The following is a 241,399-nucleotide window of genomic DNA, read 5'->3' as shown; positions in this document are numbered from 1 at the left end:
ATCCAGTACATCTCTTTCCTTTTGAGTGTTTGGAATCGCTGTTTCGCATCTACCGGGACATGATCAATAGGACAGATCAGAAAATCTTCGAAGAAACATCCATGTGAGGTGAGTGCATGTTTAGATACACTGTGATTTTCAAAGCCATTTGTTACATTCCAACGGTGTTTATTTATTCTCATCCGTAGTGGCATGGTGGTCCTGCCAACATATTGGAGGCCACAAGGACAAGTCAGAAGATAGATTACATAGCTTGAAGCACAGGTAAGTGGATAATTAATCTTGTAGATATCATTTGTAGTTCGACTCCTGAAGGTGTTAGTGGGATTTATATTTTGGCAGCATTTGCATCTTGAAACGTTGCATTTTTTGCTACCGGAAGGTTCACTTCTGGATTTTTCAGCTTTATTAGTATCGCGTAGCTTGCTTGGAGCAATAATGCTTTTCAGGGTCCTTGCACGGCGGAAAAGTAGTTTGGGTCTTTGTGGGATGTATTGTTGAATATAAGGATCATTTAGCAGGATGTTCCAGTGTTTCCATAGAATATTTTCCAATTTCTTACGGTTGTTGTTATATGTTGTGAGGAAGCAGATGCTGAATTTATCATTAAAGGAGGAATTTGTTTGCCGTTCTTTGGGATTTAGGCACTCAACTTGGGTGAGTGTGCTGGCTTTTTTTAATGCTGTTTTGACCACACGTTTCGGATAGCCTTTTGCCAGAAATCTCGAGCTTATGGTCTTGCTTTGTGTTTGGTAGTCAGCATCATTAGTACAGTTTCTTCTTATTCTTTTGAACTGACTAAAAGGAATATTATTCTTCCAGGTTCTGGCATGTGCGCTTTGATAGTTCAAATAGCTGTTGCTATCGACCTTTTTGAAGAATGTTTTAGTAATGATCCTGTTTTCTTCACTGCTGATGTTCAGGTCAAGGTATTCAATGTGAGAATGGGAGCAAGTAGCTGTAAATGATAAGCCCCATTGATTCTCATTCAAGCCTGATATGAAGCAATGGGCTTCAGTTTCGGTGCCGTCCGATATAATGATCAAGTCATCTATGTATCTTTTGAAGAACACAATTTGTGACTTCCAAGAGGTGTTCTGATAGATGAAGGTTTCTTCGAACTTTCCCATATAGAGATTGGCATAGCTCGGGGCAAAACGTGTCCCCATAGCTTTCCCTCTCGTTTGCCGATACAAACGTTTTTCGAAAGAAAAAATATTATGTGTTAATATGAATTTTATTCCATCTACAACAAATTGTTTTTGAAGGGGGTGTAAATGGGTATCTTTCGTTAGGATCTCTGAGATGCATTGGATTCCCTTGTCATGCGGTATGTTGGAATACAGGGCTGAGAAGTCAAGGGTAATCGAGAGATAATTCGGCTTCCAGTCTCTTGTGTTTAGTTTTCTGATGAGTGTGGTTGAATCTTTAAGATAAGATGGTAGTATAAGAACATATTTCTGAAGGAGGAGATCTATATAGTGTGACAGATTGCTTGTGAGTGATGCGATGACAGCAATGATGGGATGTCCGGGGGGTTGGTTGAGTTTTTGTGTACTTTGGGGAGATGGTAGAATGTCGCTAAACATGGTTCTGGTATAAGTATATAGTTTTTTTCTTTGATGTTTAGAATCCCTGCGTTGAATGCTCCCTCGATCAGTTCCTTCAGATCGCTGGTATATTGAGGTGTGGGATCGGTGGTCAGGATCTCATAGTAATTTTCATCTGATAGGATGTTGAGTGCTTCTTTGATGTAATCCGATCTGTTCTGTATTACGATTCCACCGCCTTTGTCGGCACTCCGTATAACTATGTCCGTATTTGAAGACAGGTTTTTTTTATAGCCGATTTTTCTAATCTATTCAGATTAGAGGGAAAACGGAGATTTGTATTAATCTTCCTAAAATCGGCTGCCACAAGGGACGAAAAGGTTTCCAAATGTTGTCCCTTGTGATGTATAGGATAGAAAGAAGAGGGATTTTTCAGATGAGTGTTGATCGGAGGGGGGTCAAGAGAGGTGGAAGGTACATCTGTATGATGAACGGTGGAAGGTGTATCTGTATGTTGAGAGGGGGGGGATTCCTTAATAAGAAAATGGCGTTTGATGGTAAGTTTCCTTACAAATTGGTTCAGATCTAGGAAGAGGTCAAGCTCGTTGAATTTGTTAGTCGGGCAGAAGGATAAACTTTATTCAGCAGAGATAGCTCTTCTTCTGCCAGCCGGTAGTGTGAAAGATTGAAGATTTTTATTGTTTCGTTTTGTTCCTTTTTGGTGTCGGTATTTGTTCTGGATTGTCTCTTAGATCTTCCACTTCTACATCCTGTCTTCTTCCTCTTTTTTGAGAAAGGGGCAGGGGTCGGAAGAATTGGGTGATCTTCGTCATTTTTGGTGGTGGTGTAGCTTGGTGCCTCCCGATCCGATCGAGGGAGGAGGGGAGCGGTAAAAAAGACTCTGAATGGTTCAAAATGGTATGTGGAAATGCTGTGGTATCGGGATCCCTAACGCGCTGGGTTAGTGGAGGGGATCCATTTATGGAAAACAGGGAATCTTCGAGAGTGGGAGATAGGCCATGGATATAGGAAGTAGGAATGGGTTCTGGAGTATGTATGATTTGATGTACAGTGGATCTATGTACACTGGAAAACATGGTGGGTGGTAAATTCAAAGGGACAAGGAGGTTCGGATCCAAATCGGGGAATCTGGCTATTATAGTGCTGGCATCCGTGGGGACAATATGACAGGGGAATGGAGTAGCTAAATCAACAGGATCTTGGTGCTGGGGTGGATCACCGGGGATAGATGAACTGTTGTTCTCATAAATGGTAGCAGGTATGTCTGAAAGATGGACATCGACTGGAGCTGATGACAAAGCTGAAGTGGTGGGGGTTATGGAGATCGGGGAGTTCGTGAGTATTGGGGAATGGAGAGACTTTTCCACCTGGATGGTGGATGTAGGTGGGGTGGAGACAGATGGATCGGCTGTGTGATTGGGCCGTAGTTTGGGGATATGAGGTTTGCGGTGATGATGATGTTGGTGAGGTGCAGAGGCACGTTGGTGCTTCCGCGATACATATGTATAGTTATTCCTAAAAGGCTTCCGGGTGGCATGAGCATGATGTGATCCTGTGGATTCTTGGGGCGGTCAGGACCATTCCGGATGGTCAGAGGGTCCGGAGTCAGTATCTCGAATCGAGGTGGGTGTATTGAGCCAATACTTGATATTGTTGGAACTGAAATCTAGGCGGTCTCTAGCTAGTTTTTTAGTTTTCTTTTCCAGCACATCTTTTTCGAAAGCTAGGACTCGTGTAGTTATCAGGTGGTCGAATTTAGTAAAATTGGCATGATCGCGATATGTGGAGAGGGTGTTGTAACATGATGATATTTTAGGTGTTAGCATAGTATATAATCCCTCTCTCTTGGTTTTTAATTTAAGCAATAAACCTTTAGCACATGACATAAGAAAATCGTCCCATTCATCACAAAATGCACCATCATTTTTAAAAACACATTCCTTTCTAATTCTTAAACCACGTGGTATGATGTTCTCTTTGAGATAGAGGTCTAAAAAGACCGCATCGAGATGATGTTGGATTTCATCCTTCATTAGGTTCTCAAGTTCATGAAACATATCCAATAAAAGTTTTGGGTCAATGTTACCTGAGTTTGTTGTCGGTAGAATGCGGAATCAGCCGACCCATAGAATGGTGTCTATGGAGCCGGCGGAAAGGCGCGTCCGTGAGGGCGTACAGCTGGCGGAATTCCGCTGAGTTTATCCGTGAGAATTCCTCAATGTGAACCCACCCTTACACGGGGCGACTGGAAAAGCAAATGAGCGCTGTCAGCGCTCATTTGCTGTTCGTTCCACCGCTCGCTGCCACCGCTATTACAAGAGGCGGCAGCGAGTGGGTAGGGGAGCTCCGGGGGGCTGCCCGGGTGAGCGCTAGATCGTCCGGTCAGCCCATAGAGGATAGCAGCGGTCTGCTGCCACTGTTCCTATTTCACGGGGCGACGGCAGCAGATAGCTGCTACCACAGTCGTTTGTCTTTCAACATGTTAAAAGACAGCAACGATCAGCCAACATCGTTCATGTCGGCTGATCGTTGCCTTCTATTACACGGGACAATTATTGGACGATAATCGTTCCGTGTAATAAGGCCTTAAAGGTTGGAGAGGAGAGTGAGAGGTTTTGATAATGGAAGTTGTTAGTCTAAGTACAGTGGCAGAGAAAGAGGTTGGTAGACAATAATAAAGAAGGAGATGTGGAGGAGATGTATTCTAAGGGTCCCCATACACCTTTAGTCAGCCATACCCATTGCTCACATCAAGCAGAGGTGTATGGGGCTCTCTTGACCAACCACCTAAAGATGATGCCAGTGATAATAGGGGTCAGGGGTTATAGAAAAATCACTGCCTACCCCTTTCTTTTGAAGTCCTAGGTGCATTGCCCCCTGGGAAACATGAATATACAAAAGAAGACCCCTTGGAGTCTCATTGAAAAGTCTCAAAACACAGGACTAGCCAGATATCCCTCCGGGAAGGACCCAGCCAGGGGGCTGCTCCTGTTAGGAAACCATCAAAACCACCATATTAAGTGGCCCTATAAGTCAATGTAATGACAAGGGATAAAACCAAGGCTAGGTATCCATCTACATACAGCTGTTTCGGGGTGTTGCCCCTCATCAGTGTGGAGCAGGATTCTGGCTAGGTGGGAGCAATTCCTAGTAGAGCCAAAAGAGAAACAGATTTCTGATCTCAGGGAGATCAGCCTAACGACAACACTGCCGGTTGCTAGTGAAAGCGCTCAATCCAGTGAAGTCCTAGGTGCATTGCCCACTGGGAAATATGAATATGCAAAAGAAAAGCCCGTGGAGCCTCATTGAAGAGTCTCAAAACACAGGACTAGCCAGATATCTCTCCGGGAAGGACCCAGCCAAGGGGCAGCTCCTGTTAGGAAACCACCATATTAAGTGGCCCCATAGGTCAATGTAATGACAAGGGATAAACCAAGGCTAGGTATCCATCCACATACAGCTGTTTCAGGATGTTGCCCTTCATCAGTGTGGAGCAGGATTCTGGCTAGGTGGGAGCAATGCCTAGTAGAGCCATAAGAGAAACATTTTGCTGATCTCAGGGAGCCCATCCAAATGAGCTGCTAGTAAAAGCGCTCAATGCAGTGAAGTCCTAGGTGCATTGCCCCTGGGAAACATGAATATGCAAAAGAAGAGCCCGTGGAGCCTCACTGAAGAGTCTCAAAACACAGGACTAGCCAGATATCTCCCCGGGAAGGACCCAGCCAAGGGGCAGCTCTTGCTAGGAAACCACCAAAACCACATTAAGTGGCCCTATAAGTCAATGTAATGACCAGGGATAAACCAAAGCTAGGTATCCATCCACATACAGCTGGATGTTGCCCCTCATCAGTATGGAGCAGGATTCTGGCTAGGTGGGAGCAATGCCTAGTAGAGCCAAAAGAGAAACAGATTGCTGAACTCAGGGAGACCAGCCAAATGACAACACTGCCAGCTGCTAGTGAAAGGGCCACTTAATATGGTGACTTTGGTGGTTTCCTAACAGCAGCTGCCCCTTGGCTGGGTCCTTTCTAGATGGATATCTGGCTAGTCCTGTGTTTTGAGACTCTTCAATGATGCTCCACAGGCTCTTCTTTTGCATATTTTGGGAGAGATAAGCTTACCCCATCCCAAGAAGAATACAGGAGCCCTCAGCCATATTTGTCGGGACAGGATGGGTCCAGCGCTGTTTTTCAGCAATGAGAATATGGCAGCATATTTGAAGGGGTAGAAAAGATACCAGAAGAAAGAGATAAATAATGAAAATATTTTAGTGACTGGTGACAGCTGGAAAGAGAGACTGGACAAGGTGTGAGGAAATAGGGTCAGTTTGTCAAAAGCTGAGAGTGATGAAGAGGAAATGTAGAAGGGAATAGGATAAGTACTTCCTGGGGATGGTAAGATAATTTCAAGATGGATATTGTCAATTTCAGCTTTGAAGTAGATAGCCAGGTCATCAGCACAGCGGTCAGTAATAGCATAAGTACTTCAGGGCTAAGGAGAGAGTTGAAAGTGTCAAAGAGTTGTTTTGGGTTGTTAGATAGAAATGAGATGGGAGGTAACATAGTTTTATTTGGTAAGGGGAAGGGCAGAAAATGGAGAAAAACTGCTGATGTGATTTTCTTCAGAGACATTCAGCACACCTAGTGCACAGCTGAAGAAAACAAGGTCTGGGCATTGCTGGTGTAGGGGGTGCTGCTTTGTCCACAGTGGTTTTAGGATAGCCATAGTATTATTTGGCAGCCAGTTTAGGTTAGGAGAGGAAAGAGATTGGGGACAATGAGGACCGCAAAGTCTTTATAAGTTGCTGCATATTTATAGCGTGTAGATTTTTGTAAGTGTATGAGACAGGAGTGTTCAGAAGAAGATGATAATATGTAATGAAGAAAGAAAGAAAATAGGATGTGGTCAGAGAGATGGGAAGGAATAACCTGGATAGTGCACTGCAGAGGAAAAAGTGCATAAATTCCTCCATCATGCCAGTTGTCAGGTCTGGGAGTATAGGAAAAGGGTAAACTACCTGAAAGGGGTTATCCAGCATTACAAAAACATGGTCACTTCCTTCCAGAGACAGCCCCGCTCTTGTCTCCAGTTTGGGTGGGGTTTCATAACTTAGTTCCATTGAAGTGAATGCTGGACCAGAAAATGGCTTAATCCAAACTGTTTTTAACAAAGTCAATTCAAAGTATGATTGTCCAAAGTTGATTGTCCAAAATGATTGTCCAAAATGTCTTGGTATGCTGAAGCATTAAGATTTATCTCCACAGGAACCTAGGGTGTGTTAACCACCTCTTTTTTTTTTTTTTTTTTTTAAATATGGAACGCTTCATGAATTTGCATGTCATCCTTGCGCAGGGGCCATGCTAATCTTCTCTGTATCATTCCAATTTTAGTATATGTGCTGCCGAAGCTAACACGCCACTTTCTTCAATCGGCCATCCGGATGATCTAAAGATTGCCTGGGCAGCCCCCCCCCCAGCTTCCTGCTAGGTGTCTGTGCATATAATAGCGCAAACAGCGAGCAGGGAGCAAAGAGGATTAATCTGATGATGTGACAGGTCGGCAATCACTTCCTCCTCTTAATCATGTCGTGTAATACGCCTCTAAAAATGGAATGTTTGTAAGGGAATTTAGTGGGTGTTACAAAGGCCACATGTAACTGAATGTTTTTGCACATGATTACAGAAACGCTCATCCTGCCCTCAAGACAGCTGGGTGGTGACATCTCATGTATCCTGGTAACGACTTCCAGTGTCTTCAAGCCAGAAGATCACTTATGGGGCCCTCTCCAGTTCTCCCAATTTATTCAGCATATGTTGAATTGTCTCTGCTTTCTCCTACTCTTGTATATCTCCCTGCTGTACCATGATAACTATGTGTAATGACTGGAGTCATGGATCCAAAAAACTGCCTCCAGCAATGATGAAAGCTGCACCAGGGAGCACTGTCTAAGGGGCCGCTGGTCTTCACCAGAGCCTGGGTTGGATTTGGCTTGCTAGCAGAGGCAGGCAAGGTGCAGCTGGAGACACATAGGCAGGAAGGCACGAATACAGGAGGACTCACGGCCGGAACCACAGGCAGCAGCCACAGGAAGGAATCACAGGCAGACAACCTGCATGTGGGCTCTGGCAACCGCCGGGAACGGAGAGAGGTTGGAGTGGGTGCAGTGGCAGCCCGGAGCACAGGTCGACGCCGCAGCAGTTTCACTATGCACTAGAGATTTTCATGACAGAGGAAGAAATGTTCAATTAGATGCATGTGTGGTGTCCCACCACGTGTTGCTTATGGTTACACCCTTCACAAAAGTCTGTACTCTACGTAAACTGCGGTGATGAAGCAGTACCTAAGTTTTGTCACAAGATGTCACTATTGTATGTAACGGTACTTATGTTTTGCACAGCTGCAGGTAACCGAAGGGTTATTGTTTATTGTGATCTGTACACCAATGAAGACCTTTTCTTTCTCTCTATCTATCTCTGAGCTCTTTTCTTCTATGCTTTTCTTCCCCACCACTCGCAGGGGTTATTACATCACCTGTAGGAAGTCATCACATGGGGAGAGAAAGCATACACCCACACCGAGTCAGGCTTAGCTATGTTTCTGAACAGAGAGAAAGCAAGACAAGTTTGTCACTATCGTGGTCCATCTGGGCCCTGGCTTTGCCAGGTCCCCACTCCAGAGCTACACTCGGCAGACTTAGTCCAGGTATTGAACAGAGCAGACATATATGGGAGACTTAGACACCCTTTTTTTGAAAGCTGCACTTTCACACACTATGCAGTGTGAAGCTACTCAAAGGAGAGGACAAGTTGGAGAAAACCCCAACCCATGCCGGAAACCAGTCTAAGAGTGTAGGACAGTATCCTGATAACAATAGGACCTGATCCGGATAGAGAAAAGTTGCAAGAAGCCTACGTACTCTATCTCACAGCGTGGGTGTAACCAGGAGACCTTGGCCACTCTGCTCAACCCAGGTAACAAGGTCTAGGGCTTGTGTCACCCTCTAGGACGGGTCGCCCGACACTGGTGGGCAAAAGGTGGTTTAAAGACAAGAAGTCAAAACACAGGCACAAGTAAACGTCTATACTCAAGTCTACAGTATTCTACTTCTTTTTAACGTTCCGGCAGAGCACACTTCTACCCTGGGTTGGGACTCTTACGGCATCCTCCTCTCTACTACTCTGAACCTGCAGTAGAAACCTACCTCCGCTGTTCTAAAATTTCTGCACAAACTCCTCTCAACTACTCACCGCTCTCCTACACAAAGGTTTCTAAGTGCAGTTCCCGTCTTGTCAGGTTTACAGTCTACTATGAATTATTGTACATATAGTAAAGAAGATCTATTTATGCTTATAGGACTCAGTGGTTATTACTCCAGCACCTACACAGTCTACATGACTACATCCTTGGGTCATCCCCCCTTTCTGTGGGTGGCGGTACCACTAGTCCGGGTGGGTCAGAACTCCACTCCAGACCACCGTGATAAGTACCCAAGGGACCCCCTCACAGCCCGGCAGGTCACAGACCACAGGGGAAAGGGTATAGCCAGCCATCCTAAACTAAAAGCAGGTGTGCCACCATACCTGTGTGCCCAACCGGCACTGGCATCGCAACAGTATACCATCTGGCTAAGCTATATTCTGACCAACCACCACAGAAGTGGCGTCACACGTTACCATCTGGCAAGTGACCGGTCAAGCACACACCACACAAGATCTGCAATACATTTAGTAATAGTTTTTGCACTTCATTGTAAAAACTCTTTCTAATACCATGTCCTGAATTCCAGTCTTGGCAGTAGATCAGTGTATGATCAGGACAATAGCTACCAAGAATATAAGGATCAATCAGTTGAAATTGTAATTCTTTTCTTAAAAAAAAAAAATCATCTGTCAGGGAGTCTGTGGGCCCCAAACACATTAGACAGGGGACAGGAAGGAATATTTAACTATATGTTCACAACGGTCTGAAAGAGCCATTGATCTGATGATTCTCCACAGACATGCAGTCCCCAGTAATACACAATGAATGCTTATGTATGGTATAAATCCTTTCAGCATAAGAAAATCAATGGGAATAAGCTACATATCATTACAAGTCATCGTGCGGGTAATGCCCTCTGTGACTTAAACGAGACTCAGGTCTTGGAAAGGTCACTTAGTGAGTGTCTCGGTCTCCTGGACTATCAATGGAACTGAGTGAAGGAACTGGACTGCAAAATGGTGGAGCTACAGCATGCAGTCTAAATTAAGCTACAAAGACAATTGAGCTCAAGGTCAGGTGGTTTATGCATTTCATGCCATTTCCCATTTTTATAAACCACCAACTGGAACAGAAAACCCCATGAGTAAGGTATATTGTTCAATAGGGGATGCAAGACGCTATGCTGAGCCAGAATGGAGCAACATAAGTCCTGCAGGAATGTTAGAAGGGACAAATGATAGTCAATAAAGCCCATGGGGGGGATTTATGAAGTCCGGTGTTTTTTAGCCGGGCTTACAAATCTCCGGAGCTCAGGGGATTTTTTTAGAGGCCCATTACTCAGAGCTGGCGTAGGTTTCAGGGTCATTTTTCCTACAGAAAAATGATAAATGCGGCGCATGCAGATTCCACGCCCCCTCTGCGTGCTGCCGCACCCCCCTCTCCACCCCACTGGCAAAGGTGGAGCAGATGTGAATAAAATATTTGCAAAAAATACCCTTTGCGAATATTTTTACGACAAATGTGCCCCATCTGCGACAAAAAAAGGCATTTTTGCCGTTTGATACATGTCCCCCCATTTTTCTAGCTTTTATCATAATCTCCTATTCCAACGCATAGTAATGCAGGTGACATTATGTCAATTTCAAAATCCTTTGCTAGGTAGAGGTATACAGATTTAGAAGTCTCATGAAGGCATTTTATTCTAATATTACTCCTATTCTAAGTATCATGGAGACAGTATACTTGTTCAATGTGTTGTTCACTGGATATCCCTTTTAAGTAAAAAAAAACCTTCCCCTTGGAGGATAAGAAGTCCTGATCTGATGTCATGTCATTCAGTTTACTATCTTATGTTTGCACATCAGATCTCAAGGAAGTTTATTCCTGCTTTTCCAGTCTTTCTACAAATTTATCTATCTCATGTTGAATAGACAGGAGTTTCATGTATTCTCTTCAGTCCCACTCGAGCTTTCTGGTTGAAGAAGAGGTCAGGGGTTCCACACTAATCTGTTTATATGGTGCTTGACTGACAGGACTCAATTTGAACGGGGATGGAGGTGGGCAAGATGCAGCTCCTGGTGCAAGGGTCTAGGTCAGGGATGTCAAACTCAAATACACAGTGGGCCAAAATTAAAAAATTTGACAAGGTTGCAGGCCAACCGTGATAATTATTGAAGCGCGAATGCTGCGGTGCTGGCACTGTCAAAGCAGCGTGCAGTGTTCCTGTCACTGTCAGTGGTGTGCATCTCCCAGCCCCATGCACTATGATAAATGACATGACATGATAAATTGCTGTGACATGATTAAACCCCAACCCATATACTAGCCAATCCCTCCAAAATTGCCCCACATATTAGCCAGCCCTTCCAATAATGCCCAAATAGTAGCCAGCCCTCCCCAATAGTCTTTTTTATTGTAAGCCAGCCCTCCCCAATAGTCTCATATAGTAGCCAGCCCTCCCCAATAGTCTCTTTTATGGTAGCCAGTCCTCCCCCATAGTCCCTTATATAGTAGCCAGCCCTCCCCTGTAGTCTCATATAGTAGCCAACCCTCCCCATAGTCTCTTATATAGTAGCAAGCCCTCTCCCATAGTCTCTTATATAGTAGCCACCCCTTCCCAGTAGTCTCATATAGTAGCCAGCCCTCCCCATAGTCTCTTATATAGTAACCATGGCGGGCCACATGTAATTAAAACTCTGAATTGCCTGACGGGCCAAAAATAATGGCACCACGGGCCAGATTTGGCCCGCAGGCCAGAGTTTGACATGACTGGTCTAAAAAGCTCAGTTGCCTAGGCATGTTGTCCTCACTTCTTCAGCAAATCAGGAAAAGGGGAGACTTAAGAGTATTTTAGAGCCTACCATCCCCTGTTTAAAGGGGTTATCCATCGCTGCAAAAACATGGCCACTTTCTTCCACAGACAGCCCCACTCTTGTCTCTAGCTTGGGCGGGGTTTTGCTGCTCAGTTCTATTGAAGTCAATGGAGCTTAATTGCAAACCACACCTGAACTGGAGACAAGAGTCCTGTTGTCTCTGAAAGAAAGTGGCCATGTTTTTGTAGCACTGGATAACTCCTTCAAGTCCTAAACTATGACTACCACTTGCTCTGATGGAGGATTAAAACGGGCAGCATCTGTTTCTAAGCTAGCGAATCCTCTCCAAGCACACAGTAGCTGGTTTATGCTGAAAAAACTGGGTGAAGGATTGACCAGGATTAGAAAAACACTGCCACACCAATCCACAAATTGTATGAGTTGTTGTAATTTAACTGCATTCACTTCAATGGATCCAAAGTACTATGAACAGCAACCCATCGACTTGTATGGCCCTGTTTATGGAAGGCACTCGTCATGTTTTCTTCTGACACAAGTTGTATGGGTACTACAGATGAGTAAACGTACAGTAAGGGTTTGTGCAAACCCAGAACGCTCTGCATTTGACTCCTGGTGGCTGGAGAAGATGGATGCAGTCCTTCTCCAACCATCAAGCCTCAAACGCCAAGCATTTTGGTTCATGTGAACCTGAATTTACTGTAAGTTTGCTCATCTCTAATGGGTACTAATAGGGAAGCCATTACACACCCCATATGCCTGGTCACTTCTAAATTCCAGGAAATAAAACTTAATTCCCTTTCAGGAATCTGGAAAAGATGTGTTGGCTTACTGATTGTCATGCTGACTAAGAAATTGTTGAAAAGGATTGTAGAGAATTACAGCATAATCTCTCAATAATCTTGATAATCTTCGAGAAAGCTCCTGAAAATCTCATTATTGTGAAAAATAAAAGAAAAAAATTAGCAGAATTATCAGCTTAATATTAGCTGGAACTTCATGAGATGCAGACACAATAATAATAGTAGGAAACAATTTAAGGTGATAATCCCCATACTAAACAATAGACTTTGTGGAGTTCAATTTGACTTCCTTATACCTTATACTTCATGATTGCCATTGTCGCTTTCTGTTTTAGTCTTGACGGTCACATCAGAAATCATGTGATCACTGGTCGCCCAGTATTGTAGACACTAGAGGTCCAACATGGTCAGGACTGGCATGGTCTGTTGTTGCTTCTTTTTTCCAATGCTGTTTGTGAAGGCCAGATTCATCACACTGTCTGGACAGTGTGTGATGCTATATAGGCGGATATGTTGATTTCACTGAATTGCCCAGTCCTGCATCAACTACCAGAACACAATAAGAGCCTTGTAGGCTGCAGCCAAGGTGCCTATGCGATGAACAACAAGGCAGGATGCCAATAGCTACCTTACATTCACTAAGGGAATTAAGAGTAGGATTCCCTGAGCAACAAATTCTTTATATCATCTCACTTTCAACTCAATAAAGTTAATATGCTGAAAGTAATCAATACATCAGTAAGGGTGGAGACACTTCTAGCTCCACCTCACAATAAAATAGGGCAGATAAATTGTTTCGTCTGACAAAACCAGTGGCATCAGAAAAAAAAATCATTGTATGGTCGTCTGTTGAAGGAAGTAACTAAAGCCCCTATTACATGGGGCGACGAGAGGGAAAAAGCGAGCGCCGACCAGTCAGATCAGCGCTTGCTTGCTCCTCGTTCCCTGCTCGCTGCCGACGCTAGATGTTGGCTGATCATTGTCTTCTATTACACAAGATGATTATTGGCCGTAACGGCCAATATCGTCTGAATACGGACAATAATCACTTTGTGTAATAGGGCCTTATAGCACATTACAATTATAATAACCTGCACGATTCTTGACCTCATAGGCTTCTTTCGTTAAAGCAGAGAAGAATTACCTATTGCATGATTTTATCGTCAGATAGCTGGAACCTTTCAGCAGTTGCCACATGCTTTTAGTTTTGAGCAGTCTTCCAATTAAAGCCAGTCTATATGTAGATACCATTAGTGCTGATGACAGATAAGAATACCTGAATTCCCAAGCACTTGTTGAGACCTGCGAGATCTTTCTGGCTTCTTGCTGTAATTGACCATGTAATAGGCAGTGTGAGGCTGGGAAATCTCACAGAAAGAAGAAGAACAAAAATGAATAAGAAAACTAAAATGGGTTTTACTTAAGTAATAATGTACACAAGCCTTATCGGTGGATCGCAATGTGTACAGAACATTTATAAAGAATCCTATTATTTCAACCTTTACATGCTGCATAGTATAGTTATTATCAAACATGTCTATTCCAGCAGATCTACAGCCACACAACTGCATTTTACATTGAATTACTGTAGCTGTTTTTTCACATTGCCCTGAATAAATGGCCCACGGCAAATGTAACTCAGCAAAACATTCAACAAGGGAACAATGTAAAATTTAATGGAAGAGCAGGGCACTCTTCACAAGGAAAAGTTTTACCCATTCAGTTCCCCCGACAGAAGCCTCTCTGCTAGCCAGCACCTTTCTCTCAATTTTCAGGGGCAAGAACTAGAAAAAAAAAAAATAAAGTTTCTGTGATTCTGGCTTGGCTAATTAACCCAGTCATGTTTTAAAGCATCCTATTAGGGCTCGTTCCCACTGAGGAAAGGTAGCGGAATTCCGCGACGGAATTGTCCGCCGCGGAATGCCGTTAGCCTCCCGCTCATAATGGGAGTCTATGGGAGGCGCGCGCTCCTGCCCTGTCCGCGCTGAAGAATGAACATGTTCATTCTTCAGCGCGGACAGGGCAGGAGCGCGCGCCTCCCATAGACTCCCATTATGAGCGGGAGGCTAACGGCATTCCGCGGCGGACAATTCCGTCGCGGAATTCCGCTACCTTTCCTCAGTGGGAACGAGCCCTTAGAGTAAGTGATTTTTAACAATTAAATATAAAACAATCACAAAAGAGATTGTTTATTGTTAACCTGAAAGCGGTCACCATATTACACAGAACAATAGTCATTAATTACGCCCACGCAAATAACGTCCATTGTTTAACCCCTTAAGGACCGGACCAATTAACATTTTTGCGCTTTTGTTTTTTCCTCCTTGTGCTTAAAAGACATAAAGTACGCTGCAAAACCAGAAAAAAATTTAATGTGTGGTCAAATTGGTACGTACAACTGTCCCCAGACGACCCTGGGCGTACCGGTACGCTTCACCTTCAGGAGGTGGGGGCTGGCTGCAGTTAGCCATTAGCCCTCACCGTTAATGACAGGCTGCAGCGATCGTGCTGCAGCGTGTCATTAACCCATTAAATGGCGCAATTGAGGCGTTTAAATGTAAGTGACAGGGGCAGTCCCCTGTCACTTACAGATCTGGACCCCTGCAGTGTGACTGCGGGAGTCCTGATCGCTGTGTTGGACCGCCGGAGGTCTCTTACCTTCCTCCGTGCGGTCCGATTGGCCTATAACACTCATCAATGTTATGCCTATGACATAGCATTGTACAGTGTATGCAATCTGATGATTACATGTAAAAGTCCCCCAGGGGGACTTTAAATATGTAAAAAAAAGAAAAGTAAAAATGTTTTTATAAATAACCCAAAGCCCCTCCCCCAATAAAAGCTAAAATCACCCCCCTTTCCCATTAAATAAATAAAACATATAAAAATAAATAAATATATTATATGCCGTAGCATGCATAATTGTCTGATCTATTAAAATATAACAATCGTCATCGTGAACAGCGTAAACGAAAAGAGGGAAAAAAGCGCCAGGATTACCGATTTTTTGTTACATTATATATATATATATATATATATATATATATATGTATATATAATATATAAAAAATAATAAAAAAATGATCAAAACGTCTGATCTACACAAATATGCTATTAATAAGAACTAGAGACCATGGCGCAGGTGAAAAACTAAAACCGTTATGAGGATCACAATAGGCCCATTTTATTAATAATTAATTGCAAAAAAAAAAAAAAGGATTTCATAAAAAATAAAAAAAATAACATTAGAGAATCTAATGAGAATGCCCGCTAATAGTCACGGCCACGGGCTGCAAATAGCACCCGGGATCGTGGTGGTTCAGAGCGGGGTCGCCGCGCGGCCCCCCTCTGAACTCCCTTAATGACTTCAGGGCGTACATTTACGCCCCTGGTCGTTAAGGGGTTAATACACTGTGGGCATTGGGAGGCCGTCATTCTATTGACTTCAGTGTATTACATTGAAGTCAATTAAAATGCGGTAGTAACAGACCGTTTTTTTAAATAAAGAGGGCACCTTTTCCTTTTTTTTTTTTTTTTTCTTTTTTTTTACTTAGTATGAACATAGCCTATAGATGGACCAAGTCATGGGGTAAATGGGGCCGCAACTCCATTCACATCACATTAATCACCAGTTTGTCAAAAAGGAAATCCAATGTATAGGCTGCTACAAAAAGGAGAAATACAAAATTAATAAGCCTGTAACTCACCCTGTTCTGTATGTAGATGTGGTTCACATGATGGTCTTAGGATGATGCTTGGAAAGTTTTTAGCAATGTATGGAAAGGAATGAATTAGTAAGTATAGATTTACACTGGGAAATTTCTTCTTCTCCGGTGTCTCATTGACATCACTAACACACAATCCATTGTTAGCTATATAAATGTTGAATGGTTGTAGAGTAGTCTACAGCGAGTACTTTGTTTTCTTCATTAACTATATATGTATCAGTCTTCTTACCACTGTAATTCAAGATATGGTATACACTCTCAAATCTCTCTTTGCCCCTGGCTTGCTTTCATCAGACCTCCCTATGGCCTATGGGTGGATGACCCTAGCCTTCTGCTTTCCCTTACTTTATTGGTCACTCTAGATATTTTAGGTCAAACAACTGTACTAAGGCCACAGTGTCCCCTTGTATGCCTTCAATGGTGCCATCTGCAGTAAAGAATCAAGATCCACAAATACAGGCATTAACTCCAGGGATATGACTCTGTTATTAGGAATAGTTTTATATTCCCAAATGCCAAACCTTATAAAACAGTGATCCAAAAAGGGAAAAATTCTGTCAGACCCAACAGAGACAACAATGTTATTTTTGCAAAGAGGAGATTGTTGTCTCTGTTGGGTCTGTCAGAGTTTTTCCCTTTTTTGGTTCACCGTGTACCCGCAACGTCCAGTTGTTGAGGCTCCTCTGATGTGCTGCGGTGAATTCATGCCATTACCAGAGTTGTGCCTACCCGCACAACCTAAGAAGGTGAGTACCTGTGGACACCAAGCTGGTGATTGCACTATATATCCACCGATACCTGATGTTATTGCACCAAGAAGCACCCTTCTGTTTTTTTCTTCTTTTTTTTTCTTTTGTAAATCTTATTAAATGTGTTACAGATTTTTTTAAAAACCTTTTCCTTGCTTCTTGCCTCCTCCCACTACATACACAATACGGATGTGGTGTAAATAGGCATAATGGACCATCACAATACTTTTTTTTGCTCCTTATAAACAAACAAACGATTCATATCACAGGCAGAATTCCACTTTTGTATATAGTGTTCTTTAGGTGTAGTGTACCTTCACTTATGTAGTGTAGTCATGAAGCAGCTGATGCCTAGTAAACACGAACTACCTGTCTAATGCTATGTTTACACGGAGCGATAATTCATCCAATCAATCGTTTAACGATTTTGAAGCAACAATTTGGTTTTTATGAAGATCAGCGTTTAGACGAACTAAAGAATTGTTTAAAAAAATGTTATTGTGATCATTTAAGATCGCTTAAGCCTATCTCACACATAGGATGAATCTGTGAAAGACTGACTACATGAAGCGATCTGTGAACTTTTAGCGAACGACCAGCGACGATTTGGAAACATGTTTAAAGATCACAATAAACGATTTCTCGCTCATCACTTGATCGTTCCCTGTATTTACACGAGCCGATAATCGCTAAAATGTGATTGTTATTGGAATGATAATTGTTCCGTGTAAACGCACCATAAGTTGTCTAAGGACTGTTACGATCATTCCTTTGTTATAGCAGACTTACAGACTTGATGAAGTTCTGTTCCCATCATGTGTTTGGCTACATTAGGGTACTATTACATGAAGTGATTATCGGCCGTACTTGGCCGATAACCGGCCGTTCCAGCTGATAAGTGTTTCATATAATGCATGATGTTGGCTGATCATTGATTTAAAGCATGACCTATAATACTGTTAACAATAGCGATGGTCCGCTCAGTGTAATAGGAGCGGCAGCAGCAGACTGCCGCTCTCTCCTATGGGCCACCCAGACGATCTAAAGATTGCAGCCCCTTCAGCAGCTCCCCGCTTACTGTCTGTGCATGTATTAGCCCAAAGAGCTAGCAGAGAACAAGGAGCAAGTGAACGTCTAATACGGCCCTTAGCTAAATACTGTCATAAACTCATAGACTTCCATTGTCCTGAGGCATAACAAACGTGTGTGTTTTTGCCTACTTAGACAGAAGTCACACATGATGGAAATGCTGTGGATTTTACTTGGAAAATTACTGTAACGGGCAAGTTCACAAAGTTCATCCACATATTGCAGACTTTTTTCTGCACAGAAAAATGAGCATGTAGCAGATATGCTGTGGATATTCCCCATATATTTCACCACAAGCAGTGTAGCAGGAGTGACATCTACAGTGGATGAACAGCAAAATCTGCATGTAATTCATGGGGCTTATACTGCAAATTAACCACAGATTTGCAGCGAGATCCACAGGGGAAAACTTTCACCCCATGTGGCCTAAGGCTGTGTTCACACTACGTAAGTTACGTTATAATCACGGTCGTTGTTGCTAATTTGCAGCAGCGGCTGTGATTACTACGAAACTTACGTAGTACTGCCTTCTATGTAATGCCGGCCGGAGTGTATACACATAATATATACTGCTGCCGGGATCCCTAGCGGCACCAAAAACTACCGACAGAAAACCGCAGAAAACCTGTCAATGCACAAAATGGTTCCGGCGGCACGCTCCATTGTGTGCAGCGGGGAACTCGGATGCTGCCGCACACTGATGTGCCCGCGTCCGAATTCAGCAGCAGTGAAGATCATTCGGCTGGTACTGCAGTACCGTCCGGGATGATCTTCTCTGACACTGGCTGTTCACAGAACGCCAGATACCTCCCCATTTTCCCACACACACATGAAATTTTGCCTCAGTCAAAAATTTATGGGGCAGATACAATTTTTTTTTTTAAGTAGAATTTTGGTTAATACTGTGTTTCTCCATATGCCTTATAAAATTGTGCTATTTTAATAAACGCATTTGCTCTACTTTTGTGAAGTTCGCACCGGCTGCATCTTTTATATTTTTTTGCGCTCCTTATAATTTTGTCAGCCGTTCTCATCGCCCTCGGCAGGTTCAGCTGTAGATATAAGGTGTATGGGGCTCTCCTGAACGACCACTAACAAATGATGTCGGTGGTGATAGGGATCGGACAAGATGGAAAATCACTGCTTAACCTCTTTGTTCTAGGAAAGATAAGTTACAACCAGAGCTCTCTAACTGCAGCTTAACCTTCCCATAAAGAACACAGGATGGTGTGGCCGTTCCAAACTTTCCTGGGTATGGAGGGACGGAATCCGCATGGGAGAGATAACTGTCAGGTGAACGATTATTCGTCAATCAGTTATTGAAGGTGTATGGCCACCTTTAGAACACAGTTACCTCAGTAGTACTTATATGCAGGTTGTTCCTGCTGCTTAGACAATTCACTATCTGCAACAGTACCTGCACACAATGGACAATGCTTTGCGCTTCACTGTTAATTTTAATGTTGTAATAGGTTGAATTCAGGGGCTCCAAAATACAGACTTATGTAATGTTTACACTATGCAAAAACAACTTCGTTATTCATAACAACGGTCGTTAGTGTGAACCTGGTCTTAAAGCGATGATTCCTCTGGTTTCTGATATATTTGCTGTTTTATAAATATGTAAATTAGGTCGCCCAGTGCACCGATTTATAAAATGGTATCAGGAACCAAGCGGCCTATTGAAAAAAAGACCACACCAGAGGAATCATCGCAGAGGCGCCATTAAGGTCGTATGAAAAGCATAATATGTTAATTGAGCTTGTACATTCACTTAAAACAAGGGACTAGATTGCTCATCCGAATTCAGCCATGAGGTGTTCACATTAGAAAAGACAGTCAAAATTGTGTAAAGAAACAGAAGTGGGCACTCACCATGTGTGGCTTGAAAGGATTCAGGAAGATGTATGATAGCAGGTGCATACCTGGGGTGCTTCTTCCGGACAGGAACATATACTTTTAGCATGAGGCACCGGTATTACCATATTCTCACTAGTGAGGCCTTAGTAGTGAAGCCCTGCATTGTTTTTAGAATGGAAGTAAATGGTATACCATTTTTTGCTGTATAATGTTTTCTTTAGTAACAGCACATACCTCTGACATAGGGAACAAAAGGGATATTAACAGAGCCTCATGCAGTACATGTTTTTCTTGGTCCACACAGTTTTTTTTCTAACATGATGGAAACTATTACAAAGAAATCCCACCTGAATGGCTGAGGACTGATGTACTTCATCTGAATAGGATCTGTAGACGGATTGGTCATTTAATTTTTTAATCTCGGCTAACGTCAGGTGTCTGTGACCAAGCACCTCTCTTGGCGCCCTCCACTGTGCCTGTGCTAGTCTCCACTTAAAGCAACTCTGTACCCACAATCTCACCCCCCCAAACCACTTTTACCGTCAGATAGCTGCTTTTAATCCAAGATCTGTCCTGCGGTCCGTTCGGCAGGTGATGCTGATGTCATAAAAAATTACTTTTAAAATTGCAGCCCCGTGCCCTACAGGTGTATTTGTGCCCTAACTTTGCACCACCCCTCCGTCCCTCCTCCCTACCCTCTTCATCATTAGGAATGCCCCTGGAACATTTACTTCTGTTTGAACACTGCACAGGTGTCTTAATGATCCAGCCCATGTTCTGTGGTAACACAGGTGGGGAATAGGAAGCAATCTGCCTGGAGCATTCCTAATGATGAGGAGGGCGGGGAGGAGGGACGGAGAGGTGGTGCAAAGTTAGTGTACAGATACGCCCGTAGGACAGGGAGCTGCAATTTTAAAAGTAATGTTTTATGACAATAACTGCATCACCTGCCAAATGGACGCCAGGACAGATCTTGGATTAAAAGCAGCTATCCAAAGGTACAAGCAGTTTGGGGGGGGGGGGGGTAGATTGTGGGTACAGATTCGCTTTAACAGTGCATCAAATGGAGAACACTGAGCGAGCTGCATGATCACATGCTCCTCCATGCTTGGCCACCTTTGGGATTGGATCGCCGTCTGAATTGCTCCGAAGAAAGGGTGAGCAAGTGGGCAGGACCTCATGATAACAACAAAGGGGCATAGCAGGACTGCAATTTATATAAGTAAATTACATAACTACAGCATAACACTACATTTTTTATATTTGATAAGAAAGTACCAACCCCATTAACAGACCAATGGATCAGAAATCATTGTGCCTCACAAATAACATAACACATAAGGGCTCCATCTACTGTGTACTCAGCCGATATGCACTGGGCTCATTGTAGAGTGGAATGTCCTCTGTAAGCAGTGAAATCTTGTGTGAATTCTTAGGCAGGGCTTCAGCTGTAATTAATGCACTCGTCCTACCTCTTATTAATTTGAATGACTTGCAAACTAGTAACTGCAGTGATACCTTACCTACAATAGAGAAATGGAGTCCTCTTCCTGTGTAAATTAAAGGGGTTGTCCAGAAAAAATCTTTTTCTTTCGAATCAACTGGTGTCAGAAAGTTTTATAGATTTGTAATTTACTTCTATTAAAAAATCTTAAGTTTTCCCATACTTATCAGCTGCTGTATGAACTGCAGGAAATTTCCTGCAGGTTTTATTTTCAGTCTGACACAGTGCTCTCTGCTGACATCTCTGGCCGAGACAGGAACTCTCCAGAGTAGGAGAGGTTTTCTATGGCAATCCCCATATAAAACCTCTCCTGCTCTGGATAGTTCCTGTCTCGGCCAGAGATGTCAGCAGAGAGTACTGTGTCAGACTGTAGTTCATACAGCAGCTGATAAGTTTGGGAAGACTTGAGATTTTTTAATAGAAGTAAATTACAAATCTATAAAACTTTCTGACACCAGTTGATTTGAAAGAAAAAGATTTTTTCTGGACAACCGCTTTAATTTACACAGGAAAAAACAAAAAAAACAAAAAAAAAGATTTTCGCTGGCCAACCTCTTTAATTTGGTGAGGGTTTGGGTGATCTTACTGATATTATGCTGGTCTCATTTAAGCCAACAACACAGCTCTTGCCCATTGAATCCTTGTCTATGTCCTCTGAAGGTTTCCTATAATATCTGCCACCAAGAGACTAACAGCCAATCCTGTAATGGGTTATTTCTCTTTCTCAATTAGGGCTCCCCAGCCCCCTCCAGGCTGCTGGGGGACCAGGATGCCAAAAAGAGCCAAGCCCACTGATTTATGCCATTACACAACCTGCATCAGACAGCCATCTTGGCCATCTATTCTGCTTCCCAACCGCCTTCTGCAAGGGCCCTCTGGAGGGACCTGGGAGCCCAAGTTGCGATATAGGAACACCCATATATGTTATGTAGGTTGCAAGGTGGAGTTTCTAGAGATTCCTGCTCTTTAGGCCCGATATGGGTCTGTGCAAGGACCGGATGAACGCAGATCAACAAGATTGGGGCTTGTTTGCAGTGCATTTAGAAGGCAAAAGTAATCGCACAGCTGCACTGTATCGTTCAAATACTCTTTACTGCCACCCCTGTCCATGACAGGAACTGTTTAGAGCAGTAGAGGTTTTCTATAGGGATTTGCTACTGCTCTGGACAATTCCTGTAATGGACAGAGGTGGCAGCAGAGAGCACTGTGTCCACTTCCTGCAGGACATACAGCAGCTCATAAGTATGGCCTGGATGGCCTGTTTTTAATAGAAATAAATATAATAATTTTATCTTTCCTTTGGGAGAGATAGTTTGGCTTGGCATAAAATCTCCAGTCAATGTTCTAAGGCTCCTTGACTGAGTGAGACTTGACTTGAAGGGATATCTTTTTGCTTTTCTCTTTATCCCTTTAAATGGATAAATTGCGTGATCCAAAATGAATAAATAACTAAATAATATATATATATATATATATATATATATATATATTCATACACACCAGATTGTTATACTAGAAACTACTCGGCTCCAGATGCTTGTTTGCCTTGAGGTCTTGTATACAAAGTTCGTATACAAAGATATATTTCTGAGATGTAACATATATATAGCTAGGAGCCATGAGAGGTACCTTCTGTTCCCTCAATTTTTCTTCTCTTTCCCACTATATAAAACAATCATCATGAAAAGGTGAGAGAACTTTGGGAGCCGCTGTTGATATAGTTGTGACCTTGTGTGAAAGGTATCTTTTGTTTGGTAAATTACAAGAATAATTTAAGTAAACATGCACCGAATGTGACCTTGTCACTAAAAATCTGTTTAGACCTCTTTATTATCGTGTCCTTGTTATTTTCTCAAATTGTTTCTCAAAGATTGAGGAAATAGATAATTCACTGTAATTGCTGATAAGTAATATGCTGGTTTACTTCTTACTATTTCCTTTAGAACAAAATTGTATATACTTTATACGAGCAGAGGAGCCAGGAAATCGGTGGCCTGTGACCATAAAATCATACAGCTCCTGTACTCTCATAATTGACAGGAAATCAGATTTAAAGTACATTCACCTGTACAGAGAGAAATGCCATAACAATGAGACCTAAACGGGTTGACAGTTTATGTTTTTTTCATTGTTGTATGAACTATTAAACTGAATAGTAAATTCCAGTTTTAATTTACTATACATAAAATTCTAGTCACATGGCCCCTGTCTATAAAGAAAAATGGTATGGCCCACATATTAGTCCATGGTAATGGATTTCAAGAGCTAACTGGATAGAGTAAATATGGGATCGGACATTCAGTTATCACTGTCCAAGTATCTAACAGTTGGATAGAAGCTCCCCTTGTTTTTTCTGAAAATAAGACAGGGTCATAGTTTTTTTCTTTGAAAAAAAGGGCCAGGGCTTATTTTTGGGATAGGTCTAAATTTTTCTATGAACAGTAATAACACATTATGCTCGATTCCTTTCGTGTACATCACGGAGTAGCTTTTTCTTTTTAAGCTCACGTTGTCTAGGGGTAAAAATGTACGGTTACCTATACAGTATACCAGTTATAGAAGAGGGAGTCTTTTTGTAGATTCAGCCCATATCTGCTGACGGGTGGCAGGACTCTGGAGTAGGACTCAAAAGCGGGTGAGGGGAGTTTGCCCTTCCATGGCTGAGGGTAGCATTTGTCCAGGATGGTTGGGAGCTACGCTATGCCTACTGTAGGTGCTGGCTGTGACTAGGGCTTATTTTTAGAGTAGGACTTATATTTCAGGCACAGTAAATGAAGAGTGCTGTCTCGGCACGATCCCTAGTTAGGCATTACAGCTGAGAATGTCCTCAACTGATCACTTACGGAGCCCAGCGTTAGTACTGCATCCTTACAACACAGCTTGGTGGTGCTCTACAAGTCCAAAAGTTAATCCAAATCACTAAATTCAAGAAAGAAATTGTGGCACTCACCATGAGCTTAAAAGTCTTTCAGTATAAAGGTCATGAAGTGGAGGAATGGAGGCTACGTCTGTTTCACGCGTGAAGCGGCTGGAGCCTGCATTCCTCCATCTCACGACCTTTATAATGGAATAGAGATGAAAGACTTTTAAGCTCATGGTGAGTGCCACGATTTCTTTCTTGAATTTTGTGATTTGGATTAACTTTTGGACTTGTAGAGCACCATCATTTGTCATTTGAGTCAAAGAAAAAAAAATCCTTGGCACACTAGTTGATGCACAACTGATTTTCAACATCTGAGGCAAAACACTACAAACATATGTTGTTTTAAATGGTCACTGTTGTTTCAGACAACTCCCCTCTATTTGTTAGCTTATGGGATTTCTAACATTTTTGTAAATAACTTCATTTACTGATAATGATATCTTGCCCCAGTAAAATAACTCTAAAGTATTGGCCACTAGGTGACAACCTTCCCCGCAATCTGAAGTCCATTACCTATTGTTAGGGGAAATTTATCTCTAGGAACCAAGACAGAAGACAGGATGGGACGGTGGGGCATATCATTTACCCTGGCAAGGAGAAGGGGTGCTATGTACCTATGAGGGAGAAAGCTTGGGATATGTACCTGCAAGCTGTAAGACTCCATAGCATCTACACTGTCAGTGGCATAGCTACCATGAAGGCAGACCACGCAACTGCTACAGGTTGAGTGGGCCTGGGGAGCAGAGCAGGAGCCCAGGGGGCAACACTGAGGGATGATGTGGCCAAATGGCAGCTGCTTCCCCCTTACTGTGAAAATGGAGAAAAATATTTGAATTTGTGTTTCACTTGGGAAGCTACAGTTTTTTTTGCTTTGGGACCCCATGAATCCAAGGTAAAGGACTCCTTCTGATCTAAGCAGCAGGGCTTATTTGCTTGCTTTGCTGCTTCTGTTTATTTCATTTCTGCTCACACAGCACTAACCAAAGCCAGTGCATCAGTAATACTGTCTCCCCCCCCCCCCCCACATGCTATCTATAGTTGTATATTGTATAAATCACAGTATCAGCACAGTGCAAACTTATTCAGTGCACTTTCACCAGCACTTTGTCATGACACAGCAGGAAGGAGTATGTGATGTGATGTGTTGTGCTGCGCTGTTTTTAGCTAGAGACATAAGTAAAGAAGTCCTGTGTACATTACTGCAAACAGACCAACATTGTTCCTGCCCCTAGAACTGGAGTGAATAAGAAATAGCTGTGCACCATAGAGGGGACTCACTCAGGAGCTCAATAACAGGAGCAAGAGCATTAAAACCCCCTTGCCATAACTCTTAATGGTTAAGATTTGTAATTGAGTTTTATTCAAAACATCTACATGACATATTGGGACAATACAGGGACTATACAGCAATGACCAGGGTTTTTAATCTAAAAACAGAAATGAAGGACTATGACGCCTGTAACAGAACGAGACAAAGGAAAAACAAGCCATAACAAAGCCTGCAGGCGCAATCTCAATAAGCAAGGTTATAAAAGTGATACATTAAATGACATCTTCAGAAAAGTGGCGAGATTGGGTCCATTGGTGTCATTGGGTTTATAAAGTAGACGATAAATCATCAACTCATTTGAACTTTTCTATGAATAGTGCCACATCTTGAAACAGCCCAGGCCTTTAAGGTCTTACATGTTTACATGTAAACTAAGGTGCAGTAATATGGGTGCACAGGGGAATTTAACCTGGCCAGGAACTTGGTTGTTTTCATGAAAAAAAAAATCTATTCACTGTAAAATAATAGTACATTTTCATAAGCAATAAACTTTCTTACTTTTAGGTTACAAACCCACTTGGCGGGTCTGCAGCGAGTCTCCATGCTGCGTTTTTGCAGCGAGACTCGCTGCAGATCCCGGCCCTATGCTTTTAATGGCAGACAAACACGCAGCAGGGATGTACATCCCTGCTGCGAGTTTGTCTGCAGCCCACCCCATTAACCCCCCGGCCGCCGGAGCTGATACTTCACCTGATCCCGGCTCCGGCGGTTCCCGATGTCTTCAGCAAGCCGGAGCGGGGACCAGGTGAAGTATATGCTTCAGCCAGCCGCCGCAGCCCCGGCCGCCCGATCGCCCCCCCGCAGCCCCGGCCGCCCCATCGTCCCCCCGCAGCCCCGGCCGCCCCATCGCCCCCCCCCCCCCCCCGCAGCACCGATCGCACGCCCCCCCCGCAGCCCCGGCCGTCCGATCGCCCCCCCCGCAGCCCCGGCCGCCCGATCGCCCACCTGCAGCCCCGGCCGCCCGATCGCCCCCCCCCCCCCCGCAGCACCGATCGCATGCCCCCCCGCAGCACCGATCGCACGCCCACCCGATCGAGCGGCCGGGGCTGCAGGGGGGCGTGTAAGCGATCGGTGCTGCGGGGGGGCGTGCGATCGGTACTGCGGGGGGGCGATCGGGCGGCCGGGGCTGCGGGGGTGTGTGCGATCGGTGCTGCGGGGGGGGGGGGGCGATCGGGCGGCCAGGGCTGCGGGGGGGCGATCGGGCGGCCGGGGCTGCGGGGGGGGGGGGCGATCGGGCGGCCGGGGCTGCGGGCGGCTGATCGGGCGGCCGGGGCTGCGGGCGGCTGGCTGGAGCATATACCTCACCTGGTCCCCGCTCCGGCTTGCTGAAGACATCGGGAACCGCGGGAGCCGGGATCAGGTGAAGTATCAGCTCCGGCGGCCGGGGGGTTAATGGGGCGGGCTGCAGACAAACTCGCAGCAGGGATGTACATCCCTGCTGCGTGTTTGTCTGCCATTAAAAGTATAGGGCCGGGATCTGCAGCGAGTCTCGCTGCAAAAACGCAGCATGGAGACTCGCTGCAGACCCGCCAAGTGGGTTTGTAACCTTAGAGTGTAGAGTTTAGTGTTCCATTAGAGTTGATGTGGTATTATTTATTTATCTTAGACAATATATGGATAAATCTATGTATGCATATTAACCCTTTAAGGACAGAGCCCAAAATGGCCTTAAAGGGGAACTCCAAGTAGAGGTTAAAAAATGAAACTGCAGAAGCATAACGCATTACTTACCTGTCTATCCCAGTTTTGAAAAATCCATTTGTTTGGGGGGGGGGGGGGGGTTTGCTCTGTTTTCTGTTTCTGTTCTTCTGGGTTTGCCATTTCCCAGAATGCAATGCTTTCCCTCATGTGATCATCACAGCCCCCACCCATTACAATCAGTAAAATCAGTGCAGCAGCTGCTTCTGGCCGGTCAGAGATGGTGAATCACTCAGGGGATTGGGTTATCCAGCCTCCTGTGACATCACGCCTTGCCCCCTGTCTGCATCATCAGCAACACACACAATGTGAGACAGAGGCATGGGAAATTTGTCTCCTAGGGGGGGATAGCAGCAGGAGCAGGAGACAGTGTGAATTGGCACAGAGGACATTTTTTTTTCCCCACTTCCTGGATTTCTATCAGCTACCAGTGTGGCAGAACCGCACAGATACAGTAATACATTATATAGACACATCTATATAACTTTTAATGTACTTTTAATAGAAAACAAGTTTTTCTTATCCAGAGTTCTCTTTAAGGATCGGGCAAATTTTCAGTTTTGCGTTTTCATTTTTTCCTCCTCGTCTTCTATGAGCCATAACTCTTATTTTTTCATCTACAGGGCCATATGAGGGCTTGTTTTTTTCAGGAACAGGTGTACTTTGTAATGGCGCCTTTTCAATCTACCATAAAATGAATGATGAAACCCCCAAAATATCATTTATGGGGAGAAATTGGGAAAAAAAATACAATTCTGCAAATTGTGGCGAGGGGGGGTTCCATGTTTATGTAATGCACTTTATGGTAAAATTGACATAATATCTTTATTCTATAGATCAGTCTGAATACAGCGATATGGAGTTTGTATAGCCTTTCTAATGTTTTACTGTTTTTTTCAGAGTAAAAGTTTTTTTTAACAATTTTATTTTTTTCACCTACAGGGCATCACCTTTTGCACCATGATCTCTAGTTTTTTGTATAATCCTGGCAGGTTTTTTTTTACTGCTTTTTGTTTCCGCCGTTCACTACGTGGGAACAATATTGTTTATTTTTAATAGATCAGACAATTCCACGGTTTATTTATTTTTATATCTTTTGTTTATAAAATGGGAAAGTTGGGTAATTTTAAATTTTTATTGGGGTAAGACTTTTTTAAAAATTTTATTTTACACTTTTAGGTCCCCTTAGGGGACTTTTAAATTTTTAGGCTATGTTCACACTACGTATATGTCCGGCCGTAGTTCGTACGCGGCCGGACATGTGCGGCTGAAACTACGGCCATGGGAAAAATAGACATGCGGCCGGATTGTGAACATGCGGGTGAACCGCGAACATACGCCCGTAGTACAGTTATGCTTCCCTAGCTTGTTTCGAAGCGATCTGAGGAAGGTCATTTACTTGGAAATCTTCGCCCAGCCCAGTAAACCACACAGAACCTTTTTAATATAACAATCAAGTTCGCTTTGGCTGAAAAAAGTATTCCGTACGGGGCTGCATTAGAATCCACGGCCGTGAGTTGGAACAGTTCTGGCTGCAAACAATGGTCTTGTTCATTTTTCACGGCGCAGTATACGATCCGGCCGTAGGCTCATACGTAGTGTGCATTGTTCGGTCGGATATCGTATACTTTCAAGCGTATGCATCAACCTCAAAACTACGGGCGTATATTCACGGTTCGCACTACGGCCGAAAATATACGTATTGTGAACATAGCCTTAGGCTATGTTCACACTTCGTTAAACAACAAAACAACGGCCGGACTTTTGCGACCGAAACTATGGCCGTGGAATTACGAGCGTATGGGCTAGTCGTGAAACTACGGCCGTTGTTTAATTTTGCTTCCTAGCATGTTTTTAAGCGGGCTGAAACTGGTCATTTACTTTAAATACTGCGCCCAGCCGGAGAAACCACTCAGAAAACTTTTTACATCAAAATCAAGTTTAATTCGGCAGATATAAGTTTTACGTTCGCGGCCACATTGAAATCCACGTCCGTTGTTGCAGTATTACCGGCCAAAAATAATTGACATGTTCATTTTTCACGGGGACGTATAAACAACGACCAGTATCTGATACGAAGTGTACATTCAACGGCCATAGTTACATTGCATGGCAGTCATAATATGGAACCTCAAAACAACGGCCGTAGTTTTCCGGCGAGGACTACGGCCGTTGTTTTATGTAGTGTGAACATAACCTTACAGTAGATCTGTAACATTGATCATTGCAATGCCATAGCATAGCATTAATCAGTGTAATCTGCGATCATTGCATAGAGCCTGCCTGTGGCAGACTCAATGCAGGGATCGCAGATCTGACTGCTGGGGAAGAGGTAATAGACCTTCGGTAGTCAGTTACAACGATCAGGACCCCCGCATCACACTACGGAGGTCCCGATCGGACAGTGACAGGAGCTGCAGTGAGGATCTGGCTGCATATTGCAGCTGGTCCCCACTTGCTATGAAGTGAGCTAAGCTCCAGAGTCCTTAAGTGACAGGATTCCATGACGTACTGGTGTTTTTCATGATAACAATAATGAATATAAATAGCAAACTTGCTTTAAATCACATCTACTGTTGATTTTGATTTTGAAAGTTATGACGACAGGGACACTTTAAGGTACTTACAAGGTTCAGCACTGGTTTATGTACTTATTATCACGTGTAGCATAGCTAATAAAACAGATCTGATGATCCTCCTGTGAGTCATCTCACCAAACCTAAATATACTATAATTTATCATGACATTAAGTGGTGCTGTGCTACTAATATTTCTTGATGATTACAGTTTCTACACTATAAGGCTGGGTTCACACACAGTATATTTCAGGCAGTATTTGGTCCTCATGTCAGGTCCTCATGGCAACCAAAACCAGGAGTGGATTGAAAACACAGAAAGGCTCTGTCCACATAATGTTGTAATTAAGTGGATGGCTGTCATTTAATGGCAAATATTTGCTGTTATTTTAAAACAACGGCCGTTGTATTGAAATAATGGCTGTTATTTGGCGGCCATCCACTCAATTTCAACATTGTGTGAACAGAGCCTTTCTATGTGTTTAATCCACTCCTGGTTTTGGTTGCTATGAGGACCTGACATGAGAACCAAATACTGCCTGAAATATACTGTGTGTGAACCTAGTAAATATGTACGTTTGTAAGGTTGGGTTTACACATTACAATTTTTCATACAACGTGATTTTTTTTTTTTTTTGCATAGTTTATGCATATAACTTTTATACTTATATAATGACTATAACAGCTCCAAATATAGGAGAAATAAGTTTACACAAAGAAAGTCTTTAGAAGATCTTTTCTGATCCTTTTCAGAGATTTTTGAAAAAAAACAAACAAACAAAAAAACCAAATAGATAAACCCCTGCCAATCATACAGAAGTCCCCGTCCTTAACACTAAGTAGGGCATGCCATACATCAAAATAACAGAATACCAATGGGGGGGGGGGGAATACAGTTTTCATCTTTCATTGTTTATGGCTATGTTCCCACTAGGTAAAAATGACGGGCGTTTTTATTGGATGGACGTTATTTTACGGCCAATATAGGCCGTTATTATATGAATAATGGATGTTATTTGCCGTTGAATGACAGCAGTCCAATAAAAATGGCTTTCATTTTGACAGGTGGGAACATAGCCAAAACATATAAAAAAAAAATGGTATTGTTACATTATTTATATATTGAGGTTATGTTCTCATATAGTGAAAAGATACCGAAATACGGCCATTATTTTGAGTGAATATAAAACAATGTCTGAAAAAACAAGTGAAAAAATGGCATTTTTTTGCAAAAACAGGTTGTAAATAATGAGCATGTTCAATAACGCCCATGCTCAATTACAGACGTCTTTTTCTACTGTGTGTGCACTGATGGTCAATTTCCCATTGACTTCAAAAGAGCATATTATTACATTAAAAATAGCTTTTTTTTTACTATGTATGAACATAGCCTAAATGCCAGTATTGCTTAAAATACTTAAAAAGGTGGATTGAACTATTTGTCTAAAAAAATGCAAGAAAATTGCTTCAAAAGTAAAAAAAAAAATAATAATTTTGAATTGAAAATTGAAATGGTCATTTATACATGATAAATGATTTAATGAAGAGAGACGAGGCAAAGTGACAGCCCATTCAGCCAATCACTGACTGACTGAGACAGGACAGCGCCGCTGGCTGTCACTCTAGTCTTGGGGCGGGGTGGTACTGTTTGTGTATATGCTCTCAGACTGAAGCTATAGTGTGCTACTACCACCACCAGATGTCACTGTGACTTGCACCTTGTATGGCACAGCTGAAAAAGAAACTGTGAAAAGGGTTAGCTGTTTGCTTTATTGATTATATGTATTGTATGCGACTGTCTGATGATTTATGCCTCACCAATCCCTGGGCTAGCTACCTCAGAGAGGTCACAGAGGGCTATCTTAGTTCCCTTGACCAATTAGATCCCCCCTGAAGCGCCACATATATAGTGGGGTTAGGACAAAGCACATTCTAGTCACAGTGTTGCAGAGAGAGAGTGTCTACCAGTGAGCCTGCTGAGGAGATTCTTCCAGGGCCTGGCTTAAGGCCAGGACTCATTTGCAAGACTGCTCTATTAAGAGAGTCCCACCATGTCCAGCTAGAGCACCCGTGGTGAGGCTGTAGTTAAAAGGCAGGACAATCCCTGTTGACACTGGGCGACCATCTTGAAAGTCCCTGATCATCACACCAGGACTCAAGTCAGTAGTTAGGTAAGAGCTATTAGGCAAGAACTCTTACTGAAAATGCTAGGTTTCCGAAGGGGCAACCCTGACGGCTAGCTTCCCCACTAGGTGGGCCTACTTTCCTGATTCTTTGTCACTCTGTGCCCACAAGATAGCTTAGGCAGATGTTCTTTCCTGTGGACATATGACTCTTCTTCTCGAACCCCCCAGCTGAGTACCCTAGCATCTGAATAGGAACCCTAAGCTGTAACTGGCAGTCTATTGTCACCACCACTGAAGTACAAAATGTTATTTTAAGTCACTATCACTAAAGCCAAGTATTTAAGTATAAACTAAATTCAGACACTGTCTCAAGTGTTTATCTACATTTCTCCTGGCCTCAAGACTGTGCTTGCTTAAAAGTATATTTCCTTGTCTGTCAGGTGCAAATAGGAATGTGAAACTACAAGCATTTATTGTTCTACCAAGGATATTATAATTGAGAACAGACCACTTACTGTATTCCAAAATACTGTACACCATGTATTGCACTACAAAGATTTTCAGTAAAGACTTTACCTTGTTTCAAGTTATCTGGACTCAGTATTCCCTATTGCACAACACTTTGCAATACACTTGCACTATCTATACCTGTTCTATTATAAAAGCCATGTGTCAATGTATCTAGGGGTGGGAGCATAACACTCCTGGCCACCGTGACAAGTACCTCAGTAGCACATATTACCTTGCCCAGCCCTATGATATCTGGTCCCCGTGGGTTGCTGCACTATTATCAAGTCATTTCAATGTCCAAGGAATGTCATATATGTTTGTAACCTGTGTTACATAGGTGAATACCATGCAACACCATCTAAACGCATACTGAATGTGGAATAAAGCCAGTGTTTTGTAAGCAAAATTCTAAGTCCGGTTCTGTATGGTTCATTCTTGGATGGAAATCACTGCTGGAAGACTAATAGAACCAAGAGCCAAACAGAAAAACCACAGATGGTGCAGTGGACCACACTAAATTTTTCATTATGCTGCTTAATATTTATACATATTTTGCTGTGGTTTTCCATGCTGCTTTTGTTGTAGCTCTGTTTGGTAGAACTATCATATATTGTGAGTTTTACATGTCTTTCTCTGACAGTTTAGTTGTCTCAATACCTGATAATCTTATATTATTGTGGTAATAGCAGTACATGTTAATATATTTTCTATTTCTTCATTACTTTGACTACACAATTATTTACCACCCAAATAAGAAAAAAAAAGATTTGTGACTTTAGCTATAAAACGGTCACAATCGCAAAAAAAGCAGATACGTGACACACATGACATTTGTGCTGCATGTGGAACAGCTATTACTATTAATATTTAGATGGCTGTTGTGCTTTTGTCTGATAGCCTTTAAAAGGAGAAATTGTCGGCATATTGGGATTGTATGATTCAGACCTCCATTTATAAGAAGTACAGTGCAGTGTGTGGTAAGTATTGTTTAGTAGATCTCTTTAAATAGGTCAGAGAGGGAACAATAAGCTTACTTGCGTCATATGTTCGTGGTCAGAATGGCAAATAGCCAAAAATAAGATAAAATTTATTCATGTCGTTGGTTCTTTGGTATGTACAGCGTATGGACAACAGTGGGGCACATTAAGAGCTGCTTTATGATCCTGTGTGGCATACAGTTTACTGTTTTCATATCACATAAGGCATTCACACTGCATTTGTAGAACATGTTCAATTTTACGCACCAGGGAAGCTGATGCACGTGTCAAACATATGCTTTAGTGCCAGCGTACGGTCAGGTTGGGAAAATCCAACATGCGCAACTCTTTTCTCTACTGACATTATCTCCCATCATACATTTTAGACAGTCAACAAAACCCAGTGGAGCTAGTGGGTCTGGTCAACTTTAGTTAAAAATGTATGGGTACCTTAGTACCATCATATTCAAGGCAAGTATCATCAGTGGTGTAAGACATGCCACCACTGGAAACTGGAGCAGGAGAATTATGTTCTTGGTAAAAATCTAATAGACAAATCTGGGTTTAGTGGGTGTGTGGAGAACCTACAAAATGCAAAGTGTCTACCATAAAATTTAGTTGAGGGGGGCTAATGATGTTCAGCCATTTTCAGGGTTTCCAGTGAAGTATAATGTTACAGAATGCAGAGACATTTTAGACACATGTAGACTGCCAACTATGCAACGACAGTTTAAGGGAGGACTCTTCCTGTTTGAACATAACTGCAACTCTATGCCCAAAGCAAGGTCCATAAAGACTTGGTTTAATGGGTTTGGATTTAAAGGGGTTATCCGGTGCATGCATAAAACCACACCCACACTCAACTTCCAATAGCAGCCCAATGTCACAGTGACATCGATAATATTTTTGCAACTATTGTTCAGCTCTCACAACCTGCTCCTGCCTTCCTTTTTTATCATCCAAGATGGCCAGATAGAGGAAGTGCAGTGCTGGAGAGCAGAACAGGTAGGACCTTTTCTACTCTCTGAATAACCCTGTTAAGGAACTTGTACACAACCTTAACGTCAGCCCAATTGATTACTTTTAATAAAAGTAGTAATCATAATTGGGAGCTATGCATTCTTGGTCAACATTAGTGCCTGGCCTCACCAATAGTTGAATAGCTGAATGGACACAAATAATTTCCCAAAAATATATTCCACAATACTGTGGAAATCCTACTCAAGTTTTGTGAAAGTTACTGTTATATATTTTAAAATCTAAATCAACAGTATATTTGCATATTTGTCATTTACATTCATTATTTTTTTTCGTTATCATGGAAAAGACGGTAGTTCCTGTGTTCTAAATCTTTTTTTTTCCAAAGAGTCTAAACACAGGAAGTCCTGTATATCCCAGGTCATCTGCGCTCACAGAGACAAGGCAGTCATGTGATTGATGGGCGCATAGAGCCGTGACACTCTGTACTGGCCGGAATTCCTGTGTTTAGTCTTTTTTTTCAACCAGCACAAGACTAAATATCGGCATTCAGGAGACTGAACCTGGATTTATGGTAAGTTCAGCTTTGTTTTACAGCTTGATAACTGGAAAAATAATGAATGTAAATTGCAAATTGCTTTATTTCACATCTACTGTAGATTTAGAAACTTATAACAACAGGTACACTTCAAATCCATATAAATGTATCTACTATTTTTAGTAGCCAAAATTACAATTGCTGCTGTGTATGAAAAAATTGTGCTGTTTGACGGTGTTTTGACGTTGGTCCCGCCAAGCACCGTGGGCACGAGGAGAGGGGAATTCATATTCCTGATCAAATTCCCCCTGCCGGCTCCAGGAGATCAAAATGGCTGGACTTCTCCTTTAATGCTGGTTGTAATAAGAGAGCCTGCCCCTGTTTTATCTGCATGTTGTTTAGGTAGCATGAAACTGATGAAATGCTCCTTTTGTATGCAAATAATGGCACCACTGTACAAGAAGTGTATGTGCCACAGCACTTGTTAAATGCACTAAACAGTAAAAGGTACCTGTCACTATATGCCCCTGCAAAGTGCTGACACCAGAACCATCCCGGTGGGCAAGTTCTGTGCATGAGCCCAATTCATTAGAATTACAGCTATATGTCTAATGTTTGAAGGAAACTATTCAGTCAATGTTAGCATAGGTCAGATAGTTGTGTGTTTTGGACATAAATATAAAAAACTTGCAAGGTCATTTTTGTTAATCTGTTAAGTGGACGTGCATTTCGTTGTTCTAGTATTCCAAGAATAACCTTAGTCACCTTAGGACACTTGTCACATGGGAAGACATTGTGCAATGCTTAAACTGCAAAAAACAGGTGTAGGTTTATGTATAGATTACCCGTGACTAATGTGTTATGTATAAAAACTGGCTCAGAGGGAAAGCTGCAGTGTTGCCCAAACCGGACAATGAACAATTCCATTTACAGAATGACAACTAGACTGGTTCCCATGAACAAAACTACCGTAGTTATTTGCCCCTGGGCTTCAACACACAAAGCAGATGCTACCACCTATATTGTACCAGCATGAGGTTAGTAGATAGGTTCATGTACTAACTATCATTTACCCCCAAATCCAAAACATATAGGCCGTGAGACATATATCAGTCATAAAATATTAATCTTTATTTATACCCAGATATACAATAAAATCACAAAAAAAAAAATCGCTGAATATATGAATGGATTAATAAATATACACCTGGAGGCAGAACAAACAAGCAGCAGGGAAGAGTCACGGATGGCATAGAATAAATATCATAAAAAATGTTTATCATATATATATATTGCACACAGACCCGCTGTAAACAAGGTTAAAGTGCTAAGTGCCAAATCCTTGGTCACGCACATGCTTAGAGCGCTAAACTTCTCGTTCCTCTCCTCCATCCATGACAAATCATCCTTCTCTGTCCATGACAAATCAATAGTAAGACAAGTTGAACCATATCTGTAGATTAGAGGAACTGATGAGCAGGGCCGAATGTAGACATGAGGTGTTCCTTAAGGTCTGGTTGTCCTATAGAGATCTCCCAGTATCTTCCTCTCCATCCAACCCTATACCATCTAACCCTCAGATTCCCAATGCGACTTATACATAAATGGGCATAGGCCCTTCACCAGCTTTTATGCAAATGCTTGGTCTGCGTATATGTATACTATTGGTCTGCTTTTCCAGTCAAGAAACTGGTTTGACTGCAAACCCATGATCACAACTCCAGACGCCAATTGTGAACTTTGCCGATAGCTTATTACATGGCCCTGTGGCCGATTGAAGACACCTGCACACTTGCTATGATGGAACCACAGATAATGCACTCCCACCCCCTTCTTTTTTTTTTGTTTATTCCACCCTAATCCCACAATCCCCTTCTCCTTCTTAATGCTATGGTTGTATCTACCACTGTATCTTGCCTCTTATTATCTTTTTTTGCCAATAAATCAAATTTGACAAAAAAAGTGCTATGTTTCCCAGGAGGGATCCAGCTTCTCCCAGCACCCGGGGAGGAGTGGCACGGAGCGGCAGTCAGTCAAAACGCAGCAGGCTGATAAGCAGATTGCAGAGATAATGAAGCTCTTTGTTATTACTGTAAATTTGCGCATCTCTAGTGCTAAGTGCTAAAACCGTACAAGCAGGTCAAAGGCAGTATATACATATAATAGAAAAAAACACTCAAAATAGTGTATTCATCAAACCAAGGTATTGCAAGTGCAAAATCCTACAGGTGCAAGGGTTGTATGGATTTTGCACTTTGACACTGCGCCACTGGCAGCCAGCCTCCCTTAGTGTACTGTATATTCTTATGCATAAGAATAAACAGTGCATGGGGGAGACTCTGTATGAGAAGCGCAGTGTTACAGAGCAGTGCTTGATCAGAGCGGTAAGCAGGCTTGGACAACCCTGCAGTTTCTGACACAAACATGTCACCCCATGTCACCTCTTACTGCTGCCACTCGACTTATAATAGTATATAAATAAAAAATGATACATTTATTTTAATAAAGTTACATTACAAATTTATATAACTTTATTAAAGCAATGTATAAAATGTTTTGTTTTTTTTTACTCTGATGTAATATACTGTATATAACATCAGTGGCTGTTTACCAGTATATTGCACCTGTTCTCTTGACCAGTATCTTTTTTTTTAATTTAATTTAATTTTTGTATTTTATTGTGCATTCTTTTCTTTATAGTATACATATGTATGTATATATATATATATATATATATATATATATATATATATATATATATATATAGGGATGAACACAAACAATTCTCTCCAGCTCACTAAAACTCAATTCTTTATTTTGCAATTAAGAAGCCGTCGTGTTTCAGGCTTACTCGCCCTTAATCATGGCTCTGTTCTGCTGGGTCATATGAGACTCCACAGATGAGAGGCCGTCACCAATTTTAGGGTGGAAAACAATCACTTGCCATTGCTTAATTCTAAACATAATGGCAGCGTGTGCAGGGTCCAGGGATAACTCTCACGTGCTCCTAAAGTGGCATACAGCCAGTGTCGTCGCCATGATGAGGCGACCTGAGTCGTCTGCCTCAGGCGGTGCCACCAGCTCTCATCATGGGGGCTGCATTCAGTGGCAGATTATAATATGGGCGGTTCGGGCGGCCGCCCACATTATAATCCGCCACTGATTGTACCATGTACCGGAGACCCCCGTGCCCGGACAGCATCTGTAATTAGATGCTGGGAGCAGGGGAGACTGTATGAATACAGTCTCCCCCGCTCCCAGCATCTAATTACAGATGCTGTCCGGGCGCGGGGGTCTCCGCTATCGGCATTCCACGTCCGTGATCCGTCAGGATCACGGAACGTGGGAATGCAGCCTTAGTCCCCCGGGTGATGCGCGCGCTGCCGGAGGTGTCCCATCCTGTCCCCGGCAGCGCGCGCATCAGAAAGCTCCCTGTGCGCCGGAAGTCACAGCCACAGGCGCACGGGGAGCTCTCTAATGCGCGCGCTGCCGGGGACAGGACGGGACACCTCCGGCAGCGCGCGCATCAGACGGGACCAGACCAGAGAGGCTCGACGGGGGAACGGATGGCAGGTGAGTTATGTGCTGTTTTTTGTTTTATCTGCTGTGCAGGGGGGGGACCATATATAAGGGAGAGGGGAGAGGGGGACCATCTATAAGGGAGAGGGGAGAGAGGGATCATCTATAAGGGGGGGGGGAAAGAGGGGGACCATCTATAAGGGGGGGGAAGAGGGGGACCATCTATAAGGGGGGGGGAAAGAGGGGGACCATCTATAAGGGGGGGGGGGAAAGAGGGGGACCATCTATAAGGGGGGGGGAAAGAGGGGGACCATCTATAAGGGGGGAAAGAGGGGGACCATCTATAAGGGAGGAGGGAGAGGGGGACCATCTATAAAGGAGGGGGGAGAGGGGGACCATCTATAAGGGAGGGGGGAGAGGGGGACCATCTATAAGGGAGAGGGGGACCATCTATAAGGGGGGGGGGAGATGGGGACCATCTATAAGGGAGGGGGGAGAGGGGGACCATCTATAAGGGAGGGGGGAGAGGGGGACCATCTATAAGGGGGGGGGAGGGGGACCATCTATAAGGGGGGGAGAGGGGACCATCTATAAGGGAGAGGGGACCATCTATAAGGGGGGGAAGAGGGGGGCCATCTATAAGGGGGGAGAGGGAAGAGGGGGACCATCTATAAGGGGGGGAAGAGGGGGACCATCTAAAAGAGGGGGGGGGACCATCTATAAGGGAGGGGGGAAAGAGGGGGACCATCTATAAGGGGGGAAGAGGGGGGCCATCTATAAGGGGGGAAGAGGGAAGAGGGGGACCGTCTATAGGGGGGGGAAAGAGGGGGACCATCTAAAGGGGGGGAGGGGGACCATCTATAAGGGAGAGGGGACCACCTATAAGGGGGGGAAGAGGGGGACCATCTATAAGGGGGAAGAGGGAAGAGGGGGACCATCTATAGGGGGGGAAAGAGGGGGACCATCTAAAAGGGGGGGGAGGGGGACCATCTATAAGGAAGGGGGGAAGAGGGGGGCCATCTATAAGGGGGGAAGAGGGGGACCATCTATAAGGGAGGGGGAGAGGGGGACCATCTATAAGGGAGGGGGAGAGGGGGACCATCTATAAGGGGGGGAGAGGGGGGCCATCTATAAGGGAGAGGGGACCATCTATAAGGGGGGGAAGAAGGGGACCATCTATAAGGGGGGAAGAGGGGGACCATCTCCTAAAAGATCAGCACCCTCCTCTCCTGACATCCTCTGTGCTGCTGGGATTTCTCCTATAGGATTAGCACCCTCCTCTCCCGACATCCTCTGTGCTGCTGGGACCTCTCCTATAGGATTAGCACCCTCCTCTCCTGACATCCTCTGTGCTGCTGTGACCTCCCCTATAAGATCAGCACCCTCCTCTCCTGACATCCTCTGTGCTGATGTGACCTCTCCTATAAGATTAGCACCCTCCTCTCCTGACATCCTCTGTGCTGATGTGACCTCCCCTATAAGATCAGCAACCTCCTCTCCTGCCATCCTCTGTGCTGCTGGGACCTCTTCTATAGGATTAGCACCCTCCTCTCCTGACCTCTTCCGTGCTGCTGTGACCTCCCCTATAAGATCAGCCCCCTCCTCTCCTGACATCCTCTGTGCAGCAAGGGACCAAACATTATGTTTATTGGGGACAGCAGTGGGGGGGGGGGGGGCAGTAGTGGATTATAATGTGGGCGGATTGACGGGGGGGGGGGGGGGGGCTCATCCTATAGTTCGCCTCAGGCAGCAGAGAGGCTAGAATCACCCCTGCATACAGCCAGAAAAAACACACTACTATTTACACCTAAGGGATCGAATCCGAGTGCTGACCACCTACTGCCTCTTGGTTATATGTGTATATATATGTTTTATATTTTATTTACGTTATCAAATATAAAGACAACAAAGGAAGAAGCCCACAGACATATAAAACCATGCATTCTGAACCGCCATTTTAGTGCCAAACTTGGTAATGAACAAAGTTAGCCGCGATGACTGTCTTCATTACTTCCATGCATCTAGTAATCTTGTCTCTAAAAGGGAAGTACTGAGAGTGAATGCATTGACGTCACTTGAGTTCATAAATAAGAACCGTTTCCTGTCAGTTGAACCACAGAGCTTTCTAAACTGTCAAATACTGTTAAAAAAAATCTAATTATACTATGAAACAAACCATAAGGGAGTGTAATGTTATTAGGATATCTAGCTGTACGCAAGGTTTCTCAACCACAGAAGTCATCTTCTTCTTTATTTTCTTTAGCCTTATCAGTGAAGACAGCGGTTAAATGTCTCACAGACATTAGGTTATATTCAGAGTCAGCACTTTTTAACGCCACTCGATATGTTTGAACACATCTGTTAAAGTATGCAAGGGTAAGCTGATAAAGAGGCACTATTAAGGTCTAGTGTCATTTAAATCATGAATATTTAATTTTTAATAGTCACATTCTGAATAAGTGGCTAATTAAAGGGCCGTCTGCTTTGTACAATCCTTTTTTGTTTGAAGCCCCATCCACATAATAAGTTGCTTGTCCTGCTGCTGGAAGCCATGAGATGCAATTGATTCCCTTATCACCAAAGGGGGACACTCCATCACACTATTATAACCTCCCCCTCATTTATCTTGGAATTACCTAAAAGGTTATTTGGGTGTTCTAAACTGGACATCCCCTTTAAAACTAAAGGCCCTATTCCACAAAACGATTATCGTCCGTATTTGGCGTTATGGCAGATAATCGTCCCATGGAATAGAAGGCAGCGATCAGCCGACATCGTCCATGTTGGCTGATCGTTGCGTCGTTTGTCTTTCAAACATGTTGAAAAATGTAATAGGAGCAGCGGCAGCAGGCCGCCCTTATCCTCTATGGGCTGCCCGGATCATCTCGCAATCACCTGGGCAGCCCTCGCAGCTCCCAGCGGCCCCTCTCGCACCAACCTGCTCACTGCCGCCACACGGGGTGGCGGCGGCAGCGATCGGGGAACGAGGAGCAAACGAGCGCTGATAGCGCTCGATGGCTCCTCACTGTCGGCCCATGGAATAGGACCTTAAGGGACTGAACTGTCCTACTACTCAATTTAACATTGTTATCTTGAATTTTAAGGCTATGTTCACACAACGTAAAACTACGGCTGTAGTTCTCGCCGCAGAACTACGGCCGTAGTTTTGCGTTGTGGAACAATGCCTAATTTGCAATGGGATCCCGGCCGGAGCGTACACACATCGTATACGCACCGTCCGGGATCCCATACGGCGCCGGAAAAAACTGACAGGTTAGTTTTCTGCGGCTGAAATTCAGTGAATTCCGGCTGCAGAAAGCCCTGTCAGTGCACACTTCACTGTGGGCTATGGGAAGCTCGGCGGCCGGACGGACCATCCGGACGGTACTTAAGTGCCGGCTGCGATGATCCAGGCACAGACCAGCCATTCCGTGACCCGGCCGGGATCACGGAACGGCTGGTCTGTTCCGTAGTGGGAACATAGCCTAAAGCTGTTTTGAGATTCCTGTTTTACACAAACTCCAACGAGAAAATTCTGACTTCCAAAGAGCATGAAATGACTGAATTGTTTATTATAATTTTTGAACTGTTAGAAAACCCCACTAACCTTCTTATGGCATGGATCATCTTTTTAACTTTTAAACAATTTCTGCTTTACCCCTTAAAGACTGGACCAATTTCCATTTTTGTGTTTTCGCTTTTTCCTCTTTGTGCTTAAAAGGCCATAGCAGTTGCATTTTTTCACCTAGAAACCCACATGAGCCCTTATTTTTTGCGCCACTAATTGTAAATGACTGGCTGAATTTTTGCATAAAGTACACTGCAAAACCAGAAAAAAATTAAATGTGTGGGGAAATTCATTTTCATATGGGGCTGTGTGGGATGTCATTTTTTGCACCATGATCTGTCCTTTTTATGGATACCTTGATTGCGCATATGCGACTTTTTAATCGCTTTTTATTACAATTTTTCTGGATTTGATGCGAGCAAAATGCGCAACTTTGCACTTTGGAATTTTTTTGCACTTACGTCGTTTCCCGTGCGGGATCAGGAATGTGATAAATTAATAGTTTGGGCAATTACTGGCACAGTGATAAAAAACATGTTTATTTATTTATTTTTATTTATACGGCGCAGACCCCGGCCGGCTTCACATGCGGGGATTGCTCCACTGGACACCAGGGAATGGGAAAAGCTGCTTTTAAAAATCCGCTGTCAACTTTGATAGCTGAATTTAAAAAGCTAATTAGCGGGCACAGTCCAATCGATAATAGCCGTGGCCTCGGGCTGCATAAAGCACCCGGGATCGCAGCGGTTCAGAGTGGGGTCGCCACGTGCCCCCCCTCGGAACTCCCTTAATGACCTCAGGGTGTAAATATACGCCAGTGGTTGTAAAGGGGTTAAGCTGCTCAATGCTCATGGTCCACAGTAAGGCCCAGTTCACAGTGAGCAAAAATGGCAGAATTCTGCCTTGAACAGCTCCGCTGCGGAATCCCACCGTGCTTAGTGTCCTGCAGTGAGTGAAAGAGAGGGCGTGCGCGTCCGCTCCCACCGCTCTCTGCTCAAAGAAGTTACATGTCACTTCTTTGAGCAGAGTGGGGAGGAAGCAGGCGCGCGCGCCCTCTTATTCACACGCTCTCCGCCACGGAATTGTGCTGTTAAAGGGTTTTTAGAGACTTAGTAATTGATGAACTATCTTCAATATCTCATTGATGGGGTTCTGCTAACTCCCTACCAAGCAGCTGTTCAGCAAAATAACAATTCTGCAGTTCAGTTCCTATTAAAATGAATGGAAGCTGAGAGGCACTAACCCAGCATTGCCACTTTTCCAGCTCTTTTCATCCCCTTCAAGAAAGAGTGTACATATATATATATATATATATATATATATATATATATATATATATATATGTGTGTGTATTATATACAGTATGTATATTTAAATACATAATATAAGATATACACTATATATACACAATATCTCAATACATTATATATATATATATATATATATATATATATATATATATATACAGTGGTACCTTGGTTTAAGAGCTCACAGTTTTTCAAAATTGTGTCTTGGTTTAAGAGCATTGCTTTGGTATAAGAGCTCCCTGTACTGGGTGAAAGTGCGAATGGGGCAGGGGCATGGCCTGAACAGGGTGGTCTATAGCCCTGTACTCTGACCCAGGAAGTCTCCGTCACCTTCCAAATCATAGCAGATCCACTTCAGGCTGGGGCTTGCATCAATAGATAGGACTGTGGAGGTAATCTCTTCATAGCTGTAACCCCTCTCTCCCTGGATAGAGAGTGCTGTATGTATGTGCCCACATCTGTCCTGCTCATTCTTCCATGCTCCCTGCAGTCTCTATCTGCCCTTGTGTTTCCCATCCTCTCCATTACTGTACAATAACTTATAATATCACATATTCTGCTGTTTCTGAATGTTTGTTTCATTTGTTTTACATGTTATTCAGAATAATAAATCATTATTTTTGGGGTGTGGAACTAATTGTCTGCATTTCTATGATTTCTTATAGGAAAATTTGCTTTGGTTTAAGAACAGATTTGGATTACAAGCACGGTCCTAGAACGAATTATGCTGTATATATATATATATATATATATATATATATATATATATACTGTCTTTATGTCTGACCACTGCTTTTAGAGCAGAGCGGTGGTCGGTTGCCTAGACAATGAGCTGTCAACAATCAGAGCAGCATTTAACCGTTAGGGGAGTTCAGAGAAGGGTGACACTGTGACCCTACTCTGAACTGCGCCACTCCGGGATGCTACTAGCAACCAGAGACCACGGCTATTCACCTGCACGGGCCGATCACCGCACTCTGCTGGTACAAGTTTTTAATAAGAGTTATTGGGTTTGCAGGTTCCTATGATACACAGCTTGTTTCTTCTATTGTTTGCTGAAAAGATGCAGTACCACAGCAGTACTACATTTAAGCCGCAATGTATGAACACAGCCTTCTACAACAATCCTGAATATCTGTAACTACAACTTGCTGTTTAGTAAATGATTGCTAAACTATACAAAGTAGTACTTAATAGTGCTGAGAATGAACACAAGGACAATGGACAAAGACATCAGCATCATTTTATTTTGAAATATTTGAAAATGTGAACTAATAACCAAATAACATAAAAAGATAAAAAAGTAGTAAAGAGGGAACAATCACAAAGCAAAACTAATTGTCTGAGCAGCAAATCTAAGGTTAAGAATCCGGGCAAGAGAATAGAGAAGACATGCCTTCATGAATCAGAACAAAGGCTCCATTCTTATTATGTGTACAACTGCCTCGAGAACTTTGATGTACTCATTAGTTTAATCTCTTTCCAACTCACTGTTATTTACTAGATACAATTAAGAATTTGGGTTTTTGTTTGACCAAAAACAATTGAAGTATCTGGCCACAGGGTCTCACTTTTAGTACTAACATAATTAATTCATGTTCACATAGACAAAACTACTTTTTTTATTATTATCTATTAATTGTTCCATATTTAGGGTCGGTATCCAGGTATTTTGGAGTAACAGGAGGACAGCACAGCATCACTCGAGAACTCAAGAATACAGGGAAAAACAAAGAAGCAGCAGCTCAGGATCAGGATAGCTGTGATGGGTCCCTTGGGCTCTTGTTAGTTCTGAGTGGCAAATGACCCACCCGGACTATTGGTACCGCCACACACAAAAAGGGGAAGAATGACCCAAGGTGTGTAGCGGATGTGTTTAGGTGCTGGTGCAGAGGAAGGAATGACGGAGTCCCAGTGAAATAAATAGAACAGCTTTAGTGTGCAGTCTCTTGAGAATACAGAACACTTTGGCAGTAGATAAATAATCTTGGCACAGACTTAAGTGCTTAACTTGGAAGTTTTGAATACAATAAAGGTAGTTATAGCGATGCTTGGAGAGTTTAGAGTAGAGTGGAGCAGCGTAGAGGAGAGGAGTTTGTCAAGAAGTCCCAACCCAATGTAGTACTGTGTTCTGCCGGAATTTGAGAAGAATACTTGAGACTTGAGAGTAAGAAGTTAACTTGTACCTGTGTTTAGACTTGTGTCTGACCATTTTCTGCCCTAGAATGCTGAGTTTCCCATCCTAATAGGGTGATACAAGCCCCAGCCATGGTTACCTGGGTACAGCTAAGTGTTCGAGGTTCCCCGGTGTCACCTGCACTACAAGATAGCTAATGTAGACCTGTGACAGCTTTGTCTTATCCAGCCTAGTTCCTCTGTGTTTCAGGATACTGCCCTGCACTTTGTAGAGTGGTTCTTGGCGTGGGCTGAGATGATCCCTGACTTTCCTCCCTCTTGTAGTGTCTAGCACTGCATAGTAGCTTGAGTAGATAGACTGAAGAAATTGAGTGTCTCCCGCTGGTACATATTTGTGTGTCTCAGACTCACTATAACAACTGAACTGTCCAGGACAGGGGTCCTAGCAGAACCAGGCCCTGGCTTGGCTACAACAGGGACATCTACTCTGTGTCCTCCTCCCACAAGAATCTGACTAAGACTGATGCTACACATCCTCCCACCAAGTGACTACTTCCCACAGGGATGTGTAAAAGACCCTGTGAGTGGTGGAAAAGGATGTGTGCAAAGAAGGAAAAAGGAAAGAAGGAAAAGGATAGGTCAGAAAAGAAGAGCATCTCCATTGGTCAATAAAAGAACATATTACAATGAGGAGCAGTAACCCTTATTCTTCAGTTGGTGTTAGAGTTCTGCCTTTTGGTAGCACAATCTAACAAGATTAAGATCCTTTTAGACCTAAAGATTTGTCAGCCGTGGGGGGTGCAAATAAGAGTTGGTCAGTGAGATCTGTGCTTATTATCAGTGCCTTTACATGGCATAACAAATCGAGTGGCCAAGCTGCACGAATGATCCTTGCATCATGTGTGCAGCCCTGGAAACTAACAGCACTGATATGTATATATGTGTGCTGTGTTTCCACGTAGAGTGAACCCAGCCTTAGGGTGGTATTACATGGAACGATTATCGTTTGAAAAATCGTTAAATCGTTCGGATTTGAACGATAATCATTTTGTGTAATAGCAGGCAACGATTAAACGACCAACGAGAAATCGTTGATCGTTTAATAGGATGCGGACCTATTTTTATCGTTTGATCGTTCGCTCATCGTTCCCACATCGTTCGCATATCGTTCAGTGGAATAAGAATTCACAGCTGAAACGTACGCAATAGCGGCGACTAAACCACCGCAAGAACGATCATAAATAACGATCATCGTTTCGTGTACTTGGGCGAACGATTTCGGGTCGTTTGCCTTAGCAGTCGTTTAAGATCGTTTATCGTTAATCGTTAGTCGTCGGAAAATTGCTTGGTGTAATAGTACCCTTAGGGTCCCATTAGATGGGCCTATTGCACGGCTCTATTATCGTTTAGCAAGGGCTGCACAGACATCGTTAGCAACCGGGAGCATAGAAAGGTTATGTATAACATTTTATTCAATCCTTAGCCACCGGCCACGCATACTGTAGCCATTACACGCAGTCGGTGGCCGATGATTTTAGGTCCGGACCTAAAGACACAATCGGCTGATCATTGTCTCTATAATGTAATGGTGCGTTTACACTGAGAGATTTATCTGACAGATTTTGGAAGCCAAAGCCAGGAATGGATCTGAAAAGAGAAGAAATCTCAGTATTTCCTTTATGACCCGTTCCCTGCCTATAGTCTGTTCCTGGTTTTAAAAAAATCTGTCAGATAAATCTCTCCGTGTAAAAGCACCCTTACACAAAGCGATAATTTGCTGAATCGTCCTGTTTTGCCCGATTATCGCTAGCTGTTTGTATAGAGCCCATAGATTATACTCACTATCACGTAACTAAACTTGTCTAAATAAAATTACATTTTTATATTCAAAAGTAAGAAAACATATATTTTTTTCATTCTTATCCTCATACCTGGAACCACATGATAAGGTTAAATAAAGGCCTTTTTTTTCTAATTAAACTCTGTTGACTTATTCTTTGAAGTTTTTCAAGCAAGAAATGGTACAGGGTACAGCAAAGGACTCAGGCCAACAGGATTGCGTCACAGGGCTCTTGAAAGTGAGCCAGTTGTAGAAAAAGCATTGTGAACAGCTTGTTCATCTCATCCCACATATGCTCTGTTTGATTGAGATCTGGCTCTTTTTAAGATCTGACGATTTATACGCTTGCTTTACTGACACAGCTCCAAGTCTCTTGCAGTCCCAGATTTGTGAAAAGGTTATTATTGTGAAATATTATTGCTGAAAAAGTGGAGTAGATGCTGTGTCCAAAGACTTAAACTGTTGTAGAGTTCCTAGAATCATCCTGAATGATGATGCTGGGGGTTCTGAAGTCCGTTCTGCAGCATATGCAGTAACGCCAAATGCAATTGTGGTGTTGCCCTATGGTTAACCGGTCACTTGGCAGATGGTGCTGTGTGATGACGCCACTACTGTGGTGATTGGTCAGAGTATAGCTCAGCCAGATGGTAGGTTTTCATGACGCCAGTGCCAGTTGGGCACACGGGTATGAGTCACACCTGCTTTTATTTTAGGATGGCTGGCTATACCCTTTCCCCTTGGGTTGGTGACCTTCCGGGTCACTGTTACCAGCAGCAATAGTCCTGTTATCATAAATAAAATCTTCTTTACTGAAGGAACACTTAATACACCACCTGACAATAGACTGCTGACTTGACTTGACAGAAACTGTGCTGAGTGCTTCCGAAGTAGAATAGTAGAGTTGACCTTGTTGCGTTCTGAGAAGTAGAGTTAGTTCAGAATAGCGGAGTAGAGTAGGTTGTGAGAGTTTAGAGTAGTGAAGAGGAGTTTATCTCAAGAGTCCCAAACCAGTTTAGCACTGTGCTCTGCCGGAACTTTAGAAGAAGTACAATACTTGAGAGTAGAAGAATATCTGTGCCCGTGTTTCGAACTCTGTCATGATACCACCTATTGCCCTGCAGTGTCAGGTGACCCGTCATGACAAGGTGACACAAGCCCCAGTCCTTGTTACCTGAGTTGACCAAGGTGGCCAAAATTACCTGGTTACACCTGTGCTGCGAGATAGAGTATGTAGGCTTCTAGCGACTTTGCTCTATCCGGATCAGTTTCTCTTGTTTTAGGATACTGTCCTGCACCTTTAGAGGCGTTCGCGGCGTGAGTTGGGATGATGCCTGACTTGTCTTCTCTTGAGTGATTTAGCACTGCAAAGTTAAAAGAAGTGTTGCTTTCAAGAAAAGAGTCACTGCGTCTCCCATGTGTGTCCGTCTACTACCACACTTCACACTAGACTACACTGGACTGACTAAGTGTGGGTGTGTACTTCCTCTCCCCATGTGACAACTTCCTACAGGGTGTGCAATAACTGCCGTGAGTGGTTGAGAAGAAAGTGCAGAGAAAATAAAGGAGGATAGAGACAGGTGAAGAAGAGGTCTCACTGGTGCAGAGATCACAAATAAACAATAAACCCTTGCTTACTGCAGCTGTGCAATATATAAATACATAGATAAACAGTAGCGACATCTAGTGGAAAAACTTAGGCATAACTTCATTACCACTTGTACTTGGAGTACAGGCTTTTGTGAGAGGTGTACAAACTAGCAACACCCGTGGTGGGACACTACACAGTGTGAATGCATATTTTAATTGGAGTAATTGATCATTTCATTGCCATACAGCCGTTCTACATTGCATTACCGCAATTAAACTTCAGCGTGTGTGAACATACCCATAAGGCCCCTTTACACAGACAGTGTTTATAACAGGATCTGCGTGTTTTGACACCAACCAATTATGAGAATAATTTTTAGTCTCAGACAAATAGCAATGAGTCACAGACCATTTTGAGAAATGGAAGCTGAGCTGTAATTGGTTGCTATATTAGACAAGAATGTGTCAGGTCAAACCAAGTCAAGTCAATGGGCTGCCCTGGTCTCATAAACACAAAGCAAGAAGAGGAGTCTCTTACTGCTAGTTCTCTTTATCAGAGTCTAAATACCCCCACCGATCCTGAGAACAAGAAGTAAATAGTCCCTGGAAAAAACAGTGTGTACTCCTTATTTCAAGGACAATTGTGTCAGTATTCTTAGAATTAGAGGGGACTCCAGTGGTCAGACTGCAGTGTCCCAGAACGGGGTCCACTGTTCCTACTAAGAAGTAGAGGTCAGTACTATGTGTATGTGTAAGCTCTGAGACTGAAGTCAGTAGTGAGGGACTACCGCCACCAGATGTCACTTTTCTTTGCATGGCTGATGGTCCAAAAGTAAATAGGGGTTAACTGATGTCTCTTATTGATTATGTATATTCATGCTACTGTCTGATAATCTTTTCCAATCCCTGAGCTAGCTACTTCAGGAGCTCCTATCCTACCAGAGGGTTATTTTGTCTTCTGGCCAATCAGATCCCCTTCCTGTTAGCCAAGGTTATAAAGTGGGGTGGGGGCTGGTTGTGAGGTTGTTGTCAGTCAGTTATTAGTTGTAGTGTGTACGGTAGACAACACTATGGAGAGCCTACTAATAGACTTCCCATTTGCGGGACTAGACTCTTTTCCTTCCTTTCTCCTGATTACCTAGCCATGTTCGGCTAGGAAGGACCACGGTGAATGAAGGGACTAAACCTATTCATGCTGGGAATCTGTTCTCCTCTTTTCCTACCTCTAAAGGGTATACAAGTGTACTGAAGTATCATACAAGTGCAGCGAAGCAGTCAGGGTACCATTGGCCAGGGTAGCTTAGGTAGTATTGAGGCTGCTAGGTGGGTGTGGGTCACTTGTGCACTTGTCACGGTAGCCTGGAGTGGTGTTGGTACCCACCCCGGTCAGATAGGCACTGTTTCCGCAGGTTTGGATAACCCAAGTGTAACCTGTAAGTGCAAAATAATAGATAGAGTCCAGTAGCTTAACCCAGGTCGCTGTGCTGGGTGAAGCAGGCTTCCTGAAACTTTTCAGAATAGCCCTGTGTTACAGCAGGATACGAAGGCAAGTATGAGCTTTGGCCTGCTGGAGTCAGTACCATATTTAGGTATACAGCCCTGTATCTTTTTGAGAGTATCCCTGGTGAGGACAAGGTGACCCTCAGAGGACGTCCTTTCCTCCTGAGGGGTCTAGCACTGCATGCTAGCGGTGACGACTTGCATAAGAAAAAAGTAAGTTTAAGTCTCTCGGTCCCTGACAAGGGTCCTGGCCTAAGCCAGGCCCTGGCTCTACTGCAGCAGGAACTGTCTCTGTGTTGCTCTCTCTCTCTACCAACTATAGACAAAAGACCCTCCCATCAGGAACTAACCTCCTTTTGTAGGGACAACTAAACCTCCTGGTGATTGGTGGGGCTGTGTGGTGCAAACAGAGAAGGAAAGGGACAGAAAAAGGATGTAAACAGGCCTGCACCTGTGATAGGAAAAACACATAAATAATTAACCCAATACCTCTTTCAGCTGTGTGGGATACAAAGCACACAAAAATACAGTAGTGACCCCTAGTGGGGAAAACACAGAATACACCAGACCATATCCCAACTGTGGGAGCCTGGAACAAGTTACTCTGCCCAGGTGCAATACAGACTTAGTGGCACACCTGTGCTGGGACACTAAACAAGCCAACAGTCTATGCAAAGAAAAACAGGGGTCCATGGAGCCTCAGTTGCGAGTCTCAAAACATGGGAATAGACAGATATCCCTCCAGTGAGAGAAAACCTGTTGCCAAGGGGTGGCTCCCAGTGGGGAGATCACCAAAATACCCTGATACATAGCCCCTTAAGTCCCACCGATTTGCAAGTATTGGGACACAAATAGGAAAATACCAGGATTGCCTCTTTTACATCGGCCAGACATCCATCCACAGACAGCTGTTTCGGGTTATTTGACCCTCGTCAATTTAGGCTAACGGGGGTCTAGCTAAGTGGCCATGCAGAGTTTCTACTGCAAATCATTAGCGTGTCCCTAGAGGGTCTTCTGGACAACTAGCTCTACTCACTAGGTGGGCCTGCAATCCCTGATTATGTGTCACACAGATGTCTTTTTCCTTGGATCCAGGAACTTTCTCTCGCAGCCCCAGCTGAACAGTAGTGTCTGAATAGACCCCAGTCTGTAGCCCACAGGACCCCAAAGCACCCTTGCCTTAACCAGAGTCTACTCAAGTTCTTTCCAGAATATCTTAAGCAACTATTGTATCCTGAGTGTGTGAAATGTTTATCTTATCTGCCATCCTACCTGCTGTGCTGTCTTTAACCCTTAGACGACCCTGGACGTAGGGTTACGTCATGGAAGTCTGTCCCCAGACGACCCATGACGTAACCTTACGTCCTGGGTGTTTCTCCCGCTATGAAGCGTGCTCCGGAGCGGAGCGCGCTTCATAGCAGGTGGGGGCCGGCTGCAAACAGCAGCCGGGACCTCACCGGCAATGACACGCTGCAGCGATCGCACTGCCGCGTGTCATTAACCCCTTAAACGCCGCGATCGCGGCGCGACCGCGGCGTTTAAGTGTAAGTGACAGGGGGAGTCCCCTGTCACTTACCGATCGGGACCCCCGCAGTGTGACTGCGGGGGTCCCGATCGTTGAAACGGACTGCCGGAGGTCTCTCACCTGCCTCCGTGCGGTCCGATCGGCGATCTGCTACACTAAGCCTGCACAGGCAGGCTCAATGAGCAGATCGCCGATAACACTGATCAATGGTATGCCTATGGCATAGCAATGATCAGTGTAAAATTCAAAGTAGTGAATGTAGAAGTCCCCCAAAGGGACTTCAAAAGTGTAAAAGAAAAAAGTTCAAATCACTATTACACTACCCCAAAGCCCCTCCCCCAATAAAAGTCTAAATCACCCCCCTTTCCCATTATATAAATAAAACATATAAAAATAAATAAATAGATAAACATATAATATACCGTAGCGTGCGTAATTGTCCGATCTATTAAAATATAACAAGCGTCATTGTGATCGGTTAGCGGCGTACACGAAAAGAGGGGAAAAAGTACCGATTTTATGTTACATTATATATTAAAAAAATCAATAAAAAGTGATCAAAACGTCCGATCTTCACAAATATGGTATTAATAAAAACTAGAGATCATGGCGGAAAAAATGACGCCCCATACAGCCCCGTAGGTGAAAAAATAAAACCGTTATAAGCGTCACAATAGGCCCATTTTATTAATATTTAATTGCCAAAAAAAAGGATTTCATTAAAAAATACATATATAACATTAGAGAATCTGTGTAACCTGCATATGGTTGTGTTCGGGCTGACCTATAGAATAATAGTGTCATGTCGCTGTTACCATATAGTGCATTACGTAGACACAGGAACCCCCCAAACGTTACCATATTGCATTCTTATTTACGATTTCACCTATTTATATCTTCATAAATAATATATTTGGAATTCCATCATACATGTTATGGTAAAATGAATGACGCCATTACACAGTACAACTATTCCTGTAAAAAACAAGCACTTACATGGCTTGTAGATAGAAAACTGACAGTGCTAGAGCTCTTAGAAGGGGAGGAGGGGAAAACGAAAACACTAAGATCAAAATTTGCGCGGTCCACTGGGTCATTTTGGGCCTGGTCCTCAAAGGGTTAAGGAATATATATATATATATATATATATATATATATATTCCAAGAATTCCGCAGCACAACCAAATGTAGTGAAAAAAATCTAAAGGTGTTTATTCCATATTCAGTAAAAATTCACATGCAACGTTTCAATCTCATCGCGAGATCTTTCTCAAGCATGAAGGACCACGGTGAATGAAGGGACTAAACCTATTCATGCTGGGAATCTGTTCTCCTCTTTTCCTACCTCTGAAGGGTATACAAGTGTACTGAGGTATCGTACAAGTGCAGCGAAGCAGTTCCCATGCTTGAGAAAGATCTCGCGATGAGATTGATATGTTGCATGTGAATTTTTACTGAATATGGAATAAACACCTTTGGATTTTTTTCCCTACATTTGGTTGTGCTGCGGAATTCTTGGACTATCTAAAGGGGAGACGTGGATTCGGTCTCCAGCTGCCGGCACCCTTTGCACTATTGAAGCAGAGTGCTCTCCATTGTGGAAGTTTTATATATATATATATATATATATATATATATATATATATATACATATATATATATATATATATATATATATATATATGTGTGTGTGTGTGTGTGTGTGAGGATCCACAAGTGTTTGCCTCCTACTGAAGTTATTACAACTGTGAACGGACTGCCTATTGTCTTCAGAGACTCTGATATTTTGTACTGTCCTTCAGCTGATTCAGTAAACTATTCTGTGGTTAAGTCTTATCAGTGACTCTGTCATCCCTCCCGCAGGAAACCTGCACAGCATAAAACACTCACTCCTCTACCTAACTGCAACCACTACAACTCCTAAGTGGCAGTGCCAAGCCAGTGTATCCAGGGGTGGTCACAGCTGGTTTCACTGCTGGTCACCGTGACAAGTGTCCAAGTGGTGCTCCCAACCTTAGCTCCCCTGGGTTGCTGAGCCTGTGCGGGCGTCACAAGACCCCCAATGATTAGCTTGTTATCTCCTGACCTATGGAGAGGGGATGAGAAAATGAGAGGGGAGTACCCTTTAAAGGCAAAACGAGTCTCAAAATTTCAGACATTGTTTTTAACATTCAGAACATTTTTGTAATGTTTCTTCAGATGTTTTTCCTCTCTTTGTTGGCTGCAGCAAATGCTATTATGCAATCCACAAACCAGCTATTTTCTGGAATGTAAACATCCCAAAAAAGTATGGAAAAAATGTTCCAAAACACTGACATTTTTTATTATGTTAACAGAGTAAAAGAGGTCTCTGGCCTTTAAAGGGGTACTCTGGAGAAAAAAAAATGTTTTTAATAGATTGCTTTAATTAGGTTATATTACTAGGTAGGTATAGTTTTTTATTTTTATATGTACTTCCAAAGCCTTGCAGCAGAAAGGGGCCACACGGGACTTAGAGCCCTGCAGTTCCTGATCTCCTGCTTTGTTCTAGCACTGCTGCACAGCGCTACATAGAGCAGGTTCCTGTTCCCCCTGTGTACTATATATTCTTATATAAAGTACACAGTGGGAAGAGGCTGCCCGACGCGATCGCAGTGTCCGGCAGCCTCTGCACAGTAAGTGGTGATTGCTATCAATGCTCACTGTGCTAGAAGTCCTCTGCAGACACTGTCGGACACTGTAGTCATCTCCGCCAGCCTCTCTGGCATCCTGCTCTGCATAGTGCTGACGGTGGTGGCAGCAGAGGGGCTGTGTCAACCCTTACTGCTGTCAGTCACTAGGACATGGGTGTCAAACTCAGGCCCCCCAGCTATTACAAAACGACATATCCCATCATGCCTGCACAGCTAAAGCTGAAGCTTTGGCTGTCCAGGCATGATGAGAATTGTAGTTTTGTAACAGCTAGAGGGCCTGAGTTTGACACCTATGCACTAGAAATACATATAGAAATAAAGAACTATACATTTTTTTAAAATAAACTTATATTGCAAAGCAATGTAACTTTATTAAAGCAATGTATTGGCAATTATTTTTTTTTTTTAAATGAAACAGTATCCAGATTACTCCTTGATTTTGAACTGACAAAAGTTTTTCAATTGAATTTAAACCAATGTTTAGGAGATGTGAAATTGACCTTGAAATTTGGCCTTCATACATCTCAAAAAAGTGCCAAATTATTGTGTGTTCACATAACCTAAACCTCTTCCATGCATTCCTCAGTACAGGGCAGTCTATGGCATGGAGACAGTCTGCTCATGGTGGAGTTCTCCCGTCCGCTCTCACTTAGCTTTTTCTATATTTACCATGCACTTTAGCAGAGCACAGGGATCCTCGTTCTGGGGACTGACCCCTATCACTTACACACTTATATGACATTTTTATTGTTAATTAATTATATTAAAAATACCAATTAAAATGATCAGTTTTATGGCTAATAGCAAATGAAAACAGTATGCAAAATGAAAGACACATGCATTTAGTGTTTTGTTTTTAAGCTAGTTGACTATAGTTTCAGTGCTTTTATGTTCGGCAGATATAGTAGTGCCCTCTTGTGGTAACATATGAAAATATAAGCTTCTTGCTAAATTAAATTCCTGTTGCAGCGTGCCATAGTCTATAAAGTCAGATAATCTGACACTTGTTTCTGGAACACAACTGCATATGAATCAGAAGAAAAAGACTGATCAAACTCATCTGATTAAAGAGCAAAGTGATAATTTAGTATAGTATATTTTGTTGGCACCCCAGGCAAACAACTGATTTTATATGGCCAGCCAACAATGTAGTGTTACATGGCAGCATTCAGATGCAGGCTGCCCATGTAATAAAAGAATAGAAGTCAATCTCATAAAGTAGCTGTCTATTCTGGCTCATATAAGCCATACTGCTTATAACATTGCATGGGATGGATGAGTGACAGAGCTACTCACCCATCCAAGCTGTCAGTGACAGGGCCAACGTCAGCACCTGGCTGACAAGTGCCTGGGCCACTTGCTCCTGAGGACTCACTGCCAGGCAGGGATGTATTTACTACTAGACACCCGTGGTCCGGTACCTAGGGCAGCACCTTATAGGGGAGCAGCACCAGGGAGCAGGGGGGAGGAAACAACTTTTTTTTTTTTAAAAAAGTCTCTGACTTCCCGTTTAGACTTGCCAGTAAATCTGGTGTATTTTCAAGAGAGTGGGGGGGAGGTATGGTGGTACTGGTCTGGTCTGGTGTGGCGGTGTTATCCAGTCACAGAATAGCGGTATTGGTCAGGTCTGGTGTGGTGGGGCGGTGTTATCCAGTCACAGTATGGTGGTATTGGTCAGGTCTGGTGTGGCAGTGTTATCCAGCACAGTATGGTGGTATTGGTCAGGTCTGGTGTGGCAGTGTTATCCAGCACAGTATGGTGGTATTGGTCAGGTCTGGTATAGCGGTGTTATCCAGTCACAGTATGGTGGTATTGTTCAGGTCTGGTATGGCGGTGTTATCTAGTCACAGTATGGTGTTATTGGTCAGGTCTGGTATAGCGGTGTTCTGGTATGGCGGTGTTATCTAGTCACAGTATGGTGGTATTGCTCAGGTCTGGTGTGGCGGTGTTATCCAGTCACAGTATGGTGGTACTGGTCAGCTCTGGTGTGGCAGTTTTATCCAGTCACAGTATGGTGGTATTGGTCAGGTCTGGCGTGGCGGTGTTATCTAGTCACAGTATGGTGGTGTTGTTCAGGTCTGGTATGGCGGTGTTATCTAGTCACAGTATGGTGGTATTGGTCAGGTCTGGTGTGTCGGTGTTATCCATTCATAGTATGGTGGTATTGGTCAGGTCTGATGTGGCGGTTTTATCCAGTCACAGTATGGTGGTATTGGTCAGGTCTGGTGTGGCGGTGTTATTTAGTCACAGTATGGTGGTATTGGTAAGGTCTGTTGTGGCCTGGAGCTATTACCTACCAATCTACCAATCCTATAGTGAGAATTCCTTCAGACAATATGCAGACGGCTCTCATCATTGATTTAATGTGGAAATTTGTTTATGGTTTAAGCAGTTAAAAACCATGAAAAACACGATTCAGACAAATGTTTCTCCATGTAGAGAAATGCATTTGGCTGAAACCCTGCTCCAATTTCTTCCCCTGTAGTCATGTGCTGTCACCGAATTATTGGCCATACGCCTATTGGTTACTGCATGAGGGTCTGATTTTGGCTGCAAGTGGTAACAAACAGTAAATGTGAGAACGCGGCCTAAGGCCATGTTCCCACTGAGTAGGTTTCGTAATAACCACGTAGTGTTGTAACAATGTCCGTGATTACTACGGAACTTACGTAGTGGTACCTTCTAAGGAATTCCAGCCTAGAGGCGCCGTAAGAATCTGACATGTCAGTTTTCTGTGGCTGGTATTCAATGAATAGCGGCCACAGAAAACCCTGTCAGTTCACACAATGGAGCGTCCGGCCGCACGCTCAATTGTGTGCATTGGGAAATGCAGGTGCGGGCGCGCACGGATGCGCTCTCATCCGAATTCAGACGCAGTAAAAATCATTCTGCAGATGTGGTGGCAGAGATTTAAATAATGCTCAACTTTACTGTAACTTATCTTAAGTGCAATACAAAGGTAACAGTGTAACAGGAGATAGGGGCCGTATAGGAGGGCCCTTGCCTAATTAGGAAGTACTCTGCCGAGATGTGTGTGTGTAGCTGACCGCCCTGATAGGTAGTATGACTACCAGATCTCTGTCATACTCTCTAACTTTAGGAAGTGTGTTGTGTGTGAGAGCAGAGCTGGCTAAACCTTCCTACACAACTGCAGCTGTGCACAAGGGGGAGTGAGACACCAAGTGGTTGGAGTACGACACAGCAGCTAACTGTATTAACTGTCACACCTGACAGAAACACTTTCACCTGGTTGTGTAAATAACAAAGAAACACGTAGAGAGACACTACACTACAAACAGCCAAAACCCAAAGTGCAAGTTGATCTGCACTGCAGGTTATACCAGCTATTGCTGCAGGTTTAACCCTTTGAGGACCCGGCCAATTTAAATTTTTGTGTTTTCGTTTTTTCCTCCTTAAAAGATAGAACTTAAAATTTTTCACCTAGAAACCAAATGAGCCCTTATTTTTTGCACCACTAATTGTACTTTGCAATGACAGGCTGTATTTTTTCATAAAGTACACTGCGAAACCAGAAAAAAATTCAATGTGTGGTGAAATTGTAAAAAAAAAAAACACATTTCTTTTATTTGGAGGGTGTTTTTTTTTATGCCATTTGCCCTGGGGTAAAACTGATTTATTAGGCATGTTCCTCAACTTGTTACGATTACAACAATATGTAACATGTATAACTTTTATATTATCTGAAGGTTTGTAAAAAATTCAAACCACTGATAACAAATACTGTATATGTTCCTTAAAATCGCTCTATTCCCAGGCTTATAGCGCTTTTATCCTTTGGTCTATGGGGCTGTGTGAGGTGTCATTTTTTGCGCCATGATGTGTTCTTTCTATTGGTACCTTGATTGCAATCTTGCACTTTTTTTGCGCTTGCGCCGTTTACCGTGCGAAATCAAGAATGTGATTAATTAATAATTTGGACGATTACGCACGCGGCAATACCAAACATGTTTGTTTGTTTATTTATTTTTATTCATAACATGGGAAAAGGGGGGTGATTAACACTTTTATTAGGGGCGATTTTTTTTTATTTTTATTAATAATTACCCTTTTTTTTTAACTTTTACACATATACTAGAAGCCCCCCTGGAGCACTCTGATCTCTCATTGATATTTATGCTGTGTAGATATACAACATAGATCGATGAGATAGGCACATTGATTGCTTCCGGCTGCTGCAGCCAGAAGCAACCGAGTGCCAAGCCGGGATCAGCGCCATTACCGCGCAGACCCCGGCCCGAGCCGGACGTGTGGATCGTTGCTCTGGGACAACGCGGATCAACCCCACTAGACACCAGGGAACGGCTGCATCAGGTAATCGGATGCAGCTGTCATCTTTGACATCGGACGTGCCCTCTAATAGCCGCGGTCCCGGGCTACATGCGGCACCTGGGACCGCGGCGGTTCAGAGCACGGCCACCATGCGGCCCCGCTCTGAATACCCGTAGGCAGCCCTGGATGTTCAGTTATGTCCAGGGTCGCCTATGGTTAAACCACTGTTTGAATCTTTGAAATGCAAAAGTTAAAAGTAAGTCTGAGTTCACACTACGTTTTTGCAATCCGTTTTTTTGCAAAAAACGGATGGAAGAAACAGATGCAACTGTGTGCATCCGTTTTTCCATTGACTTGCATTATAAAAAAAACGGATCAAAACGTTTTTGTGTCCGTCAAAAACGGATCAAAAAAATTTTGTGTCCGTCAAAAACGGATCAAAACATTTTTTGTCCGTCAAAAAAAATAGTTTTTTTTTTTAAATATGGGAGTCAGTGGAAAAACGGATGCACACAGTTGCATCCGTTTTTTCATCCGTTTTTTGTAAAAACGCATTGCAAAAACGTAGTGGGAACCCAACCTAACAGAAGACCTAATTCAAGGACAGCAGGTACCCAGCAATTACATTACATGTCTGCAAATTCTTCTGTTTTACAGCATCTATCTATCTATCTATCTATCTATCTATCTATCTATCTATCTATCTATCTATCTATCTCGTATCTAATATATCCATCTTGTATCTAATCTATCTATCTATCTATCTATCTATCTATCTATCTATCATCTATGTATCCACCATGCTTCCGCCATCTCATGTAAGGGCATCTCTAACAGCACAAGGTCCTGCACAGTAGCCATGTTTAGTTGTGGCAGCATCACCATGACAACCACTGACGCTGTTTGTAGTGCAGTCACTGACAGTTACAGAGATGTTGTAGAACGTGTGCAGGTTGTGTTAGTGTAGTGACAATATGTGTCCCTCTTTGGATGTACGAATAGTTGGGTGCTATGTGCTGGTTACAGGACCGGTCCCTGGTATATTTAATCTACAGTTACCTGTGTAATCTCTAAGCATTTTATTTAATGTTCTCGTTACCAGAACCATAAGCCTCTTGCGTGGTCACAAGTGTTTAATTACCTTTGCAGTAATGCGCGTCACCAGGCATTAAAGGGTTAATACATCAGCTCACCTGTAGTCACCATGGCAACTGAAATCTGTGAGAACAAATGCTTATAAAGAAGGTTCATAAAGAAGGTTCTATAAAAGAAAGGCCATCTTGGATGTGCCAGAGGAACTTAAGCTTGACTACTTTACTCTCCCTCCTACCCTTGATGTCATTTGGAGGTTCTAGCAGGGGAACATGGGGTTTTCTGCTTCAGACTTCCGCTTTAACCAAGTCTCCACCTTCTTGAGAGGTGGATCTGGATCTGTAAGGGAGAAAAGGTAGTTCCACCTAGCCAATAATAGGGTGACTGTTATGGCAGCCAGATCTCTCTCACATCCAGTGTAGTATATTTATAGACTATTTATGTTATTGTCTGTTAGCTAGATTAAATGTACAAATTCTTAAACTATGCTATATTGGTATTACCCTTTAAGCCCAGGGAAGGGGCAGCTCTCCAGCCATGGCTCCCTCGAGGTTTCCTCCACAGGGGTTTTTTCCTTGCCTGAGTGTGGGAGGGTGACTCTTTGTGAGTTGGGGGTCTATGGTTTTCAATGTAGTGTGATTTTAAATAAAATTGTGACCATGTCACACTTCATTACAATGTGTTGTGCCTTTTTTTGCATTCTTTGGTTTCATTCTTGTTTTCCCAGGTGCCTGAATGTCATTAATGCCTATTTGGACAGTAGGGAGCTTTTCACTTACAGTCCAAGCAAATGGGACATATACAGTATAATGGATTTCAAGTCTTGTGGAGTTGAGTTTCTATATAGAAAGTGTTAGGCTGGGTTTTTCTGTTTACGGGTAGCTTTACATATAACGGATTTGCAGTGGATTTAAAGTTACGGAATCTGCTGCGAATCCTGCTACTTTTTTTTTCTATGAGGTTACATACCCGCAGTGGAATGAAAATGTAGACACCAGCCCCTGTAACCCCCCTCTGTCCGCAGCATACATTATCTGCTCGGTGCTGCGGCCGCATCTGAGGCTCCCGGCTCCCGCCGGTCCCGCTCAGCCAATCAGTGACTGCAGTGGGGCCCTGCACTGATTGGCTGAGCGGTACGGACAGAAGCCGGGAGCCTCAGATGCAGCCGCGGCGCCGAGCAGGTAATGTATGCTGCGGGTTGGGAGGCGGCTTAAAGGGCCCGGAGTCTACATACACGCAGCAGAATGAAAATTCCGCTGCAAGTATGTAAGCCCATTGAAAATCACAGTAACGCGATTTTTAGCGGATTTCTCTGCAAACTCACAGCGTGAAATGAGCTGTGAATCCGTAACGTGTGAAGCCGCCCTATCAAATATAGTAAAGAGAAAACAGTGCAACGTACCAAAAAATCTGGTTGACCACTTTTTTTTTTTTTACGTATGTTAAACATACTGTACAGAAACAATGAAACATACAGAAGCAATGAAAAATGCAGTGTGAAACCAGCCTTAGCTGATAGTATAGTGCTAGTATCAGTTTTAGTATAACATGGTAGATTTGTCAATTAGAGCTTCCCAGGCATTTTTATCCAGCTTTTCCTGGCAATTGGATGACAAATCCAAAACAAAGTTATTCTATAATATGAAAATTCGGGACCTAGACAGATATGATGGGCTGTGAAAGCCAGATAATGACCTCTGCAGAGCTGTGATAAAGGATAAAGTGATCATTAGGTTTCCCAGCAGCCTGAATGGAAAGCCTGTCATGCTGCATATGGGGAGAGTCATCTTTATATCTAGGCAAACTTGGAATTCAGCAGTCTTGGAAAGCTTGGGGATTTTGCATAAGACATCATGAAAACCCTAAGGCCGCCCTGATTGTACAATTCCCTGTGATCTAGATCATAACAACTTTAAGGGGCAAAGTTCACACTACAGGTTTGTTCCACCGTCATTGCCGACAGCTAACAGAAGGACATCCGATATTTGCTAAAGACAACCGTCTATAATAATCATGATCATTATAGATGGCCGTCATTAGCAAATATTGACCTTCTGTTTGTCCGCCGTTGGCGATGATGACCAAAAAGTCCCATAGTGTGAACTTAGCCATACAGTCCCCAAAAGACAAGAAGCCCTTTTGACAGTGGAGTACACATGCAACCATGAATATATAATGATGCCTTTATCTAAATGAAGATTACTGTTTAGGATGGTCTGTATTCTGCCTACTGTGCAGTTGTGTTGCACTACTACAGGCTTGTTCACACTTGTGAGGGATACATTATGACAATATTTATATCTTATGGAGTTACTAAATATGCAATTTCCCTTAGATAAATTTAAGTTATTTTTTTCTATGCAGTTCTAACAGATGGTTCAGATTTTTTTGTCTTTATCTTTTTATTTCTTCTACTGTTATTTTTCGAGTCTTCATATTGGTATTCTTTTATCTAATGTCAGCTTACATCATCAAGTCCTTTTATGCTTGAGTTTTTTATTGATGTTGCCAATATTTTTTGCTCTCTCTTCAATAACTTGCAAAGGGCAGAGACACTACATGAGACACAGATCAAACCTAGGGCATAGAAGCTTTTACATTAGATTGTATGTTGCATTGCATGTGCATTGGATATTGCACTTTATGGCCCTGTTTGTCATATAAGGTAGAATAAAGTAGAAAATAATAAAAATGACAGTTCTAGGTGTATAAAATGCAATGTTATGGCAGAATTTTCCAATTGGTTCAAAGCGCACAGGACAGAGATAGACACTAACTTGAAGAGACGCCTCTTCGCCTAAGTGGAGTAAGAGCTATATTTTTCAATTTTTTTCATAAGAAGTAATGTAAAAGTGTTTAATTGATTCCAGCAACAATCAATAGCTAACTGTATCTGTATGTTTTATTAAAAAATCTAAAGTTTAATCAAGAGATTAATATACTAGAGTGTTATAAATTAAAAGGGAAACCTAGATACCTCTAACTTCCTGTTTCCTTTTAAATGTATAGCACTCTATTGTAGGTTTAAACTGTAGATGTTTCAATGAAACATGTCTCTGTAGTGCACAAGTTTTTTTTACCTTCATCCTCAGCGCAGTTTCCGTTATATTAGCAGTTTATCTCCTATGCTAATGAGGATTGTTAGTGCATTTGGGGTGGAGCTACTGCCCCCAGCTACTGCCCACTGATCCAGCATGGTCGGAGGTAGATCGGTGTACTGGGGATGGCAGGGCACCAAAACAACTTATTAGCACAGGGAATAAATTCCTAATATCATGAAAACTTACCTTCATCCTCAGCACCCCATGCGCTATAGGGACATATCAGCAGATACTTCTAACCTTCTCATAGTTTCTTTTTAAAACCAAAGGGACCCTCACACCCCACCCCAACAACACAGAGCAGTGCAACCACACTGTGATGCAGACCGCACCTGTCATGTCACTGTGTGCTATATGTGGTATATTGCAGCATGATTTTACCCAAGACAGCAAGAGCAGGTGCCAAATAGAAGGCTCAGAACTGAGCAAGTGGTTGAGTTCTAAAGGAAATTCTTCTCAAAAATGATTTATTGAGAACCCAATAGTTTGAATTTGGAACAGTTTGCGACCTGGGACCTGGGAACATAATAAACAAAGTATATTTACCCATATTTGTGCCCTAGCAGCTGCTTACCGGTTTCTGACAGCGCCAGCCTCCAGCAGCTACTGCAACGTCTCGTATCCCACTGATCAATTGGCAGCTCAGCCAATCAAATCCAGGGGCAGGGACACCGATGCAGTCACTGAATGGCTGAATGGCAATCCATCAGCAGGGCCGGGGCTTTTTAGCAGCAAGAGCCAGGTACATGACATACTCGGATGCCTGCCAAAAACAACATTGGACGGCTGTCGGAGAGACCAGAAAGCAGCACAACAGGGGCATGGGAACAGGTACTGATATGTTCCTTATTATGTTCCCACACCTCCATGCCTACCTGTGACTTTAAAATTTCATTTGACTTCCTCTTTAAGTTAGCTGTGAGGGAAATATGCCAAGTGGCATTTCTAGAAGTGTCAACATTATGTTATCTTTTTGGAAACATACAGGTTTAATGTCATTGCTACTGGTGATTATGACATGTTTTACAGATTTTTTTTTAGATTTATGGTTGAAAAGTAATTGGGTCCAATGTACCTACTCATTCAACCCCTGTGACTATGTACTTTTCATGAAGCCAGACTAGCAATGAACATGTAAGTACCTTTCCCACATCCCAGTTTATCCTGGACAGGTTCTATAGCCAATATTTTTGCATATATTTTTCATGGGGAAATCTTTTTTCGCTACTTTTTCTATTATTTGATATCATTGAACAGTACATATTGAATTGTACACATGTAGGGTATTGTTATCCTTTTGAACTGGGAACTGTTCTTGGGTGTTCTTATTACGTGATTCTATGAACTGAATGTGGTGGCCATATGATATTTGGGATATTGTCTTTAGCTTTAAAGTTTTCTTGTATCCTAAAAACATAAAAGTATATTTTAACAATAATGGGGAAAAAAAAGTAATGGTAAATGCTAATTTTCAATTAATTTGTGTGGTATGACTACCCTACAAGCAAAATTATTTGCAAACTTTTCCAAATGTGGGTGTTTTTCACCATAAAACAATCAGAATGTATAGCTCAGATTTGCCACTTACATAAAGTGCGATATGGGGGGAGTTTATTAAACTTGCGCCTGATGCAATTTTGGAAAAAGGTGCTGATCTTTGTGCAAGCTGTATGCCCTGTTCACTTTATGGGCAGGCAGGGCGTGGGGCAAGGTGGGATGGGCCGTGGCCTTCTCCCGCCCCAGGTAAATTATGGCAGAAATCTTCACTAGCTTTGGGTGTAGATTTCTGTGCCTGCTGTGTAGCATCTTCAGATCTGCCGAATTTACTGAGAGGCATGCTTTAGTAAATCCAGAGTTGGGCATGGGTGCGGGTAAGATCATTATACTTGTATGTCAGTCTTCATAAAGTCCCCCCTCCATTAGGAAAAAAGAATTTCATACTAACTTAGACAAGTTACTTTCACATGTAAAATTGGAAAATTGGGATTGTGTCTACAAGGCCATAAGTAGCTGTGTCCTTACAGGATTTATGTTTTGGCTCATCTCAATCTGTACTCATGGTTTAAAGATGTCACTCATCTACAATATACAGAATATAATCAATTACTGGTTCCTGGTGCATCTCCAAATATATTAAAAAATAATCTAGGTGTATTCTTGCCAAGCCGTTTTGGCAGACAGATCATTATTCTAGTATCGGCTAGGAAATTTCATGCCTCTTCGAATTTAACTTTGTGTTCCAACTGTGTGTAATTAGGCTGGAATATGCTTAGATTAGGTCTTATTGATTATAAGATAAAGGTGGTCGGGAAAGTTTAGGATGGCAGGTTTTAAAGGGGTATTCCACTCAAACATAACTTTTCATATGTTGCTGCCCACGGTGACACTACCAATGCCTTCCATAATTATCTATTCGGCTTTCTGCTGAAGACACAAAATAATGTGCGTGAGATTTTCTCTCCCCCCCCCCCCCCCTTCTGACATGGCCAATGTAAACAATTCCCTATCCACAACTTTGTAGCAACTTTGTAATACCGGAAGGGATAATCACAGTGAGTTTATTAGTAACTTAACCTCAGATTAACCCTCCCAGCAAAGAAGCTACAAAATTGCAGATAATGGCTATGTTCACACAACATAACGATTATTCTATTTAAAATAACGTCCGATTTAACTGACTGCAATGCAAGGCATTGAAGTCAATGGAAAGACGGACATCCAATGCCCACAATGCATTGAATAACGGAATTTTTTTGCCGCGGACGTCAAAATAATGATCATTATTTTCGGACGTCTTTTGCAAACAGCGGACGTTTTTGATTAGTTGTTCACACACAATTTTTCTTTTGTCACCGTTTTGTCTCCGTTTTGACTATTAAAGGACAACTCCCACGAAAAAATTTTTTGGCTTATTTAAAACACATTACAATGTTACATAACTTTGTAATGTGGTTAAATGCCCGGTCTGGCACCCTTCCCCCACTTTCTGACCCCCGACCCCCCCCCTGAAAGTTAAAGAATATATACATTACCTATTACGATCGTCATGGTCCTCTTCTCCCGGGCGGCATCTGGTTACGACGACGTCAGAGCCGGGGGGCGGTCCGGGTCTTCTTCCTCCTCGACATCTTCATTGAAAGTGAATGGGAGAGAAAAGGCTGCTGGTGCACATGCGCACCAGCAGCCTTTTCATTGGCTGGAGCGCATCACATGGCTTCCAGCTTGCTCAGCCCTGATTGGCTGAGCTTGCTGGAAGCCATGTGATGCGCTCCAGCAAATGAAAAGGCTGCCTGTGCGCAAGCGCACAGGCAGCCTTTTCTCTCCCATGGACCCGGAAGCAAGAGACATCGCTGGACGGCGGACGCAGGTGACGGTGAGGCGGACGGCGGGCGAATGGAGTGGCGATCGTCACCGGAGGGATGGTGAGTATGGTGTCTGTGTGTGTCTGTGTTTTGTTTTTTTTTTGGGGGGGGGGGGTTCCCACCGGAGTTGTCCTTTAAATTCAATGGACTTTTTCAATTAAGACACACCCAAATGCCAATTAGTAAACCCAAACTAGAATAATGTACCATGATGGATGTCATTTTAAACGGAGCTCAAAAAACGTTGTGTGAACATAGCCAAAGCCTGCCGGGGACTTGTTTACATCTGCCGTCTCGGAAGATAGGGGTGAGGAGGGGGAGAGGGAGAGAAAAGCTCACACATTTTTTTTTATGTCTTTAGCAGAAAACAGCAGCTGAGAACTGGGGAAAGGAGACTGTATAGATAATAACAAGTATGGAATGAATTGTTAGTCTCACCATTGGCAGCAACATCTGAAAAGTTATGGTAACTGTTAGCCATGATATTCATGACTGAGAGAAAGCTTCCACACAGCACTGCACGTGAGCAAGGTTTTTTACAGTGCATGGCTACAGGAGCTGCAGAGGGTGCAGTTGCAAATGGGTGTATAAGCAAGGTGTTTCACAGGACTCCCTCCCCTCATTAGATTAAAGGGGTATTCCTATCTCAAATAACATAGTTATACTTGTAGGGCTCCTCAAGTTAAATATTTTTTCAAATACATTAATTTAGCCAAATTGCCTCTTCTCTTGATATACCTGCCGTTTCCCTCCCATTGTTGACAGGTTAGTGTCTAGGTTACTGACCACCACTCTGCTTTAAAAGCGATGGTTCGTGAGAGCAGGGATAGGTAAGTACTTTAGTTTGGGAAACACTAACAAAGCACCATTACTGAGAATTGGGACAGTAATTAATACTGATTCAGGGTATAAAAGAAGCAATACCGAGACAGAAATACTGATTTGGGCACTATGGGCCGCAATACTTTTTGATAGGTTTTATTACTTAGTAGTGGCTCTAAGAAGGCAATGCTACATAGTGGGGGCATTAAAGTGGCCCACTGGCTGTGTGGAGGGCACTAGATTGGCGGTGGAGGAACCATTACTATTTTAAAAGCCTCCAGGAGACACTATTACAATGGTGGTGGTGGGGGGCACTACTACTCTAGAAGACACTAAGGATTCACTATTTTTACTGAAGTGGAACACTATTATACTGTGAAGCACTAAGGGGGGCACAATTATTGTGTGGTGCACTAAGGGTGACAGACAAATTGTGGTAGAAGCTGTCATGGTGGTATGCACAGGATAGAGGGGGAAAAAGGGAAGAGACAAGTTATAGTTTGTACTTGATGGACTCGTCTTGTCTTTTTTCAACTTTACTAAAAATGTAACCACTTACATGGAGTGCTAGTATATGATCACTATATTTGCACCGTATGGTGGTTTTGTTAGCAATATTGTCCTAGTGACAATCAGAGGACTGTAATAGTACAAAGTATGTCCTCTGAGAGTTCCTACGTGCTCCCTACTACTATGCCACAGGTTGTCAAGGGTTTACCACAATTAAACTTGCTAGCAAAGAAACGTGTTGTTAACTATGGACACGCCACAACTAAGGGGCCACCATTTATTAAAGGAACATCCACTGTTGATTGCAAAGGGATGAGAAAAGTCAGGATATTGCTGTGCACCCCTAGGTTTTTTACGTTTCTGTTGGTATTCCGGGCCATTTTGAGGGGGCTTTTAGTTTTGGATGTTTGCTAACAATCTCTGTACACTGTTTCCTTGTAATGTTCGGAAATAAACTTTGGTGAAAATTAACATTCTAGACATTGTGGTGTCTAAAACTTGATGCTGGTTTATAAAAGTAGATGATTTCTTCAATGGTCTTTTTCTCTTGAGGGCGCTTCCAGTTGAAATCATTTTATCATGATAATACCATGAAATAATTTCTGCATAAATTAGAGATGCTCATAGGACTTAATCATCTCATATAAGTCTAATAGTATGCATTTATTAATCTATTTAAATTAAAACCAGATTTTGCATTTAGAACAGGTATGATGTCAAAAGACCAAATACCTAGAGCATAAGAGTCAGGGATTGATCCGTGTCCAGAGGAGGAAGAAAATGAGACCTCCTGGTGACCCAGAATATTGATATAAATGTACGCATTAACTGCTATTATGAATGGTGGAACACTAGGATTGCTTTAGGGTATAAACCCACACACCGTATATGCAGCGTATTTACTGCTGCGATACGCAGCAAATACGCAGCAAACACACAGCAAATACGCAGCAGATTAGATCTAAATAACTGAACACAGCATCAAATCTGCACCATCAAATTTGCTGCGTATTTGCTGCGAATCTGCTGCGTATACGGTGTGTGGGTTTGTACCCGGGTTAAAGTGTAATATTCAACTAGTTAGAGTTAAAATATAGAAATACTCAATTCACAGTAATTCACAATTCTGAGCATTCACTGTGTTCTCGACATCTGAACAGAGAACGGTTTCAATACACCTAATGGACTTCATGCAGAAGGGGTTGTGAAACGCAGTGTGAACTCAGCCTTACAAGGACACAAATATATGTTAACAATTAGGCATTTTAATTATGAATGCTTTTTTACCGAAGCCGAATATACAAAGCAAAAACTTCCTATTCTTTTCTATTAAATAAGAATTATTTTAAAATTGAAAAGGCTTTAACAATTTTTTTTCTTTCTTCTATAATTCATCAATTAGGTATGTCATTAAATTATTATATGTGGGGATGTGGGTTATCCTATCTATGTGACCTCCACCATTACCTAGAACTAGCCCACAGTTACTGTTCTCACTTGGAGAGTTGGTCTGTAGTCCTCCTTATAGGGGTATTCCAGGAAAAATAAACTGTTCCCCTATCCTGAGGACCATATGGGGCCTCGGCTTCTGTATTATGACTAGAGGCGTGGGTACGGCACGAGACCCGCGGTTCTATTCATTCTTACGGAGCAACGGAAAGAGCCAAGTATGCCATAAGGCTTTTTCCGTTGGCTCCATAGGAATGAATATGGTATTCATTTTCTATTTTCATTCATTTGTATCCTCTATTCATAATACAGAATATGGGGCCCGATGCGGAGAGCGGCGGGGTGTACAGAGGTCGGACCCCCTGCAATCCTTTACTTTTCCCCTATCCTGTTTATTTTTCCTAAAATACCCCTTTAATAATATCACTTGATTTGATTACAGTGACCAACTGCTGCCATAGGAGATATCAGTATGGATCTTTTGCAAGGGGCTAAATTTTAGCGGGTGAAATAAAAAAAAAAAGATATCAAAACATATCCCAGTAAAATATATTTGCCACTTTAAATGTATGATGTCTTTATAAGCAACAAGTCATTCCTTTAAAAAAAAAAAATTTTTTAATGTAGGGGAGATTTTGTTTTTTATATTCAATCCTTTCCAATAAGACTTTATGTAAGAAACTTCCGGCATTTATTTTGGAATGACTTCTACTGTTTGCCACTAGGGGGGGCTATGAGCATGTAATATATGATGAGCAGCGTTCCATAAATAAATGCTGAAACCTGCTAAGCTTTATAATGACCATTGAGCTTTCTTTTCGGTATATGCCACAATACAATATAAACCTTTTTCTATTTTATTTTTTCATTTATGTATTTTAGATACAATCTGTTCTATTTAGTATGTTTACAGATCTCAAATCATGAAACCAACTTCATTTTGGGAAAATTCTCATATTGTATAGCTATAATGATCTTTCATTACGTAGCTCTTATGTAATCTCAATTTGCTGCTGGCAGAGCAGCCTGATAAAATAAAGTTACATTTTTTAATACATGACTACATTAAAGAACAGTCTATCTAATATATGTACATATGCATGTGTGCACTGATGTTGGTGGAATTCTGGGTCTACGTAATTTACTAATTTACAAGTAATTTATGCTACCTTTTGCTTTAAAACTGCACCAAAAGGAAGTCACAAAATGGAAAAATATGTTGCCGTCACGTGTCAGGAAAAACTGAAAGGGAATTGGTGGTAGAGTCTAAGAAAAAAGATGGGCATTTTAAGGCTTGAATGTTAAAAATAACTAGTGTACAAAGGCGAATTTTCATAAATTGCAACTTTTTGCCTTTTTATGCTGCATTCACAACTTTAAAAACAAGTGGGCAGGGCTTAGTTGGAGGGGCCCAGGCCTCCTGTGATTTGGCAGATATGCTATAATTCACACCAGGAATTGGCATGTATTATGCCATAAGTCTACACCAGTTTATAGCTGACGTCCAATGGTGCAGACATCAAAAGATGCTCTGAATAAGAAAGACACCTATGCAACTTACACCTCTATACACCTCTAGGGGCTTGTCCTCTATCCACAGGATAGGGGACAAGTGTGAGATAATGGAGGTTCGACCTCTGGGCCCCCCAGGGATCTCTATAATGGGGTCCCGACTCCTTTGTTTTGAATGGAGCCGTGGTTCCACTCTCTGGCGGCTCAATAGAGAATGAATAGAGCGGTGTGTCAAGAGGTCGGATCCCCTGCAAGCCTAAAGGGGACAAGTAAAAGTAAGTCACCTTGTCATTTTTGAAAATTGAAGGGTAGACCAGAAAAGTAAAAATAATAATGATGATAATATTAATAATAATTTGATAAAATAAATAAAATAATCCCTCAGAAAAGGTCACACTGACCAATAATTGCGGTAATGCTAGCTATGTTAGGCTACAAAATCCATTTAAGACTACACTCACTAGTCTTGGACAATATATATACCAATATTTGCAACTGAATTCTAGGATTACGTCCTGAATAAAGAAAAATTATAATGGAATGATTTGTACCTCTTCTGTGTTTAAGATTTAGTTTGGGATTGGAGATTCTGATGCAAAATATGCTGTGTGAATGTGGCTTATATGATTACAAAAAAAACCCCAACCGTTCTTCTCCTTTCTAAATTCTTTTATTTATTAGTAATTGTAAATGTGACCTGTTAATATACTCAGCAATGAGCAATTTCTCTAAGGGCCCTATTACACAGGATGATTAGCGTGCAAAAAATGGTTATATCGTTCAAATTTTAACTATAATCGTTTTGTGTAAATGCAGGCAACGATCAAATGACCAACGAGAAATCGTTCATGTGTCAATGATTGTTGATTTTATGCCAATTGGTAGCTAACGGCTATCGTTCTGTCTAATATGGTGAAGGAGTTTGCGAACGTTAATTGTTAAAAATCGTTTCGTCAAATAGAACCCTAAGCTTTGTTCCAGATCAGATGCAGGGAACTGGATTTGCTTCGGACCTAGATCACTATTCAGATTCAGAAGTGCGCCTCTGCCCACAAGATGTGTGTACAGGAGCAGGGTTTTCTGTCAAGGAGTTGCCAATCCTGTCTAGTAGATTTTTATGTGAAATTTAGAGTGAATCCTACATGTGCCAGATTGCTCTGCTCTGTCTTGCAAGAGTATTCTTGATATAATCCATACTACTACTGAATGGTCAAACCTGTGCAAACACCAGCTTATATCTGGCATCACAACAGCTACCTGAGTTCATTAATATTGTAATACTTCTTAGGTTTTCAGGAGAGCTTGTGGATAAAATGTCAAAGTGACAATGAGTAATATGACCCAATCGCTCCACCAAGCCCCATCCTCTTACCTGGAGAGGAATAAAAGCAGGAGCATAGCAGCAGGTAAGAAAGTCCTGAATTTCTTTTTTATTTCTTTTTTTTATTTACTGGTTTGTTTGTTTGTTTGTTTTTTTCAATAAAACTCTATGACTATGTGAGTGATGTCACTGTAGGATCCACTCCATGCCTTGCCCTGGCATTGTGGTGTATTTATATTTCATATAACAGCACAGAAGTAACACGTTGGGTTTTTAGAGTGACATAAGGGCTGTGAAGTTTTACTTCCATTCATTTTATTGTCATATAAGGGCTGGACAACTATTCTATCATTTCTGATTTACACGTCATTTACTGTCACCTCCACTCCAAATTGAGGTAATATTACAGCTCAGATAGATGTCACTGTCTTGCATACAGTCTATCTTGTTTATTGGCTTTAGAGATGTGGAGAAGACAAGCATAATGCTCTATGCAGAAAGGGTTCTTGAGATATTCCTATGCATTCTACCCCATTTTCAATATATATGTAATACGGTATCCTGTAGGAAAATCAACTGTATGTATTATACATGTATCTGTTCTATAGTCAGTAGCACAGAATGCATTGTCCTTACTTTACAGCTATTTTCATAGTTGTTTGGACGTGGGTTGTAATCCCAATGCACCACTGCAAGGCTCCCTACTGTTATAATAATTTCCACATTCCATTCATACCATTAAAAACCACCACATACTGTATCTTGTTAGATCCCGGTTGGTGGAGGATCTTGTCATTTAGTCCGACTAACAGTGTCATATAGTACATAGACATGTTATGCTGATCATGCACACTAGGGCTGGGTTCACACTACGTATATTTCAGTCAGTATTGTGGTCCTCATATTGCAACCAAAACCAGGAGTGGATTAAAAACACAGAAAGGATCTGTTGACACAATATTGAAATTGAGTGTATGGCCGCCATATAACAGTAAATAACGGCCATTATTTCAATATAACAGCTGTTGTTTTAAAATAACAGCAAATATTTGCCATTAAATGGCAGCCATCCACTCAATTTCAACATTGTGTGAACAGATCTTTTCTGTGTTTTTAACCCACTCCTGGTTTTGGTTGCAATATGAGGACCACAATACTGACTGAAATATATGTAGTGTGAACCCAGCCTAAAGGGGTTGTCCAGTGAAAATCTGATTCTTTTAAATCAACTGGTGTCAGAAAGTTATATAGATTTGTAATTTACTTTTATTAAAAAATCTCCAGTCTTCCCATACTTATTAGCTACTATATGTCCTGCAGGAAATGTTTTATTTTCAGTCTGACACAGTGCTCTCTGCTGACACCTCTGGCTGAGACAGGAACTGTCCAAAGCAGGAGAGGTTTTTTATGAGGATTCCCATAGATAGCTTCTCCTAGTCTTGCAAATTACTGTCTTAGCCAGAAATGTCAGCAGAGAGCACTGTGTCAGACTGAAAATAAAACATTTCCCGCAGGACATACAGCAGCTAAAAAGTATGGAAAGAAATCTATATAGCAATCTATATAACTTTCTGACACCGGTTGATTTGAAAGAAAAAGATTTTTGCTGGACAACCCCCTATAACAGATCTAGCTAATGTCAACAAGACCTACAACATGCCTATCTTTCAGGACAAGGTGCACATGTGCACTATTTCTGACCATTTTGTCAGTTGTTTTTGGCATTTCTCAACAGATTTATGCTCTGTAGGCTTCACAACTTATTATCATTTCATATTATAGGTAATTCGTACTAGGGGCGTTTACCATGCTGGTGCAAAGCAAGGGGGGGGGGGGGGGAGGCGGGAGAGTTGTTAAGGAACCACCTTTCATTTTTAAAAGTGCTTCTGAAAATGGAGATCTGGAATCTGATTGGTTATTTTGTCCAATTACTTATTAAAAGTAAGAATTTTAGGGGAGGTTTATCATTAGTTTATGTCAGGTTTCTGCAAAATTTCGAGCAACACTCAAGGTCTGGCATAGATTTTCAGATTAAGGGATGTGGGCTTCTTAATAAATCTAGACAATATTACCCTTTTTTCCTTAGGGTTAGTGTCTAAAATGCAGGTATTAGTAAATTTCCCCAGTAGTATTTTGGTCAGTGTCTATAGCCAAGACCAGGAGTGGGTGCTAAGTCTCATATGGGCAATTCAGGACAAGACCCATTGCCCCCAATAGGACCCATTTGTGTCTAACTTGCCCATATTCTGGTGTTGCCTGTTTACCCTGAATCGAGAGACAAGCATTGCTTTCCGGTGGCAGGGCAGAGAGTCAATGCCTCCCCTCTGTGTCACTAGCAATTGTATCCTCAGTCTAGGCCTAAAGCCTACAAAGGATTAGTTGCAGACAATAATCAAGCTGTCTTCACTGGGGGTCTCCAGCAGAAAGAAGAGCCACAGCACAGTGGTTGGAGGGGAGAGCAGAGGGTGGTCACTGTGGGGACACTATTTGAGGACTTCCTACTGTGAGAGGTATACTATTGAATGATCTTACTACTGCTATGGGGGCTAACTACTATGCAGGGACGCTATTGGGGGTAAATACTGTGTGGGAACACTATTAGGGGGTAATTACTGTGTAGGGCACAAAGGGGAGCATTATCACCCTTTGAAACACTATTAATAGAAAGTTTGTATAAAAATGGAGGAGGTGCGGCAAAAGTGGGGAGCCTTAAGTAAGGCATGGCTTAAAGAAGTCACCATGATGGCCTGGTGACTCTTATCTGAGAAGACTTCACCATGAGTCAATGATGTAGCTGGACTGAAATCACTATATGGCCACTGTATTGGGTTATAGCTGTTTCTGTATGGTGTTTCGAATACAGTAACAATATGGGGGCATTAATCAGACACTATGTGATGGTAATATATGTCAAGGTGTAGCTGTAGTACTCAGTATAGGTATAATTTGGTAATATTTGCTTTATTAATAATACTGGATTTTATTGAGTATCACTATATGGTAGCATTAATTAGTAACTTTGTGATGTTATATATGGTCATATTGTGGTAGTACTATGTGTCCCTTGTATAGTGTATTTTTTGTAATGTTGGTATACTGGGATATGTTCAATAACATTAAGGCTGGGTTCGCACTACGTATATTTCAGTCAGTATTGTGGTCCTCATATTGCAACCAAAACCAGGAGTGGATTAAAAACACAGAAAGGATCTGTCCACACAATGTTGAAATTGAGTGGATGGCCGCCATATAACAGTAAATAACGGCCATTATTTCAATATAACAGCCGTTGTTTTAAAATAACAGCAAATATTTGCCTTTAAATGGCGGCCATCCACTCAATTTCAACATTGTGTGAACAGAGCCTTTCTGTGTTTTCAATCCACTCCTGGTTTTGGTTGCAATATGAGGACCACAATACTGACTGAAATATACGTAGTGTGAACCCAGCCTAAGATTGTAATATAACAGAACTGTCATGGGTATTATGCTGCCACACACAGTTTTCTTAATAAACTGAGGATGTAACCTGACAGGTGATTCAAAGAGTTAAAATCACCCAGAAGATCTGTGGACAGTGGTGGACACTGTATACTGACACAGAAAGTGACTGCAGCAATTTCCCAGCTACACAGATTCCACTGATACTTTCCTCACAGTTTCCTCTATCTCTCCATTAAACCAAATAAACCTTCTATAACCTTGTCACCCCCACTCTCTCTTTTTCTCCCTGCCTCTCCCTTTTTTCCTTGAGTCTCCCTTTTCTCCTCTTTCTGTCTCTGTCTCTCTCTGAATACTGTATGTGTGTGTGTTTTGCTCATTGTACACAAGCTGAATGGCAGCCTGACAGCACTCTACTGTATATATATATGGAGGGAGAAAGTGTCACTGCTGATTGGCTGGCTGCAAAGGATTATGGTTAATCCCTGTTCTGCAACATGTTCTGCAACACTGTTCTGCAACATGTGCGAGCGCCATCTTTACAAACTCCTTACGAACTTTTAAAAAATTTGCTTTGATCGCAAACCGTACTTTTTGCAACGTTTGTAACAAAACTCAGTACAGGAAGTTTGGTTGGCTCATCTCTAGTCTTAACACTTAGGTGGACATTTATGAAGACTTGCGTACTAGTATGAGCAGGTGTAGATTTGGCATAAATCATGGTAAATCTTACACGGGAGGAGGTCATGCCTCCTCCCCACCTTGTTGCCCCCTTCTGCCTGCCCATTAGGCAAGCAGGGGGTTCCACTGGTTTATGCCAGGGAGAAGGGGTGAATCTGTTCCTTCTCCCTGGCGTACGCGAGAGGCGCAACCATAATAAATTTCCACCTCAGACCCTGACTGATAAAAACTTCTGACATTTCTCTCTGAAGAGTTTATGTTTGTGACACTTTAAAGAAATGTACTGTAGATTATTAGTGACTGTGACTGTAAACAGTCAGCTTTGTCCACAGCAGCCACTGCGTTTGCTTGTTTATTGGCCAATAACTGTCCATATAACACAGGGTAATATCGGCCTATTTGGTCAGTCCTGTGTAATAGGGTCCTCGGATTTTAGTAATTGATTTTATTTACTGTACAGATATATTTGCACCATCTCAAGGCAAGCTCGCAGTTTATGTTGTGCCATCAATACAATAAGCCTCTATGATATACTTACAGCTATTATGGAAATAAAACACCACATGATACAAATATTTTACTGTCAGGAAATTGATTATTACCTGCCTTGTTGAATTATATATGAGCAGTGGATTTAGTTTCTTGCAACTCTAAGCTTAAGCTGGCCGGCTCCAGAACGGAACGCCAATTTACTAGAAATGACAAAGTAATAGACTGCAACCTATTATTTCATTTTGTTACTTAATATTTCAATATGTCGCTTAACACCGAGTTGTATAAACCTCTCTCTCTGTCCAAGAGCAAAAAAAAAAAAAACTCCATAGAACACCAGGAAAACTTTAAAAAAAAGTATTTATTGGCCTCCATAAAGAGAAAAAGGAAAAAATAAGAATAAATTGAATAGATGCTAAATCGTTTAAGCTGTAAGCCAGTCAATAAAACATGAAACAGAGAGGAAATGAATAATGAACTTTATCACCTATAATTGCTATTAGATTTCCCTAGGCCGTATAAGGTTTGGCTGGAGGAGTTAGTTTACAGAGCAGCAACATAATTCCTTAAGGTATCGTACAACACAAAACTGAAACCGCTGCGTTCACAAGTGCAAATCAAAGTCTATATCCTTGTGTTATTTTAATACAGGCTGCAGATTACAATATGTTTTACTACTTCAGATGCTTCACTCTCTTTAAGGTATACGGTTACATATAAACATTGGCTGTAATTCAGACATTTAGGGGGACATGTACAGTATCAACGGGCGTACATTTTTTTTTGGCGGAAAGTGCCGATTTGCGCATTATTTTATTTGCAAATGGACGATTTGCACTTTCCGCCGGCTACACCGGTGGGCGGGCAAGGGGTGTGAAGGGGGCGGACTCAGAGTCCGCGCGATTCACCATTTGGTCCACCAAAAGATACGCCAAAAACCTACTCCAGTGCTCAGCTGACGTAGGTTTTCCGCCTCTACATAAATCCCCGTAGCGCCGGAGATGCGGCGACATTTTTTTAAGTCCGGCATAAAAAACGTCGGACTTAATAAATGTCCCCCTCAATCTTTACTCTTAGAGTTAAAGAGGTTATACAGAATAACATAAAAAAACATAGCACCCCTGTTGCTCATAGGCTGTATGTGGTACTGCATTCAGCTACTTGAGGGTGAAGCATGAGACATGGATTCTTTTGTGGTCTTTGTGTGGTGCACCAGCTCCAGAGGCCTTGAAATAAGTATGAGGCCTCATTCACACATGTGAATGTACATCAGTGCTTTATGAAGCACTACATGTAGATAGTGATAGTGGACATGTGAACAGGGCCATTGAAATCTATTAGCTCTAACCACAGACATGTGAATAGGGACGTATTTGATGTCTGCAATCATCCACAATTTCATCCACAATCTGCAAAAAAAAAAAAATCATCTGTAATGTATGCGTTTTGCATTCGTAATCTGTATTTTTGCGGATCAGCAAAAAAGGGGAAGGTAACAGCTAAAGTGATACTGTCACCCTCCTTACCATGTGTGGTTCTCCACACCATCCACAAGCTTAGACTCTGCGCATTTCATATATACCTGTATAAAACTTGTCTATGTCTAACTTTCTGTTCTAAAATCGCTTGATTTCATTGGTGGACAATGTCACCTATGTGGGGTTTCACAGCAGTTGGGCCCCCTCTCCTATATGGACAATGTCACCTCGGTGAGGCTTCAGGGCAGTTGGGCCCTACAACCAGCTGCAAGATGAAGCCCAACAGCCAGGAAGCCCTGCCAAGGTAACACTGTCCCTATAGGAGAGGTAGGAGAGGGAGCCCAACAGCCAGGAAGCCCTGCCAAGGTAACACTGTCCCTATAGGAGAGGTAGGAGAGGGGGCCCAACTGCCAAGAAGCCCCACCTAGGTGACACTGTCCCTATAGGAGAGGGGGCCCAACTGCCATGCAGCCCCACCTAGGTGACACTGTCCATATAGGACAGGGGGCCCAACTGCCGTGAAGCCCCACCTAGGTGACACTTTCCACAGGTGAAAAGAAGCCATTTTAGAGCAGAAGAAGACACAGGCAAGTGTTATACATGTATATATCAAAAGCTTGTGGATGGTGCTGGGAACCGCGCATAGATAAAGGGGGGGGGGGGGTTGTTGACAGTTTCGCTTTAAATAAGTGGGAATGGTTAAAAATTATTACTGATCTAGATTTTTTTATGGATTTGTGGACATTATGGATGTTTCATCCGTACAAATTAGCTGCAGTTACAGGTAGACACAGTTACACAGTGAGGCCATGTTCACACAACGTATATTTTCGTAAAAGTACGGCCTTTGTTCTCGATTGCAAACATGGCTGTGATTAATATGAAAATATACTTTACCTGGCCTCTTTTGAATACCCATAGTATACGCTCCGGCCGGGATCTCTCATGGCACAGTAGAAAACTGACATGTCAGTTTTCTGCTGCCGCTATTTAGTAAATACCGGCCGCAGAAAACCCTGTCAGTGCACACTATTGAGCGAGCGGCTCCGGCCGCCCGCTCCATAGTGTGCAGTGGGGAGTTCTGATGCGGGCGTGCACGGATGCGCCCGCATCAGAACTCTGCGGCACTAAAGATCATCCGGCCGCTACTGCAGTACTGGCCAGGATGATCTTTTCTGACACCGACTGTTCCACGACCTGGCCGGGTCACGGAACAGACGGTCTCTTACATTGAATAAACATAGCCTGAATAGAGACAAACTTTGTTGACCGTGTGGTGCAGGCGATGAACAGCTGATCGGCCTGGGTGTCAGGTGGCGGCACTTTACCTATCAGTGACTCATGAGATATCTTGTAAGGAACTCCTCTGTCCATTTTGCCCCGGAAAACACCCTTTAGTAGTACTGCATGCAATAAGTTTAATAATTAGTTTTGATTGTCAAATTATACTATTGTGTATATATTCATTGTCAAATTATACTATTGTGTATATTGTATTTTTACTTTGTCAAAACATTAATGAATGCACAAAAGTAATGCAGATTTAACCTGAATCATTCCAGGTCAAAATGTCAGAACAAAGACAGCGTTCATTGTCCACATCTGGAGAGGCCTTATATCAGATTCTTGGCTTGGAGAAAGGAGCAACTCATGATGAAATCAAGAAATCCTATAGGTAATTTTTACTAACATTTATTTTAAGGCTAGGGTCACACATAGTAAAACAAAAGCAAAATAGGTCCATAAAATAAGGGAAAAAAAGGTGTACGTGTTACAACTCAGGTCACAGAAGGATGCAGGAGAGACACAGTGAACCCTAAGCTCAGCCCCACCCACTGTCCCTGCCTACTTGACACAATCTGCTCTAGGTGACAGCAAGCAACTGGGCGGCAACCCCTGTGCTGACTAGGCGGAACACAAAAAAAGACAAGACAAACAAACACAATAAGAATAGTCAGCAATGCAGGTCACAACGGTTGGGCAGCAAAAGTACAAAATCAGGATCCAATAGGCATAGTCAAAAAACAGGCAATACGGTCAGGGGCAGGCAGCAAGCAGGTATGGTCAGAAACACAAAGCAGAATAAACACAGAATAGCAGAGTCGGAAGTAGGCCCAGACAAGCTCAATAACCAGCAAGGATTATACAGACAGGGAGTGTCAGGGGTCTGGTCCAGAACACAATTGGACCATCCCCCTGATCTCCAACCACAGGCACCTGACAACAAAACACATCCACTGGCAGGATGACTGTCAGTCACAGAAAGAACCAAAACACAGATTAACCACGAAGTGGCCAGACAGAAATCAGCAGGTGAAGTCTGGTGTGTCCATGAAACCAAATGAGCAGACAAAATAAACCAGTGTTCAGACTAATGCAAAAAACAAAAAAAAAACAGAACAAATACAAGAAAATCAGCTCCAAGGGGCGCATCAAGCTCCACAAAGATACAGTCCTGACAGTACTTTTTTTTATCTATTAATAACAATAATACCTGAATTGTGTGCACAGACATATATTTTTCTATAGACGCAGCACACTATTGGATTAGAAAAACAGACTTTTTTTCTATTATATGTCCATATTTTATGTTTATTTTACTGTGTGTGAACCTAGCCTGAACATAAAGAGGACTTATTGCTCAGGAAAGTTACTGTCAATGCTTCCCAACCTTTTCCACCTCAGGGTACCCCTTAGAAATTTTTTTTAGCTCAGGGCACCCCATAATGTTGTACAAAATATAAAAAACGTCATTTAGTAACTCACAGGTGACGTCTTCTTTGATCCAAGACGTTACTTTCCCTTTTCCTCTCCATCTGGTCCAGACCACCATGATGATTTTTTCCAGCTATGTTTCATCTCTTCAGAACCTGCCAGACAGACATCTTAGGCTCTGCACATTTCTAGTAACTTGCTTCCCTTTCCCCCTCCTATAGCCTCCCAAAATACTGTGTACCCCCACACAATAATAATGCCCCCTGATGTGCCCCTTATACTAATAATGCCCCATGCTGTGCCCCCACATAGTGCTAGTAATGTCCCCCCATACATAGTAATGTCCCCAATGCTGTGCCGCCACATACATAGTAATGTCCCCCATGCTGTGCCCCCACATACATGGTAATGTCCCCCATGCTGTGCCCCCACATAGTCCTAGTAATGTCCCCCCCAAACATAGTAATGTCCCCCATGCTGTGCCCCCACATAGTGCTAGTAATCTCCCTCCCATACATAGTAATGACCTTCATGCTGTGCCCCAATAAAAAAAAAAAACATCCCACTCACCTAGTCCGGGCTGTGTGGCTGCAGGGAGCAGCTCTTCTCTTTCTTCGGGCTCCATCTTGCGAGCCGCAGGGATGGGACCTCCGGCAGGCGTGATGACGTCACATCATCACGCCTGTCGTAGAGGTCACTTGCCGGAGTCCCATAGGCTGCTGGCGGTGGCCTATGAGATTGAATGTGTGAGCGGGCGGAACAACAATCTGATCGGTATGTCCCTAGAAGCTGCACGGCTGCAGCTTCTAGGGATATTAAAATGACAGTGTCACTATTTCCACCAGGATCCCGCGGCACCCCTGGCGGGTTCTCCCGGCACCCTGGTTGGGAAACGCTGGATAAGTTATTGGAGCTGTATTCCATGATGAGCGCCAAACTCCACGTAACTGTTATAGTTGAAGAAAAGTAAAGAGAGATAAATGTTATGATCACAGAGCATTCTGGGCTGTTTAAGCTGCGGTTCATGGCTCAAAAATATAAATTTTTTAAAAATATTGAATTCCTTTAAGCTCAATAGCTATACCTGTAACAATGAAGCTGTCTACAGAGCGTGGAATAGCTCTCTAATAATACTGTTGCTTTAGGGAAAAATAATGAACTGTGACTCATTCTAGTACAATGCATGAAATACATATATTTATTGAAGCTCAATGCAGTGGGAATTAGAAGAAGAGGTTTCCATTTCTGAAGGTTAAAAGGTCATTCCCATTAGACATTAAAGGGAATCTAGCAGCGGGTCCAAACCTGCCTATAGATTTTAAGGCTGCACTCACCTTTATGTGGCGTTATTGAGTAACTCTTAATATGTAAATGATATAACCAGGTGCTAGATTACCTCAAATCAAGGGCATCTATAATATTTCTGTAATCGGTTAATTTAGTTGATACAAGAGTTTCTGCTATACAGCTCCAAGGCACTAGGTTTTGATGTACTTCATCTGAAAAGAACATTTTGGTGGACTACTCTGAGCTGTTACCTGCCAAACAACTTTCTTGAAGTGCTGTCAGCAAACCTGATTGGCTAAGATCAGACAGACGAGGGTCTCCTTCTCCGAATGCCATTTTCATTGATATTCTTTCTACAGGTCCTTCTGGTTCGACCTCTTAGCCTCCCAAAGTTGAAAATTCACTCTAAAAAGGCTATGATTACACTCATAATACTATAATGATACCCATTATTTGTGTCATTATAAAATAACTGCCTTTATTTGGCCTCAAAGACATCCTAAATTTATCCTAAAAGACAGCCAACAAAAAAAGACGGTGTGTGAACAAAGCCTATGGGCCCTATTACACGAATCAGGCGAATCGGCAGGTCATTGCTCTGTATAATAAAGACAATGATGAGCTGATGACAATGATCATCAGCTGATCAAGTGTTTAGGTCCTGACCTAAAATCACTGCATTGTTACATGTAATAACAATGCACGGCCGACGGCTGATAAATCTGTAAAGAATAAATAATAAAGTATATACATACATGTCCATGCTCCCTCGTGCTTCTGCCAGCTCCCCGGTGTCTTCCTAGCTTCTCCTGCTCTTGAAGTGACAGGCTACTCAGTAATTGGCTGAGCGGCCTATCACTTTAGACACCAGCTCTGTAGTTCTCACAATGGCTGCAGAGAGCAGGAGAAGCCAGGTAGACATCGGGAAGTCAGCAGAAGCATGAGGGAGTGCGGATAGGTATATATATACTGTATACTTATTATTTTACACCAAAGGCAAGGGCTGCACAGACATCACTAATGATATATATACAGCCCTTGCTGCATGATAACCGAGCCATGGAATAGGTTCAGTAAACATGCGCCAATCTAGCAGATCTGCGCTTGTTTACTTGATCGGGACATGTACAGTAAAACAACCCTTGCGATAGATCAGCCAGCTAAGAAATTAGGTTACAGCTTCTTGTAACAGTCTATGGAGACGGTGAAGGAGTTATGGTTGCAGAATGAGTTATACACAGAAAGACACATAGAGAGGTCCTGTACTGCTCTATAATGTCCTCCGATCTGCTGCTGGCTCTGAGGGTGTTCTATAGAGACATAGAGGAGCAGGATCCCTTCTTCTCTGTGTGTGCAGTGTACGGGACCCATTATAGCAGCTAGTCTCCAGCCATTTACAAAGGAGAAAAAAAGGAGCATGCAGAGAAAAAACAGTGAAAATGCCATATTGGATTTCTATATTGAATAATAATAAAGTTTGGTCTCATTGTAATCTAATTCACAACTATAGCCCTCCTTAGGCCATATCACCGCATCTCAATAGGGTTAAGGTCAGGACTCTGACTTTTAAAACCACAAATCTTCTTTTCACCCATTGTTTAGCTGATTTACTTGTATGCTTTAGGTCATTGTCTGGTTACAGTACCCAGCATCTCTTTAGCTTGGTGTTGTTGTTGTTGTTCAGTGTACTTTGCCATGTAATAGGCTTAGTCAATAAGTGTTGATCTATGAGATCTGTGACCATTTACTGAGGGCCTAGGCTCACACTGTGTTTTTGCTGTCAATGTAACATATATGGGGGAGATTTATCAAACATGATGTAAAGTGAAAGTGGCTCAGTTGCCCCTAGGAACCAATCAGATTCCACCTTTCATTCCTCACAGACTCTTTGGAAAATGAAGGGTGGAATCTGACTGGTTGCTAGGGGCAACAGAGCCAGTTTCACTTTACACCAGTTTGATAAATCTCCCCCCATACTGTACATTTAGGCTAGGTTCACATACCGTATCCACAGCGGATTTCACGCTGCGAGTTTGCAGCAAATTCTGCTGCGGATACCTTCCTAGTCACTTCAATTGTCATCCCGCTGCGAGTATGGAAAAGCCCTCTTAAACCCCCCTGCCCGTCCCAAGTACATACATTACCGGGTCCCCGCTCCAGCTTGCCTCTGGGGCTTCAGGCGTCTCCTGGCGCTCAGCCAATCAGAACACCCGAAACAATCCTGCTGCGAGTATGGATTGTCATTGAAGTGACTGGGAAACTATCCGCAAACTTGCAGCGTGAAATCTGCTGCGGATATGGTATGTGTGAACCCACCCTCAAAGGAGAAAAACAAATGGGTAAAATGGATGCTATTGTATGCCATTCTACAGAATCTGTTTTCCCTTGACTTACATTTTAAGGCCGGGTTCACACGCTTTATGACACTGGCCATTCTGTGACCCGGCTGGGTCACAGAACAGCCGGTGTCAGTAAAGATCACCCCTGCCAGTACTGCCCTTCCTTTATATTGAATTCTGATGCAGGCGCATCTGTGTGCCCCCACATCCCAATTTACCATAACACACAATGGAAAGTGCAACCAATCAAATTCCATCTTTCATTTTCCATAGAATATGTGAGGAATGAAAAGTGGAATCTGATTGGTTGCTAGGGGCAACTGAGCCAGTTTCACTTTACACCATGTTTGATAAATCTCCCCCTTAGTGCACATATTTCTACAATAAATAAAAAGCTTTGGCTAATACATGGTAATTTAAAGGAAGATGAAATAATGAATGTATGTATGCATGTTTTTTTTACAGTAGTATTTTCCACAATTGCATGTAAAATATTGACAAACCCCTCATGTTCATTAATACGATTAGCAGTATATAAATATACACTTATTATCACTACTGATTAGGGTCTGCATATGCTACCGCAGGTCTTCACATAAGTCTAATTGACAAATTCATATTCTTTAGCTGTTTGAACCACTAAGATTTATTCCGAAACCCAATGAGAATAGGAATGACACAGGCAGACAGACCCTGTTCAGATTAAATATTGCTGGATAACAAATCCTCCGAGCATATAAACCACTCTTCTATAATTTGCTTTATTTTCCTTCCGTTATTTTACTGAGAAAATAATTTGTTTAACCAATATTGGTCTTATTCTTACACAGACATTTAAAATGATTCCACCAGTCAGCATTTAATGCAGGATTTAAACAGATGGTCCAGAACTAAACATCTTGAGTGGATTTTTTACTGTCACGTAAGGGTCGTAATAATAGTACAGTATTCAATCTGTGTTTATTAGCACTAATTCAGCATTTTATGATCAAATAACCAAAAACAAAGACATGACGGAGCTACAAGAATGTAAAAAAAAATAAAAAAAATAATTGGTTCTAAAATATTATCCTCAGAGAGCTCAGAAATGTAAAAAAATGTTACATTGATGAGAGTTTGAGAGATGGGAATTCAAGGGATATCCTAAAAGAGTTGGTCCTGGAGGTTGAGAAAAGGAAGCACATATAACATCACTGCTCCATGGAGTTTAGTACAAGTTAGTAAGTACTTCAACACTCACTCATCAAAACCATATTATAGCGTATGGTATTAAAAAGACCAGAGGTCCATCTATTCTTGTCTTCATTTTTCTAAAATGTTTGTTTCTCACCCTTACATTCATTGTGTGAGTGAGGCTATGTTCACACTACATAATTTTTCAGTAAAGATAGCAATGGAATCAGCGTCAGTTCTTTACTGCAGGGGCGGCATTGCATTGAAGTCAATGCAATGCCGCCCGCTGTGTTCACACAGCGTTATGTTAACACCCATTCTTTAGAGTGGCCGTTAGAATAATGTACCTGCCTATTATTTCCAGATGCTGTTCCCCCTGATGCTGTCTGGAAATTATAGCTGCTCACACAGTGTAATGTCCGGCGGCAGCACATTACATTGAAGTTGATGGCTAATTGATTTGCAGGTACACCCAACGGTGCCTGCAAGTTAATGTAAAAAAAAGAATGTTCCTGCAGCCGATACCTGCAGAGGTATTGGCTGCAGGAATGTCCTGAATGCAACCCGGCTGCCGTCAGTTTAACAGCGTCTGTTACTATGCAACAGTTGCTGTTAAACGTAGTGTGAACATAGCCTTATGTCTGTATCTGTTTTATCATTGACATAACACTTGATCTTTTTGAGTATTGGTGCAGAGACCCATACTGTCTGTAAGAATAAAGTAGCAGAATAGCTCAACATATTTAAAAAAAAAAAAAAGGATAGCTAAACCCAACTGATCTGCATTTCATCTGACAAGAGAAAAGGAACAGCCTATGACTTGTACACCACAGTATACCCCTATATATACCTATAAGTCAGAGGTACAGTGCTCAATTGAACATTAGTACCCCTTTCTTCCAGTGATCCATGGGAATCCCAGCCCTTGGATCTCTGTGTCAGGAAGGGGAGGTAGGGATAAGACGAGACAGTGGGCCCTGAGCCTGAACCCACCCACTGTCCCTACCTACTCGCCTCAATCGGCCCTAGTCAGCCGTGTACAACCACAAGACGTTCCCTATACTGAATAAGTGTTACACAGAACAAGACAGAGAGAAAAACACAATAAAGGGAAGTCAACAAGCCAAGTCAGAACCAAACGGGCAATGCAGTACAAAATCGGAGATCAAACGGATAGTCAAAGGTCAGACAGAAGGTCAGGTAACAAGTCGAGCAAGCAGAGGAATTAGGAACAGGGATAGCAGGAGTAGACAGGGGGAGCTGGGTTCAGGGTATGAACCTTAATAGCCAGCAATGAGAGACTGGCTCTGCTTTCTTTTATGAAGATCAAGAGCCCGGTCCAGATCCCCATTGGACCGGCGCTCTGATCCTCAAGGTTCTGGACAGGCAAAGGAATATGTCAACCAAAAGACACTGCTCAGCTGCAGCGATCAAGACTAGCAGTGAGCATTGTAACTCCTGCATTGCCAGGAGGCTGTGAAGCAAGCGGGCGTGTCACACAAAAAGTAAAAACAGGTTACTGCACATTCCTGACACTCTGTAATGCCAGCAGCATACCCATATATCAGCACACCCCTTCAGATTTCCTTCTCTGCACATCATTCTCTCTGTGATTTCTCTGCTGTCATTCTAGGCTCTAGCTGTTGGGTGCACACATGCTCCCTCCCAGTCCTTATAAAGGGCCATTCACACTTTGGGGGTAATTTATCAAGACCTGTGTTTCATATGAAATACCCCCCCCCCCTGGATTTATTAAGAGACGCATGTGAGGAATTTGTATAAAAATGTGTGACATTTCAGCAGTCTTGTTAGCCCATGCCGATTTTGGCTGGTTGTTTGTATTTTCCGATTGCCTTCCCTTAGTCCCTCTTGATTTCTTTATTCTTGTCTTGCCTATCCTGTGTTTGATTGTTTTGTGTGTGTGTGGGGGGATCTATTTTCAATTAGGCCTTTCGAATACAAAAAAAAATAAAACCATAAAGAAGAAAACTAAAAATAAGGTGGTTTGGGGCAGGTTCTTATAACAGACTAAGGGGTAAAAAATTACCATAACATCTATTCCCCCTGACAAATTTTATAGCATATGTAAGAAATGAAATGAACTCCCATAATTGGCTTCAGAAAGATTGCTTACTTCATGTTCTTGCTCTGGTCCCTCAGGTGCGAGGGTTGGTAATGTATAAGTATCCTGACTCTATTACATTTCTGTCCGTGTAGAGCGATGTGTTCAATCACAGAGATGGTAATTGTTTAATGGTATATTGGGCTTGTAAGAAGTGGTAAGGAAGATGAAGCATTAAGTGATTACAACGAATGGTAGATTTCTGCTTGGAAATGCAGTCACGTACAACTATGTGTTGGGTTCTTTTACCAGTATGTACTGTAGGGACACTTAGATTTGCAAGTGCAATGTTTTTTTGGGGCAATAAAGCTCCTGTGTATGGATCTGCAGCATGGCAGCCAAGAGTGAACACAGATGGTGCATTAGAGATGAGGCCGGGGGGATGGCTGAGCATTCTTGTCCTCATCTTTTTCATATTGGTGGCTTACTGGTCACTATGGCTCCACAGGGAGAATTCCTCACACTCCTTAAAGGGGTTATCCAGGTAACAAAAACAGTATTCTAAACAAGCATACTTGAAAAAGACAGAGTAAGGCCCCTGAAACGTCGTGTCATTCCTTTTGTTCGCTGTGCTGTACCGATTATGAATTTCGTTATACTTTGAATGGAATAAAAGAAAGTAATGCTCCCGGCTCCTATTGGTCCCCATCAGCCAATCAGTGCTGCCGTGCACTGATTGGCTCATGGGCAGTGAGGGGAGCCGGGGGCTTCACACACAGCCGCGGCGCCGACCAGATAATGTATGCTCCGGGCCGGGGGCTGTGGGCGGCGGGATGCGGGGTCTTAAAGAGGCCGGGGGGATGGCTGAGCATTCTTGTCCTCATCTTTTTCATATTGGTGACTTACTGGTCACTATGGCTCCACAGGGGGAATTCCTCACACTCCTTAAAGGGGTTATCCAGGTAACAAAAACAGTATTCTAAACGAGCATACTTGAAAAAGACAGAGTGAGGCCCTTGAAACGTCGTGTCATTCCTTTTGTTCGCTGTGCTGCACCGATTATGAATTCCGTTATACTTTGAATGGAAAAAAAGAAAGTAAGGCTCCCGGCTCCTATTGGTCCCATCAGCCAATCAGTGCGGCCGTGCACTGATTGGCTCATGGGGAGTGAGGGGAGCCGGGGGCCTCACACACAGCCGTGGCGCCGACCAGATAATGTATGCTCTGGGCCGGGGGCTGTGGGCGGCGGGATGCGGGGTCTTAAAGGGGCCAGGGTCACATACTGGCAGCGAAAAAGGAAATTCTTCTGCGGGTATGTGACCCATTCACTTCACACTACCAGGATCTGCAGCGGATTTTGCTGCAAACTTGCAGCGTGAAATCCACTGCGCATCCATTACATGTAAATCTACCCTCAAAGGAGAAAAACAAATGGGAAAAATGGATGCTGTTGTATGCCATACTACAGAATCTGTTTTCCATTGACTTACATTAACTAAGCAAGGGTCTGACTGAAGTACTGCTGCGCAATTCTTTACTTAAAATAGAAAATCACACAAGATTAATCTGGCTAAAAATGTAGCTAACTTAAACCATGTCCCTACCACTTCCCCTCCGAACAAAAAAGTAAAAAAAAACAGCATAAATTGCCCCCAAATAGCAAAAAGAATGATTAATATGCCTCTTCGTCTTGGCATACTTTAGTACATTGCAGTTTATGTGGCACGCTCTGCTACTGTATAGTAACAGGTGTGGCCCCAATATATTACGTATATAAGTAAATATTCCTCTGCTGTGTACTGCTGCACCTATGGTAGCTGTGGTAGAAAACACGTCAAAGCTGAAAGGAACAGACGCACAGACTTGTGATTGAAAATCAAATTGAATCCCCCTTAGAAGGGATTTCTTATATAAATGCAAATTTCAATTACTATTAAGGAATAATAAGTGGAAACTATTATAACCGAGCAGTACGAAACAGAAAGTCAAAGCTTATTCATGTATAGTAAATAATCGGGCTAAATTAGGAAGCCTTATTACCACTCAGCAGATATTTGCAGAAGGCGACTTTCTTCCGACTCTATCCATTTGGTGCATTCAAATATTTGAGCAAGTGGATAAACTCCTTACTGTGATATATATAACATTCCTATGAAATATATTACTTTTTTTTTATCAGAGCCTGAGCAAACAACTAGTGAGCAATGTGCCCATCTAGGGCATAAACTGGCATGGCAAGGGGCAAGTCTAGTAACATACATTATAAAAGGGGTTTAACGTGTGATAATAATCACATAAAAAAAAGTTTGCCAACCTAAAATTTAGCCCGAACTTTCACATTGACCAGAATCCCATTGAAGTCAATGGGGACCCGAACTTTGGGCCCCAAAAATGGCTGTAAAATATGGGTAAAAACAAGACAATTGCCCTGGCGGTAATAGGTTTAGAGAAGTATTTAAAATAATAGCATAAAATAAATAGAAAATAAATAAAAGAATAAATAAATTTAATTAAATTGAATAATATTAAAAGAAGATGCGGATGTCCAAGTAGAGAAGAAGGAGGAGGAGGTGGCAGTGGAAGGTAGAAGCCCAGGAGGACACAATGGCTGACACTGCAAATTTGCACATATGCTCCTTGGTACTGGGACTGACAAGTTGTCTGGGATCCTTGTCTTCGTTGTCTACGTTGGCTGTAGATTAACGGAACCACTTGTCGGTGATGACACCCCCTATGGTGATAAATACCATTTCGGAGAGCACACTTGCTGCAGCACCTCCAAGGCATAGAGAGAGAGAGCTCTGCCCAGGTGTCCATTTTGGAAACCCAGAACCCGAATGGGGGGGAGCCATCATTTAGCACCATGAGATGTGTTGACACTTACTTATCCACCACGTACATATAATTCTGCCTTTTACTCATATGTGTTTTGTGGAGCCCTGAGGAAGGTGTTCCACCCTCCCTTTCAAGGCGGCGCTGGTTCCCACACTGGCCTGGCAACCTCCTTCTCCTTGGCATGTTGTTCTCTCCGAGTCCTCTCTGTCAGATGGGAATTCTGACATTAGTGCCGCCATTAGTTTTTATTTGTATTCCCTTATTGTTCTCTCCCACTCTAATATTGGTATTAGGGACATGATGTTATGCTTATAGCAGGGATCCAGCAAGATGGCCACCCAGTAGTCAGCACTGTTTAGGATTCAATATACACTTATTGCTGGAAATGTTTCTAAAGTGCTTTTTTCTCTGCACTTACTACTGCATCAAGGCTTCACTTCCTGGATCAAATGGTGATGTCACGACCCGATTCCCAGAGCTGTGCGGGCTGTGGCTGCTGGAGAAGATGATGGCAGGGGGACACTGAGGGACACAGGGCACTAGAGGGACACTGAGCATCCCTCTGTCATCATCCTCTTCAGCAGCCACAGCCCGCACAGGTCTGGGAGTCGGGTCGTGACATCACCATTTTATACAGGAAGTGAAGCCTTGATGCAGTAGTAAGTGCAGGGAAAAAAGCACTTTATGTGCATTTCCCGTAATAAGTGTATATTGGTGATTTGTATAACTTTTGGGGGGCGATACCATACTTTAATAAAAATTTTCACCAGACTTCTCCTTTAACAACTTGATAAAACTATAGTTTGTTGACACCAGATCGGTGAGGGGCAGAAATATTTGTTTTAGTGACATCATCCTAAGCGTATGGAAAATGATGACTTCAATTTAAATTACTCAAAGTCTTATGGCGCAATCGTCACTACATGTTGTTATGGAGCTGACAAACTATTTCCAAGGAAACATATCACTGCTTCTTGTAGTCTAATGTTTGCTGTATCCTCCAAAGTATATTTACTAGTTGGTGATGCACTTGTTTATGAAGCTCTTATTGCAAAATAACCCATCCAACAGAATTCTGAATCATTATATCATTGTCTGCATTGCCTAAAATTCTGCGGCAATGACTAATACGATGTGACTACAGAAATATATGTAATCTAGCCACACTGATGCTATTTACAGTGCAGCATGGAGAATGTAAGAGCATGTAATCGCTTATAATTCACATGTTGGTAGCTAGGCTTGGGATGACCTCAGCAATGTCTTGGTAATCTATTTAGAGGAGGTCTATGGTATTTACTCCATATTTACTTTCCAAGTGAAAATGTAATATGACAATTTTCTCTAATGCCCTTGTTCTTGCAAATGTGATGGAAATATAAAGCTTTCATGATATTTAAGCCCTTTTGCTCCTGTGACCAGTTTTTGTCAGAGCTTCTACTTTACGATCCAAGAGTATTTCTCTTGGCTACTCACATGCACTGATGGCACCCTATTATACCTTCAGACTGGCTCAAAGGATGTAAAGGGTATAACACACCTACAAATGAATGCTATTTGCTCTTAATAAAATGTACTTGCATATAATGCATACTTCCCAACCCTGTTAAGTCTATTAGTTGGCTTACCTAGGCCATTAGTTGGCTTACCTAGGATCTATTTGGACCCACCACTGGAGATTCTGACACGGGACGATAATTGACCAGTGTAAAAATATCAACAATCAGCCAAGGAGCAGGAAAAAGCCCGCTCGTCTGCTGATTTCATCTTTTGAGAAGCCCTCTACCAGCTGCACATCTCCCTTTGTAAACAGGCAATTTGCGGCTGATAGCAGTAGCGGAACATAATAGGTCCTTTTTGGTCGGTAGCCCGGGGCCCTGAGCTCCAGGGGGGCCCATGGCCACCAAAAAAGACTTATACTTTAAGTGGTGTATTGTCTCCTGGTTATACTTCTGCCATGATTTGTAAAAAAAAAATGCTGTTTTGTTTACCCCAATTTTGCACAAATCAGGTCATCATGACATTATGTATCCTGTACTATGATGACCACACTAGTGCCTCCATAGTTACAGTAGGGTGGGGGGGCCAGGCTTGGTGAACAGCCCGGGGCCTATGGTAAAGTTAATACGCCCCTAGCTGATAGCAATGTATTTAAATGCACAAGGTAGAATTAAAAATCCAGCACTCATGGCTTGGTTGCAAACGTCTTCAGTTTATTGCTGACATGAGGTGGCAGGCCGGGAAGGGGGAAGATGGAAAGCGGGCACATCACAGGAGGCAACTGTTCACGTGAAGTGCGCTTTGTGAAGCCCAAAACATGTTGGGTAAAGAAGGTGTGCTTAAAACAGGTGGGTTAGTGACGTCAAGATACAAAGTGGAAGTCACATAACTCAACAGCAACCACATAAATAACAGTGTATGAATACAAAAACAAGCTTAGGTTGCTACGTTCATTTAAGCCGAGCGGGCCTGTGGCATTCAGTTTAGTAATCCAGGCAGACATTCTAATTAAAAGTTGTCTGTCACAGCCATCTTTAGGGGCATCCACTCTTTCAAGTCCAACACATCTGAGACTTTTCACATTACCATTATGGACAGTGCGGATGTGGCTTATGAGTCGAGGGACCCCTTTGCCAGAATGGATAGAATAAAGGTGCTCTTTAAAACGAATCAAAATAGGCCGCTTGCTTTTGCCTATGTAGAAAAAATAGCAGGGGCAAATGACTGCATGAACCACATGGTGGGTTGTACAGGTTATGAAGTGAGAGAGTAATCTGTACCACCAAGATTTACATAGGCCACATTCAGCAACTGGGAGCAATAGGTACACTGGCCACAGCATTTATTTCCTGCAGGTAAGATGTGTAAAAGCCAGTTAGTATTCTTGCTCTCTCGTTTACACCTGCTAAGAGCATCATAAATAGTGTGTTTTTTACGATAGGTAATAAGGGGTTTACGTAAAGCTATATCTTTAAAATCCTCATCTTGCTCCAAAAGAAACTAGCAAAAGTGGCATTCATTGGAGAGTTCTGAAATTCAAATGCAAAGCATCTATTATCAATGCATTTGCAGCGTTTACTTGGTGTTCTGGCTGTGGACATACTGATACTACGGGCTCTGTGATAAGCAGAATCAATTACCTCCATGGGATAACTAATAGACAGAAAACATTGCCTAAGCTTACTGGGTTGTAGTTCAAAGCCGCTGTCAGTATTGTTGACATGTCTTAGCCGTAGCATTTAACTAAATGGGATAGCCTTTCTGGTATGTTCAGGGTGAGAGCTCTGAAAATGCAATAAAAAGTTTGTAGCTAGTCTACAACTTTAACCCCTTAAGGTCAAAGCCTATTTTCGTTTTTGCGCTTTTGCTTATTCCATTTTAAGTTTAAAAGTCCATAGCACTTGCATTTTTTCACCTAGAGACGTATATGAGCGCTTATTTTTAGCGAAACCAATTGTACTTTGCAATGACAGGCATTATTTTTCCATAACATATGCTGCGAAACCGGAAAAAAATCATTTGCGCTGTCAAATTGAAAAAAAAAACGAATTTGTTTTGATTTCGGGGAGTTTTGCATTTACGCCGTCCGTCCTATGGTAAAACTGACTTGTTATGCATGTTCCTCAAGTCGTTACGATTACTATGATATATAACATGTATAACTTATATTGTATCGGATGGCCTGTAAAAAATTCAAACCATTGTTAACAAATATACGTTTGTCGCGGCCGCGGCGGCGTCCCTCGTTCCGGGCCGCCGCCGCGACCGCCTCCTGCCCCATGCAGCAGCCGGTGTCCATAGTCAGGGACCCGGCGCTGCTGTTACTTCGGCCCCGGGGGCGCCTCACCTCTCCACGTTCCTGTCTGTCGCTGTGCCGGCCGGCGCGCGCGTCCCCGCCTCCTAGGGCGCGCGCGCGCCGGCTGTCTCAGATTTAAAGGGGCAGTGCGTCCCTAATTGGTTAGTTGCACCAATCACTCCCCTATAAATCCCAGCATGCCCTGTCCCTTGTGTTGGAGCCTCTACATGCTTCCATAGCGTTTGGCCCAGCTCCCTGTTGTTCCTGACCTTAGTCCTTGTCCCTGGTTCCTGTCCTTAGTCCTTGTCCCTATCCTTGCCCGCTGCCTTCCCATTGTTCCTGAGTCCTGTCCGCCACCTGCGAGCACGCCTTCTGTCCTCTGCCTGCACGATCTCCTGCCTACTACTCCTGCCACGCCTCGCCTGCCATCACCAGCAACCAAGCCAGGGGTAGCGACCTGGGGGGTCGCCTGCCGCAGCAAGTCCATCCCGCCTTGCGGCGGGCTCTGGTGAAAACCAGCGGCCCCTTAGACTCCGCTCCCTGGTGAGGTTAGTGCCATCGCTGGTGACGGTCCAGTGGATCCACTACTCCAGGCGTCACAGTAGGCTCCAACCATGGATCCCGGCGAGGTGCCTGATCTCCGTGACGTCGCCAGAGTGGTCGCTCAACAGGCGCAACAAATCCAGAAACAGTCGCAGCAGATCCAGCAACTCACTGCCGCCTTACAGCGCACACCACCTCCTGACGCTGTTTCTACACTCCGACTTGCTCTCCCAAGCAAATACTCTGGTGACTCCAAGTTGTGCAGAGGATTCCTGACTCAGTGCACCATGCATATTGAACTTTTAAGTAGTCAGTTTTCCACCGAGCGCTCTAAAGTGGCTTTCATCATCAGCCTATTGGAGGGTAGAGCCCTGGCCTGGGCCACGCCACTGTGGGACCGTGATGATCCTGTTGCTGCCAATCTCCGGGCCTTCCTATTCGAGTTTCGCTCCGTCTTTGAGGAACCTGCCCGTGCTTCTTCAGCCGGGACTGCTCTCCTCAACCTCTCTCAAGGGAGCTCCTCTGTTGGCGATTACGCCATCCAGTTCCGTACCCTGGCGGCTGAATTGGACTGGAATGAAGCCGCTCTAATAGCCACCTTCAAGAAGGGCCTGTCTAGTCGGGTGAGAGACGTGCTTTCCGCCCGAGACCTACCCACCTCCCTGAACGAACTCATCCTACTGGCCACCAGAGTTGATACTCGTTTTTCGGAGAGGGAGGAGGTTCGGCATGAACATCTACTAGGCTTGCCCCGTCGCCATCACCAGCTGGCGCCGGTTTTCCAGAATCCTGACTTTCCGATGTCCCAGCCCTCTCCTGAGATTCCCATGCAGGTGGAACGGGCTCACCTGACGCCTGATGAAAGAATCCGTCGTCTGGAGTTGAATCTCTGTCTCTATTGCGGTGGTTCAGATCACTTTCGGCTGAGATGTCCCCTACGTCCTCAAACGTCCGGAAAATGCTCGCACCTAGATCCGGTGGGACAGGTGTCCCTAGGTGTGAATGCCACCCTTCCAAGTCTGTCTTTGCCAGTTTCCATCCGGACTCCCTCAGGACAAAATCACCAGACTACTGCCTTTCTCGATTCGGGGTCAGCAGGCAGTTTCATTGCGGCAACATTGGTCCAAAGATGGCAGCTACCCGTGACCCGACTAGCCAGGCCCCTGACTATCTCCTCGGTCACGGGCGAAATTCTTACCGACCGTGTGTACTACCAGACCGCACCTTTAGTCCTCCAGGTGGGTCCTTTACATCAGGAAAAGATATCCTTCTACGTCCTGCCCCATTCTTCCCCCGCCGTCCTCCTGGGACTCCCTTGGCTGCAATTACATGCCCCTAAGCTGGACTGGAGAACCGGGGAGATTCTCAGTTGGGGTCAGGACTGTTCCAGCCAGTGTCTCAAGTCACCTCAGACCAAGTACTCTATGGCGTCATCCGACCCCGCCAAGCCTCTATCCGGCCTACCGGTTGAAGACCAAGACTTGGCGGAAGCCTTCTCTGCCGAAGTGTACCCTCTCTCCGTAACCGAGACTGAGGTCATAACCTCTTACCACCGGGAGAACTTACAGAAGGATCTCATCCACAAACCCACATCCCCTTGCCACGTTATACCTCCGGATCGCCTAGTACCAATCGTCACTTCTACTCTTCGGAAAGTACCCCCCGGAAAGACCCATGTTCACCCTGCGCTTCGAAGAGGTATTTTGAAGTGGGGACATTCCTCATTGGAGGCCGGGCACTCTGGAGTCCGTAAGACCGGCCAACGGATCTCCCGTCACTACTGGTGGTCCAGTCTGTTCCAAGATGTCAAAGACTTTGTGGCTTCCTGTGCCATCTGCAGGCAAGAAAGAGGGGGAGGCCAAAGGGGGGGGGGTACTGTCACGGCCGCGGCGGCGTCCCGCGTTCCGGGCCGCCGCCGCGACCGCCTCCTGCCCCATGCAGCAGCCGGTGTCCATAGTCAGGGACCCGGCGCTGCTGTTACTTCGGCCCCGGGGGGCGCCTCACCTCTCCACGTTCCTGTCTGTTGCTGTGCCGGCCGGCGCGCGCGTCCCCGCCTCCTAGGGCGCGCGCGCGCCGGCTGTCTCAGATTTAAAGGGGCAGTGCGTCCCTAATTGGTTAGTTGCACCAATCACTCCCCTATAAATCCCAGCATGCCCTGTCCCTTGTGTTGGAGCCTCTACATGCTTCCATAGCGTGCTAGGCAAGAAATAGAAAAAATTCCGAGTGCACTCACCGGTGGTGTAGATGAAATATCCTTTTATTCGCGCATATTAGCGCAGTGTAAATTCATGGGGAGAGGGAAAGGAGGACGCCAACACCTTCCACCAGGGATTACAGCTGTTTCACGCCTACTGATCGGCGCTTCTTCAGATCCCGCCCCTTCGGTCACGTCACTCCATATACTCCCACGGTGTGACGTGTCAGAATGGTAGGCGTTACAATGTGTATTAAAAACAAAATATCTCTGTTATACATACAGAAAGAACTGGATATATACAAGACAAGCGATCATAGAAACATACTAAGGTCAGTACGGTCGTTTAGACCTGTCTGTCCTTGTGCATTGGTAGCGAGTATTAGACGTGACTCACATTGGAGTAACTGCCGGTTGGCGTCTCCATACTTGTTTGGGTATATTCGTTTTAGTCCCAGGAACTTGAGATCTCTCACATCCCCTTTATGTTTCTCATTCATATGGTTTATTAAACGTGGTGCCCCCTGTAGTGTACGTAATGACCTGACATGCTCACTAAACCGTTTGTTCATAGGACGGATGGTTTTTCCTATATAAAAAAACCCACATGTACAAACAAGGGCATATACCACAAATTTTGTTTTGCAGCAAATCATGTCAGGTATATTGCAGGTGTATCCACCTAAATTTAACGTTTTGGATTGCAGCATATTCGGGCACCATTTACAACTACCGCATTTATAATTACCATACAACATGTTACCGAGCCAGTTGTCTTTTTTATTTATTTCTTTACTGGAATATTTACTACGCACTATTATATCTTTTATATTCCTAGTACGTCTAAAGGTAATCATGGGTTTAGTGGCATACAGTTCAGCATAAAGAGGGTCATGCCGGACAATATACCAGTTGTCCAGGATAGCCTTTCGTATAGTATCTGCTAATGGGCCATATTTAAAAGAAAAAACAAAACGTGCCTTCTCATCTGTCTTATTTGTGTATTTTTTGTGACGTCTTTTGCGATTGAGTAAGTCTTTTTGTTGTTGCTTAAATGCCCTATCATTAGCTTGTTGTAAGATGTCTAATGGGTATCCTCGCCTATTGAGGCGTTCAGTTAACTCATTTGCCTGTAGTTGGTACATCTCATCGGAATTGTTGATCCTCCGTAATCGGAGATACTGTCCGTACGGGACGGCTGTCTTGGTGTGTGGGGGATGGTAGCTGGAGTAGTGGAGGATAGCATTAGAAGCTGTGGGTTTACGGTAACTAGTGGTATTTATCTGGTTATCTTGTATAGTGACAAGTACATCCAAGAATTCTATCTGTGTGTCATGATGTTTACTGGTGAATGTCATGTTCATATTGTTACTATTTAAATAGTCAATGAATGAGGAAAATTCTTCAGTAGTTCCCGACCATATAACAAAGACATCGTCCACAAATCTTTTATAACAGTTCAGATGTATTAGATAGGGGTTACTCTTAGAGAATACAATTTCCTTCTCCAGTATGGCGAGGTACAGATTGGCGAGGGTACAAGCGACGGGCGTACCCATCGCTGTACCCTCGCCCTGTCTGTACCATTCGTCATCAAATTGAAAACAATTATTTTGTAAAATAAAATGTAAGGCCTCGCATATAAAGTCCACAAAACCCTTACTTTTTTCAGTTTTGTTTTTAATACACATTGTAACGCCTACCATTCTGACACGTCACACCGTGGGAGTATATGGAGTGACGTGACCGAAGGGGCGGGATCTGAAGAAGCGCCGATCAGTAGGCGTGAAACAGCTGTAATCCCTGGTGGAAGGTGTTGGCGTCCTCCTTTCCCTCTCCCCATGAATTTACACTGCGCTAATATGCGCGAATAAAAGGATATTTCATCTACACCACCGGTGAGTGCACTCGGAATTTTTTCTATTTCTTGCCTAGCACGTTACAAGTTATTACTGAACTTTGTCCGATTGCTGCACCGCATGATAAGGTGGATGTAAGAGTGAACTTTTGCTATATACGCTGCTGGCGAAGCTACTTGTGTAATAGAAGCCGTAGTAGTGCCGACTTGTTTCTATCTATGAAGTGACTTGGATAACTGGATTGTTTTCTGTTTAAGTCTGAGCACACACACAAGGCTCATTTTCAAAACCTCCAACCATGGAACTCAACATGGATACTACTGTGGAGGCTAATCTCCAATTAGCCGTGGACCAGCTGACAGCGTTCACTCTAGATGCGGGGAGACAGGACGCCAACACCTTCTTTATGACATGTGAACATAGAGACATAACACAAACAATGAGTGCCAAAGGACTCGAATATAAAATATATAACTTAGCTGAGAGAGAATTACGACTCTTTTGGACATTGAGTTCGTTAAGGTCATATCTGGAATGTGAACGAGTCCCAAGAGGACTTAGAGCTTACAAAGAACCCTCACAATTCTCAGATGACCAACATTTCGTGCAAGAATGGAAAGAGTTACATCAAATACATTCCATTAACTTAATGAAATTAATAACCAAAAGAAACGAAACAGAATATGAAATGATTACAACAGAACTGCTAAAAACTAAAACCGAGCTACGAACTAGATTACAAGACGATGAATTCTCTGCCTTTCAAAAAAGACTTGATGGGAAGTTAACAAAATTACAAAATGAGATAAAAGAAATCAAAAAGGATAAATTCATCCGAGATAAAGTAGATTATATGACCGGACGCGCTTTTGAAAAAAGGAAATTTCACACTCCATTAAATAAATACAACAAACGTGAACAGAACAACAAAAACAACGGCAACAACAAAAATAAAAAACAACAAAATAGAAAGAAAAAAACAAGCGACTACTGGACTACGGAGTCCGACACCTCTTCTACTGATGAAAAACAGGAGCAAAAAGCACGTAAAAAAGAAGGGAAAAATACAAAAGATAAACCAAAACCAACTACAGCACCAAAAGAGTCTCTCCCTTTAGGAAAAGGAAAATCAGACGAGGAAGAAGAAGAGGAAACAAAGAGGATCGGAACAAAACGAAAACAAGTATCGTGGAAGAACTAAACAATGTGGACAGTGCCCTAAAAAATGAACCACCTTTAGTTGTCAACCTCACAAATCTGGAATTGAACAAATCAGTACTATCCGTACTCAACAAGGGACTGAATTACTGTCTAACTGAAGAATTTAACATAGTGGACTTTCAGATAGATATGTATAAAAGTATGCGCAAGTTAAATTTAAAAAAGTTTTTTTCTTCTTTAAATGTGGGTTCTCATGGTGCCAAAAAAGAAGTGGAGGGAGAGACACCAGTAGAAGTGGGTTCTCTGGGTTTTTTTCTAGCAGGGGCCGAGGACGAATTGGACAGACAGGGACTAAGTACCTTATTGCAGTTGTCAGATAGCAATGAATTATACTTTAGTAATGATGAATCTGGTTTTTTTACAGGAGGTCTCAAAAGTACATTCTCTCCCCCTATAAGCCCAGATAGTAATCTGGAATTGTTCCAACAAAAAGTCTTAGAACAGGTAAAGGCACTCATATATCCACATGACCCCGCAAATATTACACCTAAAGAAAAAGACGCACTTAAATGGTTAAAAGAACATAATGAAATCATCTGCAAAAAAGCTGATAAGGGGGGAAATCTAGTAGTTATGTGGAGAAAAGACTATGAATCAGAGGGTAAAAGACAACTAAGTGACACCACCACATATACCAAACTAAAAGAAAACCCCACCCCCAAAGTATTAAATAAATTACAAACATTGCTCCGCACCTACGTGGAAAAAAACATTATATCCAAAAGAACAGCTGAAAAATTGCTCCCAGTTAACCCTAAAAATGCCATATGGTACCATGTACCAAAATTACACAAAGGGATCATTCCACCACCAGGACGGCCCATAGTTGCTGCCATTGGCTCCACCACGGAGCCGCTATCTAAGTACTTGGAATGGTTGCTGAAACCGCTATTAATAGGCGTGCCATCCCTAGTAAAAGACACGAATGAGTTCTTGACCAGCCTGGCAGACATAGAATGGCCACAGGGGGCATTGCTAGCCACCATAGATGTGGAAAGTTTATATACCCGTATACCCCACGACAAGGGTGTTGCTGCCGTGCGCCAACTACTAGAAAAAACTGAAAAAAGTAAGGGTTTTGTGGACTTTATATGCGAGGCCTTACATTTTATTTTACAAAATAATTGTTTTCAATTTGATGACGAATGGTACAGACAGGGCGAGGGTACAGCGATGGGTACGCCCGTCGCTTGTACCCTCGCCAATCTGTACCTCGCCATACTGGAGAAGGAAATTGTATTCTCTAAGAGTAACCCCTATCTAATACATCTGAACTGTTATAAAAGATTTGTGGACGATGTCTTTGTTATATGGTCGGGAACTACTGAAGAATTTTCCTCATTCATTGACTATTTAAATAGTAACAATATGAACATGACATTCACCAGTAAACATCATGACACACAGATAGAATTCTTGGATGTACTTGTCACTATACAAGATAACCAGATAAATACCACTAGTTACCGTAAACCCACAGCTTCTAATGCTATCCTCCACTACTCCAGCTACCATCCCCCACACACCAAGACAGCCGTCCCGTACGGACAGTATCTCCGATTACGGAGGATCAACAATTCCGATGAGATGTACCAACTACAGGCAAATGAGTTAACTGAACGCCTCAATAGGCGAGGATACCCATTAGACATCTTACAACAAGCTAATGATAGGGCATTTAAGCAACAACAAAAAGACTTACTCAATCGCAAAAGACGTCACAAAAAATACACAAATAAGACAGATGAGAAGGCACGTTTTGTTTTTTCTTTTAAATATGGCCCATTAGCAGATACTATACGAAAGGCTATCCTGGACAACTGGTATATTGTCCGGCATGACCCTCTTTATGCTGAACTGTATGCCACTAAACCCATGATTACCTTTAGACGTACTAGGAATATAAAAGATATAATAGTGCGTAGTAAATATTCCAGTAAAGAAATAAATAAAAAAGACAACTGGCTCGGTAACATGTTGTATGGTAATTATAAATGCGGTAGTTGTAAATGGTGCCCGAATATGCTGCAATCCAAAACGTTAAATTTAGGTGGATACACCTGCAATATACCTGACATGATTTGCTGCAAAACAAAATTTGTGGTATATGCCCTTGTTTGTACATGTGGGTTTTTTTATATAGGAAAAACCATCCGTCCTATGAACAAACGGTTTAGTGAGCATGTCAGGTCATTACGTACACTACAGGGGGCACCACGTTTAATAAACCATATGAATGAGAAACATAAAGGGGATGTGAGAGATCTCAAGTTCCTGGGACTAAAACGAATATACCCAAACAAGTATGGAGACGCCAACCGGCAGTTACTCCAATGTGAGTCACGTCTAATACTCGCTACCAATGCACAAGGACAGACAGGTCTAAACGACCGTACTGACCTTAGTATGTTTCTATGATCGCTTGTCTTGTATATATCCAGTTCTTTCTGTATGTATAACAGAGATATTTTGTTTTTAATACACATTGTAACGCCTACCATTCTGACACGTCACACCGTGGGAGTATATGGAGTGACGTGACCGAAGGGGCGGGATCTGAAGAAGCGCCGATCAGTAGGCGTGAAACAGCTGTAATCCCTGGTGGAAGGTGTTGGCGTCCTCCTTTCCCTCTCCCCATGAATTTACACTGCGCTAATATGCGCGAATAAAAGGATATTTCATCTACACCACCGGTGAGTGCACTCGGAATTTTTTCTATTTCTTGCCTAGCACGTTACAAGTTATTACTGAACTTTGTCCGATTGCTGCACCGCATGATAAGGTGGATGTAAGAGTGAACTTTTGCTATATACGCTGCTGGCGAAGCTACTTGTGTAATAGAAGCCGTAGTAGTGCCGACTTGTTTCTATCTATGAAGTGACTTGGATAACTGGAATGCTTCCATAGCGTTTGGCCCAGCTCCCTGTTGTTCCTGACCTTAGTCCTTGTCCCTGGTTCCTGTCCTTAGTCCTTGTCCCTATCCTTGCCCGCTGCCTTCCCATTGTTCCTGAGTCCTGTCCGCCACCTGCGAGCACGCCTTCTGTCCTCTGCCTGCACGATCTCCTGCCTACTGCTCCTGCCACGCCTCGCCTGCCGTCACCAGCAACCAAGCCAGGGGTAGCGACCTGGGGGTCGCCTGCCGCAGCAAGTCCATCCCGCCTTGCGGCGGGCTCTGGTGAAAACCAGCGGCCCCTTAGACTCCGCTCCCTGGTGAGGTTAGTGCCATCGCTGGTGACGGTCCAGTGGATCCACTACTCCAGGCTTCACAACGTTCCTTAAAATCGCTCCATTCCCAGGCTTATAGCGCTTTTATCCTTTGGTCTATGGGGCTGTGTGAGGTGTCATTTTTTGCGCCATGATGCGTTCTTTCTATCGGTACCTTGATTGCGCATATACGACTTTTTGATCGTTTTTTATTACATTTTTTCTGGATTTGATGCGACCAAAAATGCACAATTTTGCACTTTAGAATTTTTTTTGCGCTGACGCCGTTTACCGTGCGAGATCAGGAATGTGATTAATTAATAGTTCGGGCGATTACGCGCGCGGCGATACTAAATATGTTTATTTATTTATTTATTTATTTATATTTATAAAATGGGAAAAGGGGGGGTGATTTGGACTTTTATTAGGGGATGGGATTTTTTATTAATAAAAACACTTTTTTACTTTTTTTTTTTACTGTAACTAGAAGCCCCCCTGGGGGACTTGTATATAGACAGCACTGATCTCTCATAGAGATCAATGCTGTGTATATACACAGCAAAGATCGATTAGATCGGTCATAGATTACTATGGCCTGCTGCAGGCCATAGCAATCTATTGCCGAGCCGGGATCAGCGTCATTCCGACGCTGAGGCCCGGCACGGGCAGGAGAACGGATCTCCCCCCCGCGATCGCATCGCGGGGGGGAGATCCGTCCCACTAGACACCAGGGGCGTGAGGTCTGAAGCCTCTAAGTGCAGCTGTCAGGTTTGACAGCTGCACTTAGAGGCTTAATTAGCTGGCGCGGCAACGGGACCCGCGCCGGCTAATAGAGGCACTGCCCGGCTGCACGTGTCAGCCGGGATCAGCGCCGTTCAGAGCGGGGTCCCGGCGGGACCCCGCTCTGAACACCCCGAGCGGCACCATGACGTATCAGATACGTCATGGGTCGCTAAGGGGTTAATTAAAACATCAAAGAATTCTAAAGCATCACCCCTGAAGTTGCTGGCAAATGCCATATTTATTGGCAAGTATTAACCCCTTAACGACAAAGGGCGTATAGGTACTCCCTATTGCCGGTAAGGGCGTTCAGAGCGGGGCCGCACGGCGACCCCGCTCTGAACCTCGGCGGTCCCGGGTGCCGCTTGTAGCCCGGGACCGTAGGTATTAGCGGGCACGGTCCAATCGCCGTGCCCGCTAATACAGTAATCAGATGCAGCTGTCAAACATGACAGCTGCATCCGATTACCGGATCCAGCGTCAACCTGGTGTCTAGTGGTGGAGATCGCTCCTCCGGGATGTTATCCCGGAGGAGCGATCTCCGTTTCTGAAGCCGGCCGGGGACCGCTCCAAGATGGCGCCGTCCCCGACTCGGCACTCGTTTACTTCCGGCTGCAGCAGCCGGAAGTAAACGAGTGCCTATCTCATGGATCTCTGCAGCATATCTATGCTGCAGGGATCTCTATGAGAGATCAAAGTGTATATACTAGAAGTCCCCTAGGGGGGCTTCTAGTATATGTGTAAAAAAAAAAAATATAGTGTTGTTGTCAATAAAAAGCCCCCTCCCCTAATAAAAGTCTGAATCACCCCCCTTTTCCCAGGTTATAAATAAAAGTAAACAAATAAATAAACAAACATGTTTGCTATCGCCACGTGCGTAATCGCCCGAACTATTAATTAATCACATTCCTGATCTCGTACGGTAAACGGCGTAAGCGCAAAAAAATCCCAAAGTGCAAAATTGCGCATTTTTGGTTGCATCAAATCCAGAAAAATTGTAATAAAAAGCGATCAAAAAGTCGTATATGCGCAATCAAGGTACCGATAGAAAGAACACATCATGGCGCAAAAAATGACACCTGACACAGCCCCATAGACCAAAGGATAAAAGCGCTATAAGCCTGGGAATGCAGCGGTTTTAAGTGACGTATATTTGTTGACAATGGTTTGAATTTTTTACAGGTCATCCGATACAATATAAGTTATACATGTTATATATTGTTTTAATCGTAACGACTTGAGGAACGTGCATAACAAGTCAATTTTACCCCAGGGCGTATGGCGTAAAAACACATTTCCCCCAAATAAATAAAATGCGTTGTTTTTTTTCAATTTCACCATACTTTGAATTTTTTTCTGGTTTCGCAGTGTACTTTATGCAAAAATTCAGCCTGTCATTGCAAAGTACAATTAGTGACGCAAAAAATAAGGGCTCATGTGAGTTTCTAGGTGGAAAAATGCAAGTGCTATGGCCTTTGATGCACAAGGAGGAAAAAACGAAACCGCAAAAATCGAAATTGGCTCTGTCCTTAACGGGTTAAGGTAGTGGACGAATTTAGAAAATTGGACTTTAGTGCCATGTTAAGCTATGAACACATTGTCCACATACTTAAAATACACAACAATGTATAAGGCAAATGGATTAGATGTAACAAACACAATGCCGTCTTCCAGTTGCGACAAAATGAGGTTGGCATAAGTGCAGGAGACCTGAGTGCCTATAGCAGTGCCAGTCCTCTACCGATACCATACCCCCTCGTACACAAAAGCGTTATTCTATAAAATAAACAGTAAAGAATCCTTAACAAAGCTTCTGAACAAATCGGATTTGGTAAAGCCTCTGAGGATGCGGTTCACAGCCTCTACACCTGTATCATGAGGGATATGAGTGTAGAGGCTCTCCACATCCACGGAATGCAACAAATAACCAGGCTGCCAGTGAATAGTGTCCAACATCTGTAAAAAATCACTACTGTTCTTCAGATAAGTAATGAAGCTAGTTAATGAAGGATGCAGCAGCCAGCCCAGGAACTGGTTAATCCCTTCAGTTACGGAGCCGACCACCAAGACAATAGGACGGTCTGATGGCCGGCTCAGCGACTTGTGGATATTTGGAAGTGAATACCATTTTGGTGTCCTGGGAAAGTCTACAACTAGCTTCTGCGCCATGTGTATATCAATAACTTTGTCGACAGTATGTTTATGTAACAAAGATCACAGCAGTTCTTTTGTTTTCTGAGTGGGGTCTTTACTTAGGACAGAGTAGGTATCGGTGTGTCTCGTAGCTGTCGAAGGGCTTCACTGATATTATTCTCGTGCCATCACCACAGCCGTTTCGCCCTTGTCAGCTCTTTTCACAATAACATCTGGCTGGGCTTAAAGTCACTCCATGGCTAGCTTTTCGTGGCCAATAAGTTACTAGAGACTCGGGATACAAGAGAGCTTTGACGTCTTTCATGACAGACTTATGAAACAAGTCAATCACATCTCCGGGTGTAACTTGAGGTCTAAAGGTAGAAGGCTGTCCATTGGTAAATGGTGCATTGCTGCTGTTGTTAACAGGCAACATTATCCATTTCAGCCAATTGCCAGATAACATCAATTTCTTACGTGATAAAGTCTTCAGGGGCCACAAAGCCCATAGGACCAATATTGCATTGTCAACTTTTCTAATATATTTAAATGGCCGTACCAATGATTTTAGGATCGTTTGTTTGGCCAGGCCAGGCAACTCGATTAACTTTGCCATAAGCTGCAAGTTTACAGCCATGGATGTCAGAAGATCTATCAGTGTAAAAGTACCTTAACAGTGACATCCCTCCCCTTAGAGGACAAGAGGTCACTAGTATTATACATAACATATTGGGGTAATGTTAATTTATAAAGTTTGTAATAGGGCCGATAAGTGTCTCAAAGGCTATGTTCCCCAAATATCTGTCTTTTGATAGAAGATGGAAGTTTTTCATGTTCATGATCATTAATAACATCTGTCATTATGAAAAGACAGACGTTTTTTAGGTAAAAAAGTTGTTGTGGGATAATACTCTATTTCAAAGCAGATTGAGTGTAAAACCAGGCATCACTTTTTTGTTCAGATGTTTAATGTCATATGCACCTGCTTTTTTTTTTTTAACTAGTAACCATGCAAAAATGGTCTAATCATTCAGCTAGTGACTAAAGGCATCCATCTTGTGCTACTCATGAGAAGCACTATCTGAAATCAACAGCAGCATTTACATATATTGAGATATGTGATAGATTACACATCTGAATAAAGTCACAGCAATGTGCAAGAAGGTGCAATTTAAAGCCTTTCTAAAGACTTTTCATTTTAAAGTATGTATGCAAATAATTATATCTTATGCATAATAAATATATTGTATGTGCATATTATTACATTTGTGGGTAAGGAAGTAATCATATTTTTTTTAAATCTAAAGATAATAATATTATTATGAAATCCTTTACCTCAAAGACAAGACTCCACAGCTCTGAAATGTAGGACTAAACCTGTAGGTATTGGGACCTACAGATACCCTAAGGCTATGTTCACACAACGGACAGATGAGCGCAAACAACGGCCGTTGTAAAACCATGACAAGAGTTCATGATCATTAATTCATGCCGTAGTTTTACAACAACGGCTGTGGTTAGACGGTCGTTCACTAAAGAGCGGCCATTGTTAGCACGTAGTGGGAACATTGCCTAAAAGCGTATTCCCACTGAGGCTATGATCACACACTGTAAAATCATCCATTTTTTTAACCATGAAATGGCTTTTATGGCTAAAAATCATGAGTGTTTTAAGTATGAATGTGTAATGTGTAAATTAAAAATAGTCTTCTTTCCAATGACTAGAGATGGATCCAGTCGTGGGAGAAGTTTTCCAGAACTGGATCCAGCTTCTCCAGGCACCCGGGGTGGAGCACCTTGGAGTGGCATGGACTTCGAAGGCAGCAGGCTGATAAGCAGATTGCTGAGCTAACAAAGTGTTGTACTGTAAATTTGCTCATCTCTACCACTGACCAATAAAATAATAAGCACATTTAACATAAAATAGCCATAAAATGCCTGGTTTTGTACTACTAAAAAAAGACACACACCCCTAAAAAAACCAGCGTATGGACAGCCTACCTGTATGTGAAGAACTGCGCTGAGACATAAGAGGCCCTCATGTCCTCATTGTAAAATGTCCAAGGGTGGGAAGCTGATGTTGTTGTGCAGGGACTCTCTCCATCTTGTGTCTGCTCCTAGCCTCAGACTTCTATAAATTGTGAAAGAAGCAAATTTTTATTGGTTGGACCTGTACAGCACTAGTAACTGCACTGTTTGTGTATAAGAGGATCCAGGTAGTCTAACTCAGCTACTGAGCATGTGTGACCACCATAACTGACACACTGAGTGAACATTCTAGCAAAGAATCAATAACACTGGGAGACAGCAAAACAATTCTGAAACTAGCTATATCTAGACACTGGAATTTTCTAGCTTGCATCAGTTGGATACAATTCTCGTCAATGTTATCTTAAAGCTTATATAGCCAATCTCCTTCCAATATATCTTGAGGTCAGCAGAATAGGATATACAATAACAATGTTTCAAAATAACTGCTGTAATAATATAATGTGGACTGTGTTACCTTATTAGAAATACAGATGGTTTGATAAATCTGACCACCATTGAATAAACTCATGCGTCATATCCGGTGCCAAAAACTATAAGATTTTTTTGTAAATAATATACAGTAACACGGTCTGTTATAAAAATAAAAGTCCCCCAGTCTGGACCAAAACAATGTTACCCCTCATGTATGAAAAGAAATTAAAACCTTAAATCTCTCAAGATTTTATTTTGGAAAAGTAATCATCTCTTCTTCACGGTACAGTCCTGTAGATGAAAGGGATCCACAGATGCAATTATTTTGCTTTGCCAAAAGTAGATTTAAGAATATCCATCACCTACATAGAGCAGGAATATAGATTTTATCATAGAATTCCATATTCATGAGAAAGCAGCCAACAGAGATTTATCGACGAGTCTTTGGAATGATGCATTCAGTTTTTATTGATTTTCAGAGGTTCTCCATGCACAAGGGACTGTCAGAGTCCAAAGCCAGCCATACCCATGAGATTGTTATAACCAAATGCTAGTTGGTAATCGGAACTTTTCCCGACTTCTCCATACATATGCATGCTTGGCTGAGAGAAGGGAATAGCGCGTTGCCAGACACCTCCCATGGATACAAAGGATAGGCCATGTTAAAATCCAACATGTCTATTTTCCCCCTGAATTCTTCTATTAATAGGTCCCAAACCACATTAGATCTTTAGCTGTTCCTGGAAAAATCTACAGGTTCAGCCAAAAATAAACTAATATGAATGGAGAGTAAATGGAAATTAGGTGACAAGGTGACTTCCTTCTTGGACAGTGAAAAGTGACAAAAAGATCCTCAATGATAACCATAAGAAAACACAACTTCTTTATTGAGTACAACAAGTAACGTGTTTCAGGCCATACCAATAACCCGGTAACACTTGTTACCTATACATAAAGTATTATTACCAATCTGACCGTTTAGCATAGTGCTCATCTAAAATTTCAAATCATAAGTACTAGTAGAAGACTTTAGCCATGGTTCAGGTAAAGTCCTGTTCACATAACATTTTTGCATCTAGTATGTGTATCATTATTACTGTTACAGTGAAACCTTGGATTACGTGCACAAATTTGTTCCGGGAATGTGCTTGTAATCCAATATCATTCGTATAGTAAAGTAAAGCTAATTTTTTCATAAGAAATAATTAAAACACAGACGATTCATTCCACAATCCAAATAAGGTGAGTTGCTCTGTATCAATAAAGAACACTGTATTAGTAAAGAAGGGGTTAACTAGTTAACTCTCCCTCCGCACACAACTCCCCAAGTACTGCAAACCTGTTGGTGCTGGTACTAGGGACGGCTGCCTGTAGCAGCTAGCGGTAAAGGGATTGATTCAGGGGTCAGAGGGAAGCATTGGGAACACGAACGGACACTACAGGAGAGCTGGAAGGCATCGGATCACCAGCAGTGTTGATCAGGTAGCAGTGGGTTAATAAGAGAGGGCTTTCTACTCATTACAGTATCAGCATGGGGACACAGGGGGCTTGTATTTATCTATAAATCTTGCTTGTTTACAAAGTTGCAATTTTTTAAATTGTTAGCTTGGCTTGCAAAATGCTCTCAAACCGAGTTACTTGTAATCCAAGGTTTCACTGTATTTAAAATAAGGAAAAGGCAGGATAAAAATAAAAGAGGAAAAAGACGAACATGTCTTCTTCATCTGTTCTCATATCATTTACCAAAAGACAAATGATCATCCCTCTGATCCTTGACCCTTGGGGTTCCGATTCCAGCGACTGTCAATCAAGCAGGGTGAGGGATGTGATGGGAAGGGATGTGGCGTTAATGCTCTCAGCACTTCAGGAGCTTGGGAAAGCCTCTTTGACATTTTGCTCAAGGGAATAAAAGAATTTTTGAAGCTACCTTGGAAAAAAGGGTGGAATACACAAGGGGCAGCGAGTTTGTAACACCACCACTGCTGGTAACATACTGCTCTGTCCCTGCAGTGCAGCTGCTTCCCGGTTCTAGGTTTGTGGCATTGTAGGCCTGCCCAGCCAGTCAGTGACTGTAGCAGGATCCCCCCTCAGCTGCTTATCGGCCAAGGGGGCCCGCAGTGTTACAATCACAGTACCTAGACGTGGCTGCATAGCAGGAATGGAGTGGTAGGATAGCAGCTGTGGTGTGGGAGCCTGGGAGGTATTATTATTTTTTAATCACCCCCTCCCCTGCCGGACAACCCCTTTTTTAAGGTTTTTTTTTTTTTTTAAATGGATGAATGAAAGCAACAATGGCCACTTACCTCCCTGGTTTCAGCGCTGGGGCCTGCATCACACTACTGTGGTCCCCAAGTCCCTGGCTGATTTCTGGTTTGGGACAGGGCTTGAGACTTGATGAGACTCAAGCCCGCCCACTCATTCAGCGGCACAAGCAGGACCCCGCTACAGCTTCCAAATGGTTAAGCAGCTTGAAATGTCACGTCTCAAGCACAGTCTCAGACTAGTAAGCGACCAGGACCAGGGGTCGGGAGCAATGTTATAGGGACCCCTGCACTGGAACCAGAGAGGTAAGTAGACATTGTTGCTTTCATCCACCCCAGCTATAGTGGAAAAGGCCTCCCACACAGAGTACTACTTTAATCATAGAAATGAGTGGATAGCACAGTTAAGGTTATAGAAAGGATTCTACTTCTGTCTGATTTATTTAATCTACTCCTAGTTTTCCCTGGAAAAACTGTATCTAACTGTTGCAGTAAGCACACCCTCCATTGGATAGATCAGCTGTTAACCTATAGATATAATAATAATATAATGATCTGATCAGTTTTGCGCCGCTTACATATTCATGGTGCGGCATAGCACATGTTGCCTCATTAACTGATCACATAATTTACATAGACAAGTTTTATTTTGAGACGCTTTATTTGAATGAGGGGCTGATTATTTATTTGCTAAAGGTGAAATCCGTAATGGAAAAATTCACTTTGAAGAAAATTGAATTTAACATAACAGACAGCGGCGGAATATTTACTTAGCAATCATTGTTAAAACTGACAATATTGGTTGACTCTGCATAATGAGCCATTATGAGGATATTAGATAGCACTTATGAATTAAGTAGATCTCTCTACGGCATTACTTTGGAGCTGAATAGTTTAAACTACTTGCGAGCGAGCTGATTCATTCTGAAAAGTTTAATTACTATGATAATACATGCTAATATATTGTCGCACCGTTTTTTTTATTAGAAGAAATAGTTTTCTGGTAGTTTTGTACTAATTTGGCTCTTAATGTATAATAAATCCTATCATTGTAAATTGATTTGGTATTTTTTACAGCATGCTGGCTAATTTGGAATTAATTGTGATGACATGGATGCATCTGTGTTAGGAATCTGTGATTAATGAAGCTATTTCTACTGACTGCTTAATTTCTTTTATGTCTGATCAAATATTTCAGACCTCGACTCGATTTATTACGCACAGTGTTAAAAATTATTATTTTTTATATTTTTAACTTCGATTTATTTGCCAAATTGCTTTGTTCCAATAAGAAGCACACAAATGTTACATACTTCAGACAAGTAGAATTTCAAATAATCTCACAATAATTGCAGTATGCGTTATGGTTATTCCGTATGGCCTCTGCATTTTTTGGGAATGTTGCCCTACTGCCTTATTAACTAATCGTCTCCCGGACGGCCATTTAATGAAGCTCATACATTACCTGTGCTCTGGCTTGCTTCTCCGGCTCCCGGGTCACTGATAGCGCTCAGCCAATCGGTGCGTTGTCCCACTTCAACGAGCTATTTGGTGTAACTGGGAGCTACATCATTACTATTGTGCTGATTGGTTCCTTGTAATAAAAATATAATTAAAGAGGTATTCTCATCTGAATTAATATAGTTATACTTAGTTAGAACGCATTAAGTTAATTCACATAAATTTTTAAAATGGCATACATAAGAGAAAGGTGGCACTCACTGAACTTTACTAGCAAAAAGACAGTCTTTATTCCATTAAACGAGGGGGCATGGACATTCTTGTCTCCAGTTTAGGTTTGGTCTGCAATTAAGCTCCGCTCACTTCAATGGAACTGAGTTACAGAACCTACACCCAAACTGGAGACAAGAGTGGGGCCATGTTTTTGCAGCACTGGATAATCCCCCGAATGTATTTGCAAAAATATTTAAGTTGATGAGACCTACAAGTACTAAAATGTTTTATTTACTGATTAGCGAATACATTATCTGAAGTGTCGCTATCTGATTTTCCTCTTTTTTAGAACAGTAGAATGCCCTGCCGAACCCAGAGAGTTGGGGGAGGTAAATTTTTTTTAACCATGTATAAATTGCCCACATCCTCTGCTGTTTTTTTTCTAATTGGTAAAGCAACAAACAACAGTAAAGAAAACTACTTGGCCTCTAACAATGAGAAAAAAAGAGCTCACAATCTAAATTTAAAGGGAAGGTTTTTTTTTTACTTTCCTGCATGAGTTGTTGGGACGGTCCTGGATGGCTTCTCCCTACCCCACTAGCCTTGACTGGTAGACCTCTCCCTCTTTGGCTTTGTATATCAATCAAGGTCAGTGGGGCGGACAGAAGACATTGAGGCCTGTATGAGTTGTGGTTCAGGGAGCATAAACCAATAACGGATTCCCTTTAACAACTTATAGGATCTATGTACCAGTACTACAAGTTATCCCACACTACATATATTCCAAGGGTCGCACAAAAAAAATCAATGACCTGGAAGAGATTTGCCTTTACAACTTTCCATATAATTTATAACTATGAAAAAAAATTAGATAGTGGTATATAGTAATAAATCTGTTCATTTTGATAACATCCTAACATATCTTTCATTTGTGTCTTCTTCCTATGATGAAAGAAAACTCGCTCTTAGACATCATCCCGACAAAAATCCTGACAATCCCCAAGCAGCTGAAACATTTAAGGAGATCAACAATGCCCATTCCATCCTATCCGACATGTCTAAGAGGAATATTTATGACAAGTACGGATCCCTTGGATTGTACGTTGCAGAGCAGTTTGGAGAGGAAAATGTTAACACATATTTCATGCTGTCTAGTTGGTGGGCAAAGGTAACAAAACAATGAATTATACTACTGTAATGTACAAAGTAAATGAATGTCAGTATAAGAGTCTATATGTCAGTTCTAGGTTATTAATAAACTGTAGATATGTTCGTATAGTACCGCACATATGTCAGAATATAGGAACAGTTTAGCCATTAATAGTATTCCCATTATGGTGGTAGCAGGGAAAAAATTCACTAAGTTAAATGGCACAGGGCAGGCAAGGGGTACCAGCTGTTGCAGAACTACAACTCCCATCATGCCTGGATGGCCAAAGCTTTGGCTGTCCAAGCGTGATAGAAATTGTACTTTTGTAACAGCTGGAGGGCCGAAGGTTCTCCATCCCTGCTTTAAAGCCACATGTAAACGGCTGTGTAACAGCTCAGGTCAATAATAATAATAGGGCACTTACTGACTTCTATGGGGCCTTGCTTTACCGTTGTATAGCCAAATCTAGGGTTTTATGCGCCATGTGGGGCCACAGGCAATAACTATTGTTTTGTAGTATGGCCTCATTGTGCCGTTGTACAGCCTCCAGCACATGCTGTAATGCAGAATATAATTCCCTCTGACCAGATCCTTTATCTGTCTTTGTCCCCAGGGGTTGTTTGCCTTATGTGGTCTGCTGACAGGATGCTACTTCTGCTGCTGTCTCTGTTGTTGCTGCAATTGTTGCTTTGGAAAGTGTAAACCAAAATCATCAGCGGGGGAAGATTATGAGTACTATGTGTCACCCGAGGACCTGGAAGAACAGATCAAAACAGACATGGAATCAGGTGATGAAACATATGAAACACATTATATTACAGCTTGTTGCCTATTCACGCACTTTGATTTAAAGGGGTTATCCAGTGAAAATATTTTTCTTTCAAATCACCTGGTTTCAGAAAGTTATATAGATTTGTAATTTACTTCTATTTAAAAATCTCAAGTCTTCCCATACTTATCAGCTGCTGTATGTCCGGCAGGAAATTATGTTTTCTTTCCAGTCTGGCACAGTGCTCTCTGCTGACACCTCTGGCCGAGACAGGAACTGTCTAGAGAAGGAAAGGTTTTCTATAGGGATTTGCTACTGCTCTGGGCAGTTCCTGTCTCGAACAGAGGTGTCAGCAGAGAGCACTGTGTCAGACTAAAAAGAATACAACATTTTCTGCAGGATATACAGCAGCTGATAAGTATGAGAAGACTTGAGATTATTAAATAGAAGTAAATTACAAATCTATATAACTTTCTAAAACCAGTTGAATTCCAAAATACCATTGGATCATAATTTGGATTTATACATTTCTGGTAGGAATAACAGAGGAAGGCATAATGCAGAGTTTTGTAAAGACGCACCAGAATTGTTATATTATAAGACATGGCGGTAGCTACTAAAACGGGCTGGTCAGAAACGCACATGGTCTTCTTTATGGGGTTATTAATCACTCTTTTACACTCTTTATAGATCTATTCTACTAGTTTTTCATAGTAAAAAAAAACTTGAGGAAACATTTCTTTGATATCCTTTAATACCTGAGATAAAAACAGTAGAAATTACTTTGTGCTGTTTAATCCCGTTATGTTAACTACCTAGTTTTTTTTTTTTTTACTAAGTTTTATATTTACTTGCCAATACATAGTGAGTCTGTGCACTTATCATTTTTGGCCCTAATGTATTTCATAGAGGCAGCCAAATTCCTTGAAGGTTTGCATAAAATCTTGTTAACGTACTGAAGTCATCTATGTGTGTCATGGACACTTATGCCTGCCAGTGTGTTGGCAGAATTGTTTCTCCATAGGTCAAAGTGATATCTCTAAGAGATAAATTAAATCTTAATGAACCCAGCCATCCAAGGCTAAGCCATGATGCAAGAATGTGAAGTCGTGATAACAACAAAAATTTAAAGGACCACCAAGCCCTCACTTTAAGGTGTTTTAAAGGACCCCTGATTCTGTTAGTAACAAAGTTTTAAGGACCACTAATCCTTTTCCCTAAGGGGCTATGAAGGACCCTCAAAGCCTGTCATTATATTTATATTGTAGCAAGAATTAAGAAGGTTGTCCTGCAGCGGAAATATGAAAAGTGATACTCACAAGCCCAATTTTTCATTGTTGCTGTTCCAATAGTGCCTGCTGATCAGTGTATCATGATCCACATTTTGTCTCACAATAACAGAAAAAACATATATAGGCTATGTTCACACAATGTAAGTTCAGTATTAATCACAGCCGTTGTTGCCGATTTGCAACATAGCCGTGATTAATACAGAACTTACACTGTGCTGCAGCTAGAGGGAATCCTGCCCGCAGTGTATACACATAGTATACTCTCCGGCTGGGATCACTAGCGGTGCCGCAAAAAAAGAACCTAACAGTTCACACAATGGAGCGTGCGGCTCCGTCCCGCGCTCTATTGTGTGCATCTGGGAATTTGGATGCGGGTGCGCACTGATGCACCTGCATCAGAATTCAGCAGAAGTGAAGATCATCTGGCCTGTACTGCAGTACCGGCCGGGATCATCTTCTCTGACACCGGCCATTCTGTGACCTGGCCGGGTCACAGAACAGCCGGTGTCTTACACCATGTGAATATGGCCTCAAGGTGCACCCTCATTCAAATAATATAACTATGTCACAGCAAATTAAATTTTATTGAGAAAACATATCAAAAACTTTTTGAAAACAATTTGACAAAAAAAATGCTTAAAAACACTTAAAACACCCAAACTGGGTAAACCATTACTGGGAAGCAGTGAAGATCCACATACTTCCCACCAGAGAGCCACACAGGTAATTAATCATCAGTTTATTAGTGTTTAAAGTACTGTATTTCCAGAATTTAGTGGATATAAGGTAGGCAGAAGATAGGAACCATAGCCCCTGACAAAGTCACTCATTCGTGTGTGACGATATGCGCAAGCTCTCCGGTGGGAAGTATGTGGATCTTCACTGCTTCCCAGTAATGGTTTACCCAGTTTAGGTGTTTTAAGTTTTTTTAAGCATGACTAGTGTGTTTTGTCAATTTGTTTTTGATATGTTTTCTCAATAAAATTTAATTTGCTATGACATAGTTGTATTATTTGAATGAGGTTGCACCTTATATGTGTTTTTCTGTCATGGTGACACATTTTGGTTTGTTAAAAACATAGGTGGCATCCCACAAGAATTTTTTATTGGTAAGCTCCCTTGTTCTAGTTTTTTGAATCATGATCCACATTTTGACACAAAGAAATGCCCAATTTGTCATCAGTGATTGGCTTAGCCCAATGAGTATGCCAGTCTGAGCTCCAGTATTCCAGGGGAAAAAAAATAACAAATAGTCTTAGGAAGGCGCTAAACGAATACAAAAAACTATACTTAACTTCTGTGTTCCCCTGCTGCCACCATGGTCACAGAGATCCAATTGCAATGCACATCATAACCTGTGTTTATCATTGCTTATCATATCACAAGAATTTGCACTTTACAAACAATATCTGTCTGAGACATCATTAACATTATTCACATTTCATATTATTTTTTGACGTCATCACTTTCTTTCCACAACAACCTACAAGTCTAAGTAGTCTCTTGTAAAGCCTTATTGTGCGTAGCTCTTCTAGAGGAGATAGAAGAAGAGCTGATACTATATAAAGAAAGCAATTTACTAAATCATTCCACAAATACGCTATAAAAACTTCAGAAATGTATATGCCAGGGCTTAGACATCAGCGCAGACTTGTTATAAACAATATATATATATATATATATATATATATATATATATGTGTGAGCAAAGCTGAGATTTCATATCACAGAGCAATAATGGTAGGAGAAAAGTAATTACATACACTACCACCTCTCTGCCAGGTTCTATTTTTCAGAGATTTGCCACAATGATATCTTATTGAGGAGCAGAGCAAAAATATAAGGATGAATATCTTCATGGCTGGTGCTCTCCGAGTGCAGCTCTCTATTATCTGTGTACACTTTCAGGAACCACATATTGAAATGCCAATAGAAGGAATGAGTACTGGAAATCTTACATATGGTGATCATCCTACATCATTGCAACTGATTTTATAGTCAGCAAAATTGCTACTGTACTTGTCTTTACTAAGGATCTGTATAAACAAATATTTGCTAATACATCATATACTGTCATATCTATCACCGAGGGACGATGAGGCAAAACCAACAACTGTTGGTAATGCATATCCTAATTAAAGTGTACCTGTCACCATCAGACCTTCTGAGTTAGTGGAGAGATCCCCTGCTAATTCAGAAGGTTGAGTCTCCATGAATACAGAGACACAATGTCAGGATGGTATCTCTGCGGAGCATTATGCGTCCCTCTGCTCGTGCTGTTCGGCCGAGAAGGCGCTGATTTTCTTGTATCCTGTTTCTGTGTTTTGTTTTGCTGTGTGTGAACTCTGGTTTATTGCTCACCTGGGTTGGGAGACACACCCGACTTCACCGGCTGAGTTCTGTCTGGCCAGGTCATGGTTAATCTGTGTTCTGGTTCTGCTGTGACTGACAGGTCATCCTGCCAGTGGATCTTTCTTGTTCTCAGGTGTCTGTGCTTGGAGATCAGGGGGATGGTCCAATTACGTTCTGGACCAGAGCCCTGGCCTCCTATATAACAAACCTCAGTCTGTGCACTTATTGCTGGTTATTGACTTGTCTCTGCCCGCTTGTATCTTTTGTGTATTTGCTATCCCTGATCTTTGCCTTATTCCTTGACCTCCCTTGCTTGCCGCCTGCCCTTGACTATATTGCCTGGACTTTGACTACGTTTATAGTATTGTGATTTTGTACTTTTGCTGCCCGATTGTTGTGACCCGGACTGTTTACTATTCTTCATTGTGTTTTGTCTGTCTGTCTTGTATTTGTGTTCCACCTAGCCAGTGCATGGACCACTGCCAAGTTGCTTGCCGCCATCTTAGGGCGGATTGTGGCAAGTAGGTAGAGGACAGTGGGCGGGGCTGAGCTTAGGGCTCACTGTCTTGTCTTGTCCTGCTGTCCGGTTCCTGACACACAATCAGACAATAATGCATCATGGTCTAACTGTGTCCCCGTATCCATGAAGACCCAACTTTCTGGATTAGCAGGGGATCTCTCTGTCGATTCAAAAGGTCTGATTGTGATGGGTACACTTTAAAATACATGAGGTGAAGGGGAAGTAATCTCTCTGGAGCGGTCTTCCTTCTCTCTTCACTATCGCAGCTCAGCCAATCAGTGGCGGCAGCAATTTCCTGTCTCAGTGGGGATTTCCCTCCCACCAACAGAGCATACTCTGGCACCCAGGGGGTTAACCTAATCCTTTGGGGGCTAGACTGTCACTTTCAGATTAACCAAGTACCCTCCGCTTTGCCGAATGGGGGGCACCTGGTTTATCCTTAGAGGACTGGGCCAATTTCAATTTTTGCGTTTTTGTTTTTTCCTCCTTGTGCTTAAAAGGCCATAGCACTTGCATTTTCTCACCTAGACACCCACATGAGCCTTTATTTTTTGTGCCACTAATTGTACTTTGCAATGACAGGCTGAATTTTTTCATAAACTACACTGCAAAACCAGAAAAAAATTCAATGTGTGGTGAAATTGAAAAAAGAAAATACATTTTTTTTTTGTTAATTTTTTTGTTTTTACACCATTTGCCCTGGGGTAAAACTGTCTTGTTATACATGTTCCTCAAGTTGTTACGATTACAACGATATGTAACATGTATAACTTTTATTTTATTTGATGGCTTTTAAAAAATTCAAACTATTTTTTAACAAATATACGTTCCTTAAAATCGCTCCATTCCCAGGCTTATAGCGCTTTTATCCTTTGGTCTATGGGAATGCGTGAGGTGTAATTTTTTGTGCCATGATGTGTTCTTTCTATTGGTACCTTGATTGCGCATATGCAACTTTTTGATCGCTTTTTATTACAATTTTTCTGGATTTGATGCGACCAAAAATGCGCATTTTTACACTTTGGAATTGTTTTGCTCTTACGCCGTTTACCGTGCAAGATCAGGAAGGAAATAAATTAATAGCTCAGGCGATTACGCATGTGGCAATACCAAACATGTTTATTTATTTTTATTTATAACATGGGGAAAGGGGGGTGATTCAAACTTTTATTAGGGGAGTTTTTTTATTATTAATAATAAAACTTTTTTTTTTTACAAGCCCCCCCCCCCTTCCCTGGAGACTTCTAGTATAAGTGCACTGATCTCTCAATGAGATCTATGCAGTATAGTAATACTGCATAGATCAATGAGATAGGCACTCTATTGCTTTCGGCTGCTGCAGACGAAAGTATGGGTACGCCCAGGGTCGTCTAGGGGTTAAATACTCAAATCTTCCATTGATATACACCCTTTTATATATCTGGGCAAATATATTTGTTGATTACTTAAATTAAATACAATAATTATATATATATATATATATATATATATATATATATATATTCTATGAATATTTGTTATTGTTCAAAACTACTCGTTCTCTGTAAAATAAGGAGATTTTTTATCGTTTAGTTTTGGTTACAAATCATAATATTGATGAAGAAATAATTTATGTTGTTTGTATCCTAGATGGTCATACTCCCATTGTAATGCAACCAACAAATGCAAATGAGAAGACGCAGCTGATCGGAGACAGTCGCCGCACTTACACAGACTCCTAAACAGTGAAAGCAGGACTATCCCCCCGCCACCAGTTATACAGTAATAATGTTCTATACAGACAGTGATATAGTTCTAGCTTCGCAGGTGTGATGCACCATGACTGGATGTCTACTGGAAAGGTTTATAAATAAACAAACAACATGTACAATCAAATTAAATTGTCGTCAGGGTATTTTTGAAACATGGTGCCAGAACGGTCTAAAAATAACATAAAAGTTTACCCTGACCAGGGTAAAAATGCGACTCTGGCATAAATACAAAACTGCTCAACTTTCCTTTTGTGTCCTAATGTCAAAATTGAAATCAGATCATAAATTTAAAGGGAACCAATTACCTCCCTGAGGAAGATAGAGTTGACTCCAGTACCTGGACTGCCGGGCACGACATTGGAGAGATGTGCCCGGCAGTCTCAGGTGGGGGAGCAAATTCAAAATCTTCATGTTTAATCGACTGTCCTGGCATCTGGTAAGTAGGCATGAGGGTTACACTGGCTCTGCCATCTTCCCAGCCACTCACCCTTGACTAAAAAAGCCTAAATGCTGGCAGAGGGCAAAGGCAGCGCAAGTTCATGCTGCTTTGGCTACTTACTGGGCACCGTGCCTATTTACCGTCCACCTGAGGCTGCCGGGCAAAGCGTCGGAGAGCAGTACTCGGCAGCTGTAAGGTACCGAGCCAACTCACTCTGCACTCAACTCACTCTGCACTCCGTTATTTTAGCACTCAGTTAAAAATCATAAGAAGGGTGGGTTCACACATATTGTATCTGCCGCAAAATTCACGATGCGAGTTAGCAGTGAAATACGCTGCGAATACCTTCACTGTCACTGAGACGGGGCAGTGCACTGATTGGCTGAGCGCCAGGAGACGCCAGGGGCCCCCAAAGCAAGCGTAGACCCATTAGTGTATGCACCGGGCTGCAGGTGGTTAAGGGGGCTGCGAACTTGCAGCATGAAATACGCTGCAGATATGGTATGTGTGAACCCACCCTGAGGATGGCAATAATAATTTTAGTTTTATGTTGTTTTATCCTTAACGGTCATACTTTGATTGTAATACAACAAACATATGCAAATAACTAAACACACTTGATCATAGAAACTCTTCACTACTAAGTAAAAAAAAACAGTGCTACCCCCCCCCCCCCCAAAACAGTGCTACTCATGGGTCCATGGGTCTATATCAGATATTGCTGCTCAGCCCTGTTCAAGTTCGTATGGTTGAGTTACAATATCAGACACAGCCAGCAAGGATTGCTGCGGTTTCTGGAAGAATAAATGCAAGTTCCTATTCTTTATTGTAATTTTAGACAACCCCTTTAAAAAACACCAATGCATGGAGCTAAACATGTCGAAGTATACCTGTACTTTCAAAATATTTTACTAGCATGATTGTGTTACACTAACCCTTTGGTGTGTGTGTGTGGGGGGGGGAGCAAGGTGATTTTTGTGCTGCTGTTATTGAGCTCCTCAGACTTCCTTTCCCTTACTGCTCTGACCAATGACATGGTATTGTGCTGGGGAAGATTAACAGCATAGTACTATAGGTAACAGGTGGTGGTAAAAGGGGGTTATTGATGCACTGGGTTTTCAAGGATTCAAACATTAGCAGCAGCAGGACCATGGCAAGGCAGAGGTAACATCACAAAAGCAGCCCTGGTCTAAGCAGTGTAATTGTGCTAATCATAAAGACTAAGGGGAGGGGGCAGATGATATAATCGGGCAGCACTGTTTACATAATAAAACACAAGTATGTGCACATGGGGCAGTTGTTCGAAAAGTTATGGGTGAGAAATAACAGGAAAGCTTTGATTTACCTTTCAGCTACAGTGAAAACCTCTTGAGGAGCCAGGCAGACTCAGAATACATACATGAATAAATGCTAAGATCTCCCCCCTGCAAAACAACAGCTGATGCCCCTATTCCACGAGTCGTTTGAAGGAGCAAACGAGCGCTAATAGTGCTCGTTTGCTCCTCGTTCCCCGCTCGCTGCCGCCGCTATTCAGCGCGGCTGCAGCGAGCGGGTGAGTGCGGGAGGGGGCGGCGGGGAGCTGCGGGGGGGCTGCCCGGGGGATCGCTGATCGTCCAGGCAGCCCATAGGATACAGCAGCGTCTGCTGCCGACGCTCCTATTCAACGGAGCGACGGCAGCAGATCGCTGCTATATCAGTCGCTTGTTTTTCAACATGTTGAAAAACAAGCGACTGCAACGATCAGCCGACATGAACGATGTCGGCTGATCGTTGCACTCTATTCCACGGGACGAATATCGTTCGTAGCGGTCGATATCGACCGAATACGAACGATATTGCTCCTCTAAACGACCCGTGGAATAGGGCCTTAAGCCTCATCTACACTCTCCAGGTTTCATCTTTGTCTCTTTATTGCTAAAGACAGAATACCCCTAACAACAGACAGTAGACAGCAGTTTGTTAGAAAGAGGGACCCCAAGGCTTTCAGGCTTATTTTCTGGGGTAAGTAGTCATTTTGGTAAATTATTTGACTTTACAAATGTGTTAGGAATCACATAGGTTCACATGATCAAATGAAAGGAAATTGTTTGATATAACAATGACCATTTAACCCTTGCAGTGTGCACCTCTTCTTTCTCTGTAGCCTTTCCTTTGTAATATATTTTTTTCTCTGCAACTACTTTACAAGGTTGACAAATGTATGAATAATACTGTGTGCGTTTCAAATAATTCATAAGCGGATTGTAGAAGTAAATTAAATTGATAAACATGCCAAATAAGCTGAATCGAGAAAGGACCCCATTATCCTAAAGCTGGTGACATATTTCATCTGCGGTGACTAAGATATGTATACTTTTAATCTTCTTGTTGTACGAGTAATCTTTGAATAATCAAGAAACTTTTCGTCTGTCATTATTAAAGATTTATTATATGATTGATATCATGTCCATTATGTTTATTTTCTGTGCAATATGGCTTAATCACAGGCATCCGCAGTCATGGGAGCTAAAAAGCAGAAGCCATAGTTATTGGTTTGTGCAGATTCATCCCTCAGCCTCCAAATTGACAATTGGGCAGGTGTCACACATAGGATTTATGAAAGAAAAAAGACAGGTTTTTGTGTGATTTTACACAGTTTGCTTATTTGTCATTTTTCTTCAAGATGGTTGGTTTTTGTGGTGTTCTTCTTCAAACACATCAAGACAGTGGTGCTCTTCACCCAATTAATCATGGTCTGTCTATCGAGATGACACTACTGGTGGTAATATGTTGGCATAAATCCCTAGTATTACGATTTCATGTAATGTCTCTTTATATTAATGTATGTTGAGTAGAAATAAGGACTGAGTTATGCTTTATGAATGTGCTATGTTCTCCTCATCTTTACTAAAATTATAGCAGTATAGTATAGATTATAGTAGTGTGACATGGTAACTTGCATTTCTCTCCTGGATGGTAACTTGCATTATTGGTGCATGGTAATGGAATAATAAGGTTATACTTCACCCCGGGCAAATATTTAGTTTGTTGAGTTTATATAAATACCCTAGCCAAAACATAGTGGCCTGTTGCCATTCCTCCTTGAATCAGCCATTACAGGCCAACAACCCCTCCTACAGATCATCTCCTGTGCAGAACTGTGTGAATTATCGCATGACTTCTTGTGTACACATTACATTGTGTACACAGTGCAATTCGAGCGTGCCCAGGTTTGTCGAAACCCAAGTGTACAGCATTTGATTAGCGGTGGCTGCAGAAGTTGAATGCAGCCCTAAGGCTGCCTGAAAAACTGGACTCCCTAGGGCTGAAACCAATTTCTTTAGCCACCACTGATCAAATGACACATGCTTGGTTTCTGACTGACCTGAGCATGCCCAAATTGTGGTCATCTCTTATTGCCTCACTTTTGGTCTTTAATTGCATTAAGGCTACAAACCCACTTGGCGGGTCTGCAGCGAGTCTCCTTGCTGCGTTTTTGCAGCGAGACTCGCTGCAGATCCCAGCCCTATACTTTCATTAGCAGAGAAACTCGCAGCAGGGATGTACATCCCTGCTGCGATTTTGTCTGCAGCCCTCCCCATTAACCCCCTAGCCGCCGGACATTATACATTACCGGGTCCCCGTTCCTGCTTGCTTCGGGGCTCCCGGTGTCTTCACGGCCCGCCCGTCCAATCAGTGCGCTGCGGCGGGGCAGTGCACTGATTGGCCGGGCGGAATGTGCCGGGAGCCGCCGAAGCAAGCAGGAGCGGGGACCTGGTAATGTATATCCTGCCCGCCCCCCCTGCAGCCCCGATCGCCCCCGGCCGCATGATCGCCCCCCGCACCCCCCGGCCGTACGATCGCCCCCCCGCAGCCCTGATCGCCCCCCGCACCCAGGGCGAAACCAACCCGACCCCTCGTCAGAGTTCCCTATACCCCCTTCTGCCGGTCCCACTCCCATCTCCGATCCCACTGTGGAGAAATCTCAGCCCACTCGACTGCCCACCCAATATGCAAATTAGAAGAGATGAGTTCAATGTCCATTGGAAGTCACTGCTCCAGCAAGTCACTTAACCCCTTCCTTCCTGGCATGGGCACTGTGCTCTTAGCAAGCAGATGGAGTGCAGTCTGGCCCTGGTGGACTACGACAATGACCAGTGGATTTTTATTTTTAATAAAATGATCAATGAGGGGGTGGGGGTGTTTTTATTTCAATAAAAAACTAATTCTATTATGTATGGCATCCACTTCTAAGCCAGGTCTTAGTGTTGACCAGTAAAATGGCTAACACTAACCCCCACATTATTACCCAGTACCCACTACCACAGGGTTACTTGGAAGATCCTGGTACCTACCAATAATCCCTGAGCGGCAAAAAATTTTGTGCCAGTTTTTCACACTTTGGGACTACTGGTAACCAACTTTTACTAGTATCCCTGTGGCAGTGGGTACTGGGGCAATAATGTTTAGTCTGTCACCCAAGGGGTTAAATGGGCATACAACACATCCTCACTCAACCCCCTCGAGGCTAGACTGTGTTTCACCTGCTGTGATAAGCAGACTGCGCCTGCACCAGCAAGTCACTTAACCCATCCCTTGCTGAGGCGGGCACAGTGCGTTCAGCACAGCAAATGGAGCACAATCTGGCTCCCAGGGGTTTAAGGGGGGATGATATGCATCTGCTCAGGGGGGTAGACTAAACAGTCTAGCACCCAGGAAGTTAAGTAAAGATGCATAACATCCCCACTTTACCCCTTGTGGCAAGGTTGAACAGTCTGCCCCCCCCAGGGGATAGCATCCCTGTTAAACCCCTTGGGTGCCAGACTGACCAGGCTGCCCCCAGGGGGTTATGTGAGGATGCATAGCATCCCCGTTTAACCACTTGGGTGCAAGACTGAATAGTCTTGCACCCAGGGAGTTAAGTGAGGAAGCATAGCATCCCCTCTTAACCTGCTGGGGTCACACTGTTCGCTGTTGGGAGGAAGGAGGTTAAAATTACCCTCCAGGGCTCCCAGTGTGCGTAATCTTGTATCTTTGTCATGTTAATTCCTTCATCTGAATGCAGCCAGCCAATGAGCAGCTTAGGCGGGACACCATTGCAATCTCTGATTGGCTGAGCAAAGACTCCTGCAGTCTCCTGCTGCTGCTACAGTGTCCCGCCTCAGCTGCTGCCTCAGCCCCCCCCCCCCAACATAGCACAGTTTGGCCCCCAGGGGCTGCAGTCTGAGTACAGGGGAGGGCTCCCTGGCTGCTATTGGTGTCTCATGCTGCTGTCAGACTCCTTGCTCCTCTCAGGGGCTGGGGCGGAAGCTCTGGTAGCATTTAAGCTGGTGATTTAGGGTACTATTACACAGAACGATATCGGCCGAATTGGCCCGATTCGGCCGATTATGGCTCCGTGTAATAAATGCAACGATCAGTCGATGACAACGATCATCGGCTGATCGTTGATATAGGTTAGAACCTATTTTTGTCGGGCACCGACCGCGCACCGCTGCATGTAAAAGCGGTGCACTGGCTGCGACTAACGATATACATTACCCATCCACGTTCCAGGGCTGCTCCTGCCGTCCGCTTCTCCCAGGGTCCCGCACGCGCTCTAGCTTCACAGCGGCCTGTCAGCTGATTGGCCGCTCAGCCAATCACAGGCTGCGGCAGTCCCGGCCTGTGATTGGATGAGCGGCCTATCAGCTGACAGGCCGCTGTGAAGCTAGAGCACGCGTGAGACCCGGGGAGAAGCGGACGGCAGGAGCAGCCCTGGAACGTGGATGGGTAATGTATGCCAGTTTAGCAAGGGCTGCAAGGACATTGGTAACGATGTCCTTGCAGCTCTTGTTAAAGCACAACTGTAATTTCAGTAGCCAAAAAATGAAATTCCTCAAATAAAAAGCCCATGTGTTACCTTTTAAAAAGAGCCCTAAACTGTGTTGATAGCGTGTACGCTCGCTGAGATATCCCCAGTTGTTTGGCTCAGAAGAATAAATGAATTTTTCTTCTGGCTGAGAGAAAGTGGGTGTGGCCTATCCCTCATCTCCCTGGCTGCGCCCCTCCGTTCACTGACCAACACCTTAGCAGATGTATCACACATAGCAGGATCAGATACAGCCCCAGCATACAGTATCACAATGTAAGATTAGATACAGAGCCCCAGCAGATGGTATCACACACAGTGGGATTAGATACAGTCATCTGCTCTCATTACACTGTAGGATAATGTCAGCCATGGAGGTGGGGGCACCTGCTGCAGACATCTGATAGTGAATGTTATATGTACTATAGAAGGACTACAGCTGTGTTGTGCTGGGACTTGTAGTCCTCCCCTCAGTGACTCACCCACTCTCCCTCATGCAGTACATTGGAGTGATGGTGGCACTGGATACACTTGTCCCTCCATCCAGCTCTTCCCCTGCGCTGCTCCTCACACACAACACCCTCAGCTCTGCTAAAGGCCCTATTCCACGGAACGATTATCGTATGTATTCGGCCGATATCGGCCGCTACGGACGATAATCGTCCCGTGGAATAGAGTGCAACGATCAGCCGACATTGTTCATGTCGGCTGATCGTTGCAGTCGCTTGTTTTTCAACATGTTGAAAAACAAGCGACTGATATAGCAGCGATCTGCTGCCGTCGCTCCGTTGAATAGGAGCGTCGGCAGCAGAAGCTGCTATATCCTATGGGCTGCCCGGACGATCAGCGATCCCCCGGGCAGCCCCCCTGCAGCTCCCCGCCGCCCCCTCCCGCACTCACCCGCTCGCTGCAGCCGCAGCCGCGTTGAATAGGGGGGAACGAGGAGCAAACGACCGGTGTAATAGGCCCATTAGTCACCTCTGTGAGGGGAGGGGGGAGGAACCTGCTGTTAGGAGGGAAGGGGGGAGGAGGGTTTGTTTATGTTTCTGTCTCAGTACGGATCTGCAGGGAGGGGGCGTGTCCAGCAGGATTGCAGAAATAAGTCAGAGCCAGAGCGGGCTGTAAGGGCATAATCAGCCGTATGTATTTAAAAAACTGTTCATTTTAGGTTATTAATGTATATTGCAAAAAGTCTTATCATGACCTAAGCTAACTAAAACTGAATGGTCAAAATATTTTATAGTTGCGCTTTAAACAATTATCGGGCTGTGTCAGGGCCGTTTTAATACATTGGTGGGCCCAGTGCACAGCCCTCAAGAGTGGGCCCCCCCTTCCCTTTTGGCACATTGTATAATGTACTGAATTTGCCCCCACACTGTATCAAGAGCCCCAATACATACAGTAGTTACCTTATAACACTATTTCCACCATACAGTGATTACATATTACATAAAAACTGCACTAAACAAAACAGAAAGATATCACCAATGATACCATTACATAATACCGCCACATCATGACCCCTAACACTACAACCCTATAACAGAGTGCAGTTACATCCAGTGACTCACCGGGGGCGTCTTCTCTGATCAGAGTCTGTCACCTTTTCTTTTTCTCTCCAGCCAGCCTGGGCCACCTTGAAGTCTTCTCCTGGCTGTGAATCTTCTCTCCAGAATCTGCCAGACAAATATTTTAGGCTCCAACACATCCAGTAGTTAGGTCCCTTGTACCCCTATACAGTAGTTACACCCCTCTGTAGCCCTACATAGTTACACCCCTCTGTGCCTCCATAGTTTTAAGGTGTCCCTGTAGTATATAGACCCTCATGTGCTCCTCTAGTTATATACAGTCCTGCTGTGCGCTCCCCCATTAGTATATAGCCCCCCTGTGCACTCTCCCCAGTAGTATATAGCCCCCCCTGTGCTCTCCCACAATAGTGTATAGCCCCCCTGTGCTCTCCCCCAATAGTATATAGCCCCCCTGTGCTCTCCCACAATAGTGTATAGCCCCTCTGTGCTCTCCCCCAATAGTATATAGCCCCCCTGTGCTCTCCAATAGTATATAGACCCCTATGCTCTCCCACAATAGTATATAGCCCCCCTGTGCTCTCCCCCAATAGTATATAGCCCCCCTGTGCTCCCCCAATAGTATATAGCCCCCTGTGCTCTCCCCAATAGTATATAGCCCCCCTGTGCTCTCCATAATATATAGCCCCCCTGTGCTCTCCCCCATAGTATATAGACCCCTGTGCTCCCCAATAGTATATAGCTCCCTGTGCTCCCCAATAGTATATAGCCCCCTGTGCTCCCCAATAGTATATAGCTCCCCTGTGCTCCCCCATAGTATATAGCCCCCTGTGCTCCCCCATAGTATATAGCCCCCTGTGCTGCCCAGTAGTATATAGCCCCCTGTGCTCCCCCGTAGTATATAGCCCCCTGTGCTCCCCCATAGTATATAGCCCCCTGTGCTCCCCCACAATAGTATATAGCCCCCTGTGCTGCCCAGTAGTATATAGCTCCCCTGTGCTCCCCCATAGTTTATAGCTTCCCTGTGCTCCCCATAGTATATAGACCCCTGTGCTCCCCAGTAGTATATAGCTCCCCTGTTCTCCCCCATAGTATATAGCTCCCCTGTGCTCCCCCATAGTATATAGACCCCTGTGCTCCCCATAGTATATAGACCCCTGTGCTCCCCAGTAGTATATAGTCCCCTGTGCTTCCCCATAGTATATAGCTCCCCTGTGCTCCCCCATAGTATATAGCCCCCTGTGCTCCCCCATAGTATATAACTTCCCTGTGCTCCCCCATAGTATATAGCTCCCTGTGCTCCCCCATAGTATATAGCTCCTCTGTGCTCCCCCATAGTATATAGCCCCCTGTGCTCCCCAATAGTATATAGCCCCCTGTGCTCCCCCATAGTATATAGCCCCACTGTGCTCCCCATAATATATAGCTCCCCTGTGCTCCCCCATAGTATATAGCTCCACTGTGCTCCCCATAATATATAGCTCCCCTGTGCTCCCCCATAGTATATAGCCCCACTGTGCTCCCCATAATATATAGCTCCCCTGTGCTCCCCCATAGTATATAGCTCCCCTGTGCTCCCCCATAGTATATAGCTCCACTGTGCCCCCCCATAGTATATAGCTCCCCCTCCCATACAACATTGAAAAAAACAAACACTGTTACTCACCTAAGTCCACGCGTTCCTCTTCTCTTCCCTCCTGTGGCCGCACTTCCTGCAGTCACAAGAGGCTGCACTCCCCTTACCCTCGCGCCGACGCTCTAGTGACGTCGGGCGCTAGAGGGAGAGCGCGGCCTCTTGTGACCGCAGGAAGTACGGCCACAAGAGTGAGTGACTGACAGGGAGGGAGCCAATGGCTCTCTCTCTGTCAGTGTCGCTGCTGCTGCAGCGCTGAAGCGCCGCAGCAGCAGCGGGCGGGCGGGCGGGGGCAGCGGCGGACGGGGGGGGCCCTGCAGGGGGCGCCATGGTGGGGTAAGTAGATTACCCATCCATGGCGCTCCCCCCTGACAGGCTGGTGGCCGGAGCCCTGTGCGACCGCATTGGTCGCACATAGCAACGGCCGGCCTGCTCGGGGGGGCCCCTTTAACCAGTGGGCCCGGTGCACGTGCACCATGTGCCCTCTGGTTAAAGCGGCCCTGGGCTGTGTAATAGGCCCAGTAAACGAGCGACGATCTAGCAGATCGGCGCTCGTTTACAGGTATTATTGGGCCCTGCTCGGCCTGTGTAATACCACCCTTACACCCTGTAGTTGCCAGTGTATGTTTGGTTTCCAGCTACACCAGCGTGTCTCTTGTGTTTCCTGTATTTAGAATTGGAATTGGAATTGGAATTGGACTCGGACTCGGACTTAGCCTTTGCCTCATCCTTTTGTACTGGCTTACCTCCTGTGCTCGACCTTGGACTGGACTCTGTTAACCCATTGCTTGCTGATTTTGACTTTGATGTTACCTCCTGTTGCCGACTCGGACTGCCTGACCGGTTTGTATATAACTGTCTGTGTGTTCTGTCTACCTCCCCGTATCCCTAGTTAGGCTAGGGACTGTCGCCCAGTTGCTGCCCTAGGGGTTAGCCTGGGGGGGCAAGTAGGTAGGAACAGGGGTTGCGGGCCAAGAGAAGGGACTTCCAGCTTACCGGACCCCAGGACTCCCTGACATAGATGATATAACAGCAGCAGCAGCTGTATACATTCCAGTACCTTGTGTGTACAAGTGACTTATAGTGTGCCTGGTTTAGCCCACTAAGGGCACGTTTACCTCATACCTATTGTGCCAGTAGCTTAGTAAAAGGCAAGTGATGCCTATTGTGCCAGTTGCCCAGTAAAAGGCAAGTGATACCTATTGTGCCAGTAGCCCAGTAAAAGGCACGTGATACATATTGTTTCAGTAGCCCACAAAAATGCACTTCATACATACTGTTCCAGTAGCGCTCGTACAACATGATGCGTGATACGTGCGAATAACATGACGCTCTACAGACACACATTGGAATAATGTATGTAACGCTGCGCAAGAAACAAAATGTGTGAACATTGCCGTAAAGCGTTTGCAAATATTTTTCCTTCGCAACTGCGGAGAGTGTCATTATACTGCGATTTTGGGGTGTTGGGTCCACCCAGGCATGCTCCACCTAATGTCCCAGTGTCATTCCGGAGGTGATAGATAGATAGATAGATAGATAGATAGATAGATAGATAGATAGATAGACGGATAGATAGATAGATAGATAGATAGATAGATATGAGATAGATAAATAGATGATAGATAGATAGATAGATAGATAGATAGATAGATAGATAGATAGATAATGGATAGATAGATAGATAGATAGATAGATAGATAGATAGATAGATGATAGATAGATAGATAGATAGATAGGAGATAGATAGATAGATAGATAGATAGATAGATAGATAGATAATGGATAGATAGATAGATAGATGATAGATAGATAGGAGAGATCAGGGGCGTAGCTAATGACTCCTGGGCCCTGGTGCGAAAGGTCAACTTGGGCCCCCCCCCCCCTATTGGTGTGTATATATATATATATATATATATATATATATATATATATATATATATATACACCGAGACAGATATTACCAATAACACCAGCATATAAGAAAGATAGGAAGAGAAATATTATCACCATACATATTACCGTCATATTGTTACTGACCAAATCCTGTATACTAAGACCAATAAAACACAGTACCAGATAACAAGTAACAAATAATTCCACCACATACTGACTAACACCAACGCTGCTACTAACACCACCACATACTAACACCACCTCTGCTACTGACTATTACCACCACCTACTAACACCACCGCTGCTACTGAATAACATCCACTGTACACGTATCACCGCATCCAGTTATATAGAGGTGGACGCAGCTCCACACAGGCTCTAGACACCATATACATTACAGTGCAGTTATATCCGGTGACTTACAGGGGACGTCTTCTCTGATCGGAGTTCTTCCCTTTTCATCTTCTTCTCCATCCATCCTGGGCCACCATGAACTTCTCAGAGCCACGAATCCACAGAATCTGCCAGACAGACATATTAGGCTCCTCACACTGACACCATCCTCATCTCTCTACAAACTGCACATTTTTATTGGCCCCTTTATGCCCTCATTTAGTGGTTAGGCTGACTCTATGTGACCCCCTTATAGTTTATGCCCTATATGTAGCCTCCTTATAGATGGTCCTCCTCTGTGTATCCCCCCTTATAGTATATGCCTCCTACTATGTAGCCTCCTTATAGATGCCCCCTCTGTGTATACCCCCTTATAGATGGCCCCCTCTCCCCCTATGTTGCCCCCCTTATAGATTGCCCCCTCTCCCCCTTATAGATGCCCCCCTTATAGATGGCCCCTTCCCCCCCTTATATATGCCTCCCTTATAGATGGCCCCTTCCCCCCCTTATATATATTGCCCCCCTATAGATAGCCCCCTCTCCTATAGATGGCCCCTTCCCCCCCCCCTTATAGATGCCCCCCTCTGCTATAGTTGGCCCTTCCCCCCTTATAGATGGCCCACTAACCCCCCTCCTTATAGATGGTCCCCTTCTTCCCCCCCTTATAGATGATCCCCCTCTTCCCCCCCTTATAGATGGCCCACTCTCCCCCCTCCTTATAGATGGTCCCCTTCTTCCCCCCTTATAGATGATCCCCCTCTTCCCCCCCTTATAGATGGTCCCCCTCTCCCCCCCCTTATAGATGGTCCCCTTCTTCCCCCTTATAGATGGTCCCCTTCTTCCCCCCTTATAGATGGTCCCCTCTCCCCCCCCCCTTATAGATGGTCCCCTCCCCCCTTTAGATGGCCCCCTCCCCCCCTTATAGATGGTCCCCTCTCTTGCCCCCCTTTATAGATGGCCACCTCCCCCCCCTTTATAAATGTCCCCCTCTCCCCCTCCCTCCTATAGATAGCCCCCTATTTCCTTTATGAAAACAAATAAAAAAAACACACACAACTCACCTATCAATGCGCTCCCCCGGCGATCTTCTTCTTCAGCCTCTGTCTGCCCCCGCATCATGCGCTGCTGCCGGGGGTGTCGCGTCCTATCCCCGGCAGCGTGCACATCATAGAGTTCCCTGTGCTGAGACCTCCAGCACAGGGAGCGTCTCTAATGTGCGCTCCCTGTGCCGGAGGTAACAGGCACACAGGGAACTCTATGATGCGCACGCTGCCGGGGATAGGACGCGACACCCCCGGCAGCAGCGCATGATGCGGGGCAGACGGAGGCGGCCTCTTGTGACCGCAAGCAACACAATGTTGCTTGCGGTCACAAGAGGGATTGATGAGGGGGGGCCTCAGGGGCCCTGCGGGCCCCGCGGGCCCCCCCTTGTGGCGGGCCGGGTCGCAGCGGCGACCGCTGCGACCCTGGTAGTTACGCCACTGGGAGAGATAGATAGATAGATAGATGGATAGATAATGGATAGATAGATAGATAGATAGATAGATAGATGATAGATAGATAGGAGAGATAGATAGATAGATAATAGATAGATAGATAGATAGATAGATAGATAGATAGATAGATAATAGATAGATGATAGATAGATAGATAGATAGATAGATAGATAGATAGATAGATAGATGATAGATAGATAGATGGATGGATAGATAGATAGATAGATAGATAGATGATAGATAGATAGATAGATAGGAGATAGATAGATAGATAGATAGATAGATAGATAGATAGATAGATAGATGATAGATAGGAGAGATAGATAGATAGATAATAGATAGATGATAGATAGATAGATAGATAGATAGATAGATGATAGATAGATAGATAGATGATAGATAGATAGATAGATAGATGATAGATAGATAGATAGATGATAGATAATAGATAGATAGATAGATAAGAGATAGATAGATAGATAGATAGATAGATATTTTTGCCAATATAAATTGCCATCATCCTATTAAAAAGTAGATATTATTGCTGATTTATAAAGAAATCAAATTGAAAACATGGAAACCACAGTGCTAGTATGTATGAGCCCTTCCTCAGGAAAGGTTTTAAGTTTTACTTTGTAAGACACCCACAGTTCTATCTGGTTGTGTAACTTATGAAGTAAAGACAGTTATCAAAATCTGTATTTCTGCATTTCCTATCTATTTCCCAGATAGTCATTAGTACTTTTGTTACAGTCCCCGCAGTGCTATAAAGTGACTGTGGATGTTGGCTGCTTGACACTTGCGCTCTAGATAATGTAATTTTTGGAAACCATCTGGTTAAATTGTTCTCTCCAAGATTCTATAGAAAATCTACAGTAAGAAGTCACATAGAAATTTTTCCTTATGTTGGAACATACATTGTTATTTGACTGTAAAACCGATCAGCCTGTAAATATCACACTTCCCCATAATGAAGATTTATATCGTTTCATTTAGATTGTTTTTCATTCTGTCTCTTGAAACATCATGCCCAGATAAAAATTTTATTCAGAGAATTGTTGAGATTTAATGGTAATAATGGTGATATTATTATTAGTTTGCAAGTAAGCTCCATTCACTTCAATGGTACTGAGTAAAAGAAAAATCCACCCAGGCTGTAGACAAGAGTGGTGATGTCTCTGGAAGAAAGTAGCAATGTTTTAGTAGCGCTGGATAACCCCTTTAAAGGGGTACTCCGGCTCTGCAGTATAATCTGTGTATGGCCGGAGAGGGGGTTGAAATAGAAGCCAGCGGTCACTTACCTCCCTAGTTCCAGCGGCGGCTCCCGAATCGTGCCGTCCCGTAACCCGTCCCACGGACGCTTCCTGGTTAGAGCTGTGGCTTGAGACGTGACGTCTCAAGGCAGCTCAGCCATTCAGTGGCCAAGGCGGGACTCCGCTAGGTTAGCTGCCTTGAGACGTCACAAACGGGGCTGCGCGATCCGGGAGCCGCTACTGGAACCGGGGAGGTAAGTCACCGCTGGCTTCTATTTCAACCCCCTCCCCGGCCGTACACAGATTATACTGCAGGGCCGGAGTACCCCTTTAAACCCAATGACACACACTTTCTGCTCAATGCTGCCACCCCAGGTTGAAAGTATCATTCTAGTTTAACTTGCTAGAATTCCCTAGAACTACTCCTGTTTCTATACCCAGAGGGTTTGAGCTGAGCTGTGGTAAGTTGGTCTAATTCCCAACTTTTTTTGACTGCATGGTCTTGAGTCTAGAGTTTTGAATCTTCAGTTTGTAGCTGTTGCTCAAGTTAGTTGCCAAAGACTACCAAGATCACAAGTAACCAGGACTGGCTATCATGTTGGCCTTATATATTTTCTGTACTGTTCTCTAAGTCTGAGGGGATAGCATTTCAGAGGGACCATAAGCTCTCTGTGCCTTTGTGGACCTCCAGTTGGACCAGACCACCTTCGACTGCTAGGAGTCAGCCTGCAGTATTATCCAAGTCCTTTCAAGAGATCCACAATCTCAGAAACACCCCATCTGAGCAGCTTGACTCTACATGGGTGACCTTTTTTTCAATACCATCTGCCATTAATTGTACTGTGTTGCACCACCACAGATGTTCCACTTATCACTGGCCATCATTAGTTAGTATATGCCCCAGGGGACAAAGCCAACCTTGCCCTGCTATTGCTTCTCACCCGGGGCACTGCACTCATTTCTATTTTACAATATGCTAGCGTACAGAAATATTCCGGCAAAAAAAAAAATTCGGAAAGGGACAATAAACTTGTGAAAAAAATTAGGCTATTAATAAACAAGTATACAGTGGTGCCTTGGATTTTGAGCATAATTCGTTTCGGGACTGTGCTTGTAATCCAAATCCACTCTTACACCAAAGCAAATATTCCCATAAGAAGCCATTGAAATGTAGACAACTGGTTCCACACCCCCAAAAAATATTTTTTTTATTCTGAACAACATGTAAAACTAGGCTAGAATAGAGAAGCAGGGGTGCTATGAGAGGTCTGTGTGTTTACATGACAGCAATATGTGTGTGTTCAGCATAGACCAATCAGGAAGTGAGAATCACAGAGCTCTGCAGGAGGACAGTGACGGAAACCTTTCTATACAGCAGTGTGAACGGCTGAGTGTAAGTGCAGGCACATTATAGCAGGAATAGAGAGGATGGGAGACACAAGGACTGTCAGACACTGCAGGGAGCATGAAGGAATGAGCAGGGTATATGTGGGCACAGTATAGCAGCAGTCTGTTCAGGGAGAGAGCGGTTACAGCTATGGAGAGATTACTTCCACAGCCCTATCTATTGATACAAGCCCCAGCCTGAAGTAGATTTGCTATGATTTGGAAGGTGAGGGAGAGTTACTGGGTCAGAGTACAGTGCTGTAGACCCCGCTAGGCAAACCATGCCCCTCCCCTAGTTCCCCTTCCACCCAGTACAGGGAGCTCTTAAACCAAAGCAATGCTCTTAAACCAAGTCACAATTTTGAAAAACTGTAAGCTCTTCTTGCAAAAGTTAAACTGAGGTATATAGAAAATATACACAGAACACATTTATTTAATTAATATTTTATTTAAAAAAAGGGATTTTCCTGTAATTACAAATAGGTGATAATTATATTTATATGTAGCTGATGTGTCTGATCAGTTACGGCTCTTCTTAGACAGTCCCAAAGGGTTTGAATGTTATAGCAGTTTGTATATTTCATTATTTCTTTTTAAACAAGGCACTCAGGACCACCATTCTCAGTGGGGAGCCCAGTGTTGATCCCCCACTGATGAGACACCAGTACCACCTGTGGATAGGTGATAGGTAGTCGTTAGAGATTAGCGAACCTATCTCGGTTCCACATAGTGCTCTATGTGTGATTCTTGGGTGTACGCTAGAAGTGATAAAGTACAAAGATATTGTAAATAAACTATTGTTATTTGCTAAAGTCATGGTCTTGCAGAACTGGATATCATCAAACCCTCCGTCAATATCTGAATGGAAAAACATAATTAAGAAAGTACATAGCTATGAAAAGATTTGCTATGCCGGGAGTAAGAAGGACCTAGAACCGTGATGACGAACCAAACCGAATGTCAGCGCTGACATGCGTAGCCATAGTCGCCGACACGCGGACGCCATAAGGCCGCATACAGGAGAGTATGCGGCCGCATGCAAGTTTCCAAAACAGCCTCATGGCTTTAGAGTGCGACCTGACCCCATCACGTATACCCCGCCCTGCGTACCGCCTGGACGTCACCCGGCACAGTAGCTGTGCCGCGCTCCAGCCCCGTCTTGCTCCAGTCTCCAGTGGCCACAGCCAGCATCCTGGACCGCAGCAGTATTGTAATTGTGTGTGGGGATGGATGAGGGTCAGGTGGGGTAGTGTGTATGTGGGAATAAGGTCAGGTGGGTCTGTGTGTGTGTGTGGGGATGGGGTCAGGTGGGGTAGTGTGTATGTGGATAATGGGGTCAGGTGGGGTAATGTGTATGTGGGTAAGGGCGTCAGGTGGGGTAGTTTGTATGGGGATGGGGGTCAGGTGGGGTAGTGTGTGTGGGGATGGGGGTCAGGTAAGGTAGTGTGGGGGATGGGGTTAGTTGGGGTAGTGTGTATGTGTTTGTGTGTAAGGGTCAGGTGGGCTAGTGTATGGGGAGGGATAGGGGGTCAGGTGGGGTTGTGTGTGTGTGTAAGGGTCAGGTAGGGTGGTGTATGGGGAGGAATGGGGGTCTGGTGGGGTAGTGTGTGTGTGGAAGTGTCAGGTAGGGTAGTGTATGGGGAGAGATGGGGGTCAGGTGGGGTAGTGTGTTTGTGTGTGTGGTTTGTAGTTTACTTCACACAATAATTATTTTTTTGGTTTATTAAGTGCAGTTATAATTTACAATTACATTTTTTTTTTTTATTTAAACTATAAATATTGCAAAATTATGGTGTTTTTTCTCGAAGTGACACACAATCCGAGTTATGCTCGTTGTTTTGCCAAATGCTGATACACCAAGCTCAAAAGGTTGCCCATCACTGACCTAGAACATATAAGAGAGTATGGGGGCAATGGCATAAAATATAGAATATTAGTATATAATATGTTGAGAGGGTGGAACATATATAGATGTGACCTTAATGGTGCTTTTGTGTGTGTGTGTGAGTGTGTGTATCTGTCCGATTCACTCGATCCAGGGGGAGGGTGGGGGAGCTGGGGGTGGATTAAGGTTGGGGTGGAGGAGAAAATATTTTATGTGTATCAATTGTAAGGCATGAAAGATGTTAAAGGATTCTGATGAAAGTTTAACTTTAAGCTGTAATATGCCACTTTGCTGCTGGTATAATATCATGATTTCATATTTTTATCTAGAAAAACAAAGTAACGTATCTCCCACAAAGCTATAGAAACAAAGTGAACATATAGTTTTCCTATGTTAGATGCTATTCAGAGGATACGTTGGTGCAATGTTGATTAAGCAGTTTATATGTAATTAAAGAATTCCATGAAGGAATATGCAGTTCTGCATTTAGAAACACTTTGCCCCAACACTCGGGTCTAAAACACATTTAGTGACAGCTGTCATTCCCCTCCAGATGTCCCTCTGCCCACTTGCTCGGCCCTCCCTATTCCCACAGGGTGGAATGTGGAGCAGACATCCCTGGGATTCATCACCTGTCCGAATCTATCCCTCTGTCACTTTCATATATGGGCAGAGCAGTATGGCAACATGTGACAGAGTGCTACTAAAAACAGCTTGAGCGCTCTTCAAGTGATCCTTTAAACAATGTCATCCAGCTGAGGAAACCCATAGGACATTTGATCACACAAGTCCAGGAATTATTTGAAGGGAACGAGGCCGGAAACTGACAGCACAACATATTTCTCCTAAAGTTTACTCTCCTTGGAATAGCTAGGAGATGAGCACCTCTCTGTCTTACCAGTCCTTGAGCAAAGAGCAGCAAACTATGGATAACCTAGAGAAGCAACTTATTTGTCCAATATGTCTCGAGATGTTTTCCAAACCGGTGGTAATTCTTCCGTGTCAGCATAATCTGTGCAGGAAGTGCGCCAGCGACATATTCCAGGTGAGATGCATGGGATAATAGTATAGTGTGACTACAGAAAAAACGTCAAATAAAACTTTATTCTAGATTAGTAACACATGGATCAATTAGAAAAGATTCTTAATTACTGCAAATTGAAATAATACAAGTGATAATAAAAATGCAAAGCTCTGTTTGAAGAATGAGTGGTGATTTTGAAATTGCTATGAGTTAGAATCTGAGTAGGGCCTTGTTCATACAGTGCATTGTCTCTTTAGCCCAAACCAGCGGGCACCAAATAAGTTAAGACATTCAGGTTCCTATTCACACCTACCATTGCGGAGTGGCAAAATGCAATAAACCGGATTCTAGTACATGAATTGTTGTTCTTATTGAAACATTTTCCTAAGAATTGAGATGATGGCAGTACATGTATAAAACATGAATTATTTTCACTATTGATGCCAATGGGGAAAACCTACAGCAAACTGCAATAAAAGGCATGTTTTATTTTTAAAGGGGTACTCCAGTGAAAAGGTTTTTATTTCAAATCAACTGTTTTAAGAAAGTTTTCTAGATTTGTAATTTACTTTGATTTAAAAATCTCAAGTCTTTCAGTACTTAACAGCTGCTGTATGTCCAATAGAGAGTGATGTTTATTTTTTTCAATATGACACAGTGCTCTCTGCTGCCACCCCTGTCTGAGTCAGGAACTGTCCAGAGCAGTACAGGTATTCTATGGGGATTCGCTTCTGCTCTGGACAGTTCCTGTCTTGGACAGAGGTGGCAGCAGAGAGACTGTGTAAGACTGGAAAGAATACACCACTTCCTGCAGGACATACAGCTGCTGATAAGTAATGGAAGACTTGCATTTTTTACATAGAAGTAATTTACAAATCTGTATAACTTTTTGAAACCAGTTGATTTGACAGAAAAAGATTTTCACCGGAGTATCCCTTTAAGGATTGACTCATACCTCCTGGTAACATGTTACATCTGGACATCTAGAGAAAAAGAAGGTGAACAAATTGCAATCATGAACCAGATGGGAGCCTTATGTTTATGGTTTCCCGTATATTTCTGTTTTTACCCCATTAGAAACTGTACTGTGTGAAACCTGCCTTATCATTTTACCATACACATTCAGAAGTAAAGAATGTAAATTATATTTATTAATACATGAAATAATGGTAAATGACAGAAGACATACAGTAAGAGGTAGAACACTCTGTTGCAGGTTAAGGACATCTGTGCACCTGATGATTCTCTTGGCATGTAATGGGAGATTTATCAAACATGGTGTAAAGTGAAACTGTCTCAGTTGCCCCTAGCAACCAATCAGATTCCACCTTTCATTCCTCACAGACTCTTTGGAAAATGAAAGGTAGAATCTGATTGGTTGCTAGGGGCAACTGGGCCAGTTTCACTGTACTCCATGTTTGAAAAATCTTTTTTCGAACCAATACCAGGAGTGTGTGGAAAAACAGAAACTTCTCAAATCTTTCCATTATAATTTTGCCCTGTCAGCTTCACTTCTGATTTTGGTTGCAGAAAGTCTGATCAAAAGGCTGACAGAAATACTATGTGTGCACACAGCGTAAAGGCCCTGTTACAGGGAGTGATAATTTGCCGAATAAACTTGATTGGGCTAATAATTGCTTGCTGTAATAGAGACAATCGCTAAGGATGTCCGTGCAGCCCTTGCTAAATGATTATCGGGCCGTGTAATAGACCCAGTGCGCAAGCATTGTTTACAATATTAATTGGGCCTTGATTGGCCCGTGTAATAGTACTCTAAAGAATATATATCCTGTAAGTGTCCTAATCCTTTAAAAACATAAAAACTTCACATAGACAATCATCACACTATCTATAATTTATCAATCTATAAAAAAACAAAAAAAAGGTACAGGCCTAATAAACTTGGTTGTTGAGTATTATAAATATAATATGTTCTATTTTTTATGAAAACTGAGAAGTCCATGGGAAAAATAATTTATCATAAACTATAGATAAATGATAAAAAAGAATATAGATTCTCAGGGAGCCATTCATAATAACAGAGAAGGCAGTAACAGATCATTCCAATAAGGATACCAATGAAACAATCCTAATACTTACCATTTTGTTATCCAGCCAAAGGGCAGAGCCCAATGCTGTCCTATAAAATTCAGCCATGTGGCTGTAGGCATTAATAGGTTTTATAGGATTCTCAAGGTGTTTGTTTGTTATGGTAGTTTCTAAGATGTCCAAGCTCTTCTGGCATGTGTTCATCTGTTATTATAGAACACCCTTGTCCCCTGAGGTACTAAATATACAGCACAAAGGACTAATAATAGCACGCTGCATTCTGACCACTAACTACTCTGTAAACCTACTATAGAAAGTTCATGCCATCCAATTATAGTTGTACACATGGTTGGCTTTTTATTACCATTATGCGTTTTGAGTTATATACTGCATGATACATCTCCTTGGGGGACTATGTGTGATCATCCATGAGGCGTTGTTCTAGGGTCATGAATTGCGAGGTATCCTGTCTGGGACGCAAGCAGGATCTGTATCTAATATTTTAATGTTTTCCCTTTTTAACTGCTCCTGTGTAGGTTTTTTTTTTTTGTATCAGGATTGTTATTTAATAAAGTATTTTTTTAATGTAAAAAAGGAGATTTTTTTTATATATTATAGATATATAGATATATATATAGATATATATATATATAGTTGTACACATATGTGCAGTCTGCTCCTAGCACCTTTTTCAGTATATAATCTATATCATCTACATATCTAGAGGACATTTGTCGACATTCATTGTATATATCCCAATGATGGTTACGTCTGACAATTCTTCTTAAACAGGCCTCCAATCCATATTTACCGACTCGCGGAGGAAACACTGTAGCAACTGGAGGTCGCTTCCGCTGTCCATCCTGCAGACATGAAGTGGTTTTAGATCGACATGGAGTATATGGATTACAGAGAAATCTGCTTGTTGAAAATATCATTGATATTTATAAACAAGAATCAACAAAAACTACAAGGTATCACCCATTACTTGGTTATTCAGTATTCTTGACCCGTGCTCATACCGTTCTGTGTTGCTTTGCAAAAACTGAATACATAGCCATTTGTAATAGCAGATTTACTATCAGGCTCTCCTCCTTTAGATAATATATTAAAGGGGCTTTGCAGCATAAAAAAGAAGATATGTTGCTGTGTACGGGGTAAAAAAAAATAAAATTATACCTACCTCAATCCCCCGGAGCTTTCTTTCCAGCACCTTCCAGTCTCCTCACTTTTTCCTGCTTTTGAGATGGGGCATCGGTGCAGGTCCCGCTGAAAAGATTCACCTTAAAGATGGCAACAAACAGACATGAGTGGGGGATTGGAAGTTGCTATAACAGGAGATGTGGTGAACTGGGTTACAGTATGATTTCCCCCCCCCCCCCCCCCCCCCCCACTGTCCCGGGAGAAAATGTATTTTAACAGAAATAACCCTTTAAAATATTCCCTCAAAAGAAAAACTTAAAGTGCTTGGGCCCCAATGCAAAATCTTTAACATGGATAACCTATATGTCATTTAAGATACTTGAGATGCAGTCTATGCACACTTTCTTCCACCATGTCTTTCTCAGATACATACATAAGGGCTAGGACCAGTTCCTTGTGTTTTCTATCCTCTCCATTTCTGTTATAATGTTTCTGCACTTACACTCAGCTATACTCACTGCTGCTATAATGTGCCTGCACTTACACTTAGCTATACACACTGCTGTATAGAAAAGTCTCTGCAACTGCACAGCTCTGTGATTCTCCCTTCCTGATTGGTGGATGCTGAACACATGCCCCTTCCCCATTGCTGTCATGTGACCGCACAGACCTCTGACAGCAGCCCTGCTTCTCTATTCTAGCCTATTGTCCTATGCTACTGCATTATGGGGATCTGCAGTTCCATCCTGTACCTACAAACTGCTGCTGTTTTTCAGGTTTATGCCCTTACTATACATTATACACCACATGCTGATTGCTATACTGTACAGTAACATATAATGGGAGATATCCAGCTGTTTCTAAATGTTTGTTTCATCTGTTCTACATCTTATTCAGAATAAAAAAAAAAAATTTCGGGACGTGGAACCAATTGTCTGCATATTAGTGATTTCTGATGAGAATATTTGCTTTGGTTTAAGAGTGGATTTGGATTACAAGCATGGTCCCGGAACAAATTATGCTCGTAATCCAAGGCACCACTGTATATATATTGCAATCTATTTTTCTTTGTAAGTCAATTTGAAACAGATTCTCAGACAGCAGAATCCTTGTTTAGCATCTGTTAACGTTCTTTTTATTTGTATATGTAAAATGTAAGCACAGTTTAAACCCAGCCCCATGTGAATCTGTCCTTCATTGAACACCAGTGTTGTTCAGCTATTTCTATGGATGTGTTTTTATGCTCTTAATGAAGAATAGATTGATCTGTATGTACCATTCCAGTATCTACTGTATGTGATATTTGTCATTTTTATTTTTTCTCGCTCTTAATAACATGTCTAGGCTCCTGGTGTTAAAGCATTGCATTTGTTCTCTCATTAACGTCATGCAATACATTTAATTGATTAGATATGTCTGGCTGTTTGGGTTGATAATTGAACAATTGATGTTTCTTTTACCCTAGCATGGATTTTCTTTAGAAATCTTGAATTACCCTTTTCTAATGAGGGAGACAACACACCCAGGCCTCCTGGCTACAATGAAAACATCTCCACAATACAATACAATACAATATCCCATGTCACATATATATTCTCCCTTCATTAATATTGTTCCCCGTATTTCAGTACTTGCAACATTGACAGTAAAGTATTTTACAAAGTGTGATGTTTTTGTATGCCATACTTACTAAAACACATTTCTTGTCACTCGATAACCCGTTTAAAGGGGTTCTACGGCAAAAGAAAAAAGTTTTCAAATCAACTAGTGTAAGAACTTTATACAGATTTAAAAATTACAATGCTGTATGCTGTGCAGAAAGTAGCGTATTCTTTACAATCTAACACAGTGCTCTCTGCTGCCACCTCTGTCCATGTCCGGAACTGTCCAGAGCAGTAGCAAATCCCCATAGAAAACCTCTACTACGCTTTACAGTTCTTCATATAGACAGAGGTGGCGGCAGAGAGCACTGTGTCAAACTGGAAAGAATACTTCCTGCAGGACATACAACAGCTGACAAGTACTTGAAGGCTTAAGATTTTTAAATAGAAGTGATTAATAAATCTGTATAACTTTCTGACACCAGTTGATTTGAAAGCACTCAGGCTTGAAGGGGTTGTCCACAAAATATCGTGTATAAGGGGGTAATCTGTAGGCACCCCCTTTCATCCTCTTTACTGCTTTGAAATGTAAAGTTATGAATTGCAGTGCTATCCTGAGCTGGCACAGGTCTGGGCCTAAAGAGCTATTCAGGAGCACAAAAGTCAGTCAGATCTGGTGAAGCTACCGTGTGAGGATGATGTGGGAGACTATGTCAACCTATAGAGGGTGTAACTTGGTTATTGTGCCAGAGCTATAAAGATATAGCTGTTTGATGTGTATTGTGCAGAGCTTTGCTGAAGCCTCCACAAGCTAGCAACAGAACTGATTATCCTGTGGCCTGGCACTGCCCAATGTAGTGAGACTCAGAAGGAGAGACAGCATGTATTGTGAGAGAGGGAAGAAGGATTGTGTCTACAGCAGAGCCATGCCAATGAGACACTGATATGGGGACCTGAGTCTGCAGTAATCCTCCTCCTACTAGCCAGGAATGGTGCAAGTGGCAACAGAGACAAGAAGTCTAAATATAAGTTCAACTGTGTGTTGTTAAAGAGGTAAGAGGTGGTGTTAGAGGTATTAGTAAGTGGTGGCGTCCTATGCTATCGGAAAATGTGATTGTGCTTATAATGTAGCGTCACGCAAACTGCTGCAGACTGCTCTAAGTGGTTCTAAAAACAGCCATTACAGACACTCCAGAGGTGCTAGGGCATCACAATCAAGTGACTGGAGTAACCTCAAGGACAAACCCTAGATAGGGCATACTGTAGGAGGGGGTATCCTCCCCTGGACTCACCATGGCACATAAGATTTAGGCAAAAGCTATCAGAGGTCTAAAAGACTTTGCAAGCAATTGTCGCTGCGTGTCTGAGCTCATTGTGTGCAAGAGAAATCGACAAGCTGTGTAACAACAAGTGATAGTACCTGCTAAGAGTGGTGTGCTTCTACGTGAGAAAATAAGGGTGTCTTTTTATGTACTGTAAATAGAGATGAACGAACCGGGTTCGGGTTTGAGTCCATCCGAACCTGAACTTTCGGCAGTTGATTAGCGGTGGCTGCTGAACTTGGATACAGCCAATGACTATATCCATGTTTTTTACATAGCCTTAGGGCTTTATCCAACTTCAGCAGCCACCGCTAATCAAATGCCGAAAGTTCGGGTTCGGATGGACTCCAGCATGCTCGAGGTTCGCTCATCTCTAACTGTAAAGTGTCTGATACTTTCTATTGACATAACACAGCACATGTTGATATAAAATTCTATTTTATTAGATTGCGGAGGCTGTGGCCACTGGAACCCCACTGATCCCATAAATAGGCTGATGATACTGACCATCAATGTATGGTTCTTGGTAACCCACATGTATTGTGGTTTACATTGACTATGCATGTGTGGCATTCTGTTTTGCACTGGGCAATTCTGATGATCATTGGGGGGTTCTTGTATTCAACTGATTAGACTTTTATGACACGTCTACTTCATCATTTATAAAAGTCATTGTTCATACTATTCTTGTAACAAATAATCAACTCAAGTCTTAAATGGGTCGGCAGTTTTTTGTACACCAATGCCAAGTTGCATGCCCTGGTTTGGATGTTTTAGTGGTGCTCTTACCCCACTGTGTGAATTCACAGTATGGCTCCGTTCCCACTGAGCAAAGGTAGCGGAATTCCGCGACAGAATTGTCCGCCGCGGAATGCCGTTAGCCTCCCGCTCATAATGGGACTCTATGGGAGGCGCGCGCTCCTGCCCTGTCCGCGCTGAAGAATGAACATGTTCATTCTTCAGCGCGTACAGAGCAGTAGCGCGCGCCTCCCATAGACTCCCATTATGAGCGGGAGGCTAACGGCATTCCGCGGCGGACAATTCCGTCGCGGAATTCCGCTAGCTTTGCTCAGTGGGAACGGGGCCTATTAGTGAAGTGCTTTTCAACGCTCGCCTGCCGGCTTGTCAGCTGACAGCCTTTAAATTTCACTCTGGGTGCCTGGAAAAGCTGAATGCAGTCCTGGAAAGTGTTCCCCAGGACGGCATCCAGCTTTTCCAGGCACACAGAGTGAAGTTCAAAGGCAGCCGGCTGACCAAGCCAGCAGCGAGTGTAGCCAATCGCTTTGCTTTGCTAATACTGTAGATTTGCTCATCTCTCATTTCCATTTTCCCCCCAAAAATGACTGAAGAATGGCCATGGTTGTGCTTTTACTCTTTGTTTGGAACAGTTATCCGGCATCTCATTCTCAGGAGAGATCAAGACTTTACTGTGTAATGGAAAAGTAAAAACAGAAGTAAAATCTATTCATCATCACACTTGAAATGATAGAAATTATTATTTAAGATAGCACGTTAGATGCTCACCTTCCAGCTCCATTGACATCCTCTTCTTCGGTTGGAGCATGGCCTCAGACTGCAGGAGCACGCTCTGAGTCTTCTGTGTGACGCTCCTCGCCGGGTGACGTTGCAAAAATGGCAATGCGAGGGTCCGAGTCACCCGGTGAGAGTTTTGAATTTTCAGCTGTGCGGCAGTATTGTGAATGACTGACAGGTCTCCCTGCCTGTCATGTTTCTTGCCAACATGTGTGCCTTCTGAGGATCAAGGGACCAGTCCAATCATGTTTTGTACTGATCTCACATACCCTAGTTCCCATAATCCTCGCTGGCTATTAGACTAGTTTGACTAGTGTGCTAGCGTCTCCTTTATCCTTTGTCTGCATTGTTATCTGGCTTTCCTGACCTAAACTCTTATTCCCAGTCTAAGGGCCCTTTTACACGGGACGATTATCGTGCGAAAAATCATTATATCGTTCGAATTTAAACGATAATCGTTCTGTGTAATTGCAGGCATTGATCGAAAAATTGTTCGTATGTCATTGATCGTGTGTTGTGACGACTATTGTTCTGTGTAATATGGTGAACGATTTCATGTTAACAATAAACAACGATCGTTTCAGGTTAACGATAAACAACGATCGTTTTGGCTATGTTCACACAACGTATGAGACCGGCCGTTCCGTGACCCCGGCCGGGTCACGAAACGGCCGGTCTCTGGCCGGATCATCTCGGCCGGTACTTAAGTACCGGCCGGGTGATCTTTCTGGCCGCAGAGCTCTGATGCGGGCACATCAGCGCGCGCCCGCATCAGAGCTTGCCATAGCCCACAGTGAAGCGAGCGGCCGGAGCCGCTCGCTTCACTGTGTGAACTGACAGGGCTTTCTGCTGCCGGAATTGACTGAATTCCGGCCGCAGAAAACTGACCTGTCAGTTTTCTCCGGCGCCGGGCGGGATCCCGGCCGGAGCGTATACGATGTGTGTACGCTCTGGCAGGGATCCCATTGCAAATAAGGCATTGTTCCACACTGCAAAACTACGGCCTTAGTTCTGCAGCGAGAACTACAGCCATAGTTTTACGTTGTGTGAACATAGCCTTATAGTTAGTTGTTAATCGTTAAAAATCGCTCTGTGTAATAGGACCCTAACTCCTCTGTGTTATCACTAAGGATAACGTTTTCTCCTCGTTCCCCGCTCGCTGCCGCAGCTATTCCATGTGTCGGCAACAAGCAGTAAGTGCGGGAGGGGCTGTGGAGAGGTGCGGGGGGGCTGCCTGGGTGATCGCTAGATCGTCCGGGCAGCCCATAGAGGATAGTGGCAGTCTGCTGCCGCTGCTCCTGTTCCACGGTGCGATGGCAGAATAGCGCTGCTATATCAGTCACTTGTTTTTCAACATGTTTGAAAAACAAGCGACGCAACGATCAGCCAACATGAGCGATGTCGGCTGATTGTTGCCCTCTATTCCACGGGACGATTATCGCACTCTACCTGACCGTACTCTACCTGAGGTATTGGGACATAACATTTTTAAGAACAGACATGGGTTGTATTAGTACAAGTACCCCAATAGTACTAATGTGTTTCTGGTGCAAGCACTCACATGTACTCATGGCTATCTGTAATCTGTGTAATGGAAGCCATGGTGTTGTGATAGATGAATTACAGAATGGATCCAGACTGTGAAGGGTAGATACCACTGACAGAGTCTGCCAAGGTTCATCCAAGGATTCAGTTGTTTTGATGACAAGAATAGCCCGGCACACTGCCTTATTGTTACTAACAAAAGTTATGGAAAATAAATGGGACCCTAGATAGAGGCTCTAAGTGCTTATGTGAACTGGGTCTTATTGAAAAGATTTTTCCTGCATCATTTGAAAATGTATTGTTTTATGGATAATACTAATAATGCATAACCTACTTACCTTCCACTAGAAATAACCACCTCAATAATAGATACTGGTAATAAATCATATTTAGTCAGTTGAGCATGTGGCATGGGGTACAAATGGTCTCAGGATTACCACTTCAACTAAAGACCGTTGGATTGTGTGAATCAGAATCTGCTTATATGAGGAAATGTGAGAGGAACAGATGTGAGCTAAATAATATGCTTCATGCCCATGTCCAATATACACCCAATTGATTTGACAAATACCTAACACATGATTCATGATGAGATCACTAGAGGACATTGACTGACCCAGTAACTACATCTACAAAACATCCAACTGGTGAGAACACACCTCATGTCTATCAAAAGCAGGGCCGGGGTCGTAAACATCCCTTCTCCAGCCAACATAAAGGTCTACATAGCATCCAAAATAATAGGAGTATATGATAAATAATGTAACATTACATTGCTTCAGAAGATACTACCAGGGCCGGCTCCAGGTTTTTGTGGTCCCTTGGGCGACTGAGTATCAGGGGGTCCCTCATCCATCCACTATACACCTATCATCCACTCACTATGCACAATCACTTGGCGTACCACTAACATACACCAACTAACTTTATTGACACAGACACATGACTGACTGGAAATAAAACACTTACTGACTGATTGACTGACTGACACAGACACTGACTCACTGGCACTAACACACAGCACTTACAGCTCAGACTTCTCCCTCTCCTCTCAGTTCGGCTGCTCGCCACACTGTAAGGTTGAGGACCTTTGGGTCATGTGATCGGGTCCTTCACCCTCTTCTCTCTCTGTGCGGGTCCTGCTCCATCTTTTGTGTCTTCTGATGTTTAAGTCGCTCACCCTGCACTACAGTGAGCAGGCTGAACATTAGAACACCACGCGCTGTGGACCCTGGCACTTGCCTGGGTAAGCCCAGTGCTGACACCGGCCCTGGCTACTACAATAGGTAGCAGTAATGACTAAACTATAGAAATATATGGTACAGCATATTGTTTAAAAGGAAATTGACGGCACGGATATGCATATATATGTGCTGCCAGTTTCTAGTCGCCTATCACACAAGCTTTAACTATTACATAGTTACCTTTAGAATGCCCTGTGATCTGGCATCTTTAAAAAAAATGCTACACACCCAACCACTCTGTGACTACTCTTATAATATAATATAATGGATAATGCGAATCCAGTGTAAACAAGCTGTGGCACATGCCATGTCAGGTACTGCGGTCTACTTTTCCCACTCACTTGAAATTTTCAAACCATTAATCCCCTTTAAGGATATTGAAAATTTTAACCTCATTTTCTTACATAAGCTTTCTTATATCTCAGTGTTGTAGAGAAGCAACATATAAAACAGCAAGTATAGCAATACAGGGAACAAGAGTGGAAATGATCAAGAAGAAGCACCACTGAGGTGGTAATTGGCTTTTTACATGTATTTTTCCATTAAAGTGATTATATCGTGAGTCATAATTATACTGATATTTATGATGAGCCGCTCATGTGAAGCGGATGTCTGCCCTGCTAGTCAGGCCTGTATTTAGAGTTCATGCTGCCCTAGGCGCTTTGCACGCTGAGGCGCCCCCCCCCCCGACACTGGCAGGTTACATGCATGATATATACCCTGGCATACCGCTCTGCTTGATGCCCGCTATTCTCATCAAACAGACGTGATGGAGGAAGGAAGGAGGCCGGGGACGTCTTAGTTTGGGGACCGCTTCTGTCCAGTGTGGGACTGGGGTATCTGGGGCCCACCAGAGGAAATGATCCTTGGGGCCCACCAATATAGAACCAGTGAGACACGACACGTTGACCCCGCTCCTTTCCTGGATTCATCTGTATCTGTGACAAATCCCTTTTTCAGTCGAACTAAAACTCTCAGAACCCTCTCTATTTATACAGCTCTCAGGGTATGCTGGGAGTTGTAGTCTCTGAGAGGACAACCCTATAATAAATCACTGTGTGCAGAGGCTCCTGGTGGCTGCAATCTGAGGGTGACAACCATCAGCCCTGAAGGTCCAGCAATACATCTGTCTACACTGTACTACAACTCCCAGCATATCCTGAGGGCTGCAGACTGTCAGTACATGCTGGGAGTTGTAGTTGGGTCCTATACACTGGATGCTTTGTGGCATATAAGAATACTTAGATCTGTGGGGGCTCAGTGTAGGGAAGTGACCCCAGAACATCACTAATAGGGGATAGGGGGAGATGTTGTTGTTCTATCCCCTATTAGTGATGTTCTGGGGTCACTTCCCTGCACTGAGCCCCCACAGATCTATGTATTCTGATCTCCCACAAAGCATCCAGTGTATAGGACCCAACTACAACAGCTCCAGGCACTACAACTCCCAGCATATCCTGAGGGCTGCAGACTGTTCTGGGAGTTGTAGTGCCTGCAGCTGTTGTAGTTGGGTCATGGAGGCGTTGTGGGAGATCAGAATACATAGATCTGTGGGGGCTCAATGTAGGGAAGTGACCCCAGAACATCACTAATAGAGGATAGGGGGAGATGTTTTTGTTCTATCCCCTATTAGTGATGTTCTGGGGTCACTTCCATACACTGAGCCCCCACAGATCTATTTATTCTTATATGCCACAAAGAATCCAGTGTATAGGACCCAACTACAACAGCTGCAGGCACTACAACTCCCAGCATGTACTGACAGTCTGCAGCCCTCAGGATATGCTGGGAGTTGTAGTGCCTGCAGCTGTTGTAGTTGGGTCCTAGTTTAAAAGTTTGCGCTAGTGTACTGTAGTGACCGCAGGGCTGTGTCAGTACACTACCGCAAACAATACACTGACCCAATAGTACACAGGCTCTGCACCTGATAGAAGTGATTACAGTGCAGTTACTAATGACTTACAGGTGACGTCTTCTCCGATTGCGGTCGCTCACTTTTTTGCTTTCTTCTCCATCTGGCGTAGCATCATGAAGACTTCTCCGACCAAAACTCGTCTGAAGGCGGGCAGCTGGGGTGAGGGGGAGCAGCTAGGGGTGGCAGGGGGAGAGTCTGGGGAGGCAGAGGGAGCAGCTAGGGTGGCTGGGAGAAGATAGGGCAGCTGGGGTGGCAGGGGGAGAAGAGGGGGGGCAGGGGGAGTAGCTGGGGTGGCAGGGGGAGCAGAAGGGGGGACAGGCGGAGGAGAAGGGGGCAGGAGAAGATGGGGTGATAGGCAGGGCGAGAAGCTGGGGGGAAGGGAGAGCAGCTGGGGGGCAAGGGAGAAGCTGGGGTGGCAGGGGGAGCAGCAGTGGGGACAGGCGGAGGAGCAGATGGGGGCAGGGGGAGAAGATGGGGGGATGCTGGGGGAGAGGCTAGGGAGATGCTGGGGGGATGCTGGGGGAGAGGCTAGGGAGATGCTGGGGGAGATGCTGGGGGATGCTGGGGGAGAGTCTGGGGGAAAGGCTAGGGGGATGCTGGGGGAGATGCTGGGGGGATGCTGGGGGGGATGCTGGGGGGAGATGCTGGGGGAGAGGCTAGGGAGATGCTGGGGAGATGCTGGGGGAGAGGCAGGGGGGATGCTGGGGAGATGCTAGGGGAGAGGCTGGGGGGATGCTGGGGGAGAGGCTAGGGAGATGCTGGGGGAAAGGCTGGGGGGGTGCTGGGGGAGATGCTGGGGGGATGCTGGGGGAGAGGCTAGGGAGATGCTGGGGGGATGCTGGGGGATGCTGGGGGAGAGGCTGGGGAGATGCTGGGGGATGCTGGGGGAGAGGCTGGGGGAGAGGCTGGGGGGAATGCTGGGGGGGATGCTGGGGGGATGCTGGGGGAGAGGCTGAGGGAGAGGCTGAGGGAGAGGCTGGGGGGATGCTGGGGGGGATGCTGGGGGAGATGCTGGGGGGGATGCTGGGGGGATGCTGGGGGAGAGGCTGGGGGAGATGCTGGGGGAGAGGCTGGGGGAGATGCTGGGGGAGAGGCTGGGGGGGATGCTGGGGGAGAGGCTGGGGGGATGCTGGGGGAGAGGCCGGGGGGATGCTGGGAGAGAGGCCGGAGGGATGCTGGGGGAGATGCTGGGGGGGATGCTGGGGGAAAGGCTGGGGGAGATGCTGGGGGGATGCTGGGGGAGAGGCTGGGGGGAGAGGCTGGGGGGATGCTGGGGGAGAGGCTGGGGGGATGCTGGGGGAGAGGCTAGGGGAGAGGCTGGGGGGGATGCTGGGGGAGAGGCCGGGGGGATGCTGGGGGAGAGGCTGGGGGGATGCTGGGGGAGAGGCTGGGGGGATGCTGGGGGAGAGGCTGGGGGGGATGCTGGGGGGATGCTGGGGGAGAGGCTGGGGGGGTTGCTGGGGGAGACGCTGGGGGGATGCTGGGGGAGAGGCTTGGGGGATGCTGGGGGGATGCTGGGCGAGATGCTGGGGGGGGATGCTGGGGGAGATGCTGGGGAGATGCTGGGGGGATGCTGGGGGGATGCTGGGGGGATGCTGTGGGAGATGCTGGGGGGGATGCTGGGGGAGAGGCTAGGGAGATGCTGGGGGAGAGGCTGGGGAGCAGAGGCAGGTAGTCCGGGTCCAGTGAGCTTCCGGCGGGCACTGTCTCTATCACAGGCCGGAAGCTCACAGCTGCAGCCCCACGGTGCACGAACCTCTCTCCTGTTCGGTGCGATGACGTCACGTGCGTCGCTGCCGAGCTGGAGAGAAGGAACGCGGGGCTGCAGCTGTGAGCTTCCGGCCTGTGATAGAGGCAGCGTGTGCCCGCCGGAAGCTCACCAAAAGCTGCAACACCCCCCCCCCCCCCCCCCCCCCCGGGCGGCGGACTAGGCACCCGTGGTCCGGTGCCTACGGCGGCAGGGGAGAAAAATTTTTTTTAATACAATTTTTTTTGTTCCCTGCGGCTGCCGCCCCCCTCAGGGCGCCGCCCTAGGCACCGGACCGCGGGTGCCTAGTGGCAAATATGGCCCTGCTGCTAGTTGTGAAGAGCTGTTTTCGTTCCCCTATGAGTAACAGATACTGCTTTTAAAAAAAAAAATTTCTGGGTATACACTTAACATTGCTGAACTCTTATCTATGACCTCAGTCTTCATGCCATAGATTATGCAGGTCATGTGGGAAACAAAACGTTTGTACATAATATAAAGATAGTAAAATAGCAAAGCGGGATTTTATGTTCACATTTTTTCTTTTCCTTTGCATTTATTATTTTTTAAAATGACGTTAGCCACTTTGTGCTTTGGGCCCCAGTCAGTGCAAATGTACTGCTGGTACATTATTCTTGTGTAGGTGGACTGATTGGCCTTTGGGTGTGTCTTTAACAGAAAAGTACATTAAATTTAATAGTAAAAATGGGGAAAGGACCATGAAAAAAGAAAAACTGTGTGTGAACAACTAAAAAATAATGTCTACTGTTTGCAAAAGATGTCCGCAATAATTGTCAGGAACATTATTTTAACGTCTGCCCAAACAACGTCTTTTATTTAATACACCGTGTAAATTGGGCGTCTGTCATTCCATTGACTTCAGTGTATTCCATTGAGGTCAATTAACCCCTTCAATACCAAGGTCATTGGTTGTCATTGGTCATTGGATGTCTGGGTCAAATTAATGCAATGTTATTCCTTCTAAGAGCCAAAGATCTTTTATTTTTCCACCTACAGGGCTGATTGGCGTGGCATTCTTTGTGCCATGATCTACTCTTTATTAGTATCATATTGGTGTAAAAGAAAAATTTGGGTCGCTTTTTATTCATTTTTCTCTGATGTATCATTAAAAAAAATCAGCAATCCTATCCATACCCCTCCCCCCCATTTATGTGGTTTACCGTGCAGGAACGATAATGTTATACAGTGGTGCCTTGGATTACGAGCATAATTCGTTCCGGGACCGTGCTTGTAATCCAAATCCACTCTTATACCAAAGCAAATTTTCCCATAAGAAATCATTAAAATGTAGACAGTTGGTTCCACACCTCAAAAATCATTTTATAATCATTATAGCAGCAGTGTGTATAGCTGAGTGTGAGTGCAAGCACATTATAGCAGCAGTGTGTATAGCTGAGTGTGAGTGCAAGCACATTATAGCAGCAGTGTGTATAGCTGAGTGTGAGTGCAAGCACATTATAGCAGGAATAGAGAGGATGGGAAACACAAGGACTGATAGAGAATGCAGGGAGCATGAAGGAATGAGCAGGGCAGATGTGGACACAGTATAGCAGCACTCTCTGTCTGGGGAGAGAGGGGTTAAAGCTATAAAGAGATTACCCCCACAGTCTTGTCCCCTGATGCAAGCCCCAGCCTGAAGTGGATCTGCTATATATTGGAAGATGAGAGAGACTTCCTGGGTCAGAGTACTGTGCTGCAGACCCCGCTATGCAGGCCATGCCCCTCCCCCACTCATGCTCCCACCCAATACCAGGAGCTCTTAAACCAAAGCAATGCTCTTAAACCAAGTCACAATTTTGTAAAAAACTGTGAGCTCTTCTTGCAAAACGCTCTTAAACCAAGTTACTCTTAAACCAAGGTACCTCTGTATTTTAATAAATCGGAAAATTATGCACGTTACCATATGTAATATGTTTATTTATTTTATTATTTTTACAGTGGACAAGGAGGTATTTTAAACTTTTATTGGGGGGGGTTATATTAGTTTTTTTTTAATACCTTAAAAAAATTAAATTACACAATTTTTTTTACACTTTTATTTTACAGTTAAAGATGTGATCATTAGATTGCATATACTGATGAATGCCATGTGAGCCATAGCATAGCATAGATTAGTTCTATCTACAGAACACCCATCTGACTCGATGTAGGGATCGCAGCTGTCTGTCATTATCCTCAGCTCCGGACACACTGATGCGTGCGGGGCCGCTCACACTGCAGCGGTCCCACACACATCTAAAGCCCCTCACTGTTAGGAACGTATACATAGGGGCATCTGCAGCAGGAACGTAAATATATATATATATATATATTTAGCTGACGTGAAAGGGTTAAAATGCGGTAATAACGGACGTCATTTTAAAAAGAAAAAGCGGATGCCTTTTCTCTTTTTTTTTTTTTTTACTTAGTGTGAACATAGCCTATGGCTGGCAATTGTACTAAAAAGACACTGCCTCTGGGTTGATTCATCCAAGTGACTTGTTCGGTGTGAATCCATGTATCGTACTGCAATGATGTTCGTACTTTAATAGGAATTTTCCTATATGTTGTTTACTTTTTCAGACAATATATGTTGATCTGTAATTGCTTAAAGGGGTATTCCAGCAAGGCAAAATACATGTTGACTCATCCCCCCTCCTGGCGATAAAAATTCTTACTTGTTATTATCTTTTCAGTCTCCTTCTCCAGTCCTGAGCCTACTGCTTTCTGCTGTCACAGAAAACTGTTTTGAATGGCATGTTTTGAAACTAATAAAGTGATATATATTAAAATCTAAGCAACAATATCAGTCTATGAACGCATTGTAAAAGAAATATTTTTTACAATGTGTGCACAGATGTCTGTTTTACCATAGACTTCAATGTAGCACATTATTAGATTTTAAAGTGCAGCCTCATTTTATACCTATTTTACTGTTGTACTCAAAAGAAGCCAACCAATAGATAGTGGAAACGAAATCCCCCACTGCTATTTATTAGCATTGATATTGTTATATACCCAGCACATTTCTTCTGAGGTGTCTCTGATATCATTCAGAAAGTACCACACTGAAGGGTCTTTCAAAACTTTTAAAACAGATAGGAACAAGGTGTCAGATAACATATGGCAGACACGGATATCACATATTCCAAGTTTGCACATTCACCAAAACTAGATAGTCCCAGTAGCTTATACAATACCAATGTGCACCGGTAAAAATGGACCTTACTGTCAATGTATCCATGAGTAGTTTAACCCTTAGGGGACACAGCCAGTTTTCATTTTTGCGTTTTCGTTTTTCCCTCCTCGTGTATATAAGGCCATAGCGCCTGCATTTTTCCACCTAGAGACCCAAATGAGCTCTTATTTTTTACGCAACTAATTGTACTTTGCTATGGCAGATGTAATTTTTGCCTAAAATGTGCCGGGAAACCAGAAAAAAATTATATGTGTGGTGAAATTGAAAAAAAAAAATGTTATTTTTTTATTTGGGGGGGGGGGGGGGGGTTGTTTTTACTCCGTTCGCCCTGGGGTAAAACTGACTCGTTATATATGTTCCTTAAGTTGTTACGATTACAACGATATGTAACATGTATAACTTTTATTTGATTTGATGGCTTGTAAAAAATTAAAACCTTTTAAAGAAAATATATGTTCCTTAAAATCGCTCTATTCCCAGGCTTATAGCGCTTTTATCCTTTGGTCTATGGGGCTGTGTGAGGTGTCATTTTTTGCGCCATGATGTGTTCTTTCTATCGGTACCTTGATTGCGCATATATGACTTTTTGATCGCTTTTTATTACAATTATTCTGGATTTGATGCGACCAAAAATGCGCAATTTTGCACTTTGGGATTTTTTTGCGCTGACGCCGTTTACCGTGTGAGATCAGGAATGTGATTAATTAATAGTTCGGGCGATTACGCATGCGGCGATAGCAAACATGTTTGTTTATTTATTTATTTATTTATTTATTTATTTTTATTTATAAAATGGGGAAAGGGGGGTGATTCAGACTTTTATTAGGGGAGGGGATTTTGTGTTATTAAAAATACATTTTTCTTTTACTTTACACATATACTAGAAGCCCCCCTGGGGGACTCCTAGTATATGCACTCTGATCTGTCATAGAGATCCATGCAGTATAGTTATACTGCATGAATCCATGAGATCGGTGTTCTATTGCTTTTGGCTGCTGCAGCCAAAAGCAATAGAATGCCGAGCCGGGATCAGCGCCATTACGGCGCAGACCCCGGCCCGGGATGGATGCGGGGATCGCCCCCCCGCAATCGCGCCGCAGGGGGGCGATCCCCCCACTAGACCACCAGGGATGGATATGAGCAAGTATTTAGAAGCAGCTGTCAACTTTGACAGCGGCTTCTAAGTACTTAATTAGCCGCGATCCTAGGCTACATGCGGCACCCGGGATCGCGGCAGTTCAGAGCCTCTGAACTCCCATAGCGGCACGAGGACGTTCAGTAATGTCCTGGTGCAGCTATGGGTTAAATTCAGTAAATTATGACAGCTTCCCAATATTCCGATCGGGTGCACAGAAAGCTGGAAGCCACGGCCTACGCCCTATTCACACATCCTGTTCCTGTCCGCAATTGCGGATCTGCAGAAAAATAGGACCAATGTATTTCAATGGACCCATACACACATCCGTGTTGTGTACTGGGCTGCAATCCGTTCCGCAAAAGAAAAAAGGACAGGCCCTAGTGCGGACAGTAACTGACATACCCAATACATCTCTATGGGGTCCGTATTTTTTTACGGATGCAATACGGATGCAATACGGACTGAATTTGCGGATTGTTACCGACTGAAATTTGCGGATTGGAAAAATATACTGACGTGTGAATAAGGCATAAGTCTATACATACAGAAGTGAACTCCAGCATGTCCAGATAGAGTAAAAGCAGTGATTTCTTTATTTATTGTACACAACTCATGTATTGTAAGTTGCCTCTATTTAATAAGAAAAATCTTTTGTCTACTGCGTAAGCCAGTGGGTAGAAGTGAAAAAATTGAGAATTTTCAGTAGTTGATACCTTTTATTGGGTAACTGAAAAAGATGACAATAGGTGTGCTTTCGAGGCTGCAGTACTGGCTTCTTATAACTGAAGAACCACATATTTACACCTAAAAAAACATGGCAATATAGAGGGAAATTAGACAATAAGACATCCTCCAAAAATAAGGTATAGTAGAGGGTCTACAGGATAGCTTAAAATAAGGCATCCCCCTGAAAATAAGGCATCTCCCTAATGTAAGACCCCCGTCGCCACCAGGGTTATGCTGGCTTGTGATGACAACTACTGTACAGTATATAATGTTCATTTTTTTGGTGTGAACAATGGAGTGAATTCTTCACTGAAAAATAAGACATCCCCTAAAAATAAGACATAGTGCATCTTTGGGAGCAAAAATTAATATAAGACACTTATTTTCGTGAAAAAACGGTAGAAAGTGGAAATATAAGTATATTGGGGAAAGATTAGCCAGTAGGACTTCATGGCTTTAAGGCCTTTTACACAGACTGATTGTCAGCCTGCAGTGTTGCTATAAACACGCCTTTGGCCAATAATCAGAGTGTGTAAAGAGACACGTAACAGTCAAGGTGCAGGAAAACACCTGACTCTTGGCTGATCACATCTTTTGTGTGGGCTTTAAAATCTGTTCCTATTGCACAGGGGTACGCCTGCAAGCAGCAGTAAATCATGGTAAATCTGGCTCAGGAGGAAGCCATGCCTCCTCCCTGCCTTGCTGCACCCGTCTACCTGCCCATTAGGGGAGCAGGGATAAGGCAGGCTTATGCCACAGGAGGAATTTTCGTAAATCTCCCCCAGTAATTTCAGCAACTTGACCTCAGAACACTCCCAGCATCACAAAAAAAACTACAAAGTTGCAGATATAGCCTGCTAGGGACTTGTTTACATCAGCCATCTCAGAAGGAAGGGGTAGGAGTGGGGAGATAAAGAGAAAAGCTCACAAACAGTTTTTTGTGTCTTCAGCAGAAAGCAGCAGCTGAGAACGGAGGGAAGAAGACAGGATAATGATATGCATGCAAGGAATTGTTAGTCTCACCATGGGCAGCAACATAAGAAAAGTTATGTTTGAGTGGAATACCCCTTTAAGTTATATAGAAAGATATAAGTCCATGCTAAATAGTTATTCCTGATCTCAGTGTGTCAAATGTTGTCATGAGTTTATATTCCCAGACTCTCCTTTCCCTGGCAGGGGCAACCCATCAGCTACTCCTCTGCCATTCTAACATTCATAAGACTCCGGCCTTGTGTATACAGAGATTGTAACCACCAAGTATCGGCACCAGTAAAGTTTTTAAGCTGTTGAAACTCCTTGTCTCCTGGAATGTATTCACCGTCTGGGCCACTCACATAACACCAGGGACCAACCAGGGACAGTACGGCTAAGTGTGCCCTACACTAAATCATGTCTATGTGGAGCAGGAGGTCTGGTTTCTAAGGTCTGGTCTGGTGACATGCAGCAGGTGGTTAAACAGACACATGTACATAAAGAACAACAGCCCCCTTGCCCTCCAGACCTGGTGACCTGCCATCTCCCGCCTTAAAGGGGTTGTCTGAAATTAGAATTATTAGTCTGCATTTTTTCTACTACCCTTGTCCCTGAACTGGGTCTGGTATTGCAGCTTATGCTCTGCTCAGCTTAAGCTCTGCTTATTGCAGCATATTTTTGAATAATGCAAACTTTTTTTCCAGTCTTACCCTGACCTTATGATAGATTTATGGAACTTATAGTTCACCAAGAGGAAATCACAATGCTACTGATGTTGGCCAAACCTCTCCTTATAAAAATGCTGTAACAATTCGAATGTAAGGGGGCGTGCTGCAGTATTTTTTCTGGGACTCAGCTGAAATGTACTTTTCTAAGCTCAGCTCTTCAGTGCGTTTCAGTGAGTCAGCAGGTTTAATGAGCGCACACCTTCCAGCCTAACTTTCACAAGTTTATTTTCCCGTCGGCTAGGAAGTGGAGGTGTTGATAATATGACATTTGCTCATTGGATGCTTCATGAAAGCAAGTGATTAATTACCGCCTTACAATCCATTTCTTAACTCCACTTACCAAATAATGTGATATTTCAAAAATTGATCATGTTCCCCCCAAACCATTGTAAAATGTCACAACAGCAGTTCTCCTCTCTATAACTGGTGATAAACAAGAATCTCTGAGCCATTCTACATGTGCATGAAATGCTAGTGCTCCTGATATAATCCCGCAATAAAATTCATCCAAGACAAAAAAAGCCAGACTGAAAAAAATCCTCATAAATCTACGGCAAGCCTTTATATACCTGCCTTGTATTTCTTTGCTGCTCTGTGGATTTAGCTACAAGGAAAGGGATGAAGATTTGTAAAATACACATCAGAATCTCCATTGAGAAAATTGTGTGACCATAGAATTAAAGGGGAACTATCAGCAGGTTAGACGATTCTAACCTGCTGATAGCCCCCTATCGAACAGGAGATGCTGAGGGCGAAGGTACGGTATGTCTCTTACCCTCCTACTCGGTGCAGTTTCGTGTGCTCCATGGTCCAGAGAGACAGTTGGGAGCACTGGGGCACCCATAAGGAGCACTGTCCAGTCCCATAGCTCTAACCCAGCCTCAACCAACCCGTCCCTTTCTAATGATAAAGAATGGAGTTGATCAGCACTGTGGGGACGGGCAGTGCTCCCAACGGTATCACCAGACTGTGGACAGACTATCTGCACCGGAACAGCACAGAGGAGGAAGGTAAAAGACATACCTTCCTCCTCGGCGTCTCCAGTGCAATAGGGACATATCAGCAGATTCTTTTTTTTTTTCCCCAAAATATTTTTATTGAATTTTTCAAATTTTATCAATAACAATACAGTAACATATTAAAGGAAGATATAAATAGGATACAATATAGTAAGTTTGAAAACAATTTTGCTATAAAGAACAATAGAATCTAAAGAACAAAAATGAATGCTCTACAGCATGGGTCTCCAAACTGCGGCCCTCTAGCTCTTGCGAAACCACAACTCCCATCATGCCTGGTGAGCTAAAGCTTTGAATTTGGCTGTCCAGGCATGATGGGAAATGTAGTTTTGCAACAGCTGGAGGGCTGGAGTTTGGAGACCCATGCTCTACAGGATAGAAAGAATGCAGATAAAGAATCTCTATCTTTAATATAATTAAGGAACTCTGAGTACTCCTAGGGTGCCCCTTGCCTCCGCCGTCTGATACCAAACAGTATTACAAAAGTGTTTCATAACAGCTTCCCTCTCCTCCTGCGACATAACCTTTATGAGAAAAATTTCCATTTTTAATGAATTTTTTTGTGGAAACATCTTTGTTGCGGATTGCATCCAGCATTTCCCAATGAAGTGTGTCAGAGATCCAGTGGTTTAGTAAGCCTTTTAGGCCAATAACAGAGTAAGATGAATACTGTACATTTTGAGGCTATAGGTTTTTCAGAGGGATCTCCATCCCCGGCCACCACAACATGAAAAACATAACTGAGTAGAGTTAGAGGTATGAATTCATTCCATGTATTCTGAATAAAGGTTTGTACTAATTGCCAGTATGTCTGAATTTGAGAACAAGACCAAGCACAGTGTAATAAATCTGCGCTAGGTTCTTTACATTTTGGACAATATGTCAAGAAATCATCTGGCATGGTGGAGTAAGAAAAGTTAAAAGCGTAAATTGCCTTATGGAGTAGCCGGAAGTGGATTTCCCTCAATTTCACACTGGGAGTGGCTGCAGTAACATATCGGATGCTATTTAGCAATTTTTGTTCCAAATTATCTGTTTGTATTTCTGCAGACCATTTCCGGAGAAAAGGGGGAGGAGAATTGTATAAGGAATCAACACATATCCTACGGTATATTTGTGAAAGAGATAAGGTGGGAGAAGAATTGGAGCATAGAAAATCAAAATTATTGTTTTTTCTCTGCCGTGGCACAAGATTTACTCTATTAATAGCAAAAGAACACAGTTGTTCAAATAAAACCTGGTGATGGGGAGGGATATCATACATGTCTCTAAATTCTTCCCAAGATAACAACTCTCCCTTACCCGAGTCCAATAAGTTACTTAAATGAGGGATTCGTTTTTGTTTCCATACCATATAGTCAGGATTGATGTTACCATGTAGAAAGAGGGGATTGTCCCATTATGGGAAAAACTTAGAAAGACTAAATGGGATTTTATACAATTTTCTTAAAGCTTTCCATGTGGCCACGGTATCAGCGATAATAACATTGTGTTTTAAATGTGAGGGTAGTTCTGAAATAGAGAAGTGAAGAAGCGAGGCCAAAGGCCAAGGAGAAGAAAGAGCAGACTCCAAGGAATAATTAGAAAAGAAAGAAGTACCGTTAATCCAGTCTCTGATGTGTCTGAAAATGGAGGCCAAATTATAGAATCTGATATTAGGTAATTGAGCACCACCTTTATGTTTGGGGAGGCTGAGAGTATCGTATCCTATTCTTGGTCGTTTTGATCTCCAAATAAATTTGGTAAAGGCTGATCTGAGTCAAAAAATATCTTTATGTTTTAGTAGTAAGGCGATCATTTGTAAGGGATACAATAATTTAGCAAATGACATCATCTTAATAAAATGAATACGGCCTAAGATAGAAAGGGGTAAATTTTTCCACCTATCAAGTTCTTGTTCTATTTTTTGGAAGATTGGGATATAATTTAATGAGTAGAGAGAAGAAGGGGTATGTCCAATTTTAATTCCTGAATATAAAAGGTGATGTTTTGCTATACCTATACCTTCAGGGTAAATATGGGGAGCCAGGTGTGGTATTAAGGGTAACAATTGGCTTTTTAGTAATATTAATTTTAAAACCAGAAAATGAGCCAAAGTTTTTCAAGATTTTTAAAACACCAGGGATGTGTGATGTGGGATCAGCAGATTGTAACCTGCTGATAGCTCCCCTTTAATATACAGGGTGTACATTTCCATTTACTAAAGTTTCATAAAGGAGGCATTCACACTGCAGACTTGACAGAGGTTATACAGGAATCACAGACTCCAACTCTATTACTTCATGTCATCTGATATTCCCATCTGATATCATCCTGCTTATTCCTACATTCCGGAACGGAGTTCAGAGCTCACTACCCTGACCCATCAGGCTCTCACCCACCATCAAGACTTTCCAAAGCAAACTGAAAACCTAGCCCATTAAACTAGGCTACAACCTACAATATCTCTGCACCACACTTTGACTGGCTGTTCCCCCTTACCTTCTGTCTCTCTGCCATTACCTTGCAGATTGTAAGCCCTTGTGGACAGGATCCTCTATTCTTATGTACCAGTCTGCCATTTACCTTATTCATATAATGTATTCCTGTATGTAATCCTGTTTGTTAACCTTTATCACTTGTACAGTACCCTGGGATCAAGGGTGCTTTAAAAATGAATAATAATAATAATAATAATAATAATAATAATAATAATAAGAATAAGAATAATAATATGTGAGTGGTGAGATTTAGGGTGACCCCACCACCTGCCAAGCACATGACACATGCACTAATGTATTTCTAATTGATTTTTACAGGCCTGAAAGAAAAACTGACCAACCAATGTGTGAAGAACACGATGAAGAAAAAATCAACATATACTGTCTGACTTGTGAGGTGCCGACATGCTCCATGTGTAAAGTATTTGGAGCTCACAAAAATTGTGAGGTTGCCCCTCTCTCTAATGTTTTTCAGGGACAAAAGGTAATAATACTAAGAATAATGTGTTGATTCTTAAATCTGTGGTTTGATTGTGTATAGACTGTAGATGTATAGCCGCGGTTTCTGGTGTGGTAGTAATTTCTAGCAACAAATTTGCAATAAAATGGAAAAAAAAGAAATTACAGTATACATTCTACCCCCATATATGTATTCATTATACACTGAGCCCCCATATATGTATTCATTATACACTGAGCCCCCATATATGTATTCATTATACACTGAGCCCCCATATATGTATTCATTATACACTGAGCCCCCATATATGTATTCATTATACACTGTGCCCCATATACAGTATGTATTCCATATACACCGTGCCCTTATATATGTATCTATCATACACTGTGACCCATATGTGTATTTATTATACGCTGTGCCCCCAATAAATGTATTTATTATACACTGAGCCCCTACATATGAATTCATTATACACTGAGCCACTGTACATGTATTCATTATACACTGAGCCCCCATATATGTATTTATTATACACCGTGCCCACATAAATCTATTTATTAAACACTGCGCCTCTATATATGAATTAATAATACACTTTAATTTGCTGTTCCCACATATATAAATTTATATATACAGGAATGACGCTTCTCCCTGGTTCACCAGCTGTTATTTTTGCAAAGCCAGTTCTCGTAACCCAGAAAGAACTGGCTGAATCCAACCTTAGGCGGTGAGCCCCCAGCACACGCGGGCCCAAGAGCATCTGGATCCCTTGCCCCCTGGTAGCTACACTTGTGGTCCCCATTCTTGGGATAGGTGGGGTTCCCAGCAATTAGACCCCCATTGATTGGCTTCAAAACATAATGAGATGAGAATATCCCTCTTCTTTTATTGATGAGTGCCAAAAGGCTCCATCTTTTTGGTAATGAAAAGCATGGAAAAACAATATTTTTTATAATGTATTAAAACATAGCATGATGTCATCTCATATGGCAGAATGTGATGTCATCAGCTTCACATACAAATTTACATTTGGACCTCAAAGTGTTAATAACATCTGCATTAATACTTATAATGTCATGTGCATGTCATGTATTGATATTGTTTAGAAACAATGCAAAGTGGTATCTCATAAAGGGAGGCTATTCTATAGCTAATAACATAATTAGCTTTAATTTGCATGTTTGCCGTCAGATCTTTGTGGCTGGTGGGCCTGATATAGACAATTGTTAGAAGTACGAATGCGGCACCACCTGAATAGATGATTACTCCATTTTGTGTGTGCTAGACCTATTTCTTTCATAATAACTTCTGGTACATATGAAAAGATCAAAGCTCTAGACATTAGCAATGACTTTGCCTAATTACTTATATTAATAGTCTAAAAACACCTATCTGTTAGAGCATTGTACATTATAGTGCGATTCTTAGGATGAGCCACATACTGTATTCTGCTCTATTATTATAATTTGTGCATTAGGGTTTTATTTATTATCATAGACATAAAGAGGCCCGCTGAGCGATCACACAGTGTATGACTTATGTATAGTGGAAAAAGGGACATCTTTAGAGCAGGGTTCGCTGCTACAGGGACGACAGACTCAGTCTGCTCATAGATGCTTTCCATGATACAGACAAAGCAGTCAATGAATATCAAGGACAATATAAATTATAGACCGCTTTACCCTCCCATTTATAAGATTCTTCAAGGTAGGAATGAAAATAGGGTTCCCAGGTATTAGAGTTATACTAAGGAATGGTGAATGACTGACTATATGATATGGTGGGTTTAGGGTGGGTTCACACATAATGTACCCGCTGCGGATCCCTTTACTTTTATTGAGATCACATACTCCCAGCGGAATTGTCATCCCGCTGTGAGTATGTAAAAGGCAGCCCCCTCAACCTTCCGTGGCCCGCTACATACATTACCAGTCCACGCTCTGGCTTGCCTCGAAGGCTCCCAGCGTCAGGACGTACCGCTCAGTCAATTGGTGCGCTGCCTGCCGCAGCCACTGAGCGGGACGTCCAGATGTCGGGAGCCCCTGAAGCAAGCTGGTAATGTATGTACTAGCTGACTTTTACATACTTGCAGCGGGATGACAATTCCGTTGCGAGTATGTAATCTCATTGAAAGTGACAGTGAAGGGATCTGCAGTTGATTTTGCTGCAAACTCACAGAGTTAAATCTGCTGCAGATCTGTTATGTGTTAACCCCCCTCAGCAGATCCGCAGCAGATTTAACAGGCCAGAGTTACTTTGCATTGAATCTGCAACTTCAAATCTGCGCCATCAAATCTGCTGCAGATCCTGTACGTTCACACGTACAGGATCTGCAGTAGATCTGCAGCAGATCCGCAGCAGATTTGATGGCCTAGAATTGATGTGCTTTAAATCTGCAGCTTCAAATCTGCGCCATCAAATCGGCTGCAGATCCTGTACGTGTGAACGCACCCTAAGGTAGATGTATAGAGATATCATGTAAATGCTCTTGTATATAAATGTGCGTACTATAGCTATATATACCCCAGCTTCACCAATGCTTTTAGAGCAGAAAGGTGGTTTGTAACCTAGATAACTAGCTGTCAACAATAGGGGGGAAAAGCAGCATATCAGGGGAAGGAGGCGAGTTTTCTAAATGAATGTATAAGCAAAAATATTTAAGGGGGAACTCCGGCGATTTTTTAAAATTCTTTCAGATCAACTGTTGTTAGAAAGTTATGTAGATTTGTAATTTAGTACTTTAGTACTTATCGGCTGCTGAATTTCCTGCAGGAATATTTCCTGTAATCATTGTATTGTTCTTCACACACAATACTGATACTAATCTATTTATATGTGATATGTGTTAACTGTGCCTATCTCTATTTGTCTAGACTGAATTATCAGATGGCATTGCTATATTAGTTGGATGTAATGATCGGATTCAAGCAGTGATCAGTCAGCTAGAAGAGACATGTAAAGCTGTAGAGGTAAGATCACATAACAAAAAAAAAATCCATCTCACACAGTTTTTTTTCCGTCTGTGTGCAGAAATGTTGTTGTTTTCCTATGAGATGCAGCTTCAGGACGTCCAAACATCAATTTTTTTTTCAGTTGTGTCATGTACCAAAAACTGATGCTATTTGGCCATTTTACAGTACAAATGGCAGCGGGGAAAAAAACTGCTTTTCCCCCCCCCCCAGTCATTGAGTTCAATTGAGACCCTGAAGTGAGAATTAGAGGACAGAAGTTCTCTGTCTCTAATCTACCACTTGCTGCAATTTCTGGAATGCTAAAGGCATAATGGGAGTTACACACTGCATTAGGGATACCATATGAAAGGGGAAAAGTTGCAGACAACCTAGTTATACACAAGGCGTACACAAGAGAACATATTTTAATTTTTTAACAGTCTATGCTGCAATGTGAAAATTCAAAATAATTGTACATTGTGCAAAAAAAAATAATATATATATATATATATATATATATATATATATATATATATATATAGTCCAATTATATATATATAATTATTTTTAGACAGAATTCTTGCAAATATATGGAATTTTGAGTATATGGAAATAAATACTATATATGACCAACTTGATTTTCCCATATACTAGAACACTGCAATCCTGGCATGTGCTGATGTAAGCCTGATAAGCCTGAAATACTGAAGCACTTAAGACACCCTGCTTGACAAATAATTTGGCAAGTTTAGTACATTACATAATAGAAGACTCCTACCATGCCGATAAATACACACGAGCTACCAGATTACCCCATAGTCGCTGTGTACATTCATGTAATGTGACTGGCAGAGCCTAGGGTCATGTATCATTGGCATGCAGGATGAAGGAGTTATCTACAGGACATTCATAGTAATAGCTACATTCCCGTCCATGGCTTCTGTCTATATATCTATGATACGTATCCTTTATTGACATATATACATTGTATCTCATACTGCACTTAACATTGCTGGTGTTTTCAATGAGATGAAAATAAGTAGTTGAGCATTGCTGAGGAGTCAGAGTGAATCTCAGGACAGTCCTGATTTATATTCCCATGCTCGCTCTATCAGAGTAGAGGCTTTCATTGATGACTCACCAGAACTCCGTCACCCCATGGTATGGCGATTACTTAGGACATAATCCAGATATTGGCATACAGAATGGAAACACAGAGCTCTGTCTTCTTGAAAACACACTAGAGACCAAGCAATAGAGAGCAATGATGGAGCCTTGGGGACTGGTAATTTATTTATTACATTTTATATTGTGTTAAAGACTCGAGAAAGTTAAACCTTTTGCTGCTTGAAACACAATGTTAATTGACCCAATTTAGGCAAATGGCAGAGCTGAGCATTCATATCTATGGAGGGATCAGAAGAGAGCGCTGTCAGCCAAACAAATGTAAAACTATAGTTTACATATTATATATGTATATGTTATACAGTTTATATAGACTACAGGAGATGTATTGTATGGCTTAGGCACCATTTTGTGGCATAAAGGGGCTCGATGGCCATAATTTTTAGCCCAATTGCCTCTTTTGCATTTAAAGGGGTTATCCGGGTAAAAAAAACAATATTCTTAACAATCCCCCTTCCCAATACCATCCTATGTCCAATATACATGTATAACCTATTTTTCCCCTCTTTCCCCTTTTTTTTCTCATTCTTTTCCACTCTTCATGTGTAAAATCCTCTACTCTGGGTCCACTCTGATCAAGCTCAGCTCCCTCTTCCCCCCTCCCTTTGTAGTCCCAGGACATGTGATCTCCTCTCTGGTGGCCGGGTTAGCTGTCTATTGACTTGGTAACCCGACCCCCAGGAGACATTAACTGCATCATCTCCATGCACCTGTGCTGCTTCCATAGACTTACATGTGTCCCTGAGCCTAGGTTTCTGTAATATGAAAAGTTATAGTTCGATCTCTGCTTGCTGTCAGTGAATGCAGGCATGTACCTGTCTTTGTGTCAAAGCTCGGTTTATTGTAAGTGTTATAGATGTTCTTAGAGTCTGGATAGAGCTAGAATGTTTTCATTCACAGTCAACAAGCAGAGATCTAAACCTACACTCCCCCCCACCCCCACCCCAAGTAAACAGATGCCCATTATGCAGCACATACCTACACTATGCGCTTCAGCTCTGCTACATCATCAGCTAGTATGGAATACATATTGGGGTGATATGATGCAAATTCAGTTGAAAAAAACAGTCCTGTGTTTACTGTGCAATAGTAATAACAGCAGTGGGCAGGAAAGAAGGCTAAGGAGGCAAGTACACAAATGGACCAATCTGGGAGATGCATGATGGGAATTGTAGTTTCCTATATTTGATATAAATCGTCTTTTAGAAAAACTTGTAACTCAGGAATGACAGCAGCTGCAAAGGAAGAAGATGGCTCAAAATTCTCAGGGGGACTTGGTGAGTAAGACCAGCTAGCATTTTAAAGCAGCCTACTCCAGCTCTAAACTAGAGTGCACACACGGTACGCACAGGATTTATGTAGAGGCATTGCTCCCCTACACAAATCCGGGGAGCCTCAGCACAGCAGAGACATTTTTAAATCTTCCCCTATGTCACTTTCCATCTACATTTTAGCTATATATACAAAGGGACATAAATCTACCATGGATGAGAGGATGTTCGGTGAGATCATGGCATGACTGTCTACTCTAGCGGCACAGGCTCTGAAACTCAGTTCAACCCTATAAACCTATTATCGCACCTATAAACAACCTCGAAATTTACGGCAGCTGGCTGCAAGATTTACTGTAGGCCAAAGCAGCAGCCAGACATGATGTAGTCAGAGGTCAGGTAGCAATCCTACAACACGGCAAAAGCAAATAGTGTTAACAGTGTACAAATCTAGTGTTTTATTTCAGGGCATTTGACACCTATAGTTAATAACACAGGGATATTCCAGGGAAGGGCCCAGTAAAAAAAAAACCCACCAAAACCACCATATTAAGTGGCCCTTTCAGTCACTGTCCAACTCAATTTACGAGCCGAAAGGTATACTATTTTGTATGGGCAGCTTTATGGATGGCGTTATTCAGGGGATGGTTTTAATAAGAGATATAAAAATCTATATATGTAAAAAAAGCACATAATAACTTCCTTGAACAAGCCTGGGGATATTTTTTTCTTTTTGACTTTAGCATATATTGTACATTCCTTAAAAGGTCACACTGATACAAACATCGCCCAAAATAATCCAGTCTGAGAATTCCTGCAATCTTTTACTTCAAGTGTCAAAAGTGAATAATACACTTGGCAGAGGAACAGCAGCTGAATCATCAAAGGTGGAGAGCTATATTGAAATGTTCCTGTCACCCTATAAGCATACTCAGGCTATGTTCACACACCGAGCTTCATTTTAAGCCATAGATAGCAAAAAAAAAAACAAAAAAAACAAAAAAACAAAAACAAAATCAGTATTTTTAAGTCAATACCAAAAGTGGAGCATAAACAACATAAAAAAAACTATAAAAAAAAAACAAAAACAATTTTACATTTGTGAGTCTTTGTTCACAGCACAGTACAGAAGCAGAACAATATAAATAATAGCAGCATCTAATCCGTGACAGATTATGTATACCATAGGCCCCAGGCTACTCACAAAACTTGGGTCCCTCCTCCTCATGGCACCTATAGCAGTAATAAAGTTCACTGTGAGGCATGGATCACATCATATATTATATAACACCTTATATGGCGATATATAAATATCTATTGTTTTGTAGTTCACATTTTTCTATTAGAAAAATGAGAAAAGGGAGCATTTTAAAGTTAAAGGGGTTGTCCAGCCTGGACCCCTTTTATTAGAATGCCTGCACTGCCTGTACTCTACTTTTCCGGTCCCGGATGTGTGCCACTTCCATATTCCGGAGTCATGACATAGCAGGTCCACTGAGCCATTCAGCAGCTATAGCAGTGTCCCGCCCCTGCCACTGAATGGCTGAGCTGGTCTTATATGTCATGTCTCAAAACCCAAAAGCGGCCACACATCGAGGACCAGAGCAGCACAGTACAGGCAGTGTTGGACTAGGGTATCTGGGGCCCACCAGAGAAAATGATCCTGGGGGCCCACCAATGAAGACCCAGTAAAAAATGACATGTCAGTCAATGTTAGTGCATGTTCTAAAGCTGGAGGCCCACCGGAGGATCCTCTGGTCCTCTGGTAGGCCAGTCCGACACTGAATACAGGCAGCGGTGGGAGAGCCAGGGAGATAAGTGTATGCTATTTTTTTCACTCACCCCCTTACCAGGCATTTTACTAAAAATTCCCCTTTAATATGGGAATTATTTTACATTTATAAACCGTTCCCCCCCTCCCCCCCATGGGGATTTACACATAATTAAATAGTGATATTACATGTATACGTTCCAATATTAATGTACTACATGGTGCCCTCCCCCCACAAACTGGTCTTTCTGTCCCATCTTGGAAACACCCTCCATAACCATCACCCCCCACCCCGTAACCCCTCCCCCACTCCTCCCAGCCCCAGATTGGTCTCCTTCTCCTTCCTCTCTTATACACAGCACCATATGGTTCTCAAAAACCATGTTATTTTATAATTTTATTAAATTAAATTTTATTTGAAATTAAAATTCTGATAATCCTTAACATATTGATATCATCTTTGTATAGATGGGAATTCGCATTTTATAGTGAATGGTTATGTCAACTGAAAAATATAGAAGGAAGCATGCACTGGCATTAAATACAGTTAATTTTATGTAATATACATTTTTAGCTAGTACTGTACATGCCCAGAAGTTTCCTTACTAAAACAGAGTTCCAGATGGAAGGTATCTACAAGTTTTGCCATGGGCAGGTTAAACCAAATAGACTTGCCAATTTACTGGTAATTATGTATCACTTCTTAATATTAAATGTCACGCAGAATATATTAAAGAAAAAGAAAATGTATTAAAACTAAGTTTGACAGTGTTCTGTATATGTATGTCCCTGTCTGTGCTCCTGTGGTTGCTTTGTACCAGAAACAGTATCACTCTTGTCTTCAGTTTGGGTGCGATATTACAACTCAGTGTCATTGAAGTGAATGGAGATAGATTGCAATACCACACACAACCTGAGGACAGGGGTGGTGCTGTTTTTGCAAAAAAAAAGTTGTTGTTTTTTTCCTATCCCTGGATAACCCCTGTAGTATGTACACATTTTTGCAGCCAGCTATAATGAACTGGTGGACCATTGCCCTTTGACCCCTACCCAACAGCCCTTTGTTAATGAACAGGCTAGGTTGTCCTTGGGATTGGGATGTTGTACCCAGTCCAGGTGCTGTTTTATACTGTATAAAAACAAAGCCCACTTTGCTTATCTCTACTAACATCAACAATCCTTCCAATGTCATTTATTTACCAATTTAAATGCAGCAACCAAGAACAATTGGTGTCCTGTTGGGTGTCCGATCAGCACCCCCTGCAATGTAAATGTGAGGTACTGATCAGCTACTTCTGCAGCCAGGGGCCTATACTTACCCACAGCCCACCCACAGCTCCACAGCCAGACTCTGCTAGTAGAGCATTGCATGGATCGCAACTAGCAATCCAATGATTGCTTATAAAGGTTCCCTAGAGGACTAAATGCCAGAATAGTGGAGTTTTTTTCCATATCATATCTCATATAAAATTAAATAAAAAGTGATCAAAAATCCCATCTATGGTAATGGTAATGATAGATACTACAGTTCATGGCGCAAAAGTGAGCCCCCTAAAAGCTATTTATTTGTGAAAAGTTTTTAATTTTTTAAACCTAGTAAAATGTAACAGAAGCTACAGTATATGAACAATAATTCTGGAAATATTCTGGGAATATCATTGGGTATCATTGTAGTATGATTATGACCTTAGGAATACCAATAACAGTATTTTACAGCAAGGTGTAGATGGAAAAAATCATGTTATGGCTCTTACAATGTGAGGAGGACAACCTAAACTTGTTGTGCCTTGACAGCATAGCACTGACAGGCAATCTATGAAGCCATGTCTCAAGCACGGCTGTATAAAAGCCTATTAGTAGCAGGCCTGGGGGTCTTCAGAAGGCCCCGGTTGCTATGGAAACCCATTGGCAGCCAGCATTCACATCACTGGGTTGCTGATGGGGTAAAAGACACCTGCCAATCCATTACGTTACACAGTCATGATTTGACTATGACATGTAACAGGTTAAATTGCCAGATTCTGAGTTTTCTCTGGTCTTGAAGGATAATGCAGGAGTCCCAAACCAGATAATGATAAGGTCATTAGTGACAGACGTAAAAGGCGTATTGGCCGTTAATAGGGGGTTGAAGACACAGACATTTAGGGGCATGTTCGCACAGACTTTGCCAACTTTGTTATCTCTTTACTATATTTTTTCTATTTTCAGACAATCATGGCAAAAAAGTCAGCTATTAGGAGTATAGACAACAATCTGGCCCTTATTAGAGCAAGGTACTGACTGACTGGGTGAAAGATCTTTCATGTGTGCCTGAGGGGTTATATATCTCCTTAGTGAGACCACCAAGCTGGTGTAGGGAGACTTATAGGCCAGACAATGCTCCCTAAGATAGAGGCGTGCAATTGACCCGTGTGTCTAGTGCCACCTATTGGAAATAGCTACCTTGTAAGTCAAGAACCCTAAAATAGCTGTCTACATATGGTTTCTCTTCATTTTGGATACAATTCTGGTTTAGCTGATTGACTAAGTTTTGTGGTATCATTGTGGCCTTGTATTCTAGGTATATTTTACTTTGCAGATAAGTATTCATGCTTAATAGTCTTGGTATATATTGAAAGATCATCACATTATCTCGAAACTGGAATAATAGAACATTTCAATTTCAATTGAACATTCGCTTATGACCTATCTGAATGTACTTCCAGTCCCCGATGACAGCCAAAGGACTCAGTTATGCCCGACAGGTTTCTAAGCAGGGTCCATTTTTAGCATTGTCAGTTACAAAGTCAGATAGAACACTGCTTAGGTTTGGAGATGAACACAATCGATTAACCAACTCCAATATTCATAGTCCATGACACGTGGTCAAGCGTTTACCCATTACTAGTGATCGTGTGGTCAATAAACCATCTGTGACGCTCAATGTTAGGAAATCAAAGCTCCCAAACTGGAAATCTCTTGGTCTATATCTAGTAATAGCTAAAGATTTGTTACTCAGCCCTCTTATGTCTGAGACAATAGTTCTTCAAGTGAACGGTTTGCAGGAGATCATTGCATGCATACATTAAGGCTGGCCATAAAAATTAGAATTAATGTAGAGCAAGCCTAAGGCTGAGATCTACTCTTCTTATTAGCTGACATAGATCTCAAAGTCTGACACAAGGACAATGAAAAATGCGCCTAATTTATTACTAAGCTCGCAACTCTTTGCCGCATATGTTGGTCTTGATTACATCCCCCCCTTATACTTTTTACTATTTACAAAAATACTAATTTACATCAGACCCCTTAGACCTCATTCACACATTCAGTAATTCTTCTGGATCCCAAAACCTCCCGCTATTTTTACTCTGTGGTCCGTATAAATACATCCGTATTTGCTTCTGTAGTTGCATCTGTTTTCGTATCCGCTTCCATAAAATGTGAATAGTACTAGTTTGCATAGATTTGATCCATGTTTTTTGCGGACGTCACAGATGTAACATCCGTGAAGTCTGTAAAAAATATGGATTCCATAGACTTCTATTGATAATCCGTACCACAATCACAATCCGTACTAGGACATGTCCTTTTTTTTTTAACGGAACAGATTACGGATCAAAAATAAAATGGACTGTATGAATAGCTTAATATAAATCAATGTGATCTAAGTCAAACTGTGATTTTGGATCCGCAATTACAGACAACTTTACTGAACATGTGAATAAGGATGCATTTTCCATTGACCTCCATTTTTTAAATAAACGGATCGTTTTTTTTTAACGGACACAAAAATGAGGATGACAAAGTTTTTCTGGCCATTAAAAAAAACGGAACGTTTATATATAGAAAAACGTATCAAAACAGATGAACACAAATGCAAAAACATAGAAACATAGAAGATTGTCGGCAGAAAAAGACCACTGGGTCCATCTAGTCCGCCCTTTTAGTAATTTCTTTCTTTCTTATTATCTTAGGATAGATGTATGTTTATCCCAGGCAGGTTTAAATTCTGTTATTGTGGATTTTCCAACCACCTCAGATGGAAGTTTGTTCCAAGTATCTTCTACTCTTTCAGTAAAATAATATTTTCTCACGTTGCTTCTGATCTTTCCCCCAACTAATCTCTCACTGTGTCTGCGATGCCCTGGCCCCTGGGGGCCACTTCCGCAGTGCTGGTGTTATGAGCGGGCAATGACCGGGGCAGCTGCAGGGTGTATACTTGTCACGGTATAGGCCTGAGGGCGGCACAGCTGTAGGGTCGGTCTGTGGAATCTGCGGGTGATGATGGGCATGCGATTCTTCGCTGCACTTATTCAGGGCACCAGTTAGTGGACACCAATGCCAGGGTTCAGTAACAGCGGTTTTATTATAAATGAGGTAACTAGTAGCAACAGTTCTGTCCGGATGCAACCGGGTATATAGCAGGCTTTGACAAACAAAGCAGGAGTGGTGCTGCATAGGCTGTGAGAATACGTGCCGGATGATGGGAGTAGGAGTATGAGAGAAATAGCGTTGCTGGGTGGATTAGCTTGAGAATAATACTTGCTGTGAATCCTTGTAGCGATGATGAGAGATAACGGAATGACACCCAGACGAGAGAGAAGACTCCGGACACTTGAGCAGGCAGATACAGCCGAAGACTTGAACACAGCAGAGCACTCGATCCACACTTCTAGTGGTGAAGTGGGAGCTGCAAAGAAGAAGTCCAACTCCTCTGAGGTAGGAGAGAGATGACACACACCCTCTTTGCTTGGGAGCAGGGGGAAGACTAACTTGTTAGGAGGGAGTGGGAGGTCACATGGTTGTTCCTGGCCAGAGCTAGTCGGCCATTGGAGGAACCATGGTTAAAGGGTACTGGCACGGTCACGTGATCAACAGCCTTGCATACCACTGTACAATGTAATAATACACAGGAATACATGAGAATACACATGAGAATGCACATTACCAGAGAATACTAGGGGAAAACCAGCAGCAGTTGCAGTGCAAACACTCACCAGAAAAGGCATGGACACAGCAATAGAAATGGCCATAATAGGAGTAGTAGTCTGCATGTTCTGGGACACTGCATGTCCTCTTGTTCTTGAGCTCAGTTTTTTTTTACTAAAAACACTCCCCTCTTGAACCTTATTTAGTCCTTTAACATACTTAAAGGGATATTCCCCCCAAGAGCTAAAAAAATAAAATGCTCCCAAACCTAGCTGGTCTTACTCAACAAGTCCCCCTGAGAATTTTCAGCCATCTCCCGTCTTTCTAGCTGCTTCCGTTCCTGAGTTTTTTAGAGAGCCGAACTATATCCAACATGGCTCCAGCCAGAAAACTACATCTCCCATCATGCAATGCTTACGTCTGATTGGTCCATGATGTAGCAGAGCTGATATCCACAAGATATAACAGAGTTGAGAGCCTAGCATAGCAGAGTTGAGTGCGTTGCATAGCAGAGTTGAGTGCGTTGCATAGCAGAGTTGAGTGCGATGCATAGCAGAGTTGAGTGCGTTGCATAGCAGAGTTGAGTGCGTTGCATAGCAGAGTTGAGTGCGTTGCATAGCAGAGTTGAGAGTGTTGCTTAGCAGAGTTGAGTTATTTGAGTGAGGGGGGCCGCAGGTCAGCCGGTGAGCCATGCGTGGGGGGGGGGGGCAGTTGGGTGCCGTGGGTTCAGTTGCAAAGTACAATGATCCTATATATCTATATGGAGGAGGGAGGGAGGGAGAGAGGAGGTGATGGGGGAGATGGAGGTGGGAGGGAGAGAGAAGGTGAAGGCGGGGGGAGAGATGTGAATAGGGGGAGAGAGAGGTGAAGGGGGGGAGGAGGTGAAGGCTTTGGGGGTGAGACACAGTACAAACTCAGACCCCCGGGCCCCCCCCCCCGTCTCACCCGCGGCACCACCACCCCCATTCCCACCCGCAGCACCTCGGCCCACGAACCCCCCCCCCCCCCGGTCTCTCCTGTGGCACAGCTGGCAGGGGGCGGCGGTACCGACACCCCCCGGACCCCACACAGCTCAGTACAGCACCCCCCGCCGCCGGCTACTCTGCTTGGTTGCCGGGATGGGGACACCTTGGTTGCCTTGGCTATGGGGACACACGCGGTAAAACATGTGCAACAGTGTGATCACTTAGGCCCCCTGAATATACAGAGGGAGGGGGGAGGGGATAAAACATTGGTGCACCCTCTCTCTCTCTCCCCGTCACTGTGAAGGAGCCCTGACTGGAGATTCCTCTTCTTCTGCAGCAGCAAGAGGCCGCTCTCCTGTCTGGCTGCCTGCAGGGAGGAGCGTGATAACCTCTGACCCCCAGCCCTCTACTGCCGGACCTCAGACGGTGACAGCTCCTTCCTCCTCCTGTAAGAGGGGGGGGGGGTTGCTTACAAAGATGTATAAGTAAGTGTGTGTGTGTGTGTGTGGTTATTCCTACAGGTGCTGTGACATTATGGGACTACAACTCCCAATATGGTCTGTCTGCTGTCTGTGCCCCCCACCCTCCTCAGACTCAATGGAGACACAGATTGCACAGACAGATCACACTGGGAGTCGTAGTCCCACACTGTCAATATACAAAGCTACCCTGTGGCTTCAGCTCCTGGAGGACTGACCCCCCACCATCCTTATGCATTATAGTCACCCTGCATACAATCATAGAATAATGCGAATCGTCCCATTTTTCCTTGCAGTGCCAGGCTGGATATATATATGCAGTACCAGGCTGGATATATATATATATATGTGTGCAGTGCCAGGCCATGCGGGGGGGGGGGGCCTCTTGCAAAGTTCGCTATGGGGCCCAGACATTTCTAGTTACGCCCCTGCCCCTCATCAGATCTGCAGCGCCTGGCCGTCTCTCAGATGCAGATCTTATGAGGGGGTGATGTATTTGGTATCGGAGGGGGGGGGTGATGTATTTGGTATTGGAGGGGGTGATGTATTTGGTATCGGAGGGGGGGTGATGTATTTGGTATCGGAGGGGAGGGGTGATGTATTTGGTATCGCAGGGGGGGAGATCGGATCGATTACTGAGCGCCGCATAGCACCCCCCGCATCCCGGCATCCAGGCAGAGTAGCCGGCGGCAGGGGGTGCTGTACTGAGCTGTGTGGGGTCCGGGGGTGTTGGTACCGCCGCTCCCTCTCAGCTGGTGAGACCGGGGGGGGGGGGGGGATTCGTGGGCCGAGGTGCTGCGGGTGGGAACGGGGGGTGTGTGCCGCAGGTGAGACGGGGGGGGGGGGGTCTTGGGCCGAGGTGCTGCGGGTGGGAACGGGGTTGTGGTGCCGGTGAGTCCCGGAGGGGGGGGGGGGGGTGGGCAGCAACGTCAGGGGGCACAGTGTGAGGGCCACACGTGTGCTCAGGGGCGTGGGGGCACACAGGTGACCTGGGTGGAGGCAGTCGGGAGACAGCAGCAGCAGCTGTCAGTGTCCTCCCTCACTTCAATAGGCAGGGTTAGAAGCCAGCCCATTGAAGAGAGGGAGGACACGTGATGCCGTCTCGGAGGGTGCGGGCCAGGAGCAGGGAGCGTGTCGGGTTGGACTGAGATCTGATGATTCTATGCAAACGGTGGGGGTGAATGCATCTAGCTAACAGCAAGACTGTGCAGAATCCTTAATAACTTTATATTGGAAAGATGGACAGCTACGGGTGGGCAATGTATTAATGCAAAAATGATTTTGGGGGTAATACCCCTTTAAAGGTTTCAATCATGTCCCCCCTTTCTCTTCTTTCCTCCAGACTATACAGATTCAAATCCTTAAAGGACAACTCCCACGAAAAAATTTTTTGCCTTATTTAACACACATTACAAAGTTATATAACTTTGTAATGTGGTTAAATACCCGGTCTGGCCCCCTTCCCCCACTTTCCGACCCCCTACCCCCCCGGAGGTTAAAGAATGTATGCATTACCTATTACGATCGTCACGGTCCTCTTCTCCCGGGCGGCATCTGGTGACGACGACGTCAGAGAAGGGGGGCGGTTTGGGTCTTCTTCCTCCTCGGCGTCTTCATTGAAAGTGAATGGGAGAGAAAAGGCTGCTGGTGCACATGCGCACCAGCAACCTTTTTATTGGCTGGAGCGCATCACATGGCGTCCAGCTTGCTCAGCCCTGATCAGCCTTGCTGCAAGCGCACTGGCAGCCTTTTCTCTCCCATGGACCCGGAAGTAAAAGACATCGCTGGACGGCAGACGCAGGTAACGGTGAGGCGGACGGCGGGCGAATGGAGTGGCGATCGTCGCCGGAGGGATGGTGAGTATGGTGTCTGTGTTTTTTTTTGGGGGGGGGGGTCCCGCCGGAGTTGTCATTTAAGTCTTTCCTGATATGGTTTATGCCTCACACCCTCCACCATTTTTGTAGCCCGTCTTTGAACCCGTTCTATTTTATCAATTTCCTTTTTTAGGTGAGGTCTCCAGAACTGAACACAGTATTCCAGATGTGGTCTCACCAGAGCTCTATACAGCGGGATCACAATCTCCCTCTTCCTTCTGGTTATACCTCTAGCTATACACCCCAGCATACGATTTGCTTTCCCCACCGCCTGGTTGCTCTGGTGACTCATTTTAAGGCTGTCAGAAATCACTACCCCTAAATCCTTCTCTTCTGAAGTCATTTCCAACACAGAACTGCCGATGTGATACTCGGATAGAGGATTTCTCCTCTCCAAGTGCATTATTTTACATTTGGAAACGTTGAACTTCAATTTCCACTGTTTGGACCACTTATCAAGCAAAGCTAAATCATTTTCCATATTACTGACACCTCCAGGAATATCAACCCTATTGCACACTTTTGTGTCGTCAGCAAACAGACAAACTTTACCTACCAAACCTTCTCCTATGTCACTTACAAACATATTAAAAAGAATAGGACCCAGAACAGACCCTTGTGGCACATCACTTGTAACCAGTCTCTGCTCGGAATATACACCATTAACAACAACCCTCTGACATCTATCCTTCAGCCAGCCACAAATCCACTGAACTATCCAGGGATTAAGTCCAATTTTCTCCAACTTCTCTATCAGCTCTTTATGGGGAACTGTATCAAAGGCTTTGCTGAAGTCCAGATAGGCAATTATAGTAATGTTGCAGCCATTCTACTTCTTCCTGTCACTTATATATCTGAAGAAGGTTTTATTCCCCGCAGTAACAGATTTTGCCATTTCTTCTTCTTTTGAGGCTTTAGCAGCATTTATAATCTGCTTTGCCTCCTTCTGTATAATTTTATACGTCTCTCTGTCAGCTTCATTCCCAGTCTCCTTATACTTTCTATACGCTGCCTTTTTTCCCTTTACAATGGCCTTAACCTCTCTAGTAAACCATAATGGATTCTTCTTCCTTTTACTTTTGCTAACTTCTCGTACATATAGTCTAGTTGCCTTTAATATGGCATTTTTTAATTCTGCCCACTGAGTGCTCGATGTTTTAGCCCACCCTCTTAATTCTTTATCTAAACACTCCCCCATTTTCTTAAAATCTGTCTTCCTAAAATCCAATACTCTTGTTGTAGTATGGGATTGGACGCAGTCAGTTTGTACGTCAAACCATAAACACTGGTGGTCACTGGAACCTAAATTTTCTTCCACTCTAACTTCAGACACCCGATCCCCATTAGTAAATACTAAATCTAGAATGTTGTCTCCTCTGGTTGGTGACTTCACAAGCTGTTTTAGAGATGCCCCTGTAAGGGTCTCTATTATGTTTTTGCTTTTACATGTAAGTGCAGAAGGGACGCAGTGTGAACCCAGCCTTATTTTCATATTGTTAAAAAATATTTTTTCGGTATTGTAGCTAATGTTACAGAAAGTGGAGTGTTTACCGGTAGGCTGTGGTGCGGCTATGCCTTATGTCAATGTCTGCACTTTTGGCAACAAGTCGGCGAGTTAGGGAATAACAGATTACTATGTGACATTTACAGATTTAAGTGACTGGAGAGAATCATTTATTTTTCTGTCTCTCTCCCTTTCAGGTTTGTTCTTTCAAGTTGCTTAAGGCCGATCAGTCACAAGTTAAGTCACGATTAAATCCAGGCTTCCAATTAGAGGACGACCCAAGCCATTAATTATTCTGCTGCAATCTGCCAGATTTGGCTGAAGCTATAATAAGATATTCAGGGTCACTTTGTACCTTGGTAGTATTAGAGTTGATGGTTCTAATAGCAGAAGCTGAAGATTAATAATGCAGTTCTTAGCTCCATATTACTTGTATATTCAAATCATTCAAGTCATTTCTTCCGGCTGCAATATTGTTTCATCATATGGTCATTTAAATGGGCAAGTGTACAACAATCTTCCTCAAGAAAGTTCAATTCTGGGTTTACATTTTTTTTTTATTTGTTACTTACGCTAGATGATGCACGTTGGCATCACATTCAGTCCGAGAGATATACAGGAAACTTTTGTCTATGGAACGTTCTTATTAATTCAGTCCAAGCTAATGTTTATCTACAGGCCGTTTCATAAGGTTGAATAAAATATCCGTATATTTATAAATTCAATGATAATAATATAATTCTTATTTATATAGCACCATCATATGCTGCAACACTTTGCAATTATGGCGGAACATCTATGGGCTATGTTCACACAACATTTTTTCAGATCCGTTTTTTTCAGATGAGTCTAAAATAACAGACGTCATTTGGCAGCCTGGCCTCCCCTTAGTGCAATGACTGGTGTTTGTTCATTATTCCAGTTTGGGGTTACTAATTGGCTTTTGACTGTGGCTTAATTGAAAAGTCCATTGAATTTAAAAGTTAAAACGGAGAAAGAACGGTGACAAAAGAAAAACTATGTGTGCACAACTAATAAAAAACATCCACTGTTTGCAAAAGACGTCCGAAAATAATGGTCATGTTCATTATTTTACATCCGCTGTAAAAAAAAGTCCGTTATTCAATACATTGTGTGCCTTGGATGTCCGTTTTTCCATTGACTTCTATGCATTGCCATTGCAGTCAGTTAAATCGCGGCAATAATGGACATTTTTTAAATATCAAAATCAGACGCCTTTTCTCTATTTTTGACATTATGTGAACATAGCCTAAGACAAAATCAGACATTACAGAAATACACGTGTAACCTTTAAGTCAAATATGAGGAGTTTACAGTCTATGAAAATATATGGCATATGTACTGATGACATATGGATGCTATGTGATTCAGTTCCATATTCTACATATAAAGGTATATCAATATTCTTGGTATGAGACAAAATCCATATTCTTGGTATTAAAGCGACTCTGTACCCACAATCTGACCCCCCCCCCCCCCCTCCCAAACCGCTTGTACCTTCGGATAGCTGCTTTTAATCAAAGATCTGTCCTGCGGTCCATTTGGCAGCTGATGCAGTTATTATGATAAAAAATTACTTTTAAAATTGCAGCCCCGTGCCCTACGGGTGTATCTGTGCCCTAACTTTGCACCACCACTCTGTCCCTCCTCCCCGCCCTCCTCATCATTAGGAATGCTCCAGGCAGATTGCTTCCTATTTCCCACCTGTGTTACCACAGCACATGGGCTGGATCATTAAGACACCTGTGCAATGTTCAAACAGAAGTAAATGTTCCAGTGGCTTTCCTAATGATGAAGAGGGTGGGGAGAAGGGATGGAGGGGGTGGGGCAAAGTTAGGGCACAGATACTCCCGTTTGGCACGGGGCTGCAAATTTAAAATTATTTTTTATGACAATAACTGCATCACCTGCCGAACGGACCCCAGGACAGATCTTGGATTAAAAGCAGCTATCCGAAGGTACAAGCGGTTTGGGGGGGTCAGATTGTGGGTACACAGTCGCTTTAAAGGAGATGCTTAAATGGGCCTCAATAAATCATGGTAAATCAGCAGAGCAGGTGACATACTACATCTTTGCAATTTACTTCATTTATTCTTTGCCTATTTTCTATAAGAAATATATCGCTATACATTCGGCCACTAGATTTCTCACTTACTGAAAAACTGTAGTCAAGGCTCTGTCACTAAGGCAGTTTGGTCTCTAGTAACAAACCAACTGCAGGAAGTGATGTCAATTGGCCCAGTTAGGATGAATGCTTGTGGCCAGGTGCCATGCACGCCCCTGTACACACCCCTGTACACACCCCTGTACACTGCTGCAAATGAGTAAACTAACTGATAGGAAGCCCCACCTACTGGCTTAGAGTGAAATGCAGAAGTATGAGAAGAACAATGGGGAATTAAGTAGACCACTGGAGCAGCGAAATTAAAATTAAAATTGACAGCATACATAGAGCAGGCATTAACTATATATTTGCTGGGGTTTTTTTTTATATTTGATATGGCATGAAAGGTATGCTTTAAGGAAACCTACTTTGACTTTTATATTGGTGGCCAATATAGTACTTAGGACATTAGATTGGTGGTGGCACCCTTAACGAAGAGGCTGCTTCATTTCCTACCAGACACAATGCCATACATTCAGCAGTGGCTGTACCCATGACTGGTAAGAAATGAAGAGGCTGCAGTGCTGGCACCAATCAGACCCCTGTTGATTCTTAAGATAAACTATCAATCTAAGGCTATGTTCACACAACGTATATTTTCGTAAAACAACGGCCATGATTATTACAGAAATATTTGTTACATAGCCGTCTATGGGATCCCGGCTGGAGTGTATACACATAGTATACGCTCTGGCGCCGCGGAGCCGCAAAGAACTGACATGTCAGTTTTCTGCGGCCGCTATTCATCCATAGTGTACTGTGGGGAGTTCTGATGCCTGCATACGGATACGCCTGCATCAGAACTCTGTGGCCCGAAAGATCATCTGGCAGATACTGCAGATGATCTTTTCAGAGACCGGCCGTTCCGTGTCCGTTTCGTGTGGGAACATAGCCTAAAGGTCCTAGAAAATTCCTTTAAACATAATATTCTCTCTATTGTATAGAAGAATAAACATTTGCTTGATATGCAGTAAATGCCCATATTGTTCATGTTCAAATTTTTTTCAAAAACAGTAAGGTAGCAATTTATTGCAGAAATGTCTGAGCCTGAATATCAGTTGAATTTATCCAAATGGGGTATTTCCAAAGAGTAGGGAAGTTGCTGAAATATCGGTAACAAATCTGCTGCATGTGGATTGACCCAAAGGGTATGTTCACATGTAGCCGGTGAATTTTCCCAATAAACTTCCATAGGAAATTTAAAATCTGAAACAAATCTGCAGAAAATCAGCAGTAAACCTTTACGAACATATTGTAAAAAAAAATAAAAAAAATGAAAGGGGCAAAAGTATTGAGAAATGTACAGTATGAGCACAATATTTCAACAGTAGTGTTTAGCAGAGTTGCCAAACCTCTTTGGATTGGGAAATATTCTCCAAACCCGAACATTTGATTCTTGGTGTCTGGAGATGTTGAATAACAGGAAAACATGAATACAGCCTATGGCAGTCCTAAGGCTGCGTCCAACTTCTACAGGAGACAGAAGCCAAATGCCAAACCTTTGGGTTCAAAGAATGTTGTCAAACTGGAAAAGTTTGGCAATTCACTCAACACTGTTCAACAGTAGACTATGGGATGCATCTCTACAGCACACCAAGAGTACACAACTAGTCATACTCACCAGCTCTCTAACATTTTTAGAAATTCAAAGCCTTGCACATAGGACCATATATGACATGAACACCCTTGGTTTGTCCAGGTCATTTAATTTTATCATCGTGTATATAAAACCAAATGTACTCTTGCTGAAAATATACATCACTTACTATGGGCATGTGGCATGACTGGACATCTGCCAAGCCGCAGCATATGCTCCCATTCTCATCACATGTATATGATTTACTGACAACTGAAGTTTTTTTTTTTTTTTTTTAAGTGATTTCAGCTGTAGTGAAACTGCAGAATCTCACAACTTCCGATCACAGCTATTACAATTGTATTTGTTTTGTTCCCCCCACGTACAAAATCTGAAATCCCAAATATAAAAGACAGGGATACATTGAATGCCTGACTGTTAAAAAGCCTCTTTTAACCTAACATGCTCCAGACTCTGGTATGCTTTGCTTTTTATAACATTAAGATGTTCGGCTTCTTCTTGCTGTGTGGGATTAACATAAGGCAGAACGCTTTTCCTGTGCATGTGGGCTATCCTGGTGTTGAAGCGCAGATGAAAATAGCTTTACCAGCCCTAATGCATCTCTCTTGGAGACAATTAAAGATATCTGCAATAGAAATAAAATAATACTTGAAATGAAAACATTTACAGAAGACGTATATAAAAAAAACTTTCGGAGCCATTGTTCTTTGCTCCTTCATTCTGTTATAAGGGCATCTGCAAAAGTTTTCATCTAATTTGTTAGATTCAGCTAATGGCCCTTTTTATATCTGGCTTGACATATTGGTGTGTCATGCCCACCCACGGCTAGTATTCAGCTGGAAAAGGTCTTGGTCTCTTATTTCTATAACGGGGAAAGCGAGAAATTAAAAACTAGAAAAGTTATTGACTGAAATTTTGTATACATTGTATACCTGTGCATTTCGAGGAAGAGTTTGTAAGATTTAGCTATATACAGATCTGTTTGTACTAGTGTCATGGCTTTTGTTCATAATAGAGCAGCGCTAGGTCTGTGCCTAAACAGATCTTCAGGGACTCCAGTGACTTATAATGGAGTCCATCTAGTTTCTGATAGTGGTCCATTGTTTTTTATGGAAAATTATTGCAGCATACTCTATTATATTTGCCATCAAAATATTGAAACCTAAGGACACAAGTAGCCTGATACAGCCTAATTTTAATTAACCCCTTCCCACATGAGGGTGTAACTGTACGTCCTCATGTGGTTGGAGAAGTTCAGAGGGGGGGGGGGGCGCAGGGCGACCCCGCTCTAAACCACCGCAATCCCAGGTGCTATCTGCAGCCCAGGACCGCGGCAACTATCTGACAAAGCTGACAGCTGTATTTAAAATGCTCCTTTGCCACTTCCCTGGTGTCTAGTGGAGGGATCGCCCCCCTGCGACCTGGTCGCGGAGGAGCAATCCTTGCATATGGTCCCGGACGGGGTCTGCACCATAATGGCGTTGATCCCGGCTCGGCACTCTATTGCTTTCAGCTGCAGCAGCCGAAAAGCAATAGAGTGCCTATCTCATGGATCTATACAGTATATCTATACTGCATAGATCTCTATGAGAGATCAGAGCAGGCATACTAGAAACCCCCAGGGGGACTTCTAGTATGTGTGTAAAAAAGTAAATAAATTATCTATTCAATTATCACATTCCTGATTGCACACGGTAAATGACTTAAGCGCAAAAAATTCCAAAGTGCAAAATTGCGCACTTGGTCACATCAAATCCAGAAATAAAAAACGATCAAAAAGTCTCATATGTGCAATCAAGGTACCGATAGAAAGTACAGATCGTGGCGCAATAAATGACACCTCAACCAGCCCCATAGACCAAAGGATGAAAGCGCTATAAGCCTGGGAATAGAGGAACATACATTTTTTTAAAAAAAAGATTTACATTTTTTAAAAGCCATCAAATAAAATAAAAGTTATTCAAGTTACATATCATTGTAATAATAACAACTTGAGGAACATATATAACAAGTCAGTTTTACCCTAGGGCAATCGGCATAAATACAAAGTATTTGGATAGTGCTGTGGTACTGCATACTTTCAGTGAAAATGTTCTAGTACTGTGACAGTACTGCAGTGAAACTGCATTGTGTGTGAACATAGCCTCATGTATGTCTTCATTGATAAGTTTAGGACAGTGGTGCCCAACCTATGGTTCTCCAGCCATCCCCTGTTTAGGGTATATTCACAAATATCAGAGTTTTATTGCGTTAACGCAATGAAGGAAGGTCCGACAGAAATTTAATGATTAATTACTGCAATAAAGTCATAAGATACCCACCCAAACAGGTCTAGTGACTCCCCCCAAAAAAATTACAAAACATTCTGTGTCAATTAAAGACATATATTTAATACAATAGCCTACATAATAACCGACACTGCAATTAAATATAAGAATATATCTTTACTACAAATTAAACTTGATTAAAACACAGTAAAATACATATAATACACTTCACTGGTACATTACACCGACACAAGAAAGAAATCAGGGGCACACATTTTTGGTTGTGGGAGCTAGGCATCAATAAACATAATAATAGTATAAAAATTAATACAAGGGACCAAATATATATAACAAACTGGTCAATATGGTGTTCAAAAAATATAATATAATAAAAAATTAATAAGTAGACAAGGTGCTGTAATTGGGACCTGTGTGTGCTAGTAATACACCAGTGTAACAGAGATGAGCAAGTACTGCTCGATCGAGTAGTACATTATTCGAATATTCGAATATTTGATAAAAAAAACGCAGTAAAAATTAGGGGGGGGGGGAGATAGGCACTAGGAGCATCCAGGCAGTGAAAAAACCCATCTGCATTCATTGGCTGGCTAAACCATGTGACCTTCAGAATTAAAGAATAGTGGTTTTCAGATTCAGTTTCAGATGCTACTTGGAGCTAGACAGGGAGACAGTGTACAGCAGGGATAGTTAGGTGTTAGGTGATTTTAGGCAGTAGGGATCCCCAAAAGCCCTTGTTAGGGCTAAAACTGTCCATAGCAGAGATTGATCACACATATATAAAGCTATTAAACCGGCTAGCAGCACATCAATGTGTACAGATAGGCAGCTGGAGTGCACTGTGAGGAATAAGCTGCAGCGTATCTACTTGGTGAAAACTTCAGATATAGGGTATACAGCGAGTATGCCAATAAAAAAGTAATAATTTGGTACTACTTTTTTGCGTTCTGTGCGTAACATGAATTAATATTTATTTTGTCACTTTTTTATTTTTCTGTGCAAACTAAAGACTTTCATACTTCTCAAGATTATGTAAGACCTTTCTCGTCTGGAGCTGGGGGTGTAGAGGTCTCGTTTTCTTTCTTCACAGGTTTAAGCTAGATGACATTTGTATACGCAGTGGTGAAGGTGATTGCCACCCACGTACATGTACTTTGTCCAGAAAGGATTACCATCTGATCACAGATTACATCTAGAGAATTTGGTTTTGCAGTTTTTTCCTTCCTGCTTAAACTTCTGGCAGCCTCTTATACAGGAGAGCAAATGACAATCCCAAAAGAGAGATAGTCAAGTGGCACATTTTCCCACAGACAGAATGACCTTGTCACGATTGCAGAGCAGTAAACAAGGTTACAGTGTGGGCATTGACGCATATGATTATATAGAAACCTTCTGTTTATAATCATATGCTCATGTACATTGCTTTCTTGTTATCTAATGCAAAATTGGTCAATAGTGGTGACAAAGTACAGGTAGTTTTCTATGTTTCTCACGTCTCTAATACTGAAAATAAACCTTTGCACCATTTGCAGATTTTCCAAATTTAGGCTGCGTTCACACTACGTATATTTCAGTCAGTATTGCAACCAAAACCAGGAGTGGATTAAAAACACAGAAAGGATCTGTTCACACAATGTTGAAATTGAGTGGATGGCCGCCATATAACGGTAAATAACTGCCATTATTTCAATATAACAGCCGTTGTTCTAAAATAACAGCAAATATTTGCCATTAAATGGCGGCCATCCACTCAATTTCACCATTGTGTGAACAGATCCTTTCTGTGTTTTTAATCCACTCCTGGTTTCGGTTGCAATACTAACTGAAATATACTGACTGAAATATACATATACTGACTGAAATATACGTAGTGTCAACGCAGCCTTAAAGAGAAAATCGCACAAAATTGAAAAAAAGCGAGAAAGTAATAAACAAATAAACTCATCCGTCCTTGCTCCTCTGTTGCACTGCTCCCGGGTCCCGTTGATGGCTGTCAGCTGTCATCTGCTACTGGAAACCAGGTATTTTATATACTTGGCTCTTCCAACTGCAACATCATGGCCCGTCTGAGCAATCGCCCACTCAGCCAGTCAGTGACCTGGGCAGTGTTCCGCCCCAGTCGCTGATTGGCTGATGGGGCAATTACTTAGGTGGGCTATGACATTGCAGCTAGAAGAGCTGCACGAAATCGCCATCTGTCAACTGGGCCCAGGAGTGTCACTATGAGGCACAAGGAAGGGCCCAATAGGTAAGTTTACCTATTATCATTATTTATTATATTAATTTATTATTATACTTTATTATTTTTCCACACTCCCCTGCCTGTCTGCCATTTTCAATTTTGTGGGACTTTTCCTTTAATCTCCAGAAACTCTAATAATCCTCTATTTTTTAAATCTAATCATATTGCCTATATAAAATATCCCAGGCGTACAAAAATTAACATATATGATTTGATGGCTGTAGGCAATCTATTGTTATCCGAGATGACTTTTAAGTAGTTATGTCTAAGGCTAGGTTCATACACAGTTAAATAAAAGGTAAATATGGATGTAATTTTGAGTAAAAATAAAACAACGTTTAAACGGATGAAAAGAAAAGGCCACATTTTGCAAAAGCAGGTAATAAATAATGAACATGTTTATTACTTGGACAGTCATAATCAACTACGGCCATTATTCTGTACGGATATGGATGCACACTCACAGACATGGCTTGGTATTGGTTGACATTGACAGACATTACTGAGCATGCACAGAGCAGGATAAGTCTTCACTGTGCTTGTATACAGCTGCTCCACATTCAGTAGCAGAGAATATTCCCGATGCTCACATTGTACGGTCAGCTATCCTGTCACACAGCACCAACACCTCTATAACCACACAGTGACATTATACTGGCTGAATTGTTGTATAACAAAGAGCATTGTCTCCTGCATGCATAGTTGATAATATAATTAGCAAAAGTTAATAATACAATTAGCCTGAAGTGATATATTGTAAAACTGCTAGCGATCACAACCCCTTGTTGATTTCATAAAAAAAAAAAAGTTGTGACAGGGACATTTTAATATATAAATGCACAGAATTATTGTATTCAATTATAAATAAATGTTAGCATCCTTCCACTAGTGCCACCTATTGACACAGACCTACTGTACCTCGGTGAGTCTGCAAGGTTAAGACATACAAGGAATATTTTGTTTTAATTATTTCTAATCTACCACCCACAAGGATGAATGAAGAACACATACAATAATTAAACATATGAAAAACATCAGTAATGAATACCAGATATGTATGGCATTCCTTCCTGTGGTTTAATATATCATGCTAGTTTGCAGTTTGCAGCAACATTTGGAGATGTAATATTCTGGATGACCTGGCAGGTGACTGATTATTTCAGGGATGGCCTTTAGAAAGAGCATCCTAATGGACGCACACCACCAGACCAATCATCTTTCACTTCAACCATTTTTTTATTCTTCCAAGTGACACATGGTTAAGAATGAAAAGTGTTAGTGACTTGGTCACATTTCTCTTTGGGTCACTGTCTGGTAAGATGGGTTTATTGGATGTAATGAAAGCTATGTGAATGTTTATTGGATTTAAATGTGAAGGTTTATTGGTTTCAGAAGGGGTCAGAAGAACAATTTAAATGCAGAAAAGAAGGAGAATGAGGATCAAAATCCCTGCAGTTGAAATATTATACTTTATAGACACAATAGATGTTGAATATGACTGTAAGTGGTTATGGCTTTTAATCTCTCCAAGGTCTGATGTGAGCTCATCTGTACAAAACTGGCTATAAACAGAACCATTAACATAGTAAGAAGTATACAGGGAAGAACATCGTTTCATGCAGAGTTTACAAAATAATAATCCGATTTTCTAATATGTTGTGTGTGGAACATAGATAAAGTCGGTATTGCTGTGTAGTGATTGTGGGTCATGTTAACATACATAAACATAGAGGGCAACGCTACATGTTTTATATGAATTTGTTGTGAAATGTTTATGGAAATGTTTGTAGTTTTATTGATTTCTTTTGTAATGACATAATTGTTGGAACAATTGAACTGAAGTACCATACTTATCAGCTGGTGTATGTTCTGCAGGACGTGGTGTATTCTTTTCAGTCTGACACAGTGCTCTTTGCTGCCACCTCTGTCCATTTCAGGAACTGCCCAGAGCAGTAGCAAATATCCATAGAACACTTATCCTGCTCTGGACAGTTCCTGTCAGGGACAGAGGTGGCAGCAGAGTGCACTGTGTCAGACTGGGAAGAATACACCACTTAATGCAGATCATACAGCAGCTGATAAGTGTTGGAAGACATGAGTTTTTTAAATAGAGGCAATTTACAAATCTAAATAACTTTCTGACACCTGTAGATTTTTTTTTCTCCACAGTATCCCTTTGGGCAAAACAATTATTTTCCCATTTTCTCCTACACAGAACTACCATTTTTGCACAGAACAGCCATTTTTCAGAGAACTACAACACAAATGGCCTCCCACACTTGACAGCTATCATAGGCTATCTTCACATGGCATAAGAGACCGGCCGGGTCACAAAACGGCCGGTCTCTGCAAAGATCATCTGCAGTACCGGCCGTATGATCTTACCGGCAGTAGTGTTCTGATGCGGGTGCATCACCGCGCGCCCACATCAGAACTCTCATAGCACACATGGAAGCAAGCGGCCGGAGTCGCTCACTTCATTGTGTGAACTGACATGTCAGTTTTTTGCGGCACCGCATGGGATCATGGCCGGAGAGTATACTAAGTGTATACACTCCGGCCGGGATCTCATAGAAGAATAGGCAGTGTTCCACTCCGTACAAAGTACGGCCGTTGTTGCCGATGGCCGTACTTTTACGTAGTGTGAACATAGCCATATACTGTACATGCAATAAATTGACTGGCAGCATTGCAGATATGCGCCTCATAATGTAATACATTTTTTTGTGAAAAATGTATACAAAAAATGCAAAAAGAAAAACATTCAGGGCCTTGATAAATTCCCCCATTGTATTTAAAACATTTGGGGTGTATTTCTTTTCCATTATTTCTCATTTATAGTATATGAGTATGGTGTAATACTGTACATTCCCCTGTAACTGCTTATATACTGTATACATTCCTTGTATTTCAGGAGAACTGTAGGAGACAGAAGGAACAGCTCTGTGAGAAGTTTGATTATTTATATGCCGTTCTTGAAGAAAGGAAAGGTGAACTGACTCAGATTATTACTAGAGACCAAGAGGAGAAACTTGAATATGTTAGGTCTTTAATAAAGAAGTATGCAGATCATACCGAAATGGTCTCAAAACTGGTGGAATCAGGAATTCAATTTATGGAAGAACCTGAGATGGCAATGTTTCTTCAGGTGAGTGTCAAGAAATAAATGTGATATATGTGTAATCATCAGTTAGTGAAGAATCTGACAACAAGGCAGAGATCACATGAGGACAATGTTCTGTGGCTCCCAAAATGATCAGCTAAGATGATGTGTCCAAGGCCTGATTATCGCTTGTCATAGCAGTAGCGTAATTTGGTGGGGGCAGAAGGAGCGGCCGCTCCCGGGCCCATACAGGCAGGGGGCCCACTGAAGATTTGGCCAGTTAATTCTGTCCACAAAAGCTATTGCTTTTGCAGACAGACTTAACAAATGTCTGTTGGCTGTAGGTGGCCCCTGGCCAGCAACCAGTGCTCCTGGGGGCCCACACAGCTACCAATTGTTGTGTCTGACCATTTAGCTGCATGCGCTTGAATGCAAGGAGAACATACAGTTGAATGCAGCAGGGTGATTGACAAGGCGAGGAGAGCATCGGCTCTCTACCCTGCCAATCACTGTTGTGGCCACAAGAGGCCGTTCACTCCTTTAGAGCTGTGGAACATGAGTGCGCTCACGGAGCAGGGAGAGAGTTGACATGAGAAGACTACAGTACTGCAACCGCACCGCAGGTAAGTATGTTTTTTCTCCGTTAGTTATAGAGGAGGAGACATATGTGGGTGGGTGGGGCTAACTCCTGGGAAGGATGTTATCTATGGAGGTTGGGGTATTGGATGTGCTGGCTAACTGAAACTGTGGTACTGAGCTACACTACCACATCCAAGCTTTGGAGGAAAGTAGCGCTGTTTCTGGAAAAGGACAGCTATGTTTTTGCAATGCTGGATAACCCCTTTAATTTTTACATGGTTATATATGTGAAATGTAGAAAGTCTTTTCCACTGTTCTCAGTCCCTGTTCACTGTGAATAATGTAGTAGAAAATACCCTTTATTATTCGGAAAGCATTGTCATCTACTGAGGTTCCCTATGGGTAACACAATCGGTTGGGGGCCCACTGAGATTTACTCACCCCCCTAGGCTGAACCCCTAGCTACGACCCTGCTTCATAGACAACCAGCTACAGTAGTGAATGCTGCTCCATCTATCTATGCTGTTTTATCTATGTATCTATCTATGCTGTTTTATCTATGTATCTATCTATGCTGTTTTATCTATCTATCTATCTATCTATCTATCTATCTATCTATCTATCTATCTATCTATCTATCCTGTAAATGGTACTCAATGGTGAATATATATTTTAACAGCACATTCATCTAAGGGCACATGGTGTTCCACCACTCCCTAGCTATTTTCTTTCTACATGGCAACAGGCAGCCTATACAGGGGCATCATTAGCACAATTTTGTGACTTGTGCCCTGGGTCTCCAAAGGAAGCAGATGCAGTCAAAAGCAATGACATAACAGGGGGCTGTCAGCTCCCTGCTCCTCCACAATGGATTCCATTACTGCATGGGACACTAAAGATGGGGCACTATTGCTATAGTAAAATAAGGATCCACTATTTTGCTGTGGGGCACTAGGGTCGGCACTATTACCAAATGGTACACTAAAGTTACAAGTGGCGACCAAAAGAAATCATCATGGCAATCTTGGCCGTATAGAGAATAAAAGGGAAAGCGAACACAGTGCATAGGTACAGTGATTACAGTGCATATGCACTGAATCACTAATATCAGGTCTACAGCAGGATTACACCCTGCAAAGTGCCAGTGTAGTACTGATATGTGACCTGTATGATGATATGTGTAGTAGATGTACTGTATGAGGTCATGGTCTGGAGATATTATTTGACTAGCACTTTCATTTAGTAAGTGCTTAAGTATTATTCAGTAATATGCTGCTATATATACATTAGTGTGTATGATAGGGTAAATTATTTGGGGCAGGGCTGATGTATCTTTAGGTACAGGTCTCATGATAACTATCCAGCAACAGTGGTGTAAAGACATAGACGTTATCTAAGCCTGTCATGTTCTAGAAGTTGTTTTATTGTTTAATACTGTGCTATATATATTCTGCAAAATATATGCCTTGGGGTTCAAGCTCCTGATCTTTTACGATTCTTGCAATGCCCCTGCAATCGATAAGATGACGCAGGTCATTCAAATACTGAACTCACTGCTTCTCTCCATCAGTTGAAGGGTGCAGGTCCTTCTCATAAGTGGTTCAGGCAGCTGTTCTCCACTTGCTGGCATGAAACTAGGAGCTACAAGTGAATGATGGTAGCAGCTCCAGCTCCATAGAGGCTTAATGTAACATAAAACCAAACACTTGTATAAAATGGAGTGTTACCCAGACAATGCTGAGTGCTGTATACTAAAGATGACTAATAACTAACCTTTCTATTACCGACAAGAAATCAATATTTACATTTCAATATGACGATTTCCTTTTTCTTCCCACAGAATTCCAAAGGTTTACTACAAAAGTAAGTGCCAATATATATGATCCAAACACCTGGCTATTGTTCTGTATCAGCATATACTCCCTGACACACAATGTTTCATGTTTTAGAATTACAGAAGCATCTAGAGGATTCCAAATGGAAAAAATTGAGCCTGGGTATGAAAATATGAGTCACCTGACAGTGGACCTCAACCGAGAAGAGAGAATAATACGAGAAATTGACTTTTATAGGGGTAGGTGGTTCACATTTCAGTCTAATAGAGGAAGGATAAGTCAGAGCTGGTAAAAAGAACTGAAACTTATATAATTCATAAAAATCCTGATGAACCCTATAGATTTGTCAGAGACATCCTTTGGTATTGTGTTTTTTTTCTTAAATTTACAAGAATATTTCTGGAAACTGCATTATTCTTGTATCTTAAAGGGGTACTCCAGCAGGGGGGGGCACTTTTTTGCTGGGGAGGTGGCCGAGGGAAAAGACATCCACTCACCTCCCCGGTTCCAGCGGCAGGTCCCGCATCACAGCGCTCCTGTGCCCGGTTCCCGGCCGCTTCCGGGTGTCTGACGAGGGCCCGAGACGTGACGTCTCAGGTCCGCTCAGCCACTCAGTGAAGGAGGCGGGATCTGAGTGGACTTGAAACTGATCCCGCTTCCTTCACTGAGTGGCTGAGCAGACCTGAGACGTCACGTCTCGGGCCCACGTCAGACACCCGGAAGCAGCCGGGAACTGGGTACCGGAGCGCCGCAATGCGGGACCCACTACTGGAACCGGGGAGGTGAGTGGTTAAGTGTTGCACATGAATAGAACTGTGCTGGCATGGGTAAGCCGGTGCCACAATGCCTTTTTTGAACCACTGCCGGTTCCCACGCACAGTGCCGATCTATTACAGACCACCGGCCCAGGCTGAAGCACTGGAGGCGGGCTGACCTTCCCCCAGTGTGACGAAACCCCTGCCCCTCTATGACACGGCTCCATTAGAGTCAATGGAGCCCCGTCATGGGGGAGCTTTCCTTCCACTGGGGGCAGGCTGGTCCGCCTCCAGTGTTTCAGCCTGGGCCGGTGCTCTGTAATAGACTCGCACCATGCACGGGAAGCGGGCTATGGTTCAAAGAAAGGACTGCGGCACCAGCTTCCCCGCAGCGGCGCTGTTCTGTTCATGTGGAACACATAAAGCAAATGTACCTGATGCACATTCGCTTTAAGAAATGGAACCAGTTAGATCACAACATGACATCAATGTGAACAGAGCCTTATACATTTTTATTTGTACATTTTAATTTCTATACTGTATATCTTTGATTCTGCTTAGTATTTCTGCCAGTTGACTAACATTTCACTATAACAAATGGAACATCTTTTTTGTCTCTTTGGTGTATCTTATTCTGAGTAGTATGGTTTTTTTGTTTGTTTGTTTGTATTATTTATTTATTTAGAAGGTGAAGAGGAAGAAGAAGAATTAGCAGAAGATGAAGACTCAGAGGAAGCTCATACAGAGTCTTCAGGTGAAGAGGACGCCTCACAGAGAGTGACTCAAAGATCTGCCGCTACACCTGAGACCACAGTGACCACCACAAGCCAAGCAGAAGAACAAACCCCATCTCAGGAAGCAGAACAGCCAGCTCCAAGTTCCCCTGCCCCACAAGTAATATAACCATAACCCAACTAATACTGTGATCGTCTGTAGCTCTTATGCTTATTTATGCTAATAATTAATATTAAACCGAGATGGCCTTACATAGGATGATCATGATGCTTAGACCTAGGTATGGAGATCTGGGGATCTACTATGGAGTTTTTTTTTATAATTAATTGTAAAATGCAGGGAGATAGAATTAAAGATCATGTTAGTTTTGATACCCACCAAAATTTGAGACAATATCAAATTTATTATATATGAGCACTCTAAGATCGGATGGTCTTAGTTGGAGTTAACCTGGTGACTCTTCATGCTTATGTTATTTTGTAAATTATTAGGTGAAGTTTATGTCAAGTGAAAGATTATTGCATCCAGATTATAAACACAAATCTTGGCCCAACCCCAGGTCATCAAAGTACCCAAAATAAATTAAGCATAGGGATCCATGGTGTTTTTAGTTCAGTTCATTACACCCATGGTTAGTTGGGTCTTAAACAGACCATAGAACTTGTTAGCCAAATGGTTTTATCAAAATATCCATTGAAAGGAATACATTCTAGTTGCTTGACACAAGAATACGATTGGGTCTAGTTATATAGCATAAGCTCTTTTATACCCATATAGCAGAAGCATAGATGTTTTTTGAGAACTATTTTTGGCAACAGTCACTGCACTGCTGCTTATAACAATGATAATGGAAACTGAAAGTCAGAAAGCTCTGCTAATAGCAATCTGTTATTCAATGAGTGTGCAGACCTATTTTGTTACTAGAACTTTTTCAATACTATTCAATTAGAGTTGTGACGTTTGGCAAATATATTGTTAATAAGTGAAATTTTTTAAATATTAGGAGGGTACATAAGGAGGGCACGTAAGGTAATGGGTAGTGTTGAGTGGATCTGTTAAATTTTTTGGATTCAGAAATATTTTATTCAATGTGGTTGCAGAAGTTGGATGTTGCCCTAGGCAGCTGTGGGTTGTATCCATGTTTTCCTGGCAGCCCTCAGGTAGCATCCAACTTCTGCAGCCGTGGGGATTCAAGTTCGAATAGCATTGCCGAACCTGAACATTTTGACAGATCCACTCAACAATAGAAGGGTGATATGTTCACATGGGCAAAAACAGCCTCAAAAACTACATCAGAACTGAGAGGTTTTGCTTAAAAAAATCTCATTGATTTCCATTTTTTTTAAAAATACCTGGTCTATAATAAAAAAAAAACTGCACTGAAAGAAAGAGTGGAAAAAAAGAGGCGACTTGTCACTTTTTGGTGTGGTTGTACATGGAGGATCCCATTGAAACCTTTGGAAAACAAAAAAGACACATGAAAATCAGCACCAAAATCTCCCTAGCAGATTCCATGTTGATTTTGAGGATTTTTCCAGAGCAGTTTTTGCCCTTGTGAACATAAGTAAAAATATGTAATCTTAGGACTCGTGAAAATCTTTCCAGTTATTAGAGCAGCTAATAGATGGAAACAAGCATCAAGCATACTGTATATCATAAGAATGTGTATAAGCAGTAGGCATAGTCATCATCAGTTGTCACCTTAGGCCATGGTGTACTTCTAGTCACCCCCCTAACAATAAATCGTATGTTTAAAGATTACTAGTGATTTCACATGCCTATTGTTACTTTTATCCTGTTCTTTATTGTTTCAGTAAATTGGGGCAATTTGTTATTTTGTTTTGTTATCTCATTTATTTTCGTCAAAGATCTTTTAAACAGACATAACAGCATCTGCTCATTTGTTATGGTGTGAAAGATAAAATTACGATTATAAAATTAATTAAGAAACATTGTCATTTGTGGAGGTCCTATATCATCTCATCATGGGCTTCTTTTGGCAGTCTGTGAATAGTAATAATAATTTATTATACCATATATAAACATGGTTTCTGGCCAAAACAAACTCATCAGACTACTTTTCGACTCTTTACTCTTGAAAATTTAGAGTAACACTCTGATGAATGCAACCCATGATAGCCAGGGACTTTCAGATTGTTGGGATTTATAACTCCCCAAAATATATTCATACATTTACAAGTATTGACTGCAATACATAGGTGGGGAAACATTAGTGGTGCATCTGTTGTCAACAGGTCCTCTTTAAAAAGAAAAATATTTTTCTTCTGGTTCTCTAATGGTACTTAAGGGACTGGAGCCAAGAGTGTAGATTTAATAGGTTATTAAATAGATGTGTGAATCTATAGACAGCTTCTTTTGATGTTCTATGTATTCCGGCATATCCTATATTAGTAACAAAAAAAAAATCAGAGGGTCAATCTTTCTTACAAGTATTATCAACCATTGCTTCATATAGCAATATCCAATATTGCATAATGTATTGTTTCACAAGATTTTTACCTGCATGGTTTTGATAACCTGACAAGGTCATTTTCCTCATTCTCCATATTTCAGGGAGTAAAGCTGGGTTGTTTGCCAGAAGTATACATAGATGAATTTCTTTCTTTGCCTCTCTAGCCAATAACAGCACAGCACAACACATCACATACTTTTACTGCTATTCCATGACATAAAATCCGAAAAAAGCACTGGATTAGATTTTATAATGCATGCATTTGACTGGAAGACAGAAGAAGGAACACCTTGCTATTTGCACAAGGGACAGCTGCCAAGAACATTATGGGTAGGAAGAAAGGAGAAGGAATCCTTAATCTTCTTTTGAGGAATAGTGTAACTCATCTTCAGCAGGCAGACCGGCTCACAGATTGCAGTTACACAACAAAGGCTCTCTTGGACTCTCTTTTTTTTTGCTTTTGTAAAGAGCACATAGTAATTCCCACCCTCCTTCCTGTAATTTGTCTTGCTATGCCTGTCACTAGGGACACATTTTCCCTGAGGACAGGCAGTGGACAGCAGATTACAGAGAAGTGAGACACCTAGTGGTCAAAACTTAAGAGTTGCTTTTCTGGAGTACGGAATCATTTTTAGGAAAATATGTTGGGAATCATATCATCTATCTAATGAAGGGAAGTTGTTTGAAATAACAGTGTCCATTTAAGAGAGCCATGATAAAGAACTTAAAGAGCTATGTTCACATTCTTTTATGAAATTCATTATCTTTTTTGTATATTTTTATATAAGATTTAGGTAGAAAAAAGAAAGGGAGATACAGCTCACCAGTTAGTAGATACAGCAACAACAGGTAGGGCTGAGGAGGGTGCTCGATCTTCAGGGCGTTGGCCAGACGCCGTATGCAAAGCTTAGCTGAAGGAAGAGGGTGTAGAAGTCGGCACTCCTGGACGTAGAAGTTTAAAATTTAACTTTTATTCGTGCATGTTAAAATCTGGCGGTTAGCATAGCAGGGCCCTGCTATGCTAACCGCCAGATTTTAACATGCACGAATAAAAGTTAAATTTTAAACTTCTATGTCCAGGAGTGCTGACTTACACACCCTCTTCCTTCAGCTAAGATTTAGGTGAGCGAAGGTGTTGTGATCTATCTGATGTCTATATTTTCCTAGCCTAATGGTAGTTTTTTTTCTATACCTGGGTTCATGGCTCTTCTGTACTGTACTTTCTGTACTATATAAGGATTTCTTTAGGGTATTTATCAAAGTGAGACTGGCCGCAATGCTTCTATGTATTGCCATTGTAAAGTATGTGTCACAGCTGCCCATTCCAGTTGGTGTGAACTAACCAGTGACACAATAATTATCACTAAGTACTAATATCTTCAGATCTTTTTTTTATCGTAATACATAGGAAATTATAGGAAAACACTGTCACATCTTGAAAGGAACGTATTATTATATTATAAATCTTGTATTACTATTCATGCTGTCTAATTGACTCTTTATAAATCACTGACAGTCTCCTAATCCATAAAAAAAATATCATCTTCATTAGCTCCGTAACATTATTCCATCTTGGTATAGTGCTTGTTCTGCACTATGTTGCCTTATAAGCTGAATCTAAATACGTGCCAGTGCTCAGACAACCAAAGTTGCATTCCATAAGATAACATGACTTTCTATTTTATTTGTTCTGATAAAGGATGGTGTTGAGCCAAGTGGTATTCAACAGACTCCTAAGGCTCAAGTGCTCTCAGCTGCAGAAACCTCAGATCCCTTGTTTTACCCTAGCTGGTATAAGAGCCAAGCACGGCAACAATCCAAACCGAACAAGCTGCCGCTGAATGATGCTGTGGGTCAAATAAGACCTTCCACTCCTAAGGAAATGACTGTTAAGAAAGTAGCCCCGGCAGCAGGACTCCTTAAGGAGAGTGTGGTAGTGGCTGGTAAGGAATCCAGTCCATCTGCAGATAATCCTAAGGTCAGTGATCATGTCAATGTTGCCTCTATGTGCAATGACTGTGCTACACTAATAAAAACAAAGCAAATCCTATGCTAATACTCTGCTGCTTCAAGGATATACAGTTACTTAAAGTGAAAATTTAAAAGGAACGTCTCCGATTCTTTTACCATTTGGAGCCAGATACTGATTCTGTAAAAAAATTTTTTATCCTTATATATATTTTTTTACGTTATTATGGAGGCAGCCATATTGCCAGAGCTGCTATAGCCTATTAACAACATTGAAATATATTCTTTGCAGCTGCTACATGGACATAAAAAGGCAACAGATGGGAGCGGACTAAATTGACGTCTATGAGAGAGTTCTCTTGAGATGCTCTGCAATTGTAATCCTGTCTATAATAAGAAGTAGAAAACTTCTGAAATGTTTTTTTTTCTACAGAACAGGATAGGGAAAAATTAGGAGATAGTGGGGGGTCTGACCTCTGTACCCCTCACCGATCTCCATATCGGGCCCCGTTCCTGCCGCAAGTACAGCATGTGACCCGTAGCTCTATTCATTCCTATTGAGCGACAGAAAGAGGCAAGTACGCAGGAAGAGCGCTGTATTCGTCTCTTTCCGTCTGCTCCACAGAAATTAATAATGCTGAGAGTCACACATGCCATACTTGCAACTATATTCATAACATAGAAGCCAGGGCCCAATACAGACATTGGCGAGGGGTACAGAGGTCGGACCCCCAGCAATTTCCTACTTTTCCCTATCCTGTGGATAGGGGAAAAATTGTTTATCCTGTTGATTACTCTTTAAGGTTTGAACCAAAAAATGATGAGATTAACAGTATCAGCATATTGCTACAACCACACAATGTTTTTATTTTGGCCGTTTGAAGGCCATTTGGGTGCGACATGATGGCTGTAAAAAAAAAAAGTCCACCAAACAGCCAAAAAAAGATATTTTGTAGTCATGGCCGATTATTGTGTAATACTATTGTATGTTAAGGTATCTACAGTTTTATTCACAATTATGTAAGAGCTGAAATCAGAACCCTGACAGCACCAGTAAAGATAAAATCCAGTTTATTCAGACTCTGTTAAAAACATGTAATATCTAAATAATCTTCACAACAGCACCAAAAATATACAATTCCAGATACATAATTACGTTAATTTCTTATTAAATGCTTCATGATTCTAAATAAACTTTTGTCAAATAATATTTTATTGTATATTTAATATATATATAATACTTTCCACCACCCCCAAGTAGTTCCATGCACTCTTCAAATGGAACACCAATTCATTTGATGTAACTGGAGTCTGGAGTGAGCAAATGTTACCTGACAGCTGTCTTTCTTGCTTATCCAGTAAACCTGCAAAAATAGAACAAATTTCCTTACACAGTGGCTCTCTTTTGCACGGGTTGCTTCATTCATAAAAGGATAGTCCCACACTAGAAACTGATCCTATATCCCTATGGCGGACATTTAAATAAGGCCGACACCCAATTGCCCAGCCATATTACCTTTAATGAATCCAGCCTCCCCTGCGTCTTCCGTAGAGGTGTAGATTTCTTGGGTAAGTTAGGTAAGTTAGGCACGGGAGAAAGCCACACCTCGCTATGTCACTCCCCCCAGCCACCCATTGGGTGAGCAGAGATTAAGGAAGGCGTATGCCAAGGAAAAGGGGCAAATCTGCCCTTTCTCCCTAGGATATGCCCCAGCTGCAGGCTTCATAAATCTCACCCTGTGTGTTTTAGCCACCTATACTGTGACCTCCTCAGGGGAGCCAAATGTCACAAGATAAGGCTCATATACAGGTTCATATATAAAAATTTGAGATGAGCAAGCACCAAAATACCCAAATGTTTGTTACTCGAGTCATACATTTTTCAATATTTGAATGCTCTATTTGAGTAACTAGCCCCAATAAAATCAATGGAAGATTTGAGTATTTAACCAGAGCGGAGGCTACCTGATTAATCTGAAAGTGACAGTCTGGCCCCCAGGGGGTTAACTTAACCTCCTGGGGGCCAGACTGTGCTCTGTTGGTGAGAAGGGGAGTGGGGAAATTATATTTACTGCTCTGGTCTTCTATCTGTCTTCACTACTACTGCTCAGCCAACCAGCAGTAGGACCTCTCTGGTGTGTTTATTTTCCACCCATGTGGTTTAATGTGTATCTGTCATAATCAAATCTTCTCGATCAGTGGAGACATCCCTGCTAATCCAAAAGGTCAGGTCTCCATAAATATAAAGATGCAGTCAGACAATGCATTATCATCTGATTGCGTCTCCGGATCATGGATTAGCAGAGGATCTCTTTGCCAATCTGGAAGGTCCTATCATGACAGGTACACTTAATAAAGGTTGTGGAAATGCATTATGCATATCCACAGCCTTAAAGGGGTAGTGCGGCGGTAAAAAATTATTCACAGAATAACACACATTACAAAGTTATACAACTTTGTAATGTATGTTATGTCTGTGAATGGCCCCCTTCCCTGTGTCCCGCCACCCCCACCCGTGTACCCGGAAGTGTAGTGCATTATACATACCTGATCCGTGTCGACACGCGTCCGCCATCTTGTGCCAAATGTCATCTTCGGCCGGCTTCAGCCGCGATTGGCCGAGCACAGTTATGCTCAGCCAATCGCGGCTGAGCAGCTGATGACGCGGCAGAGGGCGGCCGGCACTCGGGAAGATCGGAGGTGTTCGGGCCAGCCGGCCGAAGATGACGTTTGGCACAAGATGACGGACGGGCGTGACACGGATCAGGTAATGTATAATGCACTACACTTCTGGGTACACGGGTGGGGTGGTGGGACACGGGGAAGGGGGCCGTTCACAGACATAACATACATTACAAAGTTGTATAACTTTGTAATGTGTGTTATTCTGTGAATAATTTTTTACCGCCGCACTACCCCTTTAAAGCTTGTTGAAAGGCTGCTCAGCCACGGGCACAGGATCAATATGCCATACTCGCTCGAGTATCGAGTACTTTTGAATAGCCCAATATTCAAGCAAATACTATACTCGATAGAGCATGCTTGCTCATCTCTAGTAAAAATCTCTTGGTCAGGTAGGTAGAATTGTTTTAGTCAACCAATAAACAAGGGATCTATCCAATTGGATAGTAGAGCCCACTTATCTGACTGAAATTGTGCCAAGACTCAGGATAAATTCCAAAGAAAAACAAACATTACACCAAGCTTTAGATATTAGCCAAAATGTTTGCTGTAGAGTTCACATGTACAATCTAAATAAATTCGAACTAGTGTGTCCACTTATGATTACAAATTACCTTACTGCAGTTTATGTCCCTAATCTTACAGCAATGGGGCCTCTGTGCCCACTACACTGTCATAATTAAGTTGGACACTACTCTGGCATGTTATTCCTCTTTAACAAAAATAAAAATAAATTTAATTAAAAAAAAAACAACTAATCCCAAGTAGTCAGATATGTAGGGCAAAAAAAGGGCAGTGTCCATAGGTACCCAATGCCAAGACATTCACAACTCAATCATTATAACCAAAAATTTATTCCCATCCAAAAATTGTGAACCTTTTTTTAATGAATAATTGAATAATTCCATAGAGACACAATAAACATAGAAAGGAAAAAAGTAATTGTAGAAGGTTACATTCATATACCTGAATACGGCATCTCATATGCAAAATCATTCTCAGGAAATTAGGAAAATTAGAATGCTTCTACTGGTTGTTTATTACGTCTACTGTGTCTTTTTTCTATATATATATAATGTGAATATTTCTAAATTCTTGGGTTATATTGTGTGAGTTCCCTGGATATTTAGTACCTCTACAGAGCTAGTTCTGCTGACTTTCTTTCTAGGAAATATTTGGCTTGGGGTTGTATCCTCCTGGGTATAGGTACAATAGACTGAGAACCTAAGATGTGGGTAATATATAGTGAACCTAGTGGGGATGACTTAAAAAAAACTTCTAAAAAAAAAATCAAGTGTAAGCTTCTAAAGTCTACAGATTCTACACCAGGGATGGGAAACCTACACCAGGGATGGGAAACCATCAGCACTCCAGCTGTTGCAAAACTATCATTCCCATCATGCCTTTCCAGGCATGATGGGAATTGCGGCTTTGCAACAGCTGGAGGTCCGAAGGTTTCCCATCCCTGATCTACACAGTTTCCATGAGGATTCTGATGCAGGATCCAACATGGAATCTGTCTAGAAAAGAATCCATATACACAAGGTCTTAGAAGAAACCTATTAGGCTTGTCCAGTAACACACACTAGAAACCCTAAAGATAACTGAGATTTAGAAATGAGTTATCCTACGTTATTTATCTTACGTTATCCTATGTTCGTTGAGGAAGGATAGGAAACCTGACCTTTAGTTCACACTATGTATATTTGAGGCTGTATTTGGTCCTCATGTCAGGTCCTCATAGCAACCAAAACCAGGAGTGGATTGAAAACACAGAAAGGCTCTGTTCACACAATGTTGAAATTGAGTGGATGGCCGCCATATAACAGTAAATAACTTCCATTATTTCAATACAACAGCCGTTGTTTTAAAATAACAGCAAATATTTGCCATTAAATGACGGCCATCCGCTCAATTACAACATTATGTGAACAGAGCCTTTCTGTGTTTTCAATCCACTCCTTGTTTTGGTTGCTATACAGCCTCAAACATACAGCCTCAAATATACGTAGTGTGAACATAGCCTTTAAAAAGTGTAAAACCATTCATATTATAGGTGGTGTTTTCCTCTATTTGTAGTTCACATTTTTAAACTAATAGAGATTTGGTTCCTGCTGCTCTTATATTTCTTATGATATAAATAAGATAATAATTAACATGGTCATACCTCCTACGACATGAACTTAATGAAGATTAACAATAGTTCAAGAAAGTGGCCTTCAGCCCTATAGGAGGTGACGTAGTGTAAGCAAAATCTAATTACAGCTTATGAAGATAACGCAGTCACTGCTTCCTTTATGACTTTTCCTTATTGTAGATCACTTCTTTTAAATGATATATTTATTTTGCATTATTTGGTGGTTCTTTAGTATATGTTCTAAGATTTCACATGTTCTTTGGTAGATGTTACTGGTTAGAGTGCTTCATTTGGGAAATATTTTATTACTCGTGTTAAACAGGTATTTCCCATCTCAACTAATATGGTTAGGTCAAGTTAAATATTTTGGTAAATATATTCATTTCTCAAACTTGTCTCCTACTGATATGCTTCCGTTTCACTCCCATTGTTCATACCTAGATGGCTAGGTTACCAACCACCACTCTGCTCTAAAAGCAGTGGTCTGGCTTGTGTATATATATAACTGTCATGTAGATGTGTGGTAATATATTGTGTATGTATATACTATATAATATATGTAAATACATATACTATAAATATTAGAGCAGAGAGGTGGTCGGTAACCAAGACAACGAGCTGTGAACAAGAAAAAGAGCAGCATGTTAGGAGGAGACAAAATATTTTACTTGACGAGTAAACTACTATTTTTTTTATTTCTGGGGTTACATAGACAGACATTCAAACAAAACTTACAGTCAAAAACTTACAGTCTATGAAATCCATGAAAGTAAATTGGTCTAAGATGCAATAACAAACAAAGAGGAGCCACTGCACCTGGAAGAGTATTGAAGGGGCAACAATGATGTGTTCTCAGGTCAGGAAACCATTGATATAAACATTGTCATGAAAAAATTGTGATGGCAAGTAGTTTTGCAATATACTCTATTATTTTTAAAGTCTTCTATGTTTAAATTACCATTATACATATGGCCAGTCGGTTTCTCCTTTCCTGTCAAACTGCGGTCTATGCTCCCTTCATAGCTATGTGGTATTTTCTCTGTTCAAAAAAGAGACCAAACACAGGAAGTCCTAGTCCTTTGCACGTTCACAGACATGGCTTGGTATTGATTGACAGTCTTTCCTGAGCGGGCACGGGCCGGGACAAGTCTTCTGTGCACATGTGTACAGGTACTGCCTGTCCACATTCAGTGGCAGAGAATCCTGGGGTGTTCGCATTGTATGGTCAGATCTCCTGTCATACAGCGCCAAAACTTCTGTAACAACATGGTGACATTATACTGACTGAATTGTTGCATAACAAAGAGCACTGTCTACTGGTAACCATACTGTACATAGTTGAAAATATAATTAACCTTAGTTAACTGTCCTCAGTTGATATACAATCTGCATGATAAGCAAGTGTCTTTCCTTGCGTGAACGCTGGACTGGGACTTCCTGTGTTTGGTCTCTTTTTTGAACAGAGAAAAGACCAAATAACGGCATGGAGGGAGCGTGGACCACAGTTTGGCCATTTGTATATCTTTGATTCAAACACAGAAAACTTAAGGAAGAGTATTGCAAAACTGCTTGCGATCATGACTCCTGTTGATTTCTTTAAAAAAAAATTGCTACTACAGGAACACTTTAAGTCAACAATGGTTTAGTCCTGGAAATTTTCTATAAAGATCCTTTACCTGATTCTTACCAATAAAGCCTTTGAAAATACTTATATGTTTAATAGTCAAAAAAGTATATAAGCAATAACTCTTGTAACATATGTCAAGGTTTACCTTCAAAGCCTTTATACTAGGAGGAATGGTTAATAGCCATCACGCATAAATTCAAAGACAATCCATAAGAATAGGAGACTTTTATCCATTTCTATAACACTGAGGCGTCCTAGATGTCAGACCCCCTCTGATCATAAACTCATGGCATATCCTAGGCAATAACATTTTAAAGAAGTTAACTAAAGATACAGTATCACATCCTCACATCTTGTTTTATTATATATTCTAAAAAACCAAGAGAAGAATCTTAGCATTTGGCTAAAAATTAGAATTGCCTTCATTTTTGTAATGAAGCCTCAGGGGCAAAAAATGTGCTAATATCAATCCCAAGCAAAGTCAGTATTTTCAGCTATTCTTTATGCCCACTTTTTGTCTCCTGTGAAAACTGATTTCTTGCTAATTTAGTTCATTATAATCAGGTGGTAAAGAAACCAGTAACGGAAATTCATGAAAGTGTCACTGTCGTTTGGGAAATCTTTTGACATGTCATAGAGATGTTTGAAAAGTTTTGATCAGTACAGGTCAGAGCGTTCAGACCCATACCAATCAGGAGATTGAGCGGGAGAGGACTGTGCTGCAGAGCGTCCTCTCCCCGCTATGTGTAAGAAAAAAAGAGTTGGCCTACATAAACTAACATTAGGAGCCCGACTCTTTTTTCTAACACTGAGCGGGAGTGGTTCTCTCCTGATTGGTACAGGTCTGAACACTCAGACCCTGAATGATGAAAACTTTTGACATGTCTCTATGATGACAGTGACCCTTTAATGTTCGTATGTTAGTTTTCTGCTGTACAAAAAATGCACAAGTTTATGCACAGGTGTTTGTGCACAGATTACCAACTTTCAAAAATCTTCCTTCATTCTAATGGAAAAAAACTGAGCAGAGCTTATTAAAAGTTGGTGTGGCTTTGCAGGGGACACCTCTATGTAAATCTTTACATATCCCCCCCCCCTCCATTGGACTATTTGAGTGGTTGTACTTTGTTGTACTATGGCGCCATTTTCCAAGCTTGTATGGTAAACCACTGGATCCTTCATAAAAACTGTATGATACCAATGCCAATGATGAAAGCCTGTTTTCTTATTTCCTCACAGGGCTTAGTTCTCAGCTTATCAATTCTGACTTTATTAATGATTCTGCATCACCTCTGGAATCAAATTCAGTACATGATATATACTCTTATGGGTAGGAAATTCTTTGTTTTATTCATTTACTAACAGATCATCTTCTTTACCATCTCTCTAACTAGTTTGAAACGTGCTTCAATTTAATCATGTAAAATATAACTTCTTATCTTAAAAGTATATCTGTGTGAAATCTTAAGAAGTAGATTGCATTGAAATGAAATATGAATGGTATATGCAGTAGATCATAGACTTTTGCCAAGTATCTTGTAGGGATACAAGAACTATCACTAGAATATAATTCTTCTGGAATTATCCCATACCACTCTAGTGTTCCTGCATCATTATTCCCTGCCAGACCCATAGTAGTGATGTCACATACACTGCTCACATAACAAGACTGGCTTCAGTGTTCCACAAGACAGTATGGTCTTACCCAGCCAGATTCCTAGGTGGCATTGGCTAGAATAGTCACCAACTGGTCGTGGGTATACTGCTATGAATATCCAATGTAGAAAAGGAGGCAAAGTCAGTATGACAAGCCTAAGCATAAGATGAAGGCAATGACTTCTCTCAAAGCACAGGGTTGCAAAGTACAGCACTTAGAATGGATGACTGGAATTTGGACACCTTTCCCTTTGGCAATGGCTGTTTCAGCTGTTGAGAAGAAGTCACTGAATTAGAAGCACTCCAGTGTTGCTAATAAAGTTAGGTTCATGCAGGCAATCAGGTTTATGCTCCCGTAAATGAAGGCAGCATAAACTAGTGACAGAAATACTGAAAAGATTGGTTCAATACTGGGTTTATATTGCATTTTCGAAATCAATTTTTTTCAAAATCCATTTTATGCTATAAACAGATTAAAAAATGGATGCATTCGTGTGCCTCTGTTTTGATCCATTTTTCCATTGACTTCCATTATAAAAAAAAAAACAGAACAAAAAGCATCCGTTTTTTTAAGCGTACACAAAATTATGGTCACCCGTTTTTTTGTGTATGCTAAAAAAACAGATGAGTTTTGATCCTTTTTATAATGGAAGTCTATGGAAAAATGAATCAAAACGGATGAACACAAATGCATCCGTTTTTTCACCCATTTTTTATAATTTTTTTTGCATAAAACGGATGAAAAAACGGATTGCAAAAACGCAGTCGCAGTGTGAACCCAGCCTATAATCATTCTGTTCAGACGTTATCCTGATATGCAGGAGAATGGCCATTGTGCTGTGCCACTCCTCCCACGCTTCAGATGTTAACAGCTGTCTGCCAATGTATATAATAGATAGACAACTGCCAAGCGGCAGCAGGTGGACAGAGTGTGCTGGTGTTTATGAATATCCGAGACTATTGAGCATACACACCTAATAGAGAGAAATAATTTGCCATGCTCATTGAGTCATTGTTATTCAAAGGAATATCTCCAATTTAGCTGCATAGAACAATTCTGTTTAGCTCCTCTGTTACTAGTTTATGCTGCTCTTTACTTACTACTAGGTGTGGCATGGCCCCCTGAGGTAGAACATACATTAAAGATGGTTGCAATGTGTTCGGCACTAAGCCACTAAAAAGTCAAATGCTGCAGGAGAGTCCTTGCTCATTTATTCCCTCTCTAGTCTTGACAGTTTTCCCTATTGGGTCAGGAACAAGTTTTTTTTTATTTAGAATAACTTTGCCATATTAGCATGGACTGGGGATAGCTCCTGTTGAAAACTTCACACAGTGGCTATTTTGTGTTCACTGAGTATTTTCTGCGGACCCATATTGCATTCTGCTTTGTACCATGTGGTCTTCAGTCTTTGCCATTAACACCCTCTCTACTTTCCATTCTTCCTCCAACTCTGCACACACTTCTATGGTTATTCATCAGGCCATTGGGCAATCGTCACTATGCACCTACACTGTATAGTGATGCATCATATGTGGTTTTTGCAATTGCAATACTCCCACACACTAAAGTCTTTCTTTCAACCTCATCAGCACATAGATGACCCATTGCTCTCCTTCTCTCCTTCTTCAGCTCCACCAGGATCCACATGTTGCAAGAACAGCATATTTTGGGTCTTACAACTTCTCCTTATCCCCCTCAACTCTTGCGTCATCTCCTCATACTGCTGGGTGTCTTTCTTCACTTTCAGGAACTCTGAAAATGAATTTAGGAAAGTTTATTTTTCTTGCCTACACAGACACCTAAGCTTATTGGTTTTCTCCAGCTTCTCTATATGAGTATTATTAGGTGGAGAAGGGTAATGAATGCAGCTGTGCTCAGCAATTAGTATTGTAAATGCATTCTTCTCTTTCACGTGCTATGATTGACAGTTTGGTTCCAAGATGTATTTTTGGAGTTTGATAGCCATTCTATATATAGTTTATATTACCCTCATATCATGATACAGGTCACCATTAGGGTATGTCCGCACAAGTTGAAGTTTCGCAATAAAGGACGTCTGGACGGCAAATAAATGATTAATTACTGCAATGAAGTGATGCACTAAGGCTTTGTTAACACATGCAGAATGCACAGCATTAAGGGCCAATGGCATTGCACAAAATAAAAAAAACGCTCCTTTAGCCAATATTTAATCTGTGTAAAAGTGACATCAATTGTCGGCTGATCATCTGTTTTCAACAGGCTTTAAAATTTATTGGCATCGACCACACATGTTTCTGTGTAAACAGAGGATGTGAGGCTGATGACCATAAAGGGAAACTGACAGCACAGATATACATATATTCATCCTGTTAGTTTCCATATCACACAGCAGTACATATTTACTGCTGCTGCGCATCCTCTTCTCCACCTCTCCTGTCCAGCTGCTGTTTCTTCAGGCCCCGCCTCCTCCGGCTGTCAATCATTCTAGAGGAAGGACAGTCTGAAGACACAGCACAGAGAGGAGGATTCCGCATCACAAGCAGCAGCGGTAAGTATACATTGCTGTGTGATATGGAAACTGCCAACATATATATGCATATCGTACTGTCAGTCTCCATGGCTGCACAAACAATACATGGATCGTTCGTGCAGCCCAGCCACTAGATTTCTTGTGCCATGTAAAGACACAGCTAACGAGTGCCAATCTTGCTGATGAGCGCTCATTTGCAGCCCCTGTGGCCAAGAAATCTGTTAGTCTTAAAGGACGGACCCTTAGTTAGTGCTTGCAATTGGCTATGTCTCATTGTTCTGCGCTTTTGGTGCACGTCTTTATAGCTAATGGGTAAATTTAATAAGATTCTATGTAAATGACTTGTTGTCAAGTCTTACATTTTTACTCAAGTCTCTAGTTTGCACAAAAATTTGTGCATTTTTGTTGTTTTATGACAGTGGCGCCACTGTGAGGCAAGTGGACGTGGCTTAGTGTAGCAATGGGCATAGCCTCCATGCAGCCCAGTCTTACTGTGCTGTCGTGCATGATTTATTAAGAAGGATGTGCCTTTTAAAAAGGTGAGTGAATCAGAAATGGCAGGATTTCACTTAACTCTCCCCAATGGGCTTTAGCAGTACATCTTTATTTTTAAGTATCTAAAGAGTACAATACATTTATTGGTTACTCTCACCTTTTTGTAGCTTCCTATGTTGAATATTAAAAGATAAAGGTTAACACTACTGAAGTCTAAGCTAGCTTACAGAGACCAAAGGAAAATGTGGCAGGCTGCATTCATTGTCCTAATCGGAGCAGTTTATCCTTTATATAGCATGCATGCAATATGTCTCATTTTCTGTAGTTTGTAAGTAACATTTAATTATAGTTGAATGACTCATAATTCTATTCCTATTTTTCAATTACAACCAACAGTATTAGCTTACTAGCAGCTACAAAGAACACGCTTATGATTGAGCGTTCTGCACACTTCATTGACCAGAGGCTTCGATACCGCCTTAGAACTCGTTTATTGACGTCCAAAGTGAACCTTTGTAGTTGCACGTCAATAATGACCTGGGTATCCGCCTTTTTAGCTCAATTCATTACAGCCGCACTCCTGTGAGACACATGCCTACAGTCATTTAGAGACAATTATTTTCTTGAAACAATCCTATTATGCTGTTTGAAATGCTAAAATACTCTTAACAGAATAATACTTGTGATTCATATTTTATAACCAAGATGGGCAATAGGAAGGAATTTCCAAATGTAGGATAACCTGCCTGGACACAGGTATATTAATTGTTTACTGTATCTATTGGTTGTCAGATAATCTATGGCTCTTTCTACCTGTTACCCAGCATCTTATATAAGACTAACTTCACATTTGCAAGGTTATTTGGTCTTCAATTGACCTAAAGTGATTGAAAAACGGACTGATCCTGATGGAAGAGGGACATCAATTACTAGAATCTGTCTACTGATCTATCATCAGTCCCTAAAAACATATATGGAATATATACTCTTTATACTGCCAACATGACTGCATTGTTGTCTTTTTTGCCTCCATAAACTAAAGCCCCTATTGCACGGGGCGATCAGCGGGAGCAAGTGAGTGCCGACCTATCAGGTGAGTGCTCGCTTGCTCCCTGCTCACTGCTGGCACTATTACACGTGCCGGGAAAGTGGTGTAAGAGGATCTCCCCGGATGATCTTTACATCATCAGGGGAGCCCTTAGGAGATCGTTGTGTTCTGCTGCTGCCGCTCCTGTTGCACGGGGCAATGGCAGCAGATTGTTGCCATCGTTGTTGTTAGTCTTTCAACACAAGATAACAAACAGCCGGCATTGTGCATGTCGGTTGATAGTTGCCTTTTATTACACAAAGCGATCGTCGGCTGTAATGGCTGATAATCGGCCAAATACATCCGATAATCGCTTCTTGTAATAGGACCTTAGGGCTCTGTTTCTGATTAAAAGTATTCTCTTAGGAATTTTAATGTTATGTGTGGCTAGGCTGGGATAAGAAAATAAATAAATTTGTACTTGCCTCAATCAGTCAGTCTGAAAGCGCCACTATCAGCAGGTTCTTCCCAGAGAACCTGCTGATATGCCGCAGTAGCCGTTTACATTAGCAGAATATGTCCATCAGTTACACTTCTCTCCTCCTCAGCATTGCTTATAAAATCGCTAAATGCTCTTATGCAAATTACTAGCATAAGAGCATTTAGGGCGTTGCTCATGGCCGGAGAGCATCGCCGCGGCCCCCCAAGCCGGCCCCCTCCCTTCCCGCCCACTATGCATATTCATAATTGCATAGTGGGCTCTATACAGGACGGCTGCGCAGGGAAGCAGGGCACCACCAGAATGGCAGGGGATCAGGGCAATTAAGTAAGCATGTCTTATTTGTTTTTTGCCCAACCTGGCCACGTTTACATAAATTAGTAGTGATGAGCGAACTTGCAAAACATTCAGGTTCGTCCAAACGTGAACGCTTTGCATTTGACTCTCAGTGGCTAGAGAAGTTGGATGCAACCCTAGGGCTGCATCAACACAAGCAGCAGGGAGACAGGAGTGGTAAGAAGATGCGCTGTAGGGGACACTGAATAATGGAAAATGGAGGGTACATGGGCCAACTACAGAGGGGGGAGAGAGGTATGAAGTATGGGGACTACCTGCAGAGGCGAGATGTATACAGTATAAGAGAACAACTACAGATACGGGAGGGAGGTATTCAAGGGAACTTACAGTATAGGAGCCTATCAACATATAGTATGGTGGCTAACTACCCCATAGAGTGGGGCTACAGTGTAGGGGCTTACCGTATTTCTACGAAAATAAGACCTAGCCCAAAAATAAGCCCTAGCCCTTTTTTCTAAGAAAGAAAATAACTTAAGACCCTGCCCTTTTTTCGGAGAAGCTGGTATATTGTAATATTTGACCTGAAATTTATACTCACAATGAGCATTGCTGTTATGAGAGTACCCAATAAACTATTACAGGCTTCCAGTATGATTTTGCCTTTGTTTCAGATATATTCTTTAAGTAGCATATATTCCTTTCACTCTTCATTATGGAACCCTTGCACCTACAGAGATATTCTGTAATGTGAAGTGTGTGAGAGAGGTTGCAATTACAACATAGACACAATTTCATTGTACAGCCATAATGACACAATGACAAGTATAATGACTGTGACAGAGCCCGAAATAGTCCTAGTTTGAATAGTTCCAGTAAATGTGTAACCCTTAGTGTTGAGTGCTTGGTGTCAGCATGTGGGCATAATTTCCATTCATGTTACATTATGTCCTCTTTGGCTAATCATGTGGCTTAACCTATAGAACCACTTTAAAGAATGCATTAAAATACAATTCTACCTAAAATTCAAAAATAATACATACAGTATGTTAATAAATCACATGTTACAGCAGTAGCAATAGTTGGTCAATTACATATTTTATTTACAGAGATATAATAATAATAATAGTAATATTTATTTGTATAGCGCCAACAGATTCCGCAGCACTTTTGTTTGGGCACAATACAGGGGCACAATATAAGCAGTTTTTCTGTATTGGTCCAGAGTAGAGATGAGCCGGTCAATTAAAAAAATATATAATTAGGTCTGAATTTTATAAAATTTTATAAAAAATACTTATTTTTTCATGATTCATTTTAGGTAAATTAGTACAGGAGCAGAGACTTCTGTCAAAGACAGGAGTCCCTGCTCCTGCACATTAAAGGTATGTTCACTCAATGTACTTTATTGGAAAAGAACTGCCGCTGTTTACAATGAAAACAGTGGCCGTTCTTTTCAGCATGGGAGGCATTACATGGAAATCAATGGCTGTTGATTGGTGCGGAATTGATTTCCATACACACCCTAACGGTGGCATAAACATACAAGCACTTGCAAGTGTTTGGCCAGTATAACAACGGCCATTGATAAGCAGACACTGTATGCCTTGCTGCTCAGTTCATTGAACTGGGTGCACAGCTACTTACTCACATTTGTCGGGTCAAGCACTCTTTCCTAGCCTAGCAAATCTTCGCTGAGCAGTGAGGCATACACTGTGTGCCTCACTGCTCAGTAAATAAAGGATTATAGACTCCTGTCAAAGACCTGCAAATTGTTTCTACAGAATCCTAGGCTGAAAGAGTAGGATTCCTTAGAACCTACATAAACCTTAAAGTGTCACTGTTGTTAAATTTTTTTTTGCAGAAATCAATAGTCCAGGCGATTTTAAGAAAATACAAATATGCCATTATCTGCATGTAAAAAGCCTTTCCCCAGGTCCCCCCCTCCTCTCCTTTCTGTCATCCACTCCTCAGAATCAGGAAATCTCGACTGTTTTTTCATCAGTCGGATCTGTTCTATGAAGAGGGGAGGGGGAAGGAGCGAGATTAGTGGGCAGCTGAGAGCAGAGAACAAAGGATTGCTCAGCGGTGGAGCTGTTCAGAGCCCTAATTAGAGGTCAGAGAGGTCCATGGTGCCTGTCAAAGGAGAGAGCCCGGGATGTGAATGTTAACTCTTTGTTGTCCTGTTTTGCTGCTTTTACTTTCTCTCTCCATAGGAAAACCATGAAGACAGGGGGGAGAACTTCAAACTGCTTTTTCATGATAAAAATTCATTTTTCAGCTAATAAAACCAATTACAAAGTTTCTTAAAATTGCCTATACTATTGATTTCTGCAATAAAAATTTTAACGACAGTGACACTTTAACCCTCTTAAGGACGCATGGCGTACCCGTACGTCATGCGCCCGTAAGAGGTGTTCAGAGCGGGGCCGCGCGCCGACCCCGCTATGAATTGCCGCGGTTCCGGGTGCCCCTTGTAGCCCAGGACCGCGGATATTAGCGGGCACGGTCCGATCGCCGTCCCCGCCAATACAGTAATCAGATGCAGCTGTCAAACATGACAGCTGCATCCGATTACCGGGCGCAGCTTATCCCTGGTGTCTAGTGGGTGTCTAGTGGTATCTGATTAGCAGGCACGGCGATCAGACCGTGCCTGCTAATAGCTCCGATCTCGGGCTACACGCGGCACCCGGGATCGCGGTGGTTCAGAACGGGGTCGCCACGCGGCCCCGCTCTGAACACCTCCTGGGGACATATGACGTACGGGTACGTCATATGTCCTTAAGAGGTTAAAACAGGAGTTCCTTCATCTGTACACAGAGAAGTGAGGTATATACTATGGGGGAGATTTATACAAAAACATGATGTAAAGTGAAACTGGCTCAGTTGCCCCTAGCAACCAATCAGATTCCACCTTTCATTTTCCAAAGAGTCTGTGAGGAATGAAAGGTGGAATCTGATTGGTTGCTAGGGGCAACTGAGCCAGTTTCACTTTACTCCATGTTTGATAAATCTCCCCCTTCATGTCTCCCTGCTCACTGAGCATTCACCAGCCTTTCTAGCCTTCACAGCAGGAGGGAGAGCAACTATATTGGGGACACATAGAATGTTCCTATAGCTTTGATAGAAAAGAAGCTAGGAGGCAACAGCAGACTTAGAAGCTAATATGGCTGACATTTTGTATTGTCAATAAAAAAAATTCCTATATTCAAAAAGAAAAATGTCCTATGCAACAAATTAAAATAAAAGTAGCAATATTTCTGTCAATAAAAACAATAGTATTCCTAAACTCTAAATGTCATTTTTATGGCCATTAAACTATGCAGGGGATTCCGACTTCTGTATCATAAAAATACTGTATCTGTGCCACTGATCTGCATTCTATTCATTCAAAACGTATTGACCACCCAGGTTTTCATGGGGATGCAGGTTACTATAGTAGTGATGCTGATTGATCGCTATTCTAAAGGACCTAATTTCTTTAAGAGCTTGTTAACACAGACCTAATTATTGAGGCTTAGCTAGAATATGGCATGATTCTGCTGATTCAGCACTGTGGTGTGTAAAATAACATTATGGACTTTCTGAAAATCAAAGGAAAGGAAATTGCTATCAATAAGGACTGTATTACAAGATAAAAATGACTATAAATCTCTATTCTTCTAAACAGAAGCACAAGGCATACATCTCAATATGGTATTCCAAGAATAGAAAACACAATAATATCTTCAATGTATTTGGCCTATTATAGACATAAACATTGTTATTTTTGTTATACAGGATACAGGCACTCTATAAGAAAGTCTAACAATATTAGACTTAGAAAGTCTAGCATTAATCGAATTTGTCTCTAATATAACTACTGTAGAAGACCAATATATTACATACCGTAAGGTAATAAAAATGACTCATGCTAAAATAAGTCTTCCCACATGGGAACTGATACATTATACAGTTAGTTACACAATAAATTGCCCGTGTAATAGACAGAAGTACCAGGGTGGACAGAAGGGGGAAGCTCTTTGTAGTTACTGTACATGCTGGCTGATGAAGATGGGGATCCTAAATTTTTTAAAACAACATTCACTGATTTTTTTTGGGCCGTTCGATGGCCGTCTTTTTTTTAAGAAGATGTCCATGTTTCCAAAATGATGGACATCCAAAAAGACCAAAGATGTTGTGTGAACCTAGCCATAGGGTGTTGGAAACTATTTTTTTTAAACCCAGATAGAGAGATATAGTCAGAGAGACAGCGGGGTACAGCTAAATTGGTAGAGAATGTTATTAAAGGGGTTTATCATGAGAAAAATTTTCAGATTTTGCTGGAGCTGCTATAAATATATATAAAAAAAAGTGATACTCACCTCCCCCAATACTCCACAGCTGCTGGTCTGTGGCTCCATCTCTCCAGTTCAACACTGGATCTTTATTGTTCCTGTGACATCGCTCCATAGGAACAGCCCTGCTCAGCTAATCGATGGCTGAAGTGGTGTCCTACCTCAATCAGTGATAGGCTAAGCAGGACAGTTTCTGTAGGGATAAAGCATCGCAGGAACAATAAAGAAGTGGTGGTAAACAGGAAGAAGGAGCATCGAGTATAGCTGTGAGATTTCTTTTAAGTTTTACAAGATCCACCAGCAATCCCTTTTTATATATTTATACCTCTGTATATCTAATATAGAATTAAAACTGCATCTTTACTATTAGAGATGAGCGAACCGGGTTCGGGTTCGAGTCCATCCGAACCCGAACGTTCGGCATTTGATTAGCTGGGGCTGCTGAACTTGGATAAAGCTCTAAGGTTGTCTGGAAAACATGGATACAGCCAATGACTATATCCATGTTTTCCACATAGCCTTAGGGCTTTATCCAAGTTCAGCAGCCACCACTAATCAAATGCCGAAAGTTCGGGTTCGGATGGACTCGAGCATGCTCCAGGTTCGCTCATCTCTATTTACTATAAGGCAATGTTCACTTATAGCTTGTTTTGTTTGGTGTGTCATAAAACACCTGTTTTTTAATGTTATGTCCATTTTTGTTCAATTGAGTTACATTAAATGGGAAATCATGACTGTTTCCATGTAGTTATAGTATACATACTACAGTATAGCCATAAAAAAGGAATGGTGCTAATTTTGGACATACAGTACAGTGACAAGTGTGTTTCTCTTGCTTTCTTATTGGTACGCTTATAAGCAAATACTCCACTTGTAAAATGTGCCGAAAAGGTTCAGTAAAACAAAAAAAAAATTGAGGCTCATGCTGTAAAACAAGCATATCTGGGTCTTAAAATACACTGAACATTCCCTAAGAAGCAGCCCTAACACATAATGTGGAAAAAATGTACAAAAATAGTATCATATGCAATATAATACATGATTTCATAAAGGTGGGGGTGTAAATATTTGCTGAAACGACTGTAAATCTGCTACATCGATTCAGTATTTTTTGCTTAGTTATTAAAGTTTGTCAATAATTGTATCTTTATATGTAACAGACGCACAAAGTCGACAATGACCTTTACTATGCGATGGTATGGAATTGAAATCATCCACAAATGGTTTTTAGAATATATGTCCCCTGGTAAAATTCAGATGCTTATGTTCGCTTTTATGGGAACTTGAAAGTATCATCAAAGAAGAAACCTGGAAAGACAATAACTAATGATATAACCACCCCCAGTTACGTTAATCTATCCATACTCCTACAGCTACCTATGCGAGGGCTATGGTCGGAGACATGGCAGATTTAGATATACTATATGAAAGCCAATTAACCACTAACATGATAAGTAGAGTGTTTCCTGTAAGGCTTTACTTGGTCTCCATCTTCAATACACAGAATATATCATCTCAGTGACATCAATTATGGGGAAATTGGATGAAGAGCATTCTGTGGACGATAAAACCTGCAGATTATACTATTACCGAAACATCTGTATCAGCATTGTTACATTATGTACTTGGGGGTCATTGAGAGGACATGTAACTTAGAATAGGCACATACCCTGCAGAAGGACAGGTATTCCCACTGATGTCATGCGCAAAAATATATGGGCCCCGCCCCATTTTCCACAGCTGTATTCACTAAGAGGTGCATGCCTCTTAGTAAATCCGGCCGACCGTGCATCTGATCCTGTGCCTGGCGCAACAAAACTGCACCTGTTTCCAGCAGGTGTAGATTTGGATAATTAGTTATGATATCCTGATAAATGAAGTGCGAGAGGAGGCCACGCCTCCTCTTCGCTTTGCCAACCCCCCTCAAGCCTTCACTGCCCACCCATCAGGCGAGCGGTGGATATGGCAGGCATACGCCAGGGAGAAGGGGGCAATTCTGCACCTTCTTCCTGGTGTTTGCCTCGAGCAGAATTTTCATAAATGTCCTCCATTATCTATGCTGCTGCCGGGGCTGCAGGGAACTTGAAAGTGATATATACTTACCTGTCCTGGTCTGCCATAGCTGCCAGTTCCCAGGCTGCCTTTTCTCCTTAGTTGTTAGCATTTCCACAACATTCGCTAGAGATGAGCAAACCCTGGGTTGGGGTTCGTACGAATCCGAACCATCTGCATTTAAATCCCGCTGTATTCCTGTTCCATGGGGAAGGTGGAGACAACCCGGTCCCACCTGGAAAACAGGAATACAGCCTAGCCAACCTCGGCCTGGTTTGCTCATCTCCCACAGGAAATGGCGGCCATTTAGAGTATAGAATCTACATGTTGTGTGGCCATTTATGGTGGGAGCAGGACAGGTAAGTATACATCACTGTCATGTCCCCTGCAGCCCCGGCATCATCCCATGGTTATGTGTGTATCCCAGAAAACCCCTTTAAGTTATACTTATTAGATATTACACTTTTCTAAACATTTACAAACTTTATGCTTTTTCTCGAGAAGATTTGCTCCACACACCTACAGTACAGAAAGATACTGTTCTTCTCAGTCAGCAAATTGAAAACAGAAACACTGATGTAGAAAACAGGACTTTACAAGCTTTGGGACCCTATAAAGTTGAAGGACATGCAGGAGAGGAAAACAAAACAAAAAGTTTAAAAGTAAATGCAAAGTCCCATAAAGGATTTTATGATTGTATAAAGCACATTGCTCCTTCATGGCGTGTTCCTAATTTCTGTGACTATGTCCAAGTCCTGACTGTTTATCCTCTTGCTCCTATACCTTCATCCCCTCAGGATATTTTTTTTTATGGAAGTAGGTTTTCTATGTTGTCTGATATATAAGAAATCTTCAGTACGGTTTGTGACTCTACTATTGGAAAATTAAAGGGGTTTTACCACCATAGGCACTTATGACCTGTCCACATGATAGGGAGTAAGTGATTATGTATGATCATGGTGTCCTGCCTCAGTCACTAGATGACTGAACGTGCAGTTCCTGTAGTGACCTGTAGATAGTTGTAACACCACACACAACCTGAGGACAACAGTGGTGCTGTTTTACAAAAAAAAGTACCTGTGTTTTTTCTAACCCCGCATAAACCTTTACTCTTTCTTTGGAAAGTAAAACACATACGGGTCGGTATTGTTTCCCTTTTCACTATGTATAGTAAACAGATAAAGCAATTCTATACTGGGGCATATCCTCTTACGAGTCGCATGTCAAAATTATTTTCTTTTGGCATCCATTTGTTTAAAGATAGTCCATGCATGTGATTTGTATAAACCTGCACAATATTCTGACATACACACAGATTGTAGTGCCCAAAAACAGTGTAAACCAAGCCTTAAAGTAAATGCCAGGCCATTGACTTCAATAGGGCATATTTTAACCTCAAAATTAAGATTCTATTTTTATTTTACTGTGTGTGTGTTTGAGCATTCCCTTAAAGCATGGGTCTCAAACTGCGGCCAACTGCGGCCCTCGGGACACTAGTTTGTGGCCCCCACCTCAATGGTAAGTTTACTGTAAGTATGGCCCGGGGGCGCTCCGGCAGAGAGCTGCACTGCACTGCACATGTAACTACAAATAGAAGATAGATGTGCCGAAGATAGATGGGCAGAAACACGGCACATCTATCTTCTATTTGTAGTTACATGTGCAGTGCAGTGCAGCTCTCTGCCGGAGCGCCCCGGCCCCCCTCCTCCCGCAGTGCTCAGCTCCACTCCTGCGTGGCGGCGGAGCATGACGTCACCCGGACCGCACGTCCAGCCAATCAGTAAGGGGACGTGCGGCCTGGGTGAAGTCATGCCCCGCCGGTCCTCAGGAAGGAGTACCCTTGGAGGGGGGTGATAGTGGTGTGGGGGGGAGGGCTGTGGGTGATAGTGGTGTGTGGGGGAGAGCTGGGGGTGATAGTGGTGTGTGGGGGAGGGCTGTGGGTGATAGTGGTGTGTGGGGGAGGGCTGGGTATCATAGTTCTGTGTGTGTGTGTAGGGGGGAGCTGGGGGTGATAATTCTCTGTGGGGGGGGAGGGCTGGGGGTGATAGTGGTGTGTGGGGGAGAGCTGGGGGTGATAGTGGTGTGTGGGGGAGAGCTGGGGGTGATAGTGGTGTGTGGGGGAGAGCTGGGGGTGATAGTGGTGTGTGGGGGAGAGCTGGGGGTGATAGTGGTGTGTGGGGGAGAGCTGGGGGTGATAGTGGTGTGTGGGGGAGAGCTGGGGGTGATAGTGGTGTGTGGGGAGAGCTGGGGGTGATAGTGGTGTGTGGGGGAGGGCTGTGGGTGATAGTGGTGTGTGGGGGAGAGCTGGGGGTGATAGTGGTGTGTGGTGGAGAGCTGGGGGTGATAGTGGTGTGTGGGGGAGGGCTGGGTATCATAGTTCTGTGTGTGTGTGTGGGGGGGAGGGCTGGGGGTATTAGTTCTATGTGGGGGGAGGGCTGGGGGTTATAATTCTCTGTGGGGGGGAGGGCTGGGGGTGATAGTGGTTTGTGGGGGAGAGCTGGGAGTGATAGTGGTTTGTGGGGGAGAGCTGGGAGTGATAGTGGTTTGTGGGGGAGGGCTGGGTATCATAGTTCTGTGGGGGGGGGCGGGGAGCTGAGGGTGATAGTTCTCTGTGGGGGGAGGGCTGGGGGTGATAGTTCTCTGTGGGGGGGGAGGGCTGGGTGTTATAGTTCTCTGTGAGGGGGCTGGGGGTGATAGTTCTCTGTAGGGGGGAGGGCTGGGAGTGATAGTTCTGTGTGTGGAGGAGGGCTGGGAGTGATAGTTCTGTGTGTGGAGGAGGGCTGGGAGTGATAGTTCTTTGTGTAGGGGGGAGGGCTGGGAGTAATAGTTCTCTGTCGGGGGGAGGCCTGGGAGTGATAGTTCTGTGTGGGGGGGGGGGGCTGGGGGTGATAGTTCTCTGTGGGGGGGAGGGCTGGGGGTGATAGTTCTCTGTGGGGGGGAGGGCTGGGGGGGATAGTTCTCTGTGGGGGGGAGGGCTGGGGGTTATAATTCTCTGTGGGGGGAGGGCTGGGGGTGATAGTGGTTTGTGGGGGAGAGCTGGGGGTGATAGTGGTTTGTGGGGGAGGGCTGGGTATCATAGTTCTGTGTGTGGGGGGGGGCGGGGAGCTGGGGGTGATAGTTCACTGTGGGGGGGAGGCCTGGGGGTGATAGTTCTCTGTGGGGGGGCTGAGGGTGATAGTTCTTTGTGGGGGGGAGGGCTGGGGGTTATAGTTCTCTGTGAAGGGGCTGCGGGTGATAGTTCTTTGTGGGGGGGAGGGCTGGGGGTGATAGTTCTTTGTGGGGGGGGGGGGGTCTGGGAGTGATAGTTCTGTGGGGGGGGGGAGGGCTGGAAGTGATAGTTCTGTGTGTAGGGGGGAGGGCTGGGAGTGATAGTTCTGTGTGTAGGGGGGAGGACTGGGAGTGATAGTTCTGTGTGTAGGGGGGAAGGCTGAAAGTGATAGTTCTGTGTGGGGGGAGGGCTGGGAGTGATAGTTCTGTGTGTAGGGGGGAGGTCTGGGAGTGATTGTTCTTTGTGTAGGGGGGAGGGCTGGGAGTGATAGTTCTGTGGGGGGGAGGGCTGGGAGTGATAGTTCTGTGTGTAGGGGGGAGGGCTGGGAGTGATAGTTCTGTGTGTGGGGGGGGGGGGCTGGGAGTGATAGTTCTGTGGGGGGGAGGGCTGAGAGTGATAGTTCTGTGTGGGGGGGAGGGCTGAAGGTGATAGTTCTGTGTGTGTGGGGTCTGGGAGTGATAGTTCTGTGTGGGGGGAGGGCTGAGAGTGATAGTTCTGTGTGGGGGGGAGGGCTGGGAGTGATAGTTCTGTGTGTGGGGGGAGGGCTGAAGGTGATAGTTCTCTGTAGGGGGGAGGGCTGGGAGTGATAGTTCTGTGTGTAGGGGGGAGGGCTGGGAGTGATAGTTCTGTGTGTAGGGGGGAGGTCTGGGAGTGATTGTTCTTTGTGTAGGGGGGAGGGCTGGGAGTGATAGTTCTGTGGGGGGGAGGGCTGGGAGTGATAGTTCTGTGTGTAGGGGGGAGGGCTGGGAGTGATAGTTCTGTGTGTAGGGGGGGGGGCTGGGAGTGATAGTTCTGTGGGGGGGAGGGCTGAGAGTGATAGTTCTGTGTGGGGGGGAGGGCTGAAGGTGATAGTTCTGTGTGTGTGGGGTCTGGGAGTGATAGTTCTGTGTGGGGGGAGGGCTGAGAGTGATAGTTCTGTGTGGGGGGGAGGGCTGGGAGTGATAGTTCTGTGTGTGGGGGGAGGGCTGAAGGTGATAGTTCTCTGTAGGGGGGAGGGCTGGGAGTGATAGTTCTGTGTGTAGGGGGGAGGGCTGGGAGTGATAGTTCTGTGTGTAGGGGGGCGGGCTGGGAGTGATAGTTCTCTGTGGGGGGAGGGCTGGGGGTTATAGTTCTTTGTGGGGGGGAGGGCTGGGAGTGATAGTTCTGTGTGTGGAGGAGGGCTGGGAGTGATAGTTCTGTGTGTAGGAGGGAGGGCTGGGAGTGATAGTTCTGTGTGTAGGGGGGAGGGCTGGGAGTGATAGTTCTGTGTGTAGGGGGGAGGGCTGGGAGTGATAGTTCTGTGGGGGGAGGGCTGGGGGTGATAGTTCTCTGTAGGGGGGAGGGCTGGGAGTGATAGTTCTGTGTGTGGAGGAGGGCTGGGAGTGATAGTTCTGTGTGTAGGTGGGAGGGCTGGGAGTGATAGTTCTGTGGGTGGGGGCTGGGAGTGATAGTTCTGTGGGGGGGGGGCTAGGGGTTTCAAAACATTTGATGACATTGGAATGTTTTTGTAAGAGCTTTTCTTGTGGAAAACCTGATGCGGCCCAGCCTCACCCAGACTCTACCTCCAGCGGCCCCCGGGTAAATTGAGTTTGAGACCCCTGCCTTAAAGGGAATGTTTACTTTATGATTCCCTTCAGATATAAATTTAAAGGCATAATATTCTGTCTGTGTGCAGCCACCATTAGAGAGCAGGATCTTACTGATACTCCTACTCAATAATAAAATAGAATGCAGTAAGCCTCAAAACCCTTCTAGTAGTGGACATATTTATTTGTATCAGAAAGATGGAATCCCATCCGTTGAAGAGATACATTGTGAAGCTATTCGGTACAGAATTGTGGACCTAAAATGGTATTAGTTGGTTATTTACTTTAAAGGGGTTATCTGGCAAGGGAAAGTTGTTATATACTGTTGCAAGTATATAGAAAACAATAAAAAAAGCTATGCTTACCTCTCGGCGCACACCAGGTGTCCTCCTACAGGTCTCCAGGCCCCCACTGAATGATCCCACCTCCATTTCAGAGACAGACTCGTCTCAGTGGTGACAGCTCACTCAGCCAATCATTGACTGAGACAGGACAGCATCATGGTCAGTGATTGGCTGAGTGGACTGTCACTGCCAAGATGGGTCTGCCTCAGAAGTGGAGGCGGAATCATTTAGTGAGGGACCCAGAGACCTGTAGGAGGACAGTAGTGACATGTATAGTACTGTACTGATTAAATTGTACATTTTGCAATGAAACATACAGGTACAGTATTCAGCTGTTGGTGTATAACAAATGTTTCGCTTGCCGGATAACCTCTTTAATGTAGAGAACCTTAGATATCCTTAGAGAACCTTTTTCAGTGTAGATGGAACCCTGGAACTTGTCTATGATGTCTTCCTAGTGAAAAAGATAATAAAATCAAGTTATTTGCTTATTTTTGTGACTATCCATGTGGATAAAAGATTTTTTTTATTATTTCAAATAATGTCATGCTTACAGTGTGCACTCTCTAGTTGTATAATCGATCCACCTATTTATACTGTAGGTTCCTCCATTATCTATCCCATATTTATTTCTCTATATCCGTCCATCTATCTAAAGGCCATATTACACGTGATTGTCCCTCTCGTTTTCCACTTGCTGCTTGTGCTATTAAACGCACATACAGCATGGAGAGTGGGATGGGCTGCTCAAACGATCCTTAAATCGTTTGGGCTGCCCACTGGAGTCAACAGAGGTCTGCTGCTGCTCCAATTACAGAGATTGATGCACTGCCGACTGTTACTGGCATAATCGTGATTTTTTTTTAAGCATGTTTAAAGACCAGGATCAGCCGACATGGTTCAACATGCGCTATTACACCAAATGATTATTAACCTGAACAGTCGGAAATCAGCCAAGCACGGACATTAATCATGTAGCGAAATAGGGCCTTTAGTTTAAAAATCTTTACATTAGACCACAAACTCTTTAAACAAATAGTCATTGTATAGAAATAATAAAAAAATCTTAATCTTTTTTATGTTCCTAATTTTGTCTTCTAACTCAAAGTACTGTATTCACAAAGGAACCTGATGAAAGAACAAGAATATATGGGACAATCAATAAATTGCATCAAATCAATCAGTATCCAGAGGAAACTTTGAACAGGGCTTTTCTTATCAGCTAAGCTCTTTATGGTGGAGCACACTGGTGTTTCTGCATTTGAACAGCTGTGTGCATTGTATATTGTTGTTGTTTTCTTCTTTAGGCTATGTTCCCACAACGTTTTTTCTTGTACGTTTATAATTTTTTAAAATGGCATTGGACATTTTGAATCCAAAATAATGTCTGTTATTTTGTGGTTTGGCCGAAGCAATGAAGGTTGACTGGCAATTTTTTGAAGTCAATTAAAATGATACAATAACGTAGGGTTTTTTTGTTTTCTTTTTTTAACAAAAAGCAGACACTTTTTGTTTTACATAACATAGCCTTAAAGTGTACCTGTTGTTATAACTTTAAAAATCTAAATAAACAGTATATGTGACCTATAGCAAGCTTGCGATTTACATAAAAAAAAAATGATCATGCTGTAAAACAAAGCTGAACTTACCAGAAATCCAGGTCCAGTCTCCTGAAGGCAGATTTTCTGACTTGTGCTGGTTGAAAAAAAGAGACAAAACAGGAATTCTGGCCAGTACAGAGAGTCACAGCTCAATGAGTCCTTCAATCATATGACTGCCTTTTCTGTGAGAGCAGATGACCTGGTAAACACGGAACTTCCTGTGTTTAGACTCTTTGAAAAAAAAAAAAAAAAAAACAGTCAAAACACAGGAAGTGCCGTGTTTTCCATCACAATTAAAAAAATATTAAATGTTTTATATCACATCTAAGTACTCTGTAGAGTACTTAGAGTCTGTGTCTTGTTTTTTAGGCAGTACAAGGTGCGGCTTTATTAATTGCCTTACTATTCATTTCATCCTCATTTTTCATCTTTGGTTTTAAATTGAAAGGTGAGTTTTTATTAATAGAGTCTGAGCTAACCTGACTGCAGAGCCCGCTGATACATGTGGTAAATGTGCACATGGTACACCCGGCATTATTTCAGTAAATGTTTTCTATGACAATGCAGTGCTGCAATATGTGAGATAAAGTATAGTAGACAATAAAGTACAAAAGGTAGATCATCATCGTCATATTCATGTTTGTTGTTGATGTCCATAAATGCCATCAGAAGATGAGCATATTGCCCGCCTGTACAGCATCTTTCTGCTGCATCTATAGGCCACGACCACACAACGTCTTTTTTTGGATGCACCAAAATAACGGTTGTTATTTCAAACCAACGAACGTTATTTGTGGAGTAACAGATGTTCTTTTGAATTAACGGGCAGTATTTGGGTGTGAAATGATAAATGTCCAAAAAAACTGCCATCAAACGGCCAGAAAAAGATGTGTGGTCAGAATCCATATGTAACATAAGATGGTTTACTACATCTACACATCCTGGCCCATTTTATGGCTATGTTCCCACTACGGGACTATATCAGGTAAAGGCGGTTGTCATGTTATATAGACGGCCGCTAATAAAGATGATGATCATTATTAGTGGCTGTATACATAAAGAGGTGGCCACCTTTCCCCACTATGTTCCCATTAAGAGAAACTTTTGATATGTCACAAGGTCATGACAAATGTTTTTATTGGGTGGGTTGTCACTACTGAAATCCCCACCAATCAGAAGCGAGGGAAAGCACCCGGTAGCATTCTACTCCCCAACTTGCACAATCTCTGCCCTGACACCTCCATTCTAAGTCTATGTGGCCGCTGGACAGAAATGATTGACAGCAGGGAAGTGAAGCATGGTTCCATGAATCTTCACACCTTTTCTCATGACCATTGCTCAGCCGTGTCCCGTCAAAACTTTTGACATATCAAAAATGTTTTAAAGGGGTACTCCAGAGGAAAAAAATAATTTCAAATCAGCTGGTTTCAAAAAGTTATACTGATTTGTAAATTACTTTGTTTAAAAAAAAACGGTCTTCTAGTACTTATCAGCTGCTGTATGTCCTGCATGAAGTGGTGTATTTTTTCCAGTCTGACACAGTGCTCTCTGCTGCCACGTCTGTCTCTTACAGGAACTGCCCAGGGCAGGAGGGGTTTTCTATGGGGATTTGCTTCTGCTCTGGACAGTTTCAATCAAATACAGAGGTGGCAGCAATGAGCACCACATCAGACTGAATAGAAAACTAAATTTTTTTGTAGGGTATACAGCATCTACTAAGTCCTAAAGCCTTGATTTTTTAAATAAAAGCCATTTACAAATCAGTACAGTTTTCGGACACCAGTTGATCTGAATTTTTTTTTTTTTTTCCAGAGTAACCCTCTAATTACATGTACACTTTAAGCTTATTGGCAAATTGAACTTTCAGTTTCTTGGAAAAGTTCTATATTGCCCATACACAATAGAGCCCATTGACATCACACATTGCTGACACGTCACTGGTATCCATCAGATATGCCAAAGTATACCATGGAGTCTGCTAATGACTATATTCAGTCTACTTCCTGAAGGTATACTTTTTGTACACCACTAAAGTCACGTGTAGACAATATTTAGTTGGATAATCTCAAGGAGTTCACCAGGAGCACGCCACAGTACATGTCACCACACCTTCTTGACTATACCCCAATGGGCTTCATCATCATTGGCTGAACTCTAATGTGTATAGCAATTCTTGGGGACAAAGAGGAACCACGCATGATTGAGAGTCCACCAGCATCCAAGAAAAGATCATCCCGGCCGGTACTGCAGTATAGGACAGATGATCTTTAGCCCCGCAAAGTTCTGATGCGGGCGCATCCGTGCTCGCTCACTCCATAGTGTGCACTGACAGGGTTTTCTGCGGCCGCTATTCAATGAATAGCAGTGTCAGTTGTTTGACGCGCCGTTAGAGATCCCGGCCGGAGTGTATACTATGTGTATACACTCTGGCCGGGATCCCATAGTAGACGGCAAGTAACGTATATTTTTGTAATAATCACGGCTGCTGCTGCAATGTGCAGCAACCGCCATGATTTTACGAAAATATACGTTGTGTGAACGTAGCCTAACATTGTACAATGCATACTACCACTTATTTTAGAAGAGTGAACAAAGTCATAGAAGTCTTTATTCCTACCCTATTTGTATTTGCTGGAACCTTCCATCACATAAATGCTATTATATGTTATATAAGTAACAGTACTGAAATTTTTTTTAAGTATACTCATCACTTCATATAATTTTTGCATGGTTTAGTTACCTCAACCCTTTCAGTGGTGATTTTGGGGTTTTCCCCTCCTAGTGCACAGCACTTTCTCATTCTCCCTATTTCAAGGGACAGGATCAGAGCTGGTCTGTTTGCCCATAATACACTCACATGTCTCCTTCCCTTGTTTCTCTGACTAATTTCTGTACGGCACATGCTCCTTTCTGCTATGTCATGACATAGTGCTGATAAAGTGCACTGGACTGTAGTGGGGGAGGATTTACACAGTACAGCGTGATGTGGGGGAGAATACGTTATGGATGCACTGGCTTTTAGGGTGCACTGTGAGCAGAAAAGAAAGGAAAGGATTATACTAAGCGCTGAATAACTGCTGCTGAGAAGCTAAAGGGAGGGGGAGATCACACTACAACTGTGTATATACAGCAGTATATATACTGGTATTTACATAAAGCACAGTTGCCCTGAGTTCTATGGGTGTTGTTAGATAAGAGGGAAGCCTTGATTAATATTTCAGGAGCAGCATGGACCATTTTCAGCAGGCAGACTGGCACAGCATAAAGGTACACAGCCCAGGGTCTGTCCCTCTCTTCTGAATATAGCACATGCCAAGCCCTGCCTCCAGACATTGCCTTAATTTGTCCTGCTGTAGCTGTTACTAAAGACAAAATTCACCTAACAACTGGTAGTGAACAGTAGATTGCCAATGTGGGCAATATTGCTGAGCTTTCTTGAGGGTAAGAAGTAATTTTTGGTAAATTAAATGATTTACAAATATTTTACAGATCACATAGGCTATCATGTGGGTAAAGTTGTATCAAGTTGTTTAAAAAGACTGTGAGCATTTGAGGTTTAGTTTCTGGTTACCTGTACACACAAAAAGGTCTTCAAAAAAGGTTAAAGTATCTTGTGCCCAGTGAAATACAGTATGTTCTACTTGCAGCCATTTTATACCATCATCTATAAGCATGAGCAATACATATTAAAAAAAAAATCTAACTTTTTTCTTGATCAGTATGTTTCAATTATTTGAATCAAATGAATACAGAATCTCAGATCTGGTAATTCCACCTTAACCTCTTTTAATATTTAGATCCATGACCATAATCCGATACATCCATCCATTTAAATGTCTCCATCTCATATAAGCCTATTTTTCTTGCAGACTGGGTCTGAGACATTAGTCCAAGAAGATGCTCAAGGGACTCCAGAATCTAATCAGTCCGACAACACAGACGCTTCACGTCATGTTTTCTCTTTCTCCTGGCTTAATACATTACCTGAATAGCTGTCTGACTGTGGGAAACCTTCATTTGTCTACAGCACCAGCATGAACACCCACCTAAGTGTAAAGTCAGGGGGACCTCCTTCTGTGAATGGGTATCAGTTATCACAGCTGTCCTCAACCTCAGCACATTTAATGGTCTCTGCCTTTATCGTCTCTCCTTATCCTTCATCCTGATGACATATCAGGCTTCCCAGTATCTACCAATTACTTCCTATGAAACCTTATAGACTCACATTGGGGTCCAAACACTACTTTGATAATTCCACCCTGCTTTGCCACCCCCTTAAATATCAGCTGAGTAGTGTGTGTGTGTATGTATGTGCCAGTGTGTAATAAGTGCTGTTTAACCCACTTGACTCAATTCTTTCTTCATTACTTGAAATGACTAAAGTTGCATTCAAGTATGCAGATACCCTAAGGGGTTAACTTCCAAGAAGCATCAAGACCCCTTAGAGACTGCCGGTTTCTTTTAGGAAAAAATAACTTAAGTATGTTTTTGATCTGTAACTTTTGTTCTTTTTAAGCCTAAATAGGTGTATAAAATTTTAGTTATCTACACTAAGGTACTATTGTACTATACTTTGGCAGGTTATGCTGGGAATAGTAGTTAAATGATACATTACATTACACAAGTCCAGAAAATCTTCTGATCTGAAGACTACATATAATGTTTTAGAGCTGGTTGAGTATAGCCAGCACATAATAATAATAATAATAATAATAATAATAATAATAATAATAAAAAAAATAACACAGCTCTGATAAATATATATATATATATATATATATATATATATATATATATATATATATATATATGCAAAAACCATATAGTCCTCTTTGCAATAAGCTTACAAGTTTGGAACACAACACATCTGAATATACTTTGATCCTGATACCTTTCTGAGAGTATTAATAATAAATATTTAGCATCAATGAATACAATATTTACATCAATTACATCAATATTTTTGAGGAATTTTGTGTTTTTCATTGGCCAGTACAAAAATGATGTCCTTTTGTGGCCTCATTCCTTTCTATTAAACCCAATCCCATCCATTCACTGTCTTTTCTATTTGCACAGAACCAGTCAGGACCATCTATCTCTCAGTCCCCCTACTCCAATAAATTAAAAAGGACAGATAAAGCTTTGCAGATTTTATTAAAAATATAGATATTAAACATTATGTTTACACACCAATGTTGTGCCAGCTCTGAAAAGATGTTTTTTATTATGGAAATGTATACAATAAAACTTTTGATGCAAAATAAATTACAGCAAATTATTTTTGTTTTTTTTGTTTTTTACTTCCCAAAGGAAACCCAACAGGTCCAATAGATGGTTTTGTTCAGCTAGTTCAAACTGTGAAGCACATACCCAAATCTGGTATTTCCTATGGATTTTCATATATTACAAAAGTAAACCCTCAAATAAAAATAAATTACAAATTACATCTGTTGCCCGGTGCATGCTGATAAACAGATCTAGGCTCTCACCTGGGGACTAGCAGCAGAGCATTGCTTTGTCTTGCTGGCCCCACAGGCACTCAAGGGGTTATGGAGTGCATCCTCTATGTCTGAAGCTATAGAAAAATAAACACATGGTATCAGGGCAGCACAATGGTACATCATACTGTATAGTTTGTGCTAGATGCAGGAAACTCTTTGGCAGGTGACAATGGGTTATTATTATTTCCCAATGATGTCCATCAGTTTCCTGTTGCTGTGGGCTTGCTGGGCTATCTGTTCAGCTCTGGCCATTTCCAAGACCTCCCTGAGCAGATGGAAAGTGAGATCCAGGGATATGGGGGGCTCCTCTGCTCTTTTGCCTCTGTCTGTAGCTTCCTCCTGGACGCTGTATGGGGACTCTGCTCCTTCAAGGATCCCAGCTCTCAGCCCCTGCTGCTGCCCTCCCCACTGCTGAGGCTGCAACTGCTGCAAAGCCCGGACAAAGTTACTGGAGGAAGCGTCTTGCAGGCGACTCGCTCCTAGTAGAGAATTTGGGGGATACTTGTGGAGGTTCCCCAGACGGAGGAAATATTCTTCTCCCATTCGCAGTAAAAAGGGCTGGTACTCAGACAGGGGAGCCCCGGCAGAAGAGGCTGGAGGTTTGCTGAAGGCTCTGCACTCCTGGCAGGGGAGAAGAGCCACCAAGAGGATCCCTATACACACCGACACCTGGAACTTCATGTTACCCCCGAGTACCGGATCTGTAACGGAAAAGACGTGCACGGGAGACCTGGAAGAAGAGGGGGAAGTGAGGGAGAAAGTGAAGGAAGAGGGAGAAGGAGACAAAGCACAATGTTGGTGGATTGTTCTCAGAGGAGCTGTCCAAGGTGCTGAACCCCTCACCTCTCCCCACTGACTACAACACCAATCTGGAACTCTCCAGCTGCTGCCTATCACCTCGATCCTGATGGGAGTTGTAGTTTTGCAATAGCTTGAGAGATACAGGTATGGAAGCATTGCTATAAGTAATAGAAATTCAACTTTCTCCAATCAGAATTGCCCTAAACTTATAGTTCCCCTACTGTCCTGCTCATCCTTAGTTCCTTTCCTCTAACTGTATGGACTATATAAATCAGCACCAGATCACTATCACGATATCACCCATCAATATCGTTACTATCACAGCAGATGATCAGATCAGGACCCCAGTTATGTACAGCAGACTGAGGTGCAAAAATCGTCATAGCACAGGGATAAGAAGACATCTGTTCACACGAGAAGTGTTAAATGTGAAGCAGATATAGCAAGCAGTGATGAAGAGAAGGATATACTAGGTCTAATGTGGAGGTGGGTGATCATAGGAGAGTGTCAAGCAAACATCTAGTGTAGTTCAGTACAAAAGTAGATGAGAAATATGTGATTATATGAAGAAGAGAATAAATATATATATATATATATATATATATATATATATATATATATATTGCAATGTATCAAAGTAGATCTATAGCTGATATCCTATGGTTAAGAGTAAAGTGATGGAATCAGAACTCCATACAATGTGAGCTATGTGCTCCTACACCAACAACTTAGAAGAGGAGGAAGAAGAGCAGAGTGCTGCAGAGAGTTGGACTTACTGGCTGACTGAGGGTCCTGTGGTGAGGATGGACAGTATCACAGCATGGAAGGAAGGTAGGAGCTCTGTCTGTCCCACTGTGCAGCTATGGTCCCCCTCTCTCTTCCTTAGGAGGACATAGCGGGAGGTTGTAAGCGGAATCCCTTACACTATGGAGCCTTGATGCTGGATTTTATAGCTCAGAGCCTCTTGTACAATCACGCAGCTCTTGCCTAATAAGCTGACGCTCTCCTGACAACTATTGCGTGCTGCTGATCCTCTACTGAATAAATAATGGCTCCTCGGAGCGATGGGCAGAGATCTGCGATCACAACAACGAATCTCACATCCAATTATCTGCCCAGATATTTATCGCCTCTCTGATGACGTCACTGACACCTGGAAGAGAAAGTCACAAGTCTCCCATTGACAAAAAAACCTGAATGAAATTTCCCAGGTGTGCTCAGCAACAGCCAGTGACCTTCTACCGGCGCAGGTCACAGGGGGCGCTCTAGGGGTCCTGCACTCAGTATACTGTGCTCTAGAGACTGCTTCACTCACTCTATACTATGCTCTAGAGACTGCTTCACTCACTCTATACTATGCTCTGGAGACTAGCTCATTTACTTTATATACTATGCTGTATAGACTGCTTCACTCACTATATACTATGCTCTAGAGACTGGTTCACTCACTCTATATACTATGCTCTATAGACTGGTTCACTCACTCTATATACTATGCTCTGGAGACTAGCTCATTTACTTTATATACTATGCTGTATAGACTGCTTCACTCACTCTATATACTATGCTCTGGAGACTGCTTCACTCACTCTATACTATGCTCTGGAGACTAGCTCATTTACTTTATATACTATGCTGTATAGACTGGTTCACTCACTCTATATACTATGCTCTAGAGACTGGTTCACTCACTCTATATACTATGCTCTGGAGACTGCTTCACTCACTCTATACTATGCTCTAGAGACTGCTTCACTCACTCTATACTATGCTTATAGACTGGTTCACTCACTCTATACTATGCTCTGGAGACTAGCTCATTTACTTTATATACTATGCTGTATAGACTGCTTCACTCACTATATACTATGCTCTAGAGACTGGTTCACTCACTCTATATACTATGCTCTATAGACTGGTTCACTCACTCTATATACTATGCTCTGGAGACTAGCTCATTTACTTTATATACTATGCTGTATAGACTGCTTCACTCACTCTATATACTATGCTCTAGAGACTGCTTCACTCACTCTATATACTATGCTCTAGAGACTGGTTCACTCACTCTATATACTATGCTCTATAGACTGGTTCACTCACTCTATATACTATGTTCTGGAGACTAGCTCATTTACTTTATATACTATGCTGTATAGACTGGTTCACTCACTCTTTACTATGCTCTATAGACTGGTTCATTCACTCTATATACGATGCTCTGGAGACTGGTTCACTCACTCTATATACTATGCTCTGGAGACTGGTTCACTCACTCTATATACTATGCTCTATAGACTGGTTCACTCACTCTATATACTATGCTCTGGAGACTAGCTCATTTACTTTATATACTATGCTCTAGAGACTAGTTTACACACTCTATATACTATGCTCTATAGACTGGTTTACACACTCTATATACTATGCTCTATAGACTGGTTTACACACTCTATATACTATGCTCTATAGACTGGTTCACTCACTCTATATACTATGCTCTATAGACTGGTTTACACACTATATACTATGCTCTATAGACTGGTTTACACACTCTATATACTATGCTCTATAGACTGGTTTACACACTCTATATACTATGCTCTATAGACTGGTTTACACACTCTATATACTATGCTCTACAGACTGGTTCACTCACTCTATATACTCTGTCCTATAAACAAGTTCTAGTTCACCACCTCTATATACTATGCGCTACAGATAAGTTCACCTTCTCTATATACTCTGCTGTATAGACTAGTTCACAGTCTCTATTCACTATGCTTTATATATTAGTTCACCTGTGCATTATATTCTGTAGTTTAATCCATCTCTATAGACCACTTATATGTCTCTGTACACTATGCTTTTTATACCACTTATATATCTCTTTACACTATGCTTATATACCACTTATATGTCTCTGTACACTATGCTTTTTATACCTTATATATCTCTATACACTATGCTTATATACCACTTATATATCTCTGTACACTATGCTTCTATACCACTTATATGTCTCTGTACACGATGCTTTTTATACCACATATATGTGTCTCTGTACACTACGGTCTATAGACTACCTCACCTCCTTTATATGCTGTACTCTATAGACTAGTGTTTCTCCCTTATATACTATACTTTATAGACTTGTTTCCATTCTTTATAGCCCATGCTGCATATACCTGCTCACCTTCTCTATACACCATTCTCTATAGATTAGTTTACCTCCTCTATACATTATGCTCAGTAGACAAGTTCACTACCACTTCTATGCTCTGTGCTCTTCTATATACTGTAGTCTATAGGACAGATAGTCTTCTATATACTGTAGTCTATAGGACAGATAGTCTTTTATATACTGTAGTCTATAGGACAGATAGTCTTCTATATACTGTAGTCTATAGGACAGATAGTCTTCTATATACTGTAGTCTATAGGACAGATAGTCTTCTATATACTGTAGTCTATAGGACAGATAGTTTTCTATATACTGTAGTCTATAGGACAGATAGTCTTTTATATACTGTAGTCTATAGGACAGATAGTCTTCTATATACTGTAGTCTATAGGACAGATAGTCTTTTATATACTGTAGTCTATAGGACAGATAGTCTTCTATATACTGTAGTCTATAGGACAGATAGTCTTTTATATACTGTAGTCTATAGGACAGATAGTCTTCTATATACTGTAGTCTATAGGACAGATAGTCTTCTATATACTGTAGTCTATAGGACAGATAGTCTTCTATATACTGTAGTCTATAGGACAGATAGTTTTCTATATACTGTAGTCTATAGGACAGATAGTCTTATATACTGTAGTCTATAGGACAGATAGTCTTCTATATACTGTAGTCTATAGGACAGATAGTCTTCTATATACTGTAGTCTATAGGACAGATAGTCTTTTATATACTGTAGTCTATAGGACAGATAGTCTTCTATATACTGTAGTCTATAGGACAGATAGTCTTCTATATACTGTAGTCTATAGGACAGATAGTCTTTTATATACTGTAGTCTATAGGACAGATAGTCTTTTATATACTGTAGTCTATAGGACAGATAGTCTTCTATATACTGTAGTCTATAGGACAGATAGTCTTTTATATACTGTAGTCTATAGGACAGATAGTCTTCTATATACTGTAGTCTATAGGACAGATAGTCTTCTATATACTGTAGTCTATAGGACAGATAGTCTTCTATATACTGTAGTCTATAGGACAGATAGTTTTCTATATACTGTAGTCTATAGGACAGATAGTCTTTTATATACTGTAGTCTATAGGACAGATAGTCTTCTATATACTGTAGTCTATAGGACAGATAGTCTTTTATATACTGTAGTCTATAGGACAGATAGTCTTCTATATACTGTAGTCTATAGGACAGATAGTCTTCTATATACTGTAGTCTATAGGACAGATAGTCTTCTATATACTGTAGTCTATAGGACAGATAGTTTTCTATATACTGTAGTCTATAGGACAGATAGTCTTTTATATACTGTAGTCTATAGGACAGATAGTTTTCTATATACTGTAGTCTATAGGACAGATAGTTTTCTATATACTGTAGTCTTTAGGACAGATAGTCTTTTATATACTGTAGTCTATAGGACAGATAGTTTTCTATATACTGTAGTCTATAGGACAGATAGTCTTTTATATACTGTAGTCTATAGGACAGATAGTTTTCTATATACTGTAGTCTTGCTCTGCTCAGCCCACCTGTCCTGTACACTGTGTTCTATAGACTAGCTCCCCTACACTGTACACTCATTAATATAGATTACCTTCTCTATATATAATGTCCTATAGACTAGCTTACCTCCTCTATATACTGTGCTCTATAGAATACATCACCCATATCTGACACTATCCCTAATAGAGACAGTGGGAATAAATCCTACATAAAATTACCATATCAGTGACAATAGGTAAGCATATATTTCAAAGTGCAAAAAAGTTATAGTACAGTACATCATATATATAGTATAGGTGTTTAGGATAGTAACCCCAGTGTCATGGACACAAGATACGGCTGTAAATCCTTCATACATGATAACACAGTCTCTTCCCATTACACATGATGACAGTATCTTCCCATAACACATAATGACACAGTCTCTTCCCATAACACATGACAATACAGTCTCTTCTCATCACACATGATAACACAGTCTCTTCTCATCACACATGATGACACAGTCTCTTCTCATCACACATGATGACACAGTCTCTTCTCATCACACATGATGACACAGTCTCTTCTCATCACACATGATGACACAGTCTCTTCCCATCACACACGATGACACAGTCTATTCCCATCACACACGATAACACAGTCTCTTCCCAACACACATGATAACACAGTCTCTTCCCATCACACATGATAACACAGTCTCTTCCCATCACACATGATAATACAGTCTCTTCTCATCACACATGATGACACAGTCTCTTCTCATCACACATGATGACAGTCTCTTCTCATCACACATGATCACAGTCTCTTCCCATCACACATGATAACACAGTCTCTTCCCATCACACATGATAACACAGTCTCTTCCCATCACACATGATAACACAGTCTCTTCTCATCACACATGATGACACAGTCTCTTCTCACCACACATGATGACAGTCTCTTCTCATCACACATGATAACACAGTCTCTTCTCATCACACATGATAATACAGTCTCTTCCCATCACACATGATAACACAGTCTCTTCCCATCACACATGATAACACAGTCTCTTCCCATCACACACGATAACAGTCTCTTCCCATCACACACGATAACACAGTCTCTTCCCATCACACATGATAACACAGTCTCTTCCCATCACACATGATGACACAGTCTCTTCCCATCACACATGATGACACAGTCTCTTCCCATCACACATGATAACACAGTCTCTTCTCATCACACATGATAACACAGTCTCTTCTCATCACACATGATGACACAGTCTCTTCTCATCACACATGATGACACAGTCTCTTCTCATCACACATGATGACACAGTCTCTTCTCATCACACATGATGACACAGTCTCTTCTCATCACACATGATGACACAGTCTCTTCTCATCACACATGATGACACAGTCTCTTCCCATCACACATGATAACAGTCTCTTCCCATCACACATGATGACACAGTCTATTCCCATCACACATGATAACACAGTCTCTTCCCAACACACATGATAACACAGTCTCTTCCCATCACACATGATAACACAGTCTCTTCCCATCACAGATGATGACACAGTCTCTTCCCATCACACACGATAACAGTCTCTTCCCATCACACACGATAACACAGTCTCTTCCCATCACACATGATAACACAGTCTCTTCTCATCACACATGATGACACAGTCTCTTCCCATCACACATGATAACACAGTCTCTTCCCATCACACATGATGACACAGTCTCTTCCCATCACACATGATAACACAGTCTCTTCCCATCACACATGATAACACAGTCTCTTCTCATCACACATGATGACACAGTCTCTTCCCATCACACATGATAATACAGTCTCTTCTCATCACACATGATGACACAGTCTCTTCTCATCACACATGATGACAGTCTCTTCTCATCACACATGATCACAGTCTCTTCCCATCACACATGATAACACAGTCTCTTCCCATCACACATGATAACACAGTCTCTTCCCATCACACATGATAACACAGTCTCTTCTCATCACACATGATGACACAGTCTCTTCTCACCACACATGATGACAGTCTCTTCTCATCACACATGATAACACAGTCTCTTCTCATCACACATGATAATACAGTCTCTTCCCATCACACATGATAACACAGTCTCTTCCCATCACACATGATAACACAGTCTCTTCCCATCACACATGATAACACAGTCTCTTCTCATCACACATGATGACAGTCTCTTCTCATCACACATGATGACACAGTCTCTTCCCATCACACATGATAACACAGTATCTTCCCATCACACATGATAATACAGTATCTTCCCATCACACATGATAATACAGTCTCTTCTCATCACACATGATGACACAGTCTCTTCCCATCACACATGATGACAGTCTCTTCTCATCACACATGATGACAGTCTCTTCTCATCACACATGATGACACAGTCTCTTCCCATCACACATGATAATACAGTCTCTTCTCATCACACATGATGACACAGTCTCTTCCCATCACACATGATAACACAGTATCTTCCCATCACAAATGATAACACAATCTCTTCTCATCACACATGATGACAGTCTCTTCTCATCACACATGATGACACAGTCTCTTCCCATCACACATGATAACACAGTCTCTTCCCATCACACATGATAACGCAGTCTCTTCTCATCACACATGATGACAGTCTCTTCTCATCACACATGATAACACAGTCTCTTCTCATCACACATGATGACAGTCTCTTCCCATCATACATGATAACACAGTCTCTTCTCATCACACATGATGACACAGTCTCTTCCCATCACACATGATAACACAGTCTCTTCCCATCACACATGATGACACAGTCTCTTCCCATCACACATGATAACACAGTCTCTTCCCATCACACATGATAACACAGTCTCTTCCCATCACACATGATAACACAGTCTCTTCTCATCACACATGATGACACAGTCTCTTCCCATCACACATGATAATACAGTCTCTTCTCATCACACATGATGACACAGTCTCTTCTCATCACACATGATGACAGTCTCTTCTCATCACACATGATCACAGTCTCTTCCCATCACACATGATAACACAGTCTCTTCCCATCACACATGATAACACAGTCTCTTCCCATCACACATGATAACACAGTCTCTTCTCATCACACATGATGACACAGTCTCTTCTCACCACACATGATGACAGTCTCTTCTCATCACACATGATAACACAGTCTCTTCTCATCACACATGATAATACAGTCTCTTCCCATCACACATGATAACACAGTCTCTTCCCATCACACATGATAACACAGTCTCTTCCCATCACACATGATAACACAGTCTCTTCTCATCACACATGATGACAGTCTCTTCTCATCACACATGATGACACAGTCTCTTCCCATCACACATGATAACACA

The 241,399-nt window shown here is 42.6% G+C and overlaps 3 protein-coding genes and 1 non-coding gene across 7 annotated transcripts; 2 read left to right on the top strand and 2 right to left on the bottom strand.

Moving 5' to 3' along the window:
• Positions 1-6,878: 6,878 nt before the first annotated feature.
• Positions 6,879-6,985, bottom strand: LOC138785023 (U6 spliceosomal RNA). The gene has a single exon (XR_011362012.1). It is a non-coding gene; the product is annotated as a U6 spliceosomal RNA (small nuclear RNA).
• A 57,220-nt stretch (positions 6,986-64,205) lies between these two features.
• Positions 64,206-120,698, top strand: DNAJC5B (DnaJ heat shock protein family (Hsp40) member C5 beta). Of its 3 annotated transcripts, XM_069959994.1 has the most exons (6): positions 64,206-64,262; positions 72,072-72,189; positions 79,759-79,871; positions 113,690-113,903; positions 114,499-114,673; positions 120,448-120,698. In XM_069959994.1, the coding sequence occupies exons 3-6, from the start codon at positions 79,765-79,767 to the stop codon at positions 120,537-120,539; spliced, it is 588 nt and encodes a 195-aa protein (XP_069816095.1). In that variant the 5' UTR covers positions 64,206-64,262; positions 72,072-72,189; positions 79,759-79,764; the 3' UTR covers positions 120,540-120,698. The 3 variants fall into 3 exon arrangements, with proteins under 3 accessions (XP_069816095.1, XP_069816096.1, XP_069816094.1); XM_069959995.1 differs by lacking the exons at positions 64,206-64,262; positions 72,072-72,189 and adding an exon at positions 78,440-78,562; XM_069959993.1 differs by lacking the exons at positions 64,206-64,262; positions 72,072-72,189 and adding an exon at positions 78,440-78,783.
• An 18,317-nt stretch (positions 120,699-139,015) lies between these two features.
• TRIM55 (tripartite motif containing 55) lies at positions 139,016-231,631 on the top strand. Of its 2 annotated transcripts, XM_069957528.1 has the most exons (10): positions 139,016-139,351; positions 142,172-142,353; positions 164,010-164,175; positions 167,028-167,123; positions 192,289-192,522; positions 194,897-194,919; positions 195,006-195,130; positions 196,332-196,540; positions 200,554-200,832; positions 230,789-231,631. In XM_069957528.1, the coding sequence occupies exons 1-10, from the start codon at positions 139,184-139,186 to the stop codon at positions 230,909-230,911; spliced, it is 1,605 nt and encodes a 534-aa protein (XP_069813629.1). In that variant the 5' UTR covers positions 139,016-139,183; the 3' UTR covers positions 230,912-231,631. The 2 variants fall into 2 exon arrangements, with proteins under 2 accessions (XP_069813629.1, XP_069813630.1); XM_069957529.1 differs by lacking the exon at positions 200,554-200,832 and having other exon boundaries at positions 139,017-139,351; positions 230,789-231,629.
• A 957-nt stretch (positions 231,632-232,588) lies between these two features.
• Positions 232,589-233,116, bottom strand: CRH (corticotropin releasing hormone). The gene has a single exon (XM_069959992.1). It carries the CDS (start codon positions 233,099-233,101, stop codon positions 232,601-232,603), a length of 501 nt encoding a protein of 166 aa, XP_069816093.1. The 5' UTR covers positions 233,102-233,116; the 3' UTR covers positions 232,589-232,600.
• Positions 233,117-241,399: the final 8,283 nt, after the last annotated feature.

This window comes from Dendropsophus ebraccatus, chromosome 2, assembly GCF_027789765.1.
Source record: "Dendropsophus ebraccatus isolate aDenEbr1 chromosome 2, aDenEbr1.pat, whole genome shotgun sequence".
NCBI lineage: Eukaryota > Metazoa > Chordata > Amphibia > Anura > Hylidae > Dendropsophus > Dendropsophus ebraccatus.
The sequence above is the reverse complement of the archived record's forward strand: the minus strand, read 5'-3'. Positions and strand labels throughout refer to the sequence as shown.

What these genes read in the sequence shown, in the direction of transcription:
- DNAJC5B (XM_069959994.1), top strand. Translation starts at nt 79,765, where the DNA reads ATGTCAGAACAAAGACAGCGTTCATTGTCCACATCTGGAGAGGCCTTA. An exon ending in TGTCTAGTTGGTGGGCAAAG is followed by an intron (nt 113,904 to 114,498) that starts GTAACAAAACAA and finishes CTTTGTCCCCAG; the next exon opens with GGGTTGTTTGCCTTATGTGG. An exon ending in CAAAACAGACATGGAATCAG is followed by an intron (nt 114,674 to 120,447) that starts GTGATGAAACAT and finishes TTTGTATCCTAG; the next exon opens with ATGGTCATACTCCCATTGTA.
- TRIM55 (XM_069957528.1), top strand. Translation starts at nt 139,184, where the DNA reads ATGAGCACCTCTCTGTCTTACCAGTCCTTGAGCAAAGAGCAGCAAACT. An exon ending in GAATCAACAAAAACTACAAG is followed by an intron (nt 142,354 to 164,009) that starts GTATCACCCATT and finishes TGATTTTTACAG; the next exon opens with GCCTGAAAGAAAAACTGACC. An exon ending in AGAAATTGACTTTTATAGGG is followed by an intron (nt 195,131 to 196,331) that starts GTAGGTGGTTCA and finishes TTATTTATTTAG; the next exon opens with AAGGTGAAGAGGAAGAAGAA.
- CRH (XM_069959992.1), bottom strand. Translation starts at nt 233,101, where the DNA reads ATGAAGTTCCAGGTGTCGGTGTGTATAGGGATCCTCTTGGTGGCTCTT.